The following is a 241,355-nucleotide window of genomic DNA, read 5'->3' as shown; positions in this document are numbered from 1 at the left end:
GTCTGTAAGTGATTTTAAAGACTCTTAGATGTGTAATGTTCCTATAACATGATAAGTATGAGTGAGCGGAATGGTAGTTAGCGGTTTTTGACCTAAAGTGGTAATTGCTAGCGCGCTAATGCTAATCGCGATTGCTAACCGTTTAGCATTAATATTTTAAGGTCTCAAATTCTGTACACCAAATTTATACCATACACTCAGTATCAACAAATGCAACAGTAACAACAAATTCAATTTAAGAACTGCATTCCATCCCTCACAAATGAGAATAAAATGTATGTATATATATAAAAAAAATATTGGGGGAGGGGTTATAATTTGATTATTCGATCAATAATCAATAGGAGAATCGATTCTAAAAAATATTCGATAGTGACAGCTCTAGTTAAAACTGATACGAGTAAAACAGGCTTGGTCATGAAAGTCAAGATACCCCTGTTTATACTTTTTGTGACATTTTTTGTCTGGTGCTGTGCTGAGAGTTTTTTCAAATAATAAAATATGACTCCCTTTAGCTCAAAAAAGGTTGTGAAACACTGCTCAAATAAAAGCTACCGGAACAGAAGTTGCATGGATGAGCGGCTTCTTGTTTCCTCATGCAAATACGGCGACTTGGGAGTGTGTCATAATGAGGGACCGGTCGCCGTGTTCTCTCAGGCTTACGATTGATTACGACCCCGGGCGCTCGCCATAACGGCCACGCGCCGTGCTCTGACATGGCAGATGTTTGCGGCGTGGGGGGGGGTTGGGGCATCGCGGAGGGGGAATGACGCCATGTCGGTTGCTTCCAGATAATGAGCACAAACTGACACGCAATCGTTCTCAAGAAGAAGGCCTGCCGGGCTGTGGCGTCACGCACCTTCCTCCTCATATCATCGTCATCGTGTGGATGCTGTCTACTGAGGCCTCTTGACTGGCTCTCCAGCTGACACACATGGCCCGAAGTGCTGGGCGAGAGGGGAAGTGGGGGGTGGGGCTGATCTAACGCAGACCATTACATTCATGCCGAGCTGCTGATTGCAAAGTGTTTGCTCGTTATCACCCCTACGTTATCATCTCCACATCTGTCCTCGCGAATACTGTGGCACACTGATGCCCCACCTCAAACGCCCACCCTCCCACTCCCAACCTCCATTAGAGTCAACTCTGTTTACCACATGCAAAGTATACAGTGGTGTAAAACTCATTTGAAGTGGGCCTAAGTGATGAAACGCGGATTTACAGACTCTGTGGGCAAATACGGACAATCAAAACTGCTGAAAAAGATTTTCGGCACCCCCCTACCCACCCTTGTGGACTTGCACGCTGCCAGAACTAAGACAAGAGCGTGCAAAATTCTCTCAAACCCTCCACATCCCGGTCACCAGCTCCTTCCCTCAGGTAGGCGCTACTGATTAATGCAAACTAGAACAAGCAGACATTCCAACACCTTCTTCCCTCTTGCAATCAACTTCTTAAACAGCTAACCTACAATTCCATTGCAACATGCTGCAATTTTTGTTTTTTTTTCTGTCTTGACTTTGTTGTCACATTTCTGTCGGGCCAATTATACATACTCTCGCCACACTGCACTATTTGCATATCTCTTATTGACCAATACTGGCCACTCGTGCCAGGGTAGCGTGTGCCCCTCTTGCACACTGACTGAGGAGTATCTGCAACATTTGCACAATCAACATCGTCCCAGATTATCGCGCCACTAGTCACTTTAAACTGCATAAACTCCTTGAAGTCTCGGTGCCCTTTGCACAATGGTCATTGCACCGGACTATTGCTATATTAGTCATTCAAACTGCTCAAAGTGCTAGAGGATTCTGCATCTTTTTGCACAATTGTAAAAAAAACTAATAATAATAAAATTGTACCGGCATTACCAGATAACTAGCAAACCTTTATTGCTCAGTGACTGTTTTTCTCAATGTATTTGTCTCAAAAGTGTTCTGTCAATTGACTGACTGTTGTCGTACTAGAGCAGCTCCAACTACCGGAGACATATTCCTTGTGTGTTTTTTGGACATACTTGGCAAATAAAGATGATTCTGATTCTGATACAGTACTCGTGCACACATCTGTGTCTTTCGTGTTTACAGCCTGTAAACCAGGGGAGTCCAAACATCTTCTTTCAATGTGGAGATAAAGTGTTAAAACAGTTTTTTCACCATTTCACCAGTTTTGGCGTGGCTACAACGAGGCCCAATGATGCACTTGGGCCCTAACATGAGTTGCCCCTTCCCCACTTTTTTAAGGACCCGAGTGCCTTCGATTCATCAACGGTTATCCGGCACCCTGAAAAGTACGCAGGCGTGGCCACTTTAGAGCGCCTCGTTGTAGGCCAGGGGTGTCAAACTCATTTTTGTCTCGGGCGCATTGTAGTCATGATTTCTCTCACAGGGCCATTAGAACAGTGAAATGTTTAATCACCAAATCATATTCTTACCATTACACAACAAACTTGAAGGATAACTAGTTTTGAAATCAGAAGACAAGGATAATAGTTTGTTCAAGTATTGTTTAAGTTACTGTAGAAGAAGGGTTTGGTAACAGAAAAATGCAAGATTTCAACATTGTTTATTAATATGACAATTTGGAATTTGGGTACGGCACGGTGGACGACTGGTTAGAACGTCAGCCTCACAGTTCTGAGGACCGGGGTTCAATCCCCGGCCCCGCCTGTGTGGAGTTTGCATGTTCTCCCCGTGCCTGCGTGGGTTTTCTCCGGGCACTCCGGTTTCCTCCCACATCCCAAAAACATGCATGAATTGGAGACTCTAAATTGCCCATAGGTGTGAATGTGAGTGCGAATGGTTGTTTGTTTGTATGTGCCCTGCGATTGGCTGGCAACCAGTTCAGGGTGTACCCCGCCTCCTGCCCGATGATAGCTGGGATAGGCTGCAGCACGCCCGCGACCCTAGTGAGGAGAATTGGCTCAGAGAATGGATGGATGGATGGATGGATGGATGGAATTTGGGTACAGATTTTAGCAAAAATAACGGAAGTTGAGGAGGATGATTTGCTTTCGCGGGCCACATAAAATGATGCGGCGGGCCGCATCTGGCCCCGGGCCTTGAGTTTGACACCCATGTTGTAGGCGGTGTGTGCCCACACGTCATGCAGATAAAGACGGAAGAGTGAGCCGGTAGGATTTCTTTTTAACTTGAACTTGACACCCAGTGTATGGACGGGGGTTTTGCACTGACGCTGTCACTTTGGAGTGGCTCGTTGTCACGGCGTGGAAAAGCCCCGCGCCGACCCGGCGGGATGTATTCCAGCCATCAGAGGCTTTTAGCGGATACATTTTCTCTGGTCAAAGATGTTATGTGTAGTCATAAGAAAGATACTAGACGAAGTCGCTTCCATTTTTTCAGGTCGAAGTAGTGGTATTTGACTGTCATTTGACAGTTGAGCAGACACGCCAACAGCGTTTGAGAGTGGAGAGAATGGCTTGATTTTTCACGAATATGAAGCCTCATTTTATATTCTTTATGCATTATGTTGCCTCAAGACTGAAAGTGTACGATTTTTTTTAGACAATGAGTGCAAATAGTAAAGTTAAATACATGTAAGTAGGCCTGTTTTGTTAAAAAATAAATAGCTGCAATGCTTTGTTGCAGAACTTTTTTTATTTTTTTTAAATATTTGTATATTCTAACTAATTCTAATTGTATTTGTAATTGTATTTAATTTTTCACATTTACATTTTAGGGTTTTAAGTTTTATTTTAAATTGTATTTTTAATTGTATTTTTACTGTTTTAATGTTGATACAGATTTTTTTACAAAAAGTATGAAATTATGATGATGATTGGCTGGCGACCAGTGCAGGGTGTACCCCGCCTCCTGCCCGATGATAGGTGGGATAGGCTCCAGCACGCCCGCGACCCTAGTGAGGAGAAGCGGCTCAGAAAATGGATGGATGGATGGAAGTGTCAGATTTAATTTTATTATAGTAATTTTAATTCTGATTTTAAATATAATAATAATAATAATTGAACTTCTAATTGTATTTTTACTGTTTTAATATAACATTTTGATATTTTTTTATGTAATTTTCAATTAGATTTTAATTTTATTAAGATACAAATTTTAAGTATAAATGTCAGCTGTAATTTTATTATTTGATTCTGTTATAGTAATTTTAAATCTAATGGTGCTAATAACGATAATAATAATTAATAATGTAATTTATTAAATGAACATTTTATCATTTACTCATTAGTTTTATATTTTCACTATTATTTCAATTTAAGTGTAATGTTTCAATTATTTGTATTCTTTTATATTTATTCTAATGTTGGATTTAAAAATCTTAATCTAATTTTAAATTTATTACAAGACAGGCACTAGGACCCCGCGGGCTCCTCAGCGCACATGGCTCAACGTAGTCTGCTTGCTGTGTTTGCGGTCTGCCGGCGAGTCGTCCGCTTCGCTATTCTCCTCACCGACATCCTGGCTTTCATTCGCTGTTGCTGTTCGCTGCCGTTCCAGCTGTCATGTCTTCAGCGCTCCAGCAACACTCCCCCACGGATACACTAAGCTAACACATGTTTCCCCACCACCAGACTTGAGCGCGTCATTCGTGTGGCGGGGGTCAGGAAAACTTTCCCCTCCGCTGCTCGGTGACAGCTTCGCGTTTTGGGGAGTCTGGCTGGTTTAAAGAAGCTTTTCACGTTCCCGCTTTCTACTTTTACCTTGGAACGCTTCCCCAATCTCGCTTTTGTGTCGGCTCAAGTCACAAGCGGGGAGTTTCCACCCTTTTTTCACCATGAGAAGCTGGCGGCGGAGGAAGAACTCTGGCTTTCTCGTCTTCGCTGTCATCTGGTGCCTGACCTCGGCAATCGCTAACGTTGACACCGCGATTTACAACACTCTGGAGGGTAAGTGAAAGCCGCATACCTGTCAGAGCCATTCATTCATTTTGTGCTACCATTTATTGATTGATTGTTTATTTGTATGGTGGTTGTTTCACGCGGAAGTTAGGTTGGTGTGTGATAGATTGATATTGTTCAGAATTAAGATTGCTATTGTTCAGAATTAGACTTTCATGTTTGGAAAACCCATTAAAATATGAATTATCAATAAAAGAAAAAATGAACCCAATTGATCAAAATGGGAAACTACTCTACTCAACTGCACACAATCTAATGCCAATTTCCCAACCCTCACTGAGCCAACACATTTTTTACAAAAAGTATGAAATTATGATGATCTCATCTCGATTCACTCAAAAATGTGCTTAGTGTGGAATCTGGGTCTGTTTAAGTTGAACACCAAAGCTGGAATTGAAAAATAGACACACACAGATCTTATCCAACAGCTCTTCTATCTAGTGGAAGCACATTTAATTGTGCCTGTCACTATACGTCGTCGCATATGACCAAAGGTAGATTTTATGTATGTAGAAAATAAATAATTTTTTTCGCCCAATTAAGTGCAATTGGATAACAGTCGTTGGGTATTACTGATCAAATGACATCCGATACAAGAGCTGTATCCAAAATGATGCCTTTACACAAACAATAATCCTCCGTTTTGATTCACAATACTGCATATATATTTTGTATTGTTACAGTTGCAGTTTGCAGTTGTGTAGAAATGCAATGGATCTTATTAAGAGCGGTTTCTAATATTTTGGCTGCATTTTGGTAGGAACCATATTGATTATTTAATTGCATATATATTACATTCCAACATGATCGGGAATGCTATCCAGATGTTTAACGCTCGCATCATCATCTCAGTGGTGTCGTTAAAACTTTCACTCACAGGAGGAGTCAATCCAAGTATGAATGCGGTGAGAAGTAAAAATAGTGTGAAGAGTGAAGTAGGGCAGCACGAGGATTCTTTGATATCAGCGGGATAGCAACTCCGCCGCCTGTGTGGATTGTTTGTCGTGGCTTTCTTCCAATTTCCACCTAAGCCACAACATTAGGTACTAACGAGCTCCAATGCAATCGTAACTTTTTGACCTTATTTGACAGTATAGCTAAACCTAAAAAAAAGTGCGTTTACAAGCTGACACAGGAACTCAGTGGTCTATGTCCATGTAGACGAGCCAGACGAGCGAGTCAGATTTGCGATGAGAGCCAGTGTTGGGCTGTTGCCATGCGCTGACTGATTCGTGCCCAAATCCAGGCCGAGTGCAGTTTAGCAGTTCAGCAACCCAAACATGGCCAAACGCCTGAAATCTAGTCAAGAAAACATCAGAATGTGCATTGAAATGGGAAACCCACCTGGACCGAGTTGAGAACCTAAGTTAGCGATGAAAACATCCATTTTGTATATGTTGTCCTCAAAAAGGTTGCGGGTGAGCTTGGAGCGCATGCTGGTTGACTTTGGGCAAGATGTGGGGAACACCCTGGACTGTTCGCCAGCCAATCACAGGGCACATTGTGTTTAGACTTCAGTGAACCTACCATGCCTGGTTTTGGAATGTGAGAGGAAGCTGAAGTACCCACACAAAACCCACGAAAGCACAGGGAGAACATGCAAACTCGCCCAGATTCGAACCTAGAACCTTAGGTATGTAAGGCAGACCTGCTAACCACTTATCCACTCTATGCTGCCCCCCCTGAAACCAGCACCAGGGAAAATAAATCTGAAACAAGTGAAAGTAATCCAAGCCACCTTTACACAGTTAGAGCTATATGGATTTTTGTCAGGTGGTAATAACTTGCCAGTGACATGATTTTTGTCAGAAATACTCCAAAGATCAAGCATTCGTCTCAAAAGAGCCACTGCTGACCCTGTCCCCTCGACTGGAGGGCCAATGCCCAGTATGGCTCGTTGCCACCTCTTGAGTCCCGAGTCAGAAAAAAGCCAGCGCCAACTGTGATTGCGCACACAAGCCTGTTAAAAAAAAAAGCATTGCTTTTCATTCATAGACGCAGCACTTCATTACCAAGCTGCCATATTATGCTTTCTATTCGTGTTGCATCCCCAGACACAATAAAAAACCATCAATTAATTGAAGAGTTGTTATTTGCGATGGATGGAAGAATAATCATGTCCATTAAGATGGCAAACTAAATGGGGGGGGGGGGGGGGACATTACATTTTGGTCAGTATCTAGACAAAACTATTGTTCAAGTCACTATATGGCATCAATGGAACCATCCAGAATCATAATGACACCGCCCGTCGACCACTGTGAACCAGGAACTGAAAAACAAGCACAAATGCATCACTTTTGTATCACTTTAGTTAACAGTCGGTCGGGCCTTGGCGGAGGTCTGCGCTCTATTGGGTGACTTTCAAGTTGGATATGGTCATTAAAACAGTGCTGAAAAAACAAAATCTAACGGTGACCTAAGACTCTTGCGCAATAATGTATCGTCCATGAAACTGTCGTGATTAAATCAAGATAAGTGCGCCCCCCCCCCAACAAACAAACAAACAAAAAAAGAACAATTGTGCTGTGTTGGTGGAATTAAAAAGACTCATGCAACACTCGATACTAGACTGTTGAACTCATTAAAAAGGGAGATAAAACAAACATTTGTGGGTGTTTAAATCAAGTTTTATCAGCCAACAGAGTTTTGGCATCGACAATAAAACAGCACAGAAAGTGCAAATAACTTTACAAGTTGTATTTTTAAACTCAGATGAATGTCTCTCCTCGTGCATATCAACCGCTTGTCTGGGGGGGGGGGGGGGGGGTTCTGATCTAATTTTTGAGCCGGGAAAGCTCAATAAATAATTAGCGAGACGACCAAATGACCTGGATTAGATTTGTGGATCTGGTCTGGTCCCGGCTGTCGCGTCAGACGGCATTCATTAGAAAGATTAGCGCGTCTGTGTTGGCCAAACAAAGCAAAGGCGACGAGAGCGAGACATCCCTCTCCTTTTCTTGCATCTTCCCCGTGGGAGCGCAGCCCACCTTTCAGCGGCGTGTTGTTCCCCCCCCCCTACCCGGGATGTAAGTCACACATCTCGCTGATGAATGGCTACCATCCGGGTTAAAACAAGGGACGTCTGCTCAAGTCATTTAGGAAATGACCTCGCCGTGGTTTGTCATTGAAAGCCTGCCGGGTGGCTTCTCTCTTGACATTTCGAGGACAGGCTGGCATTGATTTGTCTTCCTCTCTGAGGCATCATTGGTCATCGCGGCCATCGGTGCGATTCAGCGTCTTCCTCCTTGGCCTCGGGAAGGTACGCCACAGATACGCTGATGTTACCAGACGTCAGCCTGGATGTGCGATACGTGTTGATCCATCTGGAAGGATGCTTTCCACATGTCATGAGTACTGACGCATCTGGAAGACAGACAGTAGACCATGCCCCCCTGGAGTGTTTGATTGATGGGTGTGTGGATACACTTTCTAGATCTGCTTCAAATAGGTGCTAAAGGCAGTTACCAATCCCCATTAAGTACGTAATTACCTCCACCCAAGCGGGTACGGTTTTCGTTTGTATGTTGGCAGGATTACGCAAAAACTACTTAACAGGCAATGTCTGAGAAAAGAAGAGATTCAATTCACGGCTAAAGATGCAAGCGGCTGTGTAATGCTTTATTAACTAGCCAGGCACGAATTGCACAAAACAAGAGGTTAGGTTTTTAAATGCAGTTAGTTTAATGGCAGAATAAAGCAAAACGGAAACTTTGGAACAATGTTTTGATCAATTAAGTAGTTAGTTTGCAAGTCAGTCCGTCAGTTAGTAAATTAGTTAGTTGTCGACTGGTGTCACATGGGCACAGGATTGATTGACTGATGTAGTTTGTTTTGATCGCTGTTAATCAGTCAGTTAGTTAATCAGTTGGCAAGTTAGATCAATTTCAGAATTATGTAGAAACTACACAAGGATTTTCACGAAACTTGAACACTGGTGTTGAGTTGGTTAATGACCTAGTTAGTTAGCAGAGTTATGTAAAAACTACTAAACCGATTTTCAAGTAACTTTGTTCAGTGGTGTCACACGGGGCCAATCAAGAATGTTTTGATTTGTATTGATTGATTGAGTTGTGCAGTGGCCTACCAAGAAAACAAAAGTTCGCTGTGTGTGGCAGTTGTCACACACTTTGTCATGCCCATTAGCACCACCAACAGGACTGGAGTGGAACACTTGACATCTTTTCACATTCCAGCTCGACTCTGATAATTCTTTTGTTTTGTTTTTACATTTTCTGATTGGCTTTTTCTTCCGGTGAAGCTCAGACATTCTAAATACAAGTCTGCCTGTTGACAATTGGATTATAAGGCAGCACAAACATTCCTTTATTCATAAAATCTGTCCCTGTTCCCAGCATGCATTCCGAATCATCTGCAAAATTTCATGTTTTGTTGCTTTGGTGATTATCCAGCATCATCATCCCATTTTACATTCAATCGGTTCATTAGTGAGGTTGTGTGAGTAGAAAACACACAAACAAAAAGGGCCAGATTGATTTGTAAGCGGTGCATACGTGCAATTGTCATTCTTAAAAAGGGAATAAAGGTTCCATTGTTTGAAGCATTTTGTGACCTTTTTGTCTTTTTGTTTACAATGTCTGTGTGTGTTGCTAAATCTAAAGAGATGTAAATATGTACAAATATTTGTACTTTTTTTAAATTTATAAATATGCAGGAAAATCATGAAATGCACTACTTTAATGCTTTTTAGAACAAGTCAAAGAAAAAAAAAACATGACATTGGGGAGGTTGTCAACCCCTTATCACTGACTGGGAGGTGACACAACATGTGTAATAAATTCCCACTAATCCCTAAATCCCCCCATTAAATTCCCATGCGGCCAAAATCTATGTGAGACAAGACTAGAATTGACTCCTCGACCGGTCGCTCCCTCTGGATGACACTTGATAAAACCTCCTACAGCGAGTCGTTCCAACTTAAAGGTTATTCCTGTTTGCTAGGGTTCAGGGAAGGGATGGTGGTGCGGGTCCCACAGAGGGGTGGATTAGCACCTTCTCAATTTATCCACTAATTCCACTGATGTGTTGTCACTTGGGAAATAAAATAGGAGAGCGATGACAGATGAAGTGAGCAAGGGGAAAATACTGACACACGTTAATGTTTTTCCCTGGTGGAGGTACTAAGGCTCTTATTAAATAAAGGTCTTTCCTGCAAACACAACTTGATTTGATTTGAAGATTTGACTTGAATATTTATTTGTAGTCGAGAATTTGGTTGGATTTTGTACAAAAGTGTCATTTGTAGAAAGTTGACGTTGTGATACTATTGTGAAAAGTTTTTTCTTTCCTGTTTGAGCTCTTTCGTCAATCTCTTCATTATTTTTTTCTCAGAAATCAGTGAGTGGATGTAATCAGAAAGCGCCATTATTGTCTTTTGTTTACTATTGACTTAAAAGCAATTCAAGGGAACCCTTTTAGTAAAATCTTTAACTGCTTATTAGGCCTCGCCTAACTTTTTTTTTTTTTATAATTAGGTGTTCTATTTGTTCCCAATGACTAATAGTGACTCTCCTTTTAAAGCAAGCTTTTATCCATTCAGAGGTTTGTTTTGTTTACGTGCAACACTGAATGTCAGAGCTACTTAACTGTATGCTTTGACATTTTAATTATATTATTACTATTATTATTATGATATTAATTGCATGACTTTAGGGGCACAGGCAAGTCCCACTGTAATTCGATTACTCGATGAGGAATGAGAAGTTTAATTAACAAGCCTGCATGACTTTGCCTTTTTACAACTCCTTTTGTTTAATTAGCCTTCAAACCAAAGCATTTATTTGAGTCACGCTGATGCATTTCCAAACCAACACATCAAATCTAGTTTTAATGTAGGAGCACTTGTTTTATGGATTAATGCGTTTGAAGTTGATAGAAATGCAGTTACAACTTGCCTTCAAAGAGGATGACAGACTTTATTTACAGACATTATCCTGGCTATAAATGAATAAATGACCGCTGGGGAGGAGTTGGATGGTAAACATTGTAAATGTCTAGGCAAGAGTGGGCCACTGAACTGCCTTCTTCACCCCGCTTGCATGATGGTTGCCACATATTCCCACAAACACTTAACGCTTGCATCCCGGGGGTCAAACAAGCCGTAGCGTGAGACGTTTTTTGTTGTGGAACCTTGAACATCCCACCGCCGTGGGAGGAGAGCTGGAAGACTCGGCGGAGACAGCGGAGGAAATACGATTCCCACATTTGGCTTGAAGACACTGATTTGTCTTAATATGTTTCATCACACGCTCGCTATATTTACAACTTGCTCATGTAACCTCATTAATAGTAATGGGAGGAAAACACATTTAAAGCCTTCTATCTGATCATGTGGAAGGGGAATTTCCATCCTGTGTGCTGTTTCTTAAATGCTGAAGTCTTTCACACAGTAAATGGTGTGAGCATGTATTGCCGATGTAGTTGTGCTACAATTGCCGAGTTCTGTTGGGATACAGTGCATCTCCTCAAAGCGCTTTCTCACTGAACTCAACCAGCACAATTCGTGATGGCTTTAGGTTTCCAATATACACTTCATAAGGTTCACCTGCAAGCGTTAGATAGCAATCCTCAGTTTTGATTGAAATTTGCACAGAGGTGTTCATTTAATAATGCAGTGGAGCCTCTAAGGTCCAACACGATCCGTGATAAAAGCACGTCCAAACTCCCAAAATGTCTGGATTTCATCCATCCGGTTTCTATACAGTGGTACATTGATGTAAAGGTGTGTTGTAAAACCTTACCTTTCCTTGAGTAACCTTTTGGATTTAATGCAACATACTTTTGTGTGATTATGTTAAGAAGAAAAACTTCTTTCAGTCCCATTACATTGAGCTACATTCAGTTCGTTAGTTTTGTTTTTATGTACAGTATTATCGTTTTTCTGTTTCACCAATCCAATGTAACCGGTGGCGTCGTTTGAGTCCATTTGAGCAATCAAACAGAGCCAGGCAGTCATATAACTGCACACAAAGCCTCCGCGGCCCCGCCCCCTGCAATTGCAAAGTTTTTCAAGTGACAAAATTTTCGACGTGACGCACCCCTGGCCTCACATTCAACCTATGTTTACCTTACCGCGAAAAACAACAGCTACGTCCTGCGCACGAAAAACAACAGCTATTTCATGCGCTGTCATATTTATCTGCCTAAAAATGTCCACATTTCAGCCTACAAGAACTCCACTGTGAACTTGTGCTGTTTCGCGAGTGTAAACAAAGAAAGCTAATGTAAGACCATTTCTTATGGCTAAACTTGCCTTAATTTGAATTTAGTTTATAGTGAATTTATTTAGTATTGTTTTAGTTAATGTGATATTATTCGCAAAATCTTAATTTGGACATTCTAGATTGGGAAAAAAATAAAAATAAATCAGACCTCACTTATCAGCTACTCAGTACTGGAGTAATTTATGGGAGTACTATTTTTTACTTTAGTCAGATTAATGTAAAGTAATGGTACTCTTACTTGAGTACAATTTCTGACCACTATACCCACCTTACGAGTTCAATTTGTACTGCTAACCAAGTTTGTAACATCTTAGTTGACATCTTGCGCGAGTCTTGAGTTTTTGTGTAACTTTAAAAACATATTTTTCCCAAAATCTTTTTCGATATGCTAATTGTAAGACCTCAGGTACACTTCGTTATGGGTTCCCTCAGAGGGCCATTATGACCGGGAATATCCCCTAATTATATAATAATCGCATCATATTCATCACCCCACACCGCAGGATGATCGGTCAGAATAATCTTTCTCCGACATCTGATAAATCGGGCCTTTTCTGAATTTGATCGCAGGTGAGAGTAAATGCTCCAATGTGGCCCGATTATCGGCCCGATTATCGGCATGTGTGTAGCGTGATTATCCAAGGAGTTTTGAGGCACTGGATTTTGGCTTGCCATATGTTACAACCCCCTCTTTGGTTAACATTCATCGCTCATTTCGAGGTCATGTGTTGTCACTCTGTGTTTAACAGGAAGTGCCTCTGCCAAGGTCGAGCAGCCAGCTCAAGCAGAACGCTATGGGACCACTGTACCTCTGCTGCTTACTGGCCGACACAGCAGACCCCTCAGCCAACTCGAGCCAGGGGTATGTACTCGCAAGGCCAGTTCGACCCAACGAACCCAATAATAACTAGAACAACACTTGGTGGACTTCCATCAAGGCCAATCAGCAGGGGCGTATTTAGTCATTTTGGGCCCAAGGCAGTTCAGAATCGCTATTTATCTAATAACATGACCAACATAAAATTCGAGTCTACCATACGCTCCTGGAATGCTAATTATTAAAAATATTCATCTGTGCAGATCGCTTTTTATATGATCCTGCAAACTAAAAACAAAAAAAGATGAAAACATTTTCCTTTCCAATCTGTTACCTCTGCCAAGAATATACTAGAACAGGGTGTCCATAGATTTTTTTAATTGGAGCTCAAAACACAGCATTTTGTTTGAGTCACGCTGCCGCGCCACAAAAACCAACAATCCAACATGTGTTCTATTGCTTGTTTAATGTGGCAGTGCTTGTTTTTTGGATACATGTGCATCTATTTAGAGCTTTCAAAATGACAGAAAAGCAGTTATGAGTCATTGCTCAATTTTGACAACAAACTTTATTTAAAGATAAAGCAACTACCGACAACCATTGTTTTTGTCATTTTATTTGTTTTCAGTTTCTTCCCTATAATTGGTTACATCTGCCAAGGAGGTTATAAGCACGAATACACAAAAGCAGAGGGGCTGCGGATCCTTACAAAGTCTTGGCTTAGATTCCCCCCCCCCCCCCCAAAAAAAATGAAGATGTGTCTTGATAATTAATTACCTTAAAAATGACACATAATCCTTAAATCCAGTTGAAATAGCTTTCAAATACCACATATGTAATAAACAAGGACAAATATTTCACTATATTCTATCAACAATATTTCCTATTTGCCAGAATTGTGCCACAAAAAATGGACTCCTCACTTGAATTATGCAGCGTAAATCCAGCCTTCGGTGATGATCCATATTTGGATCGTTCGGCCCTTGAGAAGGTCTTACCTCGCCTTTCTAGTGTCATTCTAGTTGGATATGAGTTTTTGCCTGCAGGCATCGTCAGTGTTGCAAGCCACATTGTGTCATGTCTTCGCTGAGTCGTGACCACAATTGACAAATGCTTTCCATATGCCCTGTCAAGCAGCCCCTCTTTACTTGAATGCTTGCAGATCTCTGGAAAACAAAAAGTACTTATCAAACACATCTTAAATAAAGTTAGAAGCATGTGTGCGTAGGTGTTGACAACTCCCTAAACATTTTCCCTATTTCAGGGAACTTCCTGTTCCTGCTCCGTGTTCCTCGCAAAAAGTCTGTCAGTGAAGGGAGGGCACGAGTGTTAATTACTCACACTTATCAGCCACTCTGGAAAGATAGAACGAGGAGCGTATTGGAGATGCGACTTAAAGCCTGACGCGGTTGATTAGTCATTCGTTTTTTTTTTTAATTACATCAGATAGGTTGAACCACTGCTGACGCATTTTAAGAGGGGAGAAGTTGACCTTTTTTCCAATTAAGCAGCTAATGATTGTCTTATCTCAGAAGGCGAGCACTACTTGGCTGCAACCAGCGTTGGCGCTATTGATTCAGCATCAAGTAGTTGAAAAACATAAACTACATTTTGTCTCTGTCGGGCCGAATCCTCTCATCGCCAAATCACTACTATTCAGGAAATTAAAGAAACGGCATATTTGTCGAGTTACCAAAGCGCCAAAGTCACCACACCGCCAAAATTTGTGATAGGCCACTGCTCGAGTAAAGTGGGGAATAAGCAGTGCCACAAATGCTGGTGCGCTTTCAGTTTATTGAACTCCTGACGTGACTCACTAGGCCACAGCCCTGAAAGGGGAGCTATACTAAACCCTCATTTTTTTTGGTTGCAAGAATACGTTGTATGTTGCCCCCTGTGATTGATATTGCATTCGTGGAATAAGAATGAAACAGATTAATTCATCAATTTTCATCCATCTCAGAGGGCCGCCACGTTGGGCAATATCTCCCTCTGCTGTCGATGGAAATTAACGTCACGTCTCTCATGCTTCCATTGCGAACGTCATGTGACCAACCCCGGAAACCAGATAGCGGACTCCCCGTGTACGCTGCGATAACTAGCAGGACTACACGTTGACGACATGATGGTTTGAACCCATTTTGTTTAAACCATCACTTCCTTAAAATGACGCCGACACCGATTATGGTCAAGGGTGAGCTGGAACCTATCCCAGTTGAGTTTGAGTGGGAAGCGGGGTACATCCTGGACTGGTTGCCAGACAATCACAGTCTTGGGACATATCTCATAATCAAATGTTTTATCAATTCAAATTAAGGACCAACTCCATAGATACTTCTATTTTCAATTCCTTTTCCAATACTTTTGTCCAACCTCGTGGGAAGTGGATGATGTGGAAGCGGTCTTTCTCTTCCTCCATCTCCATTGTGCCTCTTCACATCCTGCTTTGCGTGTGCGTGTCAACGAGAGTTGAAGTCGGACACGTGCGCCGTTGGACCGGCGGGATGGGTGAGATCGGGTTGCCACCTTCACTGCCCTTATCCCCCGTTTATTCTCATTCCAGGGTTATCCGGCGACCCTCCGGCTGCTGGTCCCAGCTGAAGGTGAACAGCTAGTCCTACTGCTGGAGAAAAACGAGTGAGTTTTAATGCGATTCATAGTGGTCATCATGGACAGAGGACACATACATCTTTAATCATAAAAAGATGAATGAGCTACTCTCTTTCTGTGCAAGAATGGAAGAGAAGTCATATAAGTCTGGACTATGATAGAGTATATTCAAGGAGGTACGAAATAATATATCCCCTTTTGCCCTTTTCAAAGTTCACATTCTCTGAAGGGCCAAAAAAAGAGATGAAAGGCGATGAAGAACGCGGTGGAGGAGAAACTCTTGAGGACAAGCTTGTTCTCGCTCTCCCTCTGCTTTGCCTCTCTCTCTGTTCTCATCACTCCCCTCCGGACTGCCGAGAATAACGGTGGACTGTGAAGCGAGGGGCGGGGATCATGTGGAGTTCATAAATATGGTGATGCACACATAAACACGGGGGGTTAGGCGTATGGGAGGCGGCGGAACTGCGAGACAAGAGTGTGCAAAGGCTAGGTTTCATGTCAGGGGAGAGTTACAGTCTCTCTAGCATGATGCATTCATTGATTCATGCCTTGTTTCCGCCAGTGATTCTTATTCAAAGGGAGTGGAGGCATCGTATTTGATACTTTTAGTGTTTACACTTGTAATTTGGTTCTTCTGACTATAAAACTTTTGTTGCCTCACACATTTGGTCTTGGTTTACCGTTTAAAACAGGTCCCAGGTGTCGTAATAACATGTTTGTGAAATTCTCTGGTCAGTATCCCCAAAGGGTCAAGCATAATGGTGCACGTTCCACACCCTTATTGAATGTCTTCTAAATTTACATAAACACACTCCAGAGAAGAGTTGTTAATAACCCTGCAAAATGCTTATAAAATTGTCAAGTAAATACAGTTGAAACCAGAATTGTTCATACACTATTTAAAAAGACACAAACAGTTTTTCTTTTCTCACTTTCTGACGTGAAAACAGATTCAATCTTTTCTGGATTACCAAAATTAACGCAAGTATAATCAGGCAAAAAGGCAAGGCAAGGCAAATGTATTTATATCTAGGGTTGGACATCGAGACTCGAGAACCGATCGGAAGTGGGACTAACATTCCGATTCTCCTGGAATCTTTCAAATGGAAAGATTTCGGTTCCCAGTTTTGATGCCTACGGTCCGCTAACCCCGAAGAAGAACGTGGTGAAGAACGCGTACGAAGACGTGCTTGTGCCCAACGGCAGTGGCCAACAAAAGTATGGTAAAATAAGTGACCAGTCAATTCAGTGCAAAACTTTGATTAAGATTATATTGTGCAAAGGAGGCCACAGCCTACACCGCGCGGAACTTCAGTGAAGTCAATTGGGTGAGTGAAACAATAAAATACGTCTATGCCAACATTGAGCCAAATAACAAATTAATCGGTGGGTTGCACTCTTGCACTGATGGTTTTTAGCGTTTATTTTAGTCTTCAAACCAACGTAAGAGCTGATGACCGACACAAAAATAAAATATAAATTACCAGACTGGAAAGAAAGTACAAACAGTTGCATGAGAAGCTTAACATTGAGGTCAAACCAGCAACTTTACATCACATTGACAAAGTTCACAAAAACGTCTCACAGTATGCCAAACACTAACCTTGTGTCTCATCGGTGGGTAGGTAAAGCAATCAACGTTTTACAGAGCATTTGGTTCCATTCATTACTCTCTTTCTTGCGTCTCGTTTTACTTTTCTTTTCATCGGTGTCGCGTGAAGTTATTTTTCGTGCCAAAATGCTGAGTTCCAGTGCGAACCCTTCAAAATGAAAGTCTATATGCTTAAAACAGGAAGTCAAGTTAAAACTTACAATTATAAACATTTTGATGTGATAAAACAGTGGCAAATAACTATTTAAACAATGCAATATTTAACTTTTAGCTGAAACAATAATTAATGAATATTAAGTCAATTGGGTTAGTTCCACACACATTGCCTTTTAGTTTATAGGTTTGATATTGATCCTGGTTATAAAGAACCCTGAGTCAAATGTTCATTTTAGTTTGTGCTGCAGGTAAAGAGAATGGATGTTCATGATTTGGACACCCTTTATATAAACCACGCAAAACGTTTTGACCCATCCCCCTAAAAGAATTGGAATCGAGAATCATTTAGAACCGGAATCGAAATGAGGAACCAGAATCGGGACCGGAATTGCTCAAATTCAAACGATGCCCGACCCTATGTATATCCCACCCGGCCGTTGTGGGGCTTTTCCACGGCACAAAAACGAGCAACGAGGGGCTCTAAACCAATCACGCCATCCAAAAGCCCCAGTCATCACGCTGAGTGTCAAGTTGCAAAATGGTCAAACCCCAAGTGGACGCCCTTCGTGACATATTGCGCTATTTTTCGCAATTGACTTTACGTTGTGTTTTGAATTGTCAAACATACTTTTCTCTCCCCCTCAACCCCGACTTATGCCAGGCAAACAAAAATGCCTTGGCATCCACAGCAAAGTCAACAGAGACTTGGAACAACACCCGTGTGTTGGCACCAAAACGGAAGCCATCAAGGCCCACAACATTCCCGGCACGCTGGATTTGTGAGGTTGTCTGGCGAGCGCTTGGCTAAATCTGAAAAGCAACAGTGAGAGATAAGGAAAACCTGGCTATAGATAGACAAGCAGGCCAAGCGTGTGACAGGAAAAGACAACAACTCAACATGGAGGTACACGGGAAGCTGCAATTGTTAGCAGAAGAAGAGTTCTACTTATGGGACTGCTCAACAAACTGAGACATCACAGGAACGAACCAGTTTATTGTTTTGTTATAAAAAAAAAAAAAAAAAGAGACCAGTTTACACACTGTTTATCTCAATTGACAATTTCTGAATCAATGATGTTGCTGCAGACTGCTAATAATACATTTCTGAGCACACTCCGGGAGATGGTGGCATTGTCGGCTGAGTGTTTTTGTATAGGCCGTGCATCTTCTTTCCCTTTGAAAACACACAGAGGATGTTGCTATGGGGGGGGTTCTGTCAGCAATATAATGATGTTGTTGCCATGTTGCCATGTGTTTCAAACGGGCCTTTTCCTCTTCTCTTTCCTGCCGCAGAAGAATGAAAGGAAATGTTGTCAATGGGAAGTTAGGTGTTTCTGCACAAGGCTGATCAGAGTACCAACAAACGTATTGAGCTTTTTGTTTAAAGCAGAAAAGTGTGTTGGAATAAGGACAAAATAGGATGGAGAGGACTGCTGATGACGGTGTGCGTTTTAGCTTAATGTTGCAAACGGATTAACTACATTAAACTCGTCAACGGTTTTCACTTTTTGACGTGTTGTCCTGCAGGTATTTTTAACACTTTGTAGCTAAACAACCAATGGGACCGTTGCATTCTAAAGGCAATGTTTTTTGGTTACACACAGACATGCCCACTCCCGTCCGTGTCAATTGATGAAACTTGGTGTCTGGGGCTCACTTTTTCTTCTTTCAAGGAGGCACTAATTAGTGAAATTTCAGAAGAAGAGTCATGTTGGGTACCTCTAAAATACAAAGGAACCTCAATTTAACGGACTTTGGATTTAACAGACAGAAAATAGTGTCCAGTTGGAACTCAAAATTCCCCACTCCCAGACGTTGGTAGAAAAAAACTTTTCATACATTGTAAAGCTTTATTATATTTATCTACAATAATTTTGTATTGTACTGGGTGTTTTTAGGCCAAGAAAAAAGTACGTAAAAATAATTTTGTGCTGTGTTGATGTTTTTAGGCCACGAAAAAAAGTGCTTCAATTTAAATGACAATTGGATTTAGCGAACGACTCCTCCCTCCTATTAGTCCATGAAATCCTTAAAGGTTCCACTGTACATATATATATATATATATATATATATACATATATATTTCTTTTTACCAGGATGTAGTCGATCAGCATTAAGTCACATCCATACGTTTTGCAGTGCAGACTAATATATAAGGCCGGTGGAATAACCTGCAAAAATATTCATACTGACAAAAATGTGTCAGCCAGTCCAGTTGCTTTGTTTTGTAGCTCTGCCAACGAGGAAAAAAATACAAGACACCGCCGCCCTTGCAAACACTCCTGCAAAGTATCAAGACAAGGATTAAAAATACCATAATATTTCACAATGGGTGTCCATAGCTGTCATTGAAGACGGGCTGAGGTCAGAGACCACCTGTTCTGAGTGGGCTGCACCAATGGAGCGATATCACAGGACACATCTGGCCTGGCGACAAACGGAGCGGATGGGAATGGCAGCGTGCACAAGGACCTCGGGCTGGTGACGGATGACTCACAGCTGATCCTGCGGTCACTGCAGGCCGCGGTAAGAATAGGGAGTCACTCGGTGGAAGTGGGTTTGCCAGGTGTGCGCAGTTCCTTTTGACGTTATGGAAATCATCTCATTTCGTTGCACAATTTTTAACCACAGTTCCGTAAATCATACTCCATCCACCTATTTTCTGTAGCGCTTTTCCTTACTTGGGTCATGGGTGAACTGCACCCATTCCCAGGTGACTTTGAGCGAGAGGTGAGGTACATCCTGAACTGTTTGATGACTCATTTTGTGTGACTCATTTGGTGTGAAGTCTGACACTGGAAAAGCAGAACATGCATCTGTGTCCTGGCTGATCAGTAAAATATCGCTATAGACTATAATTTTTGTACTGAATAGTCGTTTATGATTGGTGTACATGCTTGAAGCATGGTGTTGATGCTCTATGATTCTCTCCATTTTAAAGGCTTTGCCGCCATCTTGTAGCATCTATACATCCAATTGCAAACTACTTTTGGGGGGCCTCAATTATTCTGACTTTGCGGGGCTTCATTGTACTATTTTCTCTCGTCTGTTCTTTCATTTTCTCTTTTACAACTGGAGAAAGGACAGCAATTGAGAGTATTGTTACAAATGCTGGCTTTTCAACTTTGCGTCCATAACAGTCCGGATGGTTCTTTTCCTCTTTGGCTCGGAGGACACGACGTCCACTATTTCCAAAAACAATTTGAAATGTGGACTCGTCGGACCACAGAACACTTTTCCACTTTGCATCAGTCCATCTTAGATGAGCTCGGGCCCAGAGAAGCCGGCGGGGTTTCTGGGTGTTGGCTTTTGCTTCGCATAGTAGAGTTTCAAGTTGCACTTACGGATGTAAGCTTGCCGCTTACATGCAGTAATTTCTCCAGATTCTCTGAACCTTTTGATGATGATATGGACCGTAGATGATGAAATCCCTAAATTCCTTGCAGTTGTACGTTGAGGAACATTGTCCTTAAACTGTTCGACTATTTTCTCACGCACTTTTGCACAAAGAGGTGAACCTCGCCCCATCTTTTCTTGTGAATGACTGAACAATTCAGGAAAGCTCCTTTTATAACCAATCATGGCACCCACCTGTTCCCAATTAGCCTGTTCACCTGTGGGATGTTCCAAACAGGTGTTTGATGAGCATTCCTCAACTTTCTCAGTCTTTTTTGCCACCTGTCCCAGCTTTTTTGGAATGTGTTGCAGCCATAAAATTCCAAGTTAATGATTCTTTGATTATCAGTTTGAACATTAAATATCTTGCCTTTGTAGTGTATTCAATTAAATATAGGTTGAACATGATTTGCAAATCATTGTATTCTGTTTATATGTACGTTTAACACAACGTCCCAACTTGATTGGAATTGGGGTTGTAAGTTAAAACATGGTTAAGGTGTATGGGAGGGGTAAAACTATCAAAACATATTTTCAATGTAGTCTCGCTACATAATAGCTTTTCACCTATTGGGTCTGGAACGTATCACCCCACAATAAATAGGGGTTCACTGAATTCCAAATGCGATCAAATGTGCAATTGTCCGGCATTGCTGAATGGATTTTGTTCACCCTTTTAGATTCTGTTGTATTCTACATTGACACTGGCCATCCAAGCCCTGTTTAATAGCATGAACATTAGCAGTGTACAGTGATTTTCACATCACAGCCTGTAAGAACCTGCAAATGGGGGCACATCCTCGCTTGAAAGTCCTTAAAAAGCCGCCGGCGCCTGACTTGAGATTTACTCAGCATGATGCGAGTGCTGGTGAGAAGAAAATCCATTATTCGCAGTGGTATTTTGGAGGCAGCGGAGTGCGAGGCTTCAGATGTTGATGGTGCATAATATCATCCCTGGTGTCATTTATCGACACGAGACAGGAACACATCCTGCCAAGCAAGGCACATGAGAAATTATATTACCTTTTCTGCAGACAAAGATTTCTCAAGATAATAAAATGCACATGTGCGTTGTGCATTTATAAGTTATTATGTGACAGGATCCAGCCATTAGTGTACTTTCTGTCTTGAGAGATGACAGAGAAGCATCTTGAAGTACCCTTACAAAACGTTGTGTAAGGCTTTTAATAAACCCAAATAAGTAATATCTCTCAATGTACAGATTGCTTTGTGTGTGATACACAGTCTCTTCTCTCTTTTTTTTTTTTACATTTTATATTTGCACATATGGTGCTCTCATGAGAAATAAAAAATATTCCCACTCTGGCAGTCCTGCTCAGCAGTGGTTTTGCTCACGCCTTTGGACAGTTTAGTATTCAGTGAACCTAAAATGCATGTTTTTAGAATGTTGCCACCCAAAAATACATATTTTTTTAGAGGGGAAGTAAAAATAAACAACAAACATAATGTGGTTGAAAAAGTGTGCATATACCCTGCTATATCCAGAGATGTGGCTGTGTTCAGAATTAACCAGTCATATTCAAACTCACAACAGTGGCATAACCAAGAACTGGACGTCCCTCCAAAATTGATGAAAGGACGAGAAGCAAACTGGTCTGGGATGCTGCAGGAATTTCTGGCAAGTACTGGCCGTTTTGTCCAACAATCTCCCATCTTCTTCATAAGTCTAGGTTTATGGGGGAGGGTGGCAAGACGGAAGCCTTATCGTACGAAGAAAAAAACAACACACTCCCAAAACCATGTGGGGAAATGTGTTATGGTCCAATGAAACTACGAACTTTTTGGCCATACTAATTCCAAAAGCCGTTCTGTCAGTCCATCCTGCAGTTTTATAAATGTGGTTTCCTGTTTCAGACTCATTCACATGACCAGCATCTGATATAATACGCAAACTTGACATTAGTCTGCAGTCTCCCCGCTTGATGAGGTTAATCAGTCAACACGAGGCCCGCATGTATCGCTGCGCTACGTGCACGTAAGAGGAAGCATGTGTTCAAAATGAGACCATCTGTGTTGCCGTGGAAACAAAAGTGGGGAGAAAGTGTGCTTCATGATATCACAGACAGGACGTTTTTGATCTCGCAGGGTCGGTTGCTGAAGTTGATAACTGCTGATAATTAATGGCAGCTTGTTTAACCATCAAAGACTGATGGTGTGGATACAAAATCGGGTTGACTGTTTTTAAAATGTAATTAAAACAGTGTTATAGATAGAAAATGTAAAAATATAAATATGTATAAAATATGACAAAATAGTATAATACATAATGATACATTACAACTATGACTTTCTTTAAATTTCTAATAATATACCAAAATATAAATAAAGTTTTTGTGTGTATCTACAAAAATGTTGAGTTTTTATGGCAAGGCATAATTTTTCATTTTTAGGTTAAGAAAACCCAAAAAGTCTGCTGATTGAAATGTAAAAAGACAGGAGTCAAATCTAACATTGAATAAATGTTGCAAAAATTTACAATGATCTATACAACAAATATTAATTAACTATGATTTGAAAAGTAATACATAATACAAAAGTAATACATAAAATAAATCTTATATATTTACATACAATAGTTTTATCATTTCATATCAAATTTATCAACAAAAAATGGGAAAATAAGGAAATATATTTTTTTACTTTTGGATTAAAAACTTTGCAGACTTGCTTTTCAACAATATTACACTTTTTTACTTTAAAACATAATGTAACATATTTAAAATTATATAAAAAATATTGCATAAATCAAACAAATATAGCAATTGTATATGGATAAATGTAGCCAAAAATGTCATTTATTGTCTTCCAAGGGGATTCACTGTTTGTCCGCAGTACAAACTAGCAACACAAATCCTCCAATGTTTTAAACCACAATACAGCAACCTGGCGCCCCTTTGTCTAAAGACGATAAAACGTTATCGCACGACATTTCCCTCTAATATCCCAGACATTTGCAAATGTAATGTCATGAAGACATTTTACCTGTGGCTCATCTGATAATTGACATTATCTCCTCATAAGCCGGCAGCCATTATGGCTCATGTTCCACCGCATTAGCATCGGCGACAGATCGTTCATCCGCATCCTCGTGTCAAAATGATACATCAGCACCAAGCAAAGTTTTCATCGCCGTCATCTTTGCGTGTTAATGAGGCGAACAAGCGACAGATTGTATGCTATTAGACTCCGCGCGGCGTCCATGAAAGTGTTAAGAGCGGGGTTTAATGGTGCGAGGTATTTTTTTTCTTTTTTGTCCGCTCTTTTAAGAGGAGGGGAGGAACACTTTGTGTGTTCTGGGACGGGTTAGCTGATGGGCAGTCATATGAAAGCAGTTCAACTTATTTCTTTGTAGAATACAATAACACAACTTGTTTTTCTTAATGTTGCCTCCAAGTACTACGAGTTCATATTATCATTATGCAAATGTTTTGGACTACTAACTTTTGAGTCAAGGCTCATACTGGTATTTTTACATGAGCAAAATCTCACAGCACACCACCAAACAAGTGGATACACAGGCCAATTATGTATCTTCTGCCATGAAATGGAAGTAGGGCTGCGGAAAGAAATCTAAAAACTTGGCTTAGTCGATTCAAAAATAGGTCGACACAAAAGTTCTCAGTCGAAGCTCCGCCAAAAAAAAAAAAAAAATTTCCGCCTGGAACCATGTTTGCGCCACCGGAAATACTGTTTCACACAGACATTTATTGCAGTGTTGTTAGGCCACTGATTAACTTTGCCAAAAATGACAGCGGAGTGTCTGTAAGGGATTTTTAAGACACTATTAGATGTGGAATGAACATATAACATGATTTATGAGTGAGCGGAATGGTAGTTAGCGTTTTTTGACCTAAATTGGTAATCAGTAGCGCGCTAATTCTAATCGCGATTGCTAACCGTTTAGCATTTAGCTAGCTGCAAAGATGGGGCGTGAGAAATTAGTCGAACAGTTTAAGGACAATGTTCCTCAACATACAATTGCAAGGAATTTAGGGATTTCATCATCTATAGCCCATAATATCATCAAAAGGTTCAGAGAATCTGGAGAAATCACTGCATGTAAGCGACAAGGCCGAAAACCAACATTGAATGACCGTGACCTACGATCCTTCAGGCGGCACTGCATCAAAAACCGACATTATTTGCTAAAAACAATCAAGTTCATCAGTTTGAGCATTAAATATCTTTTCTTTGTAGTGTATTCAATTAAATATAGGTTGAAGATGATTTGCAAATCATGGTATTCTGTTTTTATTTATTTTTAACACAATGTCCCAACTTCATTGGAATTGGATTTGTATTTAAGAAATGTGGAAAGAGAGAAAAATCAAAAATAGCTGGGAAAAATAAGAAAACTAAATAATTTTGTTGCAGAATAACAAATGGGTGAATGCTCTTTAGCGTTCACAGAAAGAATTTCTCCAGTCAAATTGTGTTATGGATACCATAAATACTGTCGTTATGCAGTCATAAAGCTGTAATTCCCTCCACAAACAACCTCAGGGCTATAAGATACCATTGCCAGCGGCTAATTTAGCACCACACACGGATGATGATGAGGGATGACCTGGATTCAAGTACAAAGTTTGGTTCTTTTAAGTGAGCACCTTCTCAAAACTGTTCCCTTTTAAGGTCATTTTGGTAGTATGACATATTTCCTTTTGAGCAATAGAAAAATCTTTTCATTCCCACGCCACGCTTTAACGCCAGGTTATGGCTCGTTCTCGTTCAGCTGAGCTGCAAGATCACCGCTGTTAAAAACAGGCTTAGTAACGTACACGACTTCACGGGAATTAGCTGGCGTCCAAACTCAAGTGGACTTTTATTGGACACATAAAACAGTTTTTAATCTTGTTGTTTGCGCTTGTAGCCATACTAACACTAGTGTGTCAGTTCTTAGCTGGTATAAAAAAGAATTGAAAGAATAAAAGAGCTTGCTGATTGTCCCCCCCAAAAAAATATATATGAGGTTTAATAATAATGTCAGCATGTTTTTATAGTGGTTACAAGATCTGCCTCACAGGAGATCCGGGTTTGAATCTCTGTGGAAAATTTTCTGTGAGGCGTCGTCTTGTTTCGGATACTCCCACAACAAAAATTACAATTGTTCCTTGGCTCCAGCTCAACAGTGAAACTAATCAACACAAGCCCTATAGAAGAAAAAAGAAAAGTAACGCACCTGAATTTGATAAATGAAGGTGCTACAGTAGGTAGGTTGTCAAAGGTTGTATTTATCCATCATGCTTGATAGTTCCCACACAAAAACATAATAAAATCCACCACGACCCTCGCTACGAGCATCCTCTTTTTTATGATCACCCTAGTGTTGGCTATAGCTCCTTTTTATGTTTTACAAAGCACAGTACGCCTCAATCTCGGCCATTCAGTTGCAGCATCCGTGAGGTTAATACTGTACTAGCTCTTGCTATTCCTACCCACTCTAAAAACGCCTTTGAGTTTGTTTTTTGAAGGTTTGAAGCGGAGAGATACAAAGCTCACTTTGAAACGATATTGTCACCAGATCATGAGTCATTGTTTGTGTCAGTTTTCTAGCACAAAAAGACAGATTTTCTTTGCCTGGCCTTTCGTTTTACTATGTGAAGAAGTCCATCGCCTTGGAGTGAATGTGCTGAAAGTGTTTTTACTCTGAATGCAAAATAGAAAATCTCTCATAAACAGGTTTTGGGTCATGTGGTGCATTTGAATGTGAAGTGGCATTCCTAGTCTTTCATAATATCTTTAAACATGTACTTTCTTTTACTGGATTCTGCTAGTTAATCTAGAAAAAGAAAAAGCTGTTATTCTTGAGACTTTTAAGACCCAGTTTGATATCATTAGGGAGCTTGTGTCGGTCATTATGTGAATGGGTTCAGCCTTCCAGCCAGTGTGTTCGTTTGAGCATTTATATCGGCAAATTTTAGCCCACTATCTCATTGATCTGTGTATAACTCTGCCAGTGGTAATGTCAAACAGTCCCATGGTCGATTGAGTGGGTATGTGGAAATTTGGTCATGGCACAACATTCGCTCGATGGCCTAAGTGAGGTTGCGAGTTTATATATATATATATATATATATATATATATATATATATATATATATATATATATATATATATGCAGCTAATGTGGCCAATATGCTATTTCCATGCCCCACCAACACACAAAATAACTGGAGTGTGTTGTATATTGTTAGCTCGCTAATAGCATAATTGCCCAAGTCAATTTTGAGTGTTTTTGGAAAACAAGTAAAAACACAAAAAAATCAACAAACAGGTGTCCAGTTGCCCTGATTCCGCCTATGCAGATTACTATGACCTGGATGAATGGGAATCTACATGTTTTTCTTTTTTAAATACACAGCATGTAATGCTCTTGTTTTATGTTTAGTTTGACAGTATACTTCAATTTGGAGTGGCAATTAACAGCGAGAAGTCTTTTTTTTAATCGTTTACTATCTGCTAAAATGTCGCTTGTTGTGAAGCGAGTCGAGTTCACATGTAGGTCTTGCATCGCAAACGTTTGCTAGCAAGTCAAAGCAAAAAAAAAAAAAACGTCCATACGACGCCTCGTATCTCGAAAAACTCATAGGTTGGGTCACTGTATTTACTCTAAGCCGAAATTCACTCGTTAACACTCCCTGGAAAGGTAGAAAAAAATGGCCTCTGTCACCAGTGTCACCATCATAACAGGACGCATAAAAAAGTCTCAGGGCCCATGCCTGAAATTGTAAGTCAGCCATTTTGGTTTGAAGCAGCAATTTCAGGCAAATTCCAGGGCTTGACCTTTGACAAACTCCCACTTGGAAATTCAACCAAGTGAGCCCCACTCGGAAACATATATCCAAGACAGATGGGCGAAGTTTTCTTTGTCTACGCCGTTTAACGTGGGTGGAGCTTGGCCTCAAAGTTTGTTGACCATTTCAAGGATTCACCATGTAAAAGTGGGTAAAAGGGCCCCTTTGTCACTGCCTGCCGCTTTAATTGAGACCCATTCGCGGCTCTCCTCTTTTTAACTGCTGAGCCCAGCACAACTTTTTTGCTAACCAAAACAGCAGCACCCAATGAAGCATGTTAACAGTCTCATATGAATTACAGTTCACCTAAACCTACAAAGTAAATGTCTGGTCGCCTATACAGTTGAATAAATAAACGCACCAGGCCACTTTATGAGGCTATACAGTAGTTGGTAAAGGGGAACAAAATATTAGCATCGGTTTACATGTGACTGTACCCAAGAGAGGCACAAATGAAGAAAGCTGACAAGAGAAGAAGAGAAGTCAAGCACTGCAGTCCTGAGGATTTTGCTCTTTTCATCTGTGTCTTTGTACACCAGTAGAAATTGAGGAGACGCTGAGCTGTATGTAAATCAATTTGGAACGCGGCCGCATATGGAAATAGAATTAGCGTTGTTGAGCCCACCTCTTCATTTCCTCTCTCTGCCTGTGTAGTAGTAGCAGCAGTAGTAATAGTGGTCTTCTTCCAAGTGGGGCCTCCAGCTACTACAGTATAGAAAGGCTTTGGGTTGCACTGGTGGTGGAGGGGAAGCGATTAAAAGAAAATCACCGCAGTTAGCAGTTCGTCTTCAAAGGAAGCGTGCACGAGGAGCCACGCTTCTTGCCAATGGTTTCACACTTGAGGGGCTTTACGCGGTGGTGAATTATTACACAGTCACATGTACAGTATGTAAATGAGGCTAAGATCTACACTGAACACTACTGTTTGAAGAGGTGGCAAAAGTACTAACACTGTGTCTTAAGTTAATGTAGAGATGCACGTGGATCATATAATATGGCATATTTGTCATATTTGAGCATTTTTTTGCAAGCACATTACCCATCAGTCATTTTTGGAGCTAACAACATCAAATAATTCTCAGAAATAAAGCCATGAATGGGGACATTCTTGCTTCTCCGAATCTGTTGCCCTCGTTTTTTGTGCTTCCTTTTTCACGTTCCTCCATATCTCTGCTGTCCCTGTTTTTTTTCCGGCTTGTAAGACCCCAAGGTCTCGGTCAACCAAGATCTCAAGCGCGCTTCACTTTACCTCTCTCTATTTACGTCTTTCTTTATGTCGCGTCATATCCGCGGAGATTGAAAAAAGTAACAAGCCTATTTTGACAAGGTAAGGGGTAGAAAGTACAGATACCTAAAAATATGTGCTTAAGAACAGTATTTGTACTCTACTACCTTCTACCCCTGACTGTATGAAATGTGATCATGTCAAAAAGTGTTTACACAGTTGTAACAAAGCAAATAATCACATCCGTGGTGACTTTTTATGAATCGTGATGTCATTTCAGATACAACACATAGCAAGTTACAAGGTCATGAGACTCACAAAGCAAGAACTATTTTGTATGGTGCTGTGTAATGAGTTTTCTGCTGCATCCTTGTCAGCGTGATCCCCCACATTGGGATTGTCCATATATCTCTGCCTGGCATTCACGCAGAGCGTCGTTGGACGTACACTCTGACTGTCAAGGAATTATGGGCAAGAAATGGGGAAAAGGAACATCTAAAAGAGATACTGTGGCTAGGAAGTTGAAAGGTCAGGAATAGAATCACCACATTGCTTTTATTTTTCCAGCGTTGGTCTGGGTGACATTGACATGACACTTCGGGAGATGTTGATAAGCAGCTTTACTAGTCGACAAGATATTAGTCTGCACAAACACTGCTATTTTTATAATAGATTTTTTTCATAATGTGCATTTTGGAAGTGAACAACCTGAACTACAGTCTGATAATCAAGACCTGGTGCCAAACAAGGAGGTAGTCTCTTCATATAACGACTAGCAAATATCAAGCATGATTGATGAATACAACCTCTATGACAACATCCCTCCTTTATCACCTTTAATTGCCAAATTAAGGAAGTACAATCCCTTTTTGACACACTCATTTCATCTTTTACAACCTGAAAAATGACAGCAAGTGTGAGTTTTGTAACAAATTGTTTTATGGACAATTTAGTCTTTAATTAACCTTCTTGGAATGCGGGAAGAAGGCGGACTACCCAGAGAAAACACACGCCACACAAGGTGCACATGTAAACTCAACACAGGAAGGCCCATGAGCCAAGATTCAAACCCAGAACCCAGAAACACCCACCTTTCTAACATTCAGCACCGGTTATTCCCTTTTTCCTCAATTCGTCATTGTTGTTGTTGTACCTTTTGCAGGCTTCTGACAAGCAAAATGGCCTCATGATTGGGAGTTATAGTGCTACCTTTTACTTCAAATAGCCATTTTCTTGTGGACTAACAACGTTTGTATGGACGTAAATCATCCGGGATATAGTTTTATGAGGCGCTTAAGTTTATTTTGATCGATGGTTTGTGAGTTTCTACATAAACAGGAGATCGTTTTGAAGGAAAATAAGTGTTTGTTTCCCTCGCTATTAAGAGCATCTCATTCATCACAATTAACCCTGCGCGACCATTAGCGCATCCTTAATTAGGCCGCCATGTCTGGAGATTCACAACGCTCGCACTCAATCGATGTGCTCCGGCTCGAGCAATTACTGGAGCGTTGCAAAGGCAAAAGTGATCATAAAAGTAAAGTCGAGGTAGTCAATAAGCAGGGGAGGTGCACAATGTTTATGTACAATAGAAATTAAATAATTTGAGTCTGACACTAAATTCTTCAACGAGATCCATCCATTTTTCTTTAGCGCGTGTCCTCATTAGGATTGCAACTTGCAGAAGTGCTGCAGCCTATTAGAGCTGGCTTTGGAAGCGAGGTGGTCAACACAATGGGGACCATTAAAAACGAGATCCTTCCAGGGAGGATGGTGGTGGATTTTTGTCGAAGAAATACCTACAAGTACTAACATACCACCTTAAATTGCCATTTTAGAGAGGCGACACACTTGTGACTGGATGATACAATTTTTTTTTCAGACCGAGTACACGTACTAATAATAATGCCATTATGTCTTGCAATTGTGATGAAAATGTTTCATGTTAATCAAGTATTGTTCAAAACACCAAACTTTTATTGAACATGGCATGAGTATAACTCTGATATTAGACTTCTCCAAAAATGTAAATTTAATGAAAAATATATATATATTTTTGTCTATTGTGTTTGTATATTCATGATGGATGCTAATTTCGCATTTCACATTGTACTAGCTTTAAGATAGAAGACTTTTGTTTTGTTTTGTTAAATACACAACATGCACTTCTCATTATTTTGTGTTAGCTTTGCAGTAAACCTCAACTGTCAGTGACAATCAGCAGCTTGAAACAAGAACACATGACCTCTTTTTGAAGAATGATTTGCTATCCGCCGAACTGCACACCACACGCTCAGGGAGAGCAGAATAGTAAGCTCAGGCTATTAAAGCGGTACCAGCGTCTCAGTATCAGAAGATTTTTATGAGTGTAGACATACAGTAGCTCGTCTGCCTCTCAATTCTGAGGTTCTGGGTTTGAGCCTCGGCACTGGCCTTCCTGTGTGGAGTTTGCATGTTCCTTCTCATGCTTGCGTGGGTTTTCGCTGGATACTAGACAAACAAGTGTTCACACTCACTTTCCCAACTACAGATAATTTGGATAATTTCTCCGGTGAATTTAACATGCATGTTTTTTAACTGTAGGAGGAAACAAGAGTACTGTGAGGCAGACGTGCTAACCACTACGCCACCGTTCTGACTCGTCAAAAACTGTGGTCAGATAAAGATCAACTGGCGTGCTATTGCCAAGTAGTTGATTACAGGCAGCTTCCAGAAGATCAAAACCCGTGGCTTTAATACACGATGTATGGTCATGCCACTCGGATCTAAGCTGGCTTTCCCAAACATGCTTTTGCTTGGAATTACCGTGCACGTGCCGCTAATCCAATATGGAGCGCAATGCACATCCTCGCTTGCCCTCATGGCAACAACATCATGGTTTTACATTCTAAAAAATGATCGCTGAAAAAAAAACACAATATTGCGGGGGAACATGGTATACCAAATACTGTACATAAATCTTGTTCCAGACGCAAACTACTACCTTAATCAAAACTGTACAAATAATGTTTAAGTAACTTTGAAAATTCTGAACCGTCAAATAAATGTAAAAATAAGGTAACCACTGTAAAAACAAAAACAAAACACTAAGTTTTGGGGGGAGGCTGAAACAGATTAATGGCATTTCCATTCATTTCAATGAGGAAGGATGATTTGAGATACGAGTCAGTACAAATTAAACATGGATCCCAAGGCACCACTGTAATTCATTTTTCATACTTAAAGTTCAGTTGTTTTTTTTTTTTAAATTTAATTTCTAAAAACTGTTTGTGTACAAATATGTTGGTATCTGGAACACAACCAAGTAAATTTGTTATCTTCCCGTTTCTGAATTTTTTAATTTATTTTCATTTTTTTTTGGGGGGGGGGGGCAAGTGCAATATAACAGTGATGCTAATTTAAAAAATTACCGCTCCCCACACCACAAGTTGCTGCCGTTGGCCTGGCAGTAGAGGGAGGTGTGGTGTCCACTTGCTCATTTGCATGAGACCAGACCGCCCCCTCAAAACAGGCTAATTTTATATGAACTATAAGGAAGAGTTTGTTTTATATTGTGACAATATCACAATATGTCTCCTTTGAAAGACTGACTCATTCAAAGTCGAACAATATGTGAATTCATAATATTTCCGGGTCATTAGGGACAGATGTGTGAGGATTTAAAGGTTTAATATCACTCCGTGTTATAAGAGCATAAATTGTATTTATTGCATGCGAAATGTTGAATTCTACTGCAGTCAAACGTTTTGAGGAAAAGGGATTTTCTGGGGGGGAAAAAAATACATTTTTGGCAGCGTCCTTGCAAGCTGTGTCGGTGACAGCATGATGGGACTCATTCCCTCGGACTGTCATTTCAGGCGAACGCTGCGGAAATCCCCTCTCTGCACGTCTCCCATGATTGCTGTGCAAAAGTCACATTTTTATAGTTTGAAGCTTTTTTTCTTCATGCTTTGCCATGGCAGTTTTGGACAAATGACTTTTTATAGTGTAACTCGCCTTGGGAAATCAATATATTTTCATCGTACATCATGCGCGACTGCAGACACACACGCGCGCACGCACACAAACACGCTGAGATCATCCCGCCTGACATCCACATGAGGCAGTTGAACAAGTTGTCCAACACTCAGGGTGGGGCTCCTTATGGAGTAAAAAAAAAAAAAAAAAAACACACACACGAAATAATTACCTCGACAGAGATTGGTGCTGTTCTAATCATGGAAGACATTCACATTAATCCTTTAAATCCTCTCCGAATCTACTCTTGAACATCTAAGAATGAATTCTCCACATTCCTAATCCCATCCTGTCTTTTCACAGGCGTCTTTTCGCCAGCCATTACACAGAGACGCACTACCAGAACGATGGACGTGTTGTCACCGGTGCGCACAACTCGACGGTACGACGCCAAACCTGCAAACACGAAACACGTGTAACACTTGAATGACGTCCCAATCAGATTTCAATGGGGGTCGTTTGTCCCAGAATGTTTTTTATCACTGGAAAGTGACCCAGTGCGTACGTGCGTGGGAGCGTGTGGCTGTACCATTTATCCAGTGGCCTACTTGTTGATAAGCTGTTTTTTTTCCCCTCTGCATTCTGAATTCAGCAAATGTTGCCATCAGGGTGTTGTTATGGAATCTCCCCTATTAACAGCTGACCCATTCCTAGCTGTTAGTTTCATGACCTCTGCTAAGTGATGCTATGTTTGACCATAGTTTATGTAAGGCCTGTATATATATATATATGCCAAACAAATGAACTTTAAACTGTGTCTGGTGTGCGCTAACTCCCATTTCACCTGAGTTGGAATGTGATCGGTTAATTCTGAACACAGCCACATCTGTATATATGTATACGTCAGCTATACTTGTGTAACCAAATTATTTCACTTATTTTTATTATTTATTTATTTAAAAAAAATAAATAAATCTATCCTGCAGTTACCCCTATGCTATCAATAGTGACAATAGCCGAACTGGTTCTCACATTGTAATTAATATTTAATCATTTATTGCTCACCAAATAGCAAAGGTGTGCTTAATATTTGGCAACCAGTGCATCAATTACTTAGGACAATCTTTATACATTGTTCACAAACTTATCAATGACTGCTCCAGTGTAGTAGTGTCATGACATCAGATTATTATTATATGATTAAAGGTTCCTTTTGGCGCTTGAAACTCATGAACATGTCATACGTTATTTTTGAAGGCTAGGAATGGGCTTGCCTTTTGAGGTTAAATGGTTTAAAAGATGCCAAGACACAGCTGTCGCAGTTTTTATAAATTCAGCAAGGCAAGCAATTTCTATTAAGTGACAGGAGACACATTTTGAAACATAAAATGTATGTGGTTGCCTTGAATGTCTTAGATAGTGTTGAGTTATTATGTGTTATTTTGTGTGACAAGAGCTGCAAACTGCTTGAAACTTTTTGAATTTGACCTCGTAAAAGTTATAACCCTGAATAAATGATTTGCACACATCCTGTAAATTATAATCCATTAATGTACTGTAAACAGAGGGGGTGAGGGGCAGACACTCTCACATAAGTTATTAATTATTTTTAGTTTTCGTGGTTGGTTTTTTCCACTTAAAAATATTTGCCAAAGATGATCTAATGTAGGTCACACATAGCTCTGAGAATTCCATTTTTTATAAAGGCGTGTAATTAAACGCCATTGCCTCAGCATCTGGGTCTTGAAAGGCTTGCTGCTACTCCACTAGCTGCACAATGCAATGATGATATGCAGCATCCTCACTAATAGCTTTGGATTGAAACAGACCAGCACGCGACTAAAATGCATCCTCGTTCAGCTCGACATTACATTTTAGTCCAGTGGTATTTGACAGAAGTGCCCCAAATTACGGGTGCTTGGTTGAGTCCAGTAGGTACAGTAATTACACATCACATCCATCCATCCATTTTCTACACCGCTTACCCTCACTAGGGTCGTAAAGCCAGTTTATTTTGTTTATTTCAACCGGGAAAATTGATTTGATATACATATAGATTGAGTTGCAAGCGTCGTCATGCAACGAATTACACTCTTTGGTCAAAGCAACACTGTATATTTCTATGGCAAGTGTGCTAATATCTTTGTGTATATGGGTCATTTTGCTCAATAACGGTAACGGCATGGCACACTGAAGTTTCTTTTCAAAATCGATTAATTTTACTGATATGAGTATTTGAATTACTGGCAGTAGTTACCATTCAAATGGTAATAATTGTTTCTAAGAAAAAAAATATTGTAAAGTAATCATTTTCAAACTTTGAATGCCAAAATGTCTTTACCGTTATGTGTCCGAAATGAAGTTTCGGGATTTGCAGCATGTTTTCTGACAATGCTAATTACATTTTTGGATACATCAGATTTTTTTGCTTAATATGGCTTTTCCATGAAAACTAACACAAATTCATCTTAGTGTCTTTCTAGCAGACAGCAAAATAAATGGTGTGATTTCTGAGATATTTCTGGACTTGTTAAAGTGTCAGGACTATTGCATGTCTTTACTGTTATTATTACGATTTTAGAAAGACAAGAGTGATGAGTAGTTAGGATCATTTATGCACTTGTAGCCACACAGTTTGAAGGGCAACACATAATTTGTGCAACTCACAATTTTTACAAAGCGTTTTATGTCTTTACCGTTATGGACTTTTGTCTTTACCATTATGGAAGAAGTCTATTTCAGTGGGCCACCACCATTTGCTCTGTCAGTAAGGATTTCCTTTACTATGAATGCCTGAAATTTAAAATAATCAATAACCTTTGGAAAGTAGGATTTTAGGCATGGCTATTTCAGCATGGGAGAAATTTACCCATATAAAACCAAGGCATAAAAAAAAATTGCAAAATTAAATTTTGTGTATTTACCGCTACTGATTAAATTATATGAAATGACCCAAGAAAACTTTTTATTTTATTTTTTATTTTTAGAAGAACTGCTACTATCACGGGGAGGTGCAGGCGCATCCCAACTCTGACGTCACCCTCAGCGCCTGCTCGGGCCTTCGGTAAGAAACGTGATCAAGATTTTTGCATTCCGCGCTGCCCCTCACTGTTTATACTTAAGCTATTACTAAGCTCTGTAGGATGGGGGAAATGTCACAGTTTATTGTGTTTATCCACAGAGGCATTGGCCGGCATCATTTGTGCACTAATTGCCATCTCGATGTCGCTAATAATGACCCGTGGTTGGAATATTCCTGATTCGGGGCCTCAGCAAAATGTCTGAGAGGTGACGTGGCTGCTCCTCCACATTATTCAAGAGTAAAGTTGTGGATTTGGCTGCCCCAGTCAGGCAACAGCATCACTGAAACAGACCACAATCGGGTGTTAAAATAAATAAGATGTGACCTGACTGGTCTATCGATACCATAGACCAATAAAGCAACATACAGAACTATTGCGGTCTTTATTCATCCATCCATTCTCTGTACTGCTTATCCTCGCTATGGTCGCATGCGTGCCTGAAGCAGTTCAGGGTGTACCCCGCCTCTCGCCCATAGATAGCTGGGATAGGCTCCAGCACGCCCGCGACCCTTGTGAGGATAAAGCGGTACGGAAAATGGATGGATGGGGTGTTGTTTACAATATTTAAGGCCACTGTGGTGAAAATGAAACATGAATGGGAAGCACAACATTTTTTTTCCTGATTAGAATGGCATTCGCACAAATGCAATCACTCACTTAAATAAGAAGTGACCTGGCTGGTCCAAACAATTAAAGTAGATTACGGAACTACTTGTTTTTTTTTTGTTTTTTTTTTCTCCTTTCCTGAGATGTTGTTTACTTCAATGCACATCATAACTGACACCAACAATAATTGCGCTATCACTAACACATAAAGTAAGGATGTGATCTGGCTGGTCGCCAGCTGGATGTCAATTCACTCAACCATTAAAGTAGAGTACAGAATTTAGAAAGTAAGTGATCATGATATAATGTAGAGTTGATAATGCTTCCGAAAGTCACAATAAGAACCTATTGGGAGTCATTGTTTTGCTCCAGGGCTCCTTCCTATAGTGCAGGTCATTTATTTCAAGTTAATGTGTTCGACAATGTGTGTCCTGGCTGGTCCGTCAACATTACAGACAACTAAAGTAGCTGTTAAACATATTTACTCATTTCACTTTGGCTGTAAGCTGCTTTAGCAAGAGGGAAATGTCACATCTCATTGTGTTTCTCCACAGAGGTACTGTCCGCTCATTTGTGCCCTAATTGGCGTCTCCATTTCGCTAATGATGAATATTCCCGATTTTTTAGCTTCAGCAGAAATGTATGCACCGCCCCACTTAATTAAACACGTTTTTCCATGATGGACCATGAGATCGTTAAAGGCGTTACTATTCTGTGCTGAGATGGGATGTCACTTTCAAGAAGAATTTCACATTTAGTCTGGCTAATAGTGAAGTGAATAGCCATTTACAGTGTTTAATGAGCTTTTTCACAGCAACCATTTTGACATAAATAGTAGAACGTATACAGGTATTATGCACAAAACATCCAAACCGAAAATCCATGAAACTTTGTTGGGGGTCCCAAGGAAGAACCCATAAAAAAAATTCTGAACAATCAAAATGGTACCAGTAGACTGTGCTCTATTATTGCTATCTCCACTGCTTATCTTCGCAGAGGCTTCATTGTGCTTGAAAACAAGTCGTTCGTCATCGAGCCGGCGTCCGGCAAAGGCCCGGACGTCCACTTCATCTACCGAGCGGAGGAACTGCGTCTGACCCCGGGGGACTGCGGTCACGGCTTCAACATGTCCTCCGTGGCCCTGGAAAACTACCTGAAAAGCCCCGCCCAGGCCTTCCACCTGAGGGTGAGATGACAAAAAGTGCATCCATGCAGCGGTGACCTTGCTGATGTTAACCTCAGTGTGAATGGTTGTTCGACCAAAGATGTACAAACTGGCTTTTGGAGACGTTCCCAGAAAGTGTTGTCATGTGGGGCTTTGTCAGCAGAGTCCAAAATGGCAGCTCCCGTGCAGAGAGTTTTTGCCAAAGGTGTGCAATGGAGCAGGTGCAGCGGCCATATGTCCGTTTGATCCCAAATATTTACAAACAGGCAGTGCAAGTTTACATGCTACGATGTTGTAATAATACAATACCTGTACTTTACAAGAGCATCAAGTTTTTTGTCGACAAACTAAATACACAGTTATTACTCACCAAGTGGAATGTGTTCAAATGCAGCAGCAACAAAAAAAGCAGTGACACTATTTCCTTAGACAGCATGACTCAATTTGTCATCCACTTAGAGAAGCAACTTCAAATAGAGAAGACCAGTAATTTAGGTACCAATTTGGATTCCTTCATTCATGATACTGATAAACCATCAAAACAGCTGGTGTCTTGGCATGCTAATAAATAAAATAAAATATAGAATAATACATTTTAGTATATGTTTTATTATAATATTGTATTTTTTTTTTATTTTAATCATTTGACGTATTTGTAAAAAAAAAACACTTTTAATTATTCTTATTATTATTGGTATTATTATTAATAATAATAATCATAATTTCATATTTCTTTTTTAAGGGTGAACAGCAAGAATACTACTATTGTGCATACTATTAGGATGAATAAGAATATAAAAAATATTAGTTTATCATATTATATTGTGTTGTAATGCATCTTATTGTAATAATTTTACATGTTTGTAAAATATGAGTTTTGTTATTTTACAATTATCAATTAGTCGTGATTTTTTATATTCATTATTGATGAGCATAACAAGAATACTACAACAATTATGAACAATAGGGATTTATATAATAATTAACAATAGTAGCAATAGTTGTACATATGTTAAAAATCAAATGTAATTTCTTTTTTAATAATTTGACGTTTGTAGACGTGTAAGCATTATTATTGTTATTTTTATTTTTTATTAACTGTAATATTATTTATCAGTCAGTCTAATAATGCATATGTATTCTATATTATTTGTTTGTCATCATTTATATTGTAAGAATTTAAAATGTTTGTAAAAATAAATAATACGAGCTTTATTTTTTATATGAATTGTAATGGTAATTATTATGTCAATACTACTACTACTACTACCAATAATAACGGTGTATTTGTGTAAATAAAGGCTGACAAATGAATAGATTTTTGTTGATTATATAAAGTGTTCTACTGTTTGGATCTACCTAAACACCTTGTACATGAAGACCTGACACTCAAATGAGATGTTATGCTAATTTCTAAACCACCTTTTTTTAAAAAATTGTTTTTATTCTTTCTCAGCACAAAAGGGACGCGCAGAAAACCACCAAATATGTGGAGCTGATCATCGTTGCAGACAATCGAGAGGTAAAGCCACCCGCCTCGCTTCCATTCATCAACGGCACAATGAAGAGAGTAGGAAAAGGGGGATGTGACGGGTGGATGCTGGCGGGGGTGGGGGGGGGTTAGTTATATTAAGGGTAGAGCTGCAGATATAGGTCAGTGTGCAACAAGCTGTGTGTTTTACTGCCGGCGGCTTGACAGGAAATGACTCCCCAGTGGAGTGAGCAGACAGGAAAACAGGAAAAAGATCTACGCTGGGTTTCCTCCTGCTTCTGCTAATGTCAGCAAGCCCAAAGGACTCAAGACCATCAACAATCGGGACAGACTAGAAGAGAGATAGCGACATCTGACCTCGCAAATGCTCTGGCGGATGAATGGACAAAAATTCCCACGCATTCACGCCGATGTCTTGTACAAATGGAAAGGAGTAACCAACTTTGTATTTGACTTTTCGCTTCCTCTACATATGAGTTACAAGTGTCCCAGTACTATACTGTATATGTTGGATTTGTTTATTTTTCCTACCAAAGGGTCCTTCTATTTAGTTAGTGAAAATAACTTGGGTAATACAAAGTAAAAACAAATTCAATTTTAAAACATTTATTTCCATTAGTCTACTTAATTTAATGAATTGAACTAATTGAATGTATTTGTTTTTTTAAATATTTTTCATTATTTTTCATTTTCTTTTGGTCATTTAGTTTCCAGTTCTCCGTATCAATAATGTGTTTTTGTTCTCTCTTTTTTTGTCTAGTTTCAAAAACAGGGGAGTGACGTGGAGAGGGTGAAACAGAGACTTGCAGAAATCGCTAATTATGTGGACAAGGTAAAGACTCCATAGACAGAACAGAAATATGAGCAGATGCCATACTAACTACATGCATAAACTCCACCAACGGCTTTTATGTTATGGCCTCGAAGATTAAAAGCTACTCTTGTGTCTCTTTTATTTTTATTTTTTAAAATTTGCTTCTTCCATTCAGTTTTACAGAGCGCTGAACATCCGTGTGGCCTTGGTCGGTCTGGAGGTGTGGAGCGACCACGACAAATGTCCCATCACGCAGGATCCCTTCACCACCCTTCACGAGTTCCTAGACTGGCGCAAAGTCAAGCTGCTTCCCAAGAAACCTCACGACAACGCTCAGCTCATAAGGTGGACGATGATTTGTCATTTTGTCAAATATTGGCACCCCAGGGGTGTCAATATTTTTTTTAGCCATGACTGTGTATTCTTTATCCTCTGCGACGGATGACTAGTAATAGTGTTGTACAGATGAGCTCAGGGAGGAGTTGACATGTTTCTATCAACAGTTGATCTGGGTGTCTTATAGGAGCAGCACAATGGCAATTAACTGATTCAGTGTGACTAAAACTTAGTACTGGCATTACTGTATGTTTTTATAACATACAATATTATGGAGTGCTACTTTTCGTATTTAAGACACATTACTGGACAACAATTTTTGTACATTTTTGGGGAAGGCCGAAACTGATCAGTGGCATTTCCAATTCATGTCAGTGGGAAAAGATGATTCGATTTGATTTCTCAAGGCACCGCTGTATCCGAAGCCTTTAAACACAAGTTCGCACATACAGAGAAGCTGCTGCAATCTCGCATATGAAGCCTTTGTGTGCACCACTGGAATAGTCCTGTAGATCCTTCAAGCTATAATCTCCCTTTTTAAATAATTGATGATTTAATCCTTCTGTCCTTCTGCAGCGGGGTCTACTTCCAGGGCACCACCATTGGCATGGCGCCCATCATGAGCATGTGCACGGCCGAGCAGTCTGGAGGCATCGTCATGGTGAGCCGTGACACCTTACCGCCTCCTCGTCCTCTATGTCGCATTGCGTTCATCTAAAGAGGTGTTGACTCTTCGCCGCGAGGGCGTTCGTGCACATTCTGACACAGCGACGTATGTAATGATGTTATTTTGTCAAAGGCTCCTGGCCGGCCAGTGTAACGACCTTGCCAGTCGCGCGGTCGTTCAATTTGTGCTGAGGTGTTTTTACACCCAAAAAAAAATAATACAAAATTATGGTAAATGGCCGGTGCCAGCTCGCTCGTTGCGATCATGACATATTTTCTACGCAAGCTTCGTATAAAAATGAGCTGCCAGCGTGGTCCCGGCTGTCCGCTCGCAAGACAGTCATGCCAGATCGCAAAGTGGTTATCTGCTCAATGCCATTAGGCACCGGCCCAGATGGACCTGCCCTCCCGTTAATAGATGTGTCTTCTCCGGGCAGAGCCTTCTCCAGATGTTTGCCGTCCCCATTACTTTACTCGTGGCAGATGGCTGCTGTGAAGATTAAAAGGCTACGAAGCCATCAGTGGCTGATCACAGGAGAGGAAAAATACTCATTGAACCCCAAAAAACACAGTTATTGGGTAAATTTTAGTTTAGTGCATTGAAATTGCATGTCAGAGCTTTACTATGTTGTTTACTCTTTCAAGGTTTATTTCAGAGTCCACTAAAAGGTAATTGAGTAGAACGCCCACCTCCACTTGGGTCAAACTTATCTGTCCCTGTGTTAGCACTTCCTGATGGCACAATACCATATTTAATTCTGAGGGGTGGGTTCAATTGTGATTAAAAATGGGGGGAAATCATGTACAGTTTACGGCCGCTATTGACAGGCTATAGGGAACGAGCTGGTGTGTAATTAATTGTTAGTGATTGACAACTCCCTAAAAAAAGGTTTCTAATTGCCTATAGATGCTACAAGATTGCACAAAAGCAATACAGGGCTTTGACCTGAGAACCAAAATAGTGAATAGGTGAGTTTTCCAGTGCCTAATGGACGACAGGTTCCAAGAAAAAAGTGCAAAAAGATGAATTAGCGAATATGTAAGGGAAAACTGTAGTGTCATGTTAGAAATACATTCGAATAGTACCATTTACATTCTGGACAAGGGGGAGATTGTTCCATTGTGACAAAAAAAACAACAAAAGTAAATCCCTCGACCTGCATTTTTATAAGGCTTTACAATTGAATCGGCAAGTAGAATGTCACTAAATAGACTACACACCTCTGCCAAGATTCACAGGACAGTATCACTTTTCCAGTAATGCCTCAGGGGTCAATTGTGATCCCTCTGATGTTGTGGAAGCTTACTACAGACCACGGCTTATGCTTTGAGATGAGAGTACAAAAATGTCAAGAAAAACCTACTAGACCAGCTGAACTTCATTTGGGGTTAATCAGAGGTACTTTAAGGTGGCAGGTGTGGGCTGACGCCGATTTAACATGCGCTTGAATGTGATTGGTTAATTCCGAACACAGCCACATAACCAGTTATAAGAGGGCATTTGTACAATCACATTCTCTTTTTGTGTCGAACTGTAGAGGTTATATGTCACATTAAGGGTATGATATTCTTTAGTCTGTATTCTTATCATACATTTTTGTTTTTGCGTCCGTTGTAGGATCACTCGGAGAACCCCCTGGGTGCCGCCGTGACGTTGGCTCACGAGCTGGGCCACAATTTCGGCATGAATCACGACACGCCGGAGCGCGGCTGCGGCTGCAAGATGACGGTGGACCGCGGCGGCTGCATCATGACGCCCTCCACGGGGTGAGACAGGCCATTTTGGTCCTCCGAGGAGGGCCGTACTGAATTCAAATACAAATTTTGATTTTTATATATTGCGAGCATTTGTGGGTTAAATGTTATTCTGAGGAAAAACAGGGCCAAGATTTGAACCCAGAACCTCAAAACTGTGAGGCAGACATGCTAACCACTCGTTCTACCGTGTTGCCTTCAATTTTTAACCATTCCCCTTTTTTTAAGCAATATCATTCTGTCTCAAAGAAAATATTGTTGTTTTTAAATGACGTAGCGGGGAAATGGTTAAATTAGCAAGTTCAAGGTAAGCAGAGCTGCATAGAGTTGTGTCAGATGCACAGATTAGTGTTAGCCAACAGCATTATTTTCTGTTGAGCGGCACTTGATTGCTCAGTGAAGTTGTCGAGGCAGTGCACAGCACGGGAGATATTTGTTTTTGATGAGGCGTCCATGCGCCACATACACACAGTATAGTGTATGAACTGCTGCTTCCCCGCCTTAAAGTACTTTCATTACGGGCACTTACTTTTTTCCCCCCGACCAAACTCTGGGCTCTGCTCCAGCAAGTAGAAGTGAGCAGCCGGCCGGGGCGCTGTTACAAAATCCAGCCTAATGGGTATCATACTCTCAAAAGGCACACTTGCAATTGGCCCTGTGGAAAATGGGGCGAAATGATGGGTGGATCACTTGCACGAGATGCTTGGCCCGTAAAACGGCTTGACAAGAAAATCTCTTTATAAATTGTGCTATATTTTTCGAGGAAAAAAATACATAATATATCTCATTTAACAAGCTATATGGAGTCAGACAAGCTCATTTTCACTTGTAAATGATGCTGTAGATTCATTCTGTAATTTCTCTTATCGTGAGGCAGCCACACAGGGCACACACACCTACACACACACCTACACTTACACACACACACACACACACGGACGACACAACGCGCACACACACACACACACACACACACACACTGTGGCCTGAGACAGAAGCAGCTGCTCCAGTATTCCGCCCACATGGTCTGGGTCGTCGAGATAACAATGTGACCGCGAGCGATGGACTCTCATGTTAGTAAACAGCAAAGCTGATAAGGTGAGTGCAGACGCAAAGAACAGATTTATTTATTTTTTTCTCCGCTCGCACGCTCGCTCGTTCTGATGCCGGGCATGGAAGTTTTGCCCGGGCGGCATTCCACTCCACTGCCAAAACGAGCCAGAGAATCCACTGGATCCATTGGATTTTATTGGAGCAAATATTATAATACAGTGGAATTTCAGTTTTCATATGTTCTAGTTTTTGTATGACTTGGTTATTTGACGTTTTTTATTTTTCATCTACATTTTTTTCTGGTTTTCGTTCGACGGATTCCGCAATGCAATGCAATCCTGTCAAAAGTCAGACCTTAAAATAAACCAAAATAAAAAGCATGCAGTATAATCAAGTATTTTACCATACTTTATTTCACATTGTTTTTGTATGTAAAGCTATAGTTATTCTCTATTGAATATCTTCTTCTTTTCCTTTCGGCTTGTCCCTTTAGGGGTCGCCACAGCGCGTCATCCTTTTCCATGTAAGCCTGTCTCCTGCATCCTCCTCTCGAACACCAACTGCCCTCATGTCTTCCCTCACGACATCCATCACCCTTCTCTTTGGTCTTCCTCTAGCTCTCTTGCCTAGCAGCTCCATCCTCATCATCCTTCTACCAATATACTCACTATTTCTCCTCTGGACGTGTCCAAACCATGGAAGTCTGCTCTCTCTAACTTTGCCTCCAAAAAATCGAACCTTAGCTGTCCCTCTGATGAGCTCATTTCTAATTGTATCCAACCTGGTCACTCCGAGAGCGAACCTCAACATCTTCATTTCCGCCCCCATCCAGCTCTGCTTCCTGTTGTCTCTTCTGTGCCCGTGTCTCTAATCCGTACATCATAGCTGACCTCACCACTGTTTTATAAACTTTGCCCTTCATCCTAGCAGAGACTCTAGCAGAGACTGCAACATAACACACCTGACACCTTCCTCCACCCGTTCCAACCTGCTTGGACGCGTTTCTTCACTTCCTGACCACACTCACCATTGCTCTGGACGGTTGACCCCAAGTATTTAAAAAATCCACCCTTGATATCTCTTCTCTCTGTAGCCTCACTCTTCCCCCACCACCCAACTCATTCATGCACATATACTCTGTCTTACTTTGGCTAATCTTTATTCCTCTGCTTTTCAGTGCATGCCTCCATCTTTCCAACTGTTCCTCCACCTGCTCCCTGCTTTCACTGCAGATCACAATGTCATCTGCAAACATCATGGTCCACGGGGATTCCATTCTAACCACATTTGTCAGCCTATCCATCACCACTGCAAACAGGAAGGGGCTCAGGGCTGATCCCTGATGCAGTCCCACCTCCACCTTAAATTCGTCTGTCACACCTACAGCACACCTCACCGCTGTTGTGCTGCCCTCGTCCTGTATTATTCTAACATACTTCTCTGCCACTCCAGACTTCCGCATGCAGTATTACAGTTCCTCTCTTGATACTCTGTCATAGGCTTTCTCTAGATCTACAAAGACACAATGTAGCGCTTTCTGACCTTCTCTGTACTTTTCCATCAACATCCTCAAGGCAAATAATGCATCTGTGGTACTCTTTCTAGGCATGAAACCATACTGTTGCTTGCAAATACTCACTTCTGTCCTGAGTCTAGCCTCCACTAGTCTTTCCCATAACTTCATTGTGTGGCTCATCAACGTTATTCCTCTATAGTTCCCAAAGCTCTGCACATCAGCCTTGTTCTTAAAAATGGGCACCACTTTTCCTCCATTCCTCAGGCATCTTCTCACGCGCTAGAATTCTATTGAACAAGCTGGTCAAAAACTCCACAGCCACCTCTCCTAGATGCTTCCATACCTCCACAGGAATGTCATCAGGACCACCTGCCTTTCCATTTTTCATCCTCTTTAATGCCTTTCTAACTTCCCCCTTACTAATCATTGCCACTTCCTGGTCCACCACACTTTCCTCTTCTACTCTCCCTTCTCTCTCAATTTCCTCATTCATCAACTCCTCGAAGTATACTTTCCATCTAGCTAGCACACTGCTGGCACCAGTCAACATATTTCCATCTCTATCCTTATCACCCTAACCTGCTGCACATCCTTCCCATCTCTATCCCTCTGTCTAGCCAGCCTGTACAGATCATTTTATCCTTCTTTAGTGTCCAACCTGCCATAGATATGCCTCTTGTTTGGCCTTTGCCACCTCTACCTTTGCCCTGTGTCGCATCTCAATGTATCCCTTTCGCCTCTCCTCGGTCCTCTCAGTGTCCCACTTCTTCTTAGCTAACCTTTTTCCTTGTATGATTTCCTGTACTGTGAGGTTCCACCACCAAGTCTCCTTCTCTCCTTTCCTGCCAGAAGATACACCAAGTACTCTCCCGCCTGCCTCGCTGATCACCTTGGCTGCAGTGGTCCAGTCTTCTGAAAGCTCCTCCTGTCCACCGAGAGCCTGTCTCACCTCTTCCCGAAAAGCTGCACAACATTCGTCCTGTCTCAGCTTCCACCACATGGTTCTCTGCTCTGCCTTTGTCTTCCTAATCTTCCTCCCCACCACCAGAGTCATCTTACACACCACCATCCTATGCTGTCTAGCCACACTCTCCCCTACCACAACCTTACAGTCGGTAACCTCCTTCAGATTACATCGTCTGCACAAGATCTAATCCACCTGCGTGCTTCTACCTCCGCTCTTGTAGGTCACCCTATGTTCCTGCCTCTTCTGGAAAAAAGTGTTCACTACAGCCATTTGCATCCTTTTTGCAAAGTCTACCACCATCTGTCCCTCCAAGTTCCTTTCCTGGATGCCGTACTTACCCATCACTTCTTCATGACCCCTATTTCCTTCACCAACATGTCCATTACAACCTGCACCAATCACGACTCTCTCTCTGTCTGGGATGCTCAGAACTACTTCGTCTAGCTCCTTCCAGAATTTCTCTTTCACCTCTAGGTCACATCCTACCTGTGGGGCATAGCCACTAATCACATTATACATAACACCCTCAATTTCAAGTTTCAGCCTCATCACTCGATCTGATACTCTTTTCACCTCCAAGACAAAATATTAGCGTCAAAGTCACTGTTCTGCGTGACATTCTTTTTACAAAATTGTGTTTCTTTGTTCTTTTTCTGGGCAAGACTTTAGCCCCATTAGCACGAAATACGCTGGCAACAGATTATTTCCGTCTTGTGAGACCAATTGAGTTCATTCTTTAAGTTTCAACAACACAGTTCCTGCGAAACAAAGTTAGTTGCCTTGTGGGCACATCATTGAACAATGCCGCAAAATATAATTTACGTCACGATGAACAATAATTGCCACAGATAAACTTAAAATATCTATTTGAGCAGGACTTATGTCTACTTCATCAGGACAAGTGAAGTCATGCGTGGCGTTTGGTGGAAATGACAATATCTAAACACGGCAGCGTGAGTCACACTGCTGATAAATTATTCAAAGAAATCATAGCTCTCTAAATTCTATTTTCGAAAGAGTTTATCTGTGACTATGAGGTAATACAGTATATGTTGCAGTCTGGTTTTGCTCCCGCTACAATTTTCTACCAGGGTGGTGTTGTTGTTTTTTTTCTCACTTTAAACTTGCTCACGGGAGAGAGGACGGTCTTGCATCTAAATGATGTGATTATCCGTGGCACTGCCGGCTGCAATCAGGATGACGGCGACGTGCGGAGATCTGCAGAGAGGTGCTTTCACGCCTCGGCACACAGAGCGGACGAGCCAAACGTGGAAGCGAGGCTTGTATTTATCTCTGAAGCAGTGTACACACATACTGATAATCAGACCAAATTGGAGCGTTTTATTGCCCTTGCGAGCAAAGTCCTCAAAGGCCTGATTATCAGATGTCCCGAAAGATTATTCTAGGTGATTGTCCAGTGGACAATCCAGTGGTGTGTTGAATGATTTTTATTTATTTTTTTTCCTCCCCTGTCCGATCTGCTCAGAAAACGTTAGGGCTGATGATCATAAATGTTAAATCTGTTCAGTACTTAATTGCAAATCTTTGTGTGTGTGGTCAACACCAAGTTGGGCCGGGATTGGTTGTGACGAGAAACAGAACGATAGCCAATGAAGTGGCATAGACACATGCCGACAGTCGGGTCGAATTGAGTTATTTTCCCTTCCTTGTGATCAAAGTTACCAAATGTACAATTTTCTGATGTCTCTATAAGATTATGCCGAGTAATAATCTTGTGTTGTGGTGTGTCATCACAGATCAGCTCAGAAAACAGTCAGGGCCAACAATTGCAAATGTTAAACCTGTTCAATATTTACGACTGAAAATCCTTTTGTGTGTGGTCAACACGATTTACATACTCATTGATTGTGAGGTGAACTAGAAAGATAGCCAATCAGGAAGCTTAAACTCGCACTTTTACCAGACACACATAAAAGAGAAACTAGTTGTGTTAAGTGTTTGTATAAGTACAACTTCAAGTCATCCACAAGAATACAAATGATAATAAAACTGCAATGTATGGATTGGTAGTTACCAGATGAGACAATAGCTTCTTCTATTTCCTCTTCTGCCACTATTATTTCTTCTTTGTATTTTCCGGCAGTTTGGATCCCCTGTAGCACTATGCTGCCTCTCACAGGTCAGTCTTGTTACTGCAACATACGTCGTTTAATGTGTGCTGTGCTGTGTTGGTCATCTGTAGTACACCACACACTATAAGAGCAGTAAGAACACACTTGCCGATATTTTTCGTGGTCATGTGTGGGGCCTTTCAAATGTAAAACATCGGTTAAGTTGCTAAAAATCGGTATGTGTGTACCACGCTTTAGTCTGTGGTGAAGGAGAAAGAAAGGAAACAAATGAGTGTTCCTTCATCACAGGCCTTCACGAAAGCAATGACTAAAGCAGACATTCATTAGACTTCAAGAGTTGCAGTACTTGTGTAGAACTGTGCAAAAAGCTGTCAAAGTGAGATTAAGCAAGATGATGTATGTAATTCCCCGAAGACATCCTGGTGTTGGCACAATGTGTCCTTTCTTTTAATCACCGAAACCCCCCAATGGTGTCGTAGCATAACATTTGCTAAAAGGTCAGCCATGTCTCCCCTTGTTAGCTGAGACTAAATATTTGTCACTCCGCAGCACAGTCACCGGGAAAAAAACACTTTCACTCTCATCCATGTGAAGCCTGAAGCTGTCAGTCAAGTGACATCCATCCATCCATTTTCTGAACCGCTTCTCCTCACTAGGGTCACGGGCGTGCTGGAGCCTATCGCAGCTATCATCGGGCAGGAGACGGGGTACACCCTGAACTGGTTGCCAGCCAATCGCAGGGCACATACAAAGAAACAACCATTCGCACTCACAGTCACACTTACGGGCAATTTAGAGTCCCCAATTAATGCATGTTTTTGGGATGTGGGAGGAAACCGGAGTGCCCGGAGAAAACCCACGCAGGCACGGGGAGAACATGCAAACTCCACACAGGCGTGGCCGGGGATTGAACCCCGCTCCTCAGAACTGTGAGGCTGACGCTCTAACCAGTCGCCAGTCTAACGTGCCGCCTGTATATTATTTATTTATACAAATATGTTATGTGAACACAACAAAGCCAAAAATTAGCTATGACAATAGCTCTTTTGGGGGCTCTGTGGGAACACTTTTTTTTTTTTTATAAAAGACGTAGATGTTTAAAGTCTCCTTCACCATTCACCCGAGCGAAGAGAAAGTGCTCTTACCTGTTTTGCCGCATGCGGAAGTAGATTATGCATATACCGAATTCTTCCAAAAAGAGGCCAAGTGCTTTCTTCAAGCTGTTCATTGCGATTCCCAGTTGAAGGTTACTGTAAAACTAAACATAAAACAAAGATACATACACATTGTGTATTTAAAACAACATAACAAATGAAAATCTACTCGGTTAATGTTAAGACAAAATGGGAAACGCCATAAACGTATATAGTGACAGGCAGAACAATTAAAGGCTCTTCCACAAGATGACAAAAGGTAAATTATCCTGTGTATCCACCTCTGGCCATTCATACAACAGAACAATAGCTTTGCATTCAACTGCACAAGCCAAGATTTTACACTGAGTGCATTTTTGAGATTCTCATTTTTTCATTTTATTCTGTGTACAGTACTTACACTACTGTGGGGTGGTCTGCCGTGAGATTGTTCCAAGGTGTGGCATGGCGGCGGTGTTCAGGCTTTGCTTTGACCATCACACTGTAATAACTTCTTCTGATCTCATCTCCTCCGAAGTTGAAATAGTATGAGTCGAAGCCCCAACACAGTGGTGAGGATCCTTCTCAGCTGAGTCTGGGCGAGAGGCAGGGTACACCCTGAACTGGTCGCCAGCCAATCACAGAGTACATATAAACAAACAACCATTGGCACCCACATTCACACCCACGGGCAATTAAGAGTCTTCAATTAACCTACCGTGCATGGGTTTGGAATGTGGGAGGAAACCCGAGTACCCGGAGAAAACCCACGCAGGCACGGGGAGAACATGCAAACTCCACACAGGCGAGGCTGGATTTGAACCCGGGTCCTCAGAACTGTGAGGCGGATGTGCTCACTAATTTTCCACCATTTGTTTGTTTGTTCTTTTTTTTTAACAAGGTTTGGTCTGAATGCTTGTCGAAGAAAACACACCAGCATTATGTAAGGGTTCTTTGTTGTTTTGATGTCGATGATTAGATTAATAAATAATAAATCAATCAAAACAGAATTTGGTGCATTGAAAGAAGACTTTTAATGATTTTAAAGAGCATTTGTTCTTGCCTTATGTTTCACAGACTAAATCCATCTAGTCAAGCAGACATGTAAACAAAAGCCACTCACTGAAAATTCCAAGAGTGGTATTTGATTAACATTATTCTTCTCACTTGATGAGCATTCCAAAGCAATCCTCACATCTTGATCAATAAAGCCGAATGAGAGCAGGATGGAGCACCGAAACGTTACCCCGCCAAGCCTTCCTAAGGCGTGAGATATTATCTTCAGCTGTGTTTTATTTTCACTTTGACTGAAAAAAGGGGGCTGGCTAATTAAAACGCGCCGAATTGTGGTGCACAGCCAAATTAGTTCCGCTCCGACAAACTATACACCTGGAGACGCTGCGGGGCTTCAAGCCAATATTATCCAAGGAAGTCGACACTTTCTGCTTGGCTCACTTTCTCTACCTGGTGGCCTCAGCTGTCATAATAAACACGTGCAATGTGGATTCACTCCAAACCGAGGCCATCTTGGAATACATTTTTCGGAAGGGTCCATTTCTTGAGCAACGGTGGGTTGACCAGTGCTGTAGAGTCTGCCTTTTTATGTGAGCTACTGGCTTAAAATACATTTCCAGCTGTCCCTATTTTGATTTGATTTGAAAATCCAATGACTGGCAAGTCGGTCTGACTCAAAAATCTGCAAATTTGTAAACGGTGAGCCATTAACTTATAGGAGTTAACTATATAATGTAGAAACTCCATCGCTAAAACAAACGATCCAACACTGTGTGTAATGCACAAAGAGATTGCTCACAGGGAAATTGAATGGGCTGTTTTGGATTCATGAACATTGAAAATGTGCTGTATTGGACTGCGGCTCACACGAATAGTAAAAACATATTGGATTCTGCATCATCAGTCTTCCTCTTTCCTAAATGGTCATCAACCTTGTCTCAACTCCTCCCGCCCCTGCTAGATATCCGTTCCCAACGGTGTTCAGCACGTGCAGCAAGAAGGACCTCGCAGCCAGTCTGGAGAAAGGCGTGGGCATGTGTCTGTACAACATGCCAGAGGTCAAGGTGCTCTACGGGGGCCAGAAGTGCGGCAACGGCTACGTAGAGGAAGGGGAGGAGTGTGACTGCGGAGAGCTCGAGGTAGGTTCGAACACTGTGCCAGTTTCAATATTTATTCGGGGAGACAGTAAAGTATGACAGTGAACCCCCGTTTATCGCGAGGGGATACATTCCAGACACACCCACGACAGGTACAAATCTGCTCGCTTCAAGCTGTTTATTTGTCACTCCCAGTTCAAGATTGGAAAAGTGAATACAGAAACAAGAGAAAAATAAACATTTTTATTTATTATATATAAACAAAATAAAGGCCCAAATGGTCAACCAAACCATATAATGTCATCTAACGAAAGTTAACTTTGGTAGCTTAATATGGAATGCCATAGACTGGCTAACGTCGCGCTAATTATAAACCTTGAACAAACAAGAAAAGTAAAACAACTGAGCTGTCATATATATTATAAAATCAGCTTTACCACTGTATAATAAAACTGAAAGTAAAAATACTTAACTTTCATAGAAGTATACAGACAGGTTAACCATTTTATACTAAAACGAAAATAAGTTAAATGGGTCAACTGTATACAAGTACAAAGACAAGACAACATTTTTAAAAAAAAGTCTGTTATTATGTAATGCTAAACGCTATAGACAGGCTAACAGAAAATAGCATAGGTGTTACGGTAATTCTGAAAAATAAAAAAAGTAAAACTACTTACCTGCCATACAATTATAAAGTCACGTTTACTTCTCTATAATAAAACAATAAGTCAAATGACCTAACTGTATACAAGTAAAAAGACAAGCCATATAATTTCCTCTCACGAAAGACCGTTAGTTTCATGCTATTTAATTTATAATGCGAAATGCCGCAGACGGACCAATGGAAATGAGCATCGACGTCATATATCATCTCAAACTTTTACTGTTTAATGTCAACTTTTTAAAGTTTCCCCTCACTTTTACACTGTCATTGTGACTCCATGTTAATGTATATATTTAAAAAAAAAACATCTAAAAGCACAGCTCGCCACTCGACTTGTCTTTTCCAAGTAGTTTCCTTCCATCGCAGCTTCTGCGGGCCCCACCGCCTGGTGCTCAGTCCATGGTGTGACAGGCTATCGCGCGGGTTGTCATTTCCCAGTCACAGGAACATTCATCAAGTCGCTCTCCGGTGGTGTGACAAAAAGCAAATGTTTGATCGGGTCCGGGCTGAAATAAACTTTCCTCGGCTTTTGTCGGCAACTCACGAGCACGTGCTGATGCGTGAATCCATCACACACACACAGATTTACACACACTGCAGGCCACCTAGTCGACGTATGACTGCAGCCGCTCGTCTCTTAGGACGGCGTCTCGGGCACATATGACAAAGGCTTCAGTCGATCATTGATCATCATCGCGTTTTTGTTTTTTTTAAAATGAACTGCCACTAGCCCGTAAAGCGCAGACCTCCCTCGAGGCCGAACAGTTCTAATTTAGATCCGCACCTCCAAAGACACACGGCTGCTGGTCATTAGCGGTCATGCATTATTCACTCAAGAAATGGAGTGTCCAAAAATGCCTTGAGGATTCTTCCTCTACTCGCATAAGGCAACCGGAATATTAGAAACACCTCCATTGAGATATAGTGCAGTTCACATTAATCAAGGTTTTTGACAATGCCATTAAAAAAATTGCATTATAATCTTCATAGAGGCAGAATTTCAGATGTAATGCGTTTGTGCAGATACTGTATAGCTAATGTGGCTTATGAGGGTATTTCACAAATTTTGTTGGGTTTAGCATCCAGTCACAAAGGTGGCACACTGTTTGTTGTTGTTTTTTTACTTTTTATTTAGATTTTTTTAATGTGGAAAAAAAAGTGTAGTTTAAAGGTGTAACATGATTTTTATCTCAAATTGTAAATATATTTGAATTTGACAAGATATCGCAGAGATCTTGCACAAGATTCTGAGCTATCCGAGGTCATGCCAAGACTGTTCGTGCACTGGAAATAGTGTGTAACCCGAGGTAATATTTCTTTTCAAAAATTGTTCGTAAACCAGGTCATTCGTAAACCGAGGTTCCACTCTCCGAGTAAATTGAGTTCCTAGCTTGGTCACGGAATGACATACACTCATCTGCTCTTTTTCCAATGGGACAAATTGTCGACAGTATGGTCAAGTGTAATTTGTGCGTCATGTCACTGCCTCTTTGATGTGGAGACAAAACTCTCACGAGGAGATGAAAGCCGCCTTTCATGTCCTCTCTAAACAAAAAGGCTTCTGTCATGGCTGAGAGAAAAACAGTCTACCTCCTTTCAGCTGTCAGACTGCAACACTTCTCTCCGTTGCCTCCGAGACCCACCAAACATCCACACTTAGACCACTAAAAATCGAGTTAATTCTTTCGCGTGACGGTGCAGTGCATGACTTGGAGAAATAAAGCTGATGTGTTTTGGCATCTAATAAAAGATAAAAAGCAGCACTACTCCCCTCTCGGGTTCTCCTTGGAGTGTGGGTTGGTCGTGTCACCGTGGAGAATCTTTTCCTTGAAAAATCCCATCCACCGTAGACCAAGTCAGTTTATGTCACATCATACTTGAAGATCCCCAGAGAGAGGGAGGCCCGCTACACCCAATTTAGGTCTTCTTCAACCCCCACAAGGGCTCCACAAGTCCCAAATACAAAACATATGAGACCCCATGTAGTTGTAAAGGTCAGATCCTGAGAAATTGCCATCTTTCCTCTTAATGTGACAAGAGATGGTCCTCCAGTATGGAGATCAGGTCCAGGCTTCAGGTTTTTGGACCAGTTTCACGAAAAATAATGTTTTGATGGACCTGTTTAAAGAAAAAAAACAAAACATTGATTTATCTTGGTCTCTATTTTTATATCATAAAAACCTAGCATTTGAATAGGGGTGTGTAGACTTTTTATATCCACTGTATGTCCAGTCCACGCTATAATTTTATTTTGGTCGCTTCACAAAGGTGCGGTGTTGGAAATGGAAGCAAGAAATGAAGTGCTTTTTTTTTTTTTTGCCACTCTCTGGATAGTCTACTTTTGTTTTTAAACCAGGCTTGTCTTTTAACGCTGAGTGATTGGTCTTCTTGTGCTTCATCAAGTATCAGCGACAAAAACCGATATTACAAGTAGGACTGCTGATATTGTCTTTTAAATGCAGCTATCCTTCAGCTTGTGGTCTTTCCGCTTCCTCCCCTAAGGAATGTTTGAATCCGTGCTGCAACGCCACCACGTGCACACTGAAAGGAGATGCCGTCTGTGCCCACGGACAGTGCTGTGAAGACTGCCAGGTAACGTTTACGCTTGAACTCACTAGCTTGACATTGACAAATGCTGCTCTCTAAAGTGGGTGCACATATACAGATTTTTTTATATATATAATTTGAGGGTTTAGGTTCTCAAAGCAAATTTCAACACATGAAATGTAAGTAAATAACTAATATAACATTAATCAAGATGGTGTTTTAGTCATTGTTCATGTGTTTGTATGAAATGGTAAATTTTGAAATTCATAATTATATTTCAGCATTAAAAATCAATTTGGAGAGCTTCTAAATATTGGCGTATTAAGCATTACAAAAGATTTTTATTAACCTTACATTGTAACACTTTTTGTGACATTTTTGTTTGACGTGTGTGTGTGACATTTTTCTGATGTAAAATATGATCGTTGGTTGTTTAAAGGTGGGGGAAACACCGGTCTATTGCATTTGCTAAGCATTGTTTAATCATAGTATGCCATATATGTGAAAGACTGAACAACGAATTGCAGCCCTCCTAAGTCTCATGTCCAAAGCGCTCATGTTTCATTTTTCCAGCTCAAACCAGCAGGCACCATGTGTCGCGAGTCCGGCAACTCCTGCGACCTGCCAGAGTTCTGCACTGGCGCCGACCCTCACTGCCCGGCCAACGTTTATCTCCATGACGGCCACGCCTGTCACGTCGTGGAGGGCTACTGCTACAACGGCATCTGTCAGACGCACGAGCAGCAGTGCATCACCCTGTGGGGTCCAGGTCGGTTTATTTTTTTGTACTTCGGACTTTGAACACTGCTCTTCATGTCGGTTATTTTTGAACCCGTGCCGTCTTGTGTGCAGGAGCCAAGCCAGCCCCGGGGATCTGCTTTGAGCGAGTCAACTCCGCGGGGGATCCTTACGGGAACTGTGGGAAGGATTCCAAAGGCTCCTTTGCCAAATGCGATGCAAGGTGGGGGCTCTGCAGCTGCACAGGTGGGGTTAGATCAGGGCTGGACAAACGATCTTTGTGCTCAAGGGCCGCATTGATTTTGAAAACAGACAAGTGGGGGTCAGGGTTGTGTGGTGATGTTGCTGGCAAAAGTGGAGGACCCCAGCACAGGGAAGCAGGGAGGCAAGGCAGTAGTTTTCCAGAAACAATAAGCAAGCAAGACACATGAAAAAAATCTAAATACTGAATTAACGCAGCTCCCAGGGAACTAAGTACAGTGGACCGCCGCTAGCGAATATCCAAGGATAATTGATGTCCATTATAATTGCATTGGAATATAAGTGTGTGTGTGTGTGTGTGTATTTGGGGATTTTTTTTAAGCCCACGTGGGTATCAACCACCAATGAGTGTTTTGGAGGTTGGTACCCCCAATGTAAAAAAGCACAGCATCTCAGCAGTTTTTCAGCAGTTTGTGATGGACAGGATGTATTTCCCTACATCCACATCTAAATAGTAGTTTTGTTTTTGTCTTATGTGTTTGCCATATACAGGGATGCAAAGTGTGGTAAAATCCAGTGCCAGGGCGGCGCCAACCGGCCAGTGATTGGCACCAACGCCGTTTCCATCGAAACCAACATCCCACTCCAGGAGGGGGGCCGCATCCTATGTCGAGGAACGCATGTTTACCTGGGAGACGACATGCCAGATCCCGGTCTTGTTCTGGCTGGCACCAAATGTGGAGACGGGAGGGTGAGTTAGCATGAAATGCAAAAAAAGTATTCCAAATGATTTTGATTCTAAAGATTGTACAGTGAACCCCTGATTATACATTCCAGACCCACCCGCAATAGTTGAAACCCCCCCCCCCCCCCCACAGACTTTAAACACATTTAAAGTAATTAAAACCTACTAAACCTATTGAAACACTTTTTAAAGTGTTAAAGCACCTGTTCTCACTCTCCATTGTCAAGAAATAGGAGCCGTATCGTATAACATCACTTTGAGGAAATGAAGACCCACTCGCACAGAGGCGAAGCGTGCTTGCTTCAAGTTGTTTATTTGTCACTCACAGTTAAAGTTTAAACCAAAACTGACGCATTAAACAAAATAGAATTACACTTTGTGAATGTATTCACTAAAATGTTCAACCAAACCATGTAATTTCGTCTAATGCATGTCCACTAGCTTAATGCTAACATATGATGTGAAATGCCATTGACGGGCTAACGGAAATGAGTATCGATGTTACGGTACTTATAAAACTTCAAACAGCTGCTACTTTAAGACTCACAAGGAGCAGCAACACATACAAACGGCATACAACAATACTCCCGGGCATATGCGCTCTCTGTGAAAAATAACCGCAATTTAACGGGGGTTCAACCAAAATGCTTCAATCTGTGTTCCCCCTCTTGACAGGTGTGTCTGAATCGCCAATGCCAGAACGTCAGCGTCTTCGGCGTGCACGAGTGCTCGGGAAAGTGCAACGGACGTGGGGTGAGTGCAAACTAGCGGGAAACTCAATATTTGGGGCCGCAGCCTGTCTTACAGTCTGACTGACTCTTGAGCAAATTGTCAGTTTAATCAGTTTGCGGTTACTGGGCAAATTAAAAGCATGTTGAGCCAACTTTATACCCTCCTTTTTTTCCGTCTTTTTCCTGTTTGAATGGGTTCAGGGAATTAAATCATGATAGTTTGTCAAAGCAAAAACATTTTTAAAACCGTTTTATAAAACCAGTTTCTTAACATGATATTTAATTGTTTTTATGTATTACAGTGCTATTTTTCTTTATTAAAAAAATAATATAAATGTTTTTGTAAGCCAAGGTGCCACTGTATATTTGAGCAGATTTTGACTTAATGCTCACGTGTCACATTCTTGTTAGCATTCGCTCGACAACTGTAGGAGGAGCCATGCTTAGATTGGCGCTGGTCATCAAGACATAAAGCTGCCGCTCATCAAACCTCCCTCGTTGTGCATTTTAACCTCGCTAACCCGGAGCAACATCCAGCATCCATCCAGTGTGCAGCTGCACAACTCCCCCTCAGTCCCTCAGTTACCTCCCTGCTCCTCCTTCCAACATCACGATGACAGCTCACTCGGGAATCCTCTTGGATCGGTGGGAAGTCCCCTCTCGGTTACAAGGGCTGGACTCCCTTTTGCACATGTTTTTTCTATTATTTGACTTACAGCCACATTTGTTCACTCCAAGCTATGTTTTTTTCAATTGTACATTTTTGTGAATGACACATAATTAACTGTCATACCACTTTTTGGCACCCTGATTTTGGCAACTGCATGGAACCATAAAGGGGAAAATTGCAGTGTTAATGTTAGCATGGATTGAATGTAGCCTCGCTTCACTAATCCCTCAAACATGGCCATTCATACTTGCATACAATTGTGCGTGGTTGTGATAGTGAGAGAGAACGCATTTCCGGCTTCAACAAAATAGCAGCGCTAGGAAAACTAAGCTAGCATTAGCACTGTAAACAAGCTGCTGTTAGCCACAGCTGCTTCATTGGTAGCATGAACTATTTGTAATGGAGTGTCAATATAACGCTAATTGTTATCAGGTTGGTGTTTTATTTTATAATCAATTAAAAATCAAAAAGAGGTGATAAACTTATCTGTCAAGCAGAAGTGGGGGGGGGATGCAAACCCTTTATTTGTTTTTAATAAGTTTAAATGTGTTTAAAGCATGTGGGAGGGGTCAAAGTATAAAAGCAAATAATGTCTCTTTATATCACAGATTTTCCCCATCCCCCACAATAAACGGGGGTTCACATGTGTAACACATTGTTATGTCCACCGTTGCAGGTGTGCAACAACAAGAAGAACTGCCACTGCGAAGCACACTGGGCGCCCCCATTCTGCGAAGGGGCCGGCTTCGGCGGAAGCATCGACAGCGGGCCGACAAGATTGGCAGGTAGCTTGATGCAATGATTCCATTTCTAGGCCGCAGCTGTTATGTTTTACATCTTTTTCCTCGCTGTTCCGCTATGATTTTCCTGGAATAACACAACTCCCAATTGCCCTCGGCTGTGAATTACACCGCGCAGTCTTTCCAAAGAATATGACTCACAGTGAAAAAAACGACCCGCTTTTAACACTCTGCGCATGTCTTCTCTTCGTTGTGTGGCCGTAGACGTGTGTGCATTAATGTGTGTGTTGTCGTATGTGGCGTCAGCCGACGGCGTGCTGCTCATCGTGGCCGTCCTGGTGACCATGAGTGGCCTGCTGCTGGCCAGCGGCCTCGTCTTCCTCAAGAGGAAGACGCTGCTGCGACTGCTCTTCACCCACAGGAAGAGCACCTTGGAGAAGCTCAGGTGAGCCCATAAAAACAAAACAGGAGAGAAGGTTGTCTGTCTCCACTGTGCTTTCTTGGTTTTGGCAGTTTTGCAGCATTTTTAAGAATATTTAAATCTAATCATTGCGATTGGCTGGCAACCAGTTCAGGGTGTACCCCGCCTCCTGCCCATTGATAGCTGGGATAGGTTCCAGTACTCCCGCGAGCCTTGTGAGGATAAGTGGCTCAGAAAATGGATGGATGGATAAATCTAATAATGAATACATAAATGTAAATATGTCTTTTGTTAAATTATATAGTAATATATATACAGTCAAACACAGAAGAAAAATTGTCAGACCACTTTTTTCTTCAATTTCATTTCATTTTAATGTCTGGTACCATTAAAGGTATATTACCTGAAGAATACAATGAACACGACAAAATATAGCTGATTCCATAATGCTTTATTTCCTATTTGACATGCTTAAGCTTTATTATATTCCAAGTGATGTTGGTTACTATCGAGAAAAACATGTAAAATGGATATCATCTCTTAAATTCTACCTTTGTTGTCATTATTATATTTGTCCAAACAAATGTATATTTAGTTGTACCAGGCACTAAAAATGAACAAAACACTGAAGAAACAAGGGTGGTCTAATATATTTTCCTTTGACTGTATATAACTTACAGTATTATGTTACATCTATAAAAATACACAGACATTCACCTAATGTATTTTATTATATTACATATGTTGTTAGCCAAATAGCATAGGTGTGCAAGTCATTTTTAACTTACTCAATAAAAAATACCAACATACTTGCTTAAAGGTTTTTCTTGTTTTCTGAAAACATTCAAATGTGACTATACTATTAAGCTAACAATGTAGTAATGTGCACATAAAACAGAAGATGTTATATATATATATTTATATTTATATACAATTTTACAAATGCACCACTAGACTTCATAATATTTTAGTTTTTGTTTAATTAATACTTAACGATAATTACATAAACATTTCTTAAGTAAATATATTCTATATATTTTTTGTTACATATAATTTAATAAATAATTTCAATATTGATAATACCTAGATCAGACGAAAGGGTTTTATACAAATTTTACAGAATTTAATGTTTTACGCATAACATTCAAATAAAAATACATGTTTAACAACAATAATAAAAATACACAGTTGTTAGTGCCCGTGCTAATTTGAAAAACATTTGAATGAATTACATTTCATAAATAAAATATAATGACACTGAAGTTATTATTAATAATTGATTTACTTTGTCTTATTAAAGTTACTTGTAGTAGCTTATCTGCACGAGTTAGTTTCTTTCAAGACTGAAATAATTCCATTTCACAATTGTTAAGGGAGTCCTGAAGCTAAAAAAAAAAAAAAGAAAGAAAATTCTAACCTACTGTTGCTTTAATCATAAAAATGCTGTATTTCCCACAATAGAGTTGCATTCATAACATAGTATAAAGTATGTTGATCATATTTCATGACCTTTTGCTGCACTTACAGATCCATCGAGGCCAAGAGACCCACCAGCCCAGCCAGGACCCAGTCCATGTGCAGACCACTACCACAACGTAAACCTCCTCCTAAACCCTGTGGAGCCAGCATTTACAAGGTGAGTCTTTCTCATCCGATCCATTTCGGATCGTGCGCTTTGTTGACACGCTGACGTGGAAGCGTTTCATTGATTCAGCCTCCCTTAAAAAGAAATAATAATGAAGTTGACAGAGACACATTCCATTAAGATGAGCTCCTAAAAGCTTCTTTAATTGTGAGCCACCAGAGGTGATGGATGTTGGCAGCAGACAATGAAAACACGTTTTGATAACGACACGCAGAATTTGTTATGGACGGCTCTGGGATGTGTTAGCTGATGTGTGTGTGTGTTCATTGGTGTGTTCTGGAACCGAGCTGCAACTTTTTCGAAAGTCACCTTGAATGTTGTAAACTTTTATGACATGCACTAGTTCACATAAGTGGAGTTGTGTGTACCCAACTTCATGATGTCATCTTAGATCATTTGACTTTTGAAGACAAGCTGGAACTTTTTTTTTTTTTTTTAAATAAATACATCCAATTGCAGTCCAGTTCTTTCATCTCCAAGTTGCCGTGGTGATGTACTGTAAATTTTACACGAAAGCCCAAATGAGGATCTGACATTTTTAGCATCAGTATCAAAGTACCACAACACACACACACACGTTTTGACTGTGGCACACATAAACAAACAACTATTCGCACTCACATTCGCACCTAGGGGCAATTTAGAGACTTCAATGAACCTACCATGCATGTTTTTGGGATGTGGGAGGAACCCGGAGTGCCCACGCAGGCACGGGAAGAACATGCAAACTCCACACAGGCGGGGCCGGGGATTGAACCCCAGTCCACAGAACTATAAGGCAGACGCTCTAACCAGGCGCCCACCGTGCCGCCTATGAGAATGGAATGATAGGAATTTCAATATGAGTGAATGGCACCCAGACTGTTAACCTGAAGGGAGGGGAAAACATAGGAGCTATCGTAGGAGAAACTGTCGAGTTTAGATTTTAGTGTGCATTTGGTGCCAATGAGAACTTCTGTTTTATCACTGTTCAGTTTAAGAGAGTTTGCGGTGAGTTTGATTCGGACAAGCATGTGATGAGGGAGGAGAGTGGAAATAAGTTGTTTGGTTTGCACGAAAGGGAGAGCCGGGTGTCATCTGCAAAGCAATGGAGATGAATATTTAATTTAGGAAACATGAGGCAGAGGGGGTGGCGGTGTTTATGATGCAGAGCCGGAGCCCCGGGACGGAGCCCTGCGGCACACCTATTGTAACTGGTGAGGGGTCAGATGTGAAGAACTTCAGATGCCCACATTCTGGGCTCTGCTTCCACATGTAGAAGTAAGCAGCAATTAATAGTTGATGCTTTAGATTTAAAGCAGTTTCCATCCCATGCACAGCAAAAAAGGATCTTTAGTTTCAAAATATGATTGTCAATCACAAAACTGATGTTACGTTTCTCTGCCTAGCCGTCCCTCCTGAGTGCCGAGCCCCTGCTCCCGGCGCACAAGTTCCACTCGCACAGCCTGCGCCGCCTGCCGCTCTACCAGCCGCTGCACATCAGCCAGCCCATGCCCGTGTCGCTCAGCGTAGGCCAGCCCACCCTGCCTCCTCTGCCCGCCCGACACAGGCTGCCTCCGGCCCAGCGCCATGACAGCACTCCGTCGCCGCCCGGCGTGCCGCCTTTCCTCAGTCTGCCCCGCCAGCCCGGGTCCTACCGACTGGGCCAGGTATGTTGACAAGAACGTCATCCCCATCTGCCGTATTGCATTGCTTGTATCCCTCCTATATTTGTATTTTTTTTTTTTTTTTACCAATCATTTTTTTAATGCTTTTTATCGTATAGTTACTCACTGTAATACCCTCGCATGTGGGAAAGAAGAGGCACAGGCGCTGTTTGAATGCAGGGAGAACAGTAAAACACGGTGATCACAGTGATGGCCACAGCTCACGCCCAGGCACTCACACGCAGACTTGCAGATGTCACATACCACCCCACCAGGCCCCGCCTCTTAAAGGCTTATGCATACACAGACATAATAATACGTATGGTATTTTCTATCCATTTTCCTGACTTTTTATATCCAAATGAATGTACAAATACTTTTACAATGTGTTTTAAGTGTGTTTAACAAGTTTAGATGTGTTTAAAGTGTGGAAGTGATACAACATTATTTATTTTTTGAATTATATGGTCTATCGCTATATCATGGAATTGTATTTATTGTGAGTGACTCTGGGACGTAATTCCGCTCCAGAAACACGTGTTCACTGTATGCCGAAAACTTTGTGCATATTTTATACAGTATGAGTGATGATTTACTGGAAGGCAACATTCAAATCATGTCTTCGGAAGAGCCTAAAAATGTGACTGTTCCAAATTAGACTTTTTATTTCCAATTGTTTAGGCCATAGTTGCCAATTCGGCAGAGGATCCCTCGAGAAAAATGCTGTTATTTGTGTCCGGGTTGCATTTTAGCTGCATGGGGGGAAAAACAGGAAGAGCTCTTTTGATGCTGCATTTGGGGACGTGTGAAATGTGAGGATGATTCAAAACAGACCACAGAGACATAAAAGATTCACTCCGACCTTTTATTAATTCTCATTTTTCTGTTTTAAATCAGTACACCACAACAAAGTCAATATGCATGGACGTGACCAAACACAATTTTTCATAACACAGTATGTCCTGATATGGAAACACTGAGGGAGGAAAAGCGAGTGCCCGTAAAGACAGTTAAAAGCACAAAAACCCGTGGAGGCAGCAGTTCAAACTCTACGCTGTGTGTATTTGGCACAAAGGTACATTACACAACACTATTTTCCAGTCCCCTTTAAGTTCTCCTTTGAATGTGACTCAACTCCTCCGTTGCCAATTCTAGATGGAGACCAAGGAAATCAATCAAATTAAAGAATGCAGGAACCCAGAAAGTGCGCATTGCTGCTCTGCATTCTGCGTGCTTGCCCAACAACCCCTCGACCCCTTCCTCCCCCTCCTCACCAGGTTTGCCGAATCAGCCATATTGGAAGCAGCAGAGAGATTAAATCACCGCCGTCTGCTTCAGTCGTTGTCCCAAAGTGTAATTCACTTAGTGTGTCAAGTTTAGGACTTTTGTATCGCGAGCACAGTGATGATGTGAAACCTATGCTCTCGAGCGTTTGATGATGATTTCCCAAGACGCACCGCAGCGAGGCGAGCCGACTAAATGCGCATTTAAGCCATCTGAAAGGCGGCTGTCTGCCCCCTAAGAAAGAATGCCGTGTCAAAACAAGGCGCAGGTCGCAGATTGGTCGGATTCTAATCAAGCAGAGAGACGACGTGTCACACATTCGATAAGAAATTCAATAAAAAGGGCAGCGAGGGCGAACCCGAGCGGCAACCCTCAAAGGAAAATGTGTTTAGCCGCTTATTGTGAGATGTGACGCCGCCGCTGTCACTGCTAATATTTTGGATTCGGAAAGGCTTCTTTAAAGGCCAATCACGTCTTTGTGCAGAACAGCACGTTCTGTTGGTGTAACAGCAACGTATTGCATCCACACCGGAAAAAAGAAGAACATTTTCTAGACTAGGCTTTTAGCCTCAAAAAAAAAATTTTTTTTAAATAACAATAGCACTGTAATATTGTACTTCATGAAAACATACAGTGATGACATAATGAAATAGAATATAAAAATAATTAAACAGTATTTGCCACATTTTTTTTGCTTCAATTCAGTGGACATTGTGCTGCTCCCTATGGTGTGTGCGTCTTGGCCACCTGGGGGCAGTATAATACAGACAGTCACACGAAGAACAGTTACACAACTGACTCACTAAGCTGCAATAATATTCATTTTTCACAAAGGAAAAAGAATGTTTTTTAGCATTACGATATACTGACTTTACGAGGGATGTCAATTAATCGTGGTAAAATATGATGCAGTCCCTCTGATGTTTTCTTTTCGCTTTCAATTTTCCACATTCAAGGCAACTTTTAAAGCCTCATCGTTGATGTTGTTGTTGGATGGCGCTCTGCTCTCCAGGGAGCCGTGTAGTCAACGTGGCCGCTCTTGCTTCGGGCTGCTAAATCACATCGGGATGAGGTTTCTTCAATCGCTTTTCTTTGTAGTGATCGGTATTCTTTGTGACAGCAGTGCGCCGCAGACCACACATTTTTTTGCGACAGTGTGGGCGAGCGAGTGTTTGTTGTAAAGCAGGTGAGCTGCCGCCGCCGCCGCCGCCGCCGCTCGCTCTCGGGCTCTTCATCAGCCACGCTGGTGAGTGAAGAGCAGCCCTCTGGGAAGTGTCACCTCTTTGCCAACATTAGCTCATTGTGTCCGAAAGGCTGCACCATTTGTCACTTTTACAACAGAGCTCATACGTCTTGATCATGTCGCCCGCGCCGCGCCACGCCACCATCCTTCACGCTGAATTAAGACCACCACCACTCCAACCTGCCAGGGGCTTTGTGGGTGTTCATTTGCATATCGATCTTCTACTCGTACACAATTTCAAATCAAATGAAATATCCATTAGTTTTATATATATATATATATATATATATATATATATTATTTTCCCTTTTTTTTTAACCTGTTCTCCATTATTCACTGAAAATCTCTTCTATTCACTGTTTTAGTGCCATTTGGTGCCATTTTGGTGCTGAGGTGAGGTGAGGAGACAAAAGTTGTCCTTTGTCATCACCTTTTGGCATCTTAAGGCAATTGCAGTAAAGTATAAACCTTTTGTGGGGTTATCAATTACTGGCAGATATACACTATTAGTAGCGGGGCTTCACTGAAATGAAAAAAACAATGAAGGGCTGTTTATTACGGGGGATATATCTGCATCGGCATGTATCTGGGCGTGAGCGGTGGTACACAGCAGCATGCTCATTGTGTTTTGGTTTTAGTTTTCCAGAAATCATAATGTAAAAATCCATTTAAAAAAAATAAAAATAAAAAATTATCGCTTAACCCTTGCATTTCCAGAGTTACTTCAAAAATAGAAAATTGATTTTGTCCAATTACTCCCAAATTTCTACCACGTATTTTAGACACTCAATTGCGAGGAATTTGCCTTTTCATTACCGTGTGAGGGTGGAGCGTGGCAGCAAAATCTGATAACTCCCAATAATAGACAAAACTTTCAAATATCAGTTTCCCTGAGCAACACAAATTTTGGTAGGCATGTTTATCATGAGTCGACCCACAAAAAAGTCTTATGCCCGAATAGAAGCAGGAAATCAGCCATTTTGATTCAAGGCGGCCATTCCAGGGTCATTTCCATGCTTCCTCGAGAGTGTATTTTACTGCTACCAAATTTGAACCTCATATCCTAGACTTCATTAAAAATAATTTGAGTTTTCATCATTGTGTGCGGCCAGATTCTGGCACGGACTCGCCAACTCAACTCCGCAAGGTCACATCTTAACCAAACTTCTTGGTCACCCGCAGGACTTCGACAAGCCGAGTCCCCCCCAGAAGCCGCTTCCCGCCGACCCGCTGGGCCGAAAAGCCCGCCTGGGTCACGGGGCCTCCGTGTCGGGCCTTCACGTCCCCGGGAGAGGACCGCTGCCCATCCCGATCCCCACTGTGCCCAAGCCGCCGCCCGCCATCCCGTTCCCCGTCAGGTCGGTCCGGACCTCATCACTCAATTTTGATTTGACGCCATCATTCATTATGTCGGTGGTTCTTGAATTTTCACTCAAAGTGCCTCTTCAAAAAATTCATATTTAACACGGCAAGTCAATATAGGAAAATGAAAAGCTGTACTTAAATAGTGATTCAATGAAAAGTTTTTGCGCATAAATGATATGAAAATTGTACCTACATAAATGTTTGATATCAAACCATTAGACAAGAGGCGGCGCTCCCCCCGCCTCTTGTTTTGAACATTTATAGTGGTCATGATAAGTCTACACACCCCTGTTCAAATGCCAGGTTAAAAAAAGTGTTTTTAATGTGGCCTATAACCTGCACAACGCAATTGGGAAAATATTTTTGAGTTTTATCTTTTTTTACTAATATTATCTATATTTTACATCTTTATTATTTCTCATATATATATATATTGTTATATTGTGTAAATGATCTTATTATTTTCTTTATTTTTTCCATTATTTCCTAACTAATGAAGACTTGATTTGTGTTGTCGGTTTCAGACCCGCACCAGTGTTGCCCTACAGACCACCAAAGACCCCCAAAGACTGCTGAGCACATCTCCCAGACCGAGGGAGTCTCTTTCGCTCTCTCTCTCTCTCTCTCTCTCTCTCTCTCTCTCTCTCGCTTTCTTTTATTTGCACTAATTCATCACTAAGGCTCAGCTGGACTGGTCGTTAGGCCCTAGACTGGACACCAAGTACGTAAAAAGAGCGGCGGAACGTTTGCTTGTGACACTTTTTTGGACATTTGAAAGCAAAACACAAAAAAAACCAAAAAAAAATTAACACTGGCGTCACGTCGGTGGTGCTTTCTAACTTAAAGGTGCTCTATCTTGTCCTCGCTCAGGTACCAATGGACTATTTATTATTTTATTTGTGCACGCTCTTCCGAAACCAGGAAGGTTGGACGTTTATGGAGAAGGTGTTTTATACATTTAGGAAGCAAAATGTATGTGTTTTATAACATCAAGATGCAAGGACAAAAGGGAACCAAGTGAGTTTGTCCTCCTTAATTGAACAAAATCTGTTTGTTCTGTGTAAATTCAGCAAAAAACAACAACGTGGACATTCATGGACTAGTTGGTTTTAAAAAAAAAAATGAAGATATTGGATAATCTTCATGTTGAATTTCTTCTTAGTCACAAACTTATCAATACATAATGACACCAATTATTTTGGAGTTTACAGCCACGCGTGATGATGTCATCAGCACATTTTTCTGTCCAGCGAACTGTTGGTTTCGTGTCTGGAGCATTGCGCTTTGGATTTTTGTACAATGTCGTTCTGAGTTATTGCGAACATGTCGCTCTTGTGCTTTACCACAATGTGTTTTCTCCTTAGCCTCCCTTTTGCTTATTCCATCAGCGTGTTCAGTGACACGTGCGAGTAGGCAAGGTCACAGTGCGGAATACTTGTGCAACTTTTGTCTTGATGCCGTTTGTACATTCTAAATGTATTGTTTTCTTTGCATAAAGGCAACAAAAGCCATGTAAGCACCACTGGTTAAGTGTTTAGCTTGTGTTTTTCTAGTAGGGGGGAAAAAGAACTCTGAGCTAGGTTTGTTTTTTTAATGCGTGGTATTTATTTGCCATGTGGCAACTCAGCCATCTTTGGTCAGTTCAAATGGGTGCTACATGCCTCGCTATAAGGCAAAGAGAAGCACGTGACTACGTCCAGCCAATCAGCAAGGACAAGTTATACATGATCATCACCTCTCCTTTGTGATTGACTTGAAGTCACATGGTGCAAATGCCATTTCTATACTGACTATGGTGTGCGTGTGCAAGTTCTATAGAAAGCCTTTGTAGTCTGAGGAACATTAGCATTCTATCCCACACTGCCACCTTCTGCAAAAAGTGAGTTATTACAAATCTCATCACATTTAAAAAATAGCCATCATTAATGTTTGAATGCGTGATCATGAGGAGTATATGAAATGACATGACAAATGACAGAAATCTCACATAATGACATTTCTATTTGGTTAAATGACACATGTACACAACAATTACATCTATAAAAGTATCCCCCCCCCCCCCAAAAAAAAAACTAGCAATTGCAAGTTGCATGTCCTTTTAATTTCTATTATCATTGAAGTGATTGTTTTATTACCAACATAACCATATATTGTAATACTATTGTATAAACACACTCAAAACATTGTAGAATAAACAGAAAATCATGCTATGATATATAACAAGTTTTTGTAAAAGATACTGTTTATGTAAGGACAACATACAGTGCATTTCTATATCAACCAGTGGTGGGTGCTTGTGCTCGGCCTGGCCTTCTCTGCTGGTTTAAACACGATTAGAAACACTAGCTTACATTCTCAAATTTGCACAATGAAATTACGTATTTACAACAATCAAGTCTCTTCATTTCATAGTGTTTTTGGTTTTTGGTTTTTTTTCAGTCCATTCAGGTTTCAGCCTCTGTGTCGCCATGTCTTCAAGTCTTTGAGAAGCAGTCGTGCTGACCTCTTAAACGATGGAAGCAACGGGACTGTTTCTTTAACCAATCAAATTTCAACTTCGTCATCGAGTGCCAGCGACGTCAACATTTTTTGCAGGGGCACCTCCAGAAATTGGCCGAAGGGGCATTCGTCCATGAGTGGTGGGGGTGGCCACAACTACTCGTCGCCGGCGCTTGAATATTGTATACTATTGATGGTTTATAGAATTATGTGATAGTGGTGGTATTAAATGTTGGAGTAAGTCTGATAAGTCCCCACTGAAGGCCCAGCTACCAAATTCAAGGCCCACCACAATATCAACGACTACTGTACAATTATACAAAATGTAGATAGTCCCTCTTCGTTCCTATATTACAAGGGCAACCTCTTTATACGTTGACTTACATCGACAAACATACATGAGAATAATAACAACTGGAAGAAAAACGTATAATGTAATGGCACGAGTGTGTGCTTGTCTCTCCGTGTCGACACAATTAACACAACAGAATGTGAAGGCTTGGGTCTGTGAAGTCACACCAATTAACAGTTGATACAGAATTTTGTTTTGTAAATATCCACCACCCCCACCCTCTGAGTCTCATTGTGTTGTTACACTAGCGTGTGTGTCATTTGTTGATGACGACACTTGTATGGGATTAGTGGCCGCATGACAACACTGGGCCAGTCGCCCGGTTAGTCTTTCTTTCCATAGCTGTACAGTTTTCCACTGGTGCGTCGATGAGATCCGAAGCGGTCGGTCCGATGGCGCTGGACACTTTGAGCGTACAGGACTCCTTGGAAGAATATGACGGCGTTTTGGAGCTGAACCAGTTCGACGGACTGCCGTACTCGTCCAGATTTTACACGCTGCTGAAGGAAAGGAAAAATCTTCCCATCTGGAACATCAAGAGTGACTTCATGGACGCGTTGGTCAAAGAACAAGTCGTCATTGTCGCAGCTGCTACTGCAACTGGAAGGAGTTCTCAAGTGAGTACTTAGCAGATTGCTGAGGTCAACACTACCACTTCGACAGTGAACCCCCCGATTAATCGTTTGTGTCCCGCTATATCGCAAATTTCAAAGTGATATATCACGTCCGAATTTAGAGTTCCACACCTTCAGTGTCGTAGCTTACCACGTGCTACAACTCTCATGCTCCATGATTCTAATTACAGTATCATTTATGCTCATTTGCATTAGCTCGTCTAAGGCGTTTTGGATTATATGTTAGCATTAATCTAGCAGGCTTTCGTTAGCAAAACTTGGAACTTCTCTTGTGTTTTAGCAGCTAGTTTTACAGTAAACTTCAACTGGGAGTGACAAATAAGACATCTTGAGAGAGTAAAACCAGGCACTAGGGAATACGTATTCCAAATAAAAATAAAACAAGATTTTCATATAGTCTCTCCACATCACAGATTGTGGTGGATCTGGAGCGTAACCTCCATGATAAACGCCGGTTTAAAGTATTGTGGCGTTATCTGCGCTGTCTTCCAGATTCCCGAGTGGTGTACCGAATTCTGCCTGTCGCTCCAGTTCCGGCACGGCACGGTGGCGTGCAGTCAGACGCAAGCGCAGCAGGCAGTGGACTTGGCCTTGAGGGTGGCCGACGAGATGGACGTCAACATTGGTCACGAGGTCGGCTACAGCATCCCCCTGCAGACGTGCTGCGCCGACGACACCGTCCTCAGGTGGGCGCGAATAAAGACCGCCATCGCGGGGGGAACAGAAACATTAGGCGAGACCACACTGAACCAATCACCTCATGAGATCTTACTTGTGCCTTCAAGCCATCCTGTAGGGGCACAGTGGAGGAGTGGGTCCAAGGTGGGGCATTTGTTATTTGCACTAGAATATTCCGACACTGGTCGTGGGTTATCAAATCTAGTCTGCAAATCTAGTCGTCCACAGTTCCATCTAACCAGAGAAATGTTGGCGGAAAACAGGCTTCAGGCGCCAGTTTTCAGGAACCCGGCAGCCCGCTTGTGGTCTCGTCTCTAAGGATTTTGCTTGGGGATCAGATGGTTGTAGGGTTGAGACCATCTGCAGAGTAAAACCAGACGACCCAGGACAGACTGAAATATGGACAATGGGAACTGGCAGCTTTGCTTCCAGGCATGGCCATGGTGCACTTGAGCAAGGCGCAAAACAGACATGTCTCTTCCCTAGATTCAAATCTTTAGCCAGCAGCAGGTTTTTGAATGCTGTCAGACCCTTTACTGGAACACTAGGATTAGGATTTCCTCATTTAGGGTGACTTTATACCTTGCTCAAGGAAACCTGAACATAGCTCAGGAACTCGACAGGTCTCTTCCCTAGATTCGAATCTTTAGCCAGCAGCAGGTTTTGAACCTACTACCGTCTAATTCTCAGGCCAAGACCAATAACTGACTCTTCTGCTGGTTCAATCATGGTAGGTACTGTACAGATGACACCCTCCTGAGAGAGATGATGTCAGACCCTCTGCTGGAGCGCTACGCTGTGGTGGTGGTGGACCAGGTGCACCAGAGGACTGTGGCCACTGACATTCTCCAGGGCCTGCTGAAAAACATAACCCTGCAGAGGCCGGACCTCCGCGTGGTCCTCCTCACCGCGACGAGGCTCAGTCCCAAACATCTGTCTCTCTTCTCCGGAACCACGGGGCCACCACCCGTGATCCACCTGGACAGTCAGACCGCAGGGGAGGTGGTCTACAGCGATACAGGCGAAAGCTACTTCTGCTCAGCGCTGCGTCTGGTCCTGGAAATCCACCGCTCTGAGGAGGATGGAGACGTGGTCGTATTTCTGGTCACCAGTCAGGTAAAATCATGCCATCAATTCTCATCACTCTAGAAAAGTGACTCTAAAAGTGTTTTTTTTTTATTTATTTTTTTTTATGGTCTTACTGGGAGAGCTAATAATTTTTGGAGCTGGCCCATGGTGTAAAAAGTTTCAGAACCACTGCTCTTGAACAAATCTAATTTCCTCGCTACCAGGAGATAGAACTGGCTCTTGACATCCTGCATCATGAAAGCCTCAGCTTCCCCCCTAACCTGGGACGATTCCTGCCCATCGCCGTGCACCCTGACCAGTCTGGATCCCTCACCACCCTGGGCGAGAATGACCCAAGTCGGACACGAAGGGTTTTTCTCACCGCCAGCCCAAATGAGGACTTCTTTTGGGCTGTCAACTCAGTTAACTTTGTCATCGATGTGGGCTTGGAGAAAAGAAACGTAAGTTGGGAGCAAATTTTCTAGAGGCGCAAACAATCTTCATCCAAATTATCCACCCACTCAAATTAAGTGGAACACAGAAGTGATCCGAGTGTGCAGTATGGTCAACCACAGCATTTTGGGGCATGAATGCTGTAGAGTTTTGGACCTGGAATCAATATAAAGCTCTGGAATGTCCCATCGCCAATGCAATGAATTTTGGGAATTGAGTTTTAAAGTTGTGTAAGTGAAAGCTGAGTTTAAAACACCTGCAAGTTAATTCCACAAGCAAACTAAATGGATTGAACATTTTGTTTTTCGGTTTTGCGTGTACTGGGCGCATCGTCTTGATCCTTGGCTTTAGTTTGCATTTTAATTGGGGCACAAGTCACGTCTTTAGCCTTTTTCACACTAGTTATCTAAGCCATTTTTTTTAAATTACTGTATGGGGAAGCCTGGGAGCCAACAAAAAAATCTTCCTTACTATGCCTCAAAGTGTAACGTTGCAGGTTTACAACCCGAGGATCCGAACAAACACAGTCACAATTCAGCCGATCAGCGCCAGTCAAGCGAGGAGCCGCAAACAGCTTGTTGGTCCAACAGGTGAGAAGTCGACAAAGTTACGGTATTTCCTCACATAGTGGCCCCCACTTTAACAGACAAAAGAAATGGCTCCTCTGAATAGATTTTTTCCCCTTCAGGAAAAATAAGGTTAGTATTGCTGACTATCTCAGATTATACGCCGTTATTGTTCACACGCATTAAAAACTGCTGAGCCCATTTGAACTGTTTGCTAACCAAAACAGCAGTACTGACGCATGCAAACAGTTTTTCAGATTAATTAAAGTGTGTTCATGAGATGGGTATTAGTGCAACCTACTGTATCAATAAAGTTGTTTACTATTATCAAAAGATGCATTCTCACAACGACCTCCCCTGTGATGGTGTCACACCCCAGGCCACTATATGAGTAAATACAGTAGTTAAGAAGCTGCAAACATGTCTGAATGTAGGTTTGTTGTTTTTTTTCCTTGTAGGGAAGTGTTTCTGCATTTATCCCGAGGACAGACAGCTTCCGGACGACATTCGCCCGCACATCGTGGAGTCCGACGTGACCTCCACGGTGCTCTTTTTGAAAAGGATGGAGATCGCCGGCTTGGGCCAATGTGATTTCATCGACAAGCCAGGCAAGATGACACAAAGGAGGACAGAAAAGTTCCCTGTACATTCCAACCCATTAGGTGCATCAGGTGACTTGACAGCCTTCTCCCTGGCAGCTGCCTGCTAGTGTTGGCCAGCTTTTGTGTCATAGATTTATTAAGCAGCGACCCCCAAACACACACACACCCTCACAACAACAACACTGAGCCTCCCATTAGCTGATCACTGCATGCTAGCGCACATGAGAGCATCCAAGGTAAAACTGTCTCGTGGCAAACATGTTTACAATACGAACGGATTAGAAAAGCTCTTTTTTTTTTTTTTTTTAATCATAGCAAATGAAATGTTGAGTCGTGATGTGTGCCAGATGTAGTCCAGGATTATAAAATCTAAATCTGCAGCTGCCTTTTTTTGTGTCTCCACCAGTAAAGAATTGCCACAGTGGGTCACCACTGAGGATTACAGTGTGAACATCCTAAAAAAGCAGGATAATCACAGGCAATTGTTGTGTACTTTTATGGGGAAAAAAACAACCACTTGGGGAGTTTACATGGCAAGAAAACAGTACAGAACTGCTATCTGATACGCATATTTTTACTTCTGTTAAACTGAACTGCAAAGGCAAATCATTTGTGATTATTCTAGATGATGTGATATATAAAAATTCTGGTGCCAATTGCATCTGCTATTCTTGACAACCTGCCCCACACAACAGACAAAAGACAGCGAGTCAGCATGAAAAGCAAACAAAAACGCTCCTCCAAAAAAACGTATTTATTTTAACTTAATTATTTCCCCCCCCCCCCCTCAAATGATGAAGTCATAAGTAAGCGAGCACTTTCCCACACAGCAGAGAAAGGACAGGCAGACTCTGCAGGAAAATCTAACTTTCAATTACATTTGATGGACGGACGGAAGGATATATGGACGAATACATCCATAAGCTCTCTTTGTCCCAGATCCTGAGGGTCTGATGCAGGCCTTGGAGGAACTGGACTACCTGGCCGCCCTGGATGACGACGGCAACCTGTCTGAGATCGGCATCATCATGTCGGAGTTCCCTGTGCAGCCTCAGCTGGCCAAAGCACTGCTGGCCTCCTGCGAGTTCGACTGCGTCAGCGAGCTGCTCGTCATCGCCGCCATGCTCACAGGTGAAATAGTTGCTTTATCAGCATATCTTTCTAAATAACAATGCTTTTTAAAAATAAAAATAAAAATAAAAAATAATTCCTCCCACTTACAGCTCCAACATGCTTCAAGCTTCCTGCGGATGACTTAAAGGCGGACGTGTCTCGACGTCACGCTAAGTTCCACCACCCCGAAGGAGATCACTTTACCCTCATCAACATTTTCACGGCGTTCAAACGTTGTCGACAGGACCCGCGTGAGTTCAGTAGACTCGCTCAATCGATTGTGTATTACAGCATAATAACTGACATAATCAACCCGTTCTTTTCCACTACTGTCACATTTCTTCACACTGCTGTAGTAGGCATTGGTGGCTGGCCAACAGAGGGCGCTAGGGCGCTGCCCTACCACTCACTAAAAGGACATTAAATACAAATTCTATTAAAAAGAATTATTTTGAAATATGTTTATGTATTTTAAGATGAGCAGGAACACTATTAACAATGGTTAAAGTTGTTTTGCTTCTGTGTTGTCTGATTTGTGATGAGTTTCCACCCTACGGTTCAACCTTGAGTTCATGAAAAAGTGCCACAGATTCATGTCGTTTCAATTCATTTCTATGGGAAATTGGATTTATTAGATGGGAAAACTGAGTTATCACAGAACGAATTAAACTTGGAAGTCAAGGTACTGCTGTACGCCGATAACGATTTGATACATTGACCAAAAAGTAAAAAATAAGACCGTCATTGGCCGGCTATTGAGAACAAATGCGATAGAAAATGGATGGATAGATACTATTTAGAAATTGTGTACTGTAACTGGAAAGATGCTTATCCCAGTTGAAGCGGGATCGACAGGAGAGAGAGCCAATCAGCAAGGGTTATACTGTGAATGGCTTACGGAATGGTTTTCTTTCTTGCGGTCAGGTTACGACGTGGACAAGTGGTGTAGCGACTTCCACCTGGACCGTGGGGCTTTAATGGCGGCAGACATCCTTCACGTCGACATGGCCGACACGCTGGCGAGGATCGAGCTGCCCGTGTCGGCGCCCGCCTTCAGCTCACGGGCTAACAGCGTCAACGTCAGGAGAGCTCTGCTGGCCGGCTTCTTCATGCAGGTTAGATAGACGACGAAAGAAAATGGATCAAATAATCTTGCAGTTGTCTCAAGGTGAAGCAGCATGTGGTTATTCTTCAACTGTATGTTGTATGTGGTGTTGCTTGAGGAAGCAGCAGTCAATTGGTGTTTGTAATCAAATTTAAATATAAACAAAAGTAAAACCATATTTGATTACAACCAAACTTTAATTTAAAAAAGAAAAGTTAAATTAAAAAACAAAATAATAGTAACAAACATTTAAATTACATGAAAAGAAACATTTTATTAAAATGAAATTACAACAAAAAATGGAAAACCAAATCAAAATCACAACAAATAAGAGCTTACTCTTACATGGAAAAATATTAATGAAATGATAAAAAAAAGTAGATGAAAACAATGTAAATGAGAACAAATTACAATAACAAAATGAAACAAAAAAGTTAATTAAACCAAAAATATACAGAAAAACAATAAAATAAAAATTTTAAATCCATAAAAATGGGAAAATAACCATTCAATAAGAAATATAATTCCCAAAAACTAATTAAAAAAACAAAAAAATAAATAAAAACCAAATTAAACAAAACAAAGTAACACCAAAATTACAACAAAAACAAACAGATAAAATTACCTGAAATATACAATTAAAATTATAACAAGTCAACAAAAAAATTAAACCTAAAATGTAAATTAAAATTTCAACATCAAAAAATCTACAGGAACACAATCAATGAATAAAATTAAAACCAAAACATTACAAAAACCAAATGTTGATATAAACAAATTACAGTCAATTAAACCTCATGTGGTGTTAATGTTATTGTTACTCAGCCAGTATTCATGGGTCATTTAAAAATCTGTACTATCATAATGAATTACATTATATGACATCAAAATTGATTTCAATTTTGTATCCATTTTGGTCCTGCTTTGAATCTCTGCTCGGGACTTCCTGTTTGGACTTTGCATGTTCTCACTGCGCTTGCGCAGATTTTCTTTGAGGACTTCCAGCTTCCCCCACGTTGCAAAAACAATCTCGTCAGGTTGATTGTACACTATAAATTCTCCATAGGTGTGAATGTATTAATTAATGAATCAAATTTTCCCACCAGGTGGCGCGTGATGTGGACGGCTCGGGCAACTTCTTGATTCTGACCAACAAGCATGTGGCGCAGATCCACCGGCCATCGGGTTACTGCGCCAAGAGTCCGACGGCGGAGTCCGTGGAGTGGCTGCTGTTCCACGAGCACTCCTTCTCACTGGACAACTGTCTCCGCATAGTCACACCAATCGCACCAGAAGAGTGAGTGATTGAGCCGGTTCTCCCTGTCCTTTCGCTGCAGTGTGTGGCAGCAGAACCTGTTTTTAAATGAATTTATTTGTGGGCGCAAAAAAGAGAAACTTCTTTTTTTTTTTACATTTAATACAGATGAGTGAGATTTTTACTAAGAATGTGGGGTCAAATTCCATCCCAATCCAATTATTTATTTGTGAAAGCACTTTAAAAGCAAGCACCTTGCACCAAAGGGCCGTGATATCAAAAGCAAAGTTCATATAAAAACACAAAGGTAGGTAAATAAATAAAATGAAAAGACACTAATGTCAGTCATAAAAAGGAGCCATAAAATCAATAGGAATAAAAACATATTTTTTAAAGAATGCATTAAGTCAACATGTCAATGGGTTTCAATAGCCAAGGAGAAGAGATGCGTATCAAGATAAGATTTAAGAATGTCTTGTTTGCATGTCTGATGTGCTAATGCAGCACATCTGCCTAGTAACAAGTGTGTCGTAACCATGGGGGAAAAAAATCTATTGTTCTTTGTGTTGTGGCAGATGTTACATTTTTTAAGTTATCACAAAGACTAATTTGTCCTATTTTGGGGGGCTTACAAGTAATCAGACTATGTGGTTTTTCTTTGGCTGTATGACAATGACAAGTATGGCTTTCGTCACTATGACGACTGGGTGTAGCGCTATTGAAGAGGCAAGCAAGTGGCTTGGATTTGCGGGAGCAGAGCCTATACAGGGAGGAGACTAATTTAGAGTTAAAGTGAATGGTAATAACTCGTAAAACTACAAATGTCTATCCTCTGTCTTTTTAGGTTCATTCAGATGGTGCCACAGTATTTCTTCTCCAATCTGCCCCAGAGTGAGAGCAAAGTTCTCCTGCAGAATATTCTGGACAGTTCAGCATCTCGCTGCGGTGACAAGAAAGCAACCAACTCCCAGCAAGCGACCACACATGACCGCTGCCTTGTTCAGTGACTGGTGGTCTTTTTTTGAGTGATTTTAAAACTCCCATGTGTTCTTGTACATGAAAACAAAAACAAAAAATAGCTGTCCTGTCACTATAGTGTCATTCTAAATATTAGATTACTTTTACAGTTGCAAACTAATATAAAGACTGAAATGTACATGTTATTGATGGATTTAAATAAAACAGGAAGCCACAATGTCCTTGATGGTCACTAGTAGCAGTACAACCCCAATTCCAATGAAGTTTATCAGTTTGAACATTAAATATCTTGTCTTTGTAGTGTATTCAATTAAATATAGGTTGAACACGATTTGCAAATCATTGTATTCTGTTTTTATTTGTGTTTAACACAACGTCCCAACTTCATTAGATATGGGGTCGTAGACAGTTCAAACATGTTTATTTCCATAGCACAGCAAACATGCCCAATATCAACACATTTGTACACAGTTGCAGTGTTTTGGTTTTGAGAAAGCAACATGAAAAAAATGTACTCAGCAACAAAGTTTGGCTATCAAAAATAAGCAAAGTCATTATTGATTGAGCACTGAAGGCCTCAATAGCCCCTTTTACACTGCTTGTTCCGTATAAAACGGCACCAATTAAGTGATATTCCACCTTTGGGAGTTAGCACCGTGTTGTGTCGAATGTCATTTTCCCTAAAAAGTACTGTTTACATCACACTGATGTCATGCATGTAATTTATCCGACTGCGGGATGCCCGCAATATCACACCTTCGCTGGGCTCTGTGTGAAAGTCAACAGCTCTTCTTATGGCTCCGATGCACAAAATCAGTCTGGCAGGCAATGACACCTATAAATCGGTACCACCCACTGTTAGTCATGTACTTGTTGTGTTTTTGAGCTATTTCTGTACAGTGGTGCCTTGCGATAAGAGTGACTCCACCTACGAGTCGAGATACTAACCGTCGTTTGACCCTTTTTTTTTTTTTGCTTTGACTTGCGAGCATATACTTGAGATAAGAGCACTGTATGGTGGCAGTGAACTCGACACACTTTACAATAAGCAGCAATTTGGAAAAGTCTGAACAATTGTTCAAAAGAGAGGCTTCAAGCTATTTAATGCCACCCGACGAAGCTTACTGTTAAACTAAACAAAGTGAATAACACCTTGTGTATTTAAAACACCCAAACAACCGCCTAAAGTAAGGGCCGTGCTAGCTCACTGCTAACGCTAAGGAGCATCTATGTTGTGGTGTTTTAACCCTTTAAGCCCTGGATTGCACAAAAATGGTTCAGCAACATCATGTAATCAGACAATATAACAGTAGGCCTTCTCAGTCATATACTCTTTGTCTTCTAAATTGAATGACTAATATTAGTGCAGTATTGACGAGCTCAGAGAGGCGTTCAGAAGTTATGAATCCCACTTGAGGTCTAGGTAGGACACACCTTGCTGCATAGCGATAAGGGCTGCCTACAACAGTGGGATTCCTAATAACACCTTAATGAACAGTATGGCCGTCTGCTCCCAGGTGGCCAAGACGAACGGGCGCAGCATTTAATTGATGCAGTGTGACAAAAACATTTAATTCTCTTGAATTGTAAATATCTCTATGTTTTTATAAAGTACAATCATAGGGCATTCTATTTTTCCTTATTAAAATATAAATGACCATTTTTGTTGTTTTGGGGCGTGATGCTGGACCGGATGAACGGTTTTCCATTCATTTCAATGGGAAAAGATGACTGGTTTGAGTTACGATCGTGGTCACGGGACAAATTAACCTCGTATCTTAAGGCACCACTGTACTACTTGTGAAACCAAAATATATTACATTACTAAGTGTTTTGGGGATTACACCCCCCTCCCTCCCAAAAATAAACTAAACAAATTTAAAAGAAAATGGAAAATATCCACAAATAGGTGAATCCGCAGGTGCCGAACTGGGAACTTTACAGGTGAACTTAATTTGACCTTTTGTAAACTTTTGAATGCACATGCCCAACTGTTCAATGTATTAGAACTTTTTGCACAACAAGGAGCTAAATGTCAAAATTCACAAAACGGTATGAGATCTGATTTGAATTTTATCCTGAAAGCTGAATATGGCTAACGTTTTTGGGAGTTGTGCATAACCACCATACATGTAGAAACTTGAAACACAAGTCTACCATCTTCAAAAAGGTGCAAGAGGTGAAAGTAGCTCTTCAGTCTATGTTTCGTAATACCTTATAAAGTGCCGTCATGATACCATGTCAGTGCCGTAGTCTTCTGCGTTGGGCGTAAGCTGCTGTAGTAGCTCGGCGTAGAGGTGAACGCGGGCGAGCAAAGGCGTGTTCTTGTCGCAGCGCAGCAGCTTGGAGTAAACGTTCTTGTAGCTTTGCAGCAGCTCTTCGTCCTTTTTGCTGCACATCAAGAAATTGTGAGGCTCTCTGCGTGTGTAATAGGTTTTTGTTTTGTTTTCCCGGGGTCCTCACCTGGGTTTGCGTTTGGTTTTCAGCATGAGTTTGATGAGCTGCAGGAGCAGGTCGGAGAAGCGCGACTCGAACAGAGCGGTCAGTTTGGTCACCTCCTGGAGGTTGAGTCCTCCTGACGCGAGGCAGCCCGAAAATGCCGGAAGAGCTGCGTCGCTTCTCTGAAAAATCACAAGAGACAGAAGAGAGAGGTTAGCAGCACCACCTAGTGTCCAAAGTGGACACATAATGGACATTTTCATTTTTAACAGACTATATTCAAATAGAGCGTTACCCTGACTTATGAGTTTAAGTTGTTCAGAGACCAACTCCATTTTCACATACCAAATAAATGTTCCCCATTTAAATTAATAGAAATGCCATTAATCTGTTCCAGCCCTCCCCAAAAAAAAAAAAAAATTGTTTGTTCATTGAAATTTCAATGAAGAACTATAGAACGGTGTTAAAAACATAAAAGAGAATGTAAATAAATAAACTTGTTTCATATGTAGTATTTGTGTGTTCTATGTGTGTTCAAGTTTTCTTTTCACTCCACTCAACTGGAATTGAAATTTTGGCTCGCAACACAAAGCATTGTCGCTTGTCTCATTGCGACAACCATACTTGCTCTTAGTTCTGCAGAATATGAGGCAAGGTGAGGGCTAGCTCACTTGGCAAGTAACAGGCTGGGATATTATTCTTGATCCGTGGGGTAATTTGACATCTCACAGACATGTTATTAAGACACCTGGAAACTGTTTCAAAAAGTGGGGGAAAAAACTGCATAATATGTTTCCTTTAGTGTTCTGTGCTGGCTGTGTATAATTCTATTTTTAGAATATGCCACCGGATCATCAGTAAGCAAGCCAGTGGAAACACCTACACACCTCTATCTGCTCCTCCAGCAACTCTTTGTGAATAATCTGGAAGGCACAGCGAGTCTCCGCCATGATCTCCAGAGCTGCAGTCAGGCTCTTCTGCTTGGCCGCGCTGCTGTTCTGAGCTGCGGCGAGACAAAACATGATGAAGTTATTTACAATAGCACGATCCGGCGGCAAGACTGCAGGCCGCAGTGGAGCGCACCTGCCATGGTGAACTCTGCGAAGGCCACCCTCTCCAGTAATGCGCGGAGCAGCTCGCACGGCGCATCTTTGAGACTGAGGAACAAATACACGGCCTTGCTGTAGTGGAGTTCCGCCAGGCTCCGGTGGTGCTTCCTCAAGCGCTCATCCCCCACCTGGTACACGTTTACGCACGTTCAAAGTGGGAAACTTTCCATGGGGAATTGACAGCAATTTATGGGCATCAACCAGAAATGTACTACATTGATGGTTAGCTCTTAATAAGCAACAGCACAACCCAAATGAGGAAAAGCCCCATTAAAAAAAGGATGGATGGACCTTAATGGTTTATATTTGTATTAACTGTATTTGTTAGTAATGCCCATACAGTATTTGGTTGAGGGAAGTCGTTGCCACCGTTTCCCACCTGGTTGCGGAAGCAGCTGTGGTACATGGAGGCCAGGCGGTGGTGGATGGTGGCCGCTCTGTACTGGTACAGCGGCTGGCGGGCAGACTCTGTGTGCAGGTCGCAATACTTGAGCGACTTCATCATGGCCTCAGTCACCTCCCGCTCGATCTAGAAATGTTATCTTATTAGAACTATACGGCTGGCCGTCTGAATCATAGATGAACGATAGTTAGATGATACCTGTTCTGGAGCCTTCCTGGACAGCGGCGCATAGTCTTGCAGAAGTGTTGCCAGTGTGAAATATGTAGTGGACAGCTCCCAGTTAACACTGTCCCACACTGGCTGGTGATTCTCTCGGCATGACAATGACCTCATCGCACGCAGGTAGTAGTCTATTGCCTGGTATTTGAAAAAAGACGACGGATATGCAGAAATGCATTTCAAGCGGGGTAGACACAGCGCAGGAGTTCAGCGTCACCTTGTGGTAGTAGAGAGCCTCCTCGGGGGAGAACTCCCCTCTGCTGTCGTCCACGGAGACGACGCCAGAGTGGCCCTGGGCGCAGATCCTCATCAGTTTTCCCATGTTGCACAGCAGCAGCGCTTTGTTGGTGCTGTCCCCGATGGCTTCAAAGTCCTTCATGCCCTTCTCGAAAAAGGCAAAGCTCTTTTTCCACATCTCCTGCTCGGCGACGGACACCGACGTCTTCTCTGCGAGAGTAGAGACGACCGCCGATTCGATGCGGCAACTTTGTTTCCGGTTAATTTTAAGTCTTACCTTGCTCCGTCTGCATGGCTGCCGCTTGGTTCATGTAGTAGACGCCCATCTCGTTGCGGATGTTCCCCAGCCGTTTGAGCAGTTGAGCCAGCTGATCCGGCGCCTCCTCCTTCAAGGCGTGGGAGACGAGCAGCTCGTAGGCGGCCTCGTAACACTTGCTGCTCACAAACAGCTGGTACTCGGGGTCCGTGGCCAGGTCGGTCGCCATGTTGAAGGCTAAGGGGTTACAAGTGTAACTGTGAGTCCTGAATAGCTGCCGTTGGCTAGTCACAAATTCACCTATTTGCGCTTTTTTCCGTGGCGCTTATCCTCAGCTATTTGTGGTGTGTTTTTGTGCTTTTTCTGTAACGCCGCAAGATGCCACAACATTGTGCCTAGGCCCTGAAAAACAGGAAAGTATTCCAATGCTCCCGCACTATTTCACAGTTCATGTGTTTAAAAAGTTTTTTTTTTTAATGAGTTAATAAATGTGTTTAAATCATGATGGAGGTTTTTTTTTTTTTCCTTTTTGCGGGTGGGTCTGGAACACATCCATGCAAAACGACAATAGGGTTCACTACAATTTGTATCAATGATGTATGTTGAAGTTACACATCTCGACTGAGAGACGATCTTTGTATGTCGGGGAGGAGCCACGTTTAGCCCGGGTTGTTGTTGTTGCAGATGTTACAAAGCGTCTTTGCAGCATGTTTGTGCTCTGCCAAGCAGGTACGAACAAATGACGGAGGTCTCGTTATTGCTTGACAAATGCTATTTTTACAGGTTGCGAAGGTAAACTTACGGCGCTTTTTTTGTTTAATCTAATCATTAGTAAGCCATTTATTTTGAAGGGAAATGTTGTAAGATGAGTTTGAAATTATATTAAAGTGTAGTGGGGGTCATAGTGTGGGGTATAACTATGGTTTAAACTGATAAAATACGCAATTATATTTTTTTTTTAGGTGAGCCAATTACTAATATTTTTATTGTACTAGTCTGGCAACACATTAGATTGTGATTTTGTTGCCGACCTTGGCAGCTGCTCTCCCTATGCAGGCTGTGTAAGATCTCCTGGTCCTCTTTGGTCTGGTAGCTGTACTCCTCCTGGTATGCAGCCCTGTTGTTGGAATTCTGGGCCAACATCAGCTGGATGTCCCCGCACAGAGAAAGGCCGTGGCTGTGGAACAGCAGCACCTGCGGGTGTAGCGCGCCGCCAATGGAACAATAGGCACCTGGACGGAAAAGAGGAAGGAGAAAGGATAGCAAAATGATGGCAATCGACTTCTGGAGTTTGGTTAACAATCTTACCGTAGCTTTGCAGAGACAGTTTGATATAGCGCAAAGCTCGGCCGTATTTCAGCAGGTTGGTGGCGGCGTCGGACAGCACGTAGTACGCCTTGGAGGCCTTGAGGAAAAGCTGCAGCTTCATCTGGTGCTGCCACGTGCCGGGAATCATGCCCGAGCGCGTCGGATGCTTCTGGTCCGCCTGCAAGGGCCCCACTGAGACAGACAACGTTAGAATCTTAAGTTTCGATGAGCTCTGCAGCTTTACTGTGGCAATTCCAGATAAGATGGTGACCTCTTTCAAGGAGAGGAGAGATGCCTTTCTCCGCGGCGCAGCTTCTGCCAGCGCTCCCGTCTTCGTACTTGAGAGGGATGGGTGTATTGGGGTCCACGGCTGGGAGGTCACTCTCCTTCTTGATGCTGCTATCTACTGCCTTCAGCCCCTGTGCAGAGTCACACAGCCATTTAAAACAGACAGTCATAAAAACACACCAATTTCCCTCAAATACTTCAACATTCTCAATGTTATTATGTATAAATCGATCGTTTTTACACTTGACACTACGTGAGTCCCAGGATACATGCCTGGAAACAATGAGTCCCAGCCCTGGAACAATAAGTCCCTGCAGCTTATCATCCGGAGAACATATACAGTAATCTTCCGCTATATGACGGTTGTTGCTTCGCGGTCCTGCTGTATTGCAGATTTTTGTTTGTACAATATTTTTGTGTTATCATTCCCTCTTGCTCTCTCCCAATATATTACGATATCGTTTCCCACAAGCTTTCATGATAAACAATAGTATCGTTGATGTATTTTTATTTTTTTAAATGGAACTGATATAACGATATTATAGTGCATAATAATTCAAGTACATCCTTTTTAAGAACAATTAACTTTCAATTCTAAAGAACATCGACCATTGGCAATGTAATGTAGAACTATAAATAAAATATCTGACATAAATAAACAATATAAATAAATCAGAATGAGGCTCTGTTCGCAAAAACTGCACTTAAACAAATATTAAACATTTAGCACATAGGTATAGAGTCATTAACCCACTAAAGAGACCCAAAAAATGTCTTAAAGCCTGGCAAATATGAATGTATAATCATTTATAAAAATTAAATAAATAAATAAAAACACCATGTATGTACTCGGAAGCTTTTGGGCTTTGTCACTGTTTTTAAATCAGATGCCATACATCTTAATATCACTGTTATTTTTTAGTCTTCGTTTTTAATTTATTGTATAAATGTCATCGTGCTGCGATTGGCTGGCAACCAGTTTAGGGTGGACCCCGCCTCCTGCCCGATGATAGCTGGGAGAGGCTCCAGCATGCCCGCGACCCGAGTGAGGAGAAGCGGCTCAGAAAATGGATGGATGGATGGAATGTCATATTATGTACTATATAATTTCTGCTGCCTCTTGCCTTTTGAAAGAGAGATTTTATCTCTCACTAAGCTTTTACCTGGTTAAATATAGGATGAAATTTAAGAAATGGCCTGCGCTCGAGCTGCTGGACTGTGATGTGAGGCCTTCACCTGTCAATCAAATGACGCGGAAAATGGCCTCGCTGAAGTCAACTACTGCCTGAATATTGAGAACGTATGCCGATGTGCTTATGGTTTGGAAAGAGTTAACTTTCCTGTACGTGTGTGTGTTATGTGGGGAGCATACGCACACACACACACACACATACATTGAGGGGGGTGCAACCCTGAAAACGCTTACTGGCGGTATATCCCTATTTGTTCAAGAACTTTGGTTTTAAAATTTCTTTTTACAGTGCAATTATCCGCACAGTTACGCCATTCGCGAGCCCGACACAGTGCCTCAAATTAATTGAGACGCTCAAATTCATTGAGGCACTGCATCCCTAAAGTAATCACGTTAAAGAAAATGTAAATATCCCACAGACTTGCCTTTAATACGTAGTTGAGGACATGTCTGCATCGCTCCTCTTTGTCTTGTGAGACAGGGAAAGCACAACCTGGCTGCAGAGACAAAAAACAAAACAAAAAAACATTTAACTAACAGGTAATGAAAACGCAAACACACACACAAACAAAATAAATACATTTAATTTAAAAAAATAAAAATAAAATAAAACACCCACTCGGATCAGCTGAGTGGATTTGTATTTCTCCGGGACAGACAGCTCTCCCACAGAGCGGATGACAGCCACAGCTTTGCTGTCGTCCCGTGTGCGGCTGTTACTGTCTGAACTGCTGTCGTCGCTCTCCTCCTCCACCTCCAGGTCCTCGTCATCCTCTTCGCGGTCATCGTTACTGTAGCTGTCCTCTGAGCCGCACGCCCGGAACGACTCCCCTCCGTCGTCGTCGTCCTCCTGAGGCTCATCTAGCTGGAAAAGCTCTGACAGCATGTAGTGGGCCGAGGCGATGATCTGCGTGTGTGGAGAGGGGGAGATCAGGACTGACTTGTGGACTTGAAACCGAGGGAAAGAAAGCGGTTGCGTGACCTGTAAGTTGAATTTGTTCTGCTCGTACAGTGGTGGCTTGAGATACAAGTGACCCGACTTATGAATTTTTCGAGGTACAAGCCGCCGTCCGGAGGATTTTTTTTTGCCTTGACTTTCGAGCAAAGTTTTGAGCTAAAGCGCTATATGGTGGCAGTGAACTAAACTCATTTCACCGCAAGCAGAAGTTTGGTGGTGCAACTGCAAGTGAGCAGACTAAGAAAACTATTAAAATCTTATTTTTATCGTGAAGTCCAAATAAAACACTCTGGCATTATTTTACATTTTTAGTCTTTTAGATCATGTTTTTTCCCCCTGATATCCAAACTTTTAAAGCTGTTAAAATAATTGTAAAGGAAAAAAAAATGTCCAGCAATTTCCATTTCCTAAATGTGAGGGTGGTGCAGCCATAAACAATTGGCCAGAGGACGCCAAGTGGCCTCTTTGGACCAAACCTGAAAGGTTTGTAGATCTCTGTCAAATACCGATTAAAAATAACTACTGCACTTTCAACTTATATGTAGGCTGGTACACTTTCTGTGTCAGGTGGTACAACCAAAGTAAAACTAGAACTACACTATTTGCATATCATATTTGTAGCATCTGCCCCATTTGCACACTGACTGAGGAGTATCTGCTACATTTTCACAATCAACATTGTCCCAGATTATCGCGCTACTCGTCACTTTAAAGTGCATACACTCCTTGAAGTCTCGGCACCCTTTGCACAATGGTCATTGCACCGGACTATTGTGAGATTAGTCATTCAAACTGCTCTAAGTGCTAGAGGACTCTGCATATTTTTGCACAATTGTCCCAAAAAAATAAATCAATCAAATTACAATTTTTATTTCTTTTTTTAATTGTACCGCCATTACCAGATAACTAGCAACCCGTTATTGCTCAGTGACTTTTTTCTCAATGTCTTTATGTCTCAAAAGTGTTCTCTGTCAATTGACTGTCTGCTGTCGTACTAGAGCGGTTCCAACTACTATCTGGCAAAGAAAGATGATTCTGATTCTGATACCTTGCAAAAAGAAAAGAGAGGTAATTCATCTCAACACAACACAACAATTCATTTTCCAGTTATTATATTATAATGTTCACATTCTTAAATGGGAATTTGTCATTTTACGATTTCTTGTGTTTTACAGTTATCAGAGAAGGGAGAGAGAGGGGAAAAATTGTGAAGCCCCTCATCAGCCAACTGTCTCAAGAAGAAAAGGAAAAACTCAGGCGACAGTGGAGGAAAGATCAGAAAAAGCCCAGGGACAGGAAAAGTCCCATTGAGGAAATCTTGAATTTCACACCACACTCAGTACATCCCCCAGTCAAGCTTGAACCTAACTCTCCCAACAAAGATGATATTGTCAGTGTAGATACACTTTAGACATCCTCAGCACCACCAAGAAAAGCACGCAGTAGATAAAAGTTAAAAATATTGTTGAAAAAAAAAAAAAATCATTAAAACAGCGAGAAAAGTTCAAACACATTGTTCTGGACCCAAAAATATGCATTACATCTACAGTAGCCTACATTGAAACTACTTTTTAAAAATACAATTTTATAAGCTTTGTTTGTCCTTGACACAATAATGTCATCAATGTATGTTTTTATAATGTACAATATTATAGAATGATATTTTTTTTTCTTTTGGGGGAGGGACAGATTAATGGCATTTCCACTTATTTCAATGCGGAAAGATGATTTGAGTTGCAAGTATTTTAGTTACAAGTGTGGTCACGAAACCAATTAAACTTGTATGTAAAGGCAAATCTATTTTTCCCAACAGAATGAATTGAAAAACTATAAATCCAATACAGCACCCCCCAAAAATTCTTTAACAAATAGCACTGCTTTGTATAAAACATAATAAATGAGAAGGTAGTGAAATAAAAGGGTATTAGAATTCACTGAAATGGCTATGTATCTAAAGTTGGGGGCACTTGTAACACGTTGCCACAACATATGATAGAAAGAAACCGTACCTGGGGATGCCTGTCCTGGTCCAGAAGTTTGATGCAGTTTAAAAGCAGAGTTCGTATTGTGCCGTAGTGCTTTCTGTTTTCTCTGGCCTTGATCATCAGGTTGCATGCCACTCTGAAGCACAAAACAAACCAGTTAGCGCCATTTTTTTGCCTTTGTCTATTTAACAATGGAAGACATTTTCCTACTTGTAAAGCAACACGGCCACAGGAAGCGTGAAGGGATTGTGGCTTTTCTCCTCTTCGGCCTCCTCGCACAGTGTCGTAAGATCATAAAGCTTCACAATGTCACTCCCGCTAGCTAATGACACATGACAGGAGATTGTTAAAAACGTGAGAACATTTTAAATGTAAGTCTCTGCTGTGCTACCTTTGAAAAGCCAGTAGGTGTGACCCTCTTTGGTGCAGTTAGACTTGAGAAAAGAGAGGATGTTCTGAGCGATGTCTTTCACCACCCTGGTGGAAAAAGTCGAGTTCTCCAGATGGGGGATGTCCTCTGTTTTTATCATCTCGTATTTCTGCAGCGTGCGGGTTGAAAATGTAACAAGGGCAGGATGTCAAAGAGACACAAATTCAGATGTTTACCTGAACAATACCGTTGACGTGAAAGCACATGACCAGTTCGGGAACGTTACACATCAGATTGTCGAGCCAGTAGTCGATACCCGTCAGGATATTTATGGGTTTATTGTTGTCCCTGGAAAAAAAAGAATAACAGAAGCGTGACATTAAGACATGTAGAAACAGCTTCAACATGAATTTGATGGCACACTGGCTTGTAATAAAAGACTCTTGTTAGCTGAAGTTATTGTACAGATTGGTGTGTTAGTGTGTATAATGGAGCTATATTAAGGATTTTTTAATTTAAAACCATTTAAAGTCTTGAGATGCTTTTGTCAAAATTCCCCAAGGATCAAGAATTACAGTACACTTTTCAGTGCTGATGTTCGAGCCCCTGACCTCAGAACAGCTAAACACTACTCCGTCGTGCTGCACTTTGACCAACATTCCAAAATTCCAACCTGAGTTTGAGGCTGACTGCCGGGTAGCGGCCCCCTCCAAAGATCGGCATGTTGGAGCCAACCAACATATGGATGTCCTCAAAGGTCCACATGATGTTTCGCACAAAGTCGTTCCTTAGACCCTGTGAAGTACAATAAAGAAGTTAAACTGATGATTTAAATCAAACCTGCTGAGACAGAATGAACTTACCTGACTATTTTCTCCTTCATTAAAGAGCGCTAGGAGGTTTTGCTCTTGGGGCACCGATGTCACCTGGCCTAGAGCGAATTTGCTGTCCATGGGCACACGTTCCTAAAAGGGTTTTTAGTCGTTTAAAAGTCACCTTTTGTTCTGGCTTACCCCCGTTTATCGCAGGGGATACATTCCCCACGCGCAATAAGTGAATATCTGTTAAAAATATTTTTACACTGTAACTCCTCCCACAAACTTTACACACACTTTAACCACACTGTAAACACATTTTAACACACACACAAAAAATAATTTCAAGAAAAGTGTATAGAAAATGTAACTATTGTTGTGTCTGTACTGTCCATGTTTTTGTGTGCAGGCCAAAACCATGTCTAACATAAAAGTATTGCTTTGTTGCCATTTTCTGGCATCTTGGTGCAAAGGAACTGTGTTAAAGTGAGCTGAGGAGCTTCACTTGGTGTTTTGCCACCATCTTGTGGCATCTTGGCTCCAAGGACCTATGTTAAAGGTGAGTTGAGGAGCTTCATGTAGTGCTTTGCCACCATCTTGTGGCAGCTTGGTGCCAAGGAACTATGTTGAGGTGAGTTGAGAAGCTTCATGTAGTGCGTTGACACCATTTTGTGACATCTATAGGCAATCATAAACCTTTTTGGGGGGCATCAGTTGTTAGCACATTTTTATTCAGCAGGGTTCAGTCCCGAGCAATGTATCGCACCAACGAAGAAACCCAATTTAGTAATGTCAATCATCGCTAAGCGACCTGTTTACAAGCAGCCGTCTCGTCAGCATCAGAGCCGGTGAAGGTGGTGGGCCATGACGAGCCGAATTCCTGCGCCCCACACTGCTCGTCGTCGTTCAGGTTGTCCGCAACGGGTTCGGCGGCGCAGTCCCCATTAATACTACAAGGAACACAAAAATTTGAGTATAAAATGAACCGCAGAATGAGATGGAAATTATTTTTTGGGAGTGATTAGAAGAACTTGCCTGTAGTAGAGGAACTTGGACAGGATGGCTTTCTGATACCATTGCTCTTTGCTTTTCTTTTTTCTCTGCCACTTCTGATCCATGAGCCGCTGGTAAAAGTCCTTTAACCATGTCCAATCTCCCGTCTGCAACGTAGACACAAATGAAACAGGGTGTCCAAAATACATTTATTCACTAATTGACTGCCAATTACCCATACTGTTTGTTTGTTTGTTTGTTTGTGGCACCTGAGAGGATCTCATGAAGAGCTCTTGGATGTCCAGATCGTCCAAAAGGAGGGTACGACCCACGCGGTGAACGGCCATGCTGACGTGCGACTTGCTGTAGGGGATTTTCAACAGTTTCTTGATGTTCTGTCAGATAGGACTGTCAGTATTAGCGGCACGTTTAAAGAGACGCGTACAAAAATGCGTGGTCTGTTCCACAAACCTCTGAGTCTGATACGACGTCGACGTCATCGCCGATGCAGTCGATAAATTCATACGCCATCCCAAAACTGCAAAAAAGCATTTCAGTCACATATTTTACATGACCAAACAAAAATGTCACAAGTGGCCACACACTTAATTTTGTAACTTATGCCATCTAGTGGAAGAGCATTTAATTGTTCTGCCTGTCACTATATGTCACTACTGTAGATTATTGACTAAAGATACATTATTTGTAGTAAATAAACACATTTCTTAAAATTCATTTCTAGTGGCAGCCCATCACAGTTTTGAGGTTTGTGGTTCGAATCTCGGTGTGAAGGCCGAGATTCTGGTACCTGTCAGGTGTGAGGCAGCAAGCTAACCTCTAGTCCACCATAAAGACATTTGATACCTTGAAAACGGCTTGCCCTTGCTGCTGGAGCCCAACACGGTGGTGCCAGCGGTGCCCAGCTGGGAGTTCTCTCTCAGCCAGTTGGCAGGGGGTAGCTTGAGGTCGGTCTTCTCCTGTAGCAGGGCATACGTGCTGGGAGGTGGGGCGGCGCAGTACTTGACCACAGCACGGCTCTTGATTTCGCTGCTGCTGCCTGAGCACATGGCCGAGTCCTTCACAAGCATCAAGAAAGTGTGTGTGTTGAATTAAGCCATGTCAAACACATACAATGTGTTCAGAATCACTCCCGAAACACTACATAGGGCTCTCAATGTACCCCACAACCCATTTAGAAAAGAAGTGACCAACCGATGGTAACTAGAGAAGCAATAAATCCCATGATGCATTGCACTGATACAGAAAAGCCAAGGAAAAATGGCTAACAGAGACAATCAAACACATTTCAACTAAACTTTATTTCTAAGAGCACTTTAAAAAAACTGCTGTAACAAAGTGCTGTACATAATAAAGATTGAACAAAAATGATTGATTTATTATTTTAAAATAAACTCCCTCTTCTGTGTTTTAGACCAAACTGCCACAGTCCTGGTGTTACACATCACAAGGCATAAAGGGGTTTGTTTGTATTAATTTTGCGAAATACACTCTTCTTAAAACAATGTTACTACAGTGTATTTATTTGTTCAATATTTATTACCGGAGGTCCACAACTGACTGTGATGCTTTATGTCCGTCTAGTGTTCGAAAACTATTCATAGTGTATCTATATAGTCTATCTTTAGTCCTATGTCGTGAGTGAATGATTCCATCCATAGCAGACATTTTCTACTTACATGCTTGTCGTCTCCTGTGGAGATGTTTTCTTCCTGGGCATGGTCCCCTGGTTCTCTGTACTCATCTGACGCGCTCATAGTAGACACAAAAGAAAACCTAGACAGGTTTTTCAACGGAGCTGCCAACACACTTTAATCGATGTTGCTAAAGTTGGTCATGTCTCTTAGCTTAGCATGCTGAGCTCCTCCACTGCCACTCGGGACCAGACTGGTTGTAAAGCGACAGACGAGACCACGGGAACAAGGTTAACGCTGATGAAAACTATTTCGTTTCACGCTGTCAAACTTACGAAAGTGCAGTCGCCACATTATGAACTGTTGGACTTCTCCTCCTCCTCCTCCTCCTCCTCCCCCTAAGCGACCAGTCGGTGTCGCGTCTCATGACAACACACGACTTCCGCTTTCTCCCAAAATGTTCTTTCACGTACGTTTTCGAAATTTAAAACACTTATAACAATGAAAAATGAAATTATATGTTAGTAAATAATATTTTATGGGACGTTAAATATTAATACAATTGTTCAACACGAGTAAGTGAACCCGGAAGTACTTCATTAGCCCTCCTTCTAGCAAGGTTAAGAATATTCTCCATACTTCTGGAAAGAACTGGGTGGAAGATATGTCATTTTGTCATTATATTTTTATTTTACTTACAGTTTAAAACCATGCCTTATCACACGATGTATTAAATTATTCTTCTACCACTGCTGGCCAACGGAAGGAGAAAATAACATCCGTTTTCTCTTCAACATGCACATAAAAAAAAAATCACACACGCAAAATACAACAAACCTCCATCCATCCATTTTCTACCGCTTACAACAAACTTGATGCCGTGAAATATTATATAACGACATTCTATGTAGGATTACAGTGTTAAAATACTAAAATGATAAAATCATTATTAAACGATTATTTTAGTCAGTTGCTGATTGGCTGAAGGGGGGGGGATAACGCGGTACCAGTTGTGGGCGTGGCATTCATCAGCTGACAGCAGCATTTAAACAATCAGCTGTTGTTTGACCGTCCGCCACACAATCGGGCGTGGAAGATTAAGAAAAAAAGAAGAAAAAAACTCCATTTAGTGAGCCAGAAAGGGAGATGCGATGTTTTTGTGAACTGCCATGGAGCGCTGGAAGAGTCATGTGCGTGCTCGACTGCAACTCAGAGACCAAGCAGAGAAACTTCCTTACCAAGGCGTCTATACAAGCTGTACGATTCTTCTTTTTTACATTTGAAGTATTCTATCCATCTACTTGCCTTAAGTCACAATTGTCAATTGTTTTAGTGTCTCAGTTGGAAGAACGCTTTGAAGTTCGCCAGCAGTTTTTAGTCCAGGCAACAAGGTTAGAAACGTCAACTATTATTTTGATGGTCATTAATATTTACCCGAATTGTTGGACAAATAAAATGTCAAAATTACCTTACTACAGCTCAGAAGGTGGAGTTAAAGTTGAGAACGTCAGATTACTTCAACTCAGCCTTCGAGAAAGTGAGCATCTTGCTGAAAAGGTAAGAAGAGAATAAACTTTTGAACTTCTGGAGTGTCTTCATGGTCATTCCTTGGGTTTTGCGTCTCCTCAGCTGTCGCAGACAGTCTCCGACTTGTCCACTGTCCTGTATCTGAAAGATGCTGAGCTGCAGCACTGGGAGTCACGGTAAGAATGACCTCAGCCAGGGAAATTGTGGCGTTTGATGGTGTGTAACTCACTATGTCCTGGTTGTAACCTTTCAACTCCCTGCATCTATGGATTAAATATTTAACTTCATTGGATACGTTATTAGTTGCAGTTGCAAAACAGATTCCTGTGATACCTCACGTGTAATTTAATAATGGTTGCTTGTTGAGTTTGATAGTGTGCAACTTCCCGTGTAGTGATTTGACTTCCTTGCAAGTATGGGTTAAACATTTTTATTTCATATGCCGTCTCAATAAAATCCGAAAAATAGTTGTGGTCCCAGAAGACTCACGTATTACCATGCATGTAATTATTTGATGATTCTGACTTTATGGAAGTTGTGTATGGGAAGTTGTGTTTGTCCCTTGTGGCACCCACAGGAAGCTGTATTTGTTGAGTTTGCTAGTGTACAACTTCCCATGTACTGGTTCTAATGTTTCAACTTCCTACAGTATCTAAGTAGAAGTACAGTTTAAACATCTAAGACCCTTGCATACCTTAAGACCCCTGTAATTTTTAAAATGGTCTAACATGTGAAATTGTGTTTGTTGAGTTTGGCAGCATGCAACTTCCTGTTTATTGGTTGTAACTTTTCAACATCTTACTTTTCAGGTAGGGTTTAAACTTTTAAATGCTTTGGGTACCTTTTTAATAAAATCAGCTGCGGTCCCAAACCAGACCTCTGCGGAACACCACCTGTGGATTTTAGATGGTTCTGCCCTTATGTTTAAAGTAAGCCTAATCACCAATTCTTTATCGTTCCAATTCAGTGTGTCCCACCACCGCCAAGAGGCTCTCACTCTGGCTAAAGCAAGAAATGACCTAAAGGCAACCATTAACCAACATGAGTACACCATTGAGCGTCAGACTAAAGAGCTGGCCGCCCTGCACCTGGAGCAGAGAAGCCTGAAGGAGGCGCTGTCACAGGCTTGGAGCGAGAAGGAGGATCTCCTGCGGCGGTGGATGGAGGAGAAGAAGGAAGAGGCAGACAGGCTGAATAAGTACAACGACGCACAGGAGAGGTACACAAGCAAAGTAGTCATTCAGACTGTTTCTCAGACTCATCGGATGTTTTTCTCCAGGTGGCAGCGTGTGGCCAGGCACCTGAGGAAGCACCTATACAGGAAGAAAGACAGTGAGCCCATCGTGAGCAGCTCCTAAGAGTGACATTAAAATGTATTTTGCATGCTCATAATGGTTGACAGCAGCATGGTCTGGCTCACAGTCGAGAGGTCCCTGGTTTGAATCTCACCTCGGGCCTTCCAGTTTGGAGTTTGCATGTTCTCCACATGCAAGTTAGGTTCATAGAAGACTCCTCATTTAGGCTTATGAAGGAGTTCAAGTCAGATCAACAACTTATATCAGACGGGTATAACAGTCTATGGCTTTGACCGCACTGATGATTCAGTAAGAAGTCCTACCTCATCTAAGTGCCTTGTTTCACCTTATTACACGTGATGATGTCACAGTATATTACCCACAATCAGCCTATTTTGCAAGGGTCTCGCTGTTATTATGATTTTTTTTTTTTAATCACAATGCTATTTTCCAGGTAATCTGTCATTTGTGCCATTTATTGATTTACCACAGGCTAATATAATTTGAGTAACATGATTTATCACCTTTTAACTTGCTTAAAGTGACTGAGAAAATATTATTTTTAATCCCTTGGTTGTAATGTATCTGTAAAGAAAATTAACTTTTAAACATGTTTTAAAAACATTTGCTAATAAACTTCTCAATGTTTGTGTAAGATATAATAAGATACTGTTTGGATAATTGTAGAAATAAAGCCACTAATTTGCTAATTTAATGTTATTCTGTCTTGTCTAGTGTCTGTTAAGTCATATCTCAGTTCATTGCAATTCTTCTAATCACTTTATATCTTTTGAAAAAACACAAAGTAGTGATTTGTAGTCTTAATTTTTTTCCCCCCTTTTGCATTCCAGTTCCTTACCTCGGTGGCCAACTGAGAGCACACATCACGTTGGTTGTTGAATACAGTTTCCATAGTCACCAGTGTTTTCACGAGCTGTTAAGTTGGTGTACGCGTGTGCACCTGTGCCCTTTTGCAGTGAAACTACTCTTTCCAACTGCGCCAGCATGGTAAAAGGTGGCAAGTGTTATAAACCCATGAGCAATGATGGCAAATGGGTAAGATAACTTATTTAAAATTATACCTTGTAAGCTCATAAGACACTTACCTGCGTGATCCAATTGGATACAAAAATTTATAATAGTATGCATTTTACTGAAAGGTGTTGTACAACAGCTACTGAAAATCATTGTTAAAATGTGAATTTAGACTTATGACTATAAAACGAGCATATACATTTCATTATTTTAGCATCTATAATTTCAAGTTTCATTATGTAAAAGAACATTTATCAATAGAGGTTTCGGGGTGCATTATAATTAATAAACTTTTTATACTTGTGCATTGCTGGAGTTACATCCATAATGAGAGTTTTGTACCTAGCATTTTACCTTACCTCGTTCTGTTGCCTTACACTTTTTATCCTGCATAATAATCCGTGTGAAATACAGTGAACTCCTATTTATCGTGGGGGATACGTTTCAGACACGACAATAGGTGAAATCCAAGAGCTAGAGAGACCATATCATTTTTTGAAAATAGTTTGAGCCTTTAAATACCCTACCACATGCTGTAAACACACATTAACATGCCATTTAAACACAATGTAAACACAGTTGAACCCAAAAAGAAATTAAAATGTATTAAAAATACATAATGGCATTTAAAAAAATATATTTTATAGTTGAAGCCTTTAAATAAGTCTCCGACACGCACTAATTTTTTGAAATACATTGTAAATGTTTTTCAAAAGATCAAATTTAAATGTTTAATAGAAAATTCTGCAATTTAGCGGTGCTGCGATAGGTGATAAGCAGTGATATACATTTCTTTAAATCCATCCAAGATGCTTTTTTAGTTTTTTTGTTTGTGCTTTTTTTTTTTTTTTTTTTTTTTTGCTGCTAGTGTATATGCTGCTGTGACAACATGAAATTTCCCTCATGGGATGAAAGAAGACTAAAGTATTATCTTTATTTACGTAAAAACCGAGCACTAATATTGTTGCTGTATTTGTTGCAAAATAATTAGATGGTGCAGGTGTACCTAATGTTGCGGCGTGTGGTAATTCCTCAGTTTCCACATCCAGACGCCCAGCGCAACGAGGGGAGGGACCGGGAGTTGTCCACGAGCACCGGGAGGACGCTGACTCAGGTTCCAGCGCAGTTGCCGCAAGCTTTTGACTTTGAACGCTTTACCAAGATGAGAACGGACCAGGTACTGTATGTGCATCAGGAACAATCCAACCTCATCTAGTCATTGCTTCAAATCCTGTGAGCGGGAAGAAGGTTTAGGATGTTGTTTTGTGTTTTGAAGAAGAATAGCATCGTTTTGCATAAAAACACAATAAAACATACTAAAAGAGCTGGTTTTATATAGTATGATTATGTGCGTACTAGTGTGGTATTTGTGTTTTGGATGTGTGCCTTTAGGGGGTGTGGCCTAATGAGTGATGACAGAAGTTGGCCGGTTAGTTCACTGTGAGCATCTGGGTGTGAGATGTGGCCTTCAGCAGCTCCACGAGCGCGTTTTCATTTCGTATTTGTGTGTTTGACTGTCTTCCTGTTTTACAGAAATCCAGGACGTATCCAGTCTCGCAGCATGACAACAAACTATCCTTCAAAGACAATATCATTGTCTTTGACGACGTGAGTATCTATCCATCCACACCTCGATCTATGAAATCATGTTTCGTCAAGACTTTTCTCCTTGCGATCAAACTTCGTGTTTCATTACATCAGGGCGCAGGCCGCAAAAAATGTCCCTTGGAGATCAATCAGCACAAGTCTCATTTCTGCCTGTGCCACCACGGGATCAAACGCACCACTGAGAGTAGCTCGGTCTACGGGGCTGACTTCGCAACGCAACCCACTGTGGAACCCCCCAGGTTCCGGCGCTTCACGCGTGACCACCGGAGGAAGTGCGCGGAGGCGACTCTGGACGGAGGAGACTTCATGTGGTTTGGACAAGACAGCTACGATGACGTCGACAGCATGGAAGTGCTGGGCTTCGCCAATCTCAATGCGGCTTCCAGGCCTCTGTAATTTGGTAACCTGGGCCTTCAGTGGGGACTAACAAGACTTAATCCACCACTTAATACCACCACTATCATGTCACAATTTCGAAACCAATAATATAGAATAATGCAACATAATTCGAAACTGTGACACATACTGTACATCACCTAAAGCAGTTCAGAATCAATATCAAATAACATTACAATGTAAATAAAACACAGAACATCATGAGTCACCAGAGATGTTCATTATTAAATGTACAGTGAAACCCTACTATTTTCACGGGGTGTGGGTCCAAGCCCTCCCAAAAATAATTTTAGTTTATAATTGCCTTTAGATGTCACAAGATGGTGGCAAAACTCTACTTTTGTCCAAGTGAAAGTCCTTAACTCACTTCAACATCATTGCTTGGCACCAGATGCAACAAAACAGCAGCAAAAATGTGAATTCCTTTGGTCTGAGCACAAAAATGGCAAATAGGTGAGTTTTTCAGCGAATTACAGAGCATAGGTTAAAAAAAATTTGTGACTGTAAATTTCTGAATGCCAGGTTTACTGTATTGTGTGCAGATCGCTCCGGATGTGTTTTGCTAGTCGAAATTGGCTGTAACAATTTTTGCTCTGTCCAACCAATCAGAGGAAGAAAAAAATGCTTTCATAAAGGACTAGCACTCTGACCCCATGAAGATTAATTTGAAATTTCATTGATTAAAGAAACAGTCCATTTGCTAGTATAGTTTGTTATTTAGGCAGCATTATTGATTATGAAGGCCCTAGGCAGATAAGACTGACACGGCAGGACATAAAAGCTGATTCATGATTAGACAAAAACAAAATCTCCACATTCACATACTGGAAGCAGTGCAGCCCATGAGGCATAGTATGAAATGAAAAGAATAAGACTGTTGGGGATGAATTAATACATCTTCATGGAACAAATATTAGAATGGAGGTTGTAAATGTAGGTCAGTGCTTGTGATAGTGTTTAAGCCTTGCCGGCCCTGACCAACCGCCACTGGTAAGATGCTTCAGGGTCACGGGGGGGGGGGGGGGGGGGGGGGGCTTCCATTAAATGTACCAGGGGCATTTTGCACATTACACAAGGTCAACAACCTATAAAGAACTGAATAATAAAAATCTGTGGGTATGAGTAACATTCGCAAAGAAAGAAATGGACATTTCTGCCCCCATTTTATTCCCTTGTGTGGCTGCTGGGTCAATATATGTATATAATAGTACAAATATTGTATATATATAGTGTATGGTGAAGTGTTTTCCAAAAAAATGGAATAAATGTATAAGAAATAGAAAAGAGCAAAAATAAGTTTTTTTCAACATTTAACATTTTTATTATTATTATTTTAAAATGTTCAATGTGACAGGCGGCACAGTGGTAATTTAGTTGTAAAATTGCTAAATTGCATCAATCCAGGATTCCTTGACGTGTATTGCTCATTTATGGTCAGTAGTTCAGTACAGTGCATTGTACTGAGGGGTGTTTCAAATATTTTAATGACCTTATTTAGCTACATGAAAGGGGCAAAATCAGATATAGAAAGCTCTCAATATGATGCAGTGTAGTTCTACACCTCTGCATAATATAAATTAAGATTTTGAAACATTATGCATGCACACACTGAATCACAGTTAACGTTTTTTTTTTTTTGCACATATCCATGCATTTAACAAAATCAAGAACATGCACCCATCCCGAAGCAGTTCAAATACTCACCAGCAGAGGGTGTCAGCTCAGTGTCAGAGCTCTGATAGACTTGTTTCAAATGACTAATTGGGGTTTTTTTTAGTAAGAGAAAGCCAGGTAGTCAATGTCCTCTTCATCAATACAAATCAGAGCACGTGACATGAACAAAGCTATTTCCATAGAGGAGGCGAGTGGGGTCGAATGGAAGAGAAGTACTCACACTCCCACACCAAAAGCTGAGGTTTTTCCCTTCGGAGTGCTGTCAGAGCAGCTGCTACTACTCAAGTCTTCGTTGAGGAGACGCTTGCAAGAATTAATTAGCTGTGGTTTTACGTTTGCAAAAAATGGGACTCACATTGTCTTAATTCAGCAAGATGAGATTTCAACTGTAACCTATCATACAACTAAAAAGACAGCAGTCGCTTCATAAATTAAATAAATCAATGCAAAAAACAAATATTTAAAACGCTTAATAATCTTTGATAAGTTGTTCGTGAGATGTTATTACTGGATATGAGTAAGTTTAGCTAAAAATAAGAATTACCATAGTCCTATAGGTTTAGGTAGTACACACAGGCGGGCTGGAATGGGCTTTTGAGGCTGGCTATGTTTATTTGTTTCAAACATCCATCCATCCATTTTCTGAGCCACTTATCCTCACGAGGGTTGCGGGAGTGCTGGAGCCTATCCCAGATATCTTCGGGCAGGAGGCGGGGTCCACCCTGAACTGGTTGCCAGCCAATCGCGGGGCACATATAAACAAACAACCATTTGCACTCACATTCACACCTACGGGCAATTTAGAGTCTTCAATCAACCTACCATGGATATTTTTGGGATGTGGGAGGAAACCAGAGTGCCCAGGGAAAACCCACGCAGGCACGGAGAGAACATGCAAACTCCACACAGGCGAGGGCCGGGGATTGAACCCCGGTCCTCAGAACTGTGAGGCAGACGCTCTAACCAGTCGACCTTAATTTCTTCAGTCAAATTTTACTGTTTTTGGCAGATCACTTAAATTAACTAATACCACCCTCATTTTCTTCCTATTAAGTTTTGCCGTGTATTGCTTGCCCACAAGGGCTAACGGCAGTGCTACTGCTACTGGCAAGAGTGTCTGGCTCTTGCTGTTGTCGGTTACGCACATTCGGTGTCTCCACTGAAAGGTCCGCTTTCTTTTCCGCGCAACACGCCAACAAGTTCGTTTTACTGCCGCCTCCTGAATCATGTCTGCATATGCGCTATAGGATGGAGTAGCCCATTGCATGAGAAGGGAAGGGGGAGCTCTCAAAACAAAACATTTTGATGCCTTTTAAGCTTGCCAATTAAGACAAAATGATCATTAATTACTTTAAATCAAAACAAAACTTTGAAAATCAGTTTTTTATGAGGTGTTTGAGGCCCCCTGAAAATCTCAGGGCCTCAGGCAATTTGGTGTTTGCCAAATGGTAAGCCCAGCCCTGGTAAAGAGCGTGTGTACTTTTGCCACCTCTTATTATCGTTTGCAGTGATATAGAAATCTCCAGCGCATCACTGAGAGCCGTCTAATATTTTGCCCCTTTCACACAACTAAATAAGGCAGCCAAAACATTCTAAAATCCTCAACGCAAGCTGCAAACATCACGAAAGGAGGGCTTTTAATACCTAACAAGGTGTCATAGGAGAGCACATGAGATTATGAGTGTGCGTGTGTGTGTGCCGTGCATGATGTCAAGAGGCAAAATGGCAAGCTTATGTCAACACGTTTGCCTTGTTGAATATCAAACCTCCTCCCAAGGACACGAGGCTGTACAAGCCGGTAAACAAGCATGGGGAGCACTAAAGCTTTGCACCTCATGAATATGAAAGGAGACCGGGCTCTAAATCCACACACTCTTCGCTCTCTCCATTCTTAGCGTTCGGTGTGATTTATTTGCAAGTGTGTGTGTGTGTGTGTGTGTGTGTCTTTGATGTGTTGAGCGGAGAGATTTTGCACCTGTTTGGGGAGGAGGAGAGGCAAAATAGCAAGAGGTGGATTTGCATTATAAGCTAGAAGAAAAGAAGAGAAGGCCAAAGCTACCTTTTGTCTACATTATGGAGATGCCACTGTATGATGATATGAACTAATTATTTAATTTCCTTTGTTCAACCAGGTAAGGCAATTGAGAACAGTTTCTGGTTTACGATGCCGACCTGGAGGCAATGTAGGGTTCAGTGTCTTGCCCAAGGATACTTCAACAGCAGACAGTCAGAGCAAAGAAGAATACTTACGTTAACAGCATAAACTCAATTTTTCCATACCACCGGAATGCCGACCGACCTTTAAAATAATAATAACAATACTAATTCCCTCGTCAAATTGTAGCCTTCAATAGACAAACTTTTCAGGCATATTTTTTTTTACATTTTTTCCCTTCAATAACCATAAACATTGACACCTTGAGTACCCCAATGTACAAGTTTTTTGAATGACCAGCCGTCGGTGGGTTGATGCACTTTCACCCGTTTATTGAACGATACAAACAGTCAACACACAACTACAAAATGAGAACACTCGCAAGGAGCTGCTGCAGGACACGACTCGATGCTAACACGAAACCGGATCCAACTTGTGACGTCGTCACACACGAGGCCAAGCCCCTTAAAGGCATACATCCAACACACGAATATTACAGTATGTACAACTCAATTAAATTTTATTTATAGAGCACTTTAAAAACAGGTTACGAGCTTGGTCACACAACAAATTAACCTCTTAAGTCAAGGTACAACTATACTTGGATGTTTTCCCGTCTAAAAATTGCCTAATGTCACTTTTTCTATGCGGTACATATATTGAGGTGACAAGTGCGAGGTGTTGCACCCTTGTTCCAGTGATATTCCAAATCTAAGAATGTGACGATTTTATTCCCAACGAACAAGATAACTTCCCGACAACATGCCGCCACTCCACGCCTTGACTCTTTCTCGTTCGTCGTCGCCTGAAAATCTCAAAAGACCTTCGACGAGCCTCCGAAAGGCCGACCCTTGCAATGACTCGCATACTTGGCTCATTGTGTTTTGTTTTCTAACATCCCAACTCGGTGTGCTGTATGCTAATTAGTGTGTAGGTGGCAGCCATAATTACATTAGGCCCGTTATAAACAAAGACTATACAAGCTGCACTCTATCAAGAATGCCACCTGAGAGTTTGAAGGATGGATGCACTTGTCATGCATAGTTGAAAGAAATTAACTCATATAAATTCAGTTTGAAGCTTCTAAATTACATACAACCGATTCATCAAGTAGTTTAATTTGGTATTAAATAATTAGCATATTAATATTATATAATCTGACGCTAATAATAAATGAAAATCTGTTAGTTGATAACTATGAAATAACAGCAGTATATATAATATGGTACTGGATAAGTATTTATTCATTACTTGCTCTCAATTAATGAAAAAAGTTAGCTTCTTGTGTAACTTTAGTCGATATTATCTATGATATAACATTGCAGTATATATTACAAGGTATAAATATTTAACAATTTATTCCTTACTCGCTCTGAATTAATAAATGAAAAACAGGTTTTCGTATAAGTGCTTTTACGTTTGATTAATGAAAAATATAAATATTTATAAGAAATGAATGATAATGATAACACAAAAGTAATAATAATCACATTGAAAAAAATTGTTAAAAAAATCAACTAAAATTAAAACAATAACAATATTGATGACGACAATAATAAAGACCATGCTAAAACAAGAATAATATAACAAAACAACTAATTATACTCATACAAACAGAATACAACTAATAATAAGACAATGAAAATAAATAAGAACAATAATATAATTAAAATAGAAAATAGTGAATAATATTAATAAAAAAACATTATGTAGTACATACAGAATCATAGCAATAGTGATTGCAATACAAATTAGTATTTGATATCCTGTAAAAAAAATAATATACAAAAAAAAATAAATATTTATATAATTTAAATAATGTATACATTATCGTGTTGATTAATGTACTTTTTGCCTTTTTCAGCTAAAAACTAAAACAAAATGAATTGAGAGCTAACCTTTCAATCTCTGTTTTTTTGTCAATACCTCATTACTGGCATGAAAAACATTTTAGCTTAAACCAAAAGGTCATTTAAAGTTTGGGAGACTTGCTTAAAGCAGAGTGCACCATAACAACAACCCGTCTTCAGAAATTAACATAACCCTCGGCCCCCCATAAGCAAGGTGCAGCATTAGCAGGCGGCGAGCATGCGGCTCTCTGCCGGTGTGCGTTCAAGTGCCTCAGATTTAGCAGCACACATCATGATCTTACACTCTGAAGTCCAAGAATTGTGTTGCATTTTAAAAAGGTCAAACACCAGGAGAAATTGAGAGAGGAGAATGAACATCTATTGCTGCAGAAATGCCGTAAATGTTTGCACATCGCTAATCTCCTGTGTGCTCACACCATCAGAGTAATGACAACCAGATAAATATGTGAGAAAGTGTGTGTTGGTTTAGAATTTTGCAAAAGAGCGCAAGGTATCTGGTATCTTGTCATTTGGATTAAAATGCACATAGCTGTTACAAAATATTATTTATTTGTTTTGTCAGGTGTTTTCAAAGGCTTGGTAGTTTTTCTTCATTTTAGTTTTATTTCGCAGTGCGATTATTTTGTCCAATCAAATTTCAACCTCTTTATGCTGCCATGTCAATTTAATCTGCCCAGGGCCTTCAAAATCTGTAGTGCTGGCCGATGTAACTTAAACTATACTAGCAATGGGACTGTTTCTTCAATCATTTAGATGTACAAATTTGTCCTCACAGAGCCAGAGAGCTGGCCAATGATAACGTCATGATTTTTCCGTCCTCTGCAAATTAAGTTCGACTAGCAAAACACATCTGTAGCGAATACATTTAATAATCAGCATCTCTGTTGAGTATGATCAATTTTATTATATTTTCAATGTTGTTGTTTTGTTGGTCATTTTATTCGATAAATATTGATTCTGAACCGCTCAACACGATGTACAGTATGTGGCAGAGTTGTGTGTTGTTACATTGTATTTTGTATAGTATTGTTGGTTTTTAGAATAGTGATATGAGAGTGCAGGTATTAGGAGGTGGATTTCGTCTGAAGTCCCAAATGAAGGCACAGGTACCAAACCTTGTACCGATACAAGGTGTGTCGGGAAGGTTTCAGGACTGGTGTCACAAAAGATATATTTCAAACCCAAACTACAAATTTGGAGTTTTCCGTCAGACGATCATCCAGCACGTCTACAAAAAGATCATGTGGTGTTTTCTTCGTTCAGTGTGTGAGAAGAGATAAGAGTTGTGGCTTCGAACTGCTGGCTGCTTCACCATGAAAACAACAACAACAAAATGTTGACAGAGTGTAGCGAAACTTTGCATACATTTAGTTTTCAATCGCCTCCGAATCCTATGAACGTGTGATTTTCGACGCCGTAATCGAGGAACATTTTCATCTTTGACAAAACCACAGAAAAGCTCATCTGAATTAAACATTTCAAAAACAAGGTGGTAAAGGGATTTTCCAACAATGTCATCGGAAAAAAACAAGAATTATCTCGCACGAAAGAATGAGACGACGCGATTTGTGCCGACCTCCGGAAATCCGGCACAACAAAATGGCGGCCGGTTTTCTGGCTTTAGTAACATACCTATTAAATACAACACGTGTAATTGTCTTTGTTTTTATGTTTAGTGTAACAGTAAACAACTTGAAGTCTCTTTTTTTAGACTAATTGTTCACTATTTGCCAAACTGAGTTGAATTTAGTTGACTGCTACCGCACAGCGTTCGTACTTTAAGCGTTTGCTAGTTTTTATGCTAGTTGGCGAATAATTACATGACCGGCAATTGACTGTACAATACTATAGAAAAAGAAAAGTGTGTTTGAATGTGTGCGTGCGTGTGTTTTACTAGTGAGCAAATGGCTCCGCCTCATTCACAAAGCGACGGAGGAGGAGGAGGAGGACGAAGGAGGGGGGGCAAAAAAAAAAAAGGAAAGTGATACGCACCTCTCAATCCTGGCAGGAGGGACGGAAGAAGAAGAAGAAGAAGAAGGGCAGGATAGTGTTTACGTTGCATTTAAGTCAACAACGGGACACATTCCAGGCTGCGTTGAAGCGCCAACAACGGCGGTGGGAATCGGGATTAAGTTTGTGTTGACATTCCTTCAAAAAAAAAGAAGAAGAAAAAAAAAAAGTGGATTATGATCCAAATCCGAGGCGATTTGATTTGAAATGCTTGGAACCTGCGATGCTGCTTCCGAATACGACGCTTTCGCTGTCACTCGGCATTCACCGCGAGGTAGGAATTGTGTTGATACATTGTGATTAGAGCGAACAAACATGTTAATATGGCTACCATATGTGTACGTATTTACCACCGCCGTGTCGAAATACGGCGAGGATATGCCCAACTACTCCGTGTGGCGTTCACTTCCTCACCAGCGTGGCACGGCATGTTGTCAGCGTGACACGGAATGTTGTCACAAGTGGGTTTAAAACACACACGCAAGTAAAAGTTAGCTGGAACTTAATGTTCCCACAGCTACCGTGAAACTAATGAGCGACTCAATCATGCATATGAGCACCTGCACATGGATCTATAAAGAAGATAATCCCTACATTTCTAGTGGTTGTAACTGGGCAACTCTTTGCATTCTTATTTTTATTGCTGCATTTTGGAGGTTCCAGTGGAAGAAAGCTTCAAGTGCAGGAGGAAGAGGAAGAGGAGGAGGGAGGCTGTGCTATTGTCTGGACACTTAGAGGGGAGGAGATTGAGGCTGCATGCAGATGTGCTGCTGGCAAAGGACATCTGCTGTCTCCCCTTCTGGGCATTGTTACAAGACGGCTGGAATTTAGCGCATATGTTCGCATGAGAAAGTCAAAATGTAAAAGTTTTTTTTTGGGGGGGGGGGGGGGTCACGCACAGACAATGACTTTGTTTCAGACTGACCTGCAAAAATAACAAAACTCTATACAGTGGTCCCCTGCATATTTGTGATTCACAACTCACGGATTCACCGATTTTGTAAATTATTTTAGGGTATAAAAGTATAATGGGTAGTAGTAGAATATATAAAATTATTGCTTTGGCAGCCTCTTGGTGCCAAGAAACTATGTTGAAGTGATTTGAGGAGTTTCGTTTAAATGAAAGTATTGCTTTGCTGCCATCTTGTGCCACCTTGGTGCCAAGGAACGATGTTAAAGTGAGTTGAGGAGCTTCATTTAAATACCAGTCGTGCTTTGTTCCATTTATAAGCTATTATGAACCTTTTTTTTGGGTGGGGGGTGTCAGATATTCACAGTTTTTCACTATTCGCAGCAGGACTCTGTCCCTATCCTGCGGTCTGGGAAGCATATTTGCAGTTGACTATTCACAATTTCACCTAGTCAAATTTTTTTCTGTTGGACTTATCCTGTGCTATTTGCTGAAAAACTCAAAATTCTTGTTTTTTTTATGCTCTGAAACGCCCACAAAATGCCTTCAAACCTGTCTATATAGGAAAGTAGTAAAATAGTGCTAAATTTAGCATGGGTTGTTAGCGGAAGACGTTACGAAGGAGTCTTCGCTGAAAGTGAATGAACACGTGCACTTCCAGTGCATATTTTCAAAATCTAATCTTTTGTAAGCCATTTATTTTTAAGGGTAATGTTGTAACATGAGCTTGAAATGATATCAGTGTTTTTCGGGATCTAGTTTGTAGTATATTTAGGGTAAAAATGGGCAATTGGCAATTATATGCATTTGGAGAAATATACTTTTTTTGGTTGTTGCTATTGTCACTTTTTTTTTCTATTCGTGGCAGGGCTCAGACCCTATCTGCCACAGATATCAGGGGATTACGATTCAGTAAACCCTGATGACTCGCAAAAATCATCTGCTGTAACATAACTGCCTGTGCTTTTGGTTGTTATTAGATATATTTTCTACTACAAATTGAATTTGAAATTTGAAGTCATGGAAAATAGTGCGCGAGCACATATTTTAGTACAACTATTGTCCACTTCAGATTAAGAGAGGATTTGTTGAAAATGAAAGCTTCTGACGCATAAGGCCTCCCTTTTCAAGGACTGAAACAGGTAGCAAATGTAGTTGTTCATACACAGCCTGAACTCTAGAGCTCCAATTGAACTCCATTGCTAACCAGAACAGCACGTAAACAATCATAAAGTCTTACGGCAGGTTGTAAAAGAGATCCCTGCGCATTATTGAAGATGATCATATGTTATGTGGCAAAGGCGTCTTCAACAGTGATTAGCCTTCCGATATATTGACAAACGATCGCTCCACACTGTTATCAATGTTGATGTACACTACAAGCCTCCTAACCATCCATCCATCCATCTTCTTTCCCACTTATTCTCACTAACCTTTAAACCTAATTTTCCTGGGCAAAATTACTGTGTAGACTAGTGGCATTGCTGCACATGAAAACGCATTTGGAGGCTGTCAAGTGCTCTCCAATTCTACAGGTGGCGATATAACCCGTAATCATGACGTCATTTCTAGCCAATCAGAAAGAAATGGTACAATAACAACAGTGGTTAACTGAGGAAACAGGAAATCGTAGTATATGACAGTGGAGTGTAATTCTGTTGATGTACAGTTAAAATAACAATAAAAACATTGGTTTTAGGGCAGCAATGCACACGGTGACATTATACAAAGTAGGAACGTACCAAAATAAAAGAAATAGCAGTTTGGAAAGTCTTCACCAGGTTTACTAGGTTTTTATGAGGATGTAACTGCACGATCAAACAGGAAAAAAACCACAATATTGAACAATGTTCTCTCCCCTCTGCTGTCACATATCTAATTCGCCACCGCTCACTGGGATTTTCCCAGCCGTCTTCAGTCCGGCTTGCAGCACCGATCCCTTCCCCTCATCTGCCGTCCTCCACTCCGGCGGGAGTTGAACTTCCTCTGGCGTCCCCGCGGTGTACTTGTGTTCCGATATGAAAGCTGCAAACACATCACATGCCACTTCACAATGGATGTGGTGGCTCCTGTCAAGCCTTTTGATGTATCAAAGGAAGGATAACACCATGGGAAAATGCAAAATCAAAGAGTGCTTTATGGACAACAGTACTGTGAAAGGCCTCTTGATTAATTAATCAATCGGGCGGTGATCAAGACAACTTAAGTTCTCCCATCAGTCCTACGATTTAGGAAGATCTTATGCATCCAACTTTGTTTTGAAAATGCCTCAGTGGACTGTACATGAAAGGTCTATAAAGGAACGCTTGGATCAGTTTGTTGTGCAAGCGCACAGAACCCTGACCTCAACCCCATAAAACATGTTTGAAAGATAATCCTTGACCTTTGATGCTAGTGTAGAGATGATGTAAACTAGTGTGTAGCTTTGGCTAATCCAAGGATGGTCACTGATAGTCTAGTGGTTCAGTTGCCTGACTCCCTTCCAAGCAGCATGGGTTTAGTTCTCTGTCAATGATGTTGTGAAAGTTGTCTGTCCATGACCATGAACAAGATAAACAGTATTGAAAACGAATGCATGATCCAAGGATGAATGGATTCACTTTTGATCATGATACAGATCCTGTATCCTACTGCTGATCCAAATTCGAATTGTTTGTCCATGGTGGAGATTGTTGTAGTTTCTTTTACCAGTGGAGAAGGTTATGTTTTCATCTAAGGCTGGATGTTTGTTTGTTACCAACATAACTAAAAAAGTTGACAACAAATTTGGATGGCATTTTGTATGATCCAACCACAAATTGATCAACATTTAATCGTGATCCAGATTCCCGGGGCTGATCCAAATTGGGGATGCTCGTCCTTCCTGGAGATTGTTGTAGTTACCAATGAAGAAGGTTAAGTTTTCACCTACGACTGGATGTTTGTTACCAACATAACTCAAAAAGTTGACAACAGATGGTATTTGATATGATCTGAGGACAAATTGATCAACTTTTAATCGTGATCCAAATTCCTTGGTGCTCATTCAAATTAGGGTTGTTTGGAGCTGTCAAATGTCTCTGCTTTCATTTGTAATATTGCAGCCATTCATCCAGTAAAGCCTGTTCCGAGTGACACGGACCATTTAACGACATTCTCAATGCTTTAGCAGTTAGAAGAGGATTTCACTGTGAGCTTTGTCGTCTCAATAGCTGTACTGTGCACACTTTTACACCTCTGAGCCGCCGCGCTATCTTCACATTTCAAGCGTAAGACACTTCAAACATTTCTGTGTGCTGAATGGATTTGGCGCGCTTGACAAATGCTCAGCGGCTGTCTTTTTTTTAAAAAAAAATCTCGTTTTCCTGGCTGTGAAGTTTGGGCTGGATGGATGTGGCCAGCAGCAGGTGTTTGATTCTCTTCAATGATAAAAGACACAGGATGCTGTGATCCTCACGTCTTTGTGGGCGCCGGCAGTCTCTGTCGGCGTGTATGAGCCAAAATATTCAAGGGAAAATATTCATCCTGGCTAAGTGAAGCCATTTTGTCGACAGCTGAAGCTCGCTGCATTTCAGAATTCCACAAAATTTCATGCATAGTGAAAAGGCTAACTGTCTTATCTGGTAACTACATTGTGGTTGCAAGCTCTTATTTGTGGTGGTTTTTATTGTGGTGAATGACTTGAGAGACACTTTACACAAACACTCAACACAGCGCAAGGTTCTGGTCGTTTCTGAATTGTCTATTGTGTCGTATCACATCACAATCACAGAGTCCATGGCTTTGCCGGACATGGTGTCGACCGCACAAATAAAGATTTGCAATCGAAAACATCGAACAGGTTTAACATTTACGATTGTTGGCCCGACTGTTATCCGAGCAAATCGGGGAAGAAAAATCACTTGGTATGTGCGTACACCATTTAGGTGTACGCATTAGAGGTACATTGTACTGAAAACCACATTAGTGATGTGTAGTATAATAACCACTAAAACTGATAAATGTGGTGTATATATATAATCTTTTAATTTATCTTTTACATTCATGCCATTGTGATCACTTTTACCCATTAAAGGTCCTACTTTCCGGTTTTCTGGAATGCGGCATTACACGGAAGCAATAACTGTGTCGTGTTCAGTGTCCCTTTGAGAGCCATTTCCCAAAATTTGCATTTACAGGCTTCAAGACACCGGCAGTTTTCTGTTTTCATTTAGAATCACTGAAGCATAATTGCCTCCATAAAGGCTCAAGATTTTTGATCACTCTCAGTCTAACAGCAACTAATAGCGAACTTGTGAATAAACATTTCTGCACATGGACTTGTGGTGATGGGGTGTGGATATTTACTCTTCCTGGTATTTATGACAGTAGGAGTTTGCTCAAACCACTTAATAACCTCCCACGCGCTCCTCGTTAACGACGAGCCATTTCCCTCTAAAGTGCTGCTAATGGCTTGCATTAACATTGAGGCCGGCCGCGGACGAGATGGAAACGAAGGGACGCTCCACCTGAATGCAGCTCGCGCTCTTACTGAGTGAGGGGAGAGGCATTCTGAGCGTTGTGAGGAAACCGTTAATGCTGACAGCTCATAATGTACTCGGGGATGAATGTTTCCTACTGGAGGAGTCAGACACATGGAGGCTAACTATATCGTAGGCTAAATGCTTCCGAAGAGCACAGCACACTTTTTTTTTTTTTTTTTTTTAGATTCACCTACAGAATCTAATGACATTACAGTACAAAGGTCAGTTTTGATCAATTTAACAAGATATCTTTTATTGTGGTTGCTCTACTACACTGCATCATCCTATAAGGTTTTTTTTCCTCATACACCGAGAATGTATCTAAATATCTGTCCATGCATTCAATTTCTATTGTGCTTGTCCTCATTTGGGCTGTGGGTGAGCTGGATTCTGTCTGACTTTGAGCGACGAACAACCACTCACACTTCCATTCACATCTATGGACAATTTAAGTCATAAATGAACCCAACAAACAAGCCTGTTTTTGAAATGTGGGAGGAAAATCCATGCTAGCACAGGGGGAATACGCAAATTTAACACAGGAGAGCCTGATCTAAAATTTGAACCCGGAACCTCTCGACTGTGAGGCGGATATGCTAACCACTATAAGTAACCAAAATATTAAGGTTTCATTGCCTAGCAACAAGCGAAGGTGCATAGAAGGGCGCTACATTTACTCCGTTACATTTACTTTTGTCATTTTTTTGGTTAAACTGTCCTTGTCAGAGTAGTTTTTATGCAATAAATGTTTAACTTTTACAAGAGTTTGTCAACGCTACTTTTACTCCATTACATGGAGCTACATAACCCTTGCTACATTTCTTCTTCTTAATCTGTTATTGCTTGCGCGATCGATCCATTTTGGTCTCACTGAATACTTAATTATTTTAAGGACTAATTTTTACTTAAGTCATATTATTCTGAAGGAGCAGTACTCTTACTTGAGTACAATTTTTGGCTACTCTGCCCACCTCTAGTAACAGGTGGTGGAACGTGCTGTACATGTGGCATCAAAAGGAAAAAGAATAAAGCAATTCTGTTCATGTATGTTGCATTTTGGGAAGTTCAAGCATTTATTGTTCTTTGCACAATCCCCAACATTGCAAGTCAAAGAGAAATACATACAACTGAATCCCAGTATGTCGTGGTTGCTAGCCCGCTTTTAAAATACCACTGATTACTCTGTGTCCAATTTGAGCATTATTTTATGCATATACTTTTTGTTAAGGCACAAATAACATAGGTTGTGTGGGTGGCCAGTGAGTGGTGAAAGCATTTGCATACATATTGTTTAATTCACTCCCTTGTTATGTGTTTTGTTCCTTCCTTCCTGCCCACTCTCTCGCGTCTGAGCCTCTCAGGAGAGAGGTGGCATGAGGAGGTGGAGGAAGAAGAGGAGGAAGGCTCTCATTGTCTCGGCAAGAGTTTCTATTTCAGCACGGCTGACATGTACTTGTGTCAGGCGGATGCATCCTGCTGATGCTAAGGGAAGCTGTAAACTGAAAGAGATGTCGAAGAAGCTGAAGCAAGGCCCGGCCTCTGTTTGCCTCTCGGCTGCACGAGCATCACTTCATTCACTCGCTCTGCTTTATATTGCTGATGGAGAGAAAGTGTTTTTTTGACGTGGGGTGATACTGACATTTGAACACGGTTGAGGTGATCAAAAGTAAGCATAACATATTTTCAGACATCCCCGACAACTCAAGCACTTTCGCTCCCGCTTATAATTATTTCCCTGAGAGAGCAGCCACTTAAACTCTCTGACAACATGAATAAACTTAAGACTGCTCATCTAGTCCCAGTATTTGAAAAGATCTTTGAAAAGTATTTAAAAAAATAAAAATTACAAATGGCATTTGGAGCTGAAGTTTTTACATATTTCAAGCAGTAACAAACCAAGCCATTTGATTTCCATGTTAAATTAACAAAACTTGTCTATGGTAGCAATAAATGTAATTTTATTGGTAACTTTAACACGACATCCAATATGCCGTAAAGTCTTAGATCTGACATTGCCATGGCATTGACAGAGACACTGTAGCCGCTTAAATTTTTTTATACAGGGAATCCTCAGTTCACGACGGAGTTCCGTTCCCACGGCAACGATGTAACCCAAATTTGTATGTAATTCGGAACGTGCCATCGTCTATCACTTCATGAATTCACCCCGTTCTTTTTTTTACTCTGTAAAACCTATCCTCAGCTGTTGGCTGAAAAACTCATTTCTTTTTTGTTTAGTTTTTCGCTCTTTCAATAATTCTCTAAGATGTCACAAGATGGCCCCATAGCCATGACTAATAGGAAAGTAATATTTAGTGTGAAAGTGGTACATCTTTACTGAGGGACTAAAGGAGGTCTGTTTAACCTGGGTTGTTAGTAGAAGTTACGGAAAGTCTTTGCTGCATGTACATGCATTCATCTGTAAGCCGTTGATTTAATATTTGTTAATTTCAGTGGTGCCTTGAAATATGAGTTTAATTCATTCCATGACCACAATGGTAACTCAGAGCACTTGAAATCCCTCTAATCTGTTACAGCCTTCCCCAAAAAGAAACAAAAACTGTTTTAATGTGTATTTTAATGAAAAGAAAAATAGCACACAGTAATACTGTAATTCATAAAACATACAATAATGACATCATTACATAGAATTAAAAATAATTCAACCGTTTTTGTCACACTGCATCAATTGAATTGGCATTGTGCTGCTCCTTTTGTGTCCACCTTGGCCACCAGGGGGCAGTGCAAGATTGACAGATAGGTATACTGCTCATTGAGACGTCTCAAAGTCACTCTCTGCATATCAATACGGGACTAATTATTAGTCCTACGCATGAAATAAATATATGACTGAGTAATGTTATTGGTTGTTGCACTGTTTGTTTTCAATCCATTGCTTGAAATTGCAACATATACACTATTTAGCGTTAGCATTGAGCTAGCGGTCTGAAAGGCTAAACTGTGTGGTGGTTTTAAATACACAAGGAGTAATTACCTTGGTTTTATGCTTAGTTTTAGAGTAAAGTTTAACTGGGAGTGGCAGTTAAGCAGCTTGAAGACTCGTTTTTGAATAATTGTTCTCTCATTGTATCTGACAAACTGCTGCTTGTTGTGAAGTGAGTTGAGTCACTGGCGCCATGAAGTGCTCATATCGCAAGTCCTAACAAAAAAACAGTCGAACGATGGCCTGTGTCTCTAAAAACGTTTTTCACTATTTGTGGCAGGACTCAGTCCTGACTCTGTAAACCCCGCTATGCGTTATAAAAAGGTACAGTGGTCCGCCGTTGTTGTTTTGGCCGTGAGCTTTCAGTTTAAAACGTGAAATTTAAAAATATTTTCAGGATCCGAAACACTGTTGTCATATAAACGAATGCCCAAAACTACACAATTTTCTCCATTTAATAATGGTCTTGTCTCAATTGTCCTTGAGTGAGTTTTTGACCAGTGCTAGGTTCATTGAAGACTCTAAATTGTCCATAGGTGTGAAGTTGTTTGTCTATACGTACGCAGCGATTGGCTGGCAACCAGTCCTGGGTGTTCCCCAAGGTCAGCTGGGATAGGCGTCAGCGCACCCGTGAAGTGACCCATTTGAGGACAAGCAGAACAGCAAATGGATGGATGGCTTGTATTTGAGGCAGTACTAGAAAGTGAGGTCGGTGCATTCAGAGGTTCTTCGAATTCAGCTGTCATCACCGCAACTTTCCCTTTTTAAAATGCCACAGTTCATCCTTGCGGTCAACTTGAGTCTCTCTCCTTAGCAGTCTTTTTTTTTTTTAAAAATATGTAGTCCAAGGGCCTCTTTGCTTTGCATAAACGCTGGCACGCGTCCAACAAGGAAAGATGGCAGACGTCCAAGGAAGTGTTTGACTCCTGAACTACACTGTTAGGTCCACGGTTGATTGAAATGACATTTAGGGACTGAACATGGTACAGTACACGACTGCGTGCATACATTTCCTATCACTCATCACGAATAGAATGATATTAAACAGCACAATCATCTCATTTTTGTTGACAAAGTGGGCGACGGCCCGATGATTTTATTTGATGATGTTTTATCGCCTTAGCTATCTGCGTTATGAATGTGCGTATTGGCGGTAGGCTTCATTCTTTGATTCTCATTACCATCACAGCGGGACGGTCGTCGTTTTCAGCTCGTCAGCGTGTTCGCACAAAGACGCGTTTGATTTTGCAGACGTTTGAAGATGTTTGATCCCTGGTCCTGAACAAAAAGGATTTGGGTGGGTTAATGTTGCACTGATCCCAGGAGAAGCCTTCCGCTCACTGTCGTCTGGGGGGGAACAAAATATAGTTTTCAGACAGTAAGTTGTGCTTGCTGTTCTTTGATTTGCAGCTGACTCATGGGTAATATTATTTTAATTAATCATCTTAATAGGATTTGTTTCAGTACAAGTGCAGGAATGGGATGGTATAGGTTTTCTCTGGCTCACTACTGCTCTAGAATCTCCAAACACGTAATTATATTCTATTGTCAAAGTAAGAACAGTGTTGATTTTTATCTGACTCAATGAGGCCCATGGCTTATGCAGAACAGTTCCAATGTGGCTTTTGTCAAAATACCCAAAGGATCAAGAATTATAGAACACTTTACAACTCATTTTCAAGCCTCCCACGTTTTGAGAGGGCGGTCCTGTCACATGAAAACTATTGCGGCGCCAACAGTGAGTACGGCTTTTGTTACCATGATGACCCGGGGTGGACCTTGGAGGCTGAACGAGGCAAGCGGCTTCTGTTGTGCATCAAACAAAACTCAAAGCAGCTCTGCTTACCTATTGGCTTCGACATGATGGTATGGTCTGGCCGTGGCTTGATGGTGTCGGAGGAGGAGGACTGATGATTAACTCGGTGTGTGTGGGGGGGGGGGGGGTGTTATTATTTAAATTAACAGGATTGTGATGACACAATTCGCAACATTCTGAATGGCTCACTCACAGACAAATTCCCCAAAAATAAAAAAATAGGCAACTCCCAAAAGATTTATTTAGTTGTTTAATTTCACATTTGATGGGTGGGCAGGCACTCAAGAGGCCAAACTATTCGGGTGGGGATGGATTCATGAGGGCCGCAGACATATTTACGTCGCCCCTGGTTATAACCAGCTCATACTATTTATTCATGTGTCAGTTTGCCTTTTTGAAACCACAATATACGGTGAAACTTGCAACATGCCCATGCCTACTAGCTGCATTATCTATTTACCAAGCGACAGTCTTTCATCTCTCTATTTTGGCACCGACGGATATCCTTCACTTCATGTCGGTGGCGTTTACACTCCCGCCTCATTTTCTTGCATCTCACGTTGTCAGACTATCCAGAGGGGGAAGAATAAGAAAGTGTTTTTACTTCACTGTGCACTGCAAGGTGAAATGATGATAAACTTGAACTTTTCAGGTCCTCTAAGCCCAAGGCGAGGTCTGAACCACCGGAACGTTTCAAAGAACTCCCAGAACACATTTATTTTCCTTCTTTTTTCTCCATTGCTTACGCCTCATCGCTGACCTTTCTCTTGCCCGCTACTAAACTCTATCTCAGCCATATTTTTCTCTCAATTGTAGTTAAGCTGTCTTTGCCCTTGTCTCTTTAATTTCCCAGTGTTGTGTCTGTGTCTCATTCGCAGGTGGCCTAGCCGTATGTGGACGCTTCTTTTGTTTGGTCTCTGGTGAATATAAGCCTCTGGCCTTGGAGAGTGATGTATGTCTGATAGACGCATAATTCTTTGCTTAAACTGCTTTTCCTCTCAGAGCATAGATACAAGTGAGTTTCTGTCTTACAGTTGTCGTTAAAAGTGAAGCATGTGACACTTGGAAATGATTCTCCATGAAAATTTAGTGGGGGGGGGGGGGGGGAAACCCTCACGATCCCCATTTCCCTCACAAATTATCTGCTCGTCCACATTCGTAAAATCAACAGTTATGTTGCCGTTGTGTCATGGTGAAACTAAACCAGAATTTGTATTCATTGAAACACAAATTGCTCTCTGAGTGTTAATTAAGTTTCCCTATCATGTTTTCGGCTCTCCAGACATGTCAACTGGTGAACCGATACTCATTCAACATGAACGCCAGCCCCTCTAATCGTGACCTCTTAATTTGCCGCTGAAGAGCTTTTATAATTGTTGCATATGCATCAGGTGCTCACACGCTAATTCGGCGGAAAAGATCATTAAGTTCAACGATTTAAATTGACGCTCGCGACCCTCTCTGCACAAAAATAAGGCAAGCTAATCAGCCAGGAATTATTCAGAGAGAATACTTTGAACATGTCTAATTATGCATTATTGGAAGATTAACTGTATTTTTATTCCTCATAGTGAAACACCTTGTTGTGATACTTTGGCTTGGTGATTCTATTCTCAGCTTTTGGTTTAATTCTTTCTATCGCTCTACTGTAGAGTATTTATATGGAAGCATTTTGCATGAATGGCATGTGACGTAGTGTTTGGCATTGGGATTTTTGGCACAAATTATGCTCTCCATGACCTTAGTAAGCTCAGGAATAAAATAAAATACAAATTGTGAAAATAAAATATGATTTTTTTTCTGTTGAATGAATCAATATGTCAATTTTGTTGTCTGTGTGGTGTATTTCATTTACATGGAAAAAGGACATAAGGACAAGCAAGAATGCTAAACACCGGCTAATTCAGTTATTATTTAGACATACTTCTATTTATTATTCTTATATGTACATATTTATTTTAAAATGGTCTTACTTTTTACATTGATATTGACTGTTCAATATATATATATATTTTTTATCAAATATTTTATTATATTCACGTGTTTTTATTTAAATTGACAGAGATTAGTGCTGACAGACCTGCCCCTCTCTTAGCAGACTCATGACAATACAGGAAAATCTTGGTTGCTTTGGCAGAGAGCTTCATACGAATGCCATATGTTAACTAACTGGGTCATCACGTATTGCCAAACCATGCAAGCGCATCAGCTTTTTGAACCCAAGCAACAACTCAGTGTTGAGTTCTAAAATATTGCAATATTGCCTTTTATTTAATCCCAATAAATAGCGTTGTGTCGTAAGGCTTCGTCAGTCCGTGTTATTAAATGATGCTGTGGAGAAAGTAAATTGCCAATTACTCCGGTTGAGATTTTAATGGCAGGACTTTGCTCGAGTTCATTATAAGTAAAGAGCTGTACGGGGAGAAGGAGGGCCATGAGCCTCGATGGGTTTGTCTGCAGCGTGCGATAATGTCGCCATTATGCGTTTTGTCTGTGACTTATGCATTATTGTAAAATGTGCATTAACCCGAGTCAGCAGTTAAATGTGGCGGATTCTACAGCCGTTTAGAGTTGATGTGAAGAGGAGTCGGAGTAGGCTAGAAAGTCAGAAGGAGGGACATAAAGGATCTCGTAAGTTTGTTGTTTGTTGATGTGATCGATCATAATGCGGTCATGTTGTGTTGTCGCTATATCTTGAAGCCTAAATGGGCTGCAGAAGAAATGTATTTGTCAGGACACTTTTTTTTTAATAGTTATAGCGATCTCAAAGCGTGTCCCTGCTGACGTGCGCTGCTTCTATTAACAACATGGCTGTGAACAGAGAGGAACTACCGGTAGTTACAAGAAAGGAGCCAGCAATAACAGAGTCAATCCCGCTGAATATTTTCAAGGAGATGGTGCCCATTTTATAAGTTGGAAAAGCAGTGATTTACGCAGGAAACGTTTGACCTGATGTTTGTGCTTCCAAGCTGCAAATATTTTGGCGAGGTCGCTTGCCTCACCTGCACCACTCTTCATGAGAAAAGAGGGAGGGAGTGCAGCGTTACTTTTCCACAACAACCAAGCCATGTAGTTTGACACTATAATTTATCATGTCAAATTGTTGAGTATTTAAAATGTCAATTTATTAAGGATCATGTTTACATGTTTTGACAAAAATAATTTTCCATGATGAAGCACTTATTTTCACATCATATGTAAAGGAAAAAAACCACATTTCTTTCTATTATTTCTGTGGAAGATGATGCAAGTGAATGATCAGAAAAAGCAGTTTCATAGCTTGTTTTGTATCAAACATCTGTTCTACCGGATTTTGCCCATTTAACTCATTCTAAACTCAATAACTTCTAAAGCCGTCAATGGCAGTGAATGTGTTAAACAAGAAATTCAATGCTGTATTGTTACAGCTGAGGTGTTCTGAAAGTGATGTAACGGATAGATGTTGCAACGACGAACTCTTACGATTGTCAGCTGCAGATAAGAGAGGACTGGAAGAAGAATAAGCAGAAGGAAGAAGGTATAAATCATCCGTTTGAACGACAGCTTTACGGGCCCCTCGGAGCCCCCCAACTCGCTCGTTTAATGAGCAGCGAGCAAAGTAAAAGCGGCCTCGCCTCACCGCCTCCTCTTTTTTCTACTACATTGCACTTTTTGATGTATAAATCATCAACTCTTAAGGAGTCGCTCTGTGATGCTGCTGCTGCACTATTCTTTTGCAAAATCGTTGACTAGGGTAACCTCCCTGCCATAGATGATGAATTGCCGAGTGTCAACACTTTGCCGAGAGATTGAGGCTCATCATTAGCACACTACAGTATATATGCGCTACATAAAGTCAGTGTCAGTGTGAGGTTATCATTGTTGTGAGAACCACAAACAACCTGAAATGTAAAGCTCGAATTGCAACATGTTTCTCGTCACTTTATTTGATGTTGCTCATTGTCTGGGAAAGAACCCTACTGATATTGGACAATATCTAACCAAAGATGTTTTGCAAAGATGCTGCGGCAGACTGTCTGAAGCAAAGTGCGTTTCCTCATTGTGAAAAGAAATACACAAAGGAAACACTTCAATCACTCATCACAAGTCTTAATGAATTAAATATTAATCTTTATCGATTACATAATGTAAGTTGTTGGGATCAAAGTAATGGGATAAAGATTAATTGCAACCCAAATCATTAGGATTGGATTAAAAATATAACCGCGATAAATTAGATCATATTATGCCATTTCTTTTTAAAAAAGATATAAATGGAACGCTTAAATCACACATCTGAGATGTCAAAAACTGACATGAATCTTTATTGATTTACGTAGTGTAATTTGTTGGGTGCAGAATAATAATCAATGGAAACAAATCGTTCATCCTACTGTAACTAGGCCTGAAACGATTTAGCACTACTTCTCAGAACACATGGACTTCTGATTTCAGTTGCTCTGTCACTAACTTCACTTTTTTGACAGAAAGCTGACAGGCAAAGCAAATGACCGCAGTGCTGAATGCAGGATAACTTCTGCAATGCCGTTCTCCTATAATGTCTCAGCAATTGGCCGCATAAAATTCCATTACTATCCCATCATATTGCTTTGCTGTGCCTCACCACTAAACGTCCCAATTAGAATAGTGGTTAAAGATGTCATGATAGCGTTGTAGTGAGCCAGAATACAGCCTTCAGGAAATGAGTCGTGGAGAAAAACACGCAGGAGGAAGAAGAACGACACTCTACTCATCCTGCCGTGTTATTCACTCCCTTCCTCTTCCACCCTTTATATGTCTTTATTCTGCTGATGCAACCACATCCTATCTGCTGACTAACTGACCCACATTCCGTCTTTGTTTGTGTGTGTGTGTGTTTGTGTGTGTATTTGTGTGCTTTCCTCTCCATCTGCCTTTTCCCCCCTGAAGACATCGAAGCCTCCCGTAGGCCTCAGCGGGAACCAATTAGAAGATTGCTCTTTAGAGGCCCATCACTCATTGAACGTAATTTATCAGGAAAATGCCTCGTTTACTCTGTCGTACCACTCACGCTCACTATTATTTTCTCTCTGCTTCCTCGAGCTCTCCATTCAATCTGTGGCTCCAGAACTAGGGGCATTTATTTTTCTTTTAATCGCAAAAATAGTGCTCTCTAAGACTCCCTCTAATGGAAAGACACCACTCAGAGATGTTTGTCAGTTTTATATACAGTAGAACCACTATAGAACGGGGGGGTCGTTTTTTTCATGGCCTAAAATGTCTAGTACAGTGCAAAGGTGTTGTGTATATATAATTTTTTTTTGAAAGTTTCACATTTTATCCAAACTTGCCACGTCGGTGTGCTTGGTCATGTTGACATTGTTGACGTACAGTAGTCATCATAGGCAAGTCGTGAGCCGCGAGGAATTAGTGTGCTTCCTAGTTCCAAATCTGTTGCCAAAGGCGAATGGCACATAGTGTTACTTCAGCGGGGTACATACATACCAATTTATTATTATTTATTTTTTTTACATCTTAACAAATTTTTATTCATTTATTTTATTTTTATTTTTTTATGTGAGAGACCCCACACATGAGGAAAACAATCGGAAATTGTGTGCGTACTGCTCTTCTAGTGTGTGGTGTATTTGAGATGACCAACACAACATACCACACGCATAAAAATCTGACGACCGACAGTTGCGAGTCTCCTCTCGCCAAACTACAGTAGATGTCTGGCGTAGTACCAAGACTGACCTTTGAAAGGCAGCAAGGTGCCACATGGCGCCCAGACTGCCAGAAAATAGAAGAAGAAAGAATAGTAGGAGAAGAAGCAATAGAAGACGCTAGGCTGGCTTTTAATGAATGTGGTAACCCACATTGTAGGTGCAAATTCTTCTCCTTCTCATTTTTATTCTGGTTGAATGACAGTCACAGAGTCCGTGGCTATTGAAAGCATACATTTGCAGTTATAAATATTGAACAGGTTTAACATTTCCAATCATCAACCCACCAATTTTCCGAACAGATCAGAGGGGGAAAAAGTCATTCTTAACACACCCCCACACCACAGGATAATCATTTATACTCTGAGACATCTGACAATCGTGCTTTTGTTGACTTTGATTGGAAAGGGAGGCGGGGGGAATTTTCAAATTTGTTGCAAGGCTAGTGAGGATAAGCGGTAAAGAAAATGGATGGATGGATGATTGTTATGCGTGTACAGCGCTTTCGTTGACCATTAATTGTTTTCCTTTTTTAGGTGCAGAACATCACTAAGCCAAAAGACTGAGGATTGGACAACATTGGATGTGACGGTGGTGAAGAGCGCGAGACATTAAAAGCATGGCTCTGACCGACAAACACAAAGTGAAACGCCAGCGACTAGACAAAATTTGTGAGGGTGAGAAAGATTTTAACCTTTTTTTTTTCTCCGCTCTTCCTTTTCTTGCTTTCCAATGGTATGCCACCAGAGGAATACATCGGAACAACAGTTATGGTACATATACAGCATCCTAAAAACCTTGAAGTATGCTCATTGGCACACACCAGAAGGTGCTGCACAATGAATTAAATGAAATCCTGATGCATAAACTGTTTCATTCTTTACATTCTATTTTATTTCACTACTGTATGTTTTTAAAAATAAATTACTATACTGCAGAATGCTATATTTCTTATTTTAAACATGTTCCCAAATATTTTTGTTTGTGTTTTATGGGGAACTGTAACGAATTAAAGGCATTTCCATTCATTTCAATGGGGAAAGATGATTTGAGATGCAAATAGCTGTCAAATCAGTAATTATTTCACAGCAGTACATATTGAAGACACTCACAAGTAATTGTTATATTTAACTCTTTTATAGTCCTAGTGTCATACAAGTGTTCCGTCTGTTGTGCCTTTGATAAGATGCCAGGAAGAGTCGGACCGCAATAAGGGAAATGTGGCAAACACCTGTCATGAGCATCACTTCCCTCCTCCCTCCTTATGTCCGCTCCATCTGTTTTCCCAGCATGCATTTTGGCCGCAGCGCCACTGCCTACCATTGCCCACCATTGCATTTATCCAGACCTAAGGGACTGGTCGTTGATTTTCATACTTACAAAACTGCGAGAGTTTGTCGTTGTGATTCCCACACTTTGTAGTTGGCAAGTCCAACAGTGACGATGAGACCTCGTAATGTGTCGTCATCAATCATATGATGCACTGTTCTTTGGGGTTAAACCTACATAACATAAGGTAATATAGTAATGGCAACAAATTGTAATCTGATGTAATGAAAGATGGCATCGGCTTCAATAAAGACTCTAAATTGTCGATAGGTGTGAATGTGACTGTGAATGGTTGAATGTCTACGCAGTATATGCCCTGCGCCCGAGAGCCTGATAAGGACACGTGGGATAGTAAATGGATGGATTATAAAAGAAAATTCACTCTAAATATGGTAGTAATTATTTAATATTTTGAAAGAAAATTGGGTAAAAAAGACTATCTGTCGACTCGTCAATGGTGTACATCACCTCTCTCCCAAAGTCAGCTGGTATAGGCTCCAACCCACCCATGACCCTAATGAGGATAAGTTTTTTTTTTTTTTTTTTTTTTTCTCCATCCTTCCTCCCTCTTCCTCATCCTCACATTGGCATCCAGCTCTGCTATGAGGTCACCAGAGCGAGATCTGGTTCTGATACCACAACCACTACCCCCCCCCCCCCCCCCCCCACGGGCTTTTTCCAGGCTCTGGACCAAAATCCACTCTCCACCCCTCACCCCACCCCCCTTCTTCCTTTTTTTCATAACCTGCTTTGTAAAACAGCAGGGAGGAGCTCTGAAAACACACACAGTGTTGTGTCGCAATCGTGCAGCTAATTTGGGTGTGTGCTTCACTTCTGTGCTTAGGTTCCTGCATAAATCTTCTTAAGTTTTCCAAAATAACCTCCTTAGTATTACATTGACCTGTTGCCTCGATGGGTTGAGCTCGAGGCTATACCCCCCGGGGAGCTGGATTATGTGTGGAAAAACTGACTTGAAGGAAAATATATAGAGTCGATTCGCTTTTGCTGTTACCGCCACAACTTTACTATTTACTAGAAACCTGGCAAGAGCGTGTATTCAGGAAGGGCATTTGCATTAGCAAAATGATCATTCATATTAATAGGGTTATGTTGCAGTCACTGTCACTCTCGAAGGCATCCTGGAGTTCACGATAGGGGGCAGCAACCAGCAGAGGGCACAATTACTGTACATCCTAATACAGTAGTTGTGGGTGGTGTTCATTCACTCAACTGCTGAGAGAACAGGCAGGCGTCTATTAGATGTAAGACGTTTTTTAAAGAGGGATTTTTTTTTTTTACAGGAAAAAATGCATTTTTATAATAACATAAAAAAAGCCAAATAGTTTGATTGTGTTTTTCTCAATATCGGGTTTAAATAATATATATACATAACTGCAAAGAGTACCAGGAATTTCCTAAGGCATTTATTAGGAGGGCTTTATTTGAATTTTTAAAAATTATTAGTTTTATTCTAATTTTATATATTTTTATACAAATGAATAATGATACTTAAAATATGATACATTGCAATGTAATCTCTTCAACTGCAGAGGGTACCAGACGTCTATTAGGGATAAGGCATTTCTCATGGGTCTTTATTTGTACAACTGCATTTGTATGTAGGTATGATTACACATAAGGTATGATTACTATTATTGTTATATCCGCCGCTGAAAGCTTGCTCTCTCTAGTTTTTTTTCACCCCTTACAATGTTTCTGTACACTAAAAATCATGATAGCTTTGATTTATATGGAATCCTACTTCTTGCCACATCTGCTTTTCCGGCAGTGTATGTTTTGGTAAAGACATCTTCTGCAACACATGGTGATATTAGTCATAGTGAAGGTAAATAAGGATGTACCTTGACTAACAAGTTTTCCAAGTTTCGTTGATTTATTTTTTTTTGGTTTGTGTTGCTAGACAAAGTCTTAGTTATGAGCAAGGTTCAGATGTATCGCCACTCGAATGAAATGGGCAAAAGAATGGAGCTATTGAGGTACTGCAATGCCCTCGCATGTGGGCAAGGAGAGCCACAGTCGCCGATGCACTTTCAGCCGTTTATTGAATGGCACAGTCAAGCACACAAATGCAGAGAGAAGGCTCGCAAAGAGTTGGTTTAGGCCACAACTCACTCAACCCGAGTGTGAAGGGTGCTTTGTGACAAATGCGGTATAGAATATTGTTACGCTATTCAAGTGTGTGATTGTCACCAGCTTCAATCACACATTTTCTATCGTCTATACAGATGCTTTCAAAGACAATTACTGTATCATGGGACTCGCATACATGGCAGTTAATGCTGTTAAATATGTATTACAATCCAGCTGACGACATTATTTTCCACAGTCAACACTGTTACTATCATCCCATTTCCATTTGGTGGCTCCTGCCCCTCGCTGCTGCATAAGTCAAATGAGTGTTTAACATTCAGAGCATGCTTTTGTTTCGTGACAGCATAGGAGACACTTGTATTTCTTTCCCCGGCAGCATTGTATTCGCTTTAAGTCAGCAGGTCATTTTTATTCATGTATGCATGGCTCGCCAAGGCCGAGGCTTTAACCGCGGCTCGAACAATAAGGAGATGTTAAAGGTTTCAAACTAAATGCAATGTCTTTAATATTGTATATATTTGTATTGATTAAATCTGTCCACATTATTTATAAATCTAAATGGAGTTCATGGACAGTCTCTAATAACACAACCTTGTCTGCTAAATAAAATAAATGTTAGCTTTTCTTTTCTTTTTCGTCACATAGGTGACAAATGTCTCTTCTCGCTTTTCATGTTTTCATGCATTAATAGCCACTCTGAGTTAAGATTTGACGCTCACATATAATAAGAATATTTAGAAGAGTATAATGAAAGAATACTGTAATCCATGGTACCATGTAATGCCATGACAGGTGCTGCAGCATCATGGACACAATGGGATGTTTAAACTGTAACGTGCCTCTATTGTTTGTTTGTTTTTTTTCCCCAAGCCGGAGGTTATTGGTGCTTTGGATTAACAGCTATAACACATGAGCACCCTGCCCCCCATACACTGCAATGCCTCTTTGTTTTAGTTTTGTACGCAGATTATAGAGCAACTCTAAGTGCAAAAGATGCACAAAATACAATTTACAACATACATGCATTCAAATGTAGCATCCTTCTATTAATGAGCAGTAATACTCACAGATTATGAATTTAGCCAGCCCTTTTGTACATTTCATCGACCGTTTAACCCATTTCTTATGCACAGGCGAGCCCTAAATAACTCATAGTAAAGCAGTGAACATGAGCTACAGAGACACTGGGGTTGCTTCCGGACCGGACGGGCAGCAGTTGCGTGAAGTCTTTACAGCTAGCATGAGGCCCGGAGGATTAGTGTCCAATCAGTGTGGATTTGACATTTACTGACAGCGCATGGGATTTAGCGGAGGGAACCGTATTTCATTCGATAACGCCGTAAGTGAGCGCCCTCCCTCCGCTGGGAAAGCAGACTGCTGAAACCTGTTGGAGGCACATCATCAGCGTCAGGTAGGTGACATTTCAGAGGTGGGCGAGGGGTCTCTGAGGCGGTTGGACTCTGGATTATTGGCCCCATCAGTTGCCGTCGCAGTCACCACGTACAGTCGTTTCTGGTTCACGTGACGTCACAGTGCAAAGAGGAATTAAACAGGCTTTTTTGTCGTAATCCTTCGTAGCAATCGGCAGAGCGAGTAAAATGTACCAAAGAAGGCAGGGATAAATCCTATTGGATTAGTACAAACCCGTCCCTACATCTAACCCAACCTAGCTCCTCCTTTCTTGTTTTTTTTTTTTTTTTTTAATCGACATTTGGTGGCTCAATCATGCACCCTGTCTCAGCGTAGACTTGTAGGTTGTGTGCAGTGTTTGTGTGTTTCGTGGTGTTTATGTGCGGTGTCCTCTTTCCAAACCAGCATACCCGGAGATTAATTATTCAAGGACTATCAGCTGGAGCACGGACATACAATATTACAAGTGGATATCAGGTGGAACTGCAAAACTCTGCTTCGTCTTCTTTCCTGCTGGTTCCTTAACTGCCTCAATCTGTTGCGTCTTTTGGTGCTAATACACACTAAGACTTGAACCAGACAAGAGAACTGCTACAAGTGGAATACCTTGCTTTTATGTGGCACTTCTTCTGTCTTTCATCTTTTTTCTCAAATGCTCGTCACCAACAAACAGTTAAGTCTCGGTCGCTCCCACAGTTGGGATACTTTAGGTGGAAATGAGGGTCAGTGGGACAGGATTGAGAGTGTCTATGAGCAGCAGGCAAGAGTAGCTGGCCGGCGGAGCTCTCTGTCATACGGTGAGGGGGGAGGAGGGTGGTACGAGCCTGCCGCAGGGGTGCGTCCTCCTGACCTGGATTTGAAGCGGGACCCATATTCCTACCAAGACTACAGACAGGTTTACCCAGGGGGTCTGAGGAAAGGTTCTGTGCCAGACCTGAACCCCTACGAACGAGCAGCCATGGCTCACAGAGGATCCATTCCGCACCAAGATTACTACCCTCACGATCCGGCCATGACTCCTCGTGCACCTGAGGGCTTTTATCGCCCTGAGCACCAGGCTCCACCACCTCACCCTCATCCGCTCAGTAGGTCAGGCTCTCATTTTGGCCTGGCACCCGTGGCTCGTGCTGGGTGGGATCAAGCTCAGGGCGGGAGAGGAGGACCTCAAGCCCCGCCGTCAAATTTACCTCCTCCTCCGTCTACGCCGACTCAAGAACTGAATCGGGCTTACAGAGAATCTGGTGTGACCAAGATGATGCCTGACAGTCAGCGCAGACCGTCTAGGGATACGTCTCCTGCTCACTACAGCATGGAACATGCATCTCCTCGCTATGCAAATGAGCCTCCACCTCTGGCCGGTCAGTCTGTCTATACTGATGTTAACGGTCGTCCGCTGGACCCGCAACAGCAGGCTGCTACTTGCCTAGTAGTAGATCCTCCCAATCAGGGTATGATAATGAGGCAGGAGACAGCCTCCCCCTATACAATCCAGCAACAGCAACAATTGCAGCAGCAACAACAAATACAACAGCAGCAACTGCAGCAGCAACACCTGCAACAGCAACAACTGCAGCAACAGCAACTTCAGCAGCAACAACTCCAGCAGCAGCAGCAACAGCAGCTTCAGCAGGAGCAGCTGCAACAGCACTTGCAACAGTCTTTGCCGCCTCCCAACACCATGCTCATCCCCGAGCCTAAACTTCCCGTGGCAGCTTCACTTCCTCCTCCTTCGCCCGCCCCCGTGCAGCCCACCGCAGTCGCCCAAGTTGCACCTGCTCCTTTGCAGGCAGCGCCAACTCTGGCCCCTCCAATTCCTCAACCTCCCGTTCCTCTTCCCGCCCCTCCGCCCACGGCCCCGCAGACACCTTTACCTGTGGATCCCAAGAGGACAGTCGATCCTGAGTTTCTTGCCCTGTTGCGAAATGAGGGCATCTCTGAGAGCACCATCTCCTCACTTATCCAGCAGGGATTTGACTCCACCAGCATGCTGGCTGTCATGGAGGATAATGATGTACGCACAGTGGCGCCCAACCTCGGGCAGGCGCGTGTACTTTCTCGCGTGGTCCAAAACTGCAAGCGGCCCGCTGAAGCTCCACCGGCTCCCTCTCAGCCTCAGACACCCGTGCGAGGGCGTTCTAATAGTTTCAGCCATCGCTCGGATGTCTATCACCAGCAGCAGCACCACCACCAACCTCTACATCCGCCTCAGGCGTTGAATGTCGACCCTCTCCTAATCCCCCCGCAGACACCTGGGGCCATGCAGACCATCTCACCAAGGATGGGGGAGGTAATAGGCAGAAGGCCCAGTAGCGCACCCTCTCAGCACCTCCTGGAAGCCTCTGGAGGTTACCCAGGCCAACCACCTCGTTCCCCAGGGCCGTATGTAGGAGCCATGATGCCCGTTCAGTCAAGACCAATGTCTGCATATTCATCAGGGTTGACCATGCAAGGGTTGCCTATGCAGGGTATGCAGATCATGTCACAGCAGATGACTGGATCGATGCCTGCTATAGCTGGTTCCATTCACCCCATGCCAGGTATGCCCCAGCAGATGCCCGTCTCCATGCCAGCTTTACCTCAACCGCCACAGCAGGTACCGAAAGCATACTCTACCAATTACACGGTGCCCATGGAGCTGATGAAGAGGGACCGGAGCGTGTTGCCGTTTTCTCCCATGCATAGCCCTCACCCAAATGCTCAACTGATACGAAAGGGTGGAGGACCAGCAGCAGATAATGCCCTGGTTCCCGTGGGAGGCCCCATTCAAGGACAAGGCGCTATGGTTGCTAACCAGAAGCTAAGTCGCCGCACCGGTCCACCAGTCATCGTGTCCACTATGGCATCTCCAGACACAAGTAAATGTTTATTCACTATTTTCCAACCTCAGTTATTTGTCTTGATTCTGCTTTGAGTTGCCAGTTTATTCCCTTGCCTATTTTTTACATAAATGTCTGTGGTCCTCAAGTGTTTCTGATGTCTGACTAGTTTCGCAAAAGGCTCATTTGTAAGTATTTCACTTTCTTTGTACGAACTCCTTCATTCATGTGTGCATTTTCAGCCCAGTATGTTGGATGATATCTTTAATTCATTGGGTCTTTGAGGCATTAGTTTGTTAATTTGCATTTGTTATGGTCTGCATTCGTTTGCCACAGACTCCTAGCAAGGGTTTATTTCTCACTTCACCCTCATTAGTGTGTAACATTGTCAATAACTGAACAGTACAGGCTGCTTTTATACAACTGTACTGTATAATCTGCTCCAGCAATGAGGACATTGCACAATTGCTGATGTAGTATCACTTTTAAATGCAGAAGTGCCCCCCCCCCCCCCCCAGCTCATGCTGTTGTAAACATGCATGTCTTATTCCATTATGATAATGAGATGCTTCAGAGTAGCCTGGAAAGGCTTTCCGGCCACGAGCTAAACAACCTACCGACAGTTGGCCAACTTGGTGCACACTGACATGCTTCTAATAGAGTAATGTTGGGTGTGTCTCGTTCTTCTTGATCAGATTCAATATTAATATCCAGGTTGCTTGTTTAGGTTGCGACATCAGTATATTTTAGTCATGAACGATAACGACTTGGTCTCGCAGCATCGTTGCACCAATAAAATCTAATTACTGTGCTGATGGCCGACGTGTGACTGTGTCATTTTCTCTCTGCACGCCATACTGACAAGACAGAGGGTAGGTTTAATCCTTTTGGATCCTCCATTTCCACTGTTGCACTGATCCACAAATCCACAAATACTGTTATTCTGTCCTCTTCTGTCAGACTGCACACAGCCAGGAGGTTGACATTGAGGCACTGCAACAGATTTCTTAATGAGGCAGATTTTATTGTCTCTGTGATTATAAAGTGTAAGAGAGAGAGGGTATTAAGAGACTCTGGACCTTCGTTCAATGAAATGCTGGTGTCATTAGCACAGATTTACATGCATACATAATAATCAGCAAACAAGTGCTTGTTTGCATGTGGAAGATATTTGTTGTTTTGGTCATTTTTTTCGTGTTAGTGGACTTGGAGGTTCAGTTCTACATTGGCAACATTTGCGTCTGGTTTGGTAATTGCATTATTTGACTTTTTCAAACAAAAGGCATTGCTGAATTCATATAAGAACAACTTAATGGATCACAGTCATCCTTGTTTCGTCTTGTGAGGATTTTCTCATTTTTACACCTACAGCGGAACATCTAAGGCCAAACATTTTTTTCCCATAAGAAATGAAAATAGAAATACAGTTATCCCACAGTTATATTCGGGGTTCACCATTCTTGGATTCAAATTAATGTTTTTTATTTTTCTGTGGAACCCATCCCCAGCTATTTGCTGAAAAACCTTTTGGGGGTTATAAAAGCCCTGTCTAAATAGAAACGTGTCAAGGAAGTATGTTGATTTTGCATTTTAGGGAGGAGCTACATTTAATCTGGGTTGTTAGTGGAAGATACAGAGAGTTTTCACTATTTCGCTATATGTGCATCTACACGTGCAATTCTGATGTATTTTTTTTTTTAAATAATCTTCAAGTCATTTGTAAAAATGAGTTTGAAATTATGTTCGGGGGTTTTGGAATTATCGGTTGTGTTATATTTATGGTTTAAACCGGTGGTTCTCAAACTTTTTTTCTCCGAGTACCGTTGAAAGTACCATCATGACTAACATGAAAATACAGTAGTGTAGTTGGGCAAGTTTGGTGTTCATCAAAAACGAGAGAGAGATTTTATTCCTAAACAGTATATTTAATATTATTGTAAGCCACTATGAGCTACCTACCTACACATAAGAACAAAACAATCTGTACTTGACTAATTCAATTAAAATGTATCTTTAGAATATAATGCTAAAAAGTTAAATGCAACTGATCTGTACTTGCATCGTGGCTCTTTCGCGTACCACAAGAGGGAGCCCGTGTACCCCTCGTGGTACGAGTACCACACTTTGAGAATCACTGATTTCAACTACTAATATAGGCAGTTTTAAGTTTTTTTTTACCGGTAAGTATTTTTTTAATTCTTTATTGTCATCCAAGTGTGAATGGGAGTTAACCCCTAATAGTAACCCTTTATAATAGTAAAACATAAAACAACACAGTCCACATTAACTCTAATAACCCACTCATTATCTGATGCTGTGTGGAATACCCTTGAGCAAGACCCCGCCTCCATATGACTAACCAGCACTGGCTTCCCATCCCCCACACGCGCATGCTGGCCATATTTCATACAGTGGGCTTTCCACTTCTTTACTTCCACCCCTCGGAAGTGTGCTGGTTCCCGTCAGGCTCGGCGGTCCAATGCCAACACAGGTCAGTCCCGCTCTGCGTGACACACTAGCCGTGCTTTCCTGTAGCGTGATGATGGGGGGGAAGGGTCGGTGAATATTAGTTCTGGAGATGGCAGATTATGTATTAACCAGGGGAGCAGGTCAAAGCTGCAGGCAGTTGTTGCGCTGAGTGAGGGATTAGGCAACGAAAGGGAAGGGGGGGCAGGGACAGATATTGTCCTGCTACTGACTGATGATTGACAGTTGCAGGCAGGGGGAGGGAAGGAGGCGTTGACAGCTGTCAGTCAACCTTGGACTCGCTACACAAGCAGAGAGATTTATTAGATTTTGTGCAAACCTTGGCCTGAATCTGGGTTGACAGTCATTTAGTATTGTGTTTGTTGTACATCTATTTGTCACACACATACTGCGATACATATTTACTTCCGTTTGACCTGAGAGGATCCCCGACACTGGATTACATTTGCATGATTTCAGCTCACAGCCATCGGTGTAGCCAAGACAAAATTTGAATCACGGTACAGAGGAGATGAAATGTTCTTTCTAAAGACTGGCTATACAGGCCTTAAATGTAATGTATTGTTGATATTTATCTAATGTTTAACTTTAAATAAGTAAATCCAATTTTAGTGTCTCATACAGTATTTTAGTCAGGCACCACCGTGGACGAGTGCTTACCACATTTATGCGGTATCTCTCTCCTGCATGTTCTCTCTGTGCTTGTGTGGGTTTTCTACAGGTACTCCATTTTCCTCCCAAATTCCAAAAGCATGATCTTGGGTTCATTGAAGAATCTGAATTATCCCCTTGGTGTGAATTTGAGTGTTAATGTTTGTTTGGTTAGACGTCATGTGCCCAGCGATTGGCTGACGACCTGTTCAAAAACGTCTCGCAGATGGGATGGGCAGCAACTCACCCATGACTGGTATGTGGATAAGCGGTATAGAAAATGAATGGATGGTGGGACATACCGGTACTATTCGAAATTACATACTGAGAACTCTCAGCTTCTCCACAAATTCAACTCTTACAATGGAGTGCTTTTTCAAAATAATACCTTTTTGAGTCTTCAGAGCCCTCATAAGTCTCATTTAAAAATGAGAAATGGCAGAAACCAGCTGTATGGCGTCGTTAAATTCATACAGACTGAAATAATTTGGCACCACGTTGTTGGCTTGTCACATGACACATCAGTCCATCCATTCACACAATGTAAATATTTGCCTGAAAGTGAGCAAAAGTGCCCATCGAACAATACAACATTGCTGTAGTTTAGTAGTATAACTGCATGTTTAAAACCTGGTAACTTTCAACATAAATGAGTTTGACAATTTAGACACCCTCAAGGTTTACATGGACATAAAACCATTGGAAGCATGACTGAAAAAATATTGACGATGCATGCCAGAGCTTGTGTGACGTATAGTAGTAATGATTTAACAGCTGTAATATTAAACTTCTGTCCAACAGCCTCGTATGGGGCAAGCTGCTAGTTAAAATACCGGCCACAACAAACATGCTTTAATTATCCCGCCTATACTTTTGGGGTGGAAGTTTCCCACTGTCGTTACCTGAAGACGTTGAAAGCAACTACGGCTCCTCTCCTTTGGCTCTCTCCAGCCTGCATGTCGACTGATGTTTGCGTGTGCGTGTGTTTGCAAGTGGCACAGAGGTCCTCTCCCCCACCAGCTGTTCCCCTTGATATCAGGCAGTATCATTTCCTCTTTCCCTAATGAAAGGATGAAGTGCGCAAGGATTTCATCCATGCGTCGCTCCACTTCTCCTTCTCACTCTTGCTTGTCTTCTTTTGGTGAAACTGATCCCAGGCCATCTTTGTTCAACATGAAATCATTGCACTATGAGTGTGTGGTGGTTAAGGGGTAATGAAAGAAATATGTCTCCGAACAAACGTCATACCCGACGAGATACTTTACATTCATTGCTGTGGTTTTTTTTCTCTGTCTGTCTGCTGGAAGATGAGGACGACTCAAGCTAAAAAGACCGCAAAATGGAGAAGGGCCTGCTTCAGATTGATTGGCTGGTTTAACATACATGAGAGACTTTATAAAGCCACATTTTCGCCAAGTACAATTCAGTACACATGTTTTTGTGTTTAACCAGTAACTCATCCATACTGCCCCACTTTTTGGCTGCCTCTTGTTAGGCCCAAACCAATGTTGCAGTACAAACTGGCAGCTGTCAGAGTGTGAAACGCCCAGCCCTCCAAATTAACGTTAAAAACAAATGTTTCCTCTGTAAAATGTAACTCTTGTTACTCAAAAATGGACATTTAATGAAAATAATACAATACCCAAAATACACTTCAGCTACTGCCAGTTGGCCAGTCCCCCCATAAGTGGCTTAAATATGTTAATCGCAATTAAAACAAACAAACAAAAAAAAAGCTTTTAATTTGGAAGGTGTTGCAAAGTTTCTTGTACAAATGGTAAACAATTGTGAAACATCCATCCATCCATTTTCTATAGCGCTTGCCCTCACTAGGGTCACGGGTGAGCTTGAGGCATCCCAGCTTAGTAAAGAAGCAGGGTACACCTTGGATCTGTTGCCAGTCAGTCGCAGGGCAAATACTGTATACACAAACAAACACTCACGCTTACATCTATGGACAATTTCGAGTCTTCAACATGCATGTCGTTGGAATGTGGGAGGAAGCCGGAATGCCCGGAGAAAACCCACGCAAGTACAGGGAGAACATGCAAACGCCACACAGTAATGCCCGAGCTGAGATTCAAACGCAGAACCTCTCGACTGTGAGACAGTCTCGCTAACCACTTGGACACCGTGCTGCCCAATTTGGAAACAAAAAAAATATGGCTGAAAAGGGCTGTAGTATGCAGTAGCTGGACGTGTTACAAAAGCTAAACAAACAATACAACAATGCTTCGCCATTGTAACTGTATTTGAGTTGTGACCGACAAGTGCACACCAAAATTGAACACTTCAGCGTGTCCTCCGTTTTTAGGGTTTTCCCGGATAGTCTTTTAGCAGTACTGATCAAGGCAAGAGAGCGCAGAGAAAATATATGCATGTGAGTGTTATTGTGTGCTCTGTTTGTATGCGTTGCTGCTCGGTGCATTTGAAAGTATCTGTTGTTAGGTTTATAATTACCGTAACATTGAAGCTTATATCCGTTATCCTGTCTATGGCGATTTGTATTATATGATAGCAGTAAGCTATCCAACTTTCATTAGTATAATGTTTGGTTAAAAATGTTGGTTTTTACATATAAAATGTTTCCTTGTCTTTTGTTTTACAGTTTTACAGTCATCTTTAACTGGGAGTGACAAATAAACAGCTTGAAGCAAGCACACGTTGTCTCTTATTTGGAGAACTGCGTGCATGGTCTTCGTTGCCTCAAAGCAATACGATCGTTTCCCAGTTATTGAAGACAAGAGAGTGAAAACAGGCGCTAAGGAATACTTACTGTGTTCTAATAGGTTTAAATGTGTTTAAAGAGGGGTGTGAGGGGTAAAACTCTATATTAAAAAAAATTATGTGGTCTCTGTATCAGAAATTTTCACCTATCGCAGTGGTTCTGGAACGTTTGACAGTAAACAGGTGTTCACTGTGCAGATGTGGGTCTTTCCATGTGTGCATATTTGTCCATAATTCACTATTTAGGCACTCATGAGGGGTGCAATAAGTAACACAGTCCCTCATTTACTGCATATTCATCCACGCACACTCTTGCTAACTTGCTTTCTCACATCCTTTCTGCAGCAAAGTAGTGCAGTTGGCTGACAGACGAAAAACTAGAGTGATGGTGTCACACAGACGAGTAATGAATAAGAGAATGAGAATTTATGTGCTGACATCGACCCCTCCTAACTCCCACCCCCAACTTGAACATCTGTCGTTCCCTTGCAGCTGTGCGATCTCTCTTTCATTCCTTCTTTTTTTCACCGCTGCTCTCGTCTTCTTGTCCCCTTGGACAGAATGGTGTTTGTACTTTAGTCGTTCGATGGGGGGGGCAGATGGGATGATGGATTTTTGGGGTGGGATTATACAGTTGACCTTTCTCTCTGTCTGCTGTTCCCTTGTCATGAATGAGGTCTTGTTTTTCTTAACTACAGGCTAGCTCGGCGTTGGACTCTGGTTGCATGTTGTAACCAAAGATCCACAATGAAACACCTTAGACTCTCCTTTTCAGCTTGTATGAAGCATTACTTGTCGTGCTTGTTTTTTGCGTGCTAAGAGGTGTTCCTAATATTTTACAATGCTGAATTTTTAATCATAAGTGAGCATTAATATCTTAATAAAGGCGCGATCAGTTTACGACAGAGCTGCGTTCCTACTGTGGCGACGTAACCCAATTTTATGAAATTGGAACCAGTGACCAATGCCTATGCAATAGTGAATCAAGCCCAAAATATGACAACAGAGACCCCAGACTGTTGAACAACCGAAGTTGTCCTACAAAGCTTTAACAATTTCTCACCTCATTTCCTAATTGCTTATTGAGTGTTGTTAAAAGGAAAGGTGATGTGCCAGCCTCTTTGTAACTTGTTGCAAGCATCAAATTTAAAATTAGCGAATATTTGCCAACAAAAAAAACTAACATCAGTTTAAACAATAAATATCATGTCTCTGTCATGTATTTAGTTGAATATAGGTTGAAAAGGGATTTGCAAATCATTGTATTTGTATTTTATACAACGTTCCAACTTAATTGGAATTGGAGTTTGTACTGCAGGGGTTGTATTCAATTCCCTGTTAATTTACTGAATGGCGTGCAGCTGGAGGTCTAACATATTAACCTTCATTAGATCAATCCAATTAAAGGTGTCAATCACAGTAGCGTAGTAGTGGTAGTAACCACGTTAATCTGTCACTCACTATTCCCCATTTCTAAAGTCTTTGAATCCAAGGGATTTAAAGGCGTTAGTCTTCATATATCCTACTTGCTCAAGTGTGTGTGTGTGTGTGTGTGTGTGTGTTTGCAAATGTGTATCCTCTTTCGTGTGTTTTCCTGCCTACATCTTTTGGCAAACAACAAGTATTGATGTGACCGTGAATGTCACCGCGAATCCCAAGTGTGGACGAGCTGGACTGGCTTTATGCCCGCCCAGACGTGTCTTGTTAGTTGTGGTAGGAAATAAGACACTGCACCTCTGATTTATCCAGCTTTCAAAACACTTTTTCTCATAAAGAACTCATTGAAAATAGATAGCAGTTTTAGGTTTGCCATTATGGAACCTTTATTACATGTGCGACACCTTTTCAAGTAACATTTTAGCATTCTAAGTACAACGCCTTACCATTGTTAATGGTACAACTTAAAAACGTTAAAACAAGGCGTAATGCAAATGTTGAGATGCCCGTCCCATGGGGGACGTATTAAAGACGTTAACTACTTGAAATAGTAATGCAATAGTAATACACTGTCTTAACCAAGGTAGGTTCCAAATTGTACGTCAGCCTTACTTAAAATTTGGTTCGGCTCAAGATAAAGTTGCAAATTCAGAATTGCTTTGCCCGCTTTGGTGGAGGTCTGACGATGAGGTTTAATTTGCTTTGCTTCTGGTTTACAGTGAAACCCCGCTATTTTGCAGTTCATCATTTTTTATATTGTTTTACAGTATAACGTGCCAATTTAGAGTTGTTGGCCGTCAGTGTTGTACCACGTTGTGTCGCAACATACAGGGCAACTCTGCTGTATGGAGATGCACTGTCAATAAGAGCAAGAAGAAGAGGCAGAGAAGGTCCCCAACTGAGCTCTAGTAATAGTCGTCATCCCTTCACAGCAGGGCGCAATACTGTTGTATGCTCTGTTTGTATGTGTTGATGCTCTGTGTTGGTTTAAAGTAGCAGTTGCTTGAAGATTTTATTTTATATTTTTAACTACCGTAACATCTATGCTAATTTCTGTTAGCCTGTTTATGGCCTTTTGCATTATGTTAGCACTAATGTAGGGGACTTTTTATTGGACAACTTTATGTGGTTGGGTTAAAAATGTTCGTGTTTATATATATATATAGTGTTTAATTATCTTTTATTTTACATTTAACTTTAATTGGGCGTGACAAACAGCTTGAAGAAAACACGCTTTGCCTCTTATTTGGAGGCATTTGCGAGCAAGAGTCGTTTCATTTCCTTCAAGTGATGTTATGATATTCTCCCATTTCTTAACAGCGAGAGAGTGAGCACAGGGGCTAAGAAATACTTTGGTGTGTCTTAATACATTTAAATCTGTTCAAATGCATTTCAAGCGTGTGTTAGGGATAAAACTATAAAAATATGTATTTATATCATATGGCGTCTCTAAATGGCAGGTTTTCACCAGTCACGGGTGAGTCTGGAACGTATCCCCCACGATAAACGGAGTTTCACTGTATTGTACACCCAAGTGTGACTTTCAGTCCACATGTTTGATTCCCCTCTTCCTCAATTCATTGTTGTTGTGGGTGTGCCTTCTCCAGAAGGAACGTTCTTCAGGCTTCTTCTATGGCTAGAATGACGTTATGATTCAGTTATGACTATAGCGCAACCTGTTGTTTTGGTATGCACTTGACACTCTGTGATTATGAGAGGTTTTTCTCAAGGTGCTGTTGGTGTTGAAGGAACATAATGATTTGATGATAAATATATATATATATATACACTTTTTGTTTAATTCTAACCTTGTATGTAGCTTTAATTCTGGATTTTTGTTGAATAACATTGAGAGGCAAAAAAAAAGAGTGATATCACGCCGAACAACTTGAGATTGTGTATACAAAAAGGTCTGGCACTGTTAAAGGACCCTGAAGGCCACATCACCACTAATAAAAATGGGAGGGAGGGAGTTTAAAAAATGGGGGGGAAAGGGAACAAGGAGAGGCGACACTCGCTGCGACTGGTCCTCCTCCAGCATTTTTTTTCCCTCCCTTCTCTTTTATTTGGGCTTTTCTATCCCATCCTCTCCCCCCACACTCCTTTCTCTCGCTCTCTTGCTCTCTCTCTCTTTTGCTCGATCTCTCTCTCTCTCTCTCTCGCTCTGTGGCTGGCAACAAAAGGCTGCCTGGCGTCTGAGTGAAAAGACCAAAAACCTGCCGCCTCCAAGATGGTGGTGGGTGGGTGGGGGGAGTAGAGGGAGGTGCAAGTGAGCTGGAGGAGGCGAGGAAGAGGAAGAAGAGGAGCGGGCAGAGAAGTGCTCGCCGCTGCTGGCTCAAGACAAATAGAAATCCATTTTTTTTTGGGGGGGGGGGGGTTCCCTTTCAGTGGAGATTAAAAGGAGTGCTGTTTTTTTTTTTTTTTTTTTTTTTTTTTTTTTTTTTTTTTTTAAGCCATCCGTTCTCCATCCCTTCCCTTCCTGTCCTCGAGGAAATAAAAGACATGGCTCTTCAGGGGGTGAGGTGACCAAGGAGGAGGACACATTTGGAAACAAGCTGTGGGAACCTGAGAGAGGAAGGAGGAAGAGGAGGAGGAGAAGTGCACCCCAGGGTGAACTGTGAAAGAATCCCCTAAAACGTCCACTTCTTTTTTTTTTTTTTTTTTTTTTTATTATAATTAATACCCTCACCAACACATTTTTGGGACCATGTGCAGCTCCTGATTGAAAGAATGTGGCGACAGCATTTCCCAGGCAAGAAGCACGCCTCTTTTGTGCAAGCGCGTGCATGCGTGGATAAAAATACAAAATCTCGTAGATCCAATGCAGGAGGCGGTGGTGTCTAATGAGCCTCCTTAATGTATTTGCAATGAAATGTGTCATGTGTGTGTCGTGTGTGTGTGTGTGTGTTTGAGAGCGCTGCACTGCTGCAACAAGGAAGGGGAGGGTGGGAGGGAACGGTGATGGTGTTAGTAAAGGTTGTCATGTGTCATCATCTGCAGGCCAGAGACAAATGTGTGTGTGAGTGTGTGTGTGTTAATAAGCATCATCTTGGCGGAAAACTGGGTTTAACATCGTCCCAGCGCGCGTTTGGTTTTGCAAAAACATCAGCAATTACGGCTTATTTCTTTTTAATTGTTGTATTGTTTGATTATTTTAGCTTGGATCCTTTGGCCCTACTAAATGTATGAGCATATATTTTGAAGTTTGTTATGAGCATTTGTGGACCAAATGTTTCTTTTTGGCTCCTTTTACAGGGTGTATAAGGTTTTATTTTATTTTTTATTGAAGTGCTAGTCAGACAGGCTCAAATGCTTTAAAATGATGAATTTTGTGTGTGTGTGTGTGGTTTGTTACCAGAATTTAGGTGTACAGTATGTGTGTGTTCCTTACTTGCACTCAACTGCTCTATATGTGTGTGTTTGTGTGTGTGTCATCTGCACTGAAAGATGGTTTTGTATCTCGCAGCCTCACAAGTGATAGTGTTTGACTCCATTCCTGTGTTTGTTACTGATATCACCTTCCATATCCACCCTCCCCCCCCCCCCCCCCCCTTATTTTTTTTTTCCACCACTGTGCGTCTTGTATTAAGTTTGGAGGAAGGAGGAGGAGGCCAGCGGGAGGACAAACAAGGTCTTTGTGTGTCCACATAGTAGAAGATGAGATAGGCTGCTGGTGTAGACTGGGCGCTGATAGGGTCCAGCTGGGGCAAAGGGAGGTTGGGTGGGGGGTGGGGGCTGCCTCAGAGGAGGCAAGTCTGCCAACAAAAAGATTGCACCCCCTCTCCTCCTCCTCTTTTTTTCGCCCGATGCCAAGGGATCGTAAAAGCCACTCCAGAAAGTAGACAGTGCCAGGAACACAGGCCCCCTATTGTAGCCTGTATGTATGCACAAAAGTGAATGTTTTGTATTGTCGCCAGTGGAAATGACTGGTCAGCGTTGGTTAACATTTGTTTGTGAATGGGTTTGAGTGTGTTTATGAAGCCCTGTATGTAATAGAATCCCCAGTAGTAAATTTACATGACTAATTGTCACAAATGCATGCCGCGCACTGTGTACATAAAAGTGCAACAAAAAATCCTTACACTAATGTAGGCAAATCTCGGAGGGTCTTATTTGTGTCTGTTTGTCTATCTGTTTTTTTTCTTTTTAGCTAGCAAGCTACTTCCTTGTTTATGAAGGACAACGTAAAACAATGGGAATGTCTTTTTTATTATAGTACAGGGAAATTGTTTTATCATGACTCTAATGACAAAAAAGGATAATTGCAAAGCGTTTGTGTTCGTTCATTCGTTTGGTGGTTAGCATAGTATGTCATGGTTTGTGGCGAATTACGGAAAAAAGTAAAAAATAGTAGCGCAAAAATTGCAGAGTGACTTTTTTTTGTTTTTGTCTATGTGTTTATTAGTTGTCAGGCTAATTCCTGGTTCAAGGATGGTGACGTAAAATAGCGTAATTATTGATTGATTTGATTATGCGCCAAGTGGGAACAGTTCTAGCATGCCTAGACAGGCAAAACTAGAGCGAAAATTACAGAGTGATGTATTTCTATGTATTTAATGTATTCTATGTATTGAGTGACGTGTTCATGGAGGATGAGGTAATATAACCAGAATGTACCATTTTTTTATTATGGGACAAGGGGAATGGTTCTGTCATGCGTCATATATTGCAGTGACTTATTTGTGGTTGTCCATTTGTTTGTCAGTTAGTAGGCTAGTTCCTGTTTTTTGGAGGATAATGTCACGCAGCAGGAACGCACCCTTTTTGATCGCGGGCATGGAACAGTTGACTTAAATTTCAAAAGAGCGAAAAAAGACAACAAAAGGGGAAAATGTCTTCTGGACTTACGAGCACAGACTTGAGATACGGGCACTGTATGGTGGCAGTGACTCAACTCACGTCACAATTAGAAATACAATTAGTGAAGAGTTCGTTCTTCAAAAGAGGCTTAAGATGTTTATCGCTTCTCCCAGTTGATGTCTACTGTCAAACTTAACATAAAACCAAGAGAATTCACTTTGTGTATTTCAAACAACCACAGACCTTAGCCTTCCAGTCAGCTAGCTTGATGCTAACGCTAAATAGCATGTGTGTTAAGCAACACGCTTTATCCTCCGCAAAGAATGACTGTTAGTGTCATACTGGTGAGCTGAGAGAGGATTTGAGATATTCATGGATCTGTCTTATATTGCCCCCAATTGGCCAAGGTGGGCACATCAGTTATTTGATATGCTTTATGATACAAGCCAAAATTTGAGTGCCTTGCTCAAAGATGCAAAAGCAGGTCTCAAAACCTTCTGGTCACCAATCCATGTCCTCTAAACCCTTGTATGGGAAGACTTTCATATCACTGCACTTGCCACAAAGAACCCCAACTGTGTTCCAGGCCCTCCGCCCCACCTCGAGCTCCCCCTGCCCTACTCACGCTCTCATTCTCCATCGCTGAGGCCCCCGGCTTGGGAGTTGCTAGGTAACCTGAACCAGCTGTTGGTCCTGAGCCCACTGAGCCGCTCTTGGCTCGAGGTCAAGCGCGGAAAAGTTTTCCTGTGAACCCGACGACCGCCGCCGTGGCCTTGACATCATCGCGCCATGGAAAATCTTCCTCACTTCCTTTTGTTTTTGCACTTTTATTGTTCCACTAATGGAGGGGCCCGGCGCGGGGGCGTCCATGGCGTGCACCGCGCCACGCTGACTACAGCGGGGAGCGTTTCAGCACCTTTCCCACTCCAGTCGTCAATGGGACGCTTGAAACTCGACCAGTGGAAGTGACATCGCCGTTGAGTAGAAAACCACAGCGGGGCATAAACGAGTCCCTAAAGTGAGTCGCTCGTCTGTCGGTGATCTGTCCAGGAGGTCCATTACCAGATATTCAAGATTACATTGTATATTCTGTATAATGTTGGTCACTTCACCTGACTCTGGTGTCTCCCCAAGTGTGGCAGTAAATCTAAGCTAGGATTTCACATTGGAGATCAATGCAGCCATTAATCCGGTGTGAAATACAGAAGAAAGATCTCTTTTGAAGGAATACCAATTGGAACACGGGCTTCCCGAGCAGATAGTAAATTGACTGTTTTACGCTCTGTTTAAGGAGTGCTCTTCCAAACCGGAAAATAAAATGAGATTGTAACCCCTTGAAACAAGAAAATGAAGCCACATTTCCACCAGGCGGCTCAATTCAACAGTAAACCCTTATTTGGATTATGTTCCGAGGTACAATAAAAGGGCAACATTGGCATCCAGCCTTTGGTGTTCTTCCTTTTTTTTGGCACCTGTCTGCTCCTTCCATGATTGTTTCAGGCATGTTTGGCCATCTTCCCATTGCCATTCCTCCAAGAATGTGACCATTTCCTGTCAATAATGACAGGCTTTTACTTTAAAAAGGGTTCTCTTTGACTCAAACTCATGCCATTTTCAAGAAAGGGTTGCGTGTGTGAACAATATTTAACTCAAACAAAACACATTTTCATCCCACAACTTGGCATTATCAAATAGCGGTACGCAAATGTAAGTACTTCAGTCTGACAAAGTAGAATCGTTGCATTCCTAATTGAAGTACATTCGTGTATATTGTATCCATTTGTGACTCCAATGGTACAGGGCCAAAATGTTGGAGGGCGTGGCAATAGAAATGCGAAAGAAAAGCACCAAATCAACAACTGTGCTTGGTGGTACACTGAGGACAGATATATCTTATTCTTCTCTTTTTCCAACCCCCACCCCTGTCCTTGTCTCTTATTAGAATCCCAAAAAGTGTTTTTTCTTTTCTTTTGAGATTGGAACATCTGCAATCCATTTGTGGTCTGGAGATCTCGCTTGCCAGCGCTGGCAAATAGTTTTCATAGCTCCTGGAGAATCATTGAGTTTGCGATTAGTGTTGGCCGGAGGACGCTATCAAGCCTTCGAGCTTGCAGCGGCACATTAAATCCCCGCAGACCTCCAGTGAAGAGGCCGACCTGCTGTCAGATAAAGCGTTATTTACATTCAAGCCAGTTTAAACTGAGGGCTTTTGCGCCTCACTTGTAGACAACGCTGGCTGGCTGTTGGGAAATGATAAAACACTTTTAGTACATTAATGGGGGTTTGGCACAAGCGCTTTGTAATTCCATCCAAAAGATTACCAGCCTTAAATATGCCGCCGTGCAATGTAAACCATCTTCAGTCACGTTGTTACATGTGCTTGCAAATGTTTACTTAAAAGCGAGACGAGACTTTTTCACAGTGTGTCTGATTTGGAGTGGAGAGTTTGGGCTCTGGTTTCGTTTTTCTCGCCATCTGGGTTTGTGGTTTGTTCCTAGGGTGGGGCAGATATGGATTTAATAAACCGACAAAGTGTCATCGTGTGAATCGAGACGACCGTTGCTTTTATGCTAAGCGTCGTTTGAACAGTTGGCATCGGCAAGAGTCATCATAGGAGGGCTCCAAAAATGTAATGATTGCCTCGACATTGCCATTTGCTCTTACACTATATATATTTGCGGTGCTTTTAAAGTTACCCATAATCTTCTGAGTAGAAACAATCTCCCATTGCATAACAGATGTAAAACTTTTCAAGTTCTGCCTGGCCAAAAGCCCGCATTGTTCTTTTCCTCTCATCATCTTGTTTATTGCGGCGACCAATGGAAAATGTAAACATATTTTGTTCGTTCCTTAAAACCTTTTGAAACCTTTTAACTTTGTTGCAGCTTTGTGTCGAAGTGGCGTTGTTTCTCTTATAACACACTCACGTTGCTGTCCCCTGAACCCGACGAGTCACCACGTCGACTGTACCGCTTTGCAGTGACGGTTATTGCGATCGCGTGCTTTGGCACGAACAACGTGGACGCCTCGCTGAAATCATCAGGTGGCGGGTTCGAGCAGCAAACTAGCAGCGTTGCCCCCAAGCTTGCTGAAATATTTGACCGAAAATCAGATTGGTAGCACAGTTACTTGCAAACTATGCAATCCTATGAAATATAAGAAAATGTACGCTAATCTGAAATGCGGCGAGTTGACAACTGAAAATATATAAATGAATGCCATCGATGACCTATAGGCGACTCCACTGTCATCACTTTAGCGTCGACTACAGAAAATCGGAAGTCGTTCAAACCTCTACCTGCTCACAAGTACAGCATATTATCAAATATTTATTTATTTATTTATTTTACCTTCGGGGGGAAAATAATAAAAATATCAAAACACAAATAAAGGCTTTGTCTCTAGTAAACACCTTCTCATATATGCCTGGAACTCTCCCTGCAACTATTTGAGGGGAATATGGTTGTCTATTTATTAGTGGAATGTTCCCACTGGGTTTTTTTGGGGTGATTTCCATTACTTTACCGCCATAAGGTACGCCTGTCTAGTATTCCCACGGAATGTTTTGCAGTTAACCTTCTTGTCTTTCACTGCGCTTTCTATTTTTCACTCATGTTTTGCCAACATTTCCCACGAAGAGCTTCGCGCATTCCAAAGTTGTTGATGCATGCAATTCTCTTAATTGGTTGTAGTTTGCTCCTTACCCGGATTATTTTGATATCCAAGCTATTAAGACGCGCACTAACAGCGCCGTCAAGGGGTTAATTATCTCCAGATTTCATCGTGCGTTTACCGCGGCGGCACGGTCCGCCTTAATGTGCTGGAGATAAGCTTTCAGTCACCAATAATCAACAGTTAGTTCCTAAAGGTTTTTTAGCATACTCACAGCACAACTGCATGTGTGCGCGCATGTATTATGTGTGTGTGTGTGTGGTAGCTCTAGTGAATAATAATGCAAACAGAGCCACGTCTCAAGGTCGTTTGTCACTCATTATTCCTTTTATGATCTTTTTTTTTTTCGTTGTACGTACAGTACTTGTCATCATGATATCCCGCTCAGGCACTTCGATGAAGTAGCGCTTTTATTAGAAGTGCCACGCAGTCATGTTGTTAACGGTCTGTGATGTAAAAACGCGTCGTTAAAAAGAAAAGAAAATCATCTCTTTATCCGCGGAGTTGTAAAGTGAGTCACAAGGCTGCCGTAAAAACATCGTTCGGCGCAGGAGACCGGGAGAGTGATGACAGCAAAGCATCGATATGAAGCAAAACGGGAAGGGAAGCGAGGATGAAGAACATAATTTAAAAAAAAAAAAAAAGTTTTCAGTCGTAGTGTAAACTATTGAGGGCTTTTGGATGTGAATCTGTGAACATTATTGGATCTGTTTCTGTGTTTGTAGCAGTGCTTTATTAGATGTCGACTTGGACCTAAATTGTACGTTTGTACCGCTTTCTTCAGTTTTGATGATCCTATGCCATTTTCTTTCCTCATAATTTCAATGCCGTTCCAACTATAATTTAATACAGCGGATCTAAAATGTTTACACACCGCTGCTCAAATGCCAGGACAAAATCTTCAGGCTTATGCTAGAAGAAAAGCAAAAATTTCAATCAGAGGCACTTTCACAGAAGCTTGGCATTTGGACAGGGGTGTGTAGACTTTTTCATATTCACTGCATAAGCTGATTGCTTTGTTGTATAACTCATGGTTTACATACTATAGTAGTGAATTACACTTGGTGGGAAGAACTGTGGCTATCCATAACAATATTTTTCCAGTGCAATTGAATCTGGAACATTCAATGTCTAGAACAGTGTAAACCTGGAATAACTACAACAAAACATATTATATCGTTTGAGGTTTTTTCATTCATTCGTCATTATACGTAGCTGGCATGGAGAGGAGAAGAAAAAGAGATTAGTAGTAATAAATAAATGATTTTTGGACCAAGTTAGTGAAATTGGACAATTTCCTGTTGTACAGCTAATGATCTGTAACGACACACTGGTTGCGTATGACTGTTATAGAGTCATTAAAGCTGCATATATATATATATATATAAAAAATATATAGGTCACATGATCAAGCGCTCTCGCACTCTCTCTCACGCACACACGCGCTCACATGCTCACACGCCAACAAATTGGCCAATGTATGGTGAAGAAGATTCCCTCCATCGGCGAGGAAGCCACTGAATAAAATTCATGTCGTTATCCTGCCCAAATGTTCCAATCACCATGACAACAGGCAGCGGCAACCAGGGAATAATGTGTGGACACCCAACAGCTTTCCTCGATATTTTTTTTTCATTTTCATTTGATTTTATTTTGGGTTATAAACATGAGCTGACCTGATTGGATGATTGAGGTGGTGGCCTCATAGGATGAAAGGACCTGTTGCTGGGTAACAGAGCAGCTAGAGAAACGGTTTTTTTAGTGTGTGTGTCATACAAGTCCAAGCACGGGAACACTTCCTGTTTTCATTTCCCCTCCTCCTCTTCCTCCTCAGCGTACGAGCGCCTCATATGAATAATTGAACCGGTATGTCTCGGCAGGTATCCGGCCGCAGATCATGAACGGCCCCATGCACCCGCGTCCCCTGGTGGCGCTGCTGGATGGGCGCGACTGCACGGTGGAGATGCCCATCCTCAAGGACCTGGCCACCGTGGCCTTCTGCGACGCGCAGTCCACACAGGAAATACACGAAAAGGTACAATTACACTTAGAGCAAAGTAGGATGTTGCCTCATGTTGTGTTAAGTGGAAAACAAAATGGAGCAATTAAGCTCGCATGTGGGCAAGGAGAACCACACTTGCAAATATGGGCATGCTTGCAGCAGGGCGCTGCCGTCCCGGCGGGCCTTTAAATTTCACACCTCTGTCCCGATATTACAGCATACCCTTACACACAAGCGCTATCCCGCGTTTGTTACACCGCTGATCCTACTTCGGAAGGCGACATATTGGCGGGGCAACTCTGAACGGCCACTCTGTGCCGGACCTGGAAAAAGGAAGTGCAGGCAGTATAAAGGGCGCTAGTAAGAATCATACGGTCTCCCAATGCTTACAGAGTGTTCCCCTGCTATAGCGCTTTTTTAATTCACACCGCTGTTTTTATTTTACAGGATACTGACTTACTGTTATGCCCTCGCATGCGGGGAAAGGAGAGCCACAGTCGCCGATGCACCTTTCAGCCGTTCATTGAATTGGCAGGAGAGGAGGCGCACGTTCGCCCGAGATCGGCTGTCAGCCACGGCTCACAGCCAGACGCTCACACGCAGACTCGCCAACATCACACGCCACGCCGTATAACAAAAAAAAATAGATTGCGGATTATCACCTGTTGCGGTTGGGTCTGGAATGTGTCCACAGCAATAAATGGGTTCACTTTAGTACATAAGACACAGTTAAGACTGTGTTGTACTGGCCTTCTGCTAAACAGTGGTTAACTTCTTGAACACTTGTATGACATTTAAGCATCTTACTTAAAACATTGCCTAAAGGTTTTATGACAACAACCGTTCGACTCCGGAACAGAATTAAAAGCACAAGATGAGCTTTATTAACCTTAGCTTAAGCGTCCGTCTCCCCTCCGGCAACCAATAAATTACACCAAAAAAGAAGTTTTATATGGAAATTCCTAGTGCGATGCTAATCCTCTGCGGTGAAGTTAATTCCATTTGCGGTTAGTTTTGTGAATTTAAGCCTGTTATTTTCAGAAGCGTTCGCGACGCCACCTCGACTTGAATGCGACAAAAACAGCCGATTTGGCAGCTTGTCTTTATTTAAATGCAACAAATGCAACGAGATATTTGCATTTAGATGACGGCAAGCCGAAATTTACTTCCAGCCTAGAGAACACCTTAAGAATAATGCTGTTGTTTTTTTTTTTGTGTGGTCACCTCACATTTCCACTGACGTGACTGATGCTCAACTTTGCGTGGGAGTGACTGGGCGTGAGCTGTGGCTGACATCAGCTCCTGCGTGAGCGTTCCCGAGGTTAGCTGTTGTCCCGGCATTTAATAAATGGCTGAAAAGGCGACCGTGGCTCTCCTTTCCCAAATGCGAGGGAAGACTGTAAAAATCCATACAAAAACGATTGCTTAAAAAAGGGTGACAGCGGCGGCGAGAGAGATAAACTACAAACACTGAATGAGAATTACGAAACAAGGCGGCGTTCTGTATTAAATATAAAATGCATGATACCCAGGTGCTGAGCGAGGCGGTGGGAGCCATGATGTATCACACCATCACGCTGACCCGAGAGGACCTGGAGAAGTTCAAGGCGCTACGCATCATCATCCGCATCGGCAGCGGCTACGACAACATCGACATCAAGGCGGCCGGAGAGCTCGGTGAGACGCGGACTTTGGGTTTTGTCCAATCGGATTTCAGCCTCTCTGTGTTGCCATGCCAATGTAATCTGCCCAGGTGCCTTCAGAATCGGAGTTGCTGACCGATGTACCTTAAACCATTTTTGCAACGGGATTGTGTCTTTAACCAATCAGATTTCACATTCTCCCTCACTGGGCCAGATCGCTGGCCCTCGATGATGTCAGCATTTTCCCACTCCTCTAATTGGTTGGTTTGAGCAATATTTGCTATTGCCTATTTTGACTAGCAGCGCGTCTGTAGCAATCTGCGGACATTCGTACATTTAATCGTCAGCATATCTGGTGACTACAATGTATTTAATTTTATTAATTTTTTTTGTATGCGTTTGCCATGTTATCAAATACAGTGTGATTCTGAACTTCTCCAGATGATGTACGTGGCACAGTTGCGTTTTTGTTGTAGTATTTATGGTTTCTATGACTGTGTGAGTGGCGGTCTCAGTGGTCGCAAAATTCATCTTACACTTTTTGCGAGTTGCTATAAAAGAAATTCATCATTCCTTCTGCAGGTATCGCCGTGTGCAACATTCCCTCGGCGGCCGTGGAGGAGACGGCGGACTCGACACTCTGTCACATTCTCAACCTGTACAGGAGGAACACCTGGCTCTACCAGGCTCTCCGGGAGGGCACGCGGGTCCAGAGCGTGGAGCAGATCCGAGAGGTGGCGTCGGGGGCGGCCAGGATCCGAGGAGAGACGCTCGGCCTGATCGGATTCGGTGAGCTTAACTACTTCGCGCTTCTTTGAAATGTTTGGGCAAACAACTTATCCTTTGCATAAAACTTAACTTGGCTGTTTTCGTGCTCACGCCAAAGCAATACAAGTAATAATTTGGCACCATCTTGTGGCCTCTCGGTGTCAAGGAACTATGTTGAAGTGAGTTGAGGTGCTTAATATAGACTCAAGGAGTGCTTTCCTACCCCACTTGCGGCATCTATATTTGATTCTGAACATTTTGGGGGGGCAAATTGCTGGAGGATTTTCGTGGAGGATCATTTTTCTACGACTACTACTACTTGCCGGCATGGTGGGAGACTGGTTAGCACATCTGCCTCACTGTTCTGGGGACTGGGGTTCAAATCCCGGCCCCGCCTGTACGCTCCCTGGTCAGTTCATTAGGTACACCTGCATAATCTAAAATAAGACGCAATACGAGAGCAGTTTTAATGTTTGAAAAAGCGCTTCAATTTTGCATTCATTATTGATTTGTTTTTACCACAAATGGCTATCTGATGGAATAGTATTTCAATCATTTTCCTTTTTTTTTTTTCTTAAAATGTTTTTCAAAAACACATTTTCTTCGTTTTCAATAAAAGGGAAAAATGTGGAGCTATGTCCTTTTCATGGAACTGATGACAAATCATTAGCCTCGTAGCGTAATTTTTCAAATCATTTTACAATATCAATAAAAAGTACTAATGTGCTTGCTAAACTTTTTTTTTTTTTTTCCCCCTCCTTGCTTTCTGGAACTGTTCAAACATGTTTTCGGGAGCTATATGAAATGAATAAGTTCACAAACTTTAAGGATTGTGTGTGTCTTTTAAAAATCAATAAATAAATCAGTAAAAAAAATATGAATTAATATTTTCGAAATAAATATTGAAAAGATATTACGTAAGTGTACAAACCATGTCAGAGGTCTAAAAAGACTCCAAGCCAATCGGGTGGCAGCACATTGCCAGAAGGTGGCGACATCCACCGCATGCGTGGGAAAGCTTTAACTGTCAGACTTGTGACAGCTTCCGCTGCGCTCCCTTCAGGTCGCGCGGGTCAGGCGGTGTCGATGCGGGCCAAGGCGTTCGGCTTCAACGTGATCTTCTACGACCCGTACCTGCAGGACGGCTTGGAGCGCTCGCTGGGCGTGCAGCGCGTCTACACGCTGCAGGACCTCCTCTACCAGAGCGACTGCGTCTCTCTGCACTGCAACCTGAACGAGCACAACCACCACCTCATCAACGACTTCACCATCAAGCAGGCACGACGCGCGCAAAACACAAGCACACACAACACACTTCCTTAGGAGGATTTTATATATATATACACATGCTGTGTTCTATTGTCGCACAGCATTAAAAAAAAAATGAAATCAAATTGGAGATGCATGCAAAAAAACGTCATAGTATTTGGAGATACTTGTCCAAATGCTTTTTACTGACATCTCTGTACATGTAAATATGAAGTTTGTTGAACGCTTTTTGGGCTAGTTATGCCTTTCCATCACAAAATGTTAACGTTAAAATCAAATCAAATGTTTTTGTTGCAGATGCGTCAAGGTGCGTTCCTGGTGAACGCGGCGCGGGGGGGCCTGGTGGACGAGAAGGCCTTGGCGCAGGCCCTCAAAGAAGGCAGGATACGTGGCGCCGCCTTGGACGTCCACGAGTCGGAACCATTTAGGTCCGTGTTTCCCAACGCACATATTTGAAATCTAAATCTCGCGGCACACCACCGAATAAAAGTTAATACACAGGTGAATTATATTGTGGAAAATCATTTATTGCTTGTCACTATACGTCACTGGCATAGATAGATTAACATTATTTGAATTATATTGTGGAAAAGCATTCATTTCCTGTCACTCCACGTCTCTGGCATAGATAAACATTATTTGTAGTGAAAGTAAAATAGGATAAATTCCCACAGCGTCACGACACAATCAGTCACATTTTTACCATTTCCTACACATTTGTAGTTTGAAAGGCTTTAGTTTACTTATTAATTTTTTTCTGACGTGTCCAATTTTGCTCTTTTTAGCTTTGCTCAAGGTCCCCTGAAGGACGCCCCCAACTTGATCTGCACGCCGCACACCGCCTGGTACAGCGAGCAGGCGTCGCTGGAGATGCGCGAGGCCGCCGCCACGGAAATCCGCCGAGCCATCACGGGTACAGCGGACTCAACCGAGCGCGCGCAAACACACGTACGCGGGTGGCAAAAGTACTTGCACACTGTATGTAAGTTAAAGTACAGATATTTGTGTAGAAATATACCCAGGTAAAAGTAGAAATACTGATTTATAAGAGATAACTGATTTTAAAGTACAACGTCTGAAATGGACTTAGTAGGGTTGCGTGGTGTACCGTTACTAAAAAAAAAAAAAAAAAAAAAGTATGGCGATACCTCACTGCCAAAAACGATACGATACCACATCTTTTCGGTTCCGGTACTTTTAAGAGTGACTCCCTGAAGGTGATGTGTGCAGTTCGACAGATATAATACAACAATTTTCCAAATAAGATTGAAAACGTGCACGCTTCAAGCCGTTTACTGGAAAATTGACACGGAAAATAGCTTTTTCCGATGTTTCGGGTTTTTGCCTTGGTATCGTTTCAAGTCTATACCAAGGGACTGTACATGTAGTAGTGAAGTCAGAATTTTGGCGTTGTGACAATACTAGTACTTAAGAACAAAAGTAAAAAGTAATAGAATTTTTACCATCAATTTATACACGGTACAATACCTTTTTAAAAAAAGAAAAAAAAAAAACACAAAATATTTTCCCTCTTTTTATGAATTTGCATAGTGCTCATTGTCACGTGTATTCAGGCCGAATCCCCGACAGCCTGCGAAACTGCGTCAACAAAGAGTTCTTCATCACCTCGGCGCCCTGGGGAGTGATGGAGCAGCCGCAACCTCACCCGGAGATCAACGGCGCCGCCTACAGGTGGGAAGACGAGAGCGCGCGTTGGCGCGACAAAGTGCGCGTTGGCGGGAAGGGGCCACGTTTTACAACCGAGGGCCAAACACACTGGAACCTCCAAAGTGGACCACCCCAAGAAGTACAAACAAAAATCTGGACTTCAAACCACCATCGCGCGAGATCTCAGCAAATCCCGCGAGACTTTTGCTCACCGCAATATTTCTTGCTTTAATTTTGCCATTTTCCCTCCTATAATGGGTTAGTTAAAATGTATCTATTTGCTATTTATTTCATTATTCATCGTAAATAATTTTTAAAAATTCTACGCCAGCATGTGTAGTTTAATTCAAATATAACAATATTTTACATCATTTAGTGTAAATGAACAAAATAATTGATTATTCTTAAATTGATTTAATTTAAATGAACTAAATATTAAATGTTTTTTTTAATTTAAGTTGGCAATTAACTTCAACTAAATATTAAGTTAATTAAATTTAATCAACAACAAAATGAATTAAACAAATTAAATACATAATTTCATGTAATTGAATAACTATATTTAAATTATGTAAATCAATGAATTAATTTAATTGAGTAATTGATTTTAAATGAACTGAATAAAAAAAATAATTTATTTGTGTAATTTGATTAAAATGAATTGACAAAATGATACATTATTTAATGTAATTGTACAATTTAATTTATCCATCCAGATGAACTAAATAAATAAGTACATACATTTTGTAATTTCATGTAAATGTCACATTTGGGGTTTGGTCGAAGGCGAGGAAGGCCAAAACGTGGAGGACCCAAGTGCAGGGAGGCAACGCAATAATGCAGGAGTATATAAAAAAAACCAAATATTTAATACAGAAAACAAGGATCATGGAAAAGTGTAAATGCTGAATTAACAAAGTCCAAAATCTAAACACAAAGTAACAAAGAAACACTTGAGTAAACCCAAAACAAGAAACAAATAACTGAACGACACGACTGGCAACTATGACGTGACACAGACACCAGACAACGGCAATGAACCGACAAGAACTGAAAGAAACCAGGGAACTAAATCCAAACAGATTTGAACACCTGGACAAGACACGAGCGGCTGGAGAGAGCTGATTGGTTGACGAGAGCAGGTGGACACCAAACAACCAAATGAGCACACAACAAACATGGAACAAAACTAAACACAACCCAAACCCAAACACAGACCATGACAGTAAATGAACAAATTAAAAAAAATACATTTATTAACATTTTTTTAATCAATGCAAATGAAATGATTACACAACAGTGTTTTTTTAGGCGTCTTTACAGGGTGAATAGTGTGACTTTAGTATAGCAACACTTTGACCCTGAAACAAATTCATCTTTACTTCATCATTTCGAGAAATTAGACTTGACATGATGACCAAAAATGTGCTTTGAAATGAGAAGACTTTGGAGGTTCCAGCGTGACTAACGTAACGTATGGCTTGAACAGGACTGAACTGCTTCTCTCGCACACAGCCGAGTGAACCAAACCATGGTACACGCCATAGCAACGGGGGGAATGCAGGACAAATTATATTCCTAATTGTCAAAGCAGGTAAATCAATCATGGTGATGGAGAAAGAAAAAAAAACAATCCCAAACTTCCCAATAAGCCTTAGTGTGTGTTACATTCACCCGTACTGTGTATTGTCCCTCCCCAGCTTCCATACTGACCCTCTATTCACTGTATGACTCCCCTTAAATTCACCTTTGGTTTTCCCCAAATTTGTAACTATGTGGACAAAAGTATTACGACAAATGCCCATTACACCTACAGGAAGTGACGACGCTTCAACATCAAACATCAAATGTATATGTAGACGAAAACTGCTTTTGAATGGCTCACCACTGTTGCAATTGCCGCACAACTTTCATAACAAGAATTGTGCGTATAGAAGTTTTGAATAGCCGTCCACTGTCATCTTTGACATTGAGACGTACACTTGTGAACAGCTGTCCGCTGCAGTGACTGATTTCTAAACATGAAAAAAAATCAGCTTTTAAACCGTTGTCCACTGTAGTGACTGATTTCTAAATATTAAGAAAGGCAGCTTTTGTACAACTGTGCACTGTAGTGACTGATGCACAACTTCAACAGCAAGAATTGTACATTGAGAAGAAAGCAGCATGTGTGCAGCTCTTTTCTGTAGTGACTGATATACAACTTTAAGAGCGCGCTTTTGGGCAGCTTTCCACTGTAGTGACTGATGCTCAACTTTGACACTAAGGGCCACGCATAGAGAAGAAGTCTTCTTTTTCTACGAGTGCTTAGAGGGTTTCTGTCTCGGCAGGTTCCCTCCGGGCGTGGTGGGGGGCGTGGCGCCCGGCGGGATCCCCCGGCCTTTGGAGGGGCTGCTGCCCGGCGGAGTGCCCATCGCCCACACCCTGCCCCCCGGTACCCACGCGTCCCAGGCCACCTCCCCCAACCAGCCCTCCAAACACGGCGACCCCAGCAGAGAGCACATGAGCGAGCCGTGACCAAGCGCCACCGCCCCGACCCGCTCAAGTGCCACAAGCACGGACGGATGCCCGCCGGGCAACGTGTGGCCCCCGCCCCCACTTATCCTGGAGGATCCGACGGAGGACGCGCAGATGAGACTGTCACATTCCTCCTGGACTTGCAGGATGGAATTCCCATTTTCCTCTCCCTCCTCTCGCCCTCCTTCAAGGTTTTCCTTCATTCCAGCAGCAAACGCGTCTGGTGTCGTTTTTGATTTGTTCCTTCTTCTTTCAATGTTGTGTTGCAAGTGTTGTTCTGTTTCTGCAAGTGTTACCACGTGTGATTTTTAGCCGGAGTCGTCGTCTTTAAGGGAAAAAAAACAAAACATTTTTAAGACCAAATCATCCATTCAGTAAATTATATTTGCATCATCATGAACTAGAAAAGGAATAAAAACAAAAGCAACAATTAAATTCAAGCCATTCTCAAGTCATATCTGAATAGACACCGATCTGCATTGTTTCTTTTCTTCCTTTTTTTTTCATTTAGTTGATGTGCAGTTTGGTTGTTAAATGTTCTTAAATCATGTGACCACTCCTATTTTTTTTTCTTTTTTTTAGCGTGACTGTGTTTGTTCTTGTACAAGGTGAACATACGGTATAACATTACATGAAGTGCAGCTGGAAACCACCAATAAAAAAAAAAAATGTAAAAAAAATACATGCTGTTCTGATTGAGAAGAGTTGATGGAATGTGTTTTTGTGGAACATTTATTGAAATATTAGCTTTCCGGTCACATTACATATAAAGATAAAAATCTCCCGAGTATTATTTTAACAATGTTTATTGTTTAGGTTGTAGTTTGCTGTGGGGCAGAGCTGCGCTCCCATCATACTGAGGGATATGTCAAATATTATTTAATAATTATGATTGTTATAGAAATCCCAATTATGAAGACAGAATTTCTCATACAGCTCTTCTACTATGCTATGCGGAACAAAAATATAAACAAAACACTTTTGCTGATGTAATTTGTATTTATTAATTGCATCTTTTAAATAACGTTTTAATTAAGTGAAGTGTAACAAGGATTTTAAATCACATAATTAGTACCTAATAGTATTTTTATTTACAAAATAGTAAAGAATATTTTAAAAATATATTTTCATTAAACTCTTTCCCCATTAAGTTGATTTATGGCTGAGTTATTTCGAACAAAATTTTATAATTAGGATAAATTGTAATTAATTAGTCACAATTTTAATGGTGAACCCATACATAATCACATAAACGTTTTAGAATCATACAATTCTTAATTGAATTTTTTTAGTAATTAAAACATTTATAGAAACAAACCAAGGATTTGAAATACAATTAGCACGTTTTTTTTAATTTTTTTATTACAATAGTAACAAAGTATTTATTAAAAAGTTTTGCAAAAATACTAATTTATTAAAACAACTATTGTTAGTAATAGATTCTTCCTGTTTTCATAACCTGAAACGTTGCTTAATTTCCAGCAGTACATGCAACCTCCACAAGAGGGCGCAAAACATATTTTCCAAAGTGAGAAATTGTATGACAAAAGAAGTCACCAGTTAAAACATTGGAAAATGTTTTTATTTTTCTGGTTGTTGTTTTTTTGCTCATATTTTTGTTTTTGTGTGTGTTACACTCTTGCATGTATGTAGGGTGACGTGATGCCGAAAAAAAAAATAATAATCCACAAACCAAATATTACATCAATACCAAGCAACACACCACAGGTGGAGGCTCCAAACCGAGGAAAAAGAAAGTTGAGTAAACGGTAACAACATGTTAATTACCCGTCTGCTTTGGTTTTGATGTCATTGCTGTGACGAGACATTTTACGACAAATGAGGTGCGTGAGGGTGAACCGGAGAGGCTAAAGAGCTGAAGTGATGCAACGGGAAATGAAAAACGAGAAAAACAAGCACCAAGTTGTAGACATCCCCTTGAAGTACTACAAAAAAAAAAAAATCACCGGTAAACTCGACGTCATTGTGATGTCGTTTCTTCAAGATGAACCTCAAAAACAAAAACAAAAAAGCTGAAAAATATACAGATTATAAGCGTTCAAATACAATCATAATAAATATGTCAACTAAAAACAAAAGCAATATAGTGAGTCCACTTATTAAAGGGAACGTCTCCCTTTTTTCAAGAGCTTCCTTGACCTCGTTCAAGCGAGTATTCACGTAGAAATGTTGTCATAAATGTGCAGTGCTTCAGTAGAACTTTGAAAACACAAGAATGGCTTTGTCCATTTTTTGTTATTTTCCAAAATCCACAGTCAATTATGTGCTTGTTTTTGTACTGAACACATCGATGCTGGTAAGAGTTCATATTAGGATATACGTACTTGTATTTTTGTTTAGTTTTTTAAACAACCACGTGCATAATTATGGAAAGATGTTTGCGCATTTATTCCGTAGCCTAGATATGCATCTTAAGGTACTTGTACTAGTACGCACTTTCTACTCACTAATAAGGCAATTCGACGCTCTAGTACACTGTGGAAAAAAAACATTTTCAGACGCACAAGTAAAATGTGGTGAACAGACATAATTTCCCCCTCAACTCCTCGAAAATAAACATTTTAATCATGTGCAACCAATGGACACGTTCAAATTACTTAAATTCAAAGGACTTTTTTTTTGTTTTGTTTTTTCCCAGTGTTGAACGACCGTCTTACTAGTAATAGCACCTTAGTCATTCTATAAGTGTGCTGATTTGTCTTACTAGTGAGGACAATGAGCATACTAGTACAAGGACCTTAAGATGGATATCAAGGAAATGATGACTAAATTCTCAAAGGGCTTTTCCATACGTGCATTTCCATGTCGGAATTCTGTCGTCACATTGGAGAAACAAATCAAAAAGTTGTTTTTGAATTTGTAAACCTTTTTATTCTCCGCACGCGTCACAGTTTGTCCCAAAGTCCCGACAGACCGTCGGTCACTCGTCGTCGTCGTCGTCCTCCTCCTCCCCGTCGGAGAGCGCGGCGCAGGCGCGTATCTGCCGGTAGCCGTCGAGCCACTTCTCCACCATCTGCGTGACGAGCGGGTGGTTGCGCCTGCGCGAGCTCTTCTGCAGCGCCACCAGCACGCCGCCGTCCGTCACGCAGCAGTCCAGCCACGAGCGCAGGAGCTTCTCCTGCTGCTCCTCGTTGCCCATCTGAGGAAACGCACAAAATGGACGACCCCCGTCAGAAGGTCGTTTAGTCACACAGCGGAACGGTACGGTTCGTTAGGCTAATTGTGTGTCCGCTGCGGGGTTTCTAGGTGTCAGTTTGACTTGGGACCAGAATATTTTCTATGTAGAAGTAGCGTCACGTCCACTTTGGAGGAAATTGGTCTCGAATTCCGTAGTCCGCGGTACTTACTTCCTGCGCCGACAGGAAATGGATGTGCAGCAGCTTGCGGTCGCTGTCGACGAGCGGCAGGAAGGTGACGGTGACGTCGTCGTCCGTGTTGAGGTTGGCGCCGGCGCCGCGATTGTCGAAGCCGTCGTTCTCCATGGCCACCAGGGCGGAGAAGTGGCCGCGCGTGTAGCCCAGCGCGATGGGACTCTTCCAGCAGAAGCTCTGCTCCCACAGCAGAGGCAAGTACACTCCTAACAACACACACATTAAACACATCATTGGGCAACACGCGCCACAAGTCAACATGGAAGCGTCTGAACGTGTTAAACAAGATTTTCTGACTTCAACTGAACTGGATTCAACTTGATTTCACATTACGGATTTTGAACACATTTGCACATTTTATTTACATCAGACACACTTTCATTTCATCTCAAACACACGCACACACCCAGCGACTGTCGCTTGGGTGGGTGTGTGTGTGTGTGTGTGAGAGATCCTTCACAATGCTTTCCCACAGAAGCCTTCCAACATGTTCAAATAGCTCAAGCGCTTGCGTGTCGTGCGGAGGGGCATCTCAGCTATGTCAGCGATGAGGCGCTCACAAAGGACGCACACCAACATGGCTCACATTTTTTTTTTCTTTCATCGTCCCGCTCTGGAATAAAAATAAACATGTCATGCTAGTGACGGGGGGAGGGGGCGGGGGACAGCTGTTTGAAAGCTGCCAAGTAACAGGTGACACTGTAATTCCATTGGAGTCAATCAGAAGCCTGAAGAAAGTCCTTTCAGGAAAAGGCACAATAATTATTAGGAAGACCTCTGTCAAGGTTCAACTGATTTGAGTGGGACTGTAACACAAAGTTTGAGGGGCCCACAATCAAATTGGGATTTTAGTTATGCGGTTTTTGTGTAATACTGCTAACTTATAACCAAAAATGGAAAACAAGACAATGGTGAACAATGGGAATCTTATGTTAGTGCGATTTTGAGATGATTTGGACAAAACAAAAAGCAAAACTGGGGGAAAACACGGTTATGTCATACAACTGAGTTTTCAAATTCATTGCTGAAAATGTAAGTTTGGCAAATCGGTTTTCCAAAAAGTCCGTTTTAAGTGACTTAAAACAGACTTCCGTGAAGTCAAAAACCCACAACCAAAATGTTAGTTTTAACAATACCTCATGTATACTGGGTCCTACTATAGACCAGTGGTTTAATTTCTAAATAGCATATGAAATATTTATTGTAAGTCAGTGTAACATTATGCACTTTTAACATTAACACTGTGCTTCAATATACAAAACAATGATTCAATTAAAACGCATTGCACATAAAAGTGAAATAAACCCTGTGTTTAGTTACAAACAGTTATTCAAGGTTGAGTGCAAATGTATTGTACTTAATACAACGGAAAGTTTCCGCTGGTTGGTCCGTAAGTGCCGTAAAATGGCGTTTGAAATGCGATGGTTTCCTGCATTCGTTGCGCAGAACTTTGCCACATACCGCACAGTAGCGCTCGAGGGAGCTGCTCGCGCAAATTGGTGGAACGCATCCCACGCTTCGAGAAGCGCACGTGCTCACCTTGAAAGCGAGTGAACCCAAGCGTTTCCCCACGGAAGCTTTTGTAGTACTTGACTCCGTAGACGATGATGGGCCTCCGAAGTATGTGAGCAAGGACGAAAATGTGGGTCTGCTCCAAGCTGGATCCCGGCTAGGGAGGAAAGGACAACACAAAAGATGCCCGGTTCCTTACACAGCAACACACGCAATAACTTAGCCAGGGAGCCGACTTCTGCTGATTGATTGCAAGACGGGAAAACACTCGCAAAGGCACGAACTGATCGGCTCCTCGCACAATTGACAATTTGTCGCGGTTATGAGTCGCTTTGCGGCCGCACGTACCTGACTGGCCAGCGACAGGATGAAGGCCCAGTCTTCCTGCCACTGCTCCTCCCGCAGGGAAAAGTGCAGGCCGAAGCTTTGGGAATACCACGACTCCCACTCCTTCCAGCGCGCGTAGAACCTGGGACAAGAAACACGCCTTCTTTTAAAGGGGCCGCATCATGGAACGCTGACTTTTGAATGGCTCCTATAAAACAAAGTTGGGTCTATGGTGTGCCTGCTTTCATCAAGTGTGAAATGAAACCGCCAAATTCCATAAAATTCAGTCTATTGAGGTAACCAGTACATAAGGCACACCCACACTAAAAACAAAAAAAAAAAACTCCAGCACTTTCTACAAAGAGAATATGTGCCGGTGAGTATTGGTGGATGTTCTATTTTGTGTCTTATCTCGTTTATGTTAAAGTAACTGTTGTTTGCTGGTTTAAAATGATGCTACCTTCTGTTAGCCTGTCCACAGCGGTTCCCATTGTATGTTAGCATTAAGCTAGCAGATGACACTTTTTTTTTTATTTAATTTTTCATTTTTTTAATCTTGGCCTTGTCCTTCCCAAGTCCCCTCCGCTCGCATCGTCGCAACTACCTAGCTCCACCCCTGTTGTCATGGTAACGAAACGCACACTCATTTGCCCAACAGCTTATGACCGCCCCACGTGCCACCTGTATAAGACAGTGCGGCCTCCTTAAAAAGGGCTGATTAAGCTTCACATCCCCACAAAATGTAATTAGTTGTGGCGTTTGGGGGGGGGGAATACTAATAATCCAAAACAGCAAAAGAGAAGAGAGAATATCTCTCGTTTTATGATTGGCAGAGGCAAATATGGCGAGCTGAGGAAACAGGGAATCTTATGTGAGTGCACAATTTTTTCCCCCCCACAAGTAGTAGCAAGTTCACCTCCCCGTAACCCTCTAGCTACGTCCCGGTCGTCACGGTAACAAAAGCCGTACTCTCCACTGGGCCGACAGTATTCAGGGCAAAACACGTGCATCCTCTCAAAACGGACTGATTTCAACAAGACAAGAAATAGAATTCTTGATCCTTGGGGTATTTTGACAAAATCTGCTATCATACCTTTCTTCAAATTATGAAAACAACTGCGTGACTCCTTTAAGCTCAACATGCTACTGAAATTGGTTGTACAGCTCCAGCAGCCGTTTTCCATTTGGATCAATGTGCCAGTCAGCAGGGGGCCGTGCGGCACATTTTTCAAACCCAATCGTCCTGTTGGAAGTGTCAAGCACAAGCAGCAACGTGATGTGGCCGCATGTCACGTTTCAGCTGCTGCTGTCCTTGAAGGCACCACCGAGGGGGCCTTCACACCAGCTGCGGTTGGCGATGTGCTTGGTTCGCAGCCAGGGAAGGACTCGTTGGTCCACCTTGAGATTCTTGGACCACAGCCAAGAGAAAATTATAGCAGTGTTTTTTTTCTCTCTTTTTTTGGGGGTGGGTTGCCCTGGGAATCCTGAGGCTTGCCAGCAACTTGCTTCTTTTTATATTGAAGAACATTTTTACCTCAAGGTCAGGCCTTGCAAGTTCTTCCACACCTAAATTCAACCAAAAATGCCTTTATGGACCCTATTGAGAAAAGGGCCTTGTCCTAATTATTCCCACAATGTTGGAAGAAAACACTGATGCTTTTTGTCCATGGAGTGTACATACAGCAAACATATTGAGTGGCTCACCAGTGCGAGCAGTCGTGCAGGCTGTCGTGGAGCGTCTTGCGTAGGACCGAGTCCTTGTCGTAGATGCCCCACGTGGCTTGTAGCACCGAGTCCAGCAGGCAGTCCCCGGCCGTGCGGTTCCACAAGGCGTACAGCCGGCTGTCCAGCCTGGTCCCGAGCTCCAGGGACCAGTTGATGATGGGAGACTCCTCCTCCAGCTCTAGATATCACAGTGGAAACACAATTGAGAGCAATGTAACTGCTGAGATTTCGACTGCTTTGGTCACACATACTGTAGAGAAAACGGGACTGCCAAGTGATGCTGTTGCCATGGTGATAGCTTGACCAAATCCAATCCCATCCCCAAATTATACACTAGCCAAATATTTAATTAATTTTTTTTTTTTTCCTTCAATTTGTTGAATGGATATATTTTAGCTGGATATGATACAAATTAGTGACAAAAGAATACAGTCATACAGCCCTATCCAGTTCACTACATTTATAGTCGATTAGAAAGCTCAAAATTGAGAAGTTGCCAGGACAATTTAGTATGGAAGAAAAGAATGCTGTTCCTCAAAATTGTCTGATAAAATGTGAACAATTTCTTGATGTCTTTAACGACAAAAAATAAACATGAGTATGTCATAGTGTAGCCTTATGTTACTTTTTAATTGTATTGTTACATAATTGTTGAAACTTTTACATGGTATTATTTCTACATTTCTATTGCATTATTTTTATAGTTTTCTGAATATTTGTTTCTGCTTTTTCTTTAATATTTTTATTGTTTTTTATTGTATGTTTTTTTCGCCATCATTTTAAATGGTAGTTTTAAAAAAACAAAAAAAACAAAAACATTCATTTCATTTTTTTGTGATTGCATTGCTTTTTATTTTTTCAAAATTTTTCAGACATTTTTTCCATTGTTTTACATTTGTATTTTGTTTGTTTCTTGTTTTTTCATAGCAGTGTGGATTTTTCTGCATTTTGTTAAAGGAATATTTTAATATTTTATTTTATTTGCATATTTTTAAATTGGATTAGATCCAAATCCACTTGAACTCATTTTTTGGCCAGGGTATGAATCATTGTGGGCTTAACTGTACAAGCCCCTTTTTTCTTTTTGTGTAGCAAAACAAAGTGAATCCAGTTTCAAATGACACCAGATATTGGATGATACTTGTCTTTGGTATAGGGCGGAACATGCGAGCGACCTGGTGGGAAGAACACAGGCCCCTTGTGTTAATGTGCTCTCTTTGATGCATAGCGAGTTTAATTTATTTAATAGCTGACCTTCTCAGTGCGTCATTGTAGCAACAACCTAATAGGAAGCTGCATTTTGTGCATCATAGTGAAACTTATTACTGAGAGGGGTTGGTTTTGCTGCAGAGCACAGAAAGTCGTCAAGCGGTTTACAAGCCCACGTGATCAGATTTAAATCTTAATCCATTAATCTAAAAAATAAAATAAAAAAGGGGGGTTAGCACTGTGGTCCTTTCTGCCCAAATTTCAGTCAAAACTGACATTGCAAATGCTTGTCATCTGATCTTTATATCATCCTAGGGACACAACGCATGTGAAGTAAAGCCTTTTATGAGCATGCTAATGTTTATGTGTGAGTGTCTGATAGAAGGTAAAAAGCCTTCAGAAATTGTTGAAACAATTTGGCTGAGCAGGGACTCAAGAAAAGAGTGGCTGGCATGGGAGCGATCAAGGAGACAGAGCCCAGTTTTGGCAAGAGAGGAAGTGCGAGTAATAAACCACTGCAAATACTTGGCGTGCTTCCTATTTGTGCGTGTGTGTGTGTGCGCGCGCGCGTGTGCGCGTGTAGGGGACCACCGTCAACTCGGATCTGGTTTATCTCCCTCAAACAGCAATTTGTGCATGCAATCACTGTTGTAACACCACTGTAAGTTTATATTTTACCTTTTTGCACATCCCGGTCCAAAACCTCATCAAAAAGCTTTTCCTGAACGGCTGGTGGCAAATCCTCAATATCTGAAACAAAAGCAGCAAAAAAGATTTTTAATGGTTATTTTAAAAGGGACATAATATGGAAATTGTACGTTTTAATTGCTTGTATACAAAGCTATTTTTCTGTTCTATTTTTATTATTTTTGACAAAACACGGAAAGGGCGAGCCTTTATTGTCATTGTATACCATGAGTTCAGCGAGACAAGAAATAGGATGTGTAATTCTTGATAATTGGCGTATTTTTAGAAAAGCAGCACAGAGCCTGACACTGGATTCCTTTGGAACTGTTTGAAATTGCGGAAAAAAAAGACGAGTAGGGCGATGTAGCGGGTAGCACAACTGCCACAGGGTTCAAATCCGGCTGCGGCCTTTCTGTGATAGTCCCTGCTGTTGGCTGGTCCTCCGTGTCGCTCCCCTCACAAGCACAATGAATGCATGTTTAAGTCCCGTCAACTGCAGAGAGTGATTCTTAACCCTAGGCTCGGCTCACCCGCAACACTAATGAGGATAAGCGGAATGGAAAACTAATGCATGGATGGCTGTCTCCTATATCATGACTGAAATGCTTTTGAAGGCGAACCATCATGTTTTTGTTGCCGTCACAATAACCGCTGGCTTTCTGTCAATGCTCGGGCGGCTCTTGTCAACACAGTAGCCAATTCTTCCACTAAAAGAGAAATGAATGCATTGACTGTGTGCGGCCAAAACAGAGCAAATCTCTGCTCGTGGCCGCAAGCCAAGGTCGCCATTGTCCCGCACACACTGCACGACCAATCCTTGGCCCAGGCGAGCACACTAAACCAGACGCTGCGAGTTGAAAAGAGGCTTGATATAAAGACACTAAATATAGATTTTTGAATAGTTTGTATGCTGAGTGTATACTGTACAAGAACAATACTCCAGACAGTAAGCCAGAGGTGAACTAGGTCTTGTGGACAGCGTTCATAACAAGCAGAACAGACAGAAAGGCACAAATTACACAGCCTGTTGTCGTTGTTGTAGCTAAATGCCTGCTAGCGCCTGTTAGCATGCTGTGGTAATGGTGGTGGCAGACCTGCGGGCAACGTGAAGGTGACCAGGTCAGTGAGGAAGTAGCAGGTGAAGTCCCCCTTGCGCTGGTGGAGGGAAGCGGCCACCTCGCGGCGGATCTGCTCCGTCAGCTCGGGACACACCATGGCCGGGATGCACTTGGCGGCCTGTTGGGACACCTGCAGGGGGCGCACATGAAGACAGAAAGCTTTGAGACCACAGGTGTCGCAATCCTTATGTTCTACTGTAGTATCTGTAACTTTGAGTGTACATGGCTTTAAAATGCTGGAGCTGGCCTGGTGCGTCACATGGGTGTCAGTGAATGAGAGTGTAGAGTTGGCTGGCTGTTAACTGGCTAAATCGTTAGGCAGTTTGCATTTTCTTCAGTTTGTTTGCTAAAGCGATTAAAAGTGCACCGGCAACTGTGCCTATCCTTGACCATCTACCACCACCTGTGTTGGTGGTCGTAGACATGCTGTTGTGGCGCACGTTGCACTTTATCTTTCTTATTCATTTTGAAATGATACAGCTTGTGTACCCAATTAAGTAGCCAGTGAATGTTTGTTGAAATAGGTGTGAAAATATTTTCCCAGCATTTTTGGGAGTCTAAAACAACTGTGATTCAGTGTTTCCTGCGAATGTTACTTATCTGAGAGCCAGTGAGGACAAGAAGAGGAAAGCATTTGAGAAATGTTCAGGCCACTGGAGGCTTTCAAATATTTTTGCAGGCATACTCCGACGTCTCACTCTTCACTCGGTCGCTGACCGCTCTGAGAGCAAATTGGGCCAGCGAGCGAGCGCGGGAGGCGAGGTGTGCGCTGACAGATAATCTGGGATAACGTTGCCGTCAGAAAGCAAACTGCTATGTGCGCCTCAGGCACGAACACACAAAGACACACACACGCGCGGCTTTCTCAGCGCATTTGTGACACACAACAGGCGTCACTCTCTTCTCCGCTGACCTCGGTGAGCAGCACGGCCAGCATGTCCTGCCTCTGGAAGCGGATGGCAAGGTGCACGAGCGTGAAGCCCACGTCGAACGCCGACGGACGGTTGAGCAGGTGCACCTCGTCGGACGACAGCTGCCTCGCGATGTCGCCCCCCGACGTCTTGTAGGCCTCTACAGCCGCCAGGTCGCCCTCCACCACGCCTGTTTGGAAAGACAAAAGGAACTTAAAGTGGCATGCATTCGTTGTGTGACCAAGCTCATAATACAATTTACTTGTATATCATAACCAACATTAAAATACAAAAGCACATGGTCATCAAAAATGAGACAGCCTTTATTCCTAAAAGTATATTAAATAAACCTGTACTTAAATAATGATTGCACATTAAAAAAAATAAAAATAAAACAAATCAAGAAAAAGTGTACCTAAATACATACAATGCAACTATATTGTACTAAAAAGGCAGGGCTCAGTCCCTATGTTTAAACACACTAAAGTGACACTCACACTCACACACACACACGTCAGAGGACAGTGTATTCTGTGTTCAACCACCCCAAAAAAGTTCAGCTCAGAATATATGTAATCGCTGTGGCAGCTCCAAGAGCTGGAGGACTTCTATGTCTTTAAAATCAAGGGGAACAACGCTTGACTACTCAATTTAGCCCCTGTGTTAGCATGTTAGCAATGGGAGTAGATGCATTTTCGGCGCTTTGCATTGTTGTGTTTTGTGGCGAAACAAATGCCTCCCGCCCCCCAACCCCACAGAAAATGCCACCCTGAGCAACTGCCCTTGTCGTCCATATCAAAAACCACCACTGGTCCACTGGCCGCCGTCGGCAATCACTTTCCTTATTTAATAACCACTAATGTAACTAATTTAGACCACATTGAATTATCTACAGTTTTGCTGTAGTTAAGACTTACAGTGGGTGTTTGTTTTTTTCTTTTTTATGTTTATTTGTGTTGTTTGGGCAGACACTCACACTGGCAGAGTATATCTGACTGGTACATTTACGCTGCACTTGCATTGATATCTGATATGTATTACATTTTTACCCACATTGGAGGCCTGATCCCCAGCTGTGGATGTCTCATTCCATGATTTTTATTTATTTATTAATTTTTTTAAACGCCACATTGATACAAATGTGCCACTTGAGAATTTATTTTAAAAAAAAAGCAGAATTGTGTCACTTGAGCCACTGTACACTAAAGTAAGTGTGGTAAAATGATGATGACGTGTGTGTGTGTGTGTGTGCTGAGTAGTTAAAGTATGACTAAAGCACTACAGCAAGGTTAAATGAAATGAGTAAACGGGATGATTGGCGGAGCTGGCTAGTTAAAGTTCCTTGGATACAGCGGCCCAATGTAATGAAACCAAATATAAGCTTTGTATAAAACTGGGGGTGTATTTCGCTCAGTATAATGCAGCGCAGTTGTAGACCACTGAAAACTACAATCACTATGATATGCGAGTTCAATCAAAACCTCTCTGACAGTTCCAATCAAAACAATCAAAATTTAATTAGATCGTGCATGGCTCTGGAGTTTAATCTGCACTAATCACAGCTGTAATAAACTGTTAAGGCAAGTGAGTCATTTCAGAATGAAATAAAAGCACAACTCAGAAGTTTAAATGATGTATACGGCAGCCATACAACAACTATAGCAACCCCTTGACAGTACTATAAACACTGCGGAGCTTTTTTGTCCTCAACACACAACAATGCTCGGCCGCACACAAGGGTTTGTGTGAGTGTGCGGGACACGGAGTGGGTGGAAGGACTCGCCGTACCATGTAGAGCTGGACTGCCGCTGCCAGCGATGAGGAGACAAGAGGGAGGAAAAAGCTCCACAAAAGAAGCGCAGTGTGACAGGAGGGGATCACAAAACAGCAGTGGCGTGGGCGTGCCCGTGGCCCCGCCGCCAGCCCTGCGCTCCCACATCCTGTAAGACAATACGCTCACCTAAGGACACTTACTTGCTTCTGTCATTGACAATCCTGTCAGCACAAAGACATGAGTCAGTCACACCAGTCGAAAGGAGCTTGGTAAAACAATTTGCCAGGTTGCTCCCATCAGGTATAATGTAGGTGCTGGCTTGTTAAGCCAGTATAAAAGGGGAATGTGTCTCCTTGCACAGTTTCAAGAAACCTGTAGATTGGCCGGTACAGTGCTTATCACGGAAGATATGTTCCAGACCCACCCACCAGCAATCGGTGAAAATCCGCAATGCAAAAAGCTAGGACTGAAACGATTAATCGAATGACTTGATTAATGCGGTTACCTCCCCCCCCAAAAAAAATAAGTTGAAGTAAAATCTCTGCCTCGAAGCTTCGCAGTGATCATATTTCCACACGGACTAAAATGTTACTGCAGACTCACGTTCCACTCCATGTGGAAATAAATGGACAGGATGGTGGCAAGCCAGGAGGAAAGAGTGAGTAAAAGACAGGATGTGCAAATTTGTCCACTGCAACTACTAACTAAGGTAACAAACACAACAGCACGTCCATGAACACCAAACAAGGTATCAATATTAGCTAATTTATAATACATGTACGGTACACCACCTAGTTGGAACATATTGTAATGCCCCCACAAGTGGTCAAGGATAGACACAGCGGCCGGTGCACTTTCAATCGCTTTATTAAACCAACACTAATCAAAAAACTAAAACAGAAGATAGGCATTGATCAGCTGCTACAGCCACAACTGACACCCAGGCAGTCAACACGCAGACTGGCTAACGGTTTAGCCAGTTAACTAGACAATAATAAACCTTTTTTTTTTTTTTTTTTTTATCGTTTTACCCCTCCCACAGGCCTTAAACTCATTTAAACTTAAAATATAGTTTTTGTGAAAACATTTCAACATAAAAAAATAATAATACAATAATGCATAAACATACAACATTAATGCCGGTGTCTGCTATTTGACAGACAAATGTTTTCAACACAACAATATTTCACAGCCCAGGCACTAGTGCTGCTTTGCATGAACCCCTAAAGTTCGAAAATTGACGGCTTCAAGTCTATATATCAAAATATTTGTCAGATAGCTACAAACGGAGCGGGAGTAGTAAGGGTCGGATCTTAAACTTCACAGCCCTGACGTCGCCCCCCTTTTGTTAGTTCAAATACTAGCTCTGAAGGCAAAAAGCTACCTGGTCTGTCAAATCCCCCCAACATAACAGCTTTGAGAGGAAATATAAAATGGGCAATGGACATATCTGAGCCGAAAGAGAAGATTGATGCTCTCGGTGGATGAATTGCTGTCATATATACAATAACGGCAACACTGAAAATGGCGAGAAAATGATAGCTTTCAAAGGCATTTCATGTGATATGAAAAGCATGGAAAAGACACCAGGAGACAAGCCAGTACACCAAGAAGTGGAGGGAGCAGTAGCTGAAAATGTATGCATATTAATTTTTATGTATGCTTTTTTTTTTTTTTTTTTTAATTGCTTCAATTCTTATGCCCTACCAGCAAAAAAAAAATAAAAAATAATCACCAAATATTTCAAAGTGACACTTTGACGCCCAGGATAAAGCGCAAATTTATCACCGAGCACTTAAAGATGGATGATGTGTTTTTCATGCGGTGAGTGATGGCAAGTCGCTGCCAGGTGGTCAATAACGCAGGCTCAAAGTCATGACTGTAGCTCAAGACGTATATATTTTTGACCGCAGCTCTACTTGTCACTCTATTTTTAAAGCGACAGGTCCATTTGGAAGGGTGTTACACGCACATTGTGCATGTGTCACGGTTAATCTCCCTAGCAACAGAGCACAAAGTCATGTGACAGATTGTCTACAACACAATTGGGCTGTGACCCCGTTCCAAGTTTTTGTGCCCTTGGCCTGAAACCGTCCATCACTTCTACCAATGGACGAACACGGAAGAACACTGTATTTGCGGCCTATGAGATAAAGGGTGGAAAAAAACAATCTTGTTTTCCTTAGAATGTTCATCCTCCCACCAGTCTACAGTGTGGGTGGCCGAAAACTCGCTGCTTGTGCAGTCCAGTGTCACTCACTCGCTGGTAGGCATACACAGTGCAGTGTTCAGCATCCAAAAAGACAAATTATTATTATGTGAGCTGCTCTATGTAAACAAGGTTGGAACAGCTGCTCCGAGTATAACAAACATAGATGTTTCTCATCATTTATTTGACTTTTTCACAAAATAAAGGCATAATAAGGTAATTTTGGGACACTGACTTATGAGTGAGCCAACTTATGAGGTTTGCTTTGCGTCACCCGGCCAATGTTTTTGTCTTGGGTTGCAAGCAAAAACTTCAGTTATGAGTGCCAACTAAGGTGGCAGCAAACTTTACAACAAGCCAGCAGTTTGGCAATAGCAACAATTATTAGAAAAAGAATGCTTGTTTTCAAGCTTTTTATTGACACTCCCGATGTTTTCTGTACAACAAAACATAAATCTAAAAGAATTACACGTTGTGCATTTAACAAACCACATTAACGTCTTACGAAAGTCGCTAGCTCTATGCTACCACAAAATGCAAAACGCCAAAGACGAGCTAATGAAACTAGCATCGAGTAATTCTAAGCTTTTTAACAATTTATATTTGAACAAAAGCGGTGGGAACACATGCAGACAGAACATGTCAATACTCAAAACGCAGTTATATATTCTTAACCCTCTGCGATAAACAACTTTTATCGAAGCTTAGTTGAGATGGTCTTGTATGTTTTATCAAGTGTAGTATGTCTGTATGCATTATAGCATGGCCAAGGTGTGCACAGCGGAATGAGCAGCACAATGCCCATTGAATCATCATGATGCATTTTTAAAAAAATTTATTCTATTAAATTTTGTTATAACTATTTTTATAAAGTACAATACAATAGACAGCTAGCTTATTAAAAACATGTTCCAAAGATTTTTGCTGATGTTCTTCGGGACAGATTAACGGCAATTCCATTCATTTCAATGGGGAAAGAGGATTTGTGATACGAATGTTTTGAGACACGTGCATGGCCGCAGAACAAATCATGTTCATATGTCGAGGCCCCACCGTATACAGGTTGTGTAAAAGTCACATTATGACATTGCAGCAAATCTCGGGAGACTTTAGATCAGTGAGCATCTAAAGCAGGGGAGGGAAAACTTTAGTGCTCATGCCCACTTTGGACTTTTAAAATGGACAGAAAACTTAACTCTTAATGTTTTTATGCCTACTAAACCAGGGTTAAAATGTTACTTAAGACGTTGCCTGTACAGTTAATAAAAGTTTTATGACGTTGCGGTTGGCTGTGAGAAATATCCCAATATATTTCCCTGAGTGCTGTGGATCTATACAATACGCAAGTTTCACTTTTTAAATTGAACGAGTGAAATGAATTCCATTTTCTGCGCTATTCTAATTTATTGAGATGCCTTATATACTTCAAACTCACCAACACAGGCGTTAAGGAACAGCCAATCCGTCCTCCTCATTCTGTTCTTAATCTGCTTCAGTTTTTTGAAATCCACCTCGAGCTCCTCTTTACTCCCAACCCCGGCCCCTGACGCCACCTCGATCCTCTGAAAGTCCATGTTCACCTCCGACTCGCGTTTGGAGGAAGGCGGTGACCTCCTCTGGCTGGTGCTGCAACCCCCGACCAAACCCACCACGCCGACTCCTTGGCCGCCCGCGATGCCCCCGACGCCCCGCATGTTCACCCTGTGGGCGTCGATAAACTTGGACGACGGCTGTTGCCGCTCGGGCTCGGAGGCCAGTTCAATTGGTTCGGCTAGCAGGCTGTGATTGGGCCGCGGGTGGTCGCACACAACGCATTTGAGCGCCTTTGACCAGTTCTCGTAAGTGCAGGCGTTGCAGGTCCAGTGCTGTGCGTGTGTGTTGAGCCTATTGCGGTCATTGTATTCCTCACAGGGGTCCGTGGCGGTGGAGGAGGGCGCGGGGCGGTATCCGGAGCCTGAGGTTTGAGGTGACTCTGTGGGGCTGCGTGGCTGCTGCTGTCCTTGATGGCTCGCGTGCTGTTGAGCATGTTGCCTGTGACATAGGCACTGAGTGCAGCGGATGGCGCGGGGCCAGTTCAGGTAGGTGCACATGTGACAGGACCACTTGCTACTGGTCTCAGGGATATCCGCCGTACGGACCCGGGGCCGCGCGCTGGAATCGGGGCAAATGAGCAGAGCGGAGCTCCCCTGGGTGGGGCTGTTGCTGAGGCCCGCGGGGTCCAACGCCGGAGCCCTCTTGAAGGGCTCCTCGGTGATGATGGCGCCTGCGCTGGGCCTTTGCGCGCGGCACATGGTGCACTTGATGGCCGACGGCCAGTTCTCGTAGGTGCAGTATTCACAGGCCCACTTGGCGACCAGCTCGGTCATCGTCGCGCCCACGGCGAGGAGTCTCGCTGCCGTTCGGTGGGGTTCTCAGCTTGGCAGGTCCACTCTGAAGGAAACAGTGCACTGTAAGAAGAGACACATGCAACATTTTTAAGAAAACTGCTTATGCAAGGGACGGTGAGTGAGGACTAAATTGAAAAGATTGTGGCATGTTAATCAAACGGTGAGTAGTTTGACAATGGGTGGAAAAGATGAACTACCCTTATACTTAAATTACAAGTTAAGAACGGGACTCAAAACATTCCCTGTACTGTTAATGGAGGTTTTATGACGACGACGGTGAGTGTACAGTTCGCAGTGGGGATAATCTCTATCAACCAAGTTATCAAACTGTGAGTAGTTTCAGTGTCGGCGTCAGAGCACATCCGGGAGGGGGGCATTAGGTCAGCGCAGGGGGGCACATTCTGCCGCTCACTAATCACGCGCGCACACACATAACAATAAGTGTTATGAACAGGTATGCCACGTTAGGCATTGGGTAAATGAAACTCATGGCTTAGCTTTAATTTATTTTGGGGGGAGGGGGCTGTAAATGAATTGTTGTACAGTGGTTAGTTAACATTTTCTTGATTTAACACATTCAAAACATTTAATTACATTCAATACATTTCACGTGGGCAATGTGTTTACGATTTGCAATACTCGACCAGATTATTGTGAGTAGTTTTACTTTATTTTAGTTTTATTTTACAGTGGTTAACTTCTTTTTAGAAGTTTAAACAATGCCTGCACATTTAACTTATTCACTGCCAGCTTTTTCCAAAGCAGAGTTCTCCATATTGCCAACCATTTAATCTTCAAAAATATTATGTTCTGTGACAGTATATGCACCAACGTACCTAAAGAAAGAGTACATGCTCTTCTGTTACGGTGACTAACGGCATGAATGAGTTGAACGTCAGTGGGTCAATGGCGAAGGCACTAAGTTCTCATTCACACAATCAACTGCTTCATCTTTTCTCAGGATCACGGCACACTTTCTACTACCTATTGTGCCACATACTCCCTTAACACCATAAAAATACATAACTGTTCGAGTGTTAGGTGCTTAAACCTGTCCGACTTCCAACGTGTTGGCGTTTCTCTCATAATCGATGTGACAAGCTGAGATTCACCGCCTAATCTTTATCTTCTACTCAAAAACTGTGATCTAAAATCCAATGTAATGTAATGCTGCCATTTACAGGGATCTGCTAGTCGTTACAGTGGTTTACAAACCTGAATTTCACAGACAAAATGGGCGAGACGCCTGCCCGTTGAAAACCACACTTGACGAACATATTTGTCGGTGGCAGTGAACCATTGGATTCCAGTCGAAGAATACAAACGTTCATGGCAGTGAATAAGTTAATAAAGGTGTCGTGCTGATGCTGGTGAATGTATGATCTCCAGCGAGGGTACTACGATGACCATACGATCATTTGTTAATCGCAGAATATTTTTACGTTATCTCAGTTGTATTTTCTAACGTCACATCACAATGCTAAACTTTTGTATTGTCTGTACTGTTAATGGTAATTTTATGATGTCGACGGTGAGTGTACGACTTGCAGTGGGGATGGGGGATCTATAATCTGCTCTATAGAGTATCGCATGCACAATATAAAAAGAGCGTCTGGTGCACACTGCACTTACTAGCACACAGTGAAGTTGCTCCTGATGTGGAAGTACTTGATGGCACACAACACAGCAATGCTCAATAACAATCCAGGATAGAAACCTAACACCGACCATAAACACATACACTAAGAGTTAATTTATAGACAGCGGGTCAGAGTGGCCTACAGTACCAGAGGAGGGAGGCGGGTAACGAGACCGGGGGCGAATGAAAGCAGACACCCAGCAGGGAAGACGCGTGACCGCCTAAGACACTTATCCCACGCACTGAAATGCAATTCAGCGCAAAGCCTATTAAAGCCAAATAAAAAAATAAAATAAAGGGGAAAAGGGGGGGTAATAATCCACAGTGCATGCGCATTGCTTACATTCCGTATGTTCAGTGCTGGGAAGTTTGTTTACACGGTGAGAAATTCATCACGAGCGCGACAAAAAGCAACGCCTAGTTTTATTATTATTATTATTATTATTAGCAACTCACAACAACACCTCGCCCCACTTTTTTCCAAAGGTAGGACGTTGTCGTTTAACAGGTTCACAGGTGACGCGTTAATCGTTTCGTGCTCAAATCCAGGTACGAAACCAACGCGTCAGTGATCGAACAATCGCGAGACTTGTGAGTTTGCGTTCCAAACTCGACGAGATTTGACAGTTTGCCACAGAAGTAATTACAGACCAAAGCTAGCTGCTAACACGAATGGGTTATGTTTTTGTTTGTTCTTTTTTTGTTGTTTTTTTTGCGCTGCGAACGTAAAAACCCGTAAAAACACAACGGGAAGCCCCTTACCTCGTTTCGATCCCACTCCCACCCCGAGCCACTCGGGCTTCTCACGTAGCCGACACTAGCCGCATATCGACTCGGTCGGCTGGATGGCGGAGGTCCACATAAGCCACAGGGCGAGAGCCTCCACCCACTCGAGCCCCGTCCCTCCTCGCTTGTCCACGCTTGACTCTTTAAATCATCTTGAGTCCTTTCCGCCGAGCTGAAGGGCTATTAATGGCGGCGCAGAGTGGGGGAGGAAGCGAGCAAGCGGGGCAAGGGCTAAAAACACACTAGCGAATGAAGTATGGAGCCCTCGCTCTGGGCCGTGTTGCAGTTGGGGAGGCAGGACCGGGGATTTACTACCTGAATCTGCCGCGCATTGTGATTGGCCGATTTCCGAATATCCTCTCGCGTCGTCCAATCGGAACGGACGTACCTCATTGTCCACGTTAAAGGGATACGTCAGAGCAAAACAGTACACTTCAATGTCATCCGGAATAACAACAGCAGTCGCGAATTTACTTATTTTTCACCCAAATTGCGGACTAGTACATTCAGCAGCACAATCGCGTATATTTTTTAGCACAGGCTTGGTTATGTGTGTCTATATGTATTTTGTTGTTGTCGGAATAGCAATTAACCACGTGGTATCGGCTCTGAAGGAATGATGTCATCGTGAAAACACTGCAAGCAGCCTGCAGTAATATATGGCGGCGTTAATGTCTGCCCGACGCGTAAATATTTGCGTTGAGATGGACTGTTTTATAAAATTTTATGATTATCAATTGGATGAATATGGATACAAGCAAGTATACGAGATCAGCAGCCATGTTCATAGTGATTATTAATACTTTTGCAGGATTTTTTTGTGATGAAGGACAAAAAAATGCAATCCCCCTAAATTGGATGCATTAAAACGGATTAGACCAACCAAACCATATATACATGTCTCTCATTTAAAAACGCTGACGAGTTCTCACACTAATTATGATTTTTTTTTTAACAAGGTAGAAAACAGATATCAATATGCAACACTTTATTTGTATAAATATATGCTAGTGTTTACATTTTCAAATGATCACTTTTAGAGCATTCCAAGGAAATCACAATGTTCCATTCACTGATGATTTTTTTTTTTTTTTTTTTTTTTTAAGAACAGGCCCGTGGTCTACGTAGTGCATGTGCGATCCTTGCAGGGGCAACCCACAGGCACTATGATAGTTTTAAATGAACCTAGCATGCATGTTTTTGTAATGTAGGAGGGAAGTCGAAGTACCGGCAGAACGTCGTGTAAACTCCACACAGGAAGGCCGCAGCCGAAATTCAAACCCCAAACCTAAGAAATCAAAATCAAAAGAGTGAGCAAACCACTCACCACCGTGCAGTCCCCGGGATTTTATGGTGCAAAATAATCTAATCTCCACAATTTTGACGCATCACGAGAAAAAAAGACACCATCCCATCCATATACATACATGTCTCTCTTTATTAACCCCCTAATGTAAGACACAAACTGTGCTCATTCAAAGATGCCTTTTGTCTTCTTTCAAGCGCACAAATTCAGATAAAAGCCCAAAAAGTACCTCTGCATTGTGCATCAGGAGGGGAGGTGACACTCCCATTCAAGATAAGAAGGGTACAGGGATTATTACCCCATACAGTTAAGAGTACATGAGTGTCTATTTGTATAGTGTTACATCTTAAAAATCAAAACAAAAAAATAAACCTGAGCCCTGCTATTTTTTTTTTAAATCATCAAGTTGAGGTTATGCAAGGATAAACAAGTTCATACAGTAGAACCTACATGGTGGAATAGTCCAAACTGTGATACAATTTCATTTGTCCTACAGCAAAATCAGTAAATATTCTGTGGGGTGGCTAAGGTTTTGTTGATACCCCTCAAAAACCAGGGGGCTGTAAGTTTCCCCCCCTTGAAAACCTATCGTCAACGGGGTTGCTGCGGATGGAATCGTTCACGTTATTCCTTGGTGACTTGTGGCCTTTTAGGAACAAAACAGAAATTTGAGACAGAAACACACACGAGAGGGGTCACCATTGGGTTTGCCGACTTTCAGTCCCTGAGCAAAATTTGCTTAAATCATTTTTAACTTTCGGTCATAATCTCATCAAAAGATACCAATGTGCTTGCTAAAAATTGTTGTTTTTCTTTATGTGCGTGTCGATTCTTAGTCATCCAGGTCATGTTAATTCTGAAAGGTTGAATCAAGGCAACTGGACTCAATTGTTTGTTGAATTTGTTTCCCGAAAACATAAAAAAATTACTTAGGCAATCATCCTATTAGGCCTTCCTGGTCCCACTCTTTAAACGGTGAGCAGTCTTACTTAAGTTTTATTGCAGTGGTTAACTTGCATGTTAACAATTTGACATTAGGGAAAATAATTGGTTGTCATCCATTCCAGGGTGTACCTTGCCCTTACCCAAATTCAGCTGGGACAGCCTCCAGCGCACCCGTGACCCTAATGAGGACAAATGCTATCGAAAATGGATGGATGGCGGAAATAGTGTTGAAATCGCAACTCGAAAGTCAACCAGCATCCCAAAGGTATTAACCAAGAGGTTCCACTGTATCTAACTCGCCTTAAAAAGGGGAAACAGCGATCATCAGAAGGGTTACGAGCACAATTGTCTAACTCTTGCACTAAAGTCAGCTAAATGTTACTCTCCCCCCCCCCCCCCACCCCCCTGTACATTCAATATTTAATTTAGTTTCTCATCATATGCTCCAGGTCTCCAGGGAAAAGAGAACAACAAATGTCACATTTTGGTACATGACAAGCTTTCGATTATGAAGTCACATTTAAACAGTGCCAGCTCCTGATCAGTGATGCAAGTGATGCCCTGGTTCTCCAGGCAAAATACTTGAGTTCCAAATCGAGTACAACCTGCTGGTGACCGCACTGAACACCCTGCAGGTTCTTTATTGCCCTAAACATATGCGAGTGACTTTTATTTTAGGTCTCTCGCAATCACCGAGCAGGTTCCATGTGGCTTTGTGGTTAGGATTCCAGTTTCTAACAACAAAGACAGCAGAGTCTCTGTTGCGACATTACTGTACTTGTACTTAGCGACTCCTCAGGGAGAAGGGGCAGTTCTTCGGTTGTTATTGTCAGCCAAGAAGGTTAGAACACCACCAAAGCTGGAAGTCAGACATTAAGTTTTGCTGCGCCATAAATGGAAAGCAACATGATTGTCACCATTGTTAAAACTCTCACACACAAGGGTTAAAGAGCCTTCCATTAATGACTTTTGATCGAGAACAAGTGAGCGAGAAGTGAGCTTCAAGTGAATGTAACTCCATGGTCATTAAGAGAAACAAGGAGAAGAGCAAAGTGAAGATAGAAGCCAGGTTGTTGATATTGTTTTTTTTTTTTTAAATGAAGTTTAGTGGGAGTTCTCTGTGTTGCAGCAGTAGAAGGGAACCTCTGAAGCATCCAGTTAGTAAAGCTACAGTACATTATGTGTGTGTGTGTGTGTGTGCGCTCTGTGAAGCTCTGTACAACGTACAAAAGCTGAACAGTGGTCAGACAGAACTATACAAGTGGCAAGACAGGACCTCATTGGTATAGCACAAAGAAAATCATACATTTTTCTTGTTAAGTGCAGCGAAGCGCTATACAATTTCAGTGTTTTCTGTTGACATTCGTGTCTAATCAATCTCTCACCAAAAGAAAATATATTTATATATAAAGCACCCATATGTGGCTGATCTATTTGTTATTTACTTACTATATGATTATTTTAGTACTTGATTGCTAACAAACATTACAGTACAAATCCCAAATCAAATGTTACAATTGTGCATGTAAAAGCAATTCTAGTCTTAAAAAAATGTTTGAAGGCTGATTAATCATCTCCCTTTTGTTTTGTTTTCTTTGAGAGGTTGTTGTTTAAAAGAAGGCAATAAATAGTGCAAAATTGATGCAAGAGAGGGTGCCAGAGTTAGTGAAATGTGGGAAAAAAAGATAAGCAGCAGGACCTGCCCCTTTTTTGAACATGCTGGTTGGCAGTGGTTACATCCTCATTGCGTGTATAACCCTAAACACCAGACACGTCCAAAATCAAGTACTCAGACAGCGCCCATTCAAAAAAGAAACACAGAACATAAAGACCCCCCTTCCAGTGAGCTGACGAGGTTTCCCCTTAAAATGGAGATAAGACAATAAAAACAAAAAAAATACATTATAGCGGGATGCCAGCTGCACATGCCATTCACTTCAGGACTGGCACTTTTTATGATTGCTTGAGAAGGTGCGTCAGTGTCCCGCGCGCACACCCGGCGCCGTGTTTCTATGTGGTCTGCGAGCCACGAGCGTCCCCGTCGGGGCCAAGGCCGGACGGCTGACTTCGAGCTAAAAGGCTGCCGGGGGTCACGGGCAGGTGAGGGGCTTCGCTCACCAGGTTCTCATACTCGCTACTGTCCTCATCTTCGTCCTCGTCGTCAAACTCCTGCCCCGCAGCTTGCCTGTCTAACGAGTCCGAGCTCGATCCGTCGCCGTTGCCGAGGTACGGCGAGCTGGGCGCGCTGACGGGATTGGAGGCGGCGGCGCCCAGGCCCATGCCGAGGCCCATGGGCAGCGGACCCGGCGTGGGGTGTCCTGGCGATCCCACGGCTTGAGGGCGGGGAAGTAAAGCGGCACTGGTGGGAGGAGGCGAAGAGGACGGGAGCAGAGAGTCACCGTGGGACAGGAGGTCGGTGTAAGAGGGAGGGTTGGGTGAGATGCTGGGCCGCTCGGGCGCAGAGGGCGTATGGAAAGATATCCTGGAGAGGAGGGCCGTCTCGGAAGGTTCTGCGTTATTCTCTGGCGTGGAGTCTGGATTCTGGGCTTCACGGAGCCCTGTTGACCACAGAGATACAACTCTTAAAAGCATGCAAAATGCTGATGTCGGCACAGAAATATGTTCATGTTTGAGCGAGAAAGTGCAGTGATTCGCAACCAGTGTGCCACGGCACATAACAGAGCATCAGGTGTGCCGCAGGAAATTATCCAAATTCACTCAAGTGGTCCAAAAATTACTTGTTTTACATCAGTAAGGTACTTGTAAAAACGCACCACTACGACACACAGATACCAGCTCACCAGCCTGACGTACACCTTCCAGATAAGAGCCAGGAGGAGATAATTTCATGTAAACGAGCGTGATGAACGGATGAAGGCCCGAGTTTAGATTCAAACCAGGGACCTCTAGGTTGTAAGGCAGAAGTGATAACCACATCACCATGCTGCAGTTATATAATACATATTTCTCAAATAAATGACTATAGACACTTACTCTTCTCCTCTTCCGCCGTCTTGCGTTTCCTGAGAGAAATTTGTTCTTTCAGCTTGCTCACATCATCTTGAATTTTCTCCTTCACACGTTCACTTTGTTCGACCTCCCCACACACTGCCTGAAAATTAGATGACAGGAGGAGAAATCAAATGAGAAAATATAATAAACAGATAATTTTATTCCCTCCGGGAGTCTGCTTACCTGCACTTTATCTTGCAGTGCACTGTACACTTGAAATATGGTTCGGATATCTTTCATGACACCGTCTTTGTCGAAGAATTCGGCCCTGCAGTGAAGTGGATTGCAATTGACATTCATATCATGAAAGTGGATACAGTAGCTTTTTAGGAAGTCACCTAGTGTATTTGAACTGAACAGTACTTTAGTTACATTTTGGCTGCAGTCGAAGTGTAACAAATTCCACTGGCCATTAGTCACGGTCAGTTCACAGAGGGAGTACTGTGCCTCGCCCTCCCTTATAAACTGCACAGCCGGCAGGAGAGGTATTAACTGCGCCCAATTGATTTGTTGTAATGTGTGCATGCGTCCTCTGGTATAGCTGGGCGACTCACACGACACAATTTGTCACCCTGCTGTTATGGAACTTTACCAGAGAGGAGACCGAGGCTCAGTGTAAATGTATATAAGTCTTGCATTGGTATGTGCTCAGGTGGAAACAGGTGCTTGCACACACAAACACACATCAGAGGACACTTGTTCAACACCTAACAGTCACCCTGGAAGTGGTGCCGATTGATGTTTGGAATGCAAACATTACCCGTGTTCTTTGATGACCTTGGCATAGTTGAGTGAGGTGTTGGGCACAGAAGAGACTTTGTACTCCTGCTGGCTGGTGTTGCCGAGGTTGGGGATGGTGAGGGTGATCCTCTGGTTGTACCTCCTGAGTGCATATGACCGCTTAGCACGCCCAGAACCCGACTCATGAAATACCACACTATAATATTTTTTTACAGAGGACTCTCAGAAATGGATTGGCTGCCGACCAGTTCGGGGTGTACCGCGCCTCTCGCCCGAAGATAGCTGGGATGGACTCTCAGAAATGCTGTTTGTGTGAAGCCAAAATAAGATATTTGTGGGCTATAGTGACCAAGCCCTGCCGCGAATAGAGACTATAAGCGAGTAATTGAGCATTGCAGCCCTACACTAAACAATAGTACTGCGATATTACCGCAAACTGGTGTTTAAAACAAAGGATGGAACCTATCCAAGCTGATTTAAGGTTAGAAGCGGGGTACACCCTGCACTGCACATTTGCAGGGCTCATTATTTATTCTGGGTAAACTTTATTTGAAACAAATGTCTTTTTGTATTTAAGTTAATCATCAATAAAACAGAGGCATAACAATAAGGGTCGGTCATCGAACCGGTCCAATAATACCTGCGGTTGGGTCGGAAGAGCACGTACTCCAGCGCGTGCGTGGAGCTGTTGGCCGTGGAGATGAAGCTGAACAGGAGGAAGACGAGGTCGGGCACGCCGAGCAGCTGCGTTAGCTGCTTGTGGACGACCTGCTCCCTGAATGACATCTGCTGCTGCGTGTTCCGCCGAAACCGGTACCAACCAATCACGTGCTGGGTGAGGAATGAGTGAAATAAAAAGCATTTTGTCCAATTAGATAAGTGCTCGATATGTAATAAACAACTGCATCCATTCAGTTGACAGTTGGCATGAGTAAGTGGAGGAAACAAACATGACGTCATTCACTCACTTTTCGCCTATCTTTTAGAATGCTGTTCAGATGTTCTTCGTTGACTTTGCCAGCATAGTCATAAAAGCTGGTGAGAGGGGAAAAAACATTTAGATGCCACACTCATCTTTGCTTGCTTGGTGCTGCTACGCAACCTTGCAAGATGGAGCCATCTACTGCCCGAAAATGGGTACAGAGTCACTAAGTGATGTATCAATTTCATTAAAAACGGAATATATTTATTATTGTAATTAAATCTCAAGAAATCTGGAGGTTAAAAGCGCAAATGATATTTTCTGTTTTATTCAACATCAGCATTTTTTAACATGGCACATTATTATCAAACATCGTCATAACAAACACAAATAATTGATTAATAATCTATTACAGTGATTCTAAAACTTTTTACACCTAGTACCACTGCAAAAAATATGTAGCTCTCCAAGTACCACCAAAATGACCAACATTAAAATATTGTATCGTAGGAGGCAAAAACAAGGCAGGTTTTATTCCCAAAAAGTACATTTAATATTATTGTAACTGTAACATTTTCAAGTTTTAACATTAACACTGATGATACTGAATATAAAAAAATACTTGAATGATTCAATTAAAATGTATTGCACATAAACATTAAATAACAATGTAACAATTCTAACTAAATAAATGTTTAAAAACAAACAGTTCTTAAAGATTAAATACAAATGTATTTTACTGTAAATTAAATCCAACTGAACTGTATATTAATATGTACTGTAGTGGATTAGAAAAACGTTTGAGGGGATGTAGGCATAGCTACAAGCGTCATTCTAATATGTTTGACGGTATTGCATGTTTTAAATGTGGTAAATTTGATTTGTATTAAATTCAGTGATTCTTTTGTGTAGCACTAGAGGGAGCCTGTGTACCACTAGTGGTACTCATACCGCACCGAGAATCACCAATCTATTATGATATGAAATTAACTTTTTCGTCTGTATTATGCCTTCCGGTGGTACGGCGAAGGCATGTGTTATTATGCAAGAATCTTACAACAACAACAACAACAGAAACAATCGGAATTATTTGAAAATTAGCAATTAGGTAGGATTTGGCCTCCTGAAATGTATGTGTGTTTAACAAAGCTATATTAGTACGAGTTTCACTTTTTGAACTGAGATGACCTGCACGTGCATAATGAAGGTCCGAGCCATACTATACATATTAATAATCAAGTGCAGAGAGAAAACAAAATCTTACAAACCTTACCTAAACAACCGTGCACATGGGTCATGGTTATGGATTTCTGTTGGGAAAAGAGACATGCGTTTTCCGTTATATTCGGACTAGAACAGATGGAAAGATAGATAAGTGGATGGGTGGGTAGGGTGGGTAGATGGGTGAGTAGGTGGGAAGAGTTGATACGAAACAGACAGACAGACGCAGTCCTTACCTACGACTTGGATGAGCTCCGCGCTGCTTATCTGCGTGTCACTGATGCTGATGGTCTCCTCTTGCCTTACTTCTCCTAATAGGAAGCCCTCCTGCACAAAGTACACAGCAATTGCAAGAATGCTGAATACTCTCGGGTAAGGATTTGATGGTATCCTCTGAATGGCGCCATTGTCCAAGGAGCGATTAGTTTCTGGAATTTTGAGCCATTTGAATGGATTCAGGACACATTTATCAGAGAGAATCAAACATGCACGCAGAATTTGATGCCTATATTTAACTTAGAACCATCCAAAATATAAAGCACACATTTCCCCTTTGAAAGAAAGGTGTGCTGCAGCATTAGTCACACTCTGTTGACAAAGAGTAGACAGAATGCAGACAGACAACATTGAAGAAGTTATTACCAATCTTTGGAGTTGGTGGCATGTATATTAACTTGTGACTAATAATTTATTTTCCTATAGTCATTCTACACAAATTAAAGCCAGTTAATATATTTATCCAGCGCTTGTCCTCTTTAGAGGTGCCCTTTAGTGTATTACCACACCGTGCCGCAACATGCAGTGCTGCTTCTACCGGAAGAGATGCAGTGAAATTATGGAGAACAATGGGCAGAGAAGATCCCCTACTAAGCTCCAGTAATTGTCATTGTTCCCACAGAGCAGAGAGAATATATACCGGGCAGTAATTTTGTATGCTCCAATCGTATGTGTTGCTAAGCCATGTGTGTTAAAGTAGCCGTTGTTTGATGGTTTATAATTACCTTAACTATTTCTTATTTGCCTGTCTATGTCATTTCACATTATATATATATATATATACATATATATATATATACACACACACACATACTAATTCAGACATTTCCTTAAAGTGATGTTATATGATGTTCTCCCATTTCTTGACATTGAGCAAGAGTGAAAACAGGCATTTAAGAACAGTATAAAAGGTGTGTTTTAATACCTTTAAATGTGTTTAAGAAGTGTGGAAGGGGTAAAACTACTTTCAAAATAGTCTCTCTATTTCGCGCATTTTCACATATCGGTGGTGTATGTGGACCAGATAAACGGAGAATTCACTCTGTATCTTGAACCTGCGACCTCCTAACGGTGAAGCAGACGTGCTAACCACTTATGCAATGTGCTGCCCCGGTAACGAAAACTATTACATGAATTCATCAGCATGAATACATGCATACAAATATAGAGAGTTCGTGTCGAAGACCTATCACACTGTTAAAAGAATTAAGCAACCGTGACTCTTACGGAAGTCAAGTTGACTAACAAGCTCACCTGTCATTCATGGTGGAAACGAGGTGAATTAAAATAGGTTAATCTTTAATCTCATTTATTAATGCACATTTCCACTGGCAGATTACGCTTTTAAACAGAAACTAGAAACTAAGATACAACACTTGCTAGCCACCAAAGGAGCTAACAGCTGAGTAATTCCTGGAATTTAAAACACCCCACACCCCCAGCACTTCCGAATTGTACAATAACACCAATGAGCAACCGTGATTTAGAATGACTATTTGTCACTTCATTCAGAGTGTAGCCGTAACAAGACTAAATTCACATTTACGCGTACTACTATACAAGCTATAACGACCACATCCGTCGCTAAATAGACGACACCAAAACCAGCTAGCCCAGCAAAGAGCCTCATGACAGTGGCCAAACAACCCAAACTAATAGCACCGATGAACGACGCCGGTTGGGCAGTACTGCCCGTCGCGGCATACTCACATGATCCGAGTTGCTATTGGCGCTGTGGTAACACACAGAACTAAAAGTATAACCTGAAATGGATGCCGCCATGATGGAAACATCCCTATCAATCCCACTGCCCCCTGCGGTTGAGAAGGCGCTTCAAGGGGCCGCAATGCCTCGCGGGAGATGTAGTCTTCTTTCTCTCTTTTCCAACATGGAAGCTGCCGCAAGAAGTAAGCATGGTTCCGATTCAGAAGAGGACAGAGACTCGAATAATGACTTTGAAACTTCGCAGTTAGGAACCAAGGAATAGTAAGCCATTTGAGCATATCGTGACGTGATAAAAAGTTATATCATTTGGTTGCGTTTCATTATTTCTCGCCTCTGCAGCCACTGGTAGCAACAGCGAAGCTACATTTAAGCAGAAACTGTGAAATTATGTTTTATTAAATTAGCGTGTTATTATCAGAACGGGGCCCGATGTTTATTTAGAGGTGTTTACAAGATTTAAGACCAAGAAGATTAAGATTTAAAATTGATTTTGTGACTGCTAAATGTTGACATAATTAAATATGTTATTGATAATATTGTCAAAAACGTTTTTTTTTTTTGCAGTTGGGAAGATACATATCAAAAAGACCTGGAAACATTCAAAGACATTGGGGACGTGGGTGAGATATGGTACCCGTTTTTATTTATATGTATGTACATACCTTTATACCTGTATTCAAATTTCATTTACTGTATTATTATTAATGTTTTAAAAGTACTATTTATTTATATTATGAATATATTTATTGCTATTATTACATATATACATTAATCCTATTGCAGTGGTGCCCTGATTTATGAGTTTAGTTCCTTCCATGGTCACAGACAGAAATATTTTGTTAATATAGTCAGCCAGTGGTGCGAAGAATGCAAAGTTGTCAATGTGCTTTCACCATCGTTCCTGTCATACTGTGTTGCATGTTTTTGTTTGCACATTAAGGATAAAAGTCCTGTTTTTGTTTTAATTCCTCATTTTAAAAAAGACCATTCAAGTGACATTTTCCCCCCCATGTTTTTGAGATTGTAGGGTGAAAGCTGCAGCTGGTTACTAGTGTGGACTGAATGGGTGGCAACAATGGGAAAATGAAAGGCCAGTATTTTAAGGGGAATAGCCCGTCAGCAACATTTTAAGAAAAAACAAAAAGGAACTATGAACTAGCTCATTTTTGGAATGGTGAGCTGAGCACAAAGTTTAGAATTATGAACTGAACTTTGAACTAGTTCGCTTATAAAATGAACTTTCCCAACACTGACATCTTGTATGTCAAGAATCTTGTAATTCGGATTACTTGCAAATTGAGGTACCACTGTGTTGTTGTTTTAAAATTTTGTTCTCCTATAGTGTTTTTAAATCATTACTTGTAAAATTACAACTACAGTATATTGACTAATATTTTTTATGAATTCTTGTAACAATACATTGAAATGATTTTTTTTCCATCTTAAAATTCCAACTTTTTTCTTGTAATCTAAATTTTATTTTTGTAAAATTATGACCGTTCTGTCCTAATATTGGAATGTGTAAAATTGAAGAATGTATTCTTAGACTATTACAAAATTTATTGTGAAATGTATTTTTTTTCCTTCCCATTTTATCATTTTATTTTTGGAAAATTACCACTTTTTCCCCCTCAAATTAGACCTTTCTCTTGTGATAATATAAATGTATTCTCAGAGAATAATGGCTTCCTTCTCATGATTATTATTATTATTATTATTATTGCGGTTAATGAGTCTGTTTTATTTTTTTTTGGTCCTATAAGGTTTGGTAAGGAAAGCATGAGCCGTGTGCTAAGGTGGATGGACAACGCTACTATTCCGGAAAAGGCTGCCATTCTGGACATTGGCACAGGAAATGGAGCCTTTTTAGTTGAACTGGTAATGGAGAAAAACAATTGCGTATATATTTAAATATGAATACCAATTGAACAATTCTGTCTGAGAGTAGCAATCAAAACTGAGCAATGTCATTTCCGGTACAGCACATTTATAAAAAGAATATTCATTGTGGAATCAGAATTTAGTAAGTAAATGTTTTTTTGTTTTGTTTTTTTGTCAAAAGGCTAAACATGGATACAAGAATTTAACAGGAATAGATTATTCCCCAGCTTCTGTGGAATTGGCAAAATGTGTTCTTCAGGCAGAGGGCTTGACACATGTCAACGTTAAGGTGGGTTCTATACATTTTTTCCCCCGTATACATTACCAGCTGTTGCTTCGTTTCCAGAAACATGCATGTTAGGATCATTGAAGACTCTAAATTGTCCACAGGTGTGAATTTGAGTATGAAGGGTTGTTTGCGATTGGCTGGCAACCAGTCCCGGGTGTACCCCACTTTTGCCCCAAAGTCAGCAGGGATGGGGACAAGCGCAATTGAAAACGGATGGATATGAAACACTTCTGGTCCGTCCCAGTTTCCACAGTGGATCTATGCCTGGTCCTGGGTTTGGTTTGAGGAAAACTCTTGCTGTGTTTACACGTTGGCCCACTTGAAGATGGCCCTGAAAGTGATGGCGGTTTGACCACCATTCACATTCAACCACCTCCAAACCTCAAAGCAATGGAAGCACATCTGCTGCGTAGTGGCATGTATATGCCCATAGGGCATGTCTTGTGTGTGTATATACTGTATATATAACAGCCTTGCATATATGTTCAGTACATGGCACACTTGTGACTGTGTGTGCTTTCCTTGGACAGATAGACTGTCATTGAAGTCAATATTGACGTAAGCTGGAGAGGGATTCGGGGGCGGGGGGGGGGGGGGGGGGGCAGAGAGCGAGAGAGCAGTCGGTGACTGAGGCGAAACTGTTAAAGCACTTTGAGTACCTTAAAGGTAGAAAAGTGCTGAACTAGTGAAAGCCCATTTACATGACATTTTTCTCAAACATTATTTTTTTCCCCCTGCTATTATTGATTCCGTCTTGTAAAATTACCACTGTATTGTTAAATGATGACTTTTGTAAAGTACAATTTTATTCTCATTAAATTACAGCCGTTATTATTATTGCTCTTGTTAACTTTATAATCATTTCTTGTATTATTACAACGAAGTTACATCTTTTTCCTCGCAAAATTGACACCTTTTTCTTTTAATATTACAACTTTCGTATCCCAAGGTAAGGACTTTATCCTTGTTACTTTTCACATTTATATTTTATTCATTTATATGTATACAACTTTAAGCTTGTAAAATCATGACTTTTCTCTCTATTCTTGTAAAATGAAGATTTATTTCCCCCCCCCCCATCTGTTCTTTATTCTCTATTATTCTTTTAAAATTACCGTTTTGTATTTTTAGCTTTATTTTTGGCCCCAATCCACTTCACGATATCAAGCTCTACTCCTATGGTCCTTCTACCCGATTTTACTTTTTCACACTCATATTAAACTCAGGGTATACATTTTTGTCATCCAATCCGTGTGTTAACCTTTATTGCTTTTTTGTTTTGTTTATTTATTTGAAAGGAGGAGGACTTCTGTCGAGGGGGCCTCGAGGGTTACGACGTGTGCGTCGACAAAGGGACGTTTGACGCCATCAGCCTGAATCCTGACAATACCAGTGAGGTGAAAAGACTTTACGTGGAAGCTTTAAAAGGCTCCCTCACGGATCAAGGCCTCTTCTTTATTACCTCCTGCAACTGGACTAAAGAACAGCTGCTTGAGAGATTCAATGAAGGTGAAGCCGAAATACCGTACTAACCTAATACTATAATACTATACCACCTAGTCTGTCTCTTGTCGCCTATTCCAGCTGACTTTGGGACTGGTCGCCAGTCAATAGGAGGGCTCATATGCTCAATGCATTAGTGGCGAGTCACTTTCCTCATTGCAATATTTATACAACCTCCAAAAACATTATATTATTCAAATATTAACAAAGGTGTGTGTGTGTTATCTTTTACACGTACAATATTAACTCACACATTGCTCAAGACTTATTATTGCAAATAATAGTATATTTACTCAAAACCAAATGCAGTATGACTAATTATTGCCTAGGAGAAACTTTAGAGGTCCATCATAATTTCTAAACTGTCAGTTAAATCTCATGTTATTGACAGTTTGCTGCCATTAAATAGTAATAGTGCACTATTGCAGGTTTGCAAACTCCACACAGGAAGGGCCGAACGGGATTCGAACCCATAACCTCTTGACTGTGAGGCAGACACACTAACCACTACAAATGTCATGTTATGACAATCGATCTGTAATCCACCAACATATCCACTAGGTAGAGCAACTCCACAAATTGTGCTTTAATCCATGGCATGCATACATCCAATGGAATATGTTGCGGTCGTCTCCGACCAAGCATTTCGGTTTTTCTGGGTTCTTTGTGAAAGCAAAACACACACACTTTATAACGCTTTACACGCAAAAAGTAGGTTCGTTTCACGTTTGGCATTGAAACTTATGGCTGAGTGCATTGAAGCGTAAATATTTACATTCAGGCCCTTTTTGTTCTCTGACCCCCTCATTCCACACACAGCTCCTCGAGTGTGACGGTTAAGCTTCGGGCGACAACTGTCTGAAGTTTGTATTTTGGCAAGTGGCCAGTTCGCTGTCACTTCGCACAGGAGTGCCTGCAAGTTTTCTGTCACATTTGACGCTGAAGGTCCCAGGATGTTTAAAAAAACAAACCAAAAAAAAGTTCTTGTTTGACGCCTCTATGCTTGTTGATGTGTGACAAATTACATTTTTTCCCTCTGTGATGTGTCACAGGGTTTGAATTCGTTCAAGAGTTGCCGACACCCACTTTCCAGTTTGGAGGCAAGAAGGGAAACAGCGTGACTGCACTGATATTCAAACGAGTACGGTGATGGAGGCAACAGTGTTTTGCACTTTTTTTGTATCTATATGTGCGTAAAATATATTTTTTAAACTAAATGACTTTGTCTATTATTAATTTATTAGACTTTACGCTGATCTCATCGGTGTGGTCGGTATCAGCCGATAATTAGCATTTTATGCTGATCGGCTTTCATGTCATAATTCACCGATCCGACCAATGACGTCATCGATCGGCTCCGCACAAGACATTAAACTCCGCGTCGCTGTCACGTATGAATCCAAAAGCTAGTTTAGTTTTAGCCTTGTCACTTGTCTTGTGGCGCAGTACTGTAACTATATGACGGCCAATAAAGTTTTTCCAATACTTGTCGGTGAAAAAACACGTCGTCGGTGTGGGACTATTTTGCTGTGTCTCAGACAAACAACACCTAAGTTATTTTCAGTCTGTGCACAACTGAAGTACATTGTGGGGAACGTCGTCTAAATGCTTCAACAGAAATTTGATCGGGCACCTGAAGAATGTACACAAGGAGGAGCATGCCGCGTTCAAGCAACGCAGCGTGAAAAAAATAATAATGGAAAAGCCAAACGGACGCAAACTCTGGACAACACCCGTCCATATAGCCGGGACAGTGAGAAAGTTCGAGTAAGCATGTCATTAACAGTATTTGTTAAAGTAATTTAATTACAGTAAGTTAGCACCCGTGGCACTTTGGAGACTGGTTAGCATGTCTGCGTCACAGTTCTGGGGACCGGGGTTCAAATCCCGGCCCCGCCTGTGTGGAGTTTGCATGTTCTCCCCGTGCCTGCGTGAGTTTTCTCCGGGCACTCCGGTTTCCTCCCACATCCCAAAAACATGCATGGTAGGTTGATTGGAAACTATAAATTGCCCTTAGGTTTGAATGTGTGCCCTGCGATTGGCTGGCGACCAGTTCAGGGTGTACCCCGCCTCTTGCCCGAAGATAGCTGGGATAGGCTCCAGCACGCCCGCGACCCTTGTGAGGATGAAGCGGTACAGAAAATGGATGGATGGATAAGTTAGCACCCATTATTTCTGTCATGTTGTAATGCTAATTTGACTTAAAATTTATGTCAGTGGACAATCCTTGAATGCCCCCTAGAGGTAATTGATGTTTTAACTTTATATATATAATATATTTGAAGATACAGTACTCAGTATAAAGTACACAAGTATATACAATAAATGAACATGTCATGTAAATAGACACGTTGCTCCATCTTGAGATCGGTTATCGTTTTTTAAAACTTGCTGCGGTGATCGGCCCCAAAAATCCAGATCGTGTAACGCCTATAATTTATACAATGAGTGGGATGGAATGCTATCTTTTTGCATTGATGGGGCAACTTTCGGTGATCAGTTGTGCAATGAACGGATATTTAAAAGAAATGGGAAATGACACGACATGAAACTTCATAATGCAACATTGCATAACTGCTACTTTCTGGCCTGGTACAAAAAAAAACACTGTTATTGACTTAAAAGCCAAAATGACACTTATTCCCATTTGCAGTCGAATACATCCCCTAAAACCAATATTTACTTTTTCATAATACAACACTGGATGACTGCTAATTTCTAACTTATTTTGAGTCATTTCCTTAACTTCTATTGAGCAAGGTGGCGTTTATCGTTGCTAATACAAACTACACTTAAGGTGCCAACCATACCAAAGCCCGGTGCATATTTCCCAATGAGTGTGCCTTTTGGCCAAATTGACTTTCTTTTTGATTTGTAGTTGAATACATCACCTAAAACCAATGTTTACTGCCAAAACTGCATGACAGCGGCTTTCTGGCCTATTTCCAGTCATTTCCTTTATTTCCACTGTGCAGAGTGACATTTATCGATAATAACTGATCATGGGTTGATAATACGACACGTACAGAGAAGTGTATCGCGCTTTAACCTGGATCGGAACAATCTACAGTAGTCAAACCAGACTTTAGGTGTCAAGCTTGCAAAAGGCTGGTATAAATAGCCTGGCGTGTGTGGCCGTAGTCTCCAAAACACAGTTATCGTCTTAATAAATTTGCCAAATGAAGACATTTCTTGTTGAAAACGTCCACTTAAACCCATTCCTAATACTTGTACCCTAAAGTACTTAACCCACTGGTTTGGACACCATTGTTCATAAGACTTCAGAAAGCCCACACCAAAAAAAACACTAAACGCTCAAATGCTCACTGTTTGATCGTTCCATTGTTTTTTTTCTTAAATATATGTTGGGGAAAAAACCCAAAAGGTGTTGTTTGCAAAGCTGCTTTGATGTTATAACTTGTTGGCAACAGCTTTTTATCAAGCACCTTTTGCTGTCTATGCATTTTGAATGCAACTGTACTCAACTACTGTCTTCTGTGTAGTACAGAAAAGAAAGAAAATAAGCCATGTTCACTGACAGGCCGTAATGCGTCTCTGGGGGAAAGCTATTAAAATGGATTGTTGGTGGAAAAAAGGAGCACGTCCGATGCTGATCTTTTTTGATCATTTCCAAATGTTTTCACATGGAACCTCTTAGCACTGATGAGCACTTGGCCGGGTGAAGAAATGCTGGTTTGGAATCAAAAGATTCTCATGTCATGTGGCATTAGGAGCCTTTCATTTGTCAAAATAGCCCTCTCTCAACACACGCCCTGGTTTTTACTGTTCAATCGCTCATTTTGGTGTATTTGTGGTGATTGCGAAGTCAAACTGATTTGCCTGCGACAGACCCAGAGGAGAAAATGTGTTTCCTGTTAAAAGGAGCTGAATAAGAAAATGCCATCTTTTTGCATAATGCTCAATTGCAAATCCACAATTGTTTTTATTTGTATTTTATTTATTATTATTGCAGTCTTATGTAAAAAAACTTTTTTTTGTTTGGGTGAAAAATTCTTCAAGCTAACTATCTTGAGTGGCACAAACGCAAACACAGCCCTGTGTCCTGTCATTTTGACTGTGACACTCTTGAAATTTGAAGAATTGTATTCTAATTTTCTTCGGCATCAATAATCGAAATCATGCCCCTGCTATAAAAGGTGAATGTTTATAGTTGAGTTTCTGGCCATCACTTCATAACCTGATGCAAATTGTCTTGCGGGTGTGCCATTCATCTACAAAGCACTGTTATCAATTTGATGAAATGTCATTTTAAGACGTTTGAAGTTGAAAACGCCCCCTAAAACCTGTAACAACATGGTCCTCATCTAGTCCTTGACCCACGGATTTGGGTACCATTGTTCTGTCTTAAGACGGTTAACTGCAACCATCTGTCCAATCAAAAAGGAAAAGGGTCTCGAGCTAATGAGTTAATCAGGGCTCCTAAGAGTCATGATGAAGAGCTGCTGACATAATGACTAAACAAGAGGCCACGAGGCTTGTCTGTCACGGTGGTTATTAATAACTGCCCCACTCTGGGCTCCAAATTGGAAGCTGGACCAGTAGACCAATGGGAGAAACCTTAACCCACACTGTCCGGTTTTACAAGAATACCAGATTATTATTTTGTTTTATATATACAAGGTTTCCAGTCTTCCGCTCCGATGCACATAAGTAGCTTTACAACATTCACAGAAACGTTCCCATGAAGAGGAAATGGTAATCTCAAGCTCAATCAAATGCTCCTTTTATACTTTTTTTTTTTTTTTAAATTTTTTAATACTATTTCCGATCACAGATTATGATTTAATGCTGCCAATATCATATAATGCTGTCATTCTCATGCATCCTGCCATAAAGAATATACATTATAAGAGCAGAATATGATGTTTGGCACTGCGCACAAGCCCACATGTTAGCACTTTTTGGCACCAGCTCGAAAACGACACTTATTCCGCTCGTAATGTTAGCCTATAAGCTTGTGGACCCAGTGCATGAATACTACGCTTTCATTTCAACCTCTCAAGTGTGATACTGCAAATATTTATATCTTTTTTTTCTTTCAGAAACATGTTCGAAGGATTTTTTTTAATCATTCCCAACATGTGGAGAGGTTTTCCACGATAGGAGGTGGGGAACATTTTGGTTAGCTTACCTAAATAAACCAAGTACTGCTATAATATTTCCATACCTTGTACAATGTACATAGAATTGAATGATAAAGACCAATAGAGAAACTGATGTTTGCCTTTAATGTGAAGTGCGCATCACCAGGGGAGGCGCAGAAGGACTTCATGGGAAGTGAATGGGAAAATATATATATATATATATATTTTTTTTTTTTAAACCGGATGAGCTAACATCAGCTACTTTTAAAATGGTTAAAGGGGTGGTTGTGTAGATTGGGAAAATGTGGTGGTACTTTTTATTCTTAGGTGGACACAGCAGTATTGAAACAATTACAAGAATAGCTATGATGTAAATATGTGTGTACTGTATATTTTCAGATTGTTGTATTGGGGTAACTATAACCTAAGTGGATGGACATGTTGACGAGTGTGTGAGCTTTCATTTAACTTTTTTTTTTAAAATGGAAATAATGTTAAATAGATTTAAAAGTTTGAAAAGTAACATCAATAGCTGTGATATAACATATACTGTATTGTATATTTTCAGATTGTTGTGTTGTGGTTACGTGACTGAGCTTATATTGAATTTGTTATTTTTAAAATGGAATCCATCTTAAATAGAAAAGTTACAAGCATAGCTATCACATACAGTGACTATAAAAAGTCTACACACCCCCATTCAAATGCAAGATTTTTGTGATACAAAAAAATAGACCAAGATAAATAATTTCAAAACTTTTTCTCCCATTAATGTGGCCTATAAACATTACAAAGCAATTGATTTTTTAAAACAAAACTTTTGAAGAGGGGAAGTAAAAATACTGTTGTTGCACAATTATGAACTATATCTTATAACTGGGTTGTGGCTTTGTTCAGAATTAACAAATCAAATTAAAACTCATGTTAAATGGGAGTGAGCACACACCTGCCACCATTTAAAGTGTCTGTGATTGGATGAATTAATGAACATGGTTATTGGTCACTCCACAAGTTGAAAGCCATGGACACAACCAGAAGGTAGGGTGGAAAATTCAACATATAAAGTTCAGATTTTCTAGTAGGCTTTTCCAGAAATTTGTATGCTTTCTTGCAGAAACCTGAAGGTTTTGACCACTATTTCAAACTGTTCACAATTCCTTTTACCTTGGCGCCTTAGCCACAATTCACAGTCAAACCCATGTAAAATGGGCGCCAGCACACCATTTTCCCACATTTGGGAGATTTTCTTATTGTCCATTGAAACCAAAGTTCAATGTTTTGGCCATAATTCCAAAAGATATACGTGGCACACTGGCACAAGCACAACACTGCTCATCACCCAAAGAACAGCGTGCCTACCGTGAAGCATGGTGGTGACAGCATCAAAACATTTCAAAAGCATGATGCTGTCACCACCATGCTTCACTGTAGGCACGCTGTTCTTTGGGTGATGAGCAGTGTTGTGCTTGTGCCAGTGTGCCACGTATATCTTTTGGAATTATGGCCAAAACGTTGAACTTTGGTTTCAATGGACAATAAGAAAATCTCCCAAATGTGGGAAAATGGTGTGCTGGCGCCCATTTTACATGGGTTTGACTGTGAATTGTGACACAGCCACATTCCCAGTTATAAGAGGGTGTGCACACTTATATAACAAGTTTACAACATTGTTTGAGTTGTTCCATTTTTATTTCCCCTCTATAACAGATCAAAATCAATTGATTTGTAAAGGTTTATCTTGGTCAATTATTTTTAAAAGCAGTTTTTAGACACTGAAAGTGGTGGGGGGGGGGAAAAGATTATTATTATTTTTTTCTAAATGACAATTCTAAGTGACCCTGGGACGGTAGTGTACTTATACAGTAAACTGTATACACTTATACAGTAAATTGTCATCAGATTGTGGTGTTAGGGTGATTTATTTTCTTCTTGAACCTCCCCCAAAAAAGTTAAAAGTAAATCCTAGAATTCCAAGGGATTGTTTCATTAACATTTGAACGGGATTTGTAAAGAACCATTAAATTCAACTGCAGATACTACAAAAGTGAACTTCTGAGATAATGTGCCTTTTGTGGAGTGGCAAAAGTAGCACTGTGGTATTGTAAATGCCTGAGGGAGGACCACAGTGGCGCGTACCAACTCGGCGGGGGTGTTCCCTATTTTAGCTCACGCCATCTTTTAGTCGTTCGCTGCTCGAAAATCATAACTTAATGTTTGGGTTTGGTTTCCCTACACATTTTCCTAGCGATATAGGGTGTTTGTTTAACGACTCAATTGCAATTCGTTTCCGAATCGACCGCGACTCTGTTCCCGACTCCCCCTTCGTCGACATTATTAGGACGCCCAGCTGAGAGCAAAAATAAACTCTGCAGCTCTCAGCTGCTCACAGTCTCGCTTCACTCCTCCGGCGTTTCAGGCTGCATGCCTTGGAAGTTTTTCTATCTTCTTACCCCTCTCTCCTGTCCTCCCTCCCCAAGAAAGATGTCCTAACTCGGGGAGAAGACGAGCCTCTGCTGGCCAGGTAGTCATGGCATCCATTCTTGTATGTGTGCACGTGTACTCTTGCAGGATTTCGTCAATTTTTATTTTAAAGAGAGTGACAACATTGTTACAAGTTGTGTGTTTTGGCTTCTTTTTGTGCGTAATATTCGTAATAGAGTAGTTTTCCCAAAGAGTTTATGTCTTGGGTGTTCTGTTGTGATTCATTATGATCTGTGTGTTTGTGTGTACGTGCGTGCGTGTTTTTGCATGCATGAGCAACCTGTTGCTGCATGTGGAGTCTGCATTGCATCTGTGTGTGGTCACAATCAGGCTTCATGTGTGTGACACACACACACACACACACACACACACACACACACACACACACACGCGCTATGGAAAGCAGTTTTCAGCGTACTAGGACAACGAGCGTACTAGTACATGGACCTACTCAGAATGTTTTTTCACGACTAGTGCCACTTTGCGCCTCCTCGAATGCTATTAAACCTTTGTTTACCCGAGTAAAGTAATGTGATGCAATACTAGGCCCAACTAGTAGGCATGTGTCACGCACTAGTAGCCTCGTCGAACCTACTGGTAGCACCAAAATACTCAGAAGTAGTTTTGCGTCACTAGAAACATGTAGTTGTACTGCTAGTATGCTGAATGAAATAAAAATAAATAGAAAAAATAGTGTAATTATAAAATTGTACTAGTGAACATCTAGCGCTTCACTAGTACTACTAGTAGCACGTAGCCGTTGATGTCAACTAGAGCAAAGTTTTTCCTCAGTAGCAACATGTAGTTGTCCCATTGTTATGCCAATGCTGTCCTACTAATGCGCAGAAATACACACGCATAAACTACATATTGGCTTTGTCCTGTGACAAGGATGAGTCATTTCTACTCCACTGAGAAGGTGACTGCAATCAAGTGCTCCAGAAACAATGCGCCGCCTTGTTTTTCAAGCACTTTCTGTTGTCATTGCGAAGATGGACAAAAGGGCTCGAGGTCCATTTCAAAGTTGTTATGGCTTGTAAAAACGGAAAAAAGAAAAATCATACACTGCACCCGAGTACTGATTAACTGGAACATAACAGTCGCTGTCATAAAATCTCTATTAACTGTACAAGCGAGGTTTTAAGTTAAAACTGTTACACGAGTGTAAAAAGAAGTTAGCCAGGAACGTAATTTATATGAAATGTAAAACACTTCAACTTTGACCAGTCAGTGGCTTACTAGCTCGTGACTATCAACAGTCAACTACACTGCATTGACTTCATCTTAACTAAGTGTAAAAATGGGGTAACATATTAATACTGCACATAAAAGCAGTAACCCTTTTCAAAACTCAAAAACATGTACCATATATAACAATGTAGTAGCTAACTAGCTAGTGGCTAGCGGCTAACATTACTGTAGTAGTCGATCACACTGTCTGGACTTCACCATTTTAACAGTCATATAAGTCACATTTTACATCAAGTGTAATAATAATTTAGCCTCTAATGTAATATACAACACTCCACCTTTGATAACTAGTGATGACATGCATTGTAGCTAGGCAGTCAGTGGCTAACTAGCTAGAAGCCAATAGTTATGAATTACACTGCCTGGATGTAACATTTTTAACTACTGTCTCATACAAGTGTAAAAACTGGTTAACTACTTCAGTATTAATATGTAAAAACAAAACGTCATGTCTTGCATGTCATTCTTAATATGTAAGAATAAAAATAGGTTAACCTCTGTAATTTCTGGAACCTTACAAGTTTAATTTATTCCATTAGCAAGCGCGTAACTCAATTCACTTGTGTAGCAAATCAATTTTCCCTGGTAAAATGAAGTGAATTGACATTAATCCATTCCAGTTCCCCCCAAAATGACACAATTGTTTTTCATTGTGTTTTTAATCAAGAGAAATAGCAATGTATTAAAGAGAATGTAAGGAAATAACTGGTTTTACTTTGTGTAATTTCTGACAAGTGTTTGTCATCTGATTGGGATTCTCGTGTGGCTGAAGCGGTTGTGTCATCATGAGACATTTTGCAAACACGCTAGCTGCAATGACCTTAAACTGATGATTGGACTGTTTCCCTTTCTCGTGCCGGCTCGGAAGTGGACTTGTTTTGCCCGTATGTCTTAATGTTGCACGGCGGTCTGCTTGATCCATGTGGACAGGGTCAACACAGAAACTGGTTTTAGCACAAGGGCACCCTAATGGGAGATAACTGGAACTGTGGCAGCCCCACGTTCGGTGGGGTTCTCTGGCTGCCACGTTTGGTCGAGCGCTCTAGAAAAAGTTGACGTCCGAGAGGGTGAAAGATGTAATCAGGTAATCATTACCTTGCCACAGGAGATTACACGGGTTGCCCTCATGGCAAACCTGCTCACACTGAGATGTTCATTTTACACTCGTGGGAAAGAATGCCAAGATTACAGCAGTTTTTCACAATAATATATGGCCCCTGTTTGCATTTCCTGCTATCATGTCACCTTGCAAACTGATGTTGCAAGCGTTTTTGTGGCAAGTTTTGACTACAGGGTTCCCACGGATGCTTTGAGATTTTTGGAAATGCATTTTCAAGGTTCAAAAAGTGATTGAATACATTTCATGCTTTGTTTTTAAGTTGAAACCACACAATGTATCTATTTTAATGTGCTGTAGTACAGTTGATATTGTGTAATTTTCCAGGACTGATGATGGTTTAGTAAACCATCACAAAAGTGCTTGAAATTGACGGTGTGGTTAACCCTTGGACAGTGGAATATTTCCTCCGAAGTCGAACATGGTCAAAAAACAAAAACAAAAAGCAATACAACATACACAATTAGATTTTTTCCCATTGAAATAATATAATCTGTTTCAGTGTCATAAAAACCTTAACTGTACAGGCAATGTTTCAAGTAACATTTTAAGTTGGCCTCTAACGTAACATGAAACCTACCTTTGTGGCTAGCCAATTGGTGGCTAACTAGCTAGTGGCTAGCGGCTAACATTTGCAGTTGACCACACTGTCCGCACTTAGCATTCATAACTGTCGTACAATGTAAAAAATACAGCTGTATGATCAAATGAAAGAATAATAATAATACTCCCCTTTGGTGTAACAGGAAGTTAAGGCGAGGCAAGTCAACTTTTTGCATTTGGTTTTACATTCCTTACTGTCGTACAAGTGTAAAAATATGTAGCATCAATGGAGTATGCACCCTTCACGCTGACAACCCGTGGGGGGGGATTGCTGTCTGTGCCTATGAGGTGAGTCTCTTCAAGTATCAGCTCCCTTTGCGCAGAAAATAACATTTCCAGTCCTTTTGTCATCATCACATTTGTCGCTTTTGCCATTATTTATTTATTTATTTATTTAATTTTATTTTTTGTCGGTTAAAAGCCATAACAAAACTAAAAGTACTCACTCTTTGATGATATGTGATTGAGGCATATCATTAAGTGGAATCAACTTTTTTTTTACATACTTGTGTAGTATATAAAAAAATAAAAAATCAATTGTGTACTCACCGCCAAATCTGACAATGTTTGGAAGGTGAGTCTCTTCACATAAAGACGAAACACAGCTCGCAATGTGGGAAAAATTCCGTTGTTTCCAGTTTCTGTAAGCATGTTAATCCTTTTAAAATGGGCCTCAAGGGGCCGATATATATATACAAAACTTTTGGTTAAAGTGACCTATAACCTGTACAACTTAATAAAAATATACAGTATATTTTCAAGACTAAAAATAAACAACTGAGATAATGTGCTTGCACGTGTGCAGCCACTCTAATGCAGTATTTTACATTATAAAAATCTCACTGTATACCACCAAACTACAATATCACAAAAAGTATGAATACTGAAATAGTGATGATCCTGTCTCAATTTACTTAACTCAGTGTTGGGCGTGTTTAATTGAACAGAAAGCTGATATATTCACAGAAAGCCATGCCTTATTCTGTTGTATGAAAGGCAACATTTGGATACACAGGTTTAGTGTACCTTCTGCCATCAAATGGAAGAGCATTTAATAGTTCTGCCTTTCACTATATGTCACTGGCATAGCTAGATGAACAAATATATATTTGTAATGAATTAATAATGATTTTCAGACAAATCAAGTGAAATTGGAATTGCCACTCTTATAACTGGGAATGTAGCTGTGTTCAGAATTAACCAATCACAAACTCATGGTAAAGCACACACCTGCAACCATTTAAATATAGTTCAGATGTTCTTGTCATGTTTTATGGTCATGGTTCAGTTCCCATTCTGTACAGTAGGGAACAAAATGCAAAAATCCCTTATCGTTTATGTAAACAGGAGTAGAGATAATGACATTTAAAATGAAACAGCCATGACATCTGCAAGCTGTACTGTGTTTGATTACAGACTCGTCGCGATGCTTGTGACGTGGTTAGCGTGAGGCAGTTACACTTCTTATCCAGTGGGGGCCGGTCAATAGGGGGCGCCAGGGTACCGCCCCCCTACTGCTGACTCACATTGAAAAGGACAAAAGGGAATGCAGTGAAAGAAAGAAAATAAGATACACTTGTGATATGCAGGGTGGGGCCATGTATAATAAGCAAGATATTGCCGAGGTCAGGTGTCGGATTCCAGCGCCCGAGCCAATTAATGTTAAACGGCAGCCGAGTCGGCCTACGACATTTCCGGCCATGTTATCCTGCCAGTTGTCTACAGAGTCACCGAAGAGCTTATGAAGGCGGCTGTTCACATCATTGCAGGTGTGTTGATGGCTGTACATCTACAGTATATGTCTGTCTGTCTGTCTGTCTGTCTGTCTATCTATCTATCTATCTATCTATCTATCTATCTATCTATCTATCTATCTATCTATCTATCTATCTATCTATCTATCTATCTATTCATTCATTTTCTGAGCCGCTTATCCTCACTAGGGTCGCGGGAGTGCTAGAGCCTATCCCAGCTATCTTCGGGCAGGAGGCGGGGTACACCCTGAACTCACATTCACACCTAAGGGCAATTTAGAGTCTTCAATCAACCAACCACGCATGTTTTTGGGATGTGGGAGGAAACCGGAGTGCCGGAGAAAACCCACGCAGGCACGGGGAGAACATGCAACCCCGGTCCTCAGAACTGTGAGGAAGACGCTCTAACCAGTCGGCCACCGTGCCGCTACTCTAGAATCGTACTCGCTAATAATGAAAGATCAAAAGATTTATTTTTAATTTATTTATAGCCCCCGGTGAAAACTCCACCAGCCACCACTGTTCTTATCTTTTAGCTAATATGATCTGTGTAAGAACCCTTATGCTCTGTGAGCTGTCTTTTGCTATGACTTTAATGATGGTTTCACTGGAGTTTACTGTATGTGAGTGCAAACAAGAAAGCGACACAAACCACACTGGGTGCAGGTTATCACGTTATGTGTCAAGTTGTGTGTGCGTGTGTGTGCGTGCGTGTGCGCTCTCAAGTTTGCTGAGCCTTTGTGCGTCATTCTGTCGGGGAGGCAGCTGCGTGCTAAGCGAGGCGCTGTGTGTACAACGCACTCAATTCACACACACACACTGACGCTCAATCTGAGCCCACCACCATCACCACCCTTCTCCCTTTTTGTCTTTCTGTGTCGTCTGAGTCTGACTATTTTCCTGTTTTTCACGGCGTGTGTCATTTAGTTTTCTGTTCCCCTCACACTGATGCTCTTTCATGCCTGTGCTGGCCTGAGGCGAAGTGACCAGAGAAGAGTTTGTCAGCCGTGTCTTGCATGCATTTGTATGTGTGTGCGTGTCCTCACGCTATTCTCCATTTCAGAAGCGTTCTTCTTCCTCTGTGACCTGCAGTCATAACTACAAACAGTGAAACTCAAACCTGTGCGGCTGCAGGGACATTGGAAACAAACACCGCCCTCCAGGGTCTTTTCCTTGTGTTTGTTCCAGTTGTGGTGTGTATATGCCCTCCTCGTTACCGTGATAGATTTGTGAGTCTGATGTCTCGATGCCCAGCTGGCCTGAAAAGAGAAAAGAAAAAAGGCATTCTCACGTAGACCGAGAGAAGTGCTGTTCCTAACCCTTGTCCGCAAAAATACTCTCCAAGATGAAAAGCATTCTGGGGATGCAGTAGTAATGCACAATGTCACTGTGTTGCGTTTGCCATGCATCTTAAAACTAAAAACGGGTAAAAAAAACAACAAAAAACAGGCCATTTTGACAGTTTGCTGACATGAAAGTTGGATTTTAGGAGCCTGAAAATGCAAACACTTGAATTCTGTCTGAAAGGGGAAGTACAGGTGGTACTCCGTTTACGATATTCCCGACATACGAGGTTTTGAGGTTACAAAGAAAGAATACGTCATCAAGCGGCACAAGAAGGCATGCTCAGTTACAGGTGTACTTCTTGTTTTTCATGCAAATATTTACTATTATGACTTTACTGATTTTTTTGCTTCAGTTCAATGGCCATTGTCCTGCTCCCAGTCTATTACAGACATAGAGACGCACACCAAGAAGAGTTTCACAACTGACTCATTTTTTTGCAAAGAATAAAGAATATATACCTGTGATTATTGTTATATTGTCTGTCTCCATGTGTTGATCAACTGTTTGTGTTCAATTATCCATTGCTTAAAGGGTTATTACACCGTGATACCAATGCTATTCGTGAACGTCGCGTGGAAGCGAAGAGTTCAGAACATTCTGATTTTGGAAAATTATTTTTAAAACATGAATTTCTCAATTATTATTTGTTTGCCATACGCAGTCAAGCAAATTTAGATAGTTGGTGGTGTGTTTTTTTCTAGACAAAGTGCCACCGCCAGCTTTTGGCCTTGCATGCACACGGCAGCATTTTGAGCCCTTTTAGCTGGTCCCTGTGAACGGGGGATAGTTTTTCTTTTTACAACTTCCATTCTTTACTAAGTCGTTGTTGTGTAAGTAGTGATAGGGTGTGTGCATAAAACAGGTGCAGGTGAGGTAATGTGTTCTCCTAGCTGCATCGTTTCAGTTGATTGTCCTAATTTACTTATTAGCTATCACGAGGCAGAATGGTGTGTTTGTGTATACAACACTGGCGCTCGCTTGAGCAGCCTTTCCAAATTAAAAAAACTCCATTGTGAGGCACACAGACTAATTGCACTTGTTGAACATTTAGAACCTGTTCTCCACTGGTTATGCAATTTGTTTTGTGTGCTGCCTGCACCTATACAGTTGACGTCAAACAGCTTTTTCCCTCAAAGAAAGCAGACATTTAATGTGCAAGATTCCTCACTTGACGCAGGCCCAGACTGGAGAGAAAGAGTCCAGACTTGACGATACTGCTTTGAATGACGGGCCGGTGGTGGACATGTGTCGGTCCAATGTGGCTCTCCGTGGTTTGGTTGGGATTTGCATGTTGGTAGGTTTTCCATGCACCTGCAGGTGTTTTGCAAACAACGTTTGCAACTGCTGAGCTCATCAAAAAGGAGATCAAATCAGTAAATCAGAGATGAACACAATGCAGGATTAGAGAGGTAGTGTTTAAATTGCAAATACATTTAATACCATTTTATTTTTCCCACAACCAGCAACACAACCTTATCACTTCGGACAATCTTGAGCTCAAGTCTGTCTTTAAAGGACCCCATTTGAAAATGACCAAAATGAGCCGATATTGCTGCTTCAAAACAAAATGGCCGACTTCCTGTTTCTTTTCGGGCATGGGTTCTTGAGTCTTTTGTCCATTTATATACACTCCTACCAAATTTCATGTTTCTAAGTGAAACTTGTTTCGAAGGCTGAATTTTCAAAATGATTCCAGGCGATGCTGGTCAAATAATTTTTGGGTGGTCATGCTTGTGTGCAATAATCTGTCTTCATGCAATGGCGCAAACTAAAAATCTTCACAATTTAGCGTCGCCCGATTTTCTATTACATGTGGACAAAAATTCTAGGACATGTCTGTCTTTGAAAGACCCCCTGGAAATGCTCAAAATTATGGTAAAATGGCAGCTTTAAAACAAAATGGCTGACTTCCTGTGCCTTTTCAGGCATGTGTTCTTGAGACTTTTGGTGGGTCTACTTGTGATAGACACTCCTACTAAATGACACATTGCTAAGCGAAACTGGCTTTAGGGGGCTGACTTTTATAAAAGTCCTGGTGGTGCTACGGGAACTTGGTGAGTTTCTGAGTATTGTAAAGCCCTCAAAATGGTGATTTGTTTGACCTCAGAGCTTGAAAAAGAACACATCTGTCTTGTCCTTCTCACGATGCTGTGCAGTCAGTCGGAGGGTCCTTGGCCGAGCCCTCTCGCGAATGAATGAATGAATGGGGTGGTGGAATGCCGCTCATGGGGGTTTTCTTCCCCAAACACGTTCTCGCTTGACACAACCGTGACATACACGTCAGCTTATGTAGCTAACTACGAGATGATTTTGTTTGTTGCTTGTTGTTTGTCTACAGAACGCTGCAGGCATGTTGACACTTTCAGAGCTGTGAAATTGCAAGCGGCTGCTGGACTGCGTGTAAACGTACCCCTGACGGATTTAGGGGCTCTGGTTAGTGTGCACGCAACTGAACAGGCCCTCGCGGATAATGAAGGAAACCACAGGCAGGAAAGGCAAAGATTCATAGCGAGGAGGGGGTTTGTGTAATTAGCAAGGGGGTACCTGGTATATGGAGAGTCCAGGCATATGAGGGTCACTGCGGTCGGGGCAAAGGAGGCCCCTCGTACCTTCCCGCACTCAAAGTGAAACACCTGATCTCGTGCTTGTCAAGCACGTCAGGGCTTCGCTTTGAATAAGCTCTGCTTTGAGACAGGGGTCCTGACCCCCCGAATGCATTTCACACTGCATAGAGGGCCTTGTGTTGTGTTTGCAGCTTGCTGGTCCACCACTACCACTTGGTGAACCGCACTCGTTTTGTGTAGTAGTTTTCATTGTTGTTCTCTGTTTTGGGTTTGGTTGCCATAGCGAGTCCTCTTAAGTTTTACAGAAGTGCACACTATAGTGATGCTTACTGTAGTAATAGTTTTATCAAGTTTGATTTAGTTGGGTGGAAAACGTCTTTCCAAACTTAGTCTCCCATTTTGATGGTCATTTGTCAAGATAATGGTACCGTATATCAGTCAAAACGGCCTTTACATCATTATCAACCGGTTTCTGCAATTTTGCAGTGGTACCTTGACTTGTAAACATGTTTCATTCATTTCACGACCACGCTCGTAATTCAATTTATTGTATTATCAAATCAGTTTTCCCCGTTGAAATGAATTAAAATGCCTTTAATCTGTTCCAGCCCCACAAAACACACCACATTTTTAAAAAATGAACTGATTTTATAAATGTAATTACTGTTATATAAGGACAAGATGCAAGTCACAACAACAACAACTGTAGTTTTGGATGTGTGCCTTTAAGGGGCGTGGCCTAGTCAGTGGCAGCATGAGATGGAGTGGATGAGTGTGAGTATTGGTGTGAGTTGTGGCCTACTACAACTCCTTGCGAGTGTTATCATTTTATATATGTGTGTTTGACTCTCACGTTCAATAAACGGCTGAAAGTGTGACTGGCTCTCCTTGCCCACATTTGAGGGCATTATGGTACCTTAATTCCTCCATATTCTTTTCAATCCACTCGAGCAGAGGAGAGTCTGAAGCTCACTCCTAACTCAAATTTTGGCTCTCACCACAAAGCAAAAAATCAACCAAGCGATGGCTCGTAATTTGAATTTTTTTTAAGTTGGGGCACTTGTACGTCAAGGTACCACTGTAAGTTTGATGCTGCTCCCTTACATTCCTTATGATCATCCTCACTCTACTCAATTTAGGGCAATTGATGGTCATTTTGTGTGCCCTCCACTTTGGAATAATGGTGCTAATAGTTGTCACCTTCTCCCCAAACCTTTAACACATACCCAGTTGAGATCAGGAGTATTGTTCATTAATTGGTGCACACCTATCTGGCACATGGGCACTAGCCAAAACAGTGGGAGCCAGAAATACTAATTTCACTCAATAAAATGCATACCTTTTCTTATATTCTGTCTATTACCATGTATGTATGTTTTGGGAAATATTTTGGACACAACTGTTAGTATAATGCAGTGAAGTTAAGAAATTAACATGGGTGGATGAGACTTAGTTTTACAATCTTGAGTATAGTAAGTAGTCTTCCGGATGTGATTACCACAAAGGAAGCCGTATCCTTGCACAGCACAGGGAAGTGTTCCCATTTGTGTCACCTCTTTGTGCTCACTCAGCACTGAGAAGTACAGCTGGACTTTTTAAGGTTGATTTTTAAGCACGTCATTGATTAAGTGACAAGTAAAAATGATCCGGGCCTCATTGTTTGACCACTTGAGAAGATGGAGTAAGCGTTCCAGGGCCAATGTTCCCCCCGCCTGTGGATACTAAGGGTGATGGTCCGAGCCGTCAATGGTATGTCTTGACCTCTCTAGGAACCATCTTTATGACCTGCACCTCACGGCTTGTGAGTGGGGTGGCTGTGAGTTCATTCTGAATGGATGGTCCACCCTGCAGACTTTCAACTAAATAATGACTCCCACTTGCATGCCGACAAAAAGACCCACTTGTGCCCAAAACCATTCTTTTTGATGCTCTTATTTTGATTCCATGACAACAACTACCAGTGTGTTGCCATAGGAAACAATTAGACTGGTCTGCATATTTTATTCTGGGAACTCTGAAGTGAACATGTCTATATGTATACACGGGAAATACATAAACGACATTATGGGCGGTAACTGTCTAATGTATTGTGGTAAATGTAGCACATTCTGGTAACTGTTACATTCTGGTAAGTGTCGAGCACATTCCTGTAACTGTCTAGCACATTCCGGTAACAGCCGAGTAGATTCCTGTCACTGTGTAGCACATTACAGTGACGGTAACCCATTACAAAAAATAACACATTTGGTAACCTGAGGGCATTGAATGGATTCAATGCCCTCAGAATGAAATGACCTGGATGAATGAGAATATTCATAGGCAGTCTAACACATTCTGTAAAATGTCTAATACACTGCGGTATGTGTCAAGCACTTTCGGGTATCTGTCGAGCACATTCTAGTAAATGTCTAGCACATTCCAGTAACAAACCTATTCCGTTAATGGTCAAGCACATTACTGTAAATGTCCAACACAAACTGGAAACTATGTGTCGCACATTCCAGTAACTGTCTAAATCAAAAATTTGTATGATTTTAAAAGTAGTGATGTGCATCATAATGGATTCATTAATCATTCCATCAATTGTCATATTTTTCCCAAAAAGGTTGGTCATATTCAGAATTATATGTAAATTCTCTAAAGTGCTTTATTAGTCTATAATGGTGTACAGTATTTGTTTTGTCCACTGGCTAAAGCCACTGATCAAAGTCTTGACACCAGACGCGTTCAGCACAAGTATGCAGTAGGTCAAGCCTATTGTCGATGGACCCTCGTCAGAGAGCTTCAGGGGTCCCCAAATGGGCGTCTATTCATCTGCTTGCACAAATCAGAGTTCGGGCAAGGAGCCACATTATCTTAGCTGCCCTTTCCGGTGCCCACCCCAGTCACTGTCTATTATGAGCCAAGAGCCGCTTGTCTGCACTCTTTCCCGGCGTATACAAATCTGACTGGAATTACCACTCGATTTGAATAGGCCAAATTGAATCTGGAACTATCTAGTGCTAGATTTGTTCCCATTTAGCGATGAAACTTCCCGTCAGTTTAGCTCTAATCCGACATGATATAACACAGAGCAGCTCTGAGATCCTTTTACAAAGCCAGACAAGAAATGTAGTGTGATGTTACTTGATTTAGTTGGTAATACAGGTTATAGTAAGCTTACATGGAAGTGAATGAACAGTGTGAAATGAATGGTTACAACAGCCATTGTTTATCTCTTTTGAAACATGCGGTTGGGTTACTTAGAAATCTGACTTTTAAGCGTTGCACTCATGGCTTGGCTTGTCTGGGAACTGTATTTCTTTACGACTTGACAGATCAAATGAGAGCATTTGTTAAACCACAGACCTCAGCCAAAGCCAAACACTAATGCCAAATAGTGGTTTCTACGCCTCTCCCCTCGTACGGCCGAGTACTACCCATCCATCCATCCATTTTCTGAGCCGCTTCTCCTCACTAGGGTCACGGGCGTGCTGCAGCCTATCCCAGCTATCATCGGGCAGGAGGCGGGGTAGACCCTGAACTGGTTGCCAGCCAATCGCAGGGAACATATAAACAAACAACCATTCGCACTTACAGTCACACCTACGGGCAATTTAGAGTCTCCAATTAATGCATGTTTTTGGGATGTGGGAGGAAACCGGAGTGGCCGGAGAAAACCCACGCAGGCACGGGGAGAACATGCAAACTCCACACAGGCGGGGCCGGGGATTGAACCGTGAGGCTGACGCTCTAACCAGTCGGCCACCGTGCCGCCAGGCCGAGTACTAAGAAAAGTTAATTTGCGCTGCAGTTATTTGGTGGAAAGTTGTGGTCGAGAATGTTTTACTCCAGTCCTGTAGGTGGCAGTTGTGTTTGTAACAGCGTGACTGACAGCAAGAAGAAGACGTTTGTTGAATTTCAGTGACTGAATGTCTGATTTAGATTTTTTTCTCTCTCCCAGTTTAATTAGTAGGGTTAAAATCTTTCATGGGCATTTGACAAAGCTTCCTTGATCAAATATGAGGGAGAAGTTAAAAGTTTATTTATTTATTTATTTAGACCTTCATAGAGTGGCTCTCTCACATGGACTTTCTATAAAAGTGTCAATTTAATTTTTAACAATCTTTTGGGTTTTGTCATACAAACGTCCAGAAAAGCCCCCTCTGACAGCTACTTCTGTTTGACCAAGTTTTGTATCCGCTTTGTCCATATTTGGCTAAGACGGCCCCTGTTCTCTGATTGGTTGCCTACTTGTGGGAGACCCACTTGTGAGAAAAGGAAGGCGGCGATCTTTCCTAGATGTAGATAAGGTCAAGAAATTCAAATGACCTGATTTCAGTCCTCTCGGCAGAAAAACGCCTGGAACTTAGGAATGTTTACTGAGGCACCATAGAAACAATATTACATCAAAATACTAGAAAAAGTTGGTTTGGCAAAATATGTCCCCTTTAATGATGAATGAATTCATTAATTTCTATCGTTTGAATATAATGTTTCAATATATTTTTATCATGGTAAGGAAAGCCATACTCGCATTGGTACAGCCCGTACGAGAGGGGAGGAGGTTACCGATTTTAGCACTTTAGGCCAACTTTGTGACTCACTTAGTATGGGTAGTAAGGTAGCTTTACGCTGTGTGGTAAATCTAGATGAGATTGAAAAGTCAGTGCGATCAGTAGCGAAGGAGAGGAGAGTGTCATTGAGAAGCTGATATGATCCGTCGACACTAGAGTACGGGCTCACGACACTTCTTTCACTATCTGGCTCTGGTTTCTCCATTATGGCGAACCGCTTCATTAAGTAAGCATGGCTCGGGGCTTCTGATTCGTACCGTGCCCTCTCCCATGACCCCCTGCTTGCCAGTCACACACACGCACGCACACAGACACACACACACACACACACGGCACGTCCAGTCGCACAAAAGCCACTCGTTGGCCTCGCCCATTACTCGTCAGTCAGTCCTAATCAGCCAAAGTAATCATACACCGATCAACAAGAACATTCCTGTTCTTTACTCCCTACAAAAAGGCTAGCACGGTCTTTCTTATCCTGCGCAAGTTGTGCTCCACTGACTTTCCGGGGATAAATAAGGCTAATGGGAGTCTAACTCGTGCTGGTGACTGTACAATAGACTCTAGCACGTTCCGGTAACTGTCTAGCACGTCTAGTTACTGTCTAGCACAGAGGTCACTAACTGGATTCAGACCCAGAAGCAGTCGCATATGGACCCACACCTATAGCTAAAAAAAGAAAGGCTATGATTCGAGCCGGTAAATGTCTAACACGTTCAGTTAGCTCTCTAACGTGTTCTTGTAAATGTCTAGCACTCTCCGGTTACTTTCTAGGACACTCCGGTCACTGTATAATACATTCCGGTAACTGTCTTACACATTGTGGTAGCTGTCTAACACATTCGGGTAAATGTCTTACGCATTCCGGTAAATTTCTAGCACACTCTGGTAACTGCGTAGCAGCTGTGTCCAGTCACACAATAGCGATAACCCTGCACGTAAGCACCCCGTTCTCCAACTCTTGCACTAAAAACCACTCGTTGGCCTCGCCCATTACTCAATGTCAGTCCTAATTAGCCTAAGTAATCGCACACCGATCAACAAGAACATTCCCATTCTTTACTCCAAACAAGAAGCCTAACACGGCCCTTCTATTCCTGTGAGAGGCCCAGTTGTGCTCCACTGACTTTCCGGGATAAATGGAGCTAATGGGAATCATATGCCAGGAGTTGGTTTAGGCCTTGCCAAATTAAAACATCTTGAGTGTAGTCATGGGTTTGCTGTAGATGATGGAAAGTAACACAAGCTGGTATGAAATCTGTGTGTGGACTACCCACGAGCGCCTAGGCATGTTATAATAGTGCGGCGACCTCCACTTAACATGTATGCATGTTACACGGGCAAGCCTGCAAAAGCCATTAGCCTGCTGTGTGTCGCTTCCCGAAAGCAGTTGATTGGAGCGCTGCCAAGCGTGCTCTCGAATTGGACGTTGGGCGGTCAGCTAACGAGGGAGGGAAGCACCGGTCCGAGGTCAACGCAGCTATTCCTGACATGGCGAAAGGATGAAAGAAGTATACCTGAAAGTGTTTCTTTCATTGAATTCATTTGTAAAATTTTCGTCGCGGTTAGCCGGAAGGAGAGCCGTACTGGCCGGTAATGTCGGACGCTGGGTTCCCCCCCACCCCCGATATCTGGAACAATCAATTAGCGATTTAGTGATTTCCCTAACGAAATACGGACATCCCGTAACATTTGGCAGCTCTGTTGTTATTGTTGTCAACCAGATCGGACTACTTTCCCTAATTCAAAGCATGTAGCAAAATTTCACACATTTTACCGTTTTCTTTAAGGATGCCTTGCAACTGAAATGATGTGTGTCACTATAAGTGTTAGTCGTTTTCTCGTCCACACTCCTTATACATTATTGTCAATTAGACCTTTCCCCATTCAAAGCATGCACACCTTATGCCATATCGCTACTAAAATGCAGTGAAATATGTGTTGCTGTTCTCTTCTATGTAATAAAATGTTATTTTTGCGTAGCTTTGCAATTTTAGGCTAATTTATGGAACATAGACGTCCATTCTAAATATATACTTAAAACATTATGTGGGAAATTCAACCTGTATTCATTTAACCAAGTCAAATGAATGAACGAAATACAGTAAAATAACTGAATGGCACATAATGTCCCATCTCTTAAGGGATCACTCCTTTTACTGCCACTACCATCTGCATGCAGGCACAATGTGTGCATGAAACAACCGCACTTCCATATAAACTCTTTCTACCACATCTTTAGCCACGCCGCCATAACCCACGATTAGCCAAATGATTCTGCCATGTTTGCTTCTCCCCATGTTTTGGCTGAGGAAGCAGTTTAAGTGTACGTCAGCTTTTATCTTAAGAAACTACTCATTTGGCTCCTAAAAACAGGGTTTTAATGAATGGAAAAATCTGGAAGCATGTTGTGGAAAAGGATGAAGCACTTGTGGCTGTAGGCATCGTCAAAACATCACATGATGTTAGAAGATTAGCATTCATAGCTGCAGTAGTAGACCTCCAGGGGGACTAGAAGAATCCATGCCAGCCCCCTAGTAAAACACTTTTTTCTCTTCCTTGACTTTGTCACCTGTCCACATGACAACATATAGTACACTGTGTGTTTTACTGCCAGAGTTGACATGCAATCGGGCTTCCCATTGCTTTGGAAATAAAAGCAAAGCTCCTTCATAAAATCTCATGAAACTACCCAGCCTGTTATGTAAAAAAACATTGCTAGTCAAATAGCAGACAACATGGAGCGCTTGATTATTCAGCTGCTTTAGTAACATGCTAACTTTGATTAATTCTGCCAAGTAGGAAATGTCTTTGTTTGTTTGTACGCGTTAGAAAACTTAAACCAATGTCCGCCAAGGAAAAGAGACATTAAAATTGTGTGTGTTTTGTGTGTCTTGAGCGAGGTTCATTTGTTTATAATGACAACTACTGCCACCCTCTAGACTGGAGTGGAACAGCATTGAGCACAACTTTAAAAAAATGGACGACTTTTTACTTATGTGTACTGGTTTTCCATTGGTGAAACTAAGTACAGGGGGTCTTCGGTTTACAAAGGTCACAACATTTGAGGTTTCGAGGTCATGTATGGCAATGAACTAGTCGGTCAGCGTTGTAAGAAGGCCAAACGGTGTGATATTGCGCCATTCTCGAATGGTGTCAAGACTTGTATCATGTTTTCGAAAATGGAATTGCTCAAATCTGCAGTGTGTTCTCTATATATTATCCCATGTGCCAGCATTGCAGTGGAAGTGTTTTTCTTCCAGTACACAATACTTGCATAGCGATGACATAACACTCCATCCTAAACATAGTAGAGATTAGAGACATCCAAAAATCATAAAAGGCTGTCAGCATTTAGGTGTTTGTCTTTTCTCTCCTGACAGAGAGTGTCTCAAGTGCCAGGGGTGTCCTACCTGCTCTTCGGCTTAGATGGGAGGTGCCAGCTAACTGACTGTCCACCTCGGACACTCCCCCAAGATGGCTGCCTGTGGCCTCCTCCTCCTTCTCTTCCTTCGCCCGATGAGACTTGTGCTGAGTGCTGCGTTACCATGGTGATCATTTTCTCCAAAAGTCTGGAAAAGAAGAAGGGTGTCAATGATGTAAGGCCCAAGACCAGCGAACGACGGCCGGTAAGATACAAGAGTCAGAGCATTTTGCTTCGCTCTCTGCGACACAACCTCCATCGGGAAGTAAGAAGACGTTCAAAACTCCAGCATTTGTTATGAAAGTTAGATCCGCAAAACAATAGACTATTTTTCATCATAGTAAACTTGCTTTGTGTTTTTTTTTTGTTTATTCTTGTTGTTGTTGTGGGAATGATAAGCTCAGTGTGAGTCTGTACATTTTTGACACATTTTCTCTTTTGTCCCTCGTGCGCAAAAAGAAGCCGCCACCCTGTTACAACTTAGTGAACTGTGTAAGCGAGAGATAGCGCACAAGACAGGCGTGTGCAGGCAGACCTTCCTCTATCGCTACGAAACCTGTAATACTGGACTTACACTAGTTAATAGCACCAAAAATAAAATAACGTGAATGTGAATCGTTATTTGTCTATATGTTATATTAAATAATATAATACTGATTAAATAAATACATCTAATAATATTCATTACGATCAGCTTTTTAGGGCTGTCACTAGCCTATCGTTATCGTGTATATACCTGTATTATGTCGGGTACTCGAGTAAATGCCGCCCTGCCCCCCAATTAAAAAAAATATATTTTTTTTTTAACTACTAACATGTATTTTATTCCCATTTATGAGGACTTGACTTGTATCCTTAAACTGCATATGTTGGTACTGAGTGTATGCTATAAACTACAGAATTTGAGGGAAAAGCAACCCTTGCTAAACGGTTAGCATTCACGATTAGCTTTAGTACACGAGCGATTACCATTTTAGGTAAAAAAAAAAACACTAACTACTATGCAGCGCACTTATACATCATGTTATATGTACATTAAACATCTAATAGTATCTTAAAAATCACTTACAGACACTCCTCTGGAGTTTTTGGCAATGCATTTCCACTGGCCCAATTGTGCGTGCGTCTGCAACAAATGTCCGTGTGGTAAACATCGACAGTGGCCAAATGGTTCCGGGCGGCGCAAATATGCTTTTATTATTACTTTTTATTGCCTCGAGGCAGAAATTTTTGCGCTGACCAATTTTTGTGGTTTACCGTATTTTCACGACCATAAGTCTTAGTAAAGCTGTGTTCGCTATCTGTCATCCATCGCTCCCACGCCGCTCGCAACTTCACTTTGAACCCCCTGTTTACACCGATGTCCAGCAGTTGGAGTTCCTTCGTCAGGCCCCCGGAATCATGGCAAACTCCGAGTTATTGCACTCAGTCGAATGGTGACTGTAGAGACGCTTCTCCCGTCCGTTCTTTGCTCATTAATCCATTGCTCGAGTTGGTCTTCCAACTCGGGCCACCTCGCCCTGTTTCCGCGGAAACTCAGCTTCGTCTTCTTGACTTGGCGAAGCTCGTTTTCCTGCTTCCTCCACTTGCAAACCATGGATTTGTTGATCTTGAATTCTCTCGCAGCTGCTCGATTCCCATGTTCCTCCGCGTAACTGATAGCGTGCAGTTTCGTAAGCGTGTCTCTTCGTAGGTGCCATTTTCAGGGGTCCTTAGCCAAACTGATGTTGTTTTGCACAATGCACATACTATATACCTACTGGGGGCGTGCCTTTAGCGTCCTCCTTCACGCGCACCCTTCCCCCTTTAACGTCTGCATGTTCTCAGTCACGTCCGCCTTTCCTCTATATAAGCAGCGTGTCGGCAGGAAATGCTCCCAGTCAGTCAAGCGGAGCGCTCATCAAAGTCACACAACAACATTTTCAGATTTTGGAACTCGGTGCACACATAAGGCGCGCCGCATTATAAGGCGCCCTGTCCATTTTGTAAAAAATGTAAGACTTTTAAGTGTGCCTTATGGTCGTGAAAATACGCTACTTAGCCGAGTTAGCCAAATTGTTTTCAGAGCCCGAATCATCTTAATTACAAACACTGTTGTGATGTTTTTTGCAGCGCGGTGGTTAGCTGGTTTTGCAATCACGATGTGGTTGATGGGACGTAAACATGTATTCATTGTGCTTATGAAAGGAGCTACAAGGAGGAGCGAGTGCCTGAGTATGTTTTCTCCACGTACTCCAGCTTCCTCCCACATCCCAAAAACATGCAAGTTAGGTTCATTGAAGACTCAATATTGTCCATGGGTGTGAATGTGAGTGGGAATGGTTGTTTGTCCATATGTGCCCCTAGATCAGATGGTGACCAGTCCAGAGTCTACCTCGCCCCAAAATCTGCTAGAATAGGCTGCAGCTCACCCATGACCGAATAAGGCCAAGCGCTATAGAAAATGTATGTTTTATTATCATTAGCGTGTGACAAGAATATGGCCCGGCCACACTGATTTTATGGTACGATATAACATTTCCGTGGCAACTATAGCTGTGTGGCTTGTGTCACAGTTTAACAGGCCACCGGCTTGGAATGCAGCGTAAAATTATCTATTCAAATCCACTGTAATGCTATACAATTTCCTATTAAATTCACAAGTACTTTACAATTGACTGTCACTCTTCAAGATAATAACGTAGTACTGTATACACACAGGGATTAAATGAATATATGCATATTGTGTTATGCAATTGCATATTTTGATTTCTCTGAATATTTATGGCCTCTTTTCAGCGTGAGCTCCACACCATGAGCAGAGGGACGACCCTCTTCTCTTGTGGAACTGCTGGTGAGTTCTCTTGTTTGTATAATTTTTTTTTAGCCAGCACGGTGACCAACTGGTTAGCAGATCTACCTCACAGTTCTGGGAATCGGGGTTCGAATCCCGGCCCACCTGTGTGGAGTTTGCATGTTCTCCCCGTGCCTGGGTGGGTTTTCTCCGGGCACTCCGGTTTCCTCCCTCATCCCAAAAACATGCGTGGTGGGTTGATTGAAGACTCTAAATTGCCCGTAGGTGTGAATGTGAGTGCGAATGGTTTGTTGTTGACCAGTTCAGGGTGTAGCCCGCCTCCCGCTCGATGATAGCTGGGAGAGGCTCCAGGAGCCCGCAACCCTAGTGAGGATAAGCGGTAAAGAAAATGGATGGATGGATGGATGTCTTCATGTCTTGGAAGTTGCACAAAACTTCAGATTTTGAACGGAGAGGTCAGAAAATACATGCAACAGCATCAACGGATTAACTCTGAGCATATGGCTTTTTCTTGGGCTAGAAGAGAAACAAGCAGACTCACATTCAAAGACTGCAACATCCCTCTCATGTGTTATCAGAGTTGATGTGGACTGTTTACTGTGTAAAACTTCTTTTTACACTTGTATGGCATTTTGGAACGTTTTAAAAACTGACAGTTAAAAATGTTTAAATTTTACAGACGGGGTTTCTAGAATGTTACAATTTTACTTAGAGGGTGTCTGGACTCACATTCGCATCAGGACATGTTTCCAGAATTAAGGTGGCGTCTTGTTTTATGTTGTTTTGCTGGGGTCAACTTTTTTTTACCCATGTATGATCAAGAATGCGTTTTAAAAATGAGATGCATTAATAACCTTTGCACTAGCTCTTAAAATTAAGACTGAATATGTTAAATATCAACAGCGGTTACTTTTCTGACAGTTAATAATGTTACAGTATTACTTACAGGGTGTCTTGACTCACATTATAAGACTGCGTAGCAGTTTATCAGAATTAAGGTAGATTATTTTTACGTTTTATAATGGTTAACTTATTTTTAAACTTGTATGAAAGTCAGCAATGTTGAAATTCTGTATTACTTATGGGGTGTCTGTGGATTTCCCAAAATGAAGGCTTATTATCCTTAAAAATAAACCTAAACAGAATCTTTAAATCCACAGTTCAAAAGTCTTAAAAAAATGCAAAATGTCTTTAAAAAAATAACTGTTAAAAATTTTGTAAACGTCTATTTAAATTTATTATTATTTTTAATATTATCATTATAATATGCAGCCTATATCATCAAGGCCTATTGGTCATATTTAGTGAAGTGGCCTGAAAAAAGGTCATTAAAAGTCTCACATTTGGCTTCCTTAAACCTGCTAATGAATACCCAGCCATTCAGTGCTTTTTCTCAACAGTTTCTATTATTTCCTGTGGGAAAAATATAGTTTTCAACGCTGTTTCAAGCATCCCAGAACAGATCGTGTTCCACCTCAGAGGTTCCACTGTATTTGGCTTTCACTTCCTCTTCCGAGTTTCTCGTGATCGGCATGCACCTGCCTCCACATTACATTGCGCATTACTTTCACGAGAGGTTAAAGAGAATACACTTCTGTTAAAGAACAAAAAACAAACAAAAATTCCCATTGTTCTCTTCTTCTTTTCAGATGTTGACATTTAGAGGAGTGTGGTGAGGGCTTTTGGTTGCGTGCCTCGCTCATTCAGGCGTCACAAGACACTTTTGAAGTTGCCTTTTTTGTTGAGTTGTTTTCATGACATTCCTGTCAGGTCATTGCTGCATTTCAATTGTCTGCCAAAAAGAAGCCATTTACATGCCACTGTTGGAGAACATGATCCAAAATGGACAGGATTAGGGTGAAAAAAGGTATCTTGTTTGGCTTCGTAACTAAAACCAGCTTGACACTATAGACGGTGGTTTTCAAACTTTTTACACATACCACGTCAAGAAATCTTTACTTTTCCAAATACCACCAGCATGTCCAACAAAAAAAATCCAGTAGCATAGTAGGCTAGGTGCTAGTGTTCATCAAAAATGAGACAAAGTAACATTATCCACAGTTTGAACATCAACACTGCGCTTAAATATAGGGAAAAAAAAATGTACTTAAATAATGAATTCAATTAAAATGTATTGCACATACAATTAAAACAAAAATTGTACCGAAATAAAAGTTTCAAAACACACAGCTCTTCAAATTTAAATACAAATGTATTGTACCATAAAGTTAAATACAATTGAACTGTACTAAGGCAGTGATTCTTCCACATACCACTAAAAGGGAGCCTGTGTACTTTGTAAAGCACTACAATAGACCATAAATCATTCCACTCACTGAACCGTGTCGGCCGAAATGCTTGTTTAGTAAGTGTGACGTGTGGTACTCACTGATTCTTATCATGAATAGCTTTCTGGGATCAGAGGTCTTGTGAGTTCAGATAACTATTGTTATTATAGGACAATTCTTGAATAATTTCATTAAACATTGTTGCTTTTGGGCTATATTAAAACCTTGTATCTCAAGACCATCAGAAACATTTCTTTCTTTGCAATGAGAGCCATTTATTCTCATCTCGAGCTTCTTTCCGGGAGGCCAGTGGTTTGTTATGGATTCCCTCCTGTCTGACTGTATACAGGATGCTAGCTGCTTAATTGCTTTTAGTCTGTGGTAAAGAAGGAGGAGTCATGCTTTGATTCACTGGAGACCTGTGCAAGGTGTACCCTGCCTCTTGCCCAAAGTCAACTGGGATAGGCTACAGCTCACTTGTGACCCTAAAGAGTACAAATGCTATTGAAAATGGATGGATGGAAAGATGTGGTTTCACATAATGAAGGATTTGTATTAGCTACAGAGTGCGCTTTAAAGCTCATTGATGAGTTGATCATTTTTGACAGATAAACTGATTCAAAACGGTCCTTATGGCCATTTGTTTACAAGACCATTGTGTTTTTGAAGCCTAAAAATTCTGTCAAATAATCAACAATGAGTTGATTTCGCAAGGGAAAATAAAGTCCAGTACCTGGTTGCAACCAGCGGTGGCGCTGTTGATCCAGTCGCAACTAGTTTGCCGTCGAACTAAGTCCAGCATAGTCCAGTAAGGTCGACATCCATGCAGACCTGCGCTATGGTACAACTGCTCTGAAGATAAACAAATCTACTCAATAAAACAAGCATGGAAACAGGAGTACAGAATCTTCCATGCACCCGTCGTCTTGTATGAATATGATATTTTCTGACACCAGTCCTGGAACTTTTATGGCATAGCAAGAGTTTCTTGCTTCATCACCAACTCGTGACCTGGCATTGCATACTACAGTGTGTTTAGTCATTTCTGCATACTTTTGTCAAGTTTTCCCTTGGCTGTTGTGGTGTAAACATATCCTTAGAGTTTATGTTTGTCATGTTTGCAGAGGCAGACAGATGGCTGAACCCAGGGCGAAGCTTCCAGTCAGGTGCCAGTCTGGAGAGCCTGTGGGATGCGATGCCCGAGCCGGGTGCTCGCCCCTGGGCCAAGGAGTTGGGCCCCGCCACGGCCATCACCAGCCTGATCAGAGATCTCAGCCTGGGCGATGCCGCCTTAACCAAAGCCCACCCCTCTGCCCCCGCCACCACCACCTGTCAAGCTCCCACAGCGCCCCCCAGCAAACGCCAGTGTCGCTCTTTGTCCTTCTCCGACGAATTTGGCGGCTTTCGTTCGTCGTGGCGGCCTCAGGGCTCTAGAGTGTGGACGGCAGTGGAGAAGCGAAGGTGCTACAGCGGGGGGAGTGTCCGCGCCGGCGGGGGGCTCTCTGGTGTTCACTGCCCCGGCATGCAGCGCAGCTCCAGCTTCAGTTTTCCTTCTTGCACCAGCATCCCCACAGACGGGCCTTTGGACCTGCCCTTCTTCAACCAGCGACTGCCTGCCCACCCTCACTTCACTGCCTCTCCTGTGTCCCCCACCTCTCCTTCCTCGAAAGCCCCTCAGTCCTTCAGTGGCCACTTCCTGCGACCTCTCTCCCTCTCCCACGAGCAGATCAGCCTGCCCGAACTCCAGAGGGAAGAGGCTTCGGAGGACAGTTCTCCGGATTCCACCCCGGAACTGGGGCGGAGGTCTGGCCAGAGGGGTGACGGTAAGGCGTGCCTGTCTCGGAGCAGGTCGCAGCCCTGCGTGTTGAACGACAAAAAGATCGGGATGAAGCGGCGTAGACCCGAGGACGCACAGGAGCAGAGGCCCTCTCTGGACCTGGCAAAGATGACTCAGGTGAGCTGGAATTGGCCGACATGCACAGACAAAAACGCGCACAGGCAAACATTTGCCAAGGTCTCATGTTGAAACTATTTAAGCACCAGGCTGGATTTACACTACATTGTTTAAGTGACAGGGTCAAGGTTCGGATCTGCATGTTCTCCCTGTGTTTGCCTAGGCTTTCTGCGGGTACTCTGGCTTCCTGTGAAATCCCAAAATATGCATGTTAAGTTTACTGAAGTCACTAAATCAGGCATGTCCAATTTTTTTCCACTAGGGCCACATACAGAAAAATGGAAGGAGTAGCTGCTAAAATCAATTCAATATGTTCTAGGTCAGCATGTGCTCAGCAGCTAAACATATTTAAAGAAAAGAAAAGAAAAAATTCAAATTGGTGTTATCAGTAACAAAACGTAACAAAAAAGAATGACGTTGTTATTGTGACTTTTGGCTTGTCCCATCAGAGGTCGCGAGAGTGAGTAACTCTCACCATTTGTTCGGCAGTTTGTTATTTATTTATTTTTTTAAAATCTGGGATTGGAACTGGCAGTTACTGGGTTTTGAGGTACTGACTGGGACCAGAACTCACGCTGTCTATATGGAAGGCAACAGCGTGCACCACTATACAACTCGGTGCTGTTAGAATGAGTGTGTTATCTAAATTTAAAAAAAATTGCGTGATAACTTGTAAAGTGATGTAAAGTGACACAGGTTTCTATGATGAATAAGGTGAATAAGGCTCAGGTGTTGCCCGCATATTATTGGACATAACATTTTGGCGACAAAGACGGAACTTTCACGTTCCTCGCCGCTGGTCCCGAGGTACCGCTGGTATGAACCTTAAGACTAGTGGTGCTCAGAATAACCGAAGCTAGTGAGGCTAACCGGCTTATTTTCGAACTCTCGGAACAGCGCAGAGGTAAGAAGACTGTGGCCTTGTTTATTTCGGTACTCCACAGAGCATTTTAGTCCGCCGACGGTAGCAGACGTAGGAGTTGAAAGTCCTCTGTAAATTGACCGATTGCAAGAAGGAGATGCCAAAAAGACGTGATTAGCGATTCTTCAACTTCAAACATTAAACGCCGATGCGTAGTAAAGTCGACGAATGTGTTCAACTCCCTAGCCTAGCGTTTTCTGAGCCTGGGTGGTGGTGGGGTGAGAGTGGGTTGCCTTGCTCATGGGCACCTTGACAATAGACAGAATGCAGACTAGCATTAAAAAAAATCTGATACATTCACTAAATTCATTCGGTCTAATCAGGCTGAATTTTCACAGCAAATCTTTCCAACTAAACGAACTGAGGTCTTGTTTGTCTGAAGGAGGGAGTGGTGTTTAGTCACGAAACATGCCTCATGTTCAGTCATGCTGCCTAACGCCACACTCAAAAAGAACCAGGCTGAATCGAGTCTGTTGGGTAAATCCAAAAGGTTTGGCCCCCTCAACGTCCATATGCTTCTTCACCGCGACGACCCACCCTCTTGCTTGTCATTTCCTGCACCGATCTGGCTTTTATCACAGAGCTACAGCGGCGCCCCCCCAAAAAGAAGTGATTATGCACAGAAAGTCATGACAAGACCCAACATATGTTAGGTTTGGCCTCAGAAATCAGTGATTATAAACGAGCACTCGCTACACAAATGGAGGCGTACAAGTCTTTTAATGGTATGCACTCTTTGATGCAGAGATGTACATCTGAAACAACATCCTTGTCAACTGTTGAAAGACGCTATATACCATTAAGGAAGTCGCTGTGGGGCAGACAGCCAAAGAGATTGTACAATATAGCAGGCAGCTTGTAACGTAATTCATTCGTATATCAAATCGACGACAGTGGTGCCTTGAGATACAAGTGACTGGACTTATGAGTTTTTCAAGATGCGATCCGTCTTTAGGCGAATGTTTTGCTGTTTGGTGCCAGTGAAGTCAACTCACGTCACATACGCAGCACTGAGAGAACAATTAGTCAAAGAGGCTTCATGATGTTTATAGCCACTCCCAGTTGAGGTTTGCTGTCAAACTACGCACAAAACAAAGCGAGTTAAACCTTCTGTATATAAAACAACCACATAACTTAGCCTCTGAGTGCGCTAGCTCAATGCTAATGGTAATTAGCATCCATGTTGCGATGCTATAACCCTTTAAGCAATGGACTGAATATAAACGGTGCAGCAACACATAGAAATACTGTATAACAATACTCAGTTATATTCTTTATCCTCTGTAAAGAACGACTAATATCAGTGCCATAATGATGAGGTGACAGGATAACCGTCTGTCTGTTTTATACTGCCTTCAGGTGGCCACGGCGGGCACACCAGAAAGAGCAGCACAATGGCCATTAAATTAATGCAGTGTGATTAAAAAAAAAAAAGTTTAATCCTGTGCGATTAAAAAGTGTGTGCTATTTTTCCTCATTAAAATACACATTACAACATTGTTTTCTAGTTTTTGTGGGAAGGCTGGAACGGATGAATGGCATTTCCATTCATTTCAATAAGAAAACGTGTTTTGAGTTATGAGCGTGGTCACAAAATGAATTAAACTCGTATCTCAAGGCATCACTCTACATTGAATAACCAGCTTCTCTGGTGAGTTTGATATAGTTGACTTAAATGTTTTATGTTTTGACATGTTATTAAATATTGATTCTGAGTGATAGTGGTGGTATCAAGAGGTAGATTGATTAAGTCCCCACTGAAGGCCCAGGTACTGAATGCATGGCCCACCAAAGGTAGCAGGGCAATCCCTAAAATTCGATGTTTTCAAGAAGTCCCTCTTACTGGAATACTGTCCGTTCTCTGGTCCGGTTATAGAAAGTGGCATCATCTTATTCCGACACCCTCCCTTTTCCTTTTTCCCAAAGATTTGTGTCACCCTAAGGACCGAGTTGGACGAACGGTGTTTCCTCTAATCGTGCCAGCTGCTAGGCGGGGAACAAGCCCATCCCCGACGACACATGCGGCCGTCACGTTGACGTTACCTCTGCTCGCAGGAATGCTCCTGCGTCACATACTAGGCCTGTGCTTTCATAGATGTCTCAGGGATTAACAGACGGACACGTTGGCTATGTTGACGTTTAAAAGGAGGCGGGTTAGGTTTCTGGCGTCAACTTTTTTTTTCTTTTTTACAAATATTTGTATTTGCATTTTGAGCATAAGCAAACTTAACAAGAGTCAGAATGGCTTTTTCAAGTGAACCATTTTTAACAATTAGCCCTTATCACCTGTTATGGAAAATACAACTCATCACTTTCTGGGTGAATAGTAGTTCTGTCTAAATACTCCTTGAAGGTCTGCAAGGTTTTGTCGAAACTTTGCAGAAAACCAAACCGCTACCAGAACCAGATACAGATAGTCTAATCTTTAACGGTTTGACATGAATTAAGTTCTGTCATGAGTGTAATGCAGTGATTCTCAAAAGTGTGGTACTAATACAGTACCACTAGTGTCATGTGGGCTCCCTCTTGTGGTACGTGAAAGAATCACATAATTAAATGGTCAAACTGTGCATGATGTTACAATGGTCCAAACGTTTTTCAATCCAGTACTGTACATTTGTTAAATACAGTTTAGTTATATTTAACTTTTAAGAACAACCCCAATTCCAATGAAGTTGGGACTTTGTGTTAAACATAGATAAAAACAGAATACAATGATTTGCAAATCATGTTCAACCTATATTTAATTGAATACACTACAAAGACAAGATATTTAATGTTCAAACTGATAAACTTTATTGTTTTTAGCAAATAATCATGAACTTGGAATTTTATGGCTGCAACACGTTCCAAAAAAGCTGGGACAGGGTCATGTTTACCACTGTGTTACATCACCTTTTCTTTGAACAACATTCAATAAGCGTTTGCGAACTGAGGACACTAATTGTTGAAGCTTTTTTGGTGGAATTCTTTCCCATTCTTGCTTGACGTACAGCTTCAGCTGTTCAACAGTCCGAGGTTTCCGTTGTCGTATTTTACATAATGCGCCACACATTTTCAATGGGAGACAGGTCTGGACTGGAGGCAGGCCTGTCTGGTACCCGCACTCTTTTACGACGAAGCCACGCTGTTGTAACACGTGCAGAATGTGGTTTGGCATTGTCTTGCTGAAATAAGCAGGGGCGCCCATGAAAAAGATGTTGATTGGATGGCAGCAAATGTTTCTCCAAAACCTGTATGTACCTTTCAGCATTAATGATGCCTTCACAGATGTGTAAGTTACCCATGCCATTGGCACTAACACAGCCCCATACCATCACAGATGCTGGCTTTTGAACTTTGCGTCCATAACAGTCCGGATGGTTCTTTTCCTCTTTGGCCCGGAGGACACGACGTCCACAATTTCCAAAAACAATTTGAAATGTGGACTCGTCGGACCACAGAACAATTTTCCACTTTGCATCAGTCCATCTTAGATGAGCTCGGGCCCAGAGAAGCCGGCGGCGTTTCTGGGTGTTGTTGATAAATGGCTTTTGCTTTGCATAGTAGAGTTTCAAGTTGCACTTACGGATGTAGCACCGAACTGTATTTACTGACATTGGTTTTCTGAAGTGTTCCTGAGCCCATGTGGTGATATCCTTTCAACATTGATGTCGGTTTTTGATGCAGTGCCGCCTGAGGGATCGAAGGTCACGGGCATTGTTGGTTCAGCACAGTTCTTAGCTGGTTAGGGTTTTGCGTCCCACAGTGTGTTTGACAGGACTTCAACATGTATTCATTGTGCCTTTGAAAGGAGCTACTTACCAATGTGTAGGTGTTAGAAGCTTCAATACTTCCATAAAAAAAAGTCATCATGGCACTAAAACAAACATGCCCCTGTTAATGTTGGTTTTCGGCCTTGCCCTTACATGCAGTTATTTCTCCAGATTCTCTGAAACTTTTGATGATATTCTGGACCGTAGATGATGAAATCCCTAAATTCCTTGCAATTGTACGTTGAGGAACATTGTCCTTAAACTGTTCGACTATTTTGTCACGCACTTGTTCACAAAGAGGTGAACCTCGCCCCATCTTTGCTTGTGAATGACTGAGCAATTCAGGGAAGCTCCTTTTCTACCCAATCATGGCACCCACCTGTTCCCAATTAGCCTGTTCACCTGTGGGATGTTCCAAACAGGTGTTTGATGAGCATTCCTCAACTTTCTCAGTCTTTTTTGCCACGTGTCCCAGCTTTTTTGGAATGTGTTGCAGCCATAAAATTCCAAGTTCATGATTCTTTGATTATCAGTTTGAACATTAAATATCTTGCCTTTGTAGTGTATTCAATTAAATATAGGTTGAACATGATTTGAAAATCATTGTATTCTGTTTTTATTTATGTTTAACACAACGTCCCAACTTCATTGGAATTGGGGTTGTACAATGCATTTGCATTTAATTTTTTAGAAGTGCTTCTTTTCAAGCATTTATTTAGGTGCATTTTTTTAAATAAAAAATTTATGTAGTGTTAGTTTAAAATTTGTAAAGTTACAGTGTCTTATATTAATAATTCAACATACTTACAATATTTGAATAATTATATTTCATTGTTTCTTGTTTTGGGGCCATCTTCCGCCGTTGCCCCCATCTTTTTGTCAGTTTTTCAACAGGGAGCTCAGCATGCGGGCGGACTTTGACTCGGGGGACATGAACAGCGGCCCAAGACTTTCCAAAGATTTACAATACATTGACGTTCCCTTGTAGATTAACAAGGCACCCATTTTACTACCAACCTATCTGATAGGAGTTTTAATTTTAATTTTTTTTTACCACCTCTGTACACCGTCACGAACTTGTTCTGGATTTTATAGGTGTGTTGATGTAAACTGGCTTGCTACAAAGGCGTAATAAGGGTACACTGTGGGAAAGAAATAATCCATCCATCCATTTTCTGAGCCGCTTCTCCTCACTAGGGTCGCGGGCGTGCTGGAGCCTATCCCAGCTATCATCGGGCAGGACGCGGGGTACACCCTGAACTGGTTGCCAGCCAATCGCAGGGCACATACAAACAAACAACCATACGCACTCACATTCACACCTACGGGCAATTTAGAGTTGTCAATTAACCTAACATGTATGTTTTTGAAATGTGGGAGGAAACCAGAGTGCCCGGAGAAAACCCACGCAGGCACGGGGAGAACATGTAAACTCCACACAGGTGGGGACGGGGATTGAACCCCGGTCCTCAGAACTGTGAGACAGACGCTCTAACCAGTCGCCCACCGTGCCGAAAGAAATAATAAAATATTATGAGAAAAAAAAGTCACGTTTCTGAGACTAAAGTGGTAATCTTATGAGAAAAAAAGTAGTAAATTTACAAGAAAAGTTTTAACAACTAATAAATGATAACACCTGATTTAATAGATGGCAGGTTTCTAAGAGAGACACTGTGTACTGTGTCGTGTCAGACAATTTTGAAATTGAAATCAGTCTTTCATATTGTGAGTTTTCCTCTTTCCCAAAAATTACTTTTGTGGTACAGTATTGTAGTAAAGAATTTTTTCAGGTAATAATAATTATCAGTTTTTGAAAGAAAAAAAATCTTGTAACAAGTTCTAGAAACATTCTGACTTTATTCTGATAACTGTAATGTAACAGTATTCTTGTTTCTTTTTCAGGTAAAATTACGACATTATTCCTTAAGCATTGAAACTTTTCCCCTGAAAAATAAGTCTTGTACGCTTTCAACTTTATTCACTTTAGGACTTTATTCTTGTGACATTACAACTTTTTTCAGGTAACATTCTGACTTTATTCTCGTAAATTTATGACTTCCTTTTTTTTTTTACTTTACAACTTAATTGTCATAAAATTGCAACTTCATTCATGTAACTTTACAAATTAGTTCTCATAACATTGCAACTTTATTCTCATAGCATTAGGACTTTATCGCCTTTACATTTGGACTTCTTGGTGACATTTCACCTTAACATTCATGTAACATTACAATGTTATTTTCATACCATTACAACTATATTCTTGGTAACATTCTGACTTTATTCTTGCAACTTTATGACTTAATTGTCACAACATTGCAACATCTGTTGAACTTTACTCTCGAAACATTAGGAGTTAATTCTTCAAACCTTCTCAACATAAAAACTTTGCTCGAAACACTTTTCTTGAAAAAAATCATTTATACTTATTCTTGTAACATTACAACTTCAGCCTTAAAATGTTACGACGTAAGTCATAATGATGAATGACCAGAACAAAATATTCTTGTAACATAATGACTTTGTTTCTGCTTCCATTAAATATTTATCTCATAACATTACGGAATTCATTGTACTTTTCAGTTCCTTTGTAGAGACACCCATATGAGCAAAAGAGAAACTGTTTGGAAAAGGCTGTGTATTTCAAAGAGGGGGGGGGGGGGGGGGGGGAACTGAAAGGACATTTTTGATGAACCACAATCATATGAGCTCAAAGTTTGTCAGGGTTGATTGCAAAATGACATCGTTGCCATCAAGCAAATTTCTTGCAACATCAAAGATGTTGAGACGCACGTTTGTCGCTGCAGAAGTTGTGAAGTGAATTTGTGTGTGTGTGTGTGTGTGTGTGTTGTATGGAAGGTTGAGGAGGGCGCAGTGTGTGGTGTCAGCGGAACACGTAATGTGGCCTTCAGCTTCCTGCAGCACGTCAATGACGACGGCTGTGAATTCTGGGGGTGCATGACATGCCAGTCAGTGATCGCTCTGCATCGTGGGTATTTACGCATGACACCCCCCCCCCCCCCCCCCCCCCAAATAAATTCCTTGAATTATCTGCCAAGCTGTCTGCCGTGTTGTTTGCATGCCTGGCTGTTTCGCTTCCACCTTGGCCGGCCGCTTGTGTTTTTTCCTCCTCTCGAGTGGCTGTGGAAAGCCGTCAGACGGAGGCCGAGCTTTATCACCAAATTCAAGGCCGCTCGCTGAATGAAATGTCGACGCAGCGTTTGCGGAAGGCGGTATCTGCAGGGTGTGATTTGCTGCCACGTTCAAGTGATTTAAGAGTGGACGCAAGTGAAAAATGGCCTTCTATCTTTGCCTTGGTTAACGAAAAGGTTGTGGAAGGGGGGGACGGCGTGATCTTATTTACGCGATGGTGGAAAAGGACTACTTGAAGCTCCTCAACTCACTTTAACAATTCACTGGCCACCAGATGGCACCAAACAAAGCAAAGCTGATATTTGTTTGGGCCTGAGCACAAAAAAGTCTGCGAATAGGTGAATTTGCAAATGTTGAATTGCCTGCTGCCTTATTGCGTTTTTTTTGTAATCCCTTTTAATTGTTTTTTAGAGTATACAGTACTCACGTAGTCGCTGATGCACTTTCCAGCTGTTTACTGAAAAGAACAGTAAAACACAGTGAGTACACTCACACAGAAGCTGCTGTCAGCCACAGCTCTCACACAGACACTCACACGCAGACATACTATATTGTATATAAAAAGTTTTTTTTATATGATATATGTTTTTTATGTTATATGTTTTTTTATGTTATATGAGCAGCAACGTGGGAAGGCAAAGGCGGCGTGACACGGCTCACCGTGTAAACGCGTTATCTTATTAAATAACAGCCCGTGCTATGTTCTTTATAAACTGTCCGCTTATCTGCATCATGTCCTCGGTACAACGCAGATGAATGATTGACGCGGAGGTGTGCGGATGTGTCGTTTGCTCGTCAGGAATGAGTTAAAGATTCCTTCCTCGCATGTCTTTTTGTTCTACACTCTGAGGTCTGCTTGTGCTTTTCCTCACACAGTGTTGTTTACTGACCTCATTTCAAGACATTTATCCATTTTGGTGTTTTCAAATGGCCTCCCTTCCTTATTTCTTCGCACTTTCACTCAAGCGGATGGTTGTCATCATGCTTAACAGGGGCATGTTTGTTTTAGTGCCATGATGACTTTTTTTTATGGAAGTATTGAAGCTTCTAACACCTACACATTGGTAAGTAGCTCCTTTCAAAGGCACAATGAATACATGTTGAAGTCCTGTCAAACACACTGTGGGACGCAAAACCCTAACCAGCTAAGAACTGTGCTGAACATCATCCATCCATTTTCTATAGTGCTTGTCCTCAATTTGGATCGCTGGTGATCTGGAGCCTATCCTATTGAAGGGCTCTGTACACCCTGGACTGGACGCCAACCAATCGCAGGGCCCATATAGACAAACAAACATTCACGCGAAAAGTGAAATTTCTGCGTTTTTTTTTTTTTTTTTTTTTTTTAGCTGTCGCTGGAACCGTTCTGTAAAGCATTTACATTTTCAGCAGCCCTGTAAATACTGTATTTGTTGCATGAATTTAGCTGTGCCCCACCTAAAAAAAATAATTCAAATGTATTTATTCACTTTCATTTATTTTTTACATCCATTTATCTCATTGAATATTTTTTTAATTGATTTATTGTAAATAAAAATACAAAATAGAATTAACAATTTTACATACACATTGAACCATACTGTATTTAATACATCATTAAGTAATAATTGAATCAATAGTAAATAATGACAAAAATTTAAATGAATGATGAATATAAGCTATTTTACATCCACGTCTTAACTATTTTTGTTAACCCCATCGACGAATGACATTGCCCATCTGCCCATTTTTAAAAAACCTGTCAATTCTTTTTCATCAACAAATGTGCTTAAACTCCGCTTCGTAAAAACCTTGTTTACCAGCTTGTAAGTGACTAGAGCTTGTGAAACTTGACATAAAGATTTCCTGCACGTGTGGTATAGTCTTTAAGTGCATCTATGGGTGTATTCCATGTGGGGGTGGTATGAAAAGTTGGGCGCAGTACAGAAATGTAACCCCATCAGACCCTCCCAAATCCCTGGCTTTATGGAAAGCACATTGTGACAAAGCAGCTCCCAACCCCCAACCCCCCACCTCCTCTGCTGGGATAATTAGTAGTCAAGTAATACCAGGGGGACTGAACACAGAGAGGGCGTAGAAATCTCACTTTTTCCATTCTGGTGACAGACAGTGAAGGCCTCGCACTCCTCTCGTTATCACCTGAAGTATTCGCTTTTGTTTGTCAGTCGACTAGTGGGAGACTCCCGGTGCATGGCAACAGGGAAGTTGTCCGTCCTCAAGTGAAAAAAGTGAAAAAAACCATCTCCATTCACCTCCGTGCCTCCAAACATCTGCTGCTCCACAGATTATTAACCCCTTCCCTGTACTGCATTGCACATGGCTTCTTTTTTAATCTGATAACACTTTATTAGTCTAAGTTTTTTTTCTCAATAGAGAGTGTTACGGGTTCTTGTAAGATGATGTGGGAAAAAAACAAACCTTTACGTTATTCTCGTAAAACTTTAGGTGGATAAGAACTCTTCATAGAATTGAGACATTTTATGTAAATCACTCGATTGTGTCCTGCAGCTCTTGCTCACAGCTCCTCTCACTAGCACAATGAATACATACTGGATTTAAGTCCGTCAACTGCACCATGAAATGCAAAGCCCAAACTGACTAAATTACAAAATCTGATGACATTTAGTTTGAGGAAGTTGACCACCTCACACGTCAGTGACATCACATCATGGATAATTCGCACTTACATTAACTGAAAAAGATTTATGAACGAGGCACGTCACGTAAATCACCCCCTCGTGATTTTGGCATCTCCTCCTCATAGCTGCTGTTGCAAGCCCAATGAATACATATTTGTGTGATGCAAAAAAAAAAAAAAAAAAACCAAAGCAGCTAAATTAGAAAATATGACACATTTTATACATAACAAATAACTTTGAGTGAATAAAAACTTTTAATATGTTTGTGGAATTTTATGTTAACCACTTGCTCGTGTCTTGCAGCGCTTCCTCATAGGAGCTCCTCTAACTCGCACAATGAATAGGTTTAATTCTGTCAACCGCATCATGTAACGTAAAATCCAAACTAACTAAATTACAAAATATGATGATATTTAGTGACTAAATACTGTGATATTATTGATTGCCAACATGTCACATACATTGATTTCTCCTCTTGCCAACACAATGAATAGGTTTTAGTCCAGCAACCACATCATGTCACGCATAATTCAAAGTAGTTACATTTGAAAATATGTATAAGGTAACACTCACTCACTCACTCACTTATATTAATTTATGAACAAACTCTAAAATGATTGAGGCATGTCATGTAAATCACCCGCTCGTGTCTTGCAGCGCTTCCTTGTAGCTCGGCTCGTAAACTTAATGAATACGATCAAGTCCGCCAACCGCATCATGTGATGCAAATCGCATAAATGTGACCATTGATTTGTGACTGTGATAGTCTAATTCAAATATTCATCACTATAATCTTCATTACTAACGATGTTAAGATGTTTTTCCCCTTTTCACAGCACTGCATGATTGCTTTGCTTATGTGTAAGAGGAGCTAAGTCTTCATAGATGTCAAGGTCACTCGGGATAAGTCTTGTTTGCCGCTTGAATGTCTTCAAGGTCAAATGTTTGAACAAAAGCAAAGTCATGTTTGCGAGTCGCCTTGACAAAGCAAGAAACAACATAAAGTTTGCAGTTTTCTGCGTAGAAGGGCCACGGCTCTGTACGTGCGGTTGCATGTGCAAATGAATCTTTCAATGAAACGCAAGATGCAGCTTAAAGCGAAACCTAATCTCACAAAAAGTGACAGGAAAACCTCAAAAAGGAAAGTACCCCAAATAAAACTAAGCTACCAAGATATCTGCGGTTGACTCTTCATCTCTCCTCGTTACGTTTTTTTTACGTGGTGCCCACGGAGGTTAAAAAAAAACTAACGAGCCTATTTTGCCAAAGTGAGGAGTAGAAAGATAGAACAGATATCTGGTATCAAATGCAGGCAGTAAAAGTAAAAATCAGAAAAATAAACACTCAAGTGGAGTATAGATACCAGGAAAAATCGACTAAAGTACAGTAATATCAGTACTCCCCGTATACAGTATTAGCCGTTTTTGTCCTCAGGCCAAAGTTAAGTTAGGCTAACCAGTTGTCCACCGTTCCGCATATTTAAATATATTAAGTAAAAATCAAGAAATGTTAATTTTGTCATTAAGGGGTGTTGTGTGTGGAATCTTGAGGAAAAAATATGTTTACTCCATTTGGGAATAAGGCTGTAACATAACGTGGAAAAAGGCAAAGCTCTGTGAATACTTTCTGAATGTGCGATCCCACCACCACCACTGCTACTTCCACATAATCACATTAACATCATTCTTTTTGTTTTGTATTTTTTTTTACAGCAACTCCAGACTTTCCAGAGCTTGAGTTGCCCCGGCTTCTCCTTCTTCGACAGCTGCCAATCCAGCCTGCCCCCGTCGAGCCAGTGCAAATCGGAATTCACCGTTGTTTCCGAGCTTGGACTGGAACCCCGGCAGGAGGTGACGGGAGACGGCGAGGATTCGTCCGACGAGGAACTGGACAGCGACTCGGCCTGTAGCGTGGGCTCGAGATCCGGTTCGCCTCGGGGTGAAGTCGCCCTCTGGAAGGGTGACCGCGGAGCAGCCAGGGACATTTTCCAGCTTGGGGGAGAGCTGGACCTCGATCAGATTGAGAGGAATTGAAGCCAATCTTCAAGGGTTAAGGAACATCTCAACTCATTTGAAAGGGAAAGACGTTGGACTATTAAAGGACGTGGAGGACACATTTGCCTTGAAAATTGGGACTCTAGTTGTTTTTAATTGCTCAGGAGAGTGAACGTGAGGGGTTAGTAGTCTTAAAAAAAAAAAAAAAAAAAAAAAAAAAAAAAAAAACTCAGATCAGCCACCGTCTTCCCACCTGGTGACCTGTCAGACGTTAGCTTAGCTTAGCATCTCTTTCCTATAACTCAATGTGGATGCAGGGACGACTATGTATACTACGACACACACAACTCTGACTTTGCTGAATGTAGGCTCAATAAGCTTTAAGATATGGTCTGTTTACATGGACACTCCTAATTTGACAATAACTATTATGGATCCGATTCATAGCACAGACTTCTGACAAATAGAAGTCCTAGAGATAGTAATGAAGCAAGATTCTCTAAACAAACTTGGTTCTTGCTGTCCATGTAAACATATCCATTGACTTGCAAATTGTATATTTGAATTAAACTCTTAAATAATTAGTTGTTATATCAATGTTTATTTTTCTATTTCTCTGTTTTTTTTTTAATGGAGCTGTATAAATGCGGAGCGAGAGCGCGAGGTTCTTGGACATAGAAATAAATCTCCATTTGCCACCAATTGTCTTGTTTTATTTCCTCGGCTAAATGATAGGGAGTGCGGAACATGCAGAGTCAAGAGTATGTTTTGCGAGTTGGAAATGAGGAATAAACACGAGCTTGACAAGCGAGCGTGAACGTGACTCTGACAGATTGAACGATAAAATAATTTGAAAAAAGACTTCGTCTACAAGAACTAACTGTTAGTCTACAAAAGCACACATCTGCAGGCTGTAAAGTGCATGCCAGACCTCTTAAGTGACATTGTATTCCCAGCTGTAAGAGCATTTTTAGTCAACACAGCGAAAACTGCACATCCACAAATTTGCTGATTTAATTAAGAACACTGTCGTTTGTTAGTCACACAAAAAAAGTATTTCCTGTTTTTGTTTGGCCAAAGCCATGTCTAATATAATTAAAGTATTGCTTTGGGGCCATCTTGTAGCATTGTAATGCCAAGGAACCTTGTTAAAGTAAGGGGAGAGGCTTCATTTAGTCAGGTCATGGCCTCGTCTGCTAGAAATTTTGAAATACTGTGACTGCAATTCGGGGGGAAGGGATTAAACCTGACCGCGACTACTAAAAATCCGCGAATTGAGCCTCCCTTATAATTGCTATTAAAAAAAAAAAATCGGAAATAAATATCCCTGTATTTCTGACATTCAATGCTTAAAATATAACTTTGCTCTTAAACTTTGACTGTCATAATATTGCAACTTTATCTTTGTAAAATAAAACTTTATTCTCGTATGTTTATGAGTTTTCACCCCAACAAAATACATCTGAGATTACCTTTTTTTGTTGAAAAAACTTTATTGTCACAACATGATGTTATTGTCACATTACATTTGTTCTGGAAAATAGGCTACTTTTAAATTGCTATGGCATTTAAATGTATATTTAGTTGGCATTAGGGTGATGAGGGGTCTGGTGTCAAACTCAAGGTCTAGGGGCCAAATCCGGTTCGCCACATAATTTTATGTGGACCACGAAAGCAAATAATTTGAATCAACTTCCATGATGCTTGCTAAAATGTGTACCAAAATGTCCAATCGTCATATGTAAAAAAAACATTTTTTTCATTGTCAAACCCCTTTTACAGTAACTTGATGGGGGTGGGAGGGTTTTACAGTAACCCAGTTTAATGTTAAAGGGCGCTGCATTCCAAATCCCTACCTCAGCAAAATCTTTTGTATTTCACAAGGACCAACTGCACGTCAAACATTTCACGGGAGTCAATGGGAAAACGTCGATGCACCCTAAACCCAAAGTTGCGTCATAAAATGAGACAACCAGAGCTCAACGAATCTATTTTACTCATCGTTAACTGTATACTATTTATCCTACTCCTAGTCTAAAAATAGATATACATAAAATCTTTCACATTATTTCACTTTGTCCTTTTCAATGTCACTCAGCAGCTATGGGGCGGCGGCCTTGCGCCCTCTATTCATCAGCAGTCACTGAATGCTATGATGAGGTGAAACATTTATATGATTTCACAGTCATAACAGCCTGAGGGAAACAATGTGGCCCACGACAAAAATGAGTTTGGCACCCCTGCTGTAAGGGGTCCCTGGAACCAAAAAGCTCTAGTGCACCCATCACATGATATAACAACCAGACTCGGCCAAGTATTTTCTTGGCTTTCTTATCACATCTCTCTGAAGTCTCTCCAAGAAGCTGCCACCTTGCAAAAGACTTTCTTCTATCGGTTCTTTCTAAGTTGCATTAAAGCCTTATCAAAAGGCACCGGGTGGGAGAGAGGTTGTTTGCAAATTGTTTTTCCGACACGAGGAGGAAAATCCCCGGCTGCACAACAGTGTTTATATCCCAAAACAGGATGTCCCGGACCAGCGGCGGCCTTTCCTTCAACGGCGGGCCTTGGAGGAAGGTGAACTCTGACATCTGCGAGCATGAGGTGTTGCCTTACACAAACACGCACCCCTGACACATTGACAAAATAACGCAAGCCCGCCCTGGAAAATCGTTAGCAGTACGGGGACGTCAGCATGCTCGATCGGTCAACATTAGAGGTGGCAAACGTACTCAGCCGCTGTCCTATGTAGTACAAGTACAGATACTTTTAAAAAAATGACTGGTAAAATTAGTACTGATTTGACTTCTTTATTAAGGTAAATTTACTTACTTGAGTACAAAAGTAAAAATGTATTTTTACCAACCTTTATATATACGTAGGTGGCACGGTGGAAGACTGGTTAACACATCCGCCTCACGGTTCTGAGGACCCGGGTTCAAATTTGGCCTCATCCGTGCCCGGATGGGTTTTCTCCAGGTACTCTGGTTTCCTCCCACATCTGAAAAACATGCACTGTAGGTTAATTGAAGACACTAAGTCATCCGTAGATGTAAATGTGAGTGCAAATGGTTGTTTGTTTGTATTTCCTCTGCGATTGGCTGGCGACCAGTTCAGGGTGTACCTCACCTCTCGCCCAGTTAGCTGGGATAGGCTCAAGCATGCCCGCGACCCTAGTTTTTCCATTTTTCAAGCGGTATGGAAAATGGAGGGATGGATGGATGGATTTATATATAGTGGATATAAAAAGTCTACATACCCCTGTTCAAAGGCCATATTTTTGTGGTGTAAAAAAAAATGAGACCAAGTTAAGTCACTTTAAACCTTTTCCACATTAATGTGACCTAAAAATGTAGGCTACAACACTGCGAGTGGGGAAGTAAAAATAAACAACTTAGTTGCACAAGTATACACACCCTTATCACTATAACTTTTTTAGATCGTGTTGTCATCCGCGGAGTTTAAAAACATGACATACCTATTTTGAAAAAGTGAGTACAAAGTACAGATATTGTATCTGTTTTCAAAAGTAGGGAGTAAAAGCATAAAGTCACTGGAAAAAGAAATACTGACTTAAAGATAGAATGGTGCCTTGACTGACAAGTGCTCTAACTTGCGGGGTTTTCGTGTTATGAGCCGTCTCTTGGTGGATTTTTTGCCTTGTGTTGCAAGCCAAAATTTGAGGACTGAGCTTGAGATACGTCGCCGCTTGAGTTAATTGAAAAAAGGAGAGCAATTAAGTACTGTAATGCCCTCGCATGTGGGCATGTAGCGCCACGGTCGCCGATGCTTTCAGCCGTTTATCAAAGTTGGAGAACCAGTCAAATGCACAAATGGGCCTCAACTCATGCCCAGACGTTCACTCGAAGGCTAACCGGGGAGGTTCCTGATTTGAAATGCAGTGTATATTGCGGTTTACCTATTGCAGATTCAGTCCATTACTATTTTTTTATATATATATTCATAACGCGCATAATTCACCATATCACGAGAGTTTGAGTGTATGCTGTAATTTTTTTTGCTGGTTAAAAAAAAACACTTCCTAGCCCAAAACAAAACTGAAAAAAAAACAAAAGAAAAATTAATTAAAACACACATTACAAGGAATAAAATGTACATAGTGTACAGTACTATGGTGTATTACTGTATTTTTAAGAGTTTAAAAGGTATTTAAGAGCATAGAAAGTGTTTATAAGCTTAAGGTAGAGGTTATTAGGAGTGTTCGGAAAATGAAGAGTTTGGGGAGGTTCAGACAGCTTTAAAATATGTACAAATAATCAAAACAAAACGTGGTCACTACTTCAGGCCCCCTCGGAACTGTGCTTGGTCGCCCCATGAATGGATTGTGATGTATGAACCATGATGGCTCTTTTCTGTCTAAATTTTCTGTCAGAAACCCCCTCCCCACATACACACAAACACACACACACATATATATATATATATATATATATATATATATATATACACACGCACACACACACACAGACTCACACGTTTCCTCTGGCAGGAAATGAGCGACTGAGCAAGCCAGAGCGCTAATATCTGAGGCAAAACTTCTATAAATAGGGAGCATTGTAGCTAGCCAACGTAGACAGGAAAGGCTACGTTACACAAATCAACAGCGGCCTGGACGGCCTCGATTACACGCGGGTGGGCAAACATTGTCTGTGTTTTCAAAGCAAACTCTCTTTCACTCCGTCAGCGAAAAAAAGCACCGCAACTTCCCTTCAGGGACTTGAGACGAGGTCAAAACGGTGACGTCATTTTCTGTCGGACGACTGCCTTTAAAGGCGCTGTGTGGCATCGGAATGATTAAAGAAAAATAATTAAGGAGTTTTTTCTCACATTTTGCATCAATTGAACGCCCATTGACGGAGCTGACGGAAATTTTTAACCCTTCACTATGCTACATGTTATTAGCATTACTTGGCATGCCGCCCCCCTACTTTTGTATTTGTTTGTTTGACTGCTTGTCCTGTTCAGTAAAGTTGGAAAGTGCATCGGTGATGGCGACCTTGCTTTTTCAATCTACTCAAGCAAAAACCCGTACACTGGGCAACCGTCAGTCAACTGTACATTCGCACATTAGCCAATTAGCACTTAACATCTGTACTCGTCTTGGTTTGCTGTACTACTTTCTACACATAACATATTCCCAATCCCAGTTTTTCTTTAATGGTCTCAAACCAGTCTCCATACTGTAAAGGTATTACCGACATTAGGATATGTTAATGTGTGACCAGCTATTGATGAACTTTACGCAGCTTATCTGTCTTTGTGGGTTTTATAGGGACGGATGAAGTTAGACGTCGTAGTTCATGTGTTTCTTATCATTGAATTGCAAACCTTGACTGTTGTCATTCTTTTTTTTAAAAACAACATAATCCTTGAATCCAAACGTAATCATCTTCAAACCTCCCTCCATAATATGTGCTTCATGTGGTGGCCTCTGCACTTTGCTTCATAGCATACTGGTGGCTTGCCAGGTGTGCGTGCATTATACAAATAAAGTGTCTCAATGGACCTATTGGTGTAGTAAATGTAATTTTTTTTATTTTTTTTTAAATAGCATTCTGAACACAAGCCCTATTGTCCACACTTGTTGTTTTGGCTGATCACAGATGACCGTTTTCAAGCATTTACACGTAAACAATAAGTGCCTTTTTTTCAACGACTTCCACTTCCAGACATATTTTCAAATGTTTTCCTGCTCCAAATTGTGGTTGCTGTGTAACAGAATGGCCAAAATAACAGTTTTTCTCTCTGAATTTCAAATGAAAACACTATCAATCATTTAAGCGAGAAATGGGAAAGAGCATCGTGACAGTCTAAAAAGTCAACTACTTAGTAGCGAAAAATACTTTTTTTTATCTCTTGGTCATGGTTGAGCTGGAACCTATCCCATCTGGCTTTGGGCAGGAGGAGGGGAACTCCTTTCATTTTATGGACTCCTAGTTTGCATGTCTACCTCACAGTTTTGAGTTTCGGAGTTTGAATTTTGGCTTCCGCCTTTTGTGTGAAGTTTGCATGTTCTACCCATGCTTGCGAGGACTTTCTCGGGGAATGTGTTTATGAATGCCTCCAGCTCACCAGCGATCCTGAGGTGAAGCACTATAGATAATGGATATAAGATGTTTAGCATGGTAGTTTGTTGGTTTGGGTTTTGTGTCACATAAATGCAGTTGACGGGACTTAAACATCTATTTATTGTGCTGGTGAGAGGATCTACTATACAGTGGGTACGGAAAGTATTCAGACCCCCTTAAATTTTTCACTCTTTGTTATAATGCAGCCATTTGCTAAAATCATTTATGTTAATTTTTTTCCTCATTAATGTACACACAGCACCCCATATTGACAGAAAAGAAAACTGAATTGTTGATTTTTTTTTGCAGATTTATTAAAAACAAATTTGAAACCAATTCATGAATTGTTCTAAAAATGTCTCTGTAAAGAAGGCAATCAAAAAGTAACCTAAAAACAACCAAACGAATAAACGATCTGCAGTTGGCTCGCGACCAGTCCACGGTGCACCCCACCGCTCACCAAAAGACAGGCTCCAGCTCAACCCTAATGAGGACAAGTGTAATAGAAAATCGATGGATGGTTAATGGATGATGTTCAACACGGTGGTTAACTAGTTCTGGTTTTGCATTGTATAAATGCGGTTGACAATACTTAAACAAGTATGCATTGTCCTTGTGCGAGCAGCTACTATCAAAGCGTCGGCAAATCCGAACAATTGTGCTTTTTCAGCTGGGATAGTCTCCAGTTAACTGTAACCCTAATAAGGACAAGCACTATAGAAAACAGTCGGGTGGATGATTAAAACATTTTGCTGAGGGGAACATTGTGAGCTTTTTAGTCGCTGTCTTCGGACAGCTGTCCGGTCTCGCCTCGCCTCCACGTATGCACATAGTAGGTGCTTATGTGCTCTTGGACACAGTGCCGTCAAACAGGTGGCCGGCAGTGTCGCATGTCACTGATTGACTATTCCCCACTCCAAGTTGACAGAGTGCAACCTGACACTTTGTCACCATGGCTCCCCGTGAATGCCATTCCCTCCCCTCTGGCCCAGCGTCGCAGTATGATTTACATCTTTTAAATGTGCCCTAATGCCGGCTTTTGTTCCATGCCAGCCACCCCGAGAATGGGAATCTCAGACCCGCGGAGTCTGAGGGTACATTTGCATGACAACAACTGAAGAAAAACATCAAAACGGCCACATGGACTTCAGTCAGCTGGGATAGGCTCCATCTCATCTGCGACCCAACTGAGAACAAGCGCTATAGAAAATGGAAGGATGGATTACATTATGTGGTTTAAAATTTTAAATGTTTTTGATTAATTGTTGATTTATCGGATATATACGCTGTGGCATAGCCAAAAGTGGCATGATTCTATTCTTTATTGAAATAGGAGTTCAGAACATTCACACAAAGAGATTTTACCATCACAAACTAAAAAATGACACCCCGAAACAGCACTACGAGGAACAAACAAGCTCAAGCACATTGTTTGCGTTGGATAGTGATGGAGCCCTACCACAAATAGTGAAAATTGATGGAATTGACGCCCCCCCCCCCTGCCCCCAAGAAAAGGTTCATAATTGTGTAACAATGCCACAGGTTGGTGGCAAAGCATTACTTTTCTATGAGAAAGGGCGATGACCTGTCTAAATGAAGCTCCTACACTCACTTCAACATAGCTCCTTGGCACCAAGATGTCACAAGATGGCAATAATTCTATGCTATATTAGACAAGGCTTGGGTGGGCCTGAGCAAAAAAACAGAATAGGAAAGTTTTTCAGCGCATAGGAGGAACAAAAATAATGTCTGTCGAGGAACAATATGATTTCAGTAGGCGTTGTAGTGGATTTGCGTCACATAAATGCAACGTATTCATTGTGCTTGTGAGAGGACCTCCATCTCACTTGTGTCCTTAATGACGATAAACACTATAGAAAATAGACACATGGCTGTTTCTCACCAAAAAGCCAAAAAAATCACATTTCAATTGTGTGTGTGTTGAAAATACTGAGAAAGTTATACGACTGTTTGTAATTGGGATTACAGTATAGTGATTAATATTTGATGTATTTTCTCAGCATTACATTATTTAATGTGAGTGTGAATGGTTGTTTTGCTATATGTGCCCTGCAATTGACCGGCGACCATTCCAGGGTGTAGCCCACATTCTGAGAACTGTGAGGCAGACTCGCTAACCACTAGTCCACCACATTCTTAATTTCCATGAATTAACATCGTCTGGATGTCGTATGTTCCAAAAGAGACCCCCCCCCCAAAAGTTGTCAGTTAGGGGAAGTGTTTATTTTTATGGCAGCGGGCAGTTGATCGACTTCACCTGCACGCTACGTGTCATTAACGTGTGCGAGATAATCCCCGGAAGATGGAAACTCGGGTGTTGTAAATCAGCTTTATGAGGAGCAGATGGCTAGCATGTTTGCTGTTGATGTGCTGTCCTACTCCTTCAAACCCAGTATTTTTGTTATTATTGTTTTTTTTTCACAGGCCCTGACACTACTGCGCCTGCCAGGCCCACAAAGTGCTCTCCAATTACAGGAAAAAAGGAGTGCCACAGGCCCACAGACGAGTCTATCTCCTGCCAAGCTTTTATTCCATTTTGGAAATGGGTTGTCATGCCTTCCAAACATTTCCCACTCTACAGCAGCCCAGTGTGTGTGTTTGTGTTATGAAACTGGGTTTTACAGTGGATGCACATGTGTTGAGAGGAAACACACGCACACACACGCACGCATACACTGGCACCGAGTGACACACAATGCCCTACTCAAATAGACATGTTGCTTCTGGTTCGCGTCCATCCATCAACAACTGTAAGATCTGGGTCGAATAGAGCTGCCTGCCTGCGGGGGCCTCCCTCCCTCCCGTCCAGCCGTACTGGAAACTCAAGTTGTACGCTCCAGGCAATAACTGCAGGAAAAGGAAATATCTATTGACAGTGGACCGTCTGAAGTGGAAGGCTTCGTTGGTTGGACAATTTGGAACTTGATCGAAACTTTGCAGGAAACTAGGATCCCAAATTAGGACAAGATTCCAGAACATGAACAAAAACGTTTTGTGCATATACAATTGAGTGAAAAACGATTTGACACTTCAGGTTCAGTTTCACTCTTTTATTAGTAGCACTTAGTTTTAGAGAGAGTATCTTCTATTGACCTATAAACTTTGCCCGAACATCGAACTGGATTTTAACTAATTATTAATCCCAGGGGAAAAAAAGACAAATACGTAAAGGTTGTGAAAAATCATTCAGATTTAGCAACCTGATGATGCATCCACTTTATTTATTGAAACGTTTTAGTACAACGGTGCCATGAGAGTCGAGTTTAAACCGACTGGTTAGAGCGTCAGCCTCACAGTTCTGAGGACCCGGGTTCAAGCCCCGGCCCCGCCTGTGTGGTGTTTGCATGTTCTCCCCGTGCCTGCGTGGATTTTCTCCGGGCACTCCGGTTTCCTCCCACATCCCAAAAACATGCATTAATTGGAGACTCTAAATTGCCCGTAGGTGTGACTGTGAGTGCGAATGGTTGTTTGTTTGTATGTGCCCTGCGATTGGCTGGCAACCAGTTCAGGGTGTACCCTGCCTACTGCCCGATGACAGCTGGGATAGGCTCCAGCACGCCCGCGACCCTAGTGAGGAGAAGCGGCTCAGAAAATGGATGGATGGATGAATTGAATGGAAATGCCATTAATGACATTT

General features: G+C 41.5%; 10 protein-coding genes across 22 annotated transcripts; 7 read left to right on the top strand and 3 right to left on the bottom strand.

Annotated features, from left to right (window-relative positions):
- The first annotated feature begins 4,376 nt into the window (after nucleotides 1-4,376).
- On the top strand, nucleotides 4,377-67,675 carry adam12b (ADAM metallopeptidase domain 12b). Of its 2 annotated transcripts, none has more exons than XM_061790736.1 (23): nucleotides 4,377-4,873; nucleotides 12,879-12,991; nucleotides 15,510-15,583; nucleotides 33,081-33,159; nucleotides 35,705-35,781; nucleotides 37,403-37,592; nucleotides 39,028-39,093; nucleotides 39,824-39,895; nucleotides 40,053-40,222; nucleotides 40,790-40,874; nucleotides 42,498-42,646; nucleotides 51,372-51,549; nucleotides 54,677-54,766; nucleotides 55,295-55,490; nucleotides 55,574-55,682; nucleotides 56,213-56,411; nucleotides 57,081-57,158; nucleotides 58,483-58,591; nucleotides 58,811-58,991; nucleotides 60,495-60,603; nucleotides 62,001-62,261; nucleotides 65,968-66,143; nucleotides 66,675-67,675. In XM_061790736.1, exons 1-23 carry the CDS (start codon nucleotides 4,762-4,764, stop codon nucleotides 66,724-66,726), a joined length of 2,925 nt encoding a protein of 974 aa, XP_061646720.1. In that variant the 5' UTR covers nucleotides 4,377-4,761; the 3' UTR covers nucleotides 66,727-67,675. The 2 variants fall into 2 exon arrangements, with proteins under 2 accessions (XP_061646720.1, XP_061646721.1); XM_061790737.1 differs by having other exon boundaries at nucleotides 4,378-4,873; nucleotides 58,853-58,991.
- Nucleotides 67,676-69,148: 1,473 nt separating this feature from the next.
- On the top strand, nucleotides 69,149-78,131 carry dhx32b (DEAH (Asp-Glu-Ala-His) box polypeptide 32b). 2 transcript variants are annotated; one of them, XM_061790739.1, is made up of 11 exons: nucleotides 69,149-69,618; nucleotides 70,129-70,322; nucleotides 71,049-71,430; nucleotides 71,607-71,843; nucleotides 72,332-72,425; nucleotides 72,860-73,072; nucleotides 73,943-74,134; nucleotides 74,227-74,367; nucleotides 75,041-75,231; nucleotides 76,328-76,518; nucleotides 77,321-78,131. In XM_061790739.1, exons 1-11 carry the CDS (start codon nucleotides 69,370-69,372, stop codon nucleotides 77,481-77,483), a joined length of 2,247 nt encoding a protein of 748 aa, XP_061646723.1. In that variant the 5' UTR covers nucleotides 69,149-69,369; the 3' UTR covers nucleotides 77,484-78,131. The 2 variants fall into 2 exon arrangements, with proteins under 2 accessions (XP_061646723.1, XP_061646724.1); XM_061790740.1 differs by having other exon boundaries at nucleotides 69,150-69,618; nucleotides 72,860-73,009.
- A 305-nt stretch (nucleotides 78,132-78,436) lies between these two features.
- On the bottom strand, nucleotides 78,437-92,090 carry edrf1 (erythroid differentiation regulatory factor 1). Its single transcript, XM_061790729.1, has 25 exons — nucleotides 91,724-92,090; nucleotides 90,891-91,102; nucleotides 90,498-90,564; nucleotides 90,296-90,421; nucleotides 90,069-90,193; nucleotides 89,845-89,983; nucleotides 89,082-89,183; nucleotides 88,892-89,013; nucleotides 88,455-88,566; nucleotides 88,240-88,387; nucleotides 88,059-88,170; nucleotides 87,873-87,984; nucleotides 85,525-85,812; nucleotides 85,331-85,402; nucleotides 83,697-83,844; nucleotides 83,426-83,617; nucleotides 83,149-83,349; nucleotides 82,139-82,354; nucleotides 81,842-82,071; nucleotides 81,604-81,762; nucleotides 81,382-81,531; nucleotides 80,977-81,130; nucleotides 80,781-80,896; nucleotides 79,918-80,075; nucleotides 78,437-79,845 (listed from the first exon to the last, which is right to left on the bottom strand). The coding sequence occupies exons 1-25, from the start codon at nucleotides 91,799-91,801 to the stop codon at nucleotides 79,683-79,685; spliced, it is 3,702 nt and encodes a 1,233-aa protein (XP_061646713.1). The 5' UTR covers nucleotides 91,802-92,090; the 3' UTR covers nucleotides 78,437-79,682.
- A 409-nt stretch (nucleotides 92,091-92,499) lies between these two features.
- Nucleotides 92,500-95,220, top strand: si:ch1073-143l10.2 (uncharacterized protein LOC565165 homolog). Its single transcript, XM_061790741.1, has 6 exons — nucleotides 92,500-92,935; nucleotides 93,012-93,069; nucleotides 93,157-93,235; nucleotides 93,308-93,381; nucleotides 94,173-94,424; nucleotides 94,485-95,220. Exons 1-6 carry the CDS (start codon nucleotides 92,848-92,850, stop codon nucleotides 94,561-94,563), a joined length of 630 nt encoding a protein of 209 aa, XP_061646725.1. The 5' UTR covers nucleotides 92,500-92,847; the 3' UTR covers nucleotides 94,564-95,220.
- Nucleotides 95,221-96,483: 1,263 nt separating this feature from the next.
- On the top strand, nucleotides 96,484-98,522 carry tex36 (testis expressed 36). Its single transcript, XM_061790742.1, has 3 exons — nucleotides 96,484-96,712; nucleotides 97,069-97,143; nucleotides 97,237-98,522. Exons 1-3 carry the CDS (start codon nucleotides 96,527-96,529, stop codon nucleotides 97,537-97,539), a joined length of 564 nt encoding a protein of 187 aa, XP_061646726.1. The 5' UTR covers nucleotides 96,484-96,526; the 3' UTR covers nucleotides 97,540-98,522.
- Nucleotides 98,523-105,365: 6,843 nt separating this feature from the next.
- LOC133486090 (C-terminal-binding protein 2-like) lies at nucleotides 105,366-155,115 on the top strand. 6 transcript variants are annotated; one of them, XM_061790735.1, is made up of 11 exons: nucleotides 105,366-105,523; nucleotides 121,642-121,782; nucleotides 146,427-146,581; nucleotides 148,081-148,225; nucleotides 148,774-148,980; nucleotides 150,023-150,237; nucleotides 150,526-150,656; nucleotides 151,014-151,141; nucleotides 151,803-151,920; nucleotides 153,412-153,490; nucleotides 154,227-154,362. In XM_061790735.1, exons 2-10 carry the CDS (start codon nucleotides 121,725-121,727, stop codon nucleotides 153,476-153,478), a joined length of 1,224 nt encoding a protein of 407 aa, XP_061646719.1. In that variant the 5' UTR covers nucleotides 105,366-105,523; nucleotides 121,642-121,724; the 3' UTR covers nucleotides 153,479-153,490; nucleotides 154,227-154,362. The 6 variants fall into 6 exon arrangements, with proteins under 6 accessions (XP_061646719.1, XP_061646718.1, XP_061646716.1 ...); XM_061790734.1 differs by lacking the exon at nucleotides 153,412-153,490 and having other exon boundaries at nucleotides 154,227-155,115; XM_061790732.1 differs by lacking the exons at nucleotides 105,366-105,523; nucleotides 121,642-121,782 and adding an exon at nucleotides 126,285-128,811 and having other exon boundaries at nucleotides 151,014-151,210.
- An 862-nt stretch (nucleotides 155,116-155,977) lies between these two features.
- zranb1b (zinc finger, RAN-binding domain containing 1b) lies at nucleotides 155,978-174,403 on the bottom strand. Of its 4 annotated transcripts, none has more exons than XM_061790053.1 (11): nucleotides 174,066-174,403; nucleotides 173,297-173,381; nucleotides 170,713-171,724; nucleotides 165,297-165,484; nucleotides 164,360-164,513; nucleotides 163,257-163,328; nucleotides 161,349-161,547; nucleotides 159,666-159,786; nucleotides 159,345-159,474; nucleotides 157,782-158,011; nucleotides 155,978-157,573 (listed from the first exon to the last, which is right to left on the bottom strand). In XM_061790053.1, the coding sequence occupies exons 3-11, from the start codon at nucleotides 171,641-171,643 to the stop codon at nucleotides 157,355-157,357; spliced, it is 2,244 nt and encodes a 747-aa protein (XP_061646037.1). In that variant the 5' UTR covers nucleotides 171,644-171,724; nucleotides 173,297-173,381; nucleotides 174,066-174,403; the 3' UTR covers nucleotides 155,978-157,354. The 4 variants fall into 4 exon arrangements, with proteins under 4 accessions (XP_061646037.1, XP_061646039.1, XP_061646036.1 ...); XM_061790055.1 differs by having other exon boundaries at nucleotides 170,713-171,707; XM_061790052.1 differs by lacking the exon at nucleotides 173,297-173,381.
- A 1,100-nt stretch (nucleotides 174,404-175,503) lies between these two features.
- Nucleotides 175,504-184,366, bottom strand: abraxas2 (abraxas 2, BRISC complex subunit). Its single transcript, XM_061790050.1, has 9 exons — nucleotides 184,223-184,366; nucleotides 182,473-182,563; nucleotides 182,289-182,325; nucleotides 181,062-181,128; nucleotides 180,734-180,924; nucleotides 180,113-180,235; nucleotides 179,536-179,620; nucleotides 179,335-179,452; nucleotides 175,504-178,898 (listed from the first exon to the last, which is right to left on the bottom strand). Exons 1-9 carry the CDS (start codon nucleotides 184,292-184,294, stop codon nucleotides 178,351-178,353), a joined length of 1,332 nt encoding a protein of 443 aa, XP_061646034.1. The 5' UTR covers nucleotides 184,295-184,366; the 3' UTR covers nucleotides 175,504-178,350.
- eef1akmt2 (EEF1A lysine methyltransferase 2) lies at nucleotides 184,281-189,127 on the top strand. Its single transcript, XM_061790051.1, has 6 exons — nucleotides 184,281-184,498; nucleotides 184,802-184,867; nucleotides 186,001-186,115; nucleotides 186,300-186,407; nucleotides 187,706-187,916; nucleotides 188,963-189,127. The coding sequence occupies exons 1-6, from the start codon at nucleotides 184,281-184,283 to the stop codon at nucleotides 189,058-189,060; spliced, it is 816 nt and encodes a 271-aa protein (XP_061646035.1). The 3' UTR covers nucleotides 189,061-189,127.
- A 6,250-nt stretch (nucleotides 189,128-195,377) lies between these two features.
- Nucleotides 195,378-232,313, top strand: LOC133485372 (protein FAM53B-like). 3 transcript variants are annotated; one of them, XM_061788948.1, is made up of 5 exons: nucleotides 195,378-195,536; nucleotides 212,072-212,317; nucleotides 214,891-214,945; nucleotides 218,319-219,148; nucleotides 231,330-232,313. In XM_061788948.1, exons 2-5 carry the CDS (start codon nucleotides 212,237-212,239, stop codon nucleotides 231,648-231,650), a joined length of 1,287 nt encoding a protein of 428 aa, XP_061644932.1. In that variant the 5' UTR covers nucleotides 195,378-195,536; nucleotides 212,072-212,236; the 3' UTR covers nucleotides 231,651-232,313. The 3 variants fall into 3 exon arrangements, with proteins under 3 accessions (XP_061644932.1, XP_061644931.1, XP_061644930.1); XM_061788947.1 differs by lacking the exons at nucleotides 212,072-212,317; nucleotides 214,891-214,945 and having other exon boundaries at nucleotides 195,404-195,536; XM_061788946.1 differs by lacking the exons at nucleotides 195,378-195,536; nucleotides 214,891-214,945 and having other exon boundaries at nucleotides 212,178-212,317.
- The last annotated feature ends 9,042 nt before the right edge of the window (nucleotides 232,314-241,355 follow it).

This window comes from Phyllopteryx taeniolatus, chromosome 11 (genome assembly GCF_024500385.1).
Source record: "Phyllopteryx taeniolatus isolate TA_2022b chromosome 11, UOR_Ptae_1.2, whole genome shotgun sequence".
In the NCBI taxonomy this organism is placed as follows: Eukaryota; Metazoa; Chordata; class Actinopteri; order Syngnathiformes; family Syngnathidae; genus Phyllopteryx; species Phyllopteryx taeniolatus.
The sequence above is the reverse complement of the archived record's forward strand: the minus strand, read 5'-3'. Positions and strand labels throughout refer to the sequence as shown.

Bases quoted from the DNA above. Each gene is read 5' to 3' on its own strand.
- adam12b (XM_061790736.1), top strand. From the start codon at position 4,762: ATGAGAAGCTGGCGGCGGAGGAAGAACTCTGGCTTTCTCGTCTTCGCT. The intron at 33,160-35,704 runs GTACGACGCCAA...TTTTATTTTTAG, and splicing joins CCGGTGCGCACAACTCGACG to AAGAACTGCTACTATCACGG. The intron at 62,262-65,967 runs GTATGTTGACAA...GGTCACCCGCAG, and splicing joins GGTCCTACCGACTGGGCCAG to GACTTCGACAAGCCGAGTCC.
- dhx32b (XM_061790739.1), top strand. From the start codon at position 69,370: ATGAGATCCGAAGCGGTCGGTCCGATGGCGCTGGACACTTTGAGCGTA. The intron at 70,323-71,048 runs GTGGGCGCGAAT...CAATCATGGTAG, and splicing joins GCCGACGACACCGTCCTCAG to GTACTGTACAGATGACACCC. The intron at 76,519-77,320 runs GTGAGTGATTGA...CTGTCTTTTTAG, and splicing joins ACACCAATCGCACCAGAAGA to GTTCATTCAGATGGTGCCAC.
- edrf1 (XM_061790729.1), bottom strand. From the start codon at position 91,801: ATGAGCGCGTCAGATGAGTACAGAGAACCAGGGGACCATGCCCAGGAA. The intron at 88,171-88,239 runs GTAGCACAGCAG...ATGTGTCATTAG, and splicing joins CACCTACTGGCTTTTCAAAG to CTAGCGGGAGTGACATTGTG. The intron at 82,355-83,148 runs GTCGGCAACAAA...GTAACCCCTTAG, and splicing joins TAGGGAGAGCAGCTGCCAAG to CCTTCAACATGGCGACCGAC.
- si:ch1073-143l10.2 (XM_061790741.1), top strand. From the start codon at position 92,848: ATGGAGCGCTGGAAGAGTCATGTGCGTGCTCGACTGCAACTCAGAGAC. The intron at 93,070-93,156 runs GTTAGAAACGTC...ACCTTACTACAG, and splicing joins TTTTTAGTCCAGGCAACAAG to CTCAGAAGGTGGAGTTAAAG. The intron at 94,425-94,484 runs GTACACAAGCAA...GTTTTTCTCCAG, and splicing joins TACAACGACGCACAGGAGAG to GTGGCAGCGTGTGGCCAGGC.
- tex36 (XM_061790742.1), top strand. From the start codon at position 96,527: ATGGTGCAGGTGTACCTAATGTTGCGGCGTGTGGTAATTCCTCAGTTT. The intron at 96,713-97,068 runs GTACTGTATGTG...CCTGTTTTACAG, and splicing joins CCAAGATGAGAACGGACCAG to AAATCCAGGACGTATCCAGT. The intron at 97,144-97,236 runs GTGAGTATCTAT...TCATTACATCAG, and splicing joins ATATCATTGTCTTTGACGAC to GGCGCAGGCCGCAAAAAATG.
- LOC133486090 (XM_061790730.1), top strand. From the start codon at position 126,609: ATGCTCGTCACCAACAAACAGTTAAGTCTCGGTCGCTCCCACAGTTGG. The intron at 148,226-148,773 runs GTGAGACGCGGA...TTCCTTCTGCAG, and splicing joins CAAGGCGGCCGGAGAGCTCG to GTATCGCCGTGTGCAACATT. The intron at 151,921-154,226 runs GTGGGAAGACGA...CTGTCTCGGCAG, and splicing joins ATCAACGGCGCCGCCTACAG to GTTCCCTCCGGGCGTGGTGG.
- zranb1b (XM_061790053.1), bottom strand. From the start codon at position 171,643: ATGACCGAGCTGGTCGCCAAGTGGGCCTGTGAATACTGCACCTACGAG. The intron at 161,548-163,256 runs GTAAAATATAAA...TGTGATATCTAG, and splicing joins GGACCGGGATGTGCAAAAAG to AGCTGGAGGAGGAGTCTCCC. The intron at 158,012-159,344 runs GTGAGCACGTGC...GTGTGTTGTTAG, and splicing joins TGGGTTCACTCGCTTTCAAG to GAGTGTACTTGCCTCTGCTG.
- eef1akmt2 (XM_061790051.1), top strand. From the start codon at position 184,281: ATGGATGCCGCCATGATGGAAACATCCCTATCAATCCCACTGCCCCCT. The intron at 186,116-186,299 runs GTAATGGAGAAA...TTTTGTCAAAAG, and splicing joins GAGCCTTTTTAGTTGAACTG to GCTAAACATGGATACAAGAA. The intron at 186,408-187,705 runs GTGGGTTCTATA...TTTATTTGAAAG, and splicing joins TGACACATGTCAACGTTAAG to GAGGAGGACTTCTGTCGAGG.
- abraxas2 (XM_061790050.1), bottom strand. From the start codon at position 184,294: ATGGCGGCATCCATTTCAGGTTATACTTTTAGTTCTGTGTGTTACCAC. The intron at 180,236-180,733 runs GTATTATTGGAC...ATATGCACTCAG, and splicing joins CTCTTCCGACCCAACCGCAG to GAGGTACAACCAGAGGATCA. The intron at 179,453-179,535 runs GTAAGCAGACTC...TCTAATTTTCAG, and splicing joins CACTGCAAGATAAAGTGCAG to GCAGTGTGTGGGGAGGTCGA.
- LOC133485372 (XM_061788948.1), top strand. From the start codon at position 212,237: ATGGTGATCATTTTCTCCAAAAGTCTGGAAAAGAAGAAGGGTGTCAAT. The intron at 212,318-214,890 runs GTAAGATACAAG...GCCTCTTTTCAG, and splicing joins AGACCAGCGAACGACGGCCG to CGTGAGCTCCACACCATGAG. The intron at 214,946-218,318 runs GTGAGTTCTCTT...TCATGTTTGCAG, and splicing joins CTTCTCTTGTGGAACTGCTG to AGGCAGACAGATGGCTGAAC.